A 259,648-nucleotide genomic window follows, 5' to 3' on the forward strand; every position below is an offset into this window, starting at 1 on the left:
CTGGTAGGAAGGTCCTTTGTTGAGACCAGTGCATCGGAAGACGTCATCCAGGTAGGTTTCATGTTGTCTTCACCCATGAAATGGTCCCCACAGTATAAGACTGCTGACAGGCCAGCTCATAAATGCCTAAAACAGTGACTAGCAAACCATATGGACTGAATAATATATTACTTATGTATTATTTAAATTATTATTTGTATTCCTAACATGAAAATATATATATATTCACAAAACTACACGGTGAAAGTTAATATAGGCTAGGACAGTGTACTTCAGATCCTTTGGGGGCACTTAAGACTAGTACTGTATCAGACTGGAAGTCTGTCCCAAATGGCACCGTATCCTCTCAAAATTAGTGCACTATGTAGGAAATAGGGTGCCATTTGGGACTTGCATTTATGTTATCCATCTAAAACCGATGCTCAGAACAAGGTTTCTTTCCAAAACAGATCAAAATGATGCGGTGAACAGTGCTTTCCCAATCATATTGGCATTCCTTTTGCGTGTGTTGTTCTATGGCATGCCAGAGACAAACCTCTCAAAGACAAAACACCAACAATACAATCAATACCAACAGTACATTGAAATATGACAGTATTAATAAACATCAAATAAATGTGACAGACAATATACGGTCATCAAGAAGGCATGTTGTTTAATACAACTATCATCCCGTAAGATTTTGATGAAACACTGCCTCGAGTAAAAGGCGAAAGGCTTGTTCATGTCTGAAGAGAAAATAAACCAGAGTAAGTAAATTGTTGGCTTAAGTTTTGTTTAACTATAGGTGAAAAGGATTCAATAACACACGGCTTCATTTATCTCAATTGAATGGTCTTGAGAATCTGGCCCTTGTAACATTGGTTTATAACCGTCATGCAAGACATACGTAAAACTCGGGCCCTTGAAATGCCTTTCAGGGTCTGTGCTGACTCGATGCTTGATGGCATTCTGCACAATTTCCTATTTTACTAAAGCCTTTTCACAAAGCTACGAAACTAGAACGCCGGCACCGCCTTTAGACGCGCTCCCTTCGCCCCCATTGGAGGACGCTGCAGATTTGCCCTGGCCTTCCTCCCCTTCTCCCACCAATCGGATGTTGTATTTTTCCCGGTACTCTGTGAGCTCCCGGCCTTTCGACTGCATCTGTGTGTTGAGGGATTCTACAATCTTTGAGATCTGTAAGGAAATGAGAGAGGGGAAAGCAGATCGTTAATCATAATGTCTGACCAGTAGTGATTTAGTTGTATAGGATAGTACTGCAACAACCTACAGTCTTGGTACCATAGCCTCGCACCATAACGAACATCAGTATTTTGCAGTAGATTACCTGCTGGGTGTCGACGAACGGTAACGATTCAACATGTAGAAGAATCATTAAGAAATGAAAAGAAAATGACTCCCGATATTCTGGTCAGAGGCGATAGGACGTTCACTTGCTGTAGAAGTACACTCGGCCGTTAGTTGCTCAAGTCTGTTTCCTCTATTAAAAAACTTCCAAGCGAGTTTACCTCACCAGTCGGACTACATACAGCCAATGGCCACCACATCGCATACATATTGACATATTCATGGCATCTTACCATTAATCACAATTATTTTGGAATTCCGATTTTACACCAGCACTTTTCACAAAGTGTTTTACAGTAACCTGAATTATACCCAAAAGAGCAAGCCAGAATAAAAATGTTACCTGTTCTTTATTGCTTTCCAGAGCTGGTAAGACTTCCTTAACTGTCCTCTCCACAAGCACCCCACCCACCAGCCGGAAGCACTTCCTTGTTGGGTCTACGTCTTTTAGGGTCTCAATGACTAGGCTGAGAAAAGAGGGAATTTGTAAAAGGAAAGTAACAAGGGTGAATCTTATCCTCTTTCTCAATACACATGGGAAGAGAAGATAAGGTTCCTCCCCTCATACCTTCTCCTCCAATGTATGTTGCGAGGGAGATGAGAAGAGAGGACTCCAGGGAAGACTTGAGATTCACCCCAAGTCTCAGAATCTCATCTCTAACACCTTAGACTGAACAATGATTATTCCTCTTTTTGGTTAAGTCCACTAAGGTGAACAGTGAGTGAATTGGTAGTGGTAATAGTAAAATGTCTGAAGCAAGCATAGCCGCGGGAAGTAGGGATATGCTGCAGCAACCCCGGAAAAATCTGAATAAAGTATATTTTATTTTTGAAATAAGATTTTTGCACTGAAGTAGCGCACTGGGCCTTAAGTAAACTCAGCAAAAAAAGAAACCCTGAGGACCCTGTCTTTCAAAGATAATTCATAAAAATCCAAATAACTTCACAGATCTTCATTGTAAATGGTTTAAACACTGTTTCCCATGCTTGTTCAATGAACCATAAACAATTAATGAACATACACCTGTGGAACGGTCGTTAAGACACTAACAGCTTACAGACGGTAGGCAATTAAGGTCACAGTTATGAAAACTCAGGACACTAATGAGACCTTTCTACTGACTCTGGGGAGGAAAAAAAAGATGCCCAAGGTCCCTGTTCATCTGCGTGAACGTGTCTTAGGCATGCTGCAAGGAGGTATGAGGACTGCAGATGTGGCCAGGGCAATAAATTGTAATGTCTATACTGTGAGACGCCTAAGACAGTGCTACAGGGAGACAGGACGGACAGCTGATCGTTCTCACAGTGGCAGACCACGTGTAACAACACCTGCACAGGATTGGTACAGCACACCTGCGGGACAAGTACAGGATGGCAACAACAACTGCCCGAGTTACACCAGGAATGCACAATCCCTCCATCAGTGCTCAAACTGTCCACAATAGGCTGAGAGACTGGACTGAGGGCTTGTAGGCCTGTTGTAAGGCAGGTTCTCACCAGACATCACCGGCAACAACGTCGCCTATTGGCACAAACACACCGTCGCTGGACCAGACAGGACTGGCAAAAAGTGCTCTTCACTGACGAGTTGCGTTTTTGTCTCACCAGAGGTGATGGTCGGATTCGCGTTTATCGTTGAAGGAATGAGCGTTACACCGAGGCCTGTAGCGGGATCGATTTGGAGGTGGAGGGTCCATCATGGTCTGTGGCGGTGTGTCACAGCATCATCAGACTGAGCTTGTTGTCATTGCAGGCAATCTCAACGCTGTGCGTTACAGGGAAGACATCCTCCCTCATGTGGTACCCTTCCTGCAGGCTCATCGTGACATGACCTTCCAGCATGACAATGCCACCAGCCAAAGTGCTATTTCTGTGAGAGATTTCCTGCAAGACAGGAATGTCAATGTTCTGCCATGGCTAGCGAAGAGCCCGGATCTCAATCCCATTGAGCACGTCTGGGACCTGTTGGATCAGAGGGTGAGGGCTAGGGCCATTCCCCCAAGAAATGTCCGGGAACTTGGTGGAAGAGTGGGGTAACATCTCACAGCAAGAACTGGCAAATCTGGTGCAGTCCACGAGGAGGAGATGCACTGCAGTACTTAATGCAGCTGGTGGCCACACCAGATACTGACTGTTACTTTTATAGACCTCTGTAGCAGGAACCACTGTACACCTGGCGACAGTGTCAGCATGCATGCGCCCAGCCCGCCACAGGAGTCACTAGAGTGCGATGGGACAAGGACATCCCTGCCGGCCAAACCCTCCCCTAACCCGGACGACGTTGGGTCAATTATGCGCTGCCCAATGGGCCTCCCGTTCACGGTCAGCTGCCAAAGCCTGGACTCGAACCAGAGTCCAGAATTAACAAAAATAATTAACAAAACCCTGTCCACAAACATTTACATCAAAATATGCAAAGTTATGGGCAAAGACAAAACATCCACATCAAATAACAAGGAAAACAACCACTTTTTGTGCAGTATGACATTTACCATCCTTACAAACCACTTAAGTGTAAATGTACATTACTGTATTGTACATAGGTTGGTCATCTAGGAAGAAAAACAATGCACAATACAGTAATTGAGCACATTGCTACAGAGGTCTACAGTGGTTTGTGATGCTGTGGCTCAGTTGGTAGAGCATGGCGTTTACAATGCTAGGGTTGTGGGTTGGATTCCCATGGGGGCACAAGTATGAAAACATATGCAAGGTGCTCTGGATAAGAGCATCTACTAAAATGGAAATTGAATGAATACACCATTTCAGTTCACATAGAAATAAGTTGTATTTGCAAAGTATTTCACAAATCTAGAAAACATATCAAGAAAGTATTTTTATATTCCACAAGTATTATCAGATTAACTGTTTTGTAAATAAGTTATATATTTTTTTCTTTTTTAAACACTAAAGTAGTGCACTGGGCCTTTACTAGTCCTGTATTAGGACCAATATAGATGTCTTAAGCGCAGGAATTTTTGTTTGTTCGTAGCCCCCCCACTACTACTTCCCGTGCCTATGGAAGTAAGAGAAAGAATTCAAATTGAGTATCTACTGAAGCAGGTCACACTAACTAGAGCTAGTTACCTATGCTCATTGATCTCCATCTCCAACTCTGCAGCCTTGGAGGCCATGCTGCGCTGCTCTGAGCGCATCCTCTGGAATGCAGCCACGACCTGTCAGACACATCGAATACATAAAATCAAACATTCACTCATAATAATAATAAGAAGAATAAAATGCCATTAAGCAGACAATTTAGTCAAATGACTTCAATTTTATTTGGTGACCTACGGTTAAGAGCATTGGGGCTAGTAACCGAAAGGTCGCTGGTTTGAATCTGAGCCGACTAGGTGAAAAATCTGTCCATCTGCCCTTCAGCAAGGCACTTAACATTAATTGCTCTGGATAACAGCGTTTGCTAAATGACAAAATAAACAAATGGAAGGCAACAAGTTTAGTCAGTGTAAAAACCCTCTTACAGTAGTGCACGCATACATTTTTGTAGGGGGGTCCCTAGTTGGAATCGAACCCACAACCCTAGCCTTGCAAGCACCATGCTCTACCAGCCACAATACACAGATTTCTCAACTTACATTAGATTGAACAAATTTGCAAAGAGCCTCGTTATATAGGCCTACGTGGACTATGAAATATCATTAGACCATGTGTTGATTTGTTATGAGTAAATGCAATAGCTAGTAGTTTTTGTAATTGAAAAAAAAACTGACTGCATTAGTTACTAATGCTGTTTTGTGTCTGACACGGCAGGACTCCAGACTGCAACCATTTAGTCGCATTAAGTGACCCTTGTACTTAGCTGTGCGAATAAAACATTTAACTGGTCACATCGGTGCGAGCTGCACATTTTACATGGTCACCTCACTCAAAACCACCCATTTTTTAGGAGGCTAAAACCATGACTTGGGTCAAACTGTAAAAGTACATTATACTCATGACTCCTGTAATGAAAGTGTCTGCCTACCCAGGTGCCTGTATCACTGGGGCCCTGCTGCGGTGTAGAGCGAGCCACTTAAAGTGTTCTGATTGTATGACATTTTAAAATGTGTGGGGAAAAACACACTTGTTGTCACACTTAAAAGAGAGAAGGTTCTCAGCTTTCTGTAGGTCTTATTTCTAAACTCTAAATGTAATCTTAAAAATTACTCTCTCCAGAAATAAGTCTCACTGTTGCCGCCTGCTGCCGACCCCCCTCAGCTCCCAGCTGTGCCCTGGACACCATTTGTGAATTGATCGCCCCCCATCTAGCTTCAGAGTTCGTTCTGTTAGGTGACCTAAACTGGGATATGCTTAACACCCCGGCAGTCCTACAATCTAAGTTAGATGCCCTCAATCTCACACAAATCATCAAGGAACCCACCAGGTACAACCCTAAATCTGTAAACAAGGGCACCCTCATAGACGTCATCCTGACCAACTGGCCCTCCAAATACACCTCCACTGTCTTCAACCAGGATCTCAGCGATCACTGCCTCATTGCCTGTACCCGCTACGGAGCCGCAGTCAAACGACCACCCCTCATCACTGTCAAACGCTCCCTAAAACACTTCTGTGAGCAGGCCTTTCTAATCGACCTGGCCCGGGTATCCTGGAAGGACATTGACCTCATCCCGTCAGTTGAGGATGCCTGGTCATTCTTTAAAAGTAACTTTCTCACCGTTGTAGATAAGCATGCTCCGTTCAAAAAATGCAGAACTAAGAACAGATATAGCCCTTGGTTCACTCCAGACCTGACTGCCCTCGACCAGCACAAAAACATCCTGTGGCGGACTGCAATAGCATCGAATAGTCCCCGCGATATGCAACTGTTCAGGGAAGTCAGGAACCAATACACGCAGTCAGTCAGGAAAGCTAAGGCCAGCTTCTTCAGGCAGAAATTTGCATCCTGTAGCTCCAACTCCAAAAAGTTCTGGGACACTGTAAAGTCCATGGAGAACAAGAGCACCTCCTCCCAGCTGCCCACTGCACTGAGGCGAGGTAACACGGTCACCACCGATAAATTCATGATTATCGAAAACTTCAACAAGCATTTCTCAACGGCTGGCCATGCCTTCCGCCTGGCTACTCCAACCTCGGCCAACAGCTCCGCCCCCGCCCCCCCCCCCCCCAGCAGCTACTCGCCCAAGCCTCTCCAGGTTCTCCTTTACCCAAATCCAGATAGCAGATGTTCTGAAAGAGCTGCAAAATCTGGACCCGTACAAATCAGCTGGGCTTGACAATCTGGACCCTCTATTTCTGAAACTATCGGCCGCCATTGTCGCAACCCCCATTACCAGCCTGTTCAACCTCTCTTTCATATTGTCTGAGATCCCCAAGGATTGGAAAGCTGCCGCAGTCATCCCCCTCTTCAAAGGGGGAGACACCCTGGACCCAAACTGTTACAGACCTATATCCATCCTGCCCTGCCCTGCCCATCCTGCCCTGCCTATCTAAGGTCTTTGAAAGCCAAGTCAAACAGGTGTATATATATATATATATTTTTTTTTTTTTTAAATCGGCCGATTAATCGGTATCGTCTTTTTTGGTCCTCCAATAATCGGCATCGGCGTTGAAAAATCATAATCCGTCGACCTCTATTTTGGACATCACAATTTACAGTTAGATTAATACATGGCTACTAGCAGTGTGTTTTATATTGAGAGTTAGTGCTCTACACTGCCTTCAGAAAGTATTCATACCCCTTGACTTAACCCACATTGTTGTTAGCCTGAATTCAAAATGGATTACATATTTAAAAAAAAAAATAATAATTATCACCCTGGCCACACACAATACCCCATAATGACAAAGTAAAAACGTGTTTTTATAAATGTTAACTCATTTATTGAAAATGAAATGCAGTAATTTCCTTTACATGACAGTATTCATACATGTTAGCATCACCTTTGGCAGTGATTACAGCTGTGAGTCTTGCTGGGTCTCTAAGAGCCTTGCACATCTGGATTGTACAATATTGGCAATATACACTGCTCAAAAAAATAAAGGGAACACTTAAACAACACAATGTAACTCAGAGTCAATCACACTTCTGTAAAATCAAACTGTCCACTTAGGAAGAAACACTGATTGACAATACATTTCACATGCTGTTGTGCAAATGGAATAGACAACAGGTGGAAATTATAGGCAATTAGCAAGACACCCCCAATAAAGGAGTGGTTCTGCAGGTGGTGACCACAGACCACTTCTCAGTTCCTATGCTTCCTGGCTGATGTTTTGGTCACTTTTGAATGCTGGCGGTACTTTCACTCTAGTGGTAGCATGAGACGGAGTCTACAACCCACACAAGTGGCTCAGGTAGTGCAGCTCATCCAGGATGGGACATCAATGCGAGCTGTGGCAATAAGGTTTGCTGTGTCTTTCAGCGTAGTGTCCAGAGCATGGAGGCGCTACCAGGAGACAGGCCAGTACATCAGGAGACGTGGAGGAGGCCGTAGGAGGGCAACAACCCAGCAGCAGGACCGCTACCTCCGCCTTTGTGCAAGGAGGAGCAGGAGGAGCACTGCCAGAGCCCTGCAAAATGACCTCCAGCAGGCTACAAATGTGCATGTGTCTGCTCAAACAGTCAGAAACAGACTCCATGAGGGTGGTATGAGGGCCCGACGTGCACAGGTGGGGGTTGTGCTTACAGCCCAACACCGTGCAGGACGTTTGGCATTTGCCAGAGAACACCAAGAGTGGCAAATTCGCCACTGGCGCACCCTGTGCTCTTCACAGATGAAAGCAGGTTCACACGATGTGACAGACGTGACAGAGTGGCGACGCCGTGGAGAACGTTCTGCTGCCTGCAACATCCTCCGGCATGACCGGTTTGCCGGTGGGTCAGTCATGGTGTGGGGTGGCATTTCTTTGGGTGGCCGCACAGCCCTCCATGTGCTCGCCAGAGGTAGCCTGACTGCCATTAGGTACCGAGATGAGATCCTCAGACCCCTTGTGAGACCATATGCTGGTGCGGTTGGCCCTGGGTTCCTCCTAATGCAAGACAATGCTAGACCTCATGTGGCTGGAGTGTCAGCAGTTCCTGCAAGAAGAAGGCATTGATGCTATGGACTGGCCCGCCTGTTCCCCAGACCTGAATCCAATTGAGCACATCTGGGACATCACGTCTCGCTCCATCCACCAACACCATGTTGCACCACAGACTGTCCAGGAGTTGGCGGATGCTTTAGTCCAGGTCTGGGAGGAGATCCCTCAGGAGACCATCCGCCACCTCATCAGGAGCATGCCCAGGCGTTGTAGGGAGGTCATACAGGCACGTGGAGGCTACACACACTACTGAGCCTCATTTTGACTTGTTTTAAGGACATTACATCAAAGTTGGATCAGCCTGTAGTGTGGTTTTCCACTTTAATTTTGAGTGTGACTCCAAATCCAGACCTCCATGGGTTGATACATTTGATTTCCATTGATCATTTTTGTGTGATTTTGTTGTCAGCACATTCAACTATGTAAAGAAAAAAGTATTTAATTAGAATATTTCATTAATTCAGATCTAGGATGTCTTATTTTAGTGTTCCCTTTATTCTTTTGAGCAGTGTATATTTTTATTTAATTCTTCAAGCTCTGTCAAGTTGGTTGTTGATCACTGCTAGACAGCCATTTTCAATTCTTGCCAAAGATTTTCAAGTAGATTTAAGTCAAAACTGTAATGGTTCTCGAAGTTTTAGTAAGCAACTCCAGTGTAGATTTGGCCATATGTTTTAGGTTATTGTCCTGCTGAAAGGTGAATTTGTCTCCAAGTGTCTGGTGGAAAGCAGACTGAACCAGGTTTTCCTCTGATTTTACATGTGCTTTCCTTAGCGAAAACCTCCCTGGTATTTGTGGTTGAATCTGTGTTTGAAATTCACTGACCTTACAGATCATTTTATGTGTGGGGTACAGAGATTAGGTAGTCACACTATTATTGCACAGGAAGTCCATGCAATTTAAGCACATTTTTACTCCTGAATTATTTAGGCTTGCAAAAACAAAGGGATTGAACATTTAGACTCAAGACATTTCAGATTCATTTTTTGTTAATTCATAAAAATTTAGAGAAACTTAATTCTAAAGGAGGCCTCCTGAGGTCAATTTAATTTATGTTTATTTATAATTAGATTTGCATACATTCCTACAAACCTGTTTTTGCTTTGTCATTATGGGGTATGGTGTGTAGATTTTTTAAATCCATTTTAGAATAAAGCTGTAACGTAAAAAAGGTAATGGAATTCATTATGCTACTTGCTATGGGCATCACAACGAGCATTTGGACCAGCAATGTCAGCCCCATGAGTATGCCGAGTCTGACAGCACAGTGGGTCGAAGAGGATTTCGTACTGAGGAAAGCCAGATTACATGCTCAAGAATGTGCTGGTTCTCATACCGCTGCTGCCAACTCAATGACAATTGGGAACATGTTTGAAACCTGGAAACATGAACACACTCCTAGCTCCATTCGAAAACTGACTCGAGAAATGAGCTCAAGAAATGAGCTCAACTGCGTCTGCAGAAGACGTGATACCCTCTGTCATGGCTTTGGAATGCCTGCCACGGACAGACCGAGCTGAAACTTCACTGCTTGACATGTACGATGAAATCCTGGTTGAGAATGAAACGACTGAGCAAACGAAACAGCACAGCAAGTAAGTCAAAGAAATAGGTTTTGATGATGTTTTACTGGTAATTGGGACATATGTAAATGCCAACAAAATACATTTTTGGTCGGTGGTGTGTGTGTAACCTTTATTTAACTAGGCAAGTCAGTTAATAAATTATTATTTACAATGACGGCCTACCCCGGCAACACTGGGCCAATTGTGCGCCGCCCAATGGGACTCCCAATCATGGCCGGATTTGATGCAGCCTGGATTCGAACCAGGGACTGTAGTAATGCCTCTTGCACTGAGATGCAGTGCCTTACACCGCTGCGTCCGTGTGTGTGTTTGTGTTAGCTATTTAACTGTACTAGAATACTTAAATGGCAGCTAAAATGTAAAAATATCGCTATTGTTTTTTTTTTTGCAAGGAAAATAATTGGATATTGTATCGGCCAAATCTATAGTATTGGTGCACCCGTATACACTATTTACACACAAAAGTATGTGGACACCCCTTCAAATGAGTATATTCGGTTATTTCAGTAACACCCGTTGCTGACAGGTGTATAAAAATCGAGCACACAGCCATGAAATCTCCATAGACAAACAATGGCAGTAGAATGGCCTTACTGAGGAGCTCAGTGACTTTGAACGTAGCACCGTCATAGGAAGCCACCTTTCCAACAAGTCAGTGAGTCAAATATCTGCCCTGCTAGAGCTGCCCCGGTCAACTGTAAGTGCTGTTACTGTGAAGTGGAAACTAGGAGCAACAACAGAGGTCCATACAGAAAGCAAGGTCCATACAGATATAGTTTGTTGAGATCAGCGTGGAAGAACTTGACTAGCCTACACAGAGACCTGACCTCAACCTTTGGGATGAATTGGAACGTCGACTGCGAGCCAGGCCTGATCAGTGCCAGACCTCTGATGATTTAAATAAATAAATAAATAATAATTCCCGTCTGTCAAAATTAGCAAAATATAGTCCTCTATCCATCGTTGTTGGAATTTTCCATTCTCCCCGACTGTCTAGTGATTATTAGTGAGGTGGACAGTAAAGAAACTCTGAAAATAGGTCCATTATAATTTCAGGCCTTGCAGGCTGGAACCCTCCCACGGGCTGTATGTTTGAAGTTTACCCCATTGTATTTGGTACGTGACAAATATAAATGTGTTTGATGTGGTGGGCGCAACATTTAGTAATCGCAATCCTCAGACAATATTGAAATCATTGGCTGGTGCCACCAACTAAAAAAATGTGGCACCTGGGGAAAATGTTAGTCTGGAGCCATACACTGGTAGACAAGGTAGAGGGACGCACTAACAGTGACAGGCAGAAATAGCATCTTATCTGCTCGAAGAGCACAACCATTCCCTTTTTCAGACGTTTCCCCTGAAGTTCGTATGGCTAAGCTAAATCCAGAGAAACATAGTCAGACTGACAGATTGCAGTTAGCTAACATTATTATTAACCCAATGTCAAGAGATATTGTTGTGAATCAATACGACCTATAACGTCACCATATTTTCTTCTAAATTATGAAACCTCAGTTGAGGAACACGCGAGTAGGAAGCAGACCATGGTGAGGGAGCGAGGTAACGTTCGCTAACGTTACTGTTAGCGTTAACTAGTTGGATGCGTGACTGACAAATCCGGGTTTGTATCTCAGTCCACAACGATTAAAAAGCATTTGCTAACAAATCATGAATATTCTGATACGGAGTGACGATACCTGCTCGGCCGACGGCCCTGATGGTTTCCCCCCGGTACTGTTGCTGGGTTTGCTAACCGTGCTGCTACTGTTGGCTGCCATCTTGGAAAGGTGCCGCTGCTAGTGGCTGAGGGCCCAAACTCGTCACTAGTTACCACAGCCACAAATGGATAAACCCCGCCTATTTCTAAAATGACTCTTCTTAAATCAGATTTTAAATCTAACCCTAACCTTCACCACACTGTTAACCTTATACCAAATCCTAACCTTAAATGAAGTGAAATGAAATAAATGAAAAAATATAATTTTGTTTTCATACATTTTTACGATATATCCTATTTCAACTTTGTGGCTGTAATAGCTAGTGACATCCAAGTTGACCAAATTGAGCTGTCTAATGTGATTGCCTGTTAGGAATGAGGAAAAGGTAGCGGAAGCAGACGCTTCTTCTTCAATGGGGTTTAACGGTGGTTGGCATCCAATAAATGTTGCATTACTGCCACATACTTGACTGGAGTATAACTCCCTTATACATCGCTTTAAAAAAAAAGTTTTACAAAAAAAGAAAATTCAACAAATACCCTACCATCTTACACTACACTCACAAAAAAAGATAATAAATACCATACTCCACTATTTAAATGAATTTAGTTATACTTCAGGCCAACAGCCTGAATGAATGGGACACCGCCACTTAACACACCCTGTAACTCTTCTGATGTCAAGTCTCGCACACCCAAATACCTCTCTGAAGCTGCCACCACAACCTCGATTTTCTGCGACTTGCGTTCTATCCCTGCTGTACAGTTGATAACCATTACTATAAATGCTAAAATCCAATCTTACTGAAACATATATCACTTGTTGGTTTATCCCTCTGTATTGGTACAGATCTACTACTCACACCACTCCTCTCAGGATCCCTCCCCCTTGATCCATTTCCTCTACTTTCTTCACTGCCTCAGCATATGACAACTTCTGCACTACTCTAACCCTGGAAACCTCAACCTGCCTCTCTCGCACGGGACATTTCTGATCCCCAGCCCCATGGTCATCCCTACAATTAACACATATCCCTACTTTCCCCAATGCTACACATTCCTTTGTCTCATGCCTTTTGTTGGTCAATTCCGTCAACAGATGATCAATTCTATATAATTATCAAACGTATATATATATATATATTGGTAGTAGAAAGGAAACAGACTCTTTGTTTAAGTATTACAATTCTCCTTTAGTAATACAAGTGTAGGCAGAAGTTGGTACAGAGTACAGTATACGATAGCTCTCCCAAGGTTCAGCGAAGTGTCTAAGACATCCTGTAACTTACATAGCCTCCCCAGTTCCCCTTGCGTGACTTTCCCTGGCAACTACATTATAATAAATCTAACCTCCCCTGACAGCAGCATCTTATCAGCAATTAAAATCTCAGAAGTGGGTTTGACCGAAACTTGACCTTTCATCACAAGTATAGGGTCATAACAAGGTGAACTGTTTTCATCAGGCCTGCAGCAGCCTTGTGTTCTCAGAAAGCCAGTCGTATTTTCAGAATCTCAGACAGCCACGGTGGGGCCCAGATAGGAGGAGTATGAGCGTAGGCGGTTTCAGCCTTCTGATAGTGTCTGAAGGGCACAACACTCAAAACAGGTGTAAACACACACACAGATGTCTCCTAAGAGGAGACCTTAAGGTTTATCATAACACAATTTATTAACCTTTTAGAAGGTATGAGGCCTTTGTTTAACCCCTTCACCTTCTGCACACTTCTCACACTTAGGAACCTCCCTCCTACACACTGCTGCCACATGCCCATAAGCTTGGTACCTGTAACAACGTAATGTAGTCGGCATAAAAGATCATACAGGATAACTTATATATCCTAACATCACTTTGTTGGGCAAAGACAACATCAAAACAAAAAAGAATAAACAAGGACTCTTCTGTTCCTCCACTCACACCAACCTGTCTGCGTCGCACCAAACAACGTGCATCACAAACAGCAGAAATCTTCCCCTTCATTTTGTCAGCTTTCACATTTACCGCTACCTATGTAATCACCCCTTTCAATGGTGCCCTTTTCTTGAGAGCAAAACAATATTTTGCCCCCATCCGTTTAACACGGAGAGCCTGCTCCCTCTGACCAGCAGAAACACATACAATTATCACAAGACCACTTTAGGTTCCCCTCACCAATTCCACAGCACCCAACTCTATTTTCACCCACCCATTTGAGGTTTCAGGATCAGCCAAAAGGCAAGGGTCCACTTTTTCAAAAACCTTCACTCCTACTGTCACAGACTCATCTTTATCCTGACCACACCTACCACCTCCGATACTTTGCCCTCATTCACTTCTATTCCTCCTCCTGTCTTCAATTCTCTCTGCTTACACTTTCTACCATTCTTCTTTAACAAACCATCTCCTTTTTCCACCATTTATAACTGACTCAAACTCACTCTCTTCCTCCCGCTCTCTCTTAGACCTCCTCTGCCTCTCTTTTTCCCTCCATTCCTCCTCCGTATTCCAAGTATAACTCTCCTTATGATAATGCTGCACTTCTCCTGACATGCATCTTGTTCTTGTCTTGTCAAGGGACGCCATTTAACTGACTGTCACAATCTCCGTACCATCAGCGCAAACTATTGTAAAAAATCCGGCAGCGGACGCTAATGTGGAGCGTGAATATAAAGGCGGGGTAAAGTAGCATACATTGATGAGAATGTCCTTTCCTTTATTTGAATTTCCCTTCTTATCCAATGCAGTGTGATCATTGTAACGCTTTTGGACATGTTTCAAGTACTTGCAGAAGGGAGAATCTGAGATGTTCAAGTTGTGGAAAAGATCATATCATGTGTTTTAATAGTGGTGAAAATGTGTCATGTTGCAATTGTGGTGGGAATCATAAAGCCCCATCTTTGGAATGCCCAACAAGGGTGAAAGACAATGAGGTGGCCAAAGTCAGGGCTGTCCAGAGCATTTCATGTGCAGCGGCTGTAAGGCTTGAGGGTTCGAATGGTGGTCCTGAAGAGTCCATGGATGTGGATAGGCCTGCAGGGGTTGCCGTTCAACAGCAGGACCCAGATACAGTGAATTCGGAAAGTATTTAGACCCCTCGCCCTTTTCCACATGTTGTTACCTTACAGCCTAATTCTAAAATGGATCAAATAAAGACATTTTTCTCATCCATTTACACACAATACAAAGCAAAACCCCGTTTTTTAGAATTTTCTGGGATAATTTATATTTAAAAAAAAGAAAAAAGAAGAATATTATTATTTAAGTAATCCCTTTGATATGAGACTCGAAATTGAGCCTTTTTCCATTGATCATCCTTCAGATGTTTCTACATCTTGATTGAAGTCCACCTGTTGTAAATTCAATTGACTGGACATGATTTGGAATGGCACACACCTGTCTGTATACAATGGCTTGCAAAAGTATTCACCCCCCTTGGAATTTCTTATTTTGTTGCCTTACAACCTGGAATTAAAATAGATTTTGGGGGGGGGTTGTCATTTGATTTACACAACATGCCTACCACTTTGAAGATGCAAAATAATTTTCATTTTGAACCAGACAAGAAATAAAACAAAAAAAATGAAAACTTGAGCATGCATAACTAAGGTCCCACATTCTATACTCTTGCAAAGCACTGTAAGGTCCCACAGTTGACAGTGCATGTCAGAGCAAAAACCAAGCCATGAGGACGAAGGAATTGTCTGCAGAGCTCCGAGACAGGATTGTGTCGATGCACAGATCTGGGGAAGGGTACCAAAAAATGTCTGCAGCATTGAAGGTCCCCAAGGACACAGTGGCCTCCATCATTCTTAAATGGAAAAAGTTTGGAACCACCAGGACTCCACCAAACTGAGCAAATGGGGGAGAAAGGTCTTGGTCAAGGAGGTGACCAAGAACCCGATGGTCACTCTGACAGAGCTCCAGAGTTCCTCTGTGGAGATGGGAGAATCTTCCAGAAGGACAACCATCTCTGCACTACTCCACCAATCAGGCCTTTATGGTAGAGTGGCCAGACGGAAGCCACTCCTCATTAAAAGGCAAATTACATCCCACTTGGAGTTTTCCAAAAGGTATCTAAATGACTCTCAGACCATGAGAAACAAGATTCTCTGGTCTGATGAAACCAAGATTGAACTATTTGGACTGAATGCCAAGCATCACATCTGGAGGAAACCAGGCACTTCTCATCACCTGCCAATACCATCCTTATGGTGAACAAGATTCTGGTGGGAGCATCATGCTGTGGGGATGTTTTTCAAAGGCAGGGACTGGGAGACTAGTCAGGATCGAGGGAAAAACTAACAGAGCAAAATACATAGAAATCCTTGCTGAAAATCTGTTCCAAAGTGCTCATGACCTCAGACTGGGGCAAAGATTCACCTTCCAACAGAACAATGACCCTAAGAACACAGCCAAGACAACACAGGAGTGGCTTTGGGACAAGTCTCTGAATGTCCTTCAGTGGCCCAGCCAGAGCCCAGACTTTAACTCGATCAAACTTCTCTGTAGAGGCTTGAAAATAGCTGTGCAGGTGACGCTGCCAATCCAACCTGACAGAGCTTGAGAAGATCTGCAGAGAAGAACTCCCCAAATACAAGTGTGCCAAGCTTGTAGCCTCATACCTAAGAAGACTAGAGGCTCTACTTGCTGCCAAAGGTGCTTCAAAAAAGTACTGAGTAAAGGATCTGAATAGTTATGTAAATGTGGTATTTCAGTTTTTATTTGTAATACATTTGCAAAAAAAATTACAAACCTGCTTTTGCTTTGTCATTATGTGATATTGTGTGTTGATTTATGAGGAAAACAAACAGTTTTATCAATTTTAGATAAGGCTGTAATGTAACAAAATGTGGAAAAAGTCAAGGGGTCTGAATACTTTCCAAATGCAATGTAACCAAATTCATGTAGCCACCCAGATGAAAGGCACACGGACACCCACACTTCAGGTTGACTTGTTTTTTTTATCTGCAATAAAAGTTATCAAACAGTGACGGCAGGCATTGACAGGACCGTCACAGCCACACATTCACTTCCCTCAGAATATCTCTCTCAAATAGGGGAGAAGCGCTCAAAAACCCCACTAGCTGTTCTTTCAAGGAAAAGAATACAAAAAAGGTAAGTCTGAAGACTTTTCGTATTGTCAGCCTTACTACAATGGCAGTCAATTGTTTTATGAATTCAATAACACATAATGATAGGTGACTTTATTGATATCACACCCTATTCTGAAGTGAATGGTTTCTCTACTCTGCCTTCGAATAGCGGTATTCTTCGATGTTGCATTGCTCACAGCTTGAGTGAGGTTGATGGAAGCTACATTTTCCCTTTGCACAGAAACACACCACTAACTGGGTTTCCATACAATTGGATTTTCATGCTGAATATTCAACAATCCGCATTAAAAACAAAATTCACATTTTTCCCAACAGACATGTTTCCATCAAATGTAATTATTGCGGATAAAAGTCGGTGCAAAATTAAGGCTGTTTTTTTTTTCTACAATTTTAAAAACATTACAATACATTCACAGATTTCCCAACACACTGTGTGCCCTCAGGCCCCGACTCCACGCCTCCCACATATCTATAGTACAAAATCCATGTGTACGTGTGTGTAGTGCATATATTATAGTGTGTATATGCATGTGTTTGTGGCTATGTTTGTGTTGCTTCAAAGTGCCCGCTGTTCCATAAGGTGTATTTTTATCTGCTTGCATCAGTTACTTGATGTGGAATAGAGTTCCATGTTGTCATGGCTCTAGTACTGTGCACCTCCCATAGTTGGTTCTGGATTTGGAGACTGTGAAGAGACCTCATGTTGCATGTCTTGTGGGGTATGCATGGACTGCATTCAACATGTCAATACTTCTCATAAATACAAGTAGTGATGAAGTCAATCTCTCCACTTTGAGCCAGGAGAGATTGACATGTATATTATTAATATTAGCTCTCTGTGTACATCCAAGAGCCAGCCGTGCTGCCTTTTTCTGAGCCAATTGCAATTTGCCTAAGTAACCTGTTAGACAGGTTACTCTTTATCCACAATATAGCAGGGGGTGTAAAGACATAACACATACGTTTTTCCAGCAGAAGACTATGATTGATAATGTCAAAAGCCGCTCTGAAGTCTAACAAAACAGCTCCCACAATATTTTTATGGACAATTTCTCTCAGGCAATCAGTCATTTGTGTAAGCGCTGTGCTTGTTGAATGTCCTTCCCTGAATGTTTGTTGTCAATTTGTTTACTGTAAAATAGCATTGTATCTGGTCAAACACCATTTTTTCCAAAAGATTAACTAAGGGTTGGTAACATGCTGACTGGTCTGCTATTTGAGCCAGTAAAGGGGGCTTTACTATTCTTAGGTAGCGAATGACATTTGCTTCACTCCAAGCGTGGGGGCACACACTTTCTAGTAGGCTTAAATTGAAAATATGGCAAATAGGAGTGGCAATATCTTCCGCTATTATCCTCAGTAATTTTCCCTCCAAGTTGTCAGACCACAGTGGCTCTTCCACAATCAGTTTATGGAAATCAAAATTACAATGCTTGTCTTTCATAATTTGGTCAGATATACTTGGATGTGTAGTGTTAGCGTTTGTTGCTGGCATGTCATGCCTAAATTTGCTAATCTTGCCGTTGAAAAAAAGCAATAAGTAGTTGGCAATATCAGTTGGTTGTGTGATGAATGATCAATCTTATTTCAATGAATGATGGTGTCAGGTTGTGCGCTACTGGTAAGAAGTCAGGTGCAGGAGAGCGGAGTTGTGATCAAGCGCATACTTTAATTAGCAGAAGTAACAGACGGATGCAACTGTGTCAAAAACCTCCAGCCAAATGGCAAAAGTGCAAAGCGCGACAACAGTCACAATAATTAAAACAATTAAACACACTCTGGTACACAGTACCTGGGGAAACCCAGCCTGGCGCATAACACGAAACATGTAACAAAAACAATTCCACACAAAGACATGGGGGGGGAACAGAGGGAATATATATGTAGTGTGATTAGGGAATGTAAACCAGGTGTGCGGGGAAACAAGACAAAACAAATGGAACAATGAACAGTGGAGCGGCGTTTGCCTTTTTTCCTAGAATTTCATTAAAGTTGCTCCAAAGCTTTTTACTGTAACGGGATTCTGTTGAAGGAGAGGCAGACCAAAATGCAGCGTGGTTATTTTTGTACATCTTTAATGAAGATGATAAATTAACAACATACAAAACAAGAAATGTGAAAAACAACCCTATTTTAGAAAAAAAATTTTTTTATACCATTCATTCTTTACAACTCATAATTCTCATTCATACTTCAATAATGGTATTTTAATTTACCTAAACAAAAACCCCAAACAAAACCTCAGGGGAGCATCTTCCCTCCCCGTCATCCTACAAACTACCTTTCCCTATCTCCCCGTCCCTAATCTATCCCCTTACAAATCTAAATGACACCCAGCCCTAAACCCCCCTTCCACCTCTCCCGGGCAGCATGCTGCCCCCACTTCCTCTCCTCCCTCTTCATCCTCCCCCTCAAATCTCCTTCCACCCTCCTCACTATCCCTTCCACCCCCCCAATCTCTCCCTGTCTTCACCATGTTCTGCCTGGCTTCCCACAGCCCCCGTTTAAAGAGACTCATGAGAAGCCAGAGCAGAAACCTGTCCCTATCCGTCCCTCTCCCTACACCTCTCTCTAACCTGGCCCACGTCAATACGAAATCCCCCCTTACCAAACCTAACAACACCCGTGCCCTAGCCCATACTACTCTGGCAAAGGCACAGTCCCAAAATACATGGTGCACAGTCTGCCACAAGAGGATCTTGGACAGGTGGGGGATTGCACCAAACTATACCGGTACATGATGGAACGTACCGGCAAGCACTTATGGAGGCTCAACCAATTCAGGTCCTTGAGCCTGTTGTCCAGACCCCGCGCCTGCACTCCCTTCTAGACCACTTCCGAGATGCCCACTACAGGCGCCGGACTCCCTGCCTTTCTGACCTTGTACAGGTGCCTGTGATCTAAACCTACTCGGGCAACTTCAACCTCAGGGTGCACATGCAGCCACTTGGCGTCATGCCACGGCAGCTTATGCCGCCCGAGGACCCATGTTAGACCACATCATTACGCTTCTCGCCTGATATGAGAAGAACACCCGCAGGAGGTAACCGGACAGGTGTATCACTGGATGAGCAAGCTCCGTTAACAAGAAAGAAACAAAAATTGCGTCGGGCTTGAGGGGGAAATGTGGTACCCCCCTACCTCCCTCCCCGATGGGACAGAGCATGCGTGCCCTGGCGACCCACTCGCACCTGCCACTCCACATGAACTGAAACACAAGCCTCACTAGAGGCCTCCTCAGACAAGCCGGCAATGGGTAGATGTACACCAAATACAAAAGAGACGGCAACACATCCACCTTTAGGACCAGGACTTTGCCCATAAAATACAAATACCTAGCCTTCCACATTGCTAGCTTCCTCTGTACCACTGCGATACGCATGTTCCAGTTTAGCGTCGCTGAGCCGGAGGTCTCAAAATGGACCCCGAGAATCCTCAGGGCCCCCTCACAGAGAGATAACCCCCCGGGCACATCCGTTCTACCGCGCCATCTTCCGAAAAACTTGATGGAAGACTTTGCATGGTTCAGAACTGCTCCCGACGCTCGGGTGAAATCCCCAAAGATAGCAAGGGACCTTGTCAGGCACGAGTCCTTGCACAGCAGCAAGGAAGTGTCGTCGGCGTACTGCGTCATCTTAACACGCAGCCCACCACTTCCAGGGATCAACAAGCCTTCCACCCCTGTGTCTGCCCTAATGGCAGCCCCCAGAGGCTCCATGTACAGAACGAAGAGGAGAGCCGAGAGTGGGCACCCCTGCCTGACCCCAGACGAGAGGTAAAAAACGTCACCCAAGTGACTATTTACACTAACTCGGCACCCCGCTCCGACATATAATGTACGAATCCAGCCTATGAACTTCTCCCCAAATCCTAATCGACCTAACACTCTGAATAAAAAGGATCTATTCACGCGATCAAAGGCTTTCGCCTGATCTCGCGCTGCTACCATTAAAGGCAGTCCTCTATCTTCAACCCAAGCGATGGAGTCCCTGATTAACTGTAGGTTCCATCTAATAGAGCGACCATCTACCCCACACGTCTGGTCCTCATGGACGACGTAGGGAAGGGCTGTGCGCAACCGGTCTGCTAAAACCTTTGCAAGTAGCTTGTAATCTACACACAGCATGGTCAACGGCCGCCAGTTGCCACGGTCTGTTACTTCCCCCTTCTTATATAAAAGTGACAGCACACCAACAGCCATTGATCCCCCCAGGACACCCCGTCTCAAGGATGGCCTTCAAGACTTCGAGGACCACTGGTCCAAGCATACCCCGAAACTTGAGATAAAGCTCAGCCGGCAGCCCATCCATCCCAGGCACCTTCCCTTTTCCCATCCTCCTAAGAGCGCTCTCAACCTCTTCTAGTGAAATCTGGGCCTCCATCACTTCTCTAATGTCCTCCGGCAACCGCCTGGACAAGTGTTCTAAAAACACATTTCCCTGCTCTACATCTATTTCCCAGTTGTCAGTTGTCAGTTGTCACCCTGACCATATCCTCTGGTTCTCTAACTATACTACCATTTTCTTCCCTAACTCCATGCATTACCTTCCTACTCTGTCTGGCCCTAACCGACTTAAAGAACATACCAGAACAAGTCTCATTGTGTTCTAGAAAGCCACTATGCGCACGCTCCAGGAAAGCTCGAGCCTTCCGCTCCTGCAACTCCCTGAGCTACGCCTTTAGGGTTGCGGATCTCTCCCAGTCAAACGACCCGCCGAGGTTGCCTGCCTCGTACTCGAGTTCAATTAACCGTTGGATACGATCCACCTCCCTCCTCTCCTCCCTTTTTTCCCTCTTGCAATACCCTATTATAAAAGCCCTAATCCTCACCTTAACTAATTCCCACCACTCTAACACCCCCTCGCACATGGACCAGAGGCCTTCAAGCCTCCAAAAGAAACCAAAAAACCCATCAACAAAAGCCTGCTCCTCCAGCACATCCCGATCTAACTTCCAGTACCCCCTACCAAATAGGCAGACTGGCGACCCCACCTGCAGGAGCACCCCGTCGTGATCCGAAAAGAAAACAGGCAACAGCCGCCCAGACAACTTACCCAAAGACCTGGGTACAAAAATATAGTCGAGCCTCCGCACAACCCCCCTGGAATTGCACCATGTAGGACCAGCCATTTTCAGAGTAGTGTGCAGGCCACCAGCAACCAGACCATGGCAAGCCATTAGCCCGGTGATGGCGCCTGCACTGCTATCCCCCCCTATTCCTAAATCTGTATTAAAATCCCCCCCTATCACTAATTTCCTATTTGTGACACACAGGGGCGCCAGACAGTCCACCATCTCCCTCCTGTCTGCCACCACCTGTGGCCCATACACCACCACTAATCTAAATTTACAATCCCTTATCGTGACATCCACCCCTATAACCCTCCCCTGCATCACCACAAAAGAACCCTCCACTTTTACCTCCCTGTGCCCACACAAAATCCCTACCCCCGATGAGTGCACACCCCCAATACAAACTCCCCTTTGTCCCACTCCTTCTTAAACCTACTAACATCCCCTCCATCCCTCAGGTGAACCTCCTGTAAAAAAAAAAAAAAAAAAATCAAACCCCACATCCTCCAAATAACTTAAAACCGCCCTCCTCTTAACATAATCCCTTAAACTCCTTACATTTAAACTAACAAAAGTAAAATTAGACCCCATGAAAGAATAAAATAAAAACATGTAATACACTCAAATACTAAACACAGACAGAAAAAAACAAAAACAGGAGACTCACCCGATGCTCCCCTGCTCCATATCTACCGGTGATAACACCATCCGTACTCCCTACGTCCCCCCCTCTTCCTCCATCTCACCAACCCAGGATGCAGGAATAGTGTTTGGCTCCAGGGTGTCCTGCACCCATACAGCGCCTGCAAAATGGGGGCTGACGTGCATAAAACAACGTCCCCCTGTCAGCCCCCAGGGAGAACATAGCAGGAGGATGGAGGTAACCACCATGTCCCTTTGGGTCCTCCCTGATGGGGGCCTGGAAGCCTCTCCTCCCATTCCAAAACCCAAGGGAGTCTTTGAGGTGCCTTGCTGAGGAGACCATTATCCATGTATCTCCCCAGAAAGGCCCTCACCTCTTCGTCCTTAACGTATGGGTTGTAAATGTTGACAGTTAACACCCTAAAGTTGTTCCTCGCCAGGCTTGTTATTTCATAGTGGCACATCGGCCTCTCACCTCCCACTGCTCTTGCTCTTCTCAGGATATCATCGTGTTTCTCCTCTGTATGTAGTGCCACGTCGTATGCTCCCTCCAACGAGTTGCCTTGGAAGCAAAACTGTCAGCTTTAGAATCCCCATCAAAATTGTCCTTCCAAAAGTTTCCCGTCCTAAAGGCTCCAACTCCTTTTCCTTCCAAGCAAACCAAATCGTGTTGGCCAGCCCAATCCCAGGGACCGACCGTGTTGATGTATTTTGCACCATCTCCGCAAGGAGAATGGCGCACCCGGCTCACGTTCTCTTCTCTTCTCTTCTCTTCTCTTCTCTTCTCTTCTCTTCTCTTCTCTTCCAAAACAAGGAAAATAGAAAAACCAAAGTGACTGAGCCTTATCTGGTGCAAACAAACACAGAGACAGGAACAATCACCCACAAACCCCAACACCAAACAGGCTACCTAAATATGGTTCCCAATCAGAGGCAATGACTAACACCTGCCTCTGATTGAGAACCATATCAGGCCAAACACAGAAACAGACAAACTAGACACACAACATAGAATGCCCACTCAGATCACACCCTGACCAAACAAAACATAGAAACATACAAAACAAACTATGGTCAGGGTGTGACATTTACTATCATTCTCTATGTCATTTATCTTCGTTTCATAGTGTAGTTTCTTCTTTTTATTCAGTTTAGTCAAACAATTTCTCAATTTGCAATACGTTTGTCAATTGGTTGTGCAGCCAGACTTATTTGCCATTGCTTTTGCCTCATCCCTCTCAACCATACAATTTTTCAATTCCTCATCTATCCACAGGGATTTAATTGTTTTTACAGTAATTTTCTTAATGGGTGCATGCTTAGTAACTGGAATAAGCCATTTCATAAATGTGTCAAATGCAGCGTTTGCTCCTAATTACACACCACGGACCAACAAATATTCTTTACATCAACAACATAGGAATCACTAGAAAACGTATTGTATGACCTCTTATACACTATATAAGGCCCAGCTTTGGTTTGGTTATATGACTAATATATTGTGATCACTACATCCGATGAATCTGGATACTGCTTTCAAGCAAATTTCTGCAGCATTAGTAAAGATGTGATCAATACATGTTGATGATTTCATTTCTGTGCTGTTTGTAACTACCCTGGTAGGTAGACTGACCAGGTTGCAGGCACTGCTTACAGTTTGAAGCTTTTTCTTGAGTGGGCAGCTTGATCAAAGCCAGTCAATATTTAAATCACCCAGAAAATATACCTCTCTGTTGATATCACATACATTATCAAGCATTTCACATAAACGCATTTCGCATTTCACATAAACGTCCTCTCACTGTCAACTGCGTTTATTTTCAGCAAACTTAACATGTGTAAATATTTGTATGAACATAACAAGATTCAACAATTGTGACAAACTGAACAAGTTCCACAGACATGTGACTAACATAAATGGAATAATGTGTCCCTGAACAAAGGGGGGTCAAAATCAAAAGTAAGTCAGTATCTGGTGTGGCCACCAGCTGCATTAAGTACTACAGTGCATCTCCTCCTCATGGACTGCACCAGATTTGCCAGTTCTTGCTGTGAGATGTTACCCCACTCTTCCACCAAGGTGCAAGTTCCCGGACATTTCTGGGGGGGGAATGGCCCTAGCCCTCACCCTCCGGTCCAACAGGTCCCAGATGTGCTCAATGGGATTGAGATCCGGGCTCTTCGCTGACCATGGCGGAACACTGACATTCTTGCCTTGTAGAACGAGCAGTATGGCTGGCATTGTCATGCTGGAGGGTCATGTCACGATGAGCCTGCAGGAAGGGTACCACATGAGGGAGGATGTCTTCCCTGTAACGCACAGCGTTGAGATTACCTGCAATGACAACAAGCTCAGTCTGATGATGCTGTGACACACCGCCACAGACCCTCCACCTCCAAATCGATCCCGCTCCAAAGTACAGGCCTCAGTGTAACGCTCATTCCTTCAACGATAAATGCAAATCCGACCATCACCCCTGGTGAGACAAAACCGCGACTCATCAGTGAAGAGCACTTTTTGCCAGTCCTGTCTGGTCCAGCGATGGTGGGTTTGTAAGCAACGTTGTTGCCGGTGATGTCTGGTGAGGACCTGCCTTACAACAGGCCTACAAGCCCCCAGTCCAGCCTCTCTCAGCCTATTGGGGACAATCTGAGCACTGATGGAGGGATTGTGCGTTCCTGGTGTAACTCGGGCAGTTGTTGTTACCATCCTGTACCTTCCCCGCAGGTGTGCTGTTCGGATGTACCGATCCTGTGCAGGTGTTGTTACACGTGGTCTGCCACTGCGAGGGCGATCAGCTGTCCGTCCTGTCTCCCTGTAGCGCTGTCTTAGGCATCTCACTGCACGGTCATTGCAATTTATTGCCCTGGCCCACATCTGCAGTCCTCATGCCTCCTTGCAGCATGCCTAACACTGAACCCAAACCGGCTGCGCGCGTGCGCCATCGTGCGCTATCGTACATACATTTATTTTGCCCCCCCACACCAAATGCGATCACGACATGCAGTTTAAAATATCGAAACAATTACATTAATTTGGGGATAGGTCGAAAAGCATTAAACATGTATGGCAATTTAGCTAGTTAGCTTGCACCTGCTAGCTAAAGTTAATTTGTCCTATTTAGCTAGCTTGCTGTTGCTAGCTAATTTGTCCTGGGATATAAGTATTGAGTTGAGAGGCAGGACTTGCAGCGCGATCTGCGTCAGAAATAGGAATGAGTTCCATTTTAGCCCTTGGCTTCGCAGACGCTCCCTGGCGCGCGCGAGCAGTGTGGGTGCAATAATTGAATAACATGGATTTCTAAATTTATTTTGCAACGCTCTGTCCGGTCTGGTCAGCTTGTGAGACACGTTCATGCAGATGAGCAGGGACCTTGGGTGTCTTTCTTTTGGTGTTTTTCAGAGTCAGTAAAAAGGCCTCTTTAGTGTCCTAAGTTTTCATAACTGTGACCTTAATTGCCTACCGCATGGGAAACAGTGTTTAAACCCTTTACACTGAAGATCTATGAAGTTATTTGGATTTTTATGAATTATCTTTGAAAGACAGGGCCCTGAAAAAGGGATGTTTATTTTTTTGCTGAGTTCATGTTGTACAGATATTGACTGTTAGCACTTGATGGTTGATAGCAGCTTCCCACTAGAATGGGTTTTAGGTGAGACAGATGAACCTTTTCCCATATTACTTCAACAGTATTTAACATGAGATCCTTTATAATGACATAGGGCACATAAACATAAAAAATATGAGTTAAATGGGTTTCCATCGCGTTTTCAACTCTACTAATGGTTCTCTTACAAAAAAAAAAATGTTGCATTCTTTATGAGCCCACTCTGGTATTGGCACGTGCGCTCTAGCCAACAGTTTGCAGATACAGTGTGGGTATAGCCAACATGATGAGATTATTATGGAAAAATTAGCGGCAGCCAAGCATCGATGATCATGATACCAGAATAAGACTCGATATATATTGGAAAGGAGCATCAGCTCATCACCTTGCACTTTCACCCCCCTGTGAAGTTTATCATAATTTATTCCATCCGTAGCCAAATAAACTGCATGGTTTTGACGACTCATAGTGGGAGGAACACACAACACGCGCAGCATGTCATCGCGTATCTCCAAGTTTACTTTGACCTGATATTATATCAATACTTGCGCACAAAGGGTTTCCACCTACATTTCTGCAATAATTAATTTTACCGACACAAAACGATCCCACCTTGTATAGCGTTTTGTCGACATTTCGAATGTTAACCTACGCATGTTCTGTTCCCATCTGGCCTGTCACGACATGTTTTATCCAACACGTAGGCAATTTAATGCGTATTATAAGGTTGGATGTAAACCTGGTGGTAGCTTGGTTTCCATCCGATTGGCACATATTTTCATGCGAATATTCTAGAGAAAATATGCGCATTTTCCCACCATTAGTATGTTTCCACCAAATGTATTTATTGCAGATGAAATGCAGTGCCTGATGACATAGTGCACACAAAATGTTTTCTACTTTTTCGTTTAGATTCTCATGTAGTCTACCGAATGAAAATCTAAAGTTCAATGTGTTTCCATCGCATGTTCAACTCTATGGATAGTTTTGTCAAAAAAAATGTTGCATTAAATAGCAAATGTGCCCTACTCTGGTTTTGTCTCCAGCGCTCTAACCAACAGTTTGCACATACAATGCGTGCAGGCTGTGCGCCTTGTCCAGTCTACATAATGAGATTATTATGGATAAGAGCGTGAATATTTTTATTTGTCCAACGGCAGTCAAGCATCGATCATCATGTCACCAGTATAAAACGCTCTATATTGGAAAGCTGCATCAAACTCATCACCATGCACTTTCACCACCATGTGAAGTTCATAATTTATTTAATCTGTAGGCTAGCCTAATAAACTATATGGTTTCCCGAGTTGTAGTGGGAGGACGACACACCATATCGCGTGACTCCAAATTTACTTCGATACGATGGTTATTATATCAATTTTTGCGCATAAAGGCGTTTCCATCACCATTTCCCGCATAATACATTTAACCGACACAAAAGATCCCACCATGTCGAACAAAATAATTATTTATAAAATTACACCGAAACTTCCTGTTTCCATTACAGCGGTGTGATTATTAAAAAATATGTATTATATGACTTTACTCGCATAAAAACTGTATGGAAACTTGGTTACTGGTAAGGAAAATATATTTTCTTTATTCGGATTTTAGAATATTCGCATGAAAATATGTAGCCAATTGGATGGAAAGCTAGCTACTGATCCACGTTGAATGTGTTTCAGATTTCCTTCTCACTCTTCAAATAAAATAAAATGTATTTTCTAACCATACTCCAGTGTTAGCCATGATGATGATCCAGGAAGGACAAGAACATTCATGGATAACAACAGTGCCAAAACCTAATGCATTAGTTTTTTTCTAGAGTCAACAAGTAGTCCATGGAAAAAATATACTTTATTAATCCCCGAGGGAGTGTTTAATTTGTACTTGTATGTTCAGCAAACGCGTCTTATTATGGATGAGGACATTAATAAAAGATAATCGTTTAATAATTTTATATAATAGTATTATATGTGGCAAAAAAAAATGCACTCTTATTATTGCCAATCCAATTTCAAGGAGGCTAATTTTGGCTACTTCTAATTTATAATGTTTTATTGCACGTTATTAAAATAAAAATATGTTCTATCCAGGCTCCTTGCCCCCATTTCGCGCTCCTTACGGCTGCGATGGGGTGGGAGATCAAGAAACCGGAAGTAAACGTCATTGACACAGGAATGGGACAGAAAAAAACCCATCATGGGGAGAATGTCAAATATATTTTTGTAAAAACGCAACGTTTCTACTCAAGAAAAGGATGATTCGTTTTGTCCGGGGTGGAATAGCGGCATCGAAAAGGTATGTGATGTTGCTGGTGCACAACGTTTGATGGTAAAGTTAATATTTTACCCACCAAGGCCTCCATCGTATCTATGTACATTTTTTTTTATCTGAACACAGGTGCTCATCTCGTCATGCTTGCTGGACGGTAGGTGATCATTTTCACCAGTATGTTGCACATATTCAGCGCGTGGTGCATTTGTAGTGGATCCTGGTCAGTTATGCGTACAACAACAACATCGCTTTGTGAAATTCATCATGTCAAATGGTGTAGTAGTTGCATCAAAATCGAATCAGGCCAACTAACGTTAACTGACATTTTAAAAAGGAGCACTCGAGCCCCTGTCAGTCGTAGTTGGCTAACTAGCTACTAGCTTATTAGCTACATTATAGTCGCCATATTACACTACAAGACACGTATCCTTTATCCACCGTACTTATTTGTGGTTGTAACTAGCTGGCTGCATTTTGTATGTGTTAAATGTAGGATGGTGTCAGCTGTAACGTTCGTTGTATCATCCAGAAACCCCTAGCTACTGCCCTAGCTAGCTAGCTAGCAACAATGTCATGGCACCATGATACATCAGAAAGGCGCGTGACAGGCAGTGGAAATGTTCCTTTTCATGTTTGTTTAGTGGTCTTTCACCTTACACAGTAAAAGGGGAGATGCATATAGTTTGTATTGCATGCAGATTTTATGGCATAGATGTATATGAACATATTGCATAGTGTGATATGTATTTTCTCTTCAATACATGTACCCATTACATAGTCCTATGTATCACGTGACTATTACCATATCATAACCATCTGAGTGGCTTGTGTGAGCTGTGATTTATACATCAAATATGTTGTTGGGGTGAATGGGGCGTACATTGGGGTTTTATATGAGCAACAGGAAAGGACCACAGGTCTTACAATTGCTTTTGGTTGAAAATTAGCTTTTTTTTAGGGTAACTCAGTGAGTGGTCTAGTTTATGCTCAAATTAATTTTCTCCGTGCAGCTACATATCAAGGCAGAGAGAGAGAGGCAAAGAGAGAGAGAGAGAGGCAAAGAGAGAGGGAGAGAGGCAAAGAGAGAGAGAGAGAGAGGCAAAGAGAGAGAGAGAGGCAAAGAGAGAGAGAGAAAGGCAAAGAGAGAGAGAGAGAAAGGCAAAGAGAGAGAGAGAGAGAAAGGCAAAGAGAGAGAGAGAGAGAAAGGCAAAGAGAGAGAGAGAGAGAAAGGCAAAGAGAGAGAGAGAGAGAAAGGCAAAGAGAGAGGGAGAGAAAGGCAAAGAGAGAGAGAGAGAAAGGCAAAGAGAGAGAGAGAGAAAGGCAAAGAGAGAGAGAGAGAGAAAGGCAAAGAGAGAGAGAGAGAAAGGCAAAGAGAGAGAGAGAAAGGCAAAGAGAGAGAGAGAAAGGCAAAGAGAGAGAGAGAAAGGCAAAGAGAGAGAGAGAAAGGCAAAGAGAGAGAGAGAAAGGCAAAGAGAGAGAGAGAGAGAGGTAAAGAGAGAGAGAAAGGCAAAGAGAGAGAGAGGCAAAGAGAGAGAGAGAGAGAGAGGCAAAGAGAGAGAGAGAGGCAAAGAGAGAGAGAGAGAGGCAAAGAGAGAGAGGCAAAGAGAGAGAGAGAGAGAGGCAAAGAGAGAGGCAAAGAGAGAGAGAGAGCGAGGCAAAGAGAGAGAGAGAGGGGCAAAGAGAGAGAGAGGGGCAAAGAGAGAGAGAGGGGCAAAGCGAGAGAGAGAGGCAAAGCGAGAGAGAGAGAGGCAAAGCGAGAGAGAGAGAGGCAAAGAGAGAGAGAGAGGCAAAGAGAGAGAGAGAGAGAGAGGCAGAGAGAGAGAGAGGCAAAGAGAGAGAGGCAAAGAGAGAGAGAGAGAGAGAGGCAAAGAGAGAGAGAGAGAGAGAGAAGCAAAGAGAGAGAGAGAGAGAGAGAAGCAAAGAGAGAGGGAGAGGCAAAGAGAGAGAGAAGCAAAGAGAGAGGGAGAGGCAAAGAGAGAGAGAGAGGCAAAGAGAGAGAGAGAGGCAAAGAGAGAGAGAGAGGCAAAGAGAGAGAGAGGCAAAGAGAGAGAAAGAGAGAGAGAGAGGCAAAGAGAGAGAGAGAGAGGCAAAGGGAGAGAGGCAGAGAGAGAGAGAGGCAAAGAGAGAGAGGCAAAGAGAGAGAGAGGCAGAGAGAGAGAGAGGCAAAGAGAGAGAGAGAGAGGCAGAGAGAGAGAGAGAGGCAGAGAGAGAGAGAGGCAGAGAGAGAGAGAGGCAGAGAGGGAGAGAGGCAAAGAGAGAGAGAGAGAGAGGCAGAGAGAGAGAGGGGCAGAGAGAGAGAGAGGGGCAAAGAGAGAGAGGCAAAGAGAGAGAGAGAGAGAGGCAAAGAGAGAGAGAGGCAAAGAGAGAGAGAGAGAGAGAGAGAGAGAGGCAAAGAGAGAGAGAGAGGCAAAGAGAGAGAGAGAGGCAAAGAGAGAGAGAGAGGCAAAGAGAGAGAGAGAGGCAAAGAGAGAGAGAGAGGCAAAGAGAGAGAGAGCGAGGCAAAGAGAGAGAGAGAGAGAAGCAAAGAGAGAGGGAGAAAGGCAAAGAGAGAGAGAGAGAGGCAAAGAGAGAGAGAGAGGCAAAGGGAGAGAGAGAGGCAAAGGGAGAGAGGCAAAGAGAGAGAGAGAGAGAGAGAGGCAGAGAGAGAGAGAGGCAAAGAGAGAGAGAGGCAAAGAGAGAGAGAGGCAAAGAGAGAGAGAGAGGCAAAGAGAGAGAGAGGCAAAGAGAGAGAGAGAGGCAAAGAGAGAGAGGCAGAGAGAGAGAGAGGCAAAGAGAGAGAGGCAGAGAGAGAGAGGCAAGGAGAGAGGGAGAGAGGCAAAGAGAGAGAGAGAGAGAGAGAGAGAGAGGCAAAGAGAGAGAGAGAGAGGGGCAAAGAGAGAGAGAGAGAGAGGGGCAAAGAGAGAGAGAGAGAGAGGGGCAAAGAGAGAGAGAGAGAGAGGGGCAAAGAGAGAGAGAGAGGCAAAGAGAGAGAGAGAGAGGCAAAGAGAGAGAGAGAGAGGCAAAGAGAGAGAGCGAGGCAGGCAGAGAGCAAGAGAGAGGGAGGCAGGCAGAGAGGGGGCGGGAGGCAGGCAGAGAGAGGGGGAGGCAGAGAGAAGGGGAGAGAGGGGGAGGCAGAGGGAGGAGGAGAGGGAAGGAGGCAGATGGAGGAGGGAAGGAGGCAGATGGAGGAGGAGGGAGGCAGAGAGAGAGAGAGGGAGGCAGAGAGAGAGAGGGAGGCAGAGAGCGAGCGAGAGAGGCAGGCAGAGAGCGAGCGAGAGAGGCAGGCAGAGAGCGAGCGAGAGAGGCAGGCAGAGAGCGAGCGAGCGGGAGAGGCAGGCAGAGAGCGAGCGAGCGGGAGAGGCAGGCAGAGAGCGAGCGAGCGGGAGAGGCAGGCAGAGAGCGAGCGAGCGGGAGAGGCAGGCAGAGAGCGAGCGAGCGGGAGAGGCAGGCAGGCAGAGAGCGAGCGAGCGGGAGAGGCAGGCAGAGAGCGAGCGAGCGAGCGGGAGAGGCAGGCAGAGAGCGAGCGAGCGAGCGGGAGAGGCAGGCAGAGAGCGAGCGAGCGAGCGAGCGGGAGAGGCAGGCAGAGAGCGAGCGAGCGAGCGGGAGAGGCAGGCAGAGAGCGAGCGAGCGAGCGGGAGAGGCAGGCAGAGAGCGGGAGAGGCAGGCAGGCAGAGAGCGAGCGAGAGAGGCAGGCAGGCAGAGAGCGAGCGAGAGAGGCAGGCAGGGAGAGAGCGAGCGAGGCAGGCAGAGAGCGAGGCAGGCAGGGAGAGAGCGAGCGAGGCAGGCAGGGAGAGAGCGAGCGAGGCAGGCAGAGAGCGAGCGAGGCAGGCAGAGAGAGAGGTGGAGTGAGGCAGGCAGAGTAGGGAGGCAGAGAGGAGGAGGCAGATGGAGATGCAGAGAGTAGGAGAGGGAGGGAGGCAGAGAGAGCGAGAGAGGCAGAGGGAGGAGGAGAGGGGGGGAGGCAGAGAGAGAGGCAGAAGGAGGAGGATAAGGAGGCAGAAAGAAAGAGGGATGGAGGCAGAAAGAAAGAGGGATGGGGGCAGAGAGCGAGAGAGGCAGGCAGAGAGCGAGAAGAGGGATTGAGAGAGAGAGAGAGAGAGGAGGAGGGAGGCAGAGAGGGAGGAGTGGGAGGGAGGCAGAGAGAGAGAGGGAGGGAGGCAGAGAGAGAGAGGGAGAGAGGCAGAGAGAGGGAGGCAGAGAGAGGGAGGCAGAGAGAGGGAGGCAGAGGGAGGGAGGGAGGCAGAGAGAGGGAGGGAGGGAGGCAGAGAGAGAGGGAGGGAGGGAGGCAGAGAGAGAGGGAGGGAGGGAGGCAGAGAGAGAGGGAGGGAGGGAGGCAGAGAGAGAGGGAGGGAGGGAGGCAGAGAGAGAGGCAGAGAGAGAGAGGGAGTGCGGCAGAGAGAGAGAGGGAGTGCAGCAGAGAGGAGAGGGGGGGAGGGAGGGAGGAGGAGAGAGAGGCAGGCAGAGAGCGAGAAGAGGGATCGAGAGAGAGAGAGGAGGAGGAGGGAGGCAGAGAGGGAGGAGTGGGAGGGAGGGAGGGAGGCAGAGAGGGAGGGAGGGAGGGAGGCAGAGAGAGAGAGAGAGGGAGGGTGGCAGAGAGAGAGAGAGAGCGAGAGAGAGGGAGGCAGAGAGAGAGAGAGAGGGAGGCAGAGAGAGGGAGGGAGTGCGGCAGAGAGGGAGGGAGTGCGGCAGAGAGGAGAGGGAGGGGGAGGAGGAGAGGCAGAGAGAGAGGGAGAGAGGCAGAGAGAGAGAGAGAGAGGGAGTGCGGCAGAGAGGGAGTGCGGCAGAGAGAGAGAGGGAGTGCGGCAGAGAGAGGGGGAGGCAGAGAGAGAGGGAGGGAGGAGAAGGAGGCAGGGAGAGGGATGAGGCAGAAAGAGGGATGGAGGCAGAGAGAGGGAGGAAAAGAGAGAGATGGAGGGGGAGGCAGAGAGCGAGAGGCAGGCAGAGAGCAAGAGAGAGGTAGGCAGAGAGAGAGGGGGCGGGATGCAGGCAGAGAGAGGGGGAGGCAGAGAGAAGGGGAGAGAGGGGGAGGCAGAGGGAGGAGGAGAGGGAGGGAGGCAGATGGAGGAGGAGGGAGGCAGAGAGAGAGAGAGAGAGGGAGGCAGAGAGGGGGGGTGGAGGCAGAGAGGGGGGGGGTGGAGGCAGAGGGAGGGAGTGAGGCAGAGAGAGAGAGGGAGTGAGGCAGAGAGGGAGTGAGGCAGAGAGGGAGGCAGAGAGAGGCAGAAGGAGAGAGAGGGTGAGAGAGGGGAGGGGCGAGAGGGAGAGGGGCAGAGGAAGAGAGCAAGGCAGAGGGAGAGAGGTAGAGCGAGATAGGCAGAGAGAGAGAGAGAGAGGTAGAGCGGCAGAGGCAGGCAGAGAGAGAGGTAGGGGGAGAGGGGCAGAGCGGGAGAGGGGCAGAGAGGGAAAGGGAGAGAGAAAGAGGGGCAGAGAGAGCGAGAGAGAGAGGTTGTCCTGTTTTCATACTTTCGCTTTGGCCACCATGTGATCTGAATATAACACGCCAGTAGAAGGTGACCCAACTTTGTGACTCAATTGCAGTAATTCCTTTTGGTGAAAGAATTACAAGTTTTAATCACTTAATAATTCATAAACAAAAATCTTTATCAGTAAATACACTAACTAATTGGTAGGTCTACCTTTACCTGATACTTCTGTGAATGTTCATTTTCCTCCCTCATGAGGGAGAGAATATCAGGCCTCAGGCTAAGACCCAGAGGCAGACACAGGAGGCAGATAGTACGAGTCAGAGTTTATTATAGTTCAAGGGGCAGGCAAAATGTAAGTCAAGGCAGTCCAAGGGTCGCAATCCAAATCAGTCAGACAGGTACAGGACGGCGGGCAGGATCAGGACAGGCAGAATGGTCAGAACTGGTTAGACTTAAGAAAAACTAGAGCACAGGGAACACGCTGGTAGGACAAGACAAACTGCCAACAGACAAATAGAAAACGCAGGTATAAATACATATGAGATAATGCAGACAAATGGTAGACACCTGGTGGGGGGTGGAGACAAGCACAAGACCCGGTGAATCAGATCAGAGTGTGACCGAGAAATTAGGAAATGACAAGGCACATGGCAATGTTTCTTAAACTTACAGAAGGCAAATAATTCCTCAAACTAAATATAAGTGTTGATATACCTTTTAAGACTTTTTTTCTGGTAGAGGTTCTCTAAGACTCCGTTCCCATCTGTTTGACCAGAAATCAAAGCCATTACCTATGCCTCATTTTTAAGATGAGAAAATGGTTGGAAAATATATATATATATGCGTTAATTTCCCTAAAATATATACTCTTACCTTTCTCACCCGAGACTCTTTTTATTATTTAGGTGCAAGGCATTTATTCATAGTATTTTAGGGACAATATTAATATCCATAATGTGTGTTCCATCTGTGACAGTGCTGACCTCTTATTCAATAATCTTATTTTTTTCCCCCTCTTACTTCTACAATGTCACAACACAAGTTCCTGCCATTTTTCTTATCAATGGCACTGGTCTGGTATATTTCTCAAGACTTGTCTGACATTTTTTTTTTTTTGCTTGGTCAGCTCTCAAAGTAAGCTCTTCCTCTGGTCTGACTCCTAAAATGTGCAGCATTAATGCAAGCTTAGAGAGCTTGAAAACAGTTTTTGTTTGAGGTTTTTCACAACTTTCAGTTGAACGTTATTGCATTACTACACCCTAGGAAATTGCTTATGACAGTAGGTAGGATTGGGGGTCGATGTAGTTGAGGTGTATAAGTGGCGGAGGTAATGTAGAAAGCAACTGTAATTGGAAAAAAAGAGTTGTTTTGGAGGTGTGTCAACCTGTATGGTTGGCAGTGGTGAGGCTGCCTTACAGGAGGTGTGATCATATCACTGAGGGGCGGGCAAAACGCTGAGTCATATCCCAGCAACAGTTTCCCCTGGCAACATCTAGGTCCTTGACTACTGAAAGAAGAGGCCCACTCTCTCGCCTGCTTTATAAGTTGTGGGTCCAGGACGATACCAGTATTGTGATACTCGTAAGTACCGTGGCAAGGAAACAAAACACGAAGCCGATTGAACTTCTTTAGGAAAACAGCCCTAATGTTGGAAACAAACATCATTATGTTGTCATCCAGAGTCACATTTGTTTATTTCCCAAGTGAAAGCACACAATATTTTTGACATACAGCAGGTTTTAAAGGACCGCAGAGTTTGACCTGCTTCGTGTTTTCATTTTTGTCATGGGAAAAATATTGCGATACTGATATCGTCCCGGCTCTAATAAGTTGTGTAACTGTCACTGCCAGGCCCGGCTCGTTTTGGCACCTCAGATAGCGCTTTCCCATCATTCAAACACATCTATTCTCATCCATATTCTCAAATGTCAGGGTGAAAAATGATAGGGATCATGTATCCTTCATAGGAGCTGTTTTCTAAAGTAATATTCCTCTCAAATTCAGCCTGTTTGTATCGTTCCTCATCGAAACCGTAGCCTTGCTTTGCAGTAAGCAACTTCATGTATCGGATATCTGTTGCATGTGAGTCTATGACAATGCTTAGCTTATTTAAGATGGATCATTTCACACCCTTTCGGTCGGTCACGTCAGGCTGGTTCTGAGACTAAATGAACCCACTTTCTCCTCGTCTGTGCTGAAGCCTGATGGTCGTGTAGTTTTACCAAAATGTTCACGGCTTCACCTCAACCTTGTGGAGAAGAAGTGAGAAGAACAGAGGAACAGAGTAGACACTTCTCCAGACTGGGTAGGAACAGACAGTTCAGACTCCTGCAGTGTTATTCTGTAAATGTCAAAGATCTTTCCTTCAAATAGCCTACCATTTCTTTGTTCCACAATTCAGGGAATACAACATTCTAATTGCGATTTTTGTTAAATTTTCACTCGGAATGACCTAGGTCATCTTAAGTTTTTGTCTTCTTGAGAGTTGAAACTCCTGCTGAGCGTGTTCACAGCTTGGTGGGCACTGGGCCTAGCAAGCTCATGACCACAGTAACTGGTGCCAAGATGGAGGTTGAAAAAGGCTCACACTTGTTAACCAAGAACAAGAGCGCTCTTGGACTTGTTGGCATTCCTCCTAAAAACAAACAGAATAGAATTTCCTGCTTTAATTGAATGCAGCACAAAGGGATTTCCTGATTCAAGGTGAGAGGGGAAGTTGTTAGGCTAGTGGTCCAGTCTGTTGGTCTATGTCATGAAGAGTTAGTTACTGTATGTAAAGCTATGAGACCAGGCTTGTGAAATGTAAGCGCTCTAGTCTCTGGTGTGTTGTCTCCTCCATAGACACCTAGGGATGTGCTGTTTAGGATTGGGGGGGAAATATGAGAACATTATGAGTGTCTGTCTCACATTGTAGTCATCACAGAGTTTATATATTTGTATTTAACCTTTATTTAACTAGGGAAGCTAGTTAAGAACAAATTCTTATTTACAATGACTGCCTACCCCGGCAAAACCCTAAACCGGACGGCGTTGGGTCAATTGTGCTACAGCCTGGAATCGAACCCGGGGTCTGTAGTGACGCCTCTGAGAGGCAGTGCCTTAGACCGCTGTGCCATTCGGGAGCCCTGCAAGATTCCTATACTTGAATGGAACATAAGCTGTAGTGACATCAGTGACACTATCATCTCCTTTTGCTTTTGAACGTTGATGAGTGTAAATGAAACGGGAGGAAGCCTAGAAGGATTTTGACTCTTTATTTCTTCCTGTCATAATGAGCTCATGACTTGTGGGACTTCCATTTCTCTGTCGAGAGAGGATACTTATACTACACTATCCATGGACTCTGGGAGAATTCATAATCTCCCCATAAGAGTCAGTGATACCACTGCCAGTTTTCAGAGCAGTAAATTCAATCGAGGATACGGCCTACAGTCAGTTACTCTAAAGTAAAGGAGTATATCAAACAATATCCCTGTATAATGGGTTTAAGCTCTCTGGCTGTAAGTTGGCGACTCATATATAGATGAAATCATTTGCTGCCTGCCATTTGATTTAGTACTGTTCACTTTAGGATTCATTTAGTTCTCGTCGCTCTGGGTCTGGATAGTATGATGATGACGATACACGGTTATATTAAGTTACTCTACGTGATTCAGACATATCATTAGCTCAACCTGCTTCCATTTCATCTCATAGGCCTACCTTTTTTTTATCACGTAGAAAAAGATCACCTCTTGCTAGGTAAGGCCAGAAACCATTCGTAGAAGAATCCTTAACCCACTTATTCACAGTCACATTGGCTAGCTAGTAGCTAGCAGGGAGTTTTCTGCCATTGAAATCCTCGGATGGGCCACCTAAGCGTTTGCCTACAGTTGAAGTCGGAAGTTTACATACACTTAGGTTGGAGTCATTAAAAGGAGGGACTGGTGCACTTCACAAAATAGATGGCTTCATGAGGGAGGAAAATTATGTGGATATATAGAAGCAACATCTCAAGACATCAGTCAGGAAGTTAAAGCTTGGTCGCAAATGGGTCTTCCAAATGGACAATGACCCCAAGCATACTTCCAAAGGTGTGGCAAAATGGCTTAAGGACAACAAAGTCAAGATAATCCTATAGAAAGTTTGTGGGCAGAACTGAAAAAGCGTGTGTGAGCAAGGAGGCCTACAAACCTGACTCGGTTACACCAGCTCTGTCAGGAGGAATGGGCCAAAATTCCCCCAACTTATTGTGGGAAGCTTGTGGAAGGCTACCTGAAACGTTTGACCCAAGTTAAACAATTTAATGGCAATGCTACCAAATACTAATTCAGTGTATGTAAACTTCTGACCCACTGGGAATGTGATGAAAGAAATACAAGCTGAAATAAATCTTTCTCTCTACTATTAATCTGACATTTCACATTCTTAAAATAAAGTGGTGACATTAACTGACCTAAAACAGGGCATTTTTACTAGGATTAAATGTCAGGAATTGTGAAAAACTGAGTGTAAATATATTGGCTAAGGTGTATGTAAACTTCAAAATACATTTTCTGGATGTAGAAATGCTTTTAGTTTATATTTGGTTTTAATAGTTTAAGTTAACACTATGTAGAAAAGATCATGGACCTATATATTTTCAAATAATATAATCTTTGAGAATTCTCAATCACCAAAATTAAAGCTGTCAAGGAGAATTGAAAATTCCAAAAGCAATGAATTTAGCAGTATATATTTTGTTACTATGTTTGAGCAAAATAACACAGCATCAGCAATGGCAAAATGCATAGAATTGCAAGAGATTGGCATTAAAACAGCTAAATGTTTACTCCGCTGCATGGCAAAATGTGTAGAATTGCAGGAATTTTACTTTAAAATTGCAAGAAAATATCTCTGGTCCATGGAGAAATTTGTAGAATTGCAGGAAATTGGCTTAAAAAGGCAAAAATGTGTCTACACCACCAAAATGGGGGCCTCTAAATTTCAGCTGCTCCCCCCCCGCCACGCCCACCACCTAAGCCCCCTTTTGATCCAGAGGAAACCCTGAGCTAGCCTATCTTTTATGATCTAGCAAAGGTTTTGGTGTATCCTCCTTCCTCTATGGTTCTGGACTAGGTTTTGTTTGCCCCTGCTTCCACTAGGGGGGAAATAGTGAGGTTAGTGTGCTCTACTATTTCGTTCTAAATCAGCATCACTCTGTTCATCCTAATCCCCAAACTAAAAATAGACATAAACACTACTGGCTGGTTCTTCCCACACATAAATGGTTTGTATTTATGTAATTCCTCAAAACGGATGCAGTAAAAATGTCCCATATTCCTGATGGACTGGAGAGGTAAACAAAATGATTTCCAATAGGAATCAAAATCTCCTCCTGAGTGGGCACCAAACAGTCCAATTCCAAATTCAGACAGAGGTGTTGTGCAGGGTACAGGTTTATGATTCCAATCTAGCACACACTCTCAGACAACCAGACAGACAGAGGTAATGATATACATTTTTCACAGTATTGTTCGCCACCAGGGTCCTCCATCATCACAGTCCTCCATGCTGACAGAAGCAACACAGCTGATGAGTTTACTGCTACTTCTCTGTCACCTCTGTCTTCCTCTTTAGTGAAGTCTCTGGGTCTGACATCTCACACTCATCATGTGTCCTAATGACCCTCCTTCCTTTCCTATCCCTTCTTCCGCCCTTCTTTCCATCCTCTATCACCAACCAGAAACGACACTGCCGCAAGGCTGGTAACGAGGTTCGGGAATCAGAACGAATCTGAAACGGAAACCTTACCCACACTTAATTCCGCCTTCTGGTTACAGCCAGGCTGAGCTGTGGACTTTCCTGTCTGCCTGAGTGTATGTGCCTGTGTCTGTTTTCCAGCAGCTCAAGTTCAACAGGGGATACCACAGAAACAGCTACAACAGCATCTCCAGTGCCCAGCCCTGTGATCTGAGAGTGTGTTTGTGTTCCCACGCAGGGCACTGCCTGCGTAGCACGTAGCTAAATGGAGTCGGAGCAGCTCTTCAACAGGAAGGGCTACTACAGGAACAGCTACAACAGCATTACCAGTGCCAGCAGCGACGAGGAGCTACTGGATGGCGCCGGAGTCGTCATGGACTTCCATACCTCTGAGGATGACAACCTTCTGGACGGAGATGCCACCTCCCCAGGTAGGCCCACTGCTAATTGCTGCCGACTACGCCACCAGACACCCACTATCACCCCCCATAGTGCCGGGCTGTTGACCCCAGGGGAGAGAGGCTCTGGCTGGGCTATTTTGGTCAGATGAAAAGGGTCTGGTCCAGGCCGGAAGCTGTGGGTCTATCCATGGATGGATATTGTGAGCTGTGTTATTGTGAGCTTCCTATCCTGGCCGCCTTGCCAAATTTGCTGCATTGCTGATCAACCCACTCAATGCTGCCTCACCCACTTGGCCCCCTTGCTACCCTGTGATTTGCAGTTTTACCCTTGCTTTTGTGAGCCCTACTGTTGATGCTCTCTGCTGCTTCTGCCCCTGACACGTACCCATCAACCCTCCATCTATCCATGACACCCCATCCCAAACCACACCCTCCATCAGATGTCACCTGCCTGCCACCTCTTGACTTTAGTTCCGCTACCATTCATACCCATTCACTTCCATCCATAACCGTGATTGGTTGGGTTCCCCTCCCGGCTGGCTGCCGCCATCTTGTTTTTGTGTTTGTTTTGTGCTTGCAGCCTCATTCATACTAGCCCGGTCCCAGATCAACCAGCATGTTTTTGTATGACAACAGCCATAGGAGCTGGCAAATACAGCACAAAGAAACAGATCTGGGACCAGACTAAGTCCATTCCTGTTACCTTGTTTTATTTTCTTATTTTCCCTGCCATCACCATCCATGTACCTTATTCACTTCTCCATTCATGGTGCTTCAGTTCCTGTTTAGTTTGTGGTCGTGACGCGTGGCTTTACTTCTTGCAGGTTTTGTGGTTGTGCTACTTTTGGCCTTTGCTGCTTTTCTAGGTGTGGCTTGTACCATGCGGCTTTGTGATTGGACACTTGAACTGCACACATTGTGCTTTGTGGGTGTCGATTTGACTATTTACTGCTTTTTTTAGTTGTGTATTGTAATATGCAGCTTTGTGATTGAACCCGTGCTTTGTAGGTGTGTTGCTGATGATATTCCACTCATCACTATAATGTAGACATAAAGGCATCCTTTCACATTGTTCCTGTGCCAACCGATGCTCCTTGTCTTTCAGTCCTGTACTAATCACCTGTTCCTGTCGCACCCCCTCCTGCTTCCCTGGCCCAGTGTACTCTGCTCTGTAATAGCAGGTGTCCCATGTCTACTACTGCCACATCCTGCTTGTTTCCTGTTGCTGCCTGCTGGCCTGACGCTTGTGCTGCTGATTCATGTCTTGTAACCATAGTTACGCTGGCTTCTGCAGGCTCCTCTGGCTTGGCCTTCTTGTAGCTGTTCAAAAGAGAACCAGCTCCCTCATAGCTGATATGTTGTTTAATATGGCTAGTCATTGTTGGCTGCAGCGACTGTGAATAGTAATTAGGGAAGCTTGCCGTATCTGAAGGTCTTTTTGAAATGCTACTTAATCGAAACCTACTTAATACATGTATTTGTGTGTGTGGCAGAAACTCGCTCATGCTGAGGAAGAACTTTGTGCTTAACTCTTTGACACTTTTAAGTGAGTTTGAACTTATGTAATGCGTGTTTGTACGTGCGTTGGTTTGAGAGAAGATTTACAAACGGATTTTCAGTACTAAAGTACATTTGTCAAACCATGGATGTAAGCAGAGCCCAAGGAAAGCCAAATAAAGAGAGCCTTTTGTCTGATTGAGTCTGATACATAATATGGGACATAATAACATTCTAAAGTAGAGTTGTTCTTTTTCATTACCAGAGCTTACTTTAAGTTGTGCTTAAGGGTGCCAAGGGAGTTCTTGACATTTTTACTCTCTGCTGCACAATCCTCTCCTTATCATCCTCGTCTCTGGAGTGTTGTAAACAAGCACAGAGCTCCTCGTGTGTGTGCACCCCTGTGAATGCAGTACTATGAGTTTCTGAGTACAGGGCAAATTGTCTTCTGTTAGGCTCATCTACTTTAAGGATTTTTTTCATTGGCAAGATTAGCAAATTTAGGCATGACATGCCAGCAACAAACGCTGACACTACACAGCCAAGTATAACTGATCAAATTATGAAAGACAAGCGTTGTAATTTTGGTTTCCATAAAGTGAGTGTGGAAGAGGTGAACAAATTATTGTTGTCTATTAACAATGACAAGCCACTGTGGTCTGACAACTTGGATGGAAAATTACTGACGATAATAGCTGACGATATTGCCACTCCTATTTGCCATATCTTTAGTCTAAGCCTACTAGAACGTGTGTGCCCCCAGGCTTGGAGGGAAGCAAAAGTAATTCCGCTACCCAAGAATAGTAAAGCCCCCTTTTACTGGCTCAAATAGCCGACCAATTAGCTTGTTACCAACCCTTTGTAAACTTCTGGAAAAAATTGTGTTTGACCAGATACAATGCTATTTTACTGTAAACAAATGAACAGATTTTCAGCACGCTTATGGAAGGACATTTAACCTCTTTGGGATAGGCGGGATGCAAATGTCTCAACTGGCCAATTGCCAGGGAAAATGCAGAGCGCCAGATTCAAATAAAATACTATAAAATTCAAACTTTCATTAAATCACACATGTAAGATACCAAATTAAAACTACACTTATTGTGAATCCAGCCAACGTGGCAGATTTTAAAAATACTTTTAATGAGTTTTAATGACTCCAACAATAGTGTACGTAAACTTCCGACTGTGGCTGTTGAATGCGGAAACGGCTGGTAAACCAGGAGAGTGAATCTAAATATTGTGTCATGTAGGCCTAGTGTAAAAGGCTCATAATGTTCTCATGCTGCATTGATTCAGCCTTAGGGCAGTTTTAGAGTACATTAGTTATTGGCAGGATTCCTCACACCAAGCAATATGTATCTAGGAATGTTAAGGTTGAAATTCTCCACCATGCTCTGTGCTCTTACCTATCATAACTTTACTTTGGAATATGCTGTGTCGTGTAAGTGCTGTGTGTCCTACACTTAAGGAGACCAGACAGAGGCAGAGCAGACCCGACATATTAATAATTAATGACCCAGTGAAGGCTGGCTGTATAGTAGCGCTCCAGTGAGGGTGACCAGGCTTTGTTCAGTAGGACACAGAGAAGCGGGCCATTGTGTGGTGTGTGTGTGCGTTTTGGCCGGTATTGGGTTACACACAAGGTTACTCTCAGTAATCTCTGTTCAATCAGTGGCCTCTAAGGTTGGGAGGTAACCAAATTTTCATATCGTCATACTGTCCTTCTCTCATCCCGGGATTTACGGTATTACTGGTATTACTGTTTTTTTGCGCTAAAAATACAAAAAAAGCACATTAGGTGTCTATTACCAAAATGCTAACAAAATAAGCACAAGTACTAGTGGATTTTTATAGAAGCTTCTAGCTAAATATGCTAACGAGCACAAACGAAAATAAACGAATTGCAAAGACATGAAAACCCGTCACAAGTTATACATAGAGTGCCCTCAAAGTTTTCACACACCTTGACTTTTTCCACTTTTTGTTGTGTTACAGCCTTAATTTAAAATGTATTAAGTTTAGATTATTTGTCACAGGCCTACACACAATACCCCATAATGTCAAAGTGTAATTATGTTTTTAGAAATGTTTACTAATGAATTAAAATGAAAAGCTGAAATGTCTTGAGTCAAGTATTCAATCCCTTTGCCTAAATAAGTTCAGGAGTAAAAATGTGCTTAACAAGTCACATAATTATCAGGTATCAAGGTAAGACCCAGATGCAGACCGTGTCGAAGTAACAATGTTTATTACAGCAATGGGACAGGACGGCAGGCAGGCTCAGGCAAAAGTTGGTAATCCAGAGGAGGGGGGGGCAAAGGTACAGGACGGCAGGCAGGCAGAGTGGTCAGGCGGATGGGTACAGGGTCAGGACAGGCAAGGGTCAAAAACCAGGAGGATGAGATAAGAGAGACTGGTGAAAAGCAGGAGCTGACACAAAATGCTGGTTGGCATGACAAGACGAACTGGCAACAGACAAACAGAGAACACAGGTATAAATACACATGGGATAATGGGGAAAATGGGCGACACCTGGAGGGGGGTGGAGACAATCGCAAAGACAGTTGAAACAGATCAGGGTGTGACAATAATAAGTTGCATGGACTCACTGTGTGCAATAATAGTGTTTTAACATGATTTTTGAACAACTACCTCATCTCTGTACCCCACACATACAACTGTCTGTAAGGTCCCTCAGTCGAGCAGTAAATTTCAAACACAGATTCAACCACAAAGACCAAGGAGGTTTTCAAATGCCTCGCAAAGAAGTGCACCTATTGGTAGATGGGTAAAAAAAACAGACATGAAATATCCTTTTGAGCATTGCTAAGTTATTAATTACACTTGGGATGGTATATCAATACATCCAGTCACTACAAAGATACAGGCGTCCTTCCTAAATCAGTTGCCGGAAAGGAAGTAAACCGCTTAGGGATTTCACCATAAGGCCAATAGTGACTTTAAAACAGTTGCAGAGTTTAATGGCTGTGATAGGAGAAAATGAGGATGGATCAACAACATTATAGTTACTCCACAACACTAACCTAATTGACATATAGAAAAGAAGGAAGGCTGTACAGAATAAAATATTCTAAAACATGCATCCTGTTTACAATTAGGCACTAAAGCAAAACTGCAAAAATGTGGCAAAGAAATTAACTTTGTCCTGAATACAAACAATTATGTTTGGGGCAAATCCAACACGTCACTGCATCATGTTATGGGCATGGTTATCATCAAGAACTGTGGAGTTTGTTTATGATAAAAATACATTGAAAGGAGCAAATCACCTGGTTCAGTCTCCTTTCCAACGAACACTGGGAGACAAATTCACCTTTCAGCAAGACAATAACCTCAAACACAAGGCCAAATATACTCAGGAGTTGCTTATCAAGACGACATTGAATGCTCCTGAGTGGCCTAGTTACAGTTTTTATTTAAATAGGCTTGAAAATCTATGGCAAGTCTTGAAAATGGCTGTCAAAAAATGATGAATCACCAACTTCACAGCTTAAAGAATTAAAAACATTATAATGTGCAAATATATGACAATCCAGGTGTGCAAAGCTATTATAGCAGGGGTGTCAAACTCATTCCATGGAGAGCCTAGTGTCTTCAGGTTTTTGTTTTTTCCTTTCAATTAAGCCTTAGACAACAAGGTGTGGGGAGTTCTTTACCACACTGAACAAAATATAAACGCAACATGCAACAATTTCAAAGTTTTTAGTGATTTACAGTTCATTTAAGGAAATCAGTCAATTGAAATGAATTCATTAGGCACTAATCTATGGATTTCACATGACTGGGAATAAAGATATGCATCTGTTGGTCACAGATACCTATAAAACAAAAGGTAGGGGCGTGGATCAGAAAACCAGTCAGCATATGGTTTGACCATCATTTGCCTCATGTAGCGGGACACAGTTCCTTCGCATAGAGTTGTTCAGGCTGTTGATTGTGGCCTGTGGAATGTTGTCCCACTCCTCTTCAATGGCTGTTTCGAAGTTGCTGGATATTTGCGGGAACTGGAACGCACTGTCGACACGTCAATCCAGAGCATCCCAAATAAACATCAATTGGTGACATGTCTGGTGAGTATGCAGGCCATGGAAGAACTAGGACATTTTGATCTTCCAGGAATTGTGTAAAGATTCTTGTGACATGGGGACTTGATGGCGGTGGATGAATGGCACGACAATGGGCCTCAGGATCTCGTCACGGTATCTCTGTGCATTGAAATTGCCATGGATAAAATACAATTGTGTTCAATTGTGGCTTATGCCTGCCCATACCCTAACCCCACCGCCACCTTGGGGCACTCTGTTCACAATGTTGATATCAGCAAACCTTTTGCCCACACATTGCCATACACGCTGTCTGCCATATGCCAGGTACAGTTGAAACCATGATTCATCCGTGAAGGGCACACTTCTTCAGCATGCCAGTGGCCATCAAAGGTTCACATTTGCCTACTGAAAACTGTTACGACTCCAAACTGCAGTCAGGTCAAGACCCTGGTGAGGATGACGAGCACGCAGATAAGCTTCCCTAAGACGGTTTCTGACAGTTTGTGCAGAAATTATTTGGTTGTTCAAACCCACAGTTTAATCAGCTGACTGGGTGACTGGTCTCAGACGATCCAGCAGGTGAAGAAGCCAGATATTGAGGTCCTGTGCTGGTGTGGTTACACATGGTCTGCGGTTGTACGGCCAGATGGACGTACTGCTAAATTCTCAAAGAAAAACGTTGGAGGTGGCTTATGATAGCAAAATGAACATTCAAATTCTCTGATAACAGCTCTGGTGAACATTCCTGCAGTCAGCATGCCAATGGCACGCTCCTTCAAAACTTGAGACGCCTGTGACATTGTGTTGTGTGACAAAACTGTACACTTTAGAGTGGCCTCAGCACAAGGTGCACCTGTGTAAGGACAATGCTGTTTAATCAACTTCTTGATATGCCACACCTGTCAGGTAGATGGATTGTCTTGGCAAAAGAGAAAGGCTCACTAACAGAGATGTAAACACATTTGTGCACAACATTTTCGAGAAATAAGCTTTTTGCGAGTATGGAACATTTCTGGGATCTTTTATTTCAGCTCATGAAACATGGGACCAACACTTTACATGTTGCGTTTATATTTTATGTTCAGTATAATTAGTGACCTTAATTCATCAATCAAGTATAAAGGGAGGAGTGAAAACCCACTGTATTTCATTTTCAATAAATTAGAAAACCATTCTAAAAACATGTTTTCACTTTGTCATTATGGGGTATTTTGTGTAGATGGGTGAAAGAAAAACATAATCTATTGAATTAATTTTGGAATTCAGGCTGTAACACAACACAATGTGGAATAAATGAAAGGGTAACAGGGCTGCTCCTTGCATTTCTGCTGCTTTAGGCAAGCCCAAAAAGCGGCAGCCACAGTGAAACTAGAATAGTCCCAGTAAGCAAAAGGATGTTTAAAAGATGTCTAAAATACTTATTTTTCAGACGTTGATGTTAGGTTAAATTTAGGTTCTGATTGAATGGTGAAAATATCTATTTTCCGGAAGTTTAAAATACATTTTTCAGGACGTTGAAATCAGATTCATTTTCGGTAATGAATGACAGTTGAAAATGCTTATTTACCAGACGTTGAAATTATGTATTTTCCGAACGTCGAAATCAGGTTTAATTTTTGGTTCTGAATGAATGTTGAAAATACGTAATTTATAGATGACTATGTTTGGCTGGTCTAGATCTGACCAAATCTGAACCAAACATAGACGCACGTCTATGATAGGTTCAGATTTAGACCATGTCCGTGGGCCAGATTTGGTTCGTCCAAACGGCGTCAGCGTTGGTCCTACTTCCTGAGGTATATCCTATAGTGTTGCCTGAAATTGTATTTTATGAATGCCCAACTGTGGTAAGCCTACCATTTGTAAAACACCAAATAAAGACGTCGGCTCATGCTTACTTGGGTGTAGCCTACCATGTCAACCAGCAATGGAATTGTATGAATGCCCATCCGTATGGTAGGCCCATCATTTTTAAAACAAGATGTTGCATTGGCTTTGTGACGAATCAGTTTAGCTATTTAAGCCCTGAATTTCAGCTACCCAACTTTTTAGGAGTTATTATGAGTTTATTTGCATTGTGTTTACTTTACACAGCAGGAAATGCAGAACTATTAGTTTGTTTGTTGCTATGATCAGATTGATATCACAGATCATCAGGTTAAAATGGGGTGAAACTCCTGGACAACAGTTGTGATAGTCCATTCCACATTGTCCATTTTACTTTGACGTGACCTGTTTTTAGGATATGTTGTTTGCTAACGTGACAGTGCATTTTTTGTTGTTGATTGGGCACCATTTAGTTAGGCTATTTGATCGGAGAAACCTGCATGATGTAAAAAGTGTCTGCCAATACATTGTCATACATTTTATCTCCAGCCTGTAGGCTACAGTAAAGGCAACATGCTATTTTTACTATATCCTGTATCTGCTACATGATTTATGTTAGATATTTTTTGGGACGGAATGTTGATGGATCGCTGCAGCACCCTGGAGAGGATCGCTGCAGCACCCTGGAGAGGAGCGCTGGGAATGGACAATAAATATATTTTGCGCCCCTGCCTTTGACAAAGTGGTCACAGGGCGGCATCAGCGCTCACCCTAAAAAACCCATATGCCACTTTTTGAGTGTCACAGTTTTGGGGCAGAATTATGTTAGGTTTTATATGTTGTTGGATGTATGTCTTGGTCAGTTTAGTGTAGAAAATGCCGCCCTTGTCAATTTCCCGTCATAGGCGGCCGCCTAACAGCCTGTGTACACTAGCAGGCTGTACATTTAATCGTGCATCTTCGGGCGCCCAGAGTGGCTCCCTTGTGGTGCAGCATATAGCAGCAGTTCGGTTGTGCATCAAGGATTCAGTATAGTCCATCAAGAATTCAGCATTTTGTATAAGGTCTGGTTATTAAATGGGTAAATGGTTTAATCCATTCTACATTTCATTTATTTATTCACAGATAAATAGTAATATGCTCTAAACCGCTCTGGTGACAAACTTTGCTGCCCTGTTTCCAATCGTCAACATGGCTGGGAGAACCTATTGAAGTAAGTAAATACATTTTGAAAATGTAAAAATAATGATGTATTCTTAGCTAACTAGCTACAGTGGAGGCTAACTCAGATGAGCTGCTAACGTAGCTAGCTAGCTAGCAACTTTACATACGGTACAGCTAGTTAGCTAAGTTAATTAAATATCACCAGCTACCTAACTTCATATTAGCTAGCTAATGTGATGTATTTATCATGGTAAAAAAAAATAATAATCAAATGCATTTGTAGGAAGCTAGCTAAGGATAGCAGCTCCAACTGAATAGGGCAGGTACTTTGGTGTAGTTCCAGTCTCTAGAAAGGGGTGAGGACAGAGATGATAGTAGCACCATAATATTCAGTGCTGTCTAATTGGAGTATAAGGAAGTCTGGTTTTTGTGATGTTTTCTGTCCTCAGCTACAGAGAGCGGTGAACGCCTGTTGTATGCAGATGAAGAGCGGTGGTTCTCAGTCTAGGTCCTGGGGACTCAAAAGGGGTGCACATTTTTGTTTTTTCTTTAGCACTACACAGCTGATTCAAATGATCAACTCATCATCAAGCTTCAAACAGTATTTATGTATTCATTTTTGATGCCATCCTTGATATGAACCTTCTGTTGTCACATTCTACACATGCATCTATCTATATTCTATGTTATCATTATTTGTTATAAGAGATATTATACTTTCAGTAATCCACAATGACCTGATGATGTAAAAGTCTAATAATGACATTATCTTCCATATTCCTACAGATACCTTGCAACTGGAGATTCCTCCTAAACAATTCCCTACAGTTACCGTGTAGGGCACCGCACGATTGGGTGCCAGGGCCACCTGGGAATGCCTCGTGGGGAAATTCAGGCATGTGTGAAGGCTACCTGTGTCCTGCATAACTTCATGAGGATGGACACGAGGACCAGGAGGGGACCTGCAGCTTGCCGCCGTGTGCCAGAGGAGAGGTCTGCTGCTCTGCAGGATGTTGCAAGGATGGGGGCCAACAATGCAGCACTGGAGGCAATCCGTGTGGGAAGGCCTTTACCTCCTACTTTCCTGGCAACACCATATACCACACTATGCATAACCAAAGGCTCTTTTAAGAGCCACCCACCTTGCAATAAGAGTATTCTTCCATTTACTTAGGTATGTCAACTGCAGTTATTCAATTTCCAGTTTCTCTCCCTTTGATTTATACTTCTTAAGTGAGGGTGCCGTTTAGGTAAAATTATATTTAAAAAAAAATGTTTACCTTATTTAACGGTGCTGTTCAGGTAAGGGTGATGTCTGTACATAAACAAAGAGTCACCCATATTGAAAAAAATGTGAACAATAAGACACCCAACAACCCACACCTACATTGTTGTGTATCAAGTGTATAGGCTCAGGTGTATAACTGGCTTCTTCCACCTTCAAAGAATAGGCAAGAGGACCAACCATGGAGAATAGTAAGGCACGCCACTATTTATATTTAAGTAAGTACTTTATATCGTTGTCCTCGTGTGTCTGTGCATGTTTTTCAGTATAAAGTACTCTGCAGCCACACACACAGATTCCTGTTGAACACTGTCTCTTTAACTACCTTGTTTTCTCAATAACAACCCTTTCTCCCTAAATCCTCTAGGTTAGATCACCTGTGTCGGTGAACCCCTCCCGCTTCCGAACTGCCTGACACATAGAGGGCACAGCATGATCAGAGGTGAGAGGTCACTTGGTCGGGTCAACAGGCAGTGTTATTAAAGAGACGCTTTGCATTGAAATACAGATGGAGATGTAGTAGTCCCAGAGTTAATGATCCAAGGTCAGTTTTGCATTTCACCTGATTATTATGATGACTGGCAGTGTTAGAATTGGAAAAAAACACACTCTCCATCTGTCTCTCTTCTGCAGGTATGTTTTGGTGTGAGAGAGGATGCCAACCCCCAGCCCTGTCATCGCCACCTCACCGACTCTAAAATAACCCTCTGGCCAACTGGGGGCCCAAGAATGGTTAGGAGACATTGTTAGAGACACTTATGTAATTGTGATGACCTGAGAGAATGTGTAGTTTAGTAGCACTGGAATTCATTAATCCTATGCTGTCTTCCCTGCTCCTCTGGTCTTATCTCTTTCCCTTTGTCTATTACACTTTCTCTCACGCCTTTCTCCCCACCTCATCTTTCTTCCTCTGTTTTTAGAATAACCACCAGATGTGCATTGAAGTACAGATTGAACTTATATTTATAATATTACGTATTTATAACTTGGATAATGAACTTCTTCAATAAAGCTTTTCACATTCTCTACTGGTTGAAATTAAATCTCTAATTTGATGAAATACTACACCTATCCTGTGTCCTCATATCAGTGCAGATGAAGGAAATTAGATATTGATATGAACCTCAGAGTATTTGCATGATGCATAGGAAGTGTAGTGTACTGTACTGTTTTTTAAATTCTGGTTCTGTATTTATGACTGTGCTGGCCACTCCATTATAGACAGAATACCAGCTGACTGCTTCTTCCCTAAATATTTCTTGCATAGTTTTGAGCTGTGCTTTGGATCATTGTCCTGTTGTAAGAGGAAATTGGCTCCAATTAAGCACCTTCCATAGGGTATGTCATGGCGTTGCAAAATAGAGTGATTGCCATCCTTCAAGATCCCTTTTACCCTGTACAAATCTCCCACTTTACCACCACCAAAGCACCCCCAAACTATCACATTGCCTCCACCATGCTTGACAGATGGCATCAAGCACTCTTCCAGCATCTTTTCATTTATTCTGCGCCTCCCGAATGTTCTTCTTTGTGATCCGAACACCTCAAACTTAGATTTGTCTGTCCATAACACTTTTTCCAATCTTCCTCTGTCCAGTGTCTGTGTTCTTTTGCCCATCTTAATAAAAAAAAAAATGTATTGCCCAGTCCGAGATCTACCGTTTTCTTTGCAACTCTGCCTAGAATGCCAGCATCTCGGAGTCGCCTCTTCACTGTTGACGTTGAGACTGGCATTTTGAAGGTACTCTTTAAAGGAAGCTGCCAGTTGAGGACTTGTGAGGCGTCTGTTTCTCAAACTAGACACTCTAATGTACTTATCCTCTTGCTCAGTTGTACACCGGGGCCTTCCACTCTATTTTGGTTAGAGACAGTTTGCGGTGTTCTGTGAAGGGAGTAGTACACAGCGTTGTACGAGATCTTCAGTTTCTTGGCAATTTCTTGCATGGAATAGCCTTCATTTCTCAGAACAAGAATAGACTGACAAGTTTCAGAAGAAAGTTATTTGTTTCTGGCCATTTTGAGCCTGTAATCGAACCCACAAATGCTGACACTCCGGTTACTCAACTAGTCTAAAGGCCAGTTTTAGTGCTTCTTTAATCAGGACACCAATTTTCAGCTGTGCTAACATAATTGCAAAATGGTTTTCTAATGATCAATTAGCCTTTTAAACTGATAAACTTGGACGAGCTAACGCAACGTGCCATTGGAACACAGGAGTGATGGTTACTGATAATGGGCCTCTGTACGCCTATGTAGATATTCCATTAAAAATCTGCCGTTTCCAGCTACAATAGTCATTTACAACATTAACAATGTCTACACTGTATTTCTGATCAATTTGATGTTATTTTAATGGACTATTTTGTTTTTGCTTTTCTTTCAAAAACAAGGACATTTCTAAGTGACCCCAAACTTTTGAACAGTAGTGTATGGACTGGCATCCTTGGCATAATTAGGTTATATTAAATTCTACTCAACCCAAAGGCTTTATTGTTGCCATTCAGACTGTCTTGAAGTCGATATAACCGGCTATGATAACTGAGGTTCATAGCTAGGTTCATACACTACGGCCCCACTCTGTGAGCTTGTGTGGCCTACCACTTTGTTGCTGAGCCGTAGTTTCTCCTAGACATTTCCACTTCACAATAACAGCACTTACATTGACCGGGGCAGCTCTAGCAAGGCAGAAATTTGACTAAATAACTTGTTGGAAAGGTGGCATCCTACGACGGTGCCACATTGAAAGTCACTGAGCTCTTCAGTAAGGTCATTCTACTACCAGTATTTGTCTATGGAGATTGTATGGCTCTGTGCTCAATTTTATACACCTGTCAGCAATAGGTGTGGCTGAAATAGCCGAATCCACTAATTTGAAGGGGTGTCCACGTACTTTTGTATAAAAAGTGTATTTACAAACAAATACGTGACTAGCTCAACTGTTCTGGGGAACTACTGTAAGCTTCATAATATAAAATAATATGATAGGTGAACGTATTCCACGAGGTCATTGCATGCATTTATTTAAAAGGTAGCTACAAATATACTTAAATGTTTTGAAAAACTTTAAAATAAATAGTTTCAATGGTATTGGCGGTTTTGAAAAACCATCCCGTTGTCAGGGATCAAGGCAAGGCTTAAGTGCAGACTGTGTGAAGTAACAATGTTTATTGTAACAACAGGGGCAAGCAAACGACAAGTCTAGGCAGGCAGGGGTTGATAGTCCACAGGTGGAGCATGCAGGGTCAGGGGTGCCGGTGATGAGGGCCGGGTCCAAGATGTCTTTAGCGGGAACTCGGCACCTCTCCTCTGGGCCATAACCCTCCCAGTCAACCAGGTACTGGAAACCCCTGCCCCGTGGTCGAACCCTCAGGAGGCGTCTCACCGTGTGCGCTGGCTGGCCATGGATGGCACGGGCGGAGGGATGGGCCTAGACACAGAAGACAAGGGGCAGTCAGACATGGTTTTGACACTAGACACAGAATAAGTAGGAAAAATACGAAGGGTACGGGGCAACAGAGGGCGAACGGCAAAGGAGCTAATGATCTTGGAACGGGGGTGAAGGTCTCTGCTTCCGGGTGTGTAGCCACGGCACAATAGCAGCGTGCCAGAGCCTCAGGCTTGACCTTCTTGGATACCGGTCGGTACTGCGGAAGCGAAGTGGCACGGGCCTTACTGAACCCCTCCCAGTGGTCCTGGTACTCTGCGGAGCTGGCGGAGGGGTCCGGGGCAATTTCCAAGCCCCCAGGAAGACGCCCCGGTGCAGGCAGAGCTGACTTCAGGCAAAGAGTGTTGCAGTACGGGCTCCAGCCCACGATGACACCAGTAGCCCAGTCAATGGAGGGATTGTGTCGCTGGAGCCAAGAGAATACCAATACCACAGGAAGCTGCAGAGATTCATCCAGCAGGAATTGGATCGTCTCACTGTGGTTCCCCGACACTCGTAGGTTGACGATGGTGGTCTGGTGGGTGACCCAGCCTATATAGAGCGCCCGTCCAGCGCTCTAACACCCATGGGAATGGAGAGGGGTTGAGTGGGGATGCCCAGCTCGGACACCAGGTTAACGTCCATGAGACTCACTTCGGCCCCCGAGTCGATAAGTACCTGGAAAGACTTGGACTGGTCACCCCACAGCAGGGTGGCATGGAGAGGGGAGCGAGTAGGGGGAGAAGAACAATTATCTTTAAGACCCACCAGTGTACTCACTCCAACAAATGAGCTAGGTCTCTTGAAGATACTGTAGACACAAAATTACTGGCAGTACCGCAATACAGACAATTCTGAGTCTCAAGTCTGCGTACGTGAATCGGCAGTCTCCTGAGGCTCTTGGAGAGACTCGGGTAAGCTTGAATCGTCTCGGGGACGTAGACACCGGGGATTTACGGAGTTCATCAGCTGCAAGGTGGGATCCCTGAGTGAGCGATTGGGACCGCAATCGGACCTCTTCTCCCTCCCACGTTCCCGTAGACGACCATCGATCCGGATGGTTAAAGCTTTGAGAGAGTCAAGATCTATTGGTAGTTCTCGGGCTGCCAGTTCATCCTTTACCTCTTACAATAATCCATGCAGGAATGTGTCAAACAGTGCTTCCGGGTTCCAGGTATCCCCCGCTGGTAGCGTGCGGAACTCCACCGCATAGTCTGCCACACTGAAGGTGTCCTGCCGAAGCTGGAGTAACTTCCGGGCAGCCTCTTCTGGACATCGGAGCCTCAAACTTCCCAGCTCCACCACGAAAACCTCCAGACTGAGGCAGACGGCGGATTGTTGCTCCCACACTGCAGTGGCCCAGGCGAGTGCCCTCCCAGACATCAGCTTAATAATGTACGCTATCTTCAAGCGGTCCGAGGGGAATGAAGAAGGCTGCAGCTCGAAAACAAGGGAGCTGGGAGAGAAAGGCCCGGCAGGTTCTGGAATCTCCATCGTAGTGCTCCGGGGGAGGTAAAGGGGTCGATAATCCAGAATAGGAGTAAAGGTACAGGACGGCAGGCAGGCTCTGGGTCAGGGAAGGCAGAGTGGTCAGGTGGGCGGGTACAGGGTTAGGACAGGCAAGAAAAGAGAGGCTGGGAAAAAACAGGAGCTGACAGGACAAACGCTGGTAAACTTGACAAACAAGACGAACCGGTACAGACAGACAGAAAACACTTGCAATAGCCCATTCCGCTGTGATTCATATACATACGCCTGCCTACATGTTAATTAGGAACTGGGCGAAGACATGCCCAGTTGAGTGAAGGGACAAATTCCCATGAACCAGTTTGGCAGCTTGGTGTCCAATAAATACCTGTATCTGTCAGTATCCCTCCCGTAGAATTGTCTTTACACTACAGTACACAGTGTTTGCATGTTAGCCTGACTGTCTGTCTGCCTGTCCGTTACTCTGCTTGGTGCTATTTATATGCACTGTGCTTTGGGGCTGGTGGTGGCGTACTATGTCAGGCAGCTGTGGGAATGTTCTGTAGTGGCACAGAATGGAACTGCCTGAACCAGGCTTAGAATAGAGGATTGGGACATATTGGAAATTGGAATTAAAAACTGTGGAATTAAAGCATCACTGGTTCTAGTTCTAGATTTCTAGAACCCTGGTGCTATGTTAATTGGGTACTCTGTTGAACAGTCTGCTGGATTTACTTCCAAGCTCCAGATGGGTGACATCATCACCTGTGCCATCGTCGCCTAGCAACAGGAGCAGTGCTGAAAGCCAGGTAGGGGCTTCGTTGGTTGGTTTGATGGTGCCAACACCAAAGGATACTTCGGGATTTTGGCAATGAGGCCCTTTATCATCTTCCCCAGAGTCAGATGAACTCATTGATACCATTTGTATGTATGCAGTATGAAGGAAGTTGGAGGTAGTTTTGTGAACCAATGCTAGTTAGCATTATCACAATGACTGGAAGTATGGGTATCTGCTAGCATGCTACCACAATGGCTTGAAGACTATGGGTATCTGATACCCATATAATTCCAGTCATTGCAGCAGATACCCATAGAATTCCAGTCATTGCAGCGGATACTCATAATTTTCCAGTCATTGTGCTAATGCTAGTTAGCATCTTCCTTCAAACTGCACGCAGAGACAAAAATGCTATCCATGAGTTCATCTGACTCTAGTGAAGTAGATGAAGGGCCTCATTGCCAAGATCCCGAAGTATCCCTTTAATAATAACAAGTGATAGTGTGAATACACATTTCATGTGCAGAGCTCTAGTGACCAAATTGATACAGTTGTTGCATTATTGAAGTGTGACAGTTTCACACACGTGCATGCCAGTGGCGGTCAGTGTCGTTTATGATGAGGGAGGACGATTTTTTTTCATGAGCATGGCCTTATTTCTATTACAGCATTCACCCAGTTCAATGTAACATTTATGGTTTAGGCTACTACATGATACTTGAATTTTCCCTATACCCATCATGAGGTTGCTTCAAATCAAATCCAATTTGATTTGTCACATGCACCGAATACAAAAGGTGAAACGTCCTCACCTTACAGTGAAATGCTTACTTACAAGCCCTTAACCAACAATGCAGTTCACAAGAAATAGAGTTAAGAAAATATTTACTAAATACATTTGTGAAAATGAATAAATAAAATCATGAAGTATCAAGAAAATTAGATAACAATAACGAAGTCGGAAGTTTACATACACTTAGGGTGGAGTCATTAAAACTCGTTTTTCAACCACTCCACAAATTTCTTGTTAACAAACTATAGTTTTGGCAAGTCGGTTAGGACATCTACTTTGTGCATGACACAAGTAATTTTTCCAACAATTGTTTACAGACAGATTATTTCACTTGTAATTCACTGTATCACAATTCCAGTGGGTCAGAAATGTACATACACTAAGTTGACTGTTTCTTTAAACAGCTTGGAAATTTTCAGAAAATGATGTCATGGCTTAGAAGCTTCTGATGGGCTAATTGGCATAATTTTAGTCAATTAGAGGTGTACCTGTGGATGTATTTCAAGGCCTACCTTCAAACTCAGTGCCTCTTTGCTTGACATCATGGGAAAATCAAAAGAAATCAGCCACGACCTCAGAAAAAAATGGTTCACCCTTGGGAGCAATTTCCAAACGCCTGAAGGTACCACAATCATCTGTACAAACAATAGTACGCAAGTATAAACACCATGGGACAACGTAGCCGTCATACCGCTCAGGAAGGAGACGCGTTCTGTCTCCTAGAGATGAACATACTTTGGTGTGAAAAGTGCAAATCAATCCCAGAACAACAGCAAAGGACCTTGTGAATATGCTGGAGGAAACAGGTACAAAAGTATCTATATCCACAGTAAAAACGAGTCCTATATCGACATAACCTGAAAGGCCGCTCAGCAAGGAGAAGCCACTGCTCCAAAACCGCCATGAAAAAGCCAGACTACGGTTTGCAACTGCACATGGGGACAGAGATTGTACTTTTTGGAGAAATGTCCTCTGGTCTGATGAAACAGAAATAGAACTGTTTGGCCATAATGACCATCGTTATGTTTGGAAGAAAAAGGGGGAGTCTTGCAAGCCGAAGAACACCATCCTATCCGTGAAGCACGGGGTGGCAGCATCATGTTGTGGGGGTGCTTTGCTGCAGGAGGGACTGGTGCACTTCACAAAATAGATGGCTTCATGAGGAAGGAAAATTATGTGGACATATTGAAGCAACGTCTCAAGACATCAGTCTGGAAGTTAAAGCTTGGTCGCAAATGGGTCTTCCAAATGGACCATGACCCCAAGCATTCTTCCAATGTTGTGGCCAAATGGCTTAAGGACAGCAAAGTCTAGGTATTGGAGTGGCCATCACAAAGCCTTGACCTCAATCCCATGGAACATTTGTGGGCAGAACTGAAAAAGTGTGTGCGAGCAAGGAGGCCTACAAACCTGACTCAGTTACACCAGCTCTGTCAGGAGGAATGGGCCAAAATTCACCCAACTTATTGTGGGAAGCTTGTGGAAGGCTACCCAAAATGTTTGGCCCAAGTTAAATAATTTAAAGGCAATGCTACCAAATACTAATTTAGTGTATGTAAACTTCTGACCCACAGGGATTGTGATGAATGAAATACATGCTGAAATAAATCATTCAACTATTAATCTGACATTTCACATTTTTAAAATAACGTGGTGATCATAGCTGACCTAAGACAGGCAATTTTTACTAGGATTAAATGTCGGGAATTGTGAAAAACTGAGTTTAAATGTATTTGGCTAAGGTGTATGTAAACCTCTAACTTCAACTGTAGGTATTCCTTTTGTCCAGGTGGGTAAGGTCAGTGTGGATTGCGTTTGAGATTGTGTCATCTGTGGATCCTTTGGAGCGGTATGTGAATTGTTGTGGTTCTAGCGTTTCTGGCATGATGGTGTTGATGTTAGCCATGCCCAGCCTTTCAAAGCGCTTCATGGCTACCGGCGTGAGGGTGGTAATCATTTAGGCAGGTTACCTTTGCTTTCTTGGGCACAGGGACTATGGTGGTCTGAAACATGTAGGTATTACAGACTCGGTCAGGGAGAGGTTGAAAATGTCAGTGAAGACACTTGCCAGTTGGTCCGCGCATGCTTTGAGCACACGTCCTGGTAATCCGTCTTGCCCTGTGGCTTTGTGAATATTGACCTGTCTGGTAGGCTTGCGTCACTGGGCAGCTCGCAGCTGGGTTTCCCTTTGTAGTCCGTAATATTTGTCAAGCCTTGCCACATCCGACGGGCATCAGAGCTGGTGTAGTAGGATTCTGCATCGGTTTGTGGTGTAAAATTGACGGCTATGAATAATATAGATGAGAACTCTCTTGGGAGATAGTGTGGTCTACAGCTTATCATGAGGTATTCTACCTCAGGCGAGCAATACCTCGAGACTTCTTTGATATTAGACATCGCGCATCAGCAGTTATTGACAAATAGACACACACCCCTGCCCCTCGTCTTACCAGACTTAGCTGCCCTTTCCTGCCGATGCACCGAGAAGCCAGCCAGATCTATATTATCCGTGTCGTCATTCAGCCACGTCTCGGTGAAACATAAGATATTGCAGTTTTTAATATCCCATTGGTAGGATAGGCTAGGTTTATTAAGACTATGAATTAAAGTTTAGGTCGAAAGAAACATTTGAGATGACAGACAGTGACACATGGACAAACAGTGACACATTCAATACTGCCTTGCACATTCTTGCCTGCATCTAACTTATCTAGAGAATAATCATTAGTCAAACAGTTGCAAATGAGAGTTTCTATTGGACAAATTCAGGTATTTTTAACCCCGTTTCGTTTGGTTCTGTTTAAGAAAATTTTTTCAACAGAGTCGGCGGATTGAATACACCCCTGATCAACATAAACACAGTTCACTTTCATAGCAGCCACGTTGTATTCCTTCTTTCATCTATGCACTATTCTCTTCTCACCTTTTCCCTTTGTTTGTGGATTTCAATGAACAACACATCAGCTGTATGTGACAAGGTGAAAAAAACTTCCCAAACCATGTCATAACCGCTACACACAGCCTACATCGTTGTCCCCATATTAGCTAAAGTAACTTCCTAGTCAACATAGCTAATAGAACTAATGCGTTAGTTAATCATGCAGTAACATTACAGTGTATAGTCAAGTACACCGGCAGTTACACCAGTGGGACCCGGGGCAGTAAATTAATAAAAACCTAAATCTTACCTAGACTTGGAAGGGTTACAGTGTTGTGTTGGATAGTCATAGCCAGCTAGCTAACATAGCATCACTCTGTTTGAGTAACTAAACTAAACTGCATTTTGCTAGTTATGTAAGTAAGTGAAAGTGAGAAAAAAATGACAATCTCTCTCTCTTGCTTCTCCTTCATTTTTGAAAAACTGTGTTTAACAATTGTCCTTCTCTTTTTGAGTCAACTACTCATCACATTTTATGCACTGCAGTGCTAGCTAGCTGTAGCTTATGCATCCAGAATTAGATTAATTCTCTGATCCTTTGATTGGGTGGACAACATGTTGCAAGAGCTCTGATAGTTTGGAGGACATCCTCTGGAAGTTGCCATAATTAATTGGCATAATTACTGTGCAAGTCTATGGAACGGGGTGAGAACCAAGAGCCTCCTAGGTTTTGTATGTAAATCAATGTACCAAGAGGAGGACGGAAGCTAGCTGTCCTCCGGCTACACCATGGTGCTACCCTCCAGAGTGCTGTTGAGACTACTGTAGACGTTCATTGCAAAACAGTGTGTTTTAATCAATTATTTGGTGACATGAATATATTTAGTATAGTTTTATCTAAAAAGGACAATTTTTTCAATGTTTTACCATTTGTATTTTTATGAGGAGCTTCCACTCGTGCTACATGATACATAGCTATGAACCCTCAGATGAAATCTCACAAATGGTTTCATATCCTGTCTGGGAGAGAGAAAGAGGGAGAAAGTGTTTGTGGAAAGAGAAAGAAGAGAGAGTCAGTCTCAGTACTGGTTTCACTGACATGTTTATGGTGGTTGCTAATGCCATGTTCTGGCTTTTTCTCTCTCCCCTGCTGTGGCTTTTGCTTTCACAACATTTGATTTTAGTAGTACTTCAGTGTGGTGTATGTCTGTACAAACGCTGTTCTTTTTCTATGCTAGATTGGGTTTTCCTCAACTCATTTGTTGATGATTGTGCACTAACACCTATATTAATTAGTTATGCATGGTAAGCAGCAAATTAATAGAATCATTGACTGTATAGCGTTCAATACAGATCAATATTGGCGTAGCACTACAGTACTGCTATGCTACTGTATACCACAGCCTTTTATTCTTCGTTCATGAATACATATTAGGCCGAGTACTAATATTATGCATCAGACCGACCGGCACACCTTTCAACAGGCTCTGCCAGCCTGGCCTGATCACTCTGCATTCTTACGCATTATCGCTCCTCCCTCTGCCCCCCCAATCGTCTCCCCTAGCAACCAACCAACCAGGCTTGCTATTCGTCATGCGATGACATCACCGGCTCCTTAGCAGTCAGCTGCTGCAGTGGAGAGGGAGGGGTAGAGAGCGAGAAAGAGAGGGAATTAGGGAGGGAGGAGAAAAGACAGAGGGAGCTCAGCTTGTCTCACACACAGCAAGTCTCTCCGAGGCTGTTCGAAACACGGAGGCTGCTCCCGGATAAGCAGTTAGGCTAGCGACGAGGAGCTAACACTTGGTGAGACAGCTAAATTAGTTTAGCGACCGACTGTCAGTCAACCATGGATGATATCTCAACCGAGGCCGACCCCTATCTACCCTACGACGGGGGAGGGGATACCATCGCACTGCAGGAGCTGCCTAAAAGAGGTACGCCATGATCCCCCTCCCCTTCCTTTGAATGGAGTTTGTAGGTTCGGTCTGTTTGTCCATCTGGCTACAGTTACAGTCATGGCGCTGGATAATCTAATGCTGTAGCGCCCTACTGTTGTTATAATAGATTAAAATGGTGTGTAGTTGATGACTTAGTCAGACGGGAGGACTGTCATGGTGAACGTGTTATCTAGCTAGCTGCCATTCTGCGACCATTCACCTGCTCGTCGATGATTAACCTTGACACCCACAATCAATGTGTCTGTCTCTCTCTCTGTGTGTGTGTGTGTCATATCTGCGTGGTGAATTAGCAGGGTGTGTATTCTCCGGGTTTAGCTGAGCTCGTAGAATCAATAAATGGCCGAGGAGGAGCAATGTGTACTGCCTCCATCTTTATTCTCTTAGAATAAGCTGTTTGATGTGTGTGTGCGCGCGTGTGCGTAGGAACACCTCTACAACAGCTTCCAGATGTTACTCAGCGTGGTGCTGATCCATTTAACATGCAACAGTGTTTCAGTGACAGGGAGGAGGACCTGTTGGGTTGATCTGTGTTGTTCTCTGCCAGATCTCACCAGTCAGTACACCTCCTTCTGCACTGTCACGCACGCACACACACTTAACATCTATAAAAGCATCTGCTATCCTTCTCATTGCCTCTACAAAACCTATACATTTTCAACAGGATTCAATTATTTATTCAGTGTTATGTGGCTACATCCTGGGTCATTCTTTCACAGTTAGCTAATATGTTGTGTAATCGTCCCTAAGGCCTAAGGTATTCATGGCCCCGCACTGAATAATATGCTTTCCTTTAACATAACCTACCACGTCACATGGTTGACTGATTTGATTCGGCTCTAAAGAGAAGAAAACGAGCAAACATCAGTCCTATTCCATCCACTTTCAGTTTGCGGTTGAGCTCCTTCATGTGTGTACATTTCCCTCTCTTTCTTATCTTTATTTTTTTTCTTCCGAATGGATTTGGAAGTTTGGTTATGTCTGTCCTTCTGGCTACAGTTACAGTCATGGCACTGGATAACCCGAATGCTGTAGCTCCCTGCTGTTGTTATAATAGACTAAAATGGTGTGGAGCTTATGACTTAGGTCAGACGGGAGGACTGTCATGGTGAACGTGTGTTCGTGGACGACAATGTTATCTAGCTGGCTGCCATTCTGCGACCATTCACCTGCTCGTGGATGATTAACCTTGGCACCCACTATCAGTGTGTGTGTGTGTCTTATCTGCATGGTGAATTAGCAGGGTGTGTATTCTCTGGGTTTAACTGAGCTCGTAGAATCAATAAATGGCAGAGGAGGAGCAATGTGTACTGCCTCCATCTTTATTTTCTTAGAATAAGCTGTTAAGTGTGTGTGTAGGAACACCACTATAACAGCTTCCAGATGTTACTCAGCGTGGTGCTGATCCATTTAACATGCAACAGTGTTTCGGTGACAGGGAGGAGGACCTGTTGGACAGATCGGTAGTGATGTTTCACTAGTCCATACATCTCATTCTGCACAGTCACACATGCATATGAACACACAAACTATAACATCTATAAAGCATCTGCTATCCTCATTACCTGTACAAAACCTATACATTTTCAACAGGATTCAGTGTAATGTGGCTATATCCTGGGTCCTTCTTTCACATTTAGCTAATATGTTGTGTAATCGTCCCTAAGGCCTAAGCTATTCATGGCCCCAGCACTGAATAATATGCTTTCCTTTAGCATAACCTAGCACGTCACATGGTTGACTGATTTGATTCAGCTAAAAAGACAAGAAAACGTTCTAACATCACCTATTCCATCCACTTTCAGTTTACGTTTGAGTTTCTTAGTGTGTGTGTGTGTGTGTGTGTGTGTGTGTGTGTGTGTGTATGTTAGTTAGGGTACATCCCTGTCTGTAAATCTGAGATAATTGTGTGTGTGTGTGTGTGTGTGTGTGTGTGTGTGTGTGTGTGTGTGTGTGTGTGTGTGTGTGTGTGCGCGCGCGCATATTCCTCTTGTTAGATTCCCATGTTAAATGACCAGACACAAAAGACACTGCCAAAAGGATCCCCTCTCTCTCTCCTCTCGTGCTTGCTCGCTCTCTCTGCTCTCCTCTCGCTCTCTCTGCTCTCCTCTCGCTCTCCTCTCACTCGCTCTCTCTGCTCTCCTCTCGCTCGCTCTCTCTGCTCTCCTCTCGCTCGCTCTCTCTGCTCTCCTCTCGCTCGCTCTCTCTGCTCTCCTCTCGCTCGCTCTCTCTGCTCTGCTCTCGCTCGCTCTCTTTGCTCTCCTCTCGTTCTCTCCTCTCGTTCTCTGCTCTCACCCTCTCCTCTCGCCCTAATCTTGCTCTCCCTCTCCTCTTGCTCGCCCTCTCCGCTCGCTCGCCCTCTCTTCTCGCTCTCTCTCTCGCCCTCTCCTCTCTTGCTCTCTCTCCTCTCGCTCGCTCTCTTCTGTTGTATTGTGTAATCTGTGGTCAATACATTTAATCAAATAAAAATATGGTTATAAAAAAGAATGGCTAATAAATATAAATACACTATGTATTACAGTCAGTTATATACAATGTAAATACTTCAGGAATTAATGGTCATGGGATGGCAATCATATACATATCTGGCAGAAATATTTACGGTTTCTCCCTCACCCAGAATAATTCTCAGCTTTATGTTATTTTTAAATGCACAGAATTTGGGAATTGATTGAGATATTGTCTTGAAAAAAATATTCTGTTATTTGGGAGTATTTCTCACAGTAGAGGAAAATTGCATCTCTGTCTCCACTTCCTCTGTTGTGCAGTGACCACACAGATGCTCCTCTTTGAGTAGCCATCTCTTTTTGTCTCTCCCTGTTTCTATAGCCAATTGGTGGTCGCTGTATTTGTTCAGGATCTGTCTCTGTTTTGTATCCCTGACAGAATAGAGAGATTCTGCCAATTTGTATTCTCTGTTGAGGGCCAAATAGCAATTTAGTTTGTTCAGAGTTTTAATTTTTATATGAGGATTTAATTTCTGTAACAATGTAATTGATGTCCCTGTGTGTTTTGGATAATAAGGTTGTTTAGTGTTTTTAACAGCTGACGGGAATCTTTTCAGGGTTCAGCTCTTGGATTTCCAGTGCTTTGAATTCTAAGAATGTTTTGGGGCATAATTTCAAATGATGTCAAAAAGTTTGTTATTTTCTTTATATTTACAATTAAAGGGAATCGTCCAAGTTCCGCTCTGCATGCATTATTTGGTACTTTCTTTTGGATATTTAGGATAATTCTACGGAATTCTGTATATAGATTTTCTCCCAATGCTTATAATCGTAATTATAGGTTGTAGTGCATTCACTGCCAGACCAAATCCACCAGAGACACAATTATTTTTTTTGTCCCAGGTAGTTGTACCATGTTCAGCCATGGTATTTCCTAATTTGAAGGAGTGTCGACTGCTCTGACTCTTGGCATTTTTTCCCCCTTTATCTCTCTTCTCTCGCTCTCTCTCTACTCTCTCGCTATTCTCTCTCTGCACTCTCTATATGCTCTCTCTGCTCTCTCACTTTTCTCTCTCCCTCTCAACCTGCCTTTCGGCCACATGATATTCCCTTAGCAGCACCGGTGCAGGCCAGGGTTAGTGTTGGCTTACTGGTCTCCAGCCCCAGTCAGTCCTGTTGCTAAGCTCAAGCGCCTTGATCTGATTTACAGGACTGTAGTGCTGGAGTAGCCTGATACTGCATTAATGCACAGGAAGCTCCTGTGTGTACTAAGCCCTCGCACTGAATGGTCACACTTTATCGGCATGTGGTACCTGAACACACAAGGTGTGTGCGCATGTGTGTGTTGTGAACTCGTTGATCCATGTCGTGGTTGAATCAGTCCCTGCAGGCTTCTGTTTCCACAGTGTCATCATTCAGCTGGATGCTGTGTGTCAGCCTACTGTGTGACAATCTACAGTAAAACCATCCACTCCTCCACATAATGAAGCAATTGATATACATTATGTGTCTGTCTGTGTCTATAATTTTACCATCAAGAGGAGCAACCTGTTATTACGGTCCCAAAAAACAATTCACTGTCCGCCTCTATCTAATTCAGACCTCACCCTCACCCACACTACGCACCTACCTGGCTACCCCAGTACCAGCTCTACGCACTGTGGCTAGAAACCCCACCTCCACATAGAGTCCAGTCATCATTTCTGACTCATCATCAAATCAAATTTTATTAGTCACATGTGCCGAATACAACCTTAGAGTGAAATGCTTACTTACGAGCCCCTAACCGACAGTGCAGTTTCAACAAATACGGAGAAGAATAAGAGAAAAGTAACAAGTAATTAAAGAGGAGCAGTAAAACATAACAATAAATACAGGGGGGGTGCCGGTACAGAGTCAATGTGTGGGGGCACTGGTTAGTTGAGGTAGCATGTACATGTAGGTAGAGTGAATGAAAGTGACTATGCATAGATGATAATAGAGAGTGGCAGTGGTGTGGAGGGGAGTGAATAGTCTGCATTTGACTAGATGTTCAAGAGTTTTATGGCTTGGGGGTAGAAGCTGTTTAGAAGCCTCTTGGACATAGACTTGGTGCTCCAGTACCGCTTGACGTGTGGTAGCAGAGAGAAGTCTCTGACTAGGGTGGCTGGAGTCTTTGACAATTTTCAGGGCCTTCTTCTGACACCGCCTGGTATCGAGGTCCTGGATGGCAGGAAGCTTGGCCCCAGTGATGTACTTACTGGGCCGTTCGCAATAGAGGTCGACCGATTAATCGGAATGATCGATTTAATTAGGGCAGATTTAAAGTTTTCATAACAATCGGAAATCTGTATTTTTTTTTTTAGACCTTTATTTAACCTTTTATTTAACTAGGCAAGTCAGTTAAGAACACATTCTTATTTTCAATGACGGGCTAGGAACGGTGGGTTAACTGCCTTGTTCAGGTGCAAAACGACAGATTTTTACCTTGTCGGGGGATTCAATCTTGCAACCTTACAGTTAACTAGTCCAACGATCTAACCACCTGCTTTACATTGCACTCCACGAGGAACCTGCCTGTTATACGAATGCAGTAAGAAGCCAAGGTAAGTTGCTAGCTAGCATTAAACTTATCTTATAAAAAAACAATCAATCAATCAATCAATCATAGTCACTAGTTAACTACACATGGTTGATGATATTACTAGTTTATCTAGCGTGTCCTGCGCTGCATATAATCGATTCGGTGCGTATTTGCGAAAAAAGACTGTCATTGCTCCAATGTGTACCTAACCATAAACATCAATGCCTTTCTTAAAATCAATACACAAGTATTTATTTTTAAACCTGCATATTTAGTTAATATTGCCCGCTAAAATGACTCTGTGTGAAGACTGTGTGAAGACTATTTCTTCCTAACAAAGACAGCCAACTTCGCCAAACGGGGGATGATTTAACATTTGCGAAAAAAGCACAATCGTTGCATTACTGTACCTAACCATAAACATCAATGCCTTTCTTAAAATCAATACACAGAAGTATATATTTTTTAAACCTGCATATTTAGCTAAAATAAATCCAGGTTAGCAGGTGAAATTGTCACTTATCTTGCGTTCATTGCACGCAGAGTCAGTGTATATGCAACAGTTTGGGCCGCCTAATTTGCCAGAATTTTACTTAATTATGACATAACATTGAAGGTTGTACAACGTAACAGGAATATTTAGACATGGATGCCACCCGTTAGATAAAATACGGAACGGTTCCGTATTTCACTGAAAGAATAAACGTTTTGTTTTTGAGATGATAGTTTCCGGATTCGACTATATTAATGACCTAAGGCTCGTATTTCTGTGTGTTATTATGTTGTAACTAAGTCTATGATTTGATAGAGCAGTCTGACTGAGCGATGGTAGGCACCAGCAGGCTCGCAAACAGTCATTCAAACAGCACTTTCGTGCGTTTGACAGCAGCTCTTCGCAACGCTTCAAGCATTGAGCTGTTTATGACTTCAAGCCTATCAACTCCCGAGATTAGGCTGGTGTAACCGATGTAAAGTGGCTAGCTAGTTAGCGGGGTGCGCGCTAATAGCGTTTCAAACGTCACTCGCTCTGAGACTTGGAGTGGTTTTTTCCCCTTGCTCCGCATGGGTAACGCTGCTTCGAGGGTGGCTGTTGTCGATGTGTTGCTGGTTTGAGCCAAGGTAGGGGCGAGGAGAGGGACGGAAGCTATACTGTTACACTGGCAATACTAAAGTGCCTATAAGAACATCCAATAGTCAAAGATATATGAAATACAAATCGTATAGAGAAATAGTCCTATAATTCCTATATAACCTAAAACTTCTTACTTGGGAATATTGAAGACTCGTGAAAAGGAACCACCAGATTTCATATGTTCTCATGTTCTGAGCAAGGAACTTCATCGTAAAAAAGCTAACATGGCACATATTGCATATTTTACTTTCTTCTCCAACACTTTTTTTTTTTGCATTATTTAAACCAAATTGAACATGTTTCATTATTTATTTGAGGCTAAATTGAATTTATTAATGTATTATATTAAGTTAAAATAAGTGTTCATTCAGTATTGTTGTAATTGTCATTATTACAAATAAATGTAAAAAATAAAATAAAATCGTCTGGTTAAACGGTATCGGCTTTTTATGGTCCTCCAATAATCGTATCGGTATCGGCGTTGAAAAATCATAATTGGTCAACCACTAGTTCGCACTACCCCTTGAAGTACCTTGCGGTCAGAGACCGAGCAGTTGCCATACCAGGCAGTGATGCAACCATGCTCTCGATGGTGCAGTTGTAGAACCTTTTTGAGGATCTGAGGACCCATGCCAAATCTTTTCAGTCTCCTGAGGGGGAATAGGTTTTGTCGTGCCCGCTTCACGACTGTCATGGTGTGCTTGGACCATTTTAGTTTGCTGGTGATGTGGACACCAAGGAACTTGAAGTTCTCAACCTGCTCCACTGCAGCCCTGTCGATAAGAATGTGGGCGTGCTCGGTCCTCTCCTCCTCCTTCCCCGGATTCCCCCTCCTCCGCCTCCGCTGCCTCCTCCTCTCCCCCTGCCAGCACAGACTGGGTCACTCACAAATCAGGTTGGTTGGACGGTTACAATATCGAACTGGCTGACTGCTTCTTGCTGGGTGAGACTGTGGTTGTGTCCCAAATGGCACCCTATTCCCTACAACAGTGCACTACTTTTGACAAGAGCCCTGTCACAAATGGTGCAGTATATAGGGAAGTACGGTGCCATTTGGGATACAACCACAGTCTCACCTAACCAGAAGCGAAAAAAGCACAACTGGCAGTCAGCCAGTTCGATGTTGTCACCTTCCAACCAACCTGATTTGTGAGTTGCGTTTGGGGCTGCGTTTTTAGCTGACTCTACAAGAACTTCCTCAGGAAGGGAAACACTGCCAGATGAAAGCCATTCACCTACTGTAGCTCTCCCTGCTCAATGGGAGCCTGCCTAGACCTACTTCTCTCCTACACGTATAGGTCCACATCAAAGGACTTGATATAGCCCAATGCTTTCATATTTCAAAGGCTTGGCTCGGGCCTTTTGAAACAAGGCTTTAAAGCATGGAACACCGAGAATCTCATCGCTGATAGTCTGCCGATATGTACTTATCACAGTGGGGAGGCCGTTCCTTCTCTTGCTAGAACAAAAGCGGTACCTGCTGCGTGCCAACCCGGTAGTGACGAACCTACCGATTTGTACTTGTGGAATTGCAATGCCTATCAGTGGCCAACATCTTGACTATGAGCCAATCAGCGAGCAGGAACCAACACATTTTTGTTGTTGAAAAGAGGGCATTTTCTCTGTACAAGTCAGTCACACTTCATATGCAATGTAAGCTATGCGACGTTAGCTAGATACTTGCACAGACGCAACGCACACAACAGTAAATACTTCCTCCAAGCTAGCTAACAACTAATTAAATCACAATGAATTAGCTAGTGTCCATGAAACAGCTGCTGAGCTACTGGCAGCTACTGAGTTAGTGCAGTGACCAAGATAGCCATGTTGTGCTAGCTAGGTAATGTGCTAACATTAGCTAAATTGCTAAACATTTGGCTATGGGCTGGCACAGGCAGTATGGGATTATGAATAATTAATTAAATAGTTTCTTCTAGACTTGAGCGGTATCCTGATTTTCATATTGTCATACCGTACAGTATAGCACACAAGTTGGCTTTAAATATGAAGAGAAAAGCCCATTGGGCCTCTATTACCAGAATGCTAACAAACTAATAGTGAAATCACATAGACGCTGTTAACTAAATGCTAACGAGCGAAAACTAAACTCATTTCAAGACAGGCAAATCCAGCTCATAAAGTTAAACAAGCATAGCTAGCAGTTACCGAATGTCATTTTCTGTGAGTGTGAACATTTACAAGCGAAAGTGAACAAGATAAATTGTGCAAATGAACAAAGTTGTGAAGCATGTTTTTCTGAAGGAAGAGCACGAATCGATTCTGGGAACTCATTCAGAGTTCTTTGACTTCTGGCAGAAAGCCATTATAAGATCCACTGCATGACCAAAAGTATGTAGACACCTGCTCGTCGAACATCTCATTCCAAAATCATGAGCATTGATAGGGAGTTGATCCCCCTTTGCTTCTATAACAGCCTCCACTCTTCTGGGATGATGTTGGAACATTGCTGTGGAGACTTGCTTCCATTCAGCCACGAGAGCATTAGTGAGGTCGGTCACTGATGTTGGGCGATTAGGCCCGGCTCGCAGTCGCCGTTCCGATTCATCCCAATGGTGTTTGATGGGGTTGAGGTCAGGGCTCTGTGCAGGCCAGTCAAGTTATTTCACACCAATCTCGACAAACCATTTCTGTATGGACCTCGCTTTGTGCACGGGCGCATTGTCATGCTGAAACAGGAAAGGGCCTTCCCCAAACTGTTGCCACAAAGTTGGAAGCACAGAATCGTCTAGAATGTATGCTGTAGCGTTAAGATTTCCCTTCACTGGAACTAAGGGGCCAAGCCCGAACTATGAATCTCAGCCCCAGACCATTATTCCTCCTCCACCAAACTTTACAGTTGGCGCTATGCATTCGGGCAGGTAGTGTTTTCCTGGCATCTGCCAACCCCAGATTCGTCCATCGGCCTGCCAGATGGTGAAGCATGATTAATCACTCCAGAGAACGCGTTTCCACTGCTACAGAGTCCAATGGCGGCAAGCTTTACACCACTCCAGCCAACGCTTGGCGTTGCGTGTGGTGATCTTAGGCTTGTGTGGGGTTGCTCGGCCATGGAAACCTGTTTTAATGAAGCTCCCGACTAACAGTTCTTGTGCTGACGTTGCTTCCAGAGGCAGTTTGGAACTCGGTAGTGAGGGATGCAAAGGTGGCATCCTATGACGGTGCCACGTTGAAAGTGAGTATGGCAATTCTACTGCCAATGTCTATGGAGATCGCGTGGCTCTGTGCTTGATTTTATACACCTGTCAGCAACGGGTGTGGCTGAAATGGTCAAATCCACTAATTTGAAGGCGTGTCCACATGCTTTTGCCTATATATAGTGTGTCTGATGGTAACCATTTAGTAATGAATTTCATGAAGTGTAACTTCACCTCATGTGCGTGTTGCACAACAGAGACTTGTCGATTAGATATAGATCGCTATGGACTCATCAGCTCGCTTTGTCCCTTTGTGCTATTTGCAAACAAACACTTGACTGGCTCAACTGTTCTGGGGAACTACGGTAAGCTTAATATTTGAAAATAATGTGACAGGTGAAATGAAGAACGCAATCTGCTTTATCTCCTAAGGTATTGCACAAGTTGACTGCAGGTAATAACTCAAAGTAGCTACAAATATTCAAATGTATTGAAAAACTTAAAAGAAATAGCTTTGACAGTATTGAAAACCCATCCTGTGGCTTTTTTCAAATACCCCGGTATATGGTATTCCGCTTAAGCCTACTTTCTTCATCTTGCTAGATAGTTATCTAGCTGTGGCCATCTGGTTAGTATCGACAAGGGTTTTCACAAAATAACAACATTAGCACAGATCGCTTGGAATCTAGACCATAAGAAATATGCACTGATATGCATTGCCAAACAACGCTACTGCCACCATCTGGTTTGGAGTATTTTAACAAGGCTGAGTGGCTGATGACTTCCAAGGTCTTTTCTGTGTGAACATGAGAGACTGCCGACACTATTCAGAGGTACTAAGTACTGTCGGCAGGCAAACATTTGACAATCCTACCGGTGTCTGAGTTTTAACCGGTACGGAGGTGTCTTAAGATTCCTCACAAATTTTTCTACCCCTGTGTAGGGAAAATAAAAATTGGTTAGGCTTATGTCTATATTGAAGTCAGAGGTTTACATACACATTAGCCAAATACATTTAAACTCAGTTTTTCACAATTCCTGACATTTAATCATAGTAAAATTCCCTGTGTTAGGTCAGTTAGGATCACCACTTTATTTTAAGAATGTGAAATGTCAGAATAATAGTAGAGTGATTTATTTCAGCTTTTATTTCTTTCATCACATTCCCAGTGGGTCAGAAGTTTATTATACACTCAATTAGTATTTGGTAGCATTGCCTTTAAATTATTTAACTTGGGTCAAACGTTTCAGGTAGCCTTCCACAAGCTTCCCACAATAAGTTGGGGGAATTTTGGCCCATTCCTCCTGACAGAGCTGGTGTAACTGAGTCAGGTTTGTAGGCCTCCTTGCTCGCACACGCTTTTTCAGTTCTGCCCACAAATTTTCTATAGAATTGAGGTCAGGGCTTTGTGATGGCCACTCCAATACCTTGACTTTGTTGTCCTCAAGCCATTTTGCCACAACTTTGGAAGTATGCTTGGGGTCATTGTCCATTTGGAAGATCCATTTGCGACCAAGCTTAAACTTCCTGACTGATGTCTTGAGACGTTGCTTCAATATATCTACATAATTTTCCTTCCTCATGAAGCCATCTATTTTGTGAAGTGCACCAGTCCCTCCTGCAGCAAAGCACCCCCCACAACATGATGCTGCCACCCCCGTGCTTCAGTTGGGATGTTGTTCTTCGGCTTGCAAGCCGCCCCCTTTTTCCTCCAAACATAACGATGGTCATTATGGCCAAACAGTTCTATTTTTGTTCCATCAGACCAGAGGACATTTCTCCAAAAAGTACGATCTTTGTCCCCATGTGCAGTTGCAAACCGTAGTCTGGCTTTTTCATGGCGGTTTTGGAGCAGTGGCTTCTTCCTTGCTGAGCAGCCTTTCAGGTTATGTCGATATAGGTCTCGTTTTACTGTGGATATAGATACTTTTGTACCCGTTTCCTCCAGCATCTTCACAAGGTCCTTTGCTGTTGTTCTGGGATTGATTTGCACTTTTCGCACCAAAGTACTTTTATCTCTAGGAGACAGAACGCGTCTCCTTCCTGAGCGGTATGACGGCTGTATGGTCCCATGGTGTTTATACTTGCGTACTATTGTTTGTACAGAAGAACATGGTACCTTCAGGCGTTTGGAAATTGCTCCCAAGTATGAACCAGATTTGTGGAGGTCTAACCATTTTTTTCTGAGGTCTTGGCTGATTTCTTTTGATTTTCCCATGATGTCAAGCAAAGAGGCACTGAGTTTGAAGGTAGGCCTTGAAATACATCCACAGGTACACCTCCAATTGACTCAAATTATGTCAATTAGTCTATCAGAAACTTCTAAAGCCTTGACATCATTTTCTGGAATTTCCAAGCTGTTTAAAGGCACAGTCAACTTAGTGTATGTAAACTTCTAACCCACTGGAATTGTGATACAGTGAAATAATCTGTCTGTAAACATTTGTTTGAAAAATGACTTGTGTCATGCACAAAGTAGATGTCCTAACCGACTTGCCAAAACTATAGTTTGTTAACAAGAAATTTGTGGAGTAAACTTCCGACTTCAACGGTTACCTGCTAGCCTATTAGTTCACTCACGTGTTTGCTCATCTCTGTGTCCTCCCTTCCCCCTAGAGCCACATCAGATGTGACTAATCATAACCCAGTGTTTGAGCTTTGATCACGTTCCCACTTCCCACCGATCATACCAGGTAAAATCAGTCCCAGGTTTCTGGTATTTCATGTTAGCTTAGCAGTTAGCACCTTGTCTCCTAGCATTTGTAATGATATCCTTAGTTGGCGTAGCAGTTAGCACCAACTGGCTCTCCTAGGTATTGTTATAGGCTAACCCTAGGCTTCATTAAAAACAGCTTAATTGCATCCTGTCATTCTGCCAATTGTGCCAAGCCACACACTGTTAGCCCCTGGATAACATGGTCATAACATGGTTGTGTGAAACAGTCCTTGTGGGTAGATGCCATCCTCACTAACAGACCCCAGCACGATATCACACATTGCTGGAAAGTTCAGCAAATACACACAAGTGGTGTGTCCCTGACCGCATGCCAAATGGAGAACGGTTATGAGGGTCACCAAACCATGGATCATCATCATAACTGACAGCGGAGAGGAAACATTGACAGTTTAGATTTAATTTCCTGCAATTTTAAACATTTTGACATGAGGCATAGAGAAAATGTTGCCGTTTTAAAAGCGGAGAGAAGATTATTAAATTGTATAACTCATTTCATGCAATTCTAACTCATTTTGCCATGGGGTGGAGAGAGACATTTCCAGTTTTCCAGCTAATTTCCTGTAATTCTACACATTTTGCCATGGGGTGGAGAGAGACATTTCCAGTTTTCCAGCTAATTTCCTGTAATTCTACACATTTTGCCATAGGGTGGAGAGAGACATTTCCAGTTTTCCAGCTAATTTCCTGTAATTCTACAAATTTTGCCATGGGGTGGAGAGAGACATTTCCAGTTTTCCAGCTAATTTCCTGTAATTCTACACATTTTGCCATAGGGTGGAGAGAGACATTTCCAGTTTTCCAGCTAATTTCCTGTAATTCTACACATTTTGCCATAGGGTGGAGAGAGACATTTCCAGTTTTCCAGCTAATTTCCTGTAATTCTACACATTTTGCCATAGGGTGGAGAGAGACATTTCCAGTTTTCCAGCTAATTTCCTGTAATTCTACACATTTTGCCATAGGGTGGAGAGAAATGTTTGCATTTCTCTTTCTCAGGCAAAATATCGCCCTGGAAAAATACACAATACACTGTACTGTGTATCAGTGAGCAGAATAGAAGAATTTGCACAACAAAGAATGGCTCTAATTTCATGCATGCCCCCCAATTATTTACCACATACTTGAGACAAAAGCCTTCTTTTTTACTTTGTTTTTGGACACAATAGTGACTTTGTTTTTTCTTGGATGAACTCCCACACCCTTGTACAGTTGTCAGAGTTTCATTACATGAGATTTCCCTCTTTTTTCCCCCCCTTTTTTTGGCAGAGTTGTGTGGAAAGATTACATGAATGTAGACCTGTCTCTGTGTAATTCCTGTCACTCTGAGAATACTGTGAAGCAATGTTCGATAAAGCACATACTTTTTAAAGACCCATCTTCTTGACGACTGTGTGCTGTTTTTCAGTGCTACGTCGCTGACCATGTATTTTAACGGTGTCATTGTTTATTTCCCTCACATCACATCCACAGCAGAGATGACCTTTTTCAAAATGGCGGTTGGCTGCCCATTTGAGTTAGTGCTGTAGCGGATGAAAGGAGATGGAGCAGGGGTGGCCTAAGGGCTCTTCTCAATCTCTGCTTCTGTCTGTCTGTGACGTGTGCGCGAGTCAGCCAGCTAGTAGAAGCTATTTAACTGTCTCTTTTAGATGCTGTGTGGCGCTGCTTCTAACCAGCACAGCCTGACCTGACTGGATTTCGGACATCGGGCAATGATCGTTCTTGATTATCGTTACGATCTGAATGAATTAATGTAATCATGAAATGTGTTTTTTTTTTTTTTTTATATAATAAAAAAATAAAAAAACATTTGTTTTTATACATACAACTGTTTTTTCACCTATCAGTCATCTTTGGCAGTTGAAACATAGTTTGGCAATTTTTGTATTCGAATGCAATATTGTGTGCTTTTGTAAAGATCAACTGATCACGCAGGGTGACCAAAGTTGTGTGGTTCAATCCCTTATTTTGGTGAACTGGAAATCTGTTAAACATTTACTGAAAGAGCACAGTTGGCGGCAGGCTATATATACTGTGTTATACTCTAGGTGTGGCGTAGTCTACTTTATGCACAGTGTCTGACGTCTATCCGTGTAGGACCTACATCCTGTAATGCCTACATCCAAGACACACAAAAAATGGCAGACTGGTGCACTGCAGTCAGTGTTTGTAATCCTTGACCAGCGTTCACTTCACAGTCACACCACTACTGTGCCTCTGTTACCCCTGTCACAGTCTTACTACGACACAACCTGTAGTGTACACAGAACCATGTGACCGTAGGAAGACCCGCGTGTCCTTGCGCCTATTTTTATGGGGAACCGTTATCAGAGATTGTGAAACGAGTTTCGAGGAAGAGAACCTCACAGACTTGGAAGTAAACATTCTCCTTCACAGTTTAAACCAGAACGGCCCTTTTTGGAAGGACATCTTTTAGAACCTGAATGAACTACTGTTTTGAGTCTAACCTCCATGACCAGTGAGTGATTAGTTGAAAGGAACTCAAGAGACCTGGATAAGCCTCGGTTTCTACCTTCTGTGTTCAATCTGCCATCAAGTCTGAAACCACCTCCATTTGGCTCCAGAGTGCCTGGGGGTGAGGGAGTAACTGATTAGGATATCTGATTATAACAGGAGGTGTGTATGTGTGTGTGTGTGTGTGTGTACAGCAGTTAGTCTCTCTCCACCATGTCTGGCTCTGGTTTTGAGATGCAGCAGCCAACAGATGGATGGACGGAGTTTCCACCCAATGTTCATTCTCATTAGTTTTCGTAAGCCAGCGGCGTGTGCCGTGCTTCGCAGTGTCTTCCTAATGGGTCCGATAATGGAGCAGATATTTAGTGCTTCCGGGCTGACGCACACAGTGTTAAAAAAAAAGAAGAGGGAGCTGGGGTTTGGCGTAATTTGATTTAAGGGATGACTATCATGTGAGAAGAAAGGAGAAAAGACAACACCACACTGTTCAGTCCTCTGCTGGTCGGTTTCGATGTACGGTAGCAGCGTTTTGACTGCGGTTGGTCTTCGTTCAGGGGGCGGGGGGAATCATCTCTCTTGTCTGATGTGACTGCATTAGTCAAAGATTGGGAGGTTTTCTCTGACACTGTTACTGTTCCCTCTTTTTTTTTTTCACCTGGGTTTTTCAGTGCAAATTGACCGGGAAGATTGTTACATCGCTGTCTGACCCAGATGGCTTCTTCGTAGCAGGACTTGTCCCATCCAGACTCCTAGAAATTTGTCAGCGAGCTTGTACTCCACCGTTTGCCAGTCTTTCACAATAACTTTCTCACTGACTTGCGCTCGCTCTCTCTCCTGTAGGATCTAACTACGTCATGTCTAACGGGGGCGGGGTGATGAGTAGCACCACCCACCTGCTGGACTTCCTGGAGGAGCCCATCCCGGGGGTCGGCACCTATGATGACTTCCACACCATCGACTGGGTCCGGGAGAAGTGCAAGGACCGGGAACGCCACCGCAAGGTGAGGACAACATTTACATTTAAGAAACTAGGCTGCTTTAAGAAAAGAAAGGCTGCAGAACCTGTGGCTCTGATGCAATGCATTTTATAGATGGATAATATTTTAGTCATTTAGCATAACAGTGTATTCAACTAAGGTAGGTTAAACAATCACAAGGGTGTCCCCCAGGGCTCTGTGCTGGGCCCCTTAAATGGTGCCCTAGCCTAGACAGAAGTGTTCCCTACTTTCTCTGTGGTGGCTCTGTGTGCATGGCTTGTAAACACCACAAGGAAACCATTTCGTCTTTTGCTATATCTGAGTGGTTTCTAGAAATGTCATAACCTCACTCATTTGAATTTTGTCTGGATGTTTTTACATTTTTAATTGTTCTATTTTTTTTTTATACCTGCCAAACGGGAACAGTAATAGTTGCTGTCAATATGACACACTGCAGTAGCAGCACAAGTTTATGGGTAGTTAGGCCACTCATTATGAGTGGTAATAAATTATCAATATTTTGTTAATAGTTACTCTAAGAAGGGGGAGAACTGTGTGTGTGTTTCTAACCCTGCTCTGTGTGTGTGTGTGTGTGTGTGCGCGTGTGTGTGCGTGTGTGCGTGCTCGCAGATCAATGCTAAGAAGAAGGAATCAGCTTGGGAGTTTACCAAGAGCCTGTATGATGCCTGGTCTGGGTGGCTGGTGGTGACACTGACAGGGCTGGCCTCAGGTAACACACACACGCAGTCACCTGAGCTCACCTGTACTAATAGCCAGTTACGGGTAATTACAGTAAATGTAGGCTCATCATCGACAACATGTATGTTTTTCGTCTTGCTTTTGATGAAAGTCAACGTGGCACAGGCTTAAACTATCGTTTCCTTCTTCTCTTCCCTGTCCTCTTCTTCATCCTCTCTTCATCCCCTTCATCCTCTCTTCCTCCCCTTCCTCCTTGTCTAATCAGGTGCTCTGGCTGGTCTAATCGACATCGCTGCTGATTGGCTGAACGACATCAAGGAGGGGGTGTGTCTGAATGCCATGTGGTTCAACCATGAGCAATGCTGCTGGGGCTCCAACGAGACCACGTTCGCTGAGCGGGACAAGTGTCCTCAGTGGAAGAGCTGGGCGGGGCTCATCCTGGGCCAGGAAGAGGTAAGAAGGATTTCATTGACGTAGGTGTTACAGGTTTCAAATAGCTGTTATAAGCACCTTATGTGCTGTAATATAGCAACTTATCGGTGTTATAAGCTAGCGGTTACCAGAGTAGAGAGGGACAAGTCAGGCAGAGGTGAGAGAGGTATAAAGTGTCTTCACCACCGTTTAGACTGACTCCATGTTGTTATAGATGACACCAGGAGTTGATTTGGTCGTTCTATATGTGTTCTCCTGATGCAGACACATTTATGAATCTAACCTCAGAACAAATGTCCTTATACCCTGTGTCAGTGTATTAACAGTTAATAATATGCTCTTCCTCCTCCTCCTCCTCTGTCCCAGGGCCCTGGTTCCTACATCATGAACTACTTCATGTACATCTACTGGGCTTTGTCCTTCGCCTTCCTGGCTGTGTTACTGGTCAAGGTGTTCGCCCCTTACGCCTGTGGCTCCGGTATACCTGAGGTGAAGTCGTACACACGCACACGTACACATGGATGCACACACACACGCACGCACACTATATATACAGTATATATTGTGATTCAGAAAGAGCGCGAGATGAGGATTAGCCACGGGGAGCAGTTGGAAATGTTTTGTTCGTCTTGTAAATTCTTAGTCTGAAGCCGTTTGGGATATGTTTGGACATTTACCTTTTTAGTTTATTTTGTTGAATTTAAAGGGATAGTTTCTTCAACTTAGATATTTCCCTTACTTAGACATTTAATAAAAAAGGGAACTCCAGCACACCAGTGAGCTTAATGCGTCCTTAACGTTTTCAATAGACTCTACGAACACCTCCCTTCTCTCTCCCAGAGAACAAAGGACATTTACATTGGCCATGTCGCAAGTACCTCTCCTTCCTCCCAAAGTGTGCACTTGTTCACTTCCCTTCACTGAGTTGTAAGGAAATTACCAGTGGAAGAAGTATGGTGGAAACTCCCACTAGCACATGCCTCCACCAATCCAATGCTTTTAGGTTTGTGGGAAGTAGTGAACGAGGGCACACTTCAGGAGGAGGGAGATATTAATGGGAAACGCATATCTTACTACTTTCCTCCCCCCACGTCTCTGTCTCCCCAGATAAAGACCATTCTGAGTGGGTTCATCATCCGGGGTTACCTGGGGAAGTGGACCCTGCTGATCAAAACCGTGACCCTGGTGCTGGCTGTAGCGTCTGGGCTGAGCCTGGGGAAGGAGGGACCCTTGGTCCACGTGGCCTGCTGCTGCGGAAACATTTTCTCATACCTCTTCCCCAAGTACAGCAAGAACGAGGCCAAGAAGCGAGAGGTGCGTGCGATTATGTGATCTACGGTTCTGTTAGGCGCGGTCAAATACAGTACCCTGCAACTTTTATTGTCCAAGTACGTCAAAGAACGAGCCTAAGGAGAGAGCGGATATGGTTTGTGTCTGTATCTGTTGTATTACATGACCGTGTGGAGTTTTGTCTTCAGCCCTTTTCTGTGTCACCACATAGTAGGATATACGACTGTGTTTTAGGTCAATTCCTGTCGGTGTTTCCGCTGACTCGGCCTGTGTTTCTTTTGTTTTTGTCTTCTCTGCGCAGGTCCTATCTGCAGCGTCAGCGGCCGGGGTGTCCGTGGCTTTCGGTGCTCCCATAGGAGGAGTACTCTTCAGCTTGGAGGAGGTACGTTTTATACTGAGTGTGCGTGCATGTGCCTGACTGTGTGTCTGTTCATTGAATCACACTCTATAATTTCCTTGCTCCCCTGCACCTGTCTGCCCCCCCCCCCCCCCCAGGTGAGCTACTACTTCCCTCTGAAGACCCTGTGGCGCTCCTTCTTCGCTGCATTGGTGGCAGCCTTCATCCTCCGCTCCATCAACCCGTTTGGCAACAGCCGTCTGGTCCTATTCTATGTGGAGTACCACACCCCCTGGTACCTGTTTGAGCTTATCCCCTTCATCCTGCTGGGGGTGTTTGGAGGCCTCTGGGGGGCCTTCTTCATCAAGGCCAACATCGCCTGGTGCCGAAGGAGGAAGTCTACCCGCTTCGGGAAGTACCCCATCCTGGAGGTGATCTTCGTGGCGGCCATTACCGCGGTCGTGGCGTTCCCCAACCCGTACACGCGGCAGAACACCAGCGAGCTGATTAAAGAGTTGTTTACCGACTGCGGACCCTTGGAGTCGTCCCAGCTGTGCCAGTACAGGAGTCAGATGAACGGGAGCAAGGCGTTTGTGGACGCGTCTCCCAACAAGCCGGCTGGACCCGGGGTGTACGCAGCCATTTGGCAGCTGTGCCTGGCGCTCATCTTCAAGATCATCATGACCATCTTCACCTTCGGACTTAAGGTGAGGAACGGCAGGTGGGGGGCAGGTGGAGTGCTGTCTAGTTAATGTGGTTGTATTGGGGAAATTATCAGATCGTGGCCTAATGCAGATCTTCGATTGTAGTCAACACTCCCAAGTAATGCTGATCAGGTTTGGGGTTGAAAGGCATTGAGCAGAATTGGGATTTTAGTTCAGGATATTTTTCAACGGGAAATGTTCAGAAATAGCTGGAGTGGTTCTTTGAGCTGTGGTTCCTATCCCCAGGTTCCTGCTGGCCTGTTCATCCCCAGTATGGCCATCGGGGCGATCGCCGGGCGTATCGTTGGCATCGCCGTGGAGCAGCTGGCGTACTACCACCACGACTGGTTAGTGTTCAGGGAGTGGTGCGAGGTAGGCACCGACTGCATCACCCCGGGACTCTATGCCATGGTGGGGGCCGCCGCATGTCTGGGTGAGTTAAAAAATCCACGTTTATCGGTCGCATACAAAGATCTGCAGATTTTATTGCAGGTGCAGCGAAATCCTTATGTTTATATCTCCAACAGTGCAGTAATATCTAGCAACACAATAAAAATACACACATAATCCAAAAAGTATAAAACAAGTGAAGAATGCGCAATATCTTGGGCTGTGATGATCATGGAATTTTGCATGATGGTTATTGGCCAGCCAAATGACTACCGTCTCCGTAATACCATTCGAATAGCATTTTTTATTTTTTGTGTGTTGTTTATAGGGCCCTATGAAATCCCCCCCCTTTTTAAAAAAATTTTTTAAATCGCCCAAATTAAGTTTTGTTATCTTGGTTTCTTTGTTTTTATTCAGGTTTTCACTCAAATTTTTTACAATTACAACACAACACAATTGTATGTTCTAAGTCCACAACACTGCTATGTTAAGTCCCCCATATCAGGAAATTTAAGCGTTTTTTTTGACCGGTTCCGACTGCCATTTTGGTGTACAAAGCGCTCTGTGAACGCCTTAGGGTCCCGTGCCTTATAATGCCAGAAATCTGTCTGCTCTCCGCTACCATTTTCTCAGCGGAGCTGACTTGGAAGTGTCAGGTTTCACACCTACATTTGCGTAGGGATTGACGTGTCACATTTTCTGGCCTATCCAGACAAAGAATTGATTTACTCTTCCCCTGAGCGAGTCAGCCCAGCCTGTGAGACGGCATATGAACGAACGGTGACAGTCTTATCGGATCCAGCCTGGGTAGTTTAATCCTGCTGTGATATTCTCAAACGGATTTAGAGCTCTCAACGTGAATAAATATTGCATTTCATAGAATTGAAACTATACCGCTTTCTCTTGGTCATAGACGGACAAAATCATTTGGTCCTTAAAGCTGATGAGTATGAACACATTTGAATGGTGTCTCTGCGCCACTCAGGGGACGTTTAGAAGGAAATTCTCTGTCGGCAGTTATATGACATAGTGCCAATATTGTACTGTCATTAAGTATGATCATATTTATTTTGCAGTTATAAGAAATGTTAAATCTTATAGCAAGTCGTTTATAGTTGGATTGTTATTATATTTCGAAAGCATTTCAATCATTTCAAGATCTCTTTCCCCACCTCTGTTGAATAGTGAAAAAAATCATATGATTTTTAACAATATTTGTACTATGTATTTGAGCTTCTGTCTTCAAAAGTGAGTAGACTTCAGCAATTTCTAACTATTTTTTACCAGAAAGGTGAGTTCAAGACCTTTTGGGAACTATCCAACTTTACCAGTTTATGGCCATCTCCATGAAAAAGATTTACGTTTGGGTATGTCTATTTAGGGTAAACTTTTGATTCCCACCTATCATTCAACTGTTCAGGAGAACCCCTTTGAGGTCTGGGAATTTTTTTTTGGAGGGTGTAGTTCCCCTTTAATTCAACTGCATAGCAAGAGAGCGTTGGGGCAAGCTGTGTTTCTGTCAGCTTTCTGTACTGCACGTGTGATTGCAGAGTTTGGAAAATAAATGTGCACCTGATTGGTACAAATCATCATGTCAGGTAGGCCTACTTTGCAGTCAACATTTAATTGTTGTTTTTCTGAAAAGAACTTTCGAAATGACTGTTTCAGCATGCTTCCCCATTGCAGATGTTATAGGGCGCACTATACTGTATCTTCCCTTAAAAGTGTTTACTTCAGGCTGACTACTAGCATCAAACCAACTTAAAGTATCTACAAAATGAGTTTTGCAACGACACAATTCAAAAGGAAGGATACATCAAAAAAATTCCTTTAACTGTTCGAGATTCACAAATTATTATTTTGATTCCTGTGATTCCATTTACCGCGATTGAACCGAACCCCAACTGCTACAATGGCGAAGCGAATCATTCAATTTGTGAAAAATAATCATTCAAAAGAATCAATTCATATTAATTAAAGGAATCAATATTTTTCTTATATTGGGGCATTCGTTATACAGTAAATTAATTGTATTTTATTTCCATGATGGCCTTCATCCATAAACGTTGGTTACATGGTTATACGGTAATTGTGCCAGTCTAGCGTTATCAGAAAGAGCAATGTCAGAGTCCGGAATATAAATATAAATGGTGTGTATAGACAGTATATGAAAAGGTGTGTACAGCAGTAGTTATATAGGATGAGCCATGCTTAGAATACAGTATATATGTATAAAGTGGGTAAAACGGTATGTAAACATTATTAAAGTGACCTGGCTTTCAATGCCTTAATATACATGGGAGCACCAGTCTCTAAGGTGCCTGGCAGAGTACCGGCGGTGGCCGGTTAGTGATGGCTGTTCAGCATTCTGATGGCCTGGAGATAGAAGCTGTTTATCAGTTTCTCGGTCTTGGCTTTGATGCACCTGTGCTGTTTCCGTCTGCGAGATGGTAGCAGGGTGAACAGACCATGGTTTGGATGGCTGAGGTCCTTGATTACACTGAAGGACTTCACTGGCTGTGGGTCTGTCTGTGTTTTTATGGTTCTGTCTGTTGTTCTTACTCAGTGTCAGTTTCCCCTTGTGATACATTGCTATATGGACTGTGTTGGTCGATTTTTTTCAAATGTAATCTATGTTGCTGTAATAAGGCTTTGGTCCTCTCCCATGCAACTCTTCCCTTGTCTCCGGGTTGTAAAAGATGGTGCTCTCACTTCTCAGTCAACTTACCTGGTAAAATAAACGGGGAATAATACGTGAATCATTGCGTTGCGTTCCAGGTGGTGTAACGCGGATGACCGTGTCTCTCGTGGTCATCGTGTTTGAGCTGACGGGCGGCCTGGAGTACATCGTGCCCCTCATGGCTGCCGTCATGACCAGCAAGTGGGTGGGCGACGCCTTCGGGCGCGAGGGCATCTACGAGTCACACATCCGCCTGAACGGGTACCCCTTCCTCGACGCCAAGGAGGAGTTCACACACACCACGCTGGCGCGGGAGGTATCCACACACACACACAGTAATCAAAACAAACTTCACAAAAATGATTCACAAGTAGATACATGATGTTCTTCCATTCCTGTGTGACTTCAGGTGATGCGGCCACGGCGTAGTGATCCGCCGTTAGCGGTGCTGACGCAGGACGACCTGACAGTGGAGGAACTACAGGGGATCATCAACGAGACCAGCTACAATGGCTTCCCTGTCATCGTCTCCAAGGAGTCCCAGAGACTGGTTGGCTTCGCTCTGCGCAGGGACATCACCATCGCTATAGGTGAGGAGAGATGGCAGGGTGTATTTTATTCCCTTTCAAATACTTGCTAGCTGCAATTAATTTATTGAGCTAACCTAGCGCCAATGAAAGCAATGGAATTGTGCCAAAAGTGTAAACCCTCCCTATCTGGCACTAGAGCTCTGCTACCCGACCCAAGCCCGGCGGGCCCCTACATTATGCATCGGGTTAGGCTCGGGGAGGGCCTGTTTTTTGTTTTGTTTTTCAACAATAACAAGGGTACGGGCAGGGCTCGGTAGCACTAACATTTTGAACCTGAGCCGTTTGCTCAAAGTCATATCTGACTAAGATCATAACATGGTGTCAGAAGTGCTTCAACCTCGTCAAATGTAAGACAGGAGACATTATTTCACAAAAAATAATAATGTTCCTTGTGTTTGTCGGGAGTTTAGAGTGACTCAAGTAGCAGCTAACTGCTCTCTCATGCCTCGTCATTGAGCAGAGCAGCCCAAGCAGAGTCGTTGCTATGGATACTCCCAGAGCACATGCAGAGCGAGCAGCGGGCAGGAAGTGAGTGACAGACTGAGAGGAGCAGCTAATGGATATACTAACAGAGAAAGTTATTTTGGGTTTCAGGCAGGGCCGGGCCTTACATTTTACATTTGGCACAAAAATTGGTCCTGGGGAGGGTAGGACCTAAACATCGCATGGGTATGGCTCGGGTACCCCCCGACTTAGAAACGAACCAAATCTCATTTCTCGTTCTCCACCCACCCACTCCCTCTCTCCCTCCCAACTGTCAACAGAGAACGCACGGCGGAAGCAGGAGGGTATCCTGCTGACTTCGCGGGTCTATTTCACGCAGCACGCCCCTACGCTGCCCGCCGACAGCCCGCGGCCCCTCAAGCTGCGCTCCATCCTGGACATGAGCCCCTTCACCGTGACCGACCACACGCCCATGGAGATCGTGGTGGACATCTTCCGCAAGCTGGGCCTCCGCCAGTGTCTGGTGACACACAACGGGTGAGATGAGATGAGGGGTAGGGTGGCATGGGAAGGGGTGATGCCTGGGGGGGATCGGAGGGTTGGGAGTTTGTCCAAGCTGGGCCTCCGACAATGTCTGGTGATGCATAAAGAGTGAAACGAGAGGGTGGGGGGGTGTGTGTGTGCTGGTGGTGGGGGAGGGGTAATCGCTAGGGTGGCATGGGAAATAGGGGAGGGGGGAGAAGAAATTGGGGGGAATGGAAAAGGGATGAGGGAATCACAGCTTCAAAATGGGGGGGGGGTGTGAAAGACAAGGAGGGAACACTGGGGGAAAGAGTCTTCCTAAGTCCTCCTTACCTCAGCCTCTGTGTTGGCAACCTGAACTAACACCTCAACAGGCAACACCGAGTTCCCTCAACACAAACCAGACAACACACTCTCAAGGTCTGTTCCAATATACACACACTACTGGAATTGTACATCATGCATTTGAAGTGATATGCTAGTCTGGATAATGGGATGTACTAGCCATGCATCGCCTCACTGTAGAGCGATGCATGGACACTGGGAGCCGTGGTGTTATAACCTGTTATAACCTGTAGGCTGTAACCTGCATGGCCTTTCAGCTAAATGCTAGCTGCGCTACTCTTACCAATATAACTACTGAAATACCACTTAACAAATACCAGACTCACCAATATGCTACCACCATTACTGTAGAACAGGTATCATACAGAGAGGAAACCTATCTAGCTTTATTCAGTAGCATGACTAAGAAGCTCTTAAGGATTGCAGTGTGTTCATTGAAAAATAGTGAGTGTAAATCATAGATTTGAAAAATTCCCGTCATGCAAGCTCGAGACAGAAAATTGTTGTTATCCAGTTTCCTTTGGAGGGACTCGTGTGTCTTGTTTTAGAAGTTGGTGGCCTTCAATTGTACTGTACAAGCTCACTCGTTGAATATGACTCTGAAGGGACACCTGGTGGTTAAAATAGGAATTACAGGACAGACAGTTTGCATCCAATGATGTATGAACAAAAATATAAACGCAACATGTAAGGTGTTGGTCCCATGTTTCATGAACTGAAATAAAAATCCCTGAAATTTGTCGCACAAAAAGCTTATTTCTCTCATATTTTGTGCACAGATTTGTTTATATCCCTGTTAGTGAGCATTTCACCTTTGCCAAAATAATCCATTCCACCTGACAGGTGTGGCATATCAAGAAGCTGATTAAGCAGCATGATCATTACACAGGTGCACCTTGTGCTGGGGGGCAATAAAAGGCCACTTTTTAAAATGTGCCGTTTTGCACAACACAATGCTACAGATGTGAGGGAGTGTGCCATTGGCACGCTGACTGCAGGAATGTCCACCCGAGCTGTTTCCAGAGAAGTGTAGAAACCCTCATTCTGTGCGTCATTACCCGGCAGTCATATACTTAGACTATGTTTAAAGATGGATGTTTAGACACAGTCAGGAGAGGCAGAGTGACTGAGATCACAGATGACGGCAGTCCTTTTGTTTTATACACTTTTCTTTTTGTCATAATTGTTTCATTTTCTATTGTTTGATGCCACCTTTGGTCTCAATGAATGTGTCATTCAGTAGCTATACATTTAGGCTAAAACGTAGAAACATCAGACATACTATATCCTAGGTTATTTATCTACAATACTTGATTCCGTTACTACTCACAAGGTTAGAATCCATTACAAGTGAACAAGGAAGTTATTGAAACCGACACAAAGATGAATCATATGCACGAATAACACTAGTTAGCATCCAGTTGACGCATGCTGATATAAAATCACCATCTGTAGGAGTAGTATATTTATTGACCATTCTTTTAAAGCAACACTATTAGGATTTGTTTGGTACTTTATGTTATGATTTGACACTTATGTCATTTATGTTATGTTTATTTATGTTTCTATAAGTTATTTTGTGTTTTGTATGCTTTGTGCTGCTGTCTCTCTATCTCTCTCTCTCTCTCTCTCTGTCTTTCTCTGTGTTTGCGCGACGGGCAGTCTCCTGAGTAACAGGTGTGTGTTTGTACAGGATTGTATTGGGCATCATCACTAAGAAGAATATATTAGCGCATCTGGAGGAGCTCAAGGAACACACGGAGCCCCTGGTGACTAGCCCCGCCCCCTGTCCCCTCCCATTCCACTGACCTCTCCCCCTTCCCCATTTCTGCCCACCTACCTAGGCGCGACGCATGAAAGTGTAACTGACAGTTCCCGTTTCCAATAGCAACCCACTCGTCTTACTGTGTCATATTTTCAACTCACTCACAAATGCACTCTTTTTTTGTGGGGGGGGGGTGTGCATCCACTTTCTCCTCACTGGATACCCTATCATTCACAAACACAAGTGCCACTCTGTCACTCTCTGGTCTCCCTATTCATTCACTACTAGTCATTAACAACAGTTAGAAAGATGTATATATATTTTTAAAGATCTACTCTAAATGAGTGGTGTTGTTATGGGTCCTTTTAATGTTGGACTTTGATGGGAACTGTCATTTGAAGCTTGATTAGTTAGATCCTCGTCACGTACTATTGCTCCACCGCCATTTCCATCAACGACATGCCACTAAGCTATTAGTCCCTTCATCAGTAGTAGGGGCTGCTTCATCTGCTATAAGAAGTTATTATAGAATATAGATAGAAGCATGAATATACTGATTGTATATTGATCTCGTCCCCCCCGTCCCTGTCCCAATAACTTGCGTACAGCCATGTAGCCATGCCTATTTTTTGTGTGTGTATCACTCGGCCCATCAAAAACCTTCACACGCAAACATTACATAATTTAAAGGCATCCCAAATGGCACCCTATATCCTGTGTAATGCACTTCTCGTTCAAAAGCAGTGCACTGTGAAGGGAGTAGGGTGCCATTTTGGATGCAGTACAGTTTGACTCCAATTAATTACTGCTTCTTCCTGTTTTGTTTTCTTTTTTTTGTCTTTCTTTTTACCTCTCCCTCTCGCTCCCCCCTCCCCCCCCCCAACTGGGTCACCGTCCGTCTGTCTGGCGGACCAACAGATCGACGACATCTGACCCGACAGCTCGTAGCTCCGCCGGCGTCCCCTTAACCGATTGGCGAGTAACCGGCCGCTACGTGGGAGCGGACCGTTGGTTTTTCTAGGAGGGGGAGATTTAGCATCTAGTGTCCCTGCCGTAGGCCTAGTAGAACCCTCCTCCTGAGAGAGTGAACTCTATGGTGGTGAAGTGATGGTGGTAGTAGCCGTGTTGTGGTAGCTAATACCTATAGTATAGGTAGCCAGCTAAGACAAGCAACACACATCCAACACCCACCCTGATCCTAAACAGTACCCACCCCTCATTCAACCCCCTCTCACCTGAACTCAACCCCCGTGCCTCACCCGCTGCCTCCCACCTCAACCTCCCTCACTTCAGATCTGGTCCCCTCCACTTCCTACATGTGCCCCGCCTTCAACAGGCCTGTTCTGTAGATCAGGGACCATATTCATGAAGCGTCAAAGAGTAGGAGTGCTGATCTAGGATCAGTCCTTATAATCATATTCGTTAGGATCTTAAAGGCTAAACTGATCCTAGATTAGCACTCCTACTCTATGACGCTTTGAAAGACAGCCTCTCATCACTCTCTCAGCTCAACGTCTGTCTCTCTCGCTCTCCAGTGTCTGCAGATGTTTCTCACGAAATCTCAGTTCAAGAGCACAAGTGTTTGTAGTTATAACAACAACAAAAAAGGCAATTCTAGGAATCAGGATGTCCTAATGGACATCTAATTATTATCCGTTTGCACAATGGTTGCAAACGGTAATTGACTTCTGTGACCTCTGTGTTTTATATGACATTTCAACCAATTGCGACCTGGCTCTCAGAAAGGAGTAACCTTTTTAAAGGGAGCCGGTAGTAATGAGCCTGAAGACGCTTGACTGGGTGTTCCAGAATGTTTATCCCTGAGGACTGTGAAGGTTTGGTAAGGCAAGGTGTTCAGTCTTGCTCTTCCTAGTGTGTTCAGTTCATTTCCTCCCTCCAGGCTTCTAACGAGAATCACTCACTCACCATTCTCCCTTGGTTACTCACCTCCTCCTCTCCACCTCGTATCCTTCCTTGGCACCAGTGGGACTCGTGTTTTTGTTGGCATGGTTGCAGTGACACTGACTGTCACGGTTGACTGAGTGGTTACTGTATTCCCTGTTACTGTATTCCCTGTTACTGTATTCCCTTGGCCTAAAATGCAGATACAGTTTGGAAGAAATGGAGCATTTGCTTCTCTAGACTGTAGAATTCATCATTATTATTTAGTCATTTTTTAAATTTTTGATATAAATCAACTTAAGTGTCAGGCCCCAAAATAATATAAATCCCCAAACGAAGGCCCCAACCGAATTGCCACAATTTTGTCAGTTAACAGAGCCCATTATTTTGGTTAGATAACAACATGATCTAACCAAATAAATAATATTATCATTCTCTCTCGATTGATTCCACCTTTGTATCCCCGGCCAAAACCACCACCACCACCGACCGTCCAACCAACCGCACTAGCCAACAAAAACACGATACAATTCTCTCCCACGCCAACCAGACTGTGCTCCCTGCCAGCTCATCACTGACTAACTCTCTTTTTTTCTCTCTCTCTATCCCTCTCAATCTTTGTCTCACTCCCCCCGATCTCTCTCACTCGTTCTGTCTCTCACACACACACTCTCTCTCCCCCTGCAGGCGTCTCCTTGGTATTATCACAAAAAAAGATATCCTTCGTCATATGGCCCAGATGGCCAACCAAGACCCCGACAACATAATGTTCAACTAGTCACCGCCTTCCCGGGTCGTCAAGCTGACGAGGAGGAAAGCGAGGAGGAGGTGGTAAACCTACTGGACGGCCACGGCTCCACCCTATGACGCACAGCCCAACCCCCCCCCACCCCTGGGACACACCACCCCAAATCCACCTCAATACTAAACCAGAGCCCTCTAGAGGCCACAGGAAGGAAGAGAAGAACAGACTCTAAAAGGACTTTAAAAATGGCTGCTGTGAGGGACGTTTTGGCCCCTAGGTAGCAGCTACTACAGGCTGGGGCATATATACACAAGGAATGCAATTTAAACACACACCTCCATTTACATACAGAAACATACATACATGAGATCAGACTCACTCATACACAGATGCCACACAAGCATGCCACTAGCCGAATTGCACCTCTTTCAAACACACTCTTCATGCTCCTTCGTCCTTGTCCTGTTACTATTGGTTCACGCTGGCGGACATTGCTGTGAGCCTGAAGCCTGGCTACCGAGGTAAGAGGTCAGAATGATCCGCTAGGACGCGAGGAGCGACCTTCAGACACCTCGACTGCTGATTGGCTGTCAGCCCTGCCAGGCTCCACCCCCACTGTGTCCCTCCCTCCCCACACCCTGTCCGTCCTCGAAAGCATTGTTTACCTGTGAACTCTCTTTGAGCGAGAGAATGCATGTGTGCGTTTCACCTCCACGTTCCAATCAGGTTGTCATAGTAACCCGAAACTACAAACTCCCACCCTCCCCGCTAAAGGCATCCTCCTGATATTAGACTGGGCGTTGCTCCAAGGTGTAAGTGTGGGTGAGAGAGTGTGTGTGTGTGTGAGAGAGAGAGGAAGGAAGATCAAGGGTACAAGCAGGATGTACTGGAGTAGTTAGTTCATGTCTGAGTGTTGTAGTTCAAGAACAAAATGTCTATTTCTGATGTATGTGAAAACATTCTGTACAGAAGAGTCCGATACTCATCGGTTACATACCCCCTGTTGAAGTAAAGGGTGGAAAACTGTGTGTGGTGGGTGTGCGCGTGTGCAATTACCTTTTGATCTGAGCCAGGTAGGCAATATGCCATAGAGGTGTGTGTGTGTGTGTGTGTGTGCACGCGCATAAGTATCAGATGAGTAAAGACTTGTCCGTTTCTCCGACAGTGAAGGTGAGCAGTGTGTATATCAAAATAAATAGGAACACTAACTCAAGGTGAAGTTCTGTTACTGGAGGAGAAAAAAAAAGATCATTTTTTTCTTTTCAAACTATTACTAATGCAACTACTTTTAGAGTATTGATATATACATAATCAAGTAACTTTTTACGGCTTGTAATGAAACAAAGTCAAGACTGGAAAACCACTTCTTTTTTTTTTTTTCAAGTGAACAAAATAAATGGATGATTATGAGGATGTTGACGGTAATACTGCACAGTAACCATGTCTTAGATCTTTTACTTTGCTTTAATTAAGCTGCCTCATGGTGTGAGAAATGTGTCTTGTATTTTCCACTGGAGCTTAATCTTTTCTTGCATCTCTCCTCCTCTGCCTCGTCGTCAAGTACAACAATTCAACAGGAAATCTTCTTCGCATTTGTAGATTTAAAATCATGAATTGAAAGGACTGAAATAGGAGGTGCATTTCACACAACACTCAATTGACCATACCATGTTTTTTTGGGGAGGTGTGCCAGTAACTCCTTTTAAACTTCAATAAAGTCTCTTTTTGACTTGGGGATATGTAGAAGCACACAGTACACAAAAGGAAATAGTTTTGAACCCTCCATGTGTCAACCTAGACTCATGAAAAAAATAATATAGGATCGTATATCTGATTCACCCTTTAATGTGTGGTTCACCACAGGAAGCAGTGACCTCGATGCGTGCGCCAGTCAGGAGTCCTCTCTCTCTCTCTCTGGCTTTGTTTCAATGACAAGGTGCATAGAGTAGCACCTTAGCTGCTGAGTGAAGGCTATGGGTTGTGTCCCAAATGGCACCCTTTCTCTATATAGTGCACTTTTTAGGGAAAAGGGTGCCATTTGAGGCACACGTTAAAGCGTGTGGAGGCAGGTGGTGACTTCATGTTTCTCTCTATTACATTGATAGTCTTAGGTCATATTCATTAGGCACCAAACATAATAAAACAAACAGGGAGGGACTTGTCCAATAAGAAACGGATATTTTCCGTTGCCAAATGTTTTTAAAACGTTTTCCGTTGCGTGCCCTAATGCAGGGTTTCCTGGGTCCTCGGTGCACATTGTTTTTTTGCCCTAGCACTACACAGCTGTTTCAAATAACCAACTCATCAAGCTTTGATTATTTTGAATCACCTGTGTAGAGCGAGGGCAAAAACTAAATGTGCACCCAGGGTGGGCCTCTGGACTGAGTTTGGGAAACACCTCTCTGATGGATTCAACCCTGCTGTTGGTTGACGAGCGCATCGTCCTTGTTAACCCATGTGGTGTCACCAAACACTGTTCTTTTCATAACTTCATACTGACTTTTATTTATGGTAGATAGTTGTACATTAATTGTATGATTACATTGATGGTTTGATTGTACATTTAAAACAATGTGTAAAAGTTAATTGTTTTAAATTAAAATTAGAAAATTGCAAAAATGTGTCTGAGTGGGTTCTTAATTCTATTTTAGACATTAACAGGATTCTAATAGTATTGAGTATGTGACGCTTTTCTCAGTGAACAAGATGAATTTGGTGGTACAGTACAATAACACTGATAGAATCCCCTCAGATCAGAAGCTGCTCTGTGGCCACGGAGGAGGAGCACTGGTGTAGAGAAGCGGGAGGGGGAACACTAGTGTAGAGGAATGAGGAGGAGGAACACTGGGTCAAAGAACAGAAGGGAAAGAAATTCTGTGCCACCCAGACTTCCAAAACAAACCAGTCTTTGTAAGCCTCTTTTCCTGTTAAGAGTTGGGAGCGGAAGGAAGACAGCTTCTAATGCCAGTCAGGTTCTCTCACACCGAAGTCTCCTGATACAGTACAGGGATCTGGCCTAGGCCTGGCTTCCCATTCACATGCAGCTCTGCATGCCTTTGTACCTGTTAGGCTCCTTTTAAAATCCACTAGGCTATTTCTATGGGAGAGCTGTGTGCAGACTTCATAGAAGCTGGCTTCTAGTGTGTGTGTACACAATCACCGCCTGTATGCGTCACATTACGCATACTTAGGTTAATGCTTTGCTTCCACTGAACGCTCCTTCCGGTGAAGACTAGTGAGCTTAAACAAGTGTTCACTTGCGCGCTACTCATCTAGAATGACCGCTGTAACTATGGTTACAAAAACAAGATGGCTGCCTTTTCTCATGTACATTGGGAGTGAGTGAGGCTGATCGGAGGAATGCATCAGGTGATGAAGTGTCATGGTCCTTTGAGAGGGAGAGAGACCTACAGTAGAATGGCACAAAGCTTTGTTAATGCACGATTAAAACAAACTGGAGGAAACCATGGTAACACAGCAGATAGATTTTATTTTCACTACAAAAAAAAAACAAAAAGCCATCAAGAGCATCATTTTAAAGCAGAGCAACATCGAACCCCCCTCCCTCCCCCGACTATTAAGCAGAAGGAAAGCATTTTTAGTCCGGATAAAGACTAACCCAAATACATCGCTTTCATTTCACATGTAGCCTCTTATTAAAGCATGTACGGAAGAGGGTTGGGGTTTGAGACCCATTCAAAACTTAAACATTCAAAAAATAAAATGGGAAGGGGGGGGGGGGGGGGGGGTATTGCATACTAGGAAACATAATGGGGACCATAAAGGCAAAATGGTCAAACATCTAGCATGTAGGAAGTTGTGCATGATCCAATCACCACGGTGGGTCATAATAACAATAATTATAACAATGTCTAATGCAATGTTTCAGAAATGTTTCAATGAACCACTTACTAGAAAGGCTATAGTGGTCATGTGATTAATTAATTAAAAGGATCGCAGACCAGAAGGCCTGAAACAACTAGTCTTCAATCATCCACAAAATGTTAGTCATGATCCAATTATTGTCGTTAATATATGAGTTTAATGCATTTGAACTTAACATGATACTGAAGTTGCAGGTCCAGGTTGGTTGTAACAGTGGTAGGATAATGTGCAATATTTTGAAGTTGAATTATTTTGTCTTTTTTTTTTAAAAGCCTTTGTGGTCTGCTTAGTAACAGTGATTGCACGACGTCAGCTTGGAGCTAATTTATGAATTGATCATGAAACAGAATACTGCAACAAAATTAAAGCATAATCGTCAAGTCACTTTCCTGAAAAATCGATTTTCGAGAATGCTTGAATCGAATAACAAACAGCTCTTTTTTCCCCCTCTGCTCACTAATACGAAACAAATTAAATGGCCCTATACATTGCTTTATACTTACATATATCAAATATTGATTATCCTCTCCTCTCCCACAATACATTCAACATGTAGATCCATAAGCATGAGGGATGATACGCAATGTCTTATCAAGTAGATTTATTGTAATCCAGACTAGGTTATTATAATACAATCCAGAGACAGACCTACATACGTAGCTAGGTTCAAGTTTTAAGCTAGTTCCGTTGAAAAGTGAAATAAAATGACCTTTTCTTGACATATTCTATGTTTTTGAGGGTGGGGTTGGGAAATGCATAGGACAGGATCACTCATCCCTCCTCGGGAGCGTTTGTTGTTTTTTCTCTCCTGTTTACACATGGCTTTCATAGATCACCTGACCAGGCTGTAGCTTAGTAGTAACCTCTGGCTCCACCTCTGCCTCCAACCCCACCTCCTCTACTGGCTCCTGCTCGGAACCCTGCTCCTCTTGCTGCTGCTCCTCCTCCTCCTCCTCCAGGTGAAGGGGAGCCAACGGCGGAGGAGACAAGGGAGTGGGCGTGGCCTCAGCCAGAGCCGGGGCCTCCATGGGCAGCGGGGGGTGGATGGACACCTGGATGGCGATGTGCTGAGGCTGCTCGTGCAACGACGCGTCGTCGGAATCCGCTGCAGGGGATCCGGAACGCTCCCTCTCTCTCTCCCGGAGGACGGTGAAGACATCGCCGGGCCCCACCCCGACCAGGGCCCCCTGCACCAGGGCCGCCCGGCATCCCGATGCCCCATCCAGGTGGTGCCCCTCTGGAGCCTGTCGGAGGAACGTGTGCCTCATCTCCTCAACCCCCACCACCTCCAGGATATCCTCCATGAAAGTGCGGCAGTTCATGATGAGGGGGGGCAGCGGGATGCTGCGGGCCAGCTCCTCGATGTAACGGGCAAACTCCATGGTTTTGAACTGGGTCACCTTGGCCAGCTCCAGGGTCTTGGCTGACGTGATGATGGGGATGCGCTTGGCGATCTCAAACGCCTTCTGGAGCTTTAGAGTGGAAGAGAATATGGAATATAACCTCATTGGACATTTAAATATAGGATAGAAAATATTTCACCATTCAAGAATGATTAAAAACATCACATACCCCAGTTACAAACACACACCCCAAAGGCACTCTATCTGCGTAAGGTCCTCACAAGTATAGTAAGACAGGACACAAACCTTCTCGGCGCCTTCTGTGCGGAAGAAGTCGTTAATGGCCTTCTCGGTCTTCTTCAGGTGGCTGCTCATCATGCAGAGGCGCGTGATGTTGAGGATCATGATGATGGTGAAGGTGACGAGGCACACGACCACGTAGTAGGCCCCCAGGTCCCCGTTGTGCAGGACCACCCGCATGGTCACCGTGCAGTTGGCGCTGCCGTGCACGTTGGACGCCATGCACGTGTACTTGCCACGGTCGGCGAACCTGATGTCGGTGATGTTGAGGATGCCATCGTCCGTCAGCAGCCACTTGCCACCTGAGAACGAGAGAGAGCGCGTCGCTGAAACCAACTTTTCCATATCATGCCAGCCTCATATTTCCTACTCGGGGCCAGTAGTCCAGTCAGGTAGTAAATGGACAACTCCTGACCAGAGTTATCGTAATAATCTACAGGTCATGAACAATGGTAAAGGATAGACCTAACCAGAAAATATTATGGAACATAGCTATAAAAAAAACATTGCACCATAGAAACGGGGGCCATTTCCCTTTTAAGAACTGTTTGTGGTTCCTTCACATGCATTTCCAGGTTGCAGAGACAGCAGTAGCCAGGCTAAGGGGATCTGCTACAGTTTGTCATGACGGTCACGGGTAAGAGCTTTTTATAGCTAGAAGCCCAGGCCATCCTTTCTGCGAAGGCCTTGCATTTTACACTGCATATACAGTGGGGCAAAAAAGTATTTAGTCAGCCACCAATTGTGCAAGTTCTCCCACGTAAAAAGATGAGAGAGGCCTGTAATTTTCATCATAGCTACACTTCCACTATGACAGACAAAATGAGAGAAAAAAATCCAGAAAATCACATTGTAGGATTTTTTATGAATTTATTTGCAAATTATGGTGGAAATAAGTATTTGGTCACCTACAAACAAGCAAGATTTCTGGCTCTCACAGACCTTTAAGAGGCTCCTCTGTCCTCTACTCTTTACCTGTATTAATGGCACCTGTTTGAACTTGTTATCAGTATAAAAACACTTGTGATCATTTTGACCCCATGGGGTGAGATCTTGCGTGGAGCCCCAGATCGAGGGAGATTATCAGTGGTCTTGTATGTCTTCCATTTCCTAATAATTGCTCCCACAGTTGATTTCTTCAAACCAAGCTGCTTACCTATTGCAGATTCAGTCTTTCCAGCCTGGTGCAGGTCTACAATTTTGTTTCTGGTGTCCTTTGACAGCTCTTTGGTCTTGGCCATAGTGGAGTTTGGAGTGTGACTGTTTGAGGTTGTGGACAGGTGTCTTTTATACTGATAACAAGTTCAAACAGGTGCCATTAATACAGGTAAAGAGTGGAGGACAGAGGAGCCTCTTAAAGAAGAAGTTACAGGTCTGTGAGAGACAGAAATCTTGCATGTTTGTAGGTGACCAAATACTTATTTTCCACCATAATTTGCAAATAAATTCATTAAAAATCCTACAATGTGATTTTCTTCTCTCATTTTGTCTGTCATAGTTGAAGTGTACCTATGATGAAAATTACAGGCCTCATCTTTTTAAGTGGGAGAACTTGCACAATTGGTGGCTGACTAAATACTTTTTTTGCCCCACTGTATAGACTGGATTGGTAATTCCCATTTATGTCAACCTATCCCCCCCCCCCCCCTGTTCTGATCATTCCATTTATATTATTCTACTGTAGGCCTAGTTCTGATCATTCCATTTCTATTCTTCCACTGTAGGCCTAGTTCTGATCATTCTATTTCTATTCTTCCACTGTAGGCCTAGTTCTGATCATTCTATTTCTATTCTTCCACTGTAGGCCTAGTTCTGATCATTCTATTTCTATTCTTCCACTGTAGGCCTAGTTCTGATCATTCTATTTCTATTCTTCCACTGTAGGCCTAGTTCTGATCATTCTATTTCTATTCTTCCACTGTAGGCCTAGTTCTGGGGCCAGAAACCACTTTATAGCTCCCTCACCTTACCTCTGGAATCAGGCTAGACCTTGGCGGATTTAGGTATGGGCGACATGGGGTGCCCGCACAATGTTGTTGTTGTTGTAATGGTGACATTTGCGCGATCGATTTTCTATCACTCTTTTGCACGTCACATCAATGATATCATGTCACCTTGTGGGTCAGTTAAACTTGTCGGAGTGGGCGCCCTGATTCTAGTTTGTGAGCTAGGCAGGCTACTGCCTGGGAAGGTCTCCCTCTCAGAAGTATGCGATGGGGCGGGGGTAGGTTGACCTAAGGTCTCCCCACTGGAAACCCGAGGTAGGGGGAGCGGGGGAATCAAATTAGTGCACCTCGAACTTTGTACAGTACTAATGCAATTAGTAAAATCAGTCACACTACGAAATGCTACCAAATAAACCACAATTCATTCATAACACTGTAGCTATATAGTTTCACAGACATTTTGTTGCATTCTTTTTCTGGTTTGTGCAAAATGGTTAATAATAATATAAAACCAGTCTGCACACCACCAAGGTGAATTGGTTTAGTCCTGACTCTTGGTTGACAGTGTTGGGGGATGGGTAATGTATTGATGCTCAAGTGCCAAATCAACACAAATGGATAAGAAAAGGTCTAAGCCATCAGGTGCCCAGTTTAGGAAAAAGAGGAAAGAGAAACACGCAAAATATAAAAAAGGTATGCAGCTATGTCATCTCTTTATGAGTATAATATTAAGCATGTAATGAAATAGGCTAGTAGAACACTTGTTAGCCTGTTGCTTGCTATGCTATTACACCTAGGGCGACAATATTCCATTTTCTGCCCAACTAGCTTACATAACATTGGATATCATTTCACAGTTTCATCATGATAATGTGTGTAGCCTGCTGCGAAATGACTACAACTTAACTAGCACATTATTGATTTGGTTAACTTTCATTGAGTTGACAAAGGTTTTCTGTGATTGTATTGACTAGGTCCTGAGCTCAGTTAGGGACATTTCCAATGTTGTGGGGGAACTTAAAATCATATCTAATTGTATGTCACATGGAGGGCAGTTTGTCCGGTGAGCAGATGTTAATGCGAGTGTAGCGAAATGCTTGTGCTTCTAGTTCCGACAATGCAGTAATAACCAACGAGTAATCTAACAATTCCACAACTACTACCTTATACACACAAGTGTAAAGGGATAAAGAATATGTACATAAAGATATATGAATGAGTGATGGTACAGAACGGCATAGGCAAGATGCAGTAGAAGGTTGAGTACAGTATATACATATGAGATGAGTAATGTAGGGTATGTAAACATAAGTGGCATAGTTTAAAGTGGCTATTGACACATGTATTACCTAAAGATGGCAAGATGCAGTAGATGATATACAGTACATTATATACATATGCATATGAGATGAGTAATGTAGGGTATGTAAACATTATATTAAGTGGCATTGTTTAAAGTGGCTAGTGATACACTTTTTACATAAATTTCCATTATTAAAGTGGCTAGAGTTGAGTCAGTATGTTGGCAGCAGCCACTCAATATTAGTGATGTCTGTTTAACAGTCTGATGACCTTGAGATAGAAGCTGTTTTTCAGTCTCTCGGTCCCTGCTTTGATGCACCTGTACTGACCTCGCCTTCTGGATGATAGCGGGTGAACAGGCAGTGGCTCGGGTGGTTGTTGTCCTTGATGATCTTTATGGCCTTCCTGTGACATCGGGTGGTGTAGGTGTCCTGGAGGGCAGGTAGTTTGCCCCCGGTGATGCGTTGTGCAGACCTCACTACCCTCTGGAGAGCCTTACGGTTGTGTGCGGACCAGTTGCCGTTCCAGGCGGTGATACAGCCCGACAGGATGCTCTCGATTGTGCATCTGTAGAAGTTTGAGTGCTTTTGGTGACAAGCCAAATTTCTTCACCCCCCTGAGCCTTCTTCACAACGCTGTCTGTGTCGGTGGACCAATTCAGTTTGTCCGTGATGTGTACGCCGAGGAACTTAACTTACTACCCTCTCCACTGCGGTCCCGTTGATGTGGATAGGGGGGTGCTCCCTCTGCTATCTCCTGAAGCCCACAATCATCTCCTTTGTTTTGTTGACATGAGTGGGAGGTTATTTTCCTGACACCACACTCCGAGGGCCCTCACCTCCTCCCTGTAGGCCGTCTCGTTGTTGTTGGTAATCAAGCCTACCACTGTAGTGTCGTCCGCAAACTTGATGATTGAGTTGGAGGCGTGCATGGCCATGCAGTCGTGGGTGAACAGGGAGTACAGGAGAGGGCTCAGAACGCACCCTTGTGGGGCGTTTCTTGGGAACAGGAACAATGGCCCTCTTGAAGCATGTGGGAACAGCAGACTGGGATAAGGATTGATTGAATATGTCCGTAAACACACCAGTCAGCTGGTCTGCGCATGCTCTGAGGACGCGGCTGGGGATGCTGTCTGGGCCTGCAGCCTTGCGAGGGTCAACACGTTTAAATGTCCACAGGTGGGGGTCCACAGGTGGGGGTTGTGCTTACAGCCCAACACCGTGCAGGAAGTTTGGCATTTGCCAGAGAACAAGACTGGCAAATTCGCCACTGGCGCCCTGTGCTCTTCACAGATGAAAGCAGGTTCACACTGAGCACATGTGACAGATGTGACAGAGTCTGGAGACGCCGTGGAGAACGTTCTGCTGCCTGCAACATCCTCCAGCATGACCGGTTTGGCGATGGGTCAGTCATGGTGTGGGGTGGCATTTCTTTGGGGGGCCGCACAGCCCTCCATGTGCTCGCCAGAGGTAGCCTGACTGCCATTAGGTACCGAGATGAGATCCTCAGACCCCTTGTGAGACCATATGCTGGTGCGGTTGGCCCTGGGTTCCTCCTAATGCAAGACAATGCTAGACCTCATGTGGCTGGAGTGTGTCAGCAGTTCCTGCAAGAGGAAGGCATTGATGCTATGGACTGGCCCGCCCGTTCCCCAGACCTGAATCCAATTGAGCACATCTGATACATCATGTCTTGCTCCATCCACCAACGCCACGTTACACCACAGACTGTCCAGGAGTTGGCGGATGCTTTAGTCCAGGTCTGGGAGGAGATCCCTCAGGAGACCATCCGCCAGCTCATCAGGAGCATGCCCAGGCATTGTAGGGAAGTCATACAGGCACGTGGAGGCCACACACACTACTGAGCCTCCTTTTGACTTGTTTTAAGGACATTACATCAAAGTTGGATCAGCCTGTAGTGTGGTTTTCCAATTTAATTTTGAGTGTGACTCCAAATCCAGACCTCCATGGGTTGATAAATTTGATTTCAATTGATAATTTGTGTGTGATTTTGTTGTCAGCACATTCAACTATGTAAAGAAAAAAGTATTTAATAAGAATATTTCATTCATTCAGATCTAGGATGTGTTATTTTAGTGTTCCCTTTATTTTTTTGAGCAGTGTATTTAGTCTTTTGGGGTGTCTTATGCCTAGAATTAGCCATGGCGATTGTATTGTTCATTTGGTTCCGATTCTGAAAGTTTGATAAATTGTGCATATTGACAAGCCATACAAGCTACAACCGCCACTGAGGCTACTAATGGACTAACTGCATGCCTTGTTGTTTTTGGCACAGAGCTCAATTCATTCAATATTTCAAGCAATCTAGGCCTATAAAATACTTGCTCAATCAATTAACTGTAACAAACTGCAATTCATTAATCCATTGTGGTTTTCATTTTGAGTCATAATATGATTCCTATTGAATCAATATTATTTCTTCCTGCAGGACTGTCCTTGAGGCCGCAATCCAGGAACCAGCTATTTGGCACTTGAAATCCATGTTTTATCCTGGAACCCTCTGCAGTGGACCAGTGTTTATGACCTTCCTCTAATTACTGATATTATTTTCTTGATGAGTTCGAGCTGAACGAATAGGCGGGCAGAGAGGTGCCACTAACTTGTTTATTCCATGGCTGGGTCCCAAATGGCAGTGCACTCAGTCAGGGCCCAAAGGGGCTCTGGTCAAAAGTAGTGGGTCGTGATCAAAAGTAGTGCACTAAATAGGGAGCCATTTGGGACACAGCCCATTTGTTCAATATTTAAATAGAGGGTGGGGCTGAGGGACAATGGAATCCGTCTGGAAAAATACCACGTGGTGCTTGTTTGTCTCCCTGTTGTTAACCAACAAGTCGTGGAACCACAAGCAAGTAGCCAGCCAAACATTAAATCATGTTACAACATCTGTTGACTATTAGAATTGGTTCTTCTTTGTCTACTACTACATTGATGTGTGAACTTCTCACTAAACTAATCTTGGTATATCCAATGTATTAAGAAGCTCTGTTATATCGGGGCAAAATAAATGTCATCCAGGCTATATTTCACCATGGGTCTACATTGGCCACTATTCTCCTATCATTGGATGAAGTGTTATCTACCATTACAACAACTACGTAGGCATGTTATTAGACTGTGGCTGGATGGATGATTTCATGTTCCTACATATTTTGAAAGCTCATCCTGAGTGGGTTGCTGACACACACACAGAGAGAGACAGAAACCGATTCTAGAGCCCGAATAGTGTTGGGCTTGAGACGGAGAATGAATAGCGCAGTGCACACACACACACACACACACACACACACACACACTTAATCCATCAATCCTCCAGCCGGTCTGTTGTGTCTCTAGAAAACCTGAATGGGTACAGGAAATGTATTCAGACACCGGACATACATTTCAATGAGAAGGACTTCTAAATTTATACCCCCATGTAAAGTGTTCCCAGGCTCACTTCGAACGCGTGTGTGGAATCAAGAGCTAACAAACAGCGGCAAAAGCCGTGAAAGCAAAGGAAAGTCATGTTCAACAGGGAAGAAGCGACTCCTATTCATGGGTTGCACATTGCGTCACAATATTGTTTCGAACAAAGTATCAAGTATCTACAGACAGCCTAAGTAGTGGCCGTTACCACCAATCTGCATCCATATAGGCTAGAGTAGATAGACTACAACTGAATGAGAGAACCACGACAACATCATATTAAAAGCCATTACCATGTAATGTATCAAGTATCTACAGTTAAGCAGTGGCCGTGACTTTTGAACTCCAACTTTTTGGAAAAAGAGCCAACTGGCCAGCTTGTTTGATTTGTTGTCCCTCCCTCTCTCTGTTGTCCACAGTTGGACTTAAAATAACCTTTAGCCTGACAGTTCAAGTTGGTTTGAGAAAAATGTATGTAGAACAGCTGCTGATTGTGAGGCCAGAGCAACATCAGGACATTCTTTATGATTCAACGAACTTGACTTACTTGTCTCGGTGTCTAGCAGGTCTCCGTGCGAGTTGAACCACTGTACACTCGGGTCAGGGTCTCCAGTGACGTTGCAATCAATCAGCGCGCAGTTGCCCTCACGGGCGATAATCTGGTTTACTTTCGAGAACACGAGGGGGACAAATCCACCATCTGCCACCGTACCGTTTTCCGTGCTGTTCCCATCTGAAACCCCCGATAAGGCCGCGGTGGCGTGGAGGCTAATAACGGTCAGTAGAAAGAAGCCTAAAGCGTAGCTGCTTGCCCGATGCATTTTTTTGTCTTCCTGACGGTCGCCTTCACCAGATAAGAGTTTGTCATGCCACTCGCATCTTTATGCTCAATATACTGACAAACTCCTGATGGTGGTAATGAATGGCAATTTGGTATTCTGCTACGAATCTTGAACCATTCCACTGAAAAGAGAAAAGACAAAGCAACCATGAACATTGTGAACAGTCGGTTTGTTTATTAAACATCATTTTGGTTCAGCAGAGAGATCACCTATTAAGACCAGTGCCCAACGTCTTTGACATTTCTGGTTTATAATTAACACCCTCGACCAAATAGTCTATGACTCTGACAACAACAAAAAAACAGGGTTTGACTACCAAGCTAACAATGTGACATTGACATTGTTGTTGCAGCAGACTATACTAGTGCTGCTGGAACAGTGCATTTTGTTACAACATAACTAGAGCTGCAATGTAACTTAACAGACATGACATGCCTGTATTTGTATTAGGCCCTAGCTACGTTAGTAGTATTGTTGTCTAAAATCAGTTATGAGTTTGATAACAATATTACTTAGTATACATCAATAGAAGTATTGACAAGCACCACTGCTAGTCAGTTGACAATTTACATGCAACATAGTAGCTAACCTAGTTAGCTAACAAGTCTAGCTATTTGGGATGTTTTTGCACACTAGCAGCTAACGTAACTGGAGGCAAAATCGCGGGGTTTAGCTATAAAACTAACGCTAACGGGTTGTAAAACTAGCTAGCTTATCTGATATCATTTATAGACGGCACTATATAAACGGTGAAGTAGCTCACATAATATAGTTAGCTCCATGTAAGGTTGGCTAACAGAGAGAAAAAAAAACTAAGATTAGTCCACTAATGTAAGCAATCATAGCTCGCTCGCTAGTTCACTCGCAATAACCTTATCTTGCCGAATAACGTTTTCCAATAACATCTGATAGCATACTTACAATTTCATTTAGCTTACAGGCGTTTAATCGTAAAGAAGGAGAGATCACCGTGTGTCTTTCGGCCTTTGCTGCATTCCGCTATGTCTTCGACGTCCTCATCGCTCTTCGGTTCTCTCTTGCTCAGCTGGCCGCGTGACACAACATTCGGGTCGCTGCAGCATTCGGCCTGCCTAGAATCCCTACCCGAGTCAAATTACCAACAGGCAGCAAGAAAAAACTAGGTCAGTCATTGGCCACGCAACAACTTTATGTGATCGTATTAAAATGGATCCACATGCCCAAAGAAACATGATTGGATTAACTAGAATAGTACAGTACAGTCTCCTACGTGAATGGTAATCATGACTGTGTCATCAGTGGAATTAGATGTAGATAGAAATGTAGGCCATATTTCATCCACCCCCCCAAAATATATATATATATATTTGCAATTAATGAAAACATCACTTATTGTTCCAAAAAACTGTTCCAAAATTGTTCAAAAAAACTATTTTACATGAATGAAGTCCATTCATGCACTGGGCTGTATAGACTACTTTTAGGACGTTCTGCTTTGTCTGCCCTTTCTATTGAGTCTTAGACTACAGTTCTTCAAGCCCTTAACAGAGGCCAGTGTCTCACTCTGTCTCAGATCCAGGCCGTTTGCCATCATCAACCACTGCATTGTTCGATCTGACAGACAGAACTACAGCACTTAAGACTCATGAAGAGCCCCAAATGCCAGGGCACTTAATTTTGTGGTTCTATTGAATCCTTTGACTTCACTTTGTATATAAAAATGACTGATGAGATGAGTATTAATCAGAAAATAACTAGTTTACAAACATTAAATCAAGACAATTAGTAACTACTCCACTCCCTCCCCACACCAACAAACAGACAGACAAACAGCCATACTGTTGTGGTCAAAATAATGCATAAAGCTCAGGAGAAGAGGAAAAAAAACTGTTTTGCTTAACCCAAGTTTGTCATTTTTGCCTTCCGGAGTGGATTATTGACCGACATTGTCACTGCTTTAAAAGCACAAATCAAACTCTGAAATGGACACAGGCTATTAAAAGACTCAATCCATTGATCCCATTCATCAATAATACTAGCTATCTCACATTGGCAAGTGTTGATATTGAGGAAAGTGTGTCATTGACCCAATAGATATCCAGAACACAACAAAGCAGAGTTTCAAGGAACTGGAAGTTCAGTTCGAAGCAGGAGTGAGACAGGGGGTTTAAAACTGTACACAAACACTCCGTGTGTCTGGCCTCCACAGCTCTTAAAGCCGCTACATGCTGGAGCAGTGAAAACGTTCTAAGTCACGTGAAGTCACAATTTTAAAAGGAATCCTAACGCCCTGGTGGTAGAAAATGGTAACACGCGAGCACACACACACACTGTAAGAAAATCTTTTAATTTACTTTCCCTCACCAAAATCATGACAATATAACAGTGCATGGATCAATCAACTGTTACATTTTCTCTAATCTTTACAAATGTATACTGAACAAAAATATAAACGTAACATGTAAAGTGTTGGTACCATGTTTCATGAGCTGAAATAAAAGATCCCAGAAATGTTCCATTCGTACAAAAAGCTTATTTTTCTCAAATTTTGTGCACAAATGTGTTTATATCCCCGTTAGGGAGCATTTGTCTTTTATCAAGATAATCCATCTACCTGACAGGTGTTGCATATCAAGAAGCTGATTAAACAGCATGATCATTACACAGGTGCACCTTAAAATGTGCAGTTTTGTGACCCAACACAATTCTACAGATGTTTCAAGTTTTGAGGGAGCGTGCAATTGGCATGCTGACTGCGGAAATGTCAACCAGAGCTGTTGCTAGAGAATTGAATGTTAATTTATCTGCCATAAGCCGCCTTCAACGTCTTTTTAGAGAATTTGGCAGTGCGTTCAACCGGCCTCACAACCGCAGACCACGTGTATGGCGTTGTGTGGGTGAGCGGTTTGCTGATGTCAACGTTGTGAACAGAATGCCCCATGGTGGCGGTGGGGTTATGGTATGGGCAGGCATAAGCTACAGACAATGAACACAATTGCATTTTATCGATGGCAATTTGAATGCACAGATATATCGTAACAAGATCCTGAGGCCCATTGTCATGCTGTTCATCCGCCGCCATCACCTCATGTTTTATGATAATTCACAGCCCCATGACGCAAGGATCTGTACACAATTCCTAGAAGCTGAAAATGTCCCAGTTCTTCCATGGACTGCATACTAACCAGACATGTCACCCACCCATTGAGCATGTTTGGGATGCTCTGGATCGATATGTACGACAGTGTGTTTCAGTTCCCGCCAGTATGCAGAAACTTTGCACTGCCATTGAAGAGGAGTGGGACAATTCCCAGTCATGTGAAATCCATAGATTAGGGCCTAATGAATTTAATTAAATCGACTGATTTCCTTATATGAATTGTAACTCACTCAAATCTTTGAATTTGTTGCATGTTGCATTTATATTTTTGTTCAGCGTACATACTGTCTAACATTTCAGTTAAAAACTATGAACGTTTTGGTGTTCAGAAATGCTCGGCTCACGTAATGCCGATTTAGTTGTAGAGTTGTAAATAGTGTGAACACAGTGTTAGCTACCAAGCTAGACCAAGGACTGCAAAACGGTGATTACATTCACAGTCATCTCCAAGGCAACATGCGTATCTTGTCTGACGTAAATTTGTATCTTTGTGATTGCAGGTGATTCAAGTGTGTGGCATTGATTGCTGACTTCAGGAAGCAGAGGGAACATGCCCCGATCCACATCAACGGGACTGCAGTAGAGTCAGCTGGTTTTAAGTTCCTCAGCGTCCACATCACTGTGGACTTGACGTGGACCAACACCACCACCACTCTTGTCAAGAGGAAGCAACAGAGTCGCTACTTCCTAAGGCGGCTGAAGAAATTCTGCATGAGACCTGGGTCCTCTCCAAATACTATCGCTGCACCATTGAGAGCGCCCTGACTGGTTGCATCACGGCCTGGTACGGGAATTGCTCTGTCCACAACCTTAAGGCCCTCCAGCAGGTGGTGAAGACGGCCCAGTACATCACTGGCACTGTGCTCCCACCCATCCAGGGCATCTACTCAAAGCGGTGCCGGAGGAAGGCGGTATCAGAGTGCACACACACACACACATATACATACATACATACCAAAGTCTTATTATGATTGGTAAATACTATAGACTATAAATTGTGCCTTCCTGTATTAAACTTATGCTAAAATGTTTCTTCTATTCTACTGAGCCATTAATGTTCGTATTCTTTATATTTTATTATTTCTTATTGTTGTTGCATTGAAGCGAAGGACCCTGCAAGTAAGCATTTCGCCGGGCGGTGTATCCCGTACATGCGACTAATAAAAGCTAGTGAATTTGTAAAAATAAAAATAAAAATCTCTGCCAATGAAAATAGTTTGTCGTCCAGTTCGTATCTGATGTGCTCCTCACAAAGATTCCTTGATGAGTGCAGAGAGCCTCTTGAAAGCCTGTGGAGAAAGAAAGAGAAGGTACATTTATTACTCATTTATTGCCTTCAAGTGTGTTTGTGTGTGTGTGGCTGCATTTACATGTGTGTGTGTTTCTTTACCTCGTCGATCTGTTCTGGTGTGGAGAGGGAGAAGGCCGCTCTGACATAAGGACACGGGTCTGAGCTGTTGATCATGAATACTCCTCCAGGGACAAGCAGCACCTACAGCAGGACAACAGAAAATGTTTAACCAACCAGCACCTACAACCAAATATGGACACTAAGACAAAAGGGGACAAAACTGTACTGCTGCGGTTGGTGGCTGTAGACCCTATGAGTTTCTGTCATAGTTAATTTGCTCACTCCCTCTCACACACACACACACACACACACACATCTTGAAGCTCTGAATTATGTATCATAAAACTGCTGCTTGTACAGTAGATTCTGTGTGCTGATATTAAATTAGCTATTACTTTTACCATTTCCCAGACCCACTATGTACATAACCAGCCTTCTATAATCTACTGCAATTGGCTTCAATTGTTTGGGGCAGTGTGAAGAAAATACCCAAATGTTAGATTTTAAAAAGCACCGATTGTGTTTCCTGTTCTTTCCACATAGAAGCAGACCAATCAGCGTGGATTTGGAGTGTTCTTATGTGGGCGGGGGAAACCGTGGGATTTTAAATCCATTTGCCTTCTTGGATAATGGCAGCTTCACATACTATCCAACATCCTATTTCTGACAAGCACTAGCCCGGGCCCTGAGTAAAAATCTCCTGCTGCTCATCCTGCATACATGAGTAGGACATTAACGCCAGACAACAAAACAGTAGGGTTACCTGTAGCCGAATTGTTGTTAAAGGAGAAGTTCACTTAATTTGAACCAAATCTCTATTTTCATTGTAAATGGCATGGTATAAAAGTGCCAATAAACACTTTTTTGGTGGATCTCACTTGCTTTCGAGAAACTTACCACACCAGTAATATACTTCCTTATGCTTGTTCTGCAGTTGTAGGGGCACAGAAAAACCTGAGCAAAAGCTCCAAAACCACACCGACACTCTCAGTATGCAGATCCTTCGCTGTTGTACACACGAAACTGTGTCGCGCCGAACTTCATCCGCAACGTTGTATTCCACATTGTGCGACTCGAGTGATACTTCTCGATGTTGCCCACAATCCTTTCCCGTGTGCTCTACATGGAGATGCAGCACGGCTGGATAGAGGAAACGCCTCAAATGGAATATAACGTCGCGAATAAAGTTCGGAATGATACAATTTCACGTGTACAACATCTAAAAGACCTGCATCACTATACTGAGAGCATCGCGGTTTCGAAAAGGAGGTATTTGAGTGATTTTGGAGCCTTTGTTCATGTTTTTCCTGTGCCCCTACAACTGCAGATAAAACGTAAGAAAGTATATTGCTGGTGTGGTAAGTTTCTCTAAAACAAGTGAGATCACAAAAAAAGTGTCTGGGCCCTTCTATAACATACCTAGCATCGAAAATAGAGGTTTGGTTCAAATAAAGTAAACTTCTTCTTTGAAGTATCGAAAATATAGAGATATTATAAAATGACAGGAACCTCCCAGAGATACAGGACTTCAATGTAAGTGGACTATTTTAAAAACACCAAACATAATCTCATTCAGTCAAACAGGTTGTATTAGTTTAGTCAGTGTATGTGTGAGCTGTGGTGGAGCCCAGAGAACAGGTGGGCCTGTAGGGTAGAGTATAGACTGTGTGTGTGTACCTACCTCCTTCTCCATAGCCTTCTCCATGATCAGCTTCTGGGTGTCTGCGACGCCCTTCACCTTGATCCACAGGAACATGCCTGCAGCTGGGGTGTGCCACTCTGCCACATCTACACACACACACACACACACACACACACACACACACACACACATAAGAGGGAAACAGAAGGGTTAGGTCTAGGTATTGTTTGGTGCAGGAGCAGGGATTTTCTTTCTTATTACCCCTTTGGCAAAGCACTACTTCCTCTGATGCTTTGTGATTTTAACAAGGCACTAGCACTGTGTGAGGTGCTGGCTTCATGAGTGTTTTTTTTATGTTAGGCTTCAACGGACACAACCATGCGAATGTGAGTGAAACACAAACCTTTGAGCCACTTGTCTGCAGAGGTGAGCATGGCATCTCTCTGTGTTCTGTAAAACTCAATCACTCTGAAAGAGATATACTGTAGAGTGCTGACCTGCTCATATTGTAATCAATACACCCCCCCCCCCCACCCCAAAATAATAATTGCACAACACATAACACAAACAACTCATATCTCTAGCTATATTGACACCATATATGCGTGTTGTTTATACAGCTGCCAGTGGTACGACCTTTGACCTACCCATCTACGTGGTTGAGGAAGCCTTCTTGACCCCAGCCATGCAGCAGCTGGGACACCATGAGCTGGAGAGGGAGAGATTGAGAGAAGGAGAGAAGGAGAAATGGAGAGAAGGTGGAGTAGTCAACACTGCATCTGTTGCATGTTCCAGTGCATTGTGTTGCAAATGGAAGTTAACTCTTTCTGAATTCCATATTGTCTAGAACATTCCATATGTTATATATACCTAATCCTAACTTCCTTCCGTATGCGTGGAAATAACCCACAGATGTTACGATAACATGATATTCGTCAACAAAGAGCAGGCAGCGAGTGGGCGTGACTGTCTCGTTCTGCCACCTCAAGAAAAGTGAATTAGTGTTGCATTAAAAGGAAAAATCCAGCATCATGTTGATGTGGCCGGTGACACTTTGCTTCTTGAAAGTCCAATTATCTTGAAAACTTGCCTGCTGACATGCAAAAAAACTATGTTGGGACTGCATCAACCATGGACTAATGAAACAACTATGTTGGGACTGCATCAACCATGGACTAATGAAACAACTATGTTGGGACTGCATCAACCATGGACTAATGAAAAAACTGTTGGGACTGCATCAACCATGGACTAATGAAACAACTATGTTGGGACTGCATCAACCATGGACTAATGAAACAACTATGTTGGGACTGCATCAACCATGGACTAATGAAACAACTATGTTGGGACTGCATCAACCATGGACTAATGAAACAACTATGTTGGGACTGCATCAACCATGGACTAATGAAAAAAATACCAAAATATTGTTTTTGAGTGGATTTTTTCATTAACCTCTGTGATGACACGGATTAAACCACTAACGCTCTCTGTCTACTCTCATCTCTATGGGAGAACACATACAATTATGCCACTAATCTATACTGAGAATGGTACAGTACATTCACAGAATTAAATAGAACACAATATAGTAATATCTCTCTCGATGGCTGCATTTGTCTTGTTGTTGCTATGGTAACTACTCACATTAAAAATGCTGCCAACTGTCTCTTCCGGCAAATTAACTTTAAAAAAAAAATACAAATAATAATCAAGGTCGTATTCACAAGCAACCAAATGGAAAGAAGGGAGGCCAAAACGTGGAGGGACTACCTGAAATGTTAACCACCTTGTTTTACCTTGGAATCTTTTTTTGTTTTCTGTTGGGAGAACGTGTTGCTACTTCGTGCACTACTGAAAACGCAGTTTCATGTTTTGCTGTGATTACAGTCACAGGAAAGAAGCCTCATATGGGATTTAAACAATGACTATAGAGACTAGGAAGCAAAGTAGAAAATGCAACCAAACATCACATGAAAGTAAATATGCCTGAACATATTTATTACTACGTACCATTCATTTTAAAGGGGATGGTACAGCAGTTTAATAAGACATGCATTCTATATTACTTATTTACATGTGTTTCAAAGTGAATGGTGGGGTAGTTTACTACTAGGTCTACTTTTAAAGGGGAAGGTGATGCAATTTTGAAGGGTGTGATGGGGTTAGAAGTAGAGGTTAATTAACCTGTGGGAAGGTGCTGGTATGCATTGTAGAAGCCTGGATATGTAGTACCACTCTGTCCACCAGCGGCTTGGGCCCAGTCACAAAGCCTATCCTCAGCCTGCAAAGATAGACACAGAGGGTCATACAGTGCCTTGCGAAAGTATTCGGCTCTCTTGAACTTTGCGACCTTTTGCCACATTTCAGGCTTCAAACATAAAGATATAAAACTGTATTTTTTTGTGAAGAATCAACAACAAGTGGGACACAATCATGAAGTGGAACGACATTTATTGCATATTTCAAACTTTTTTAACAAATCAAAAACTGAAAAATTGGGCGTGCAAAATTATTCAGCCCCTTTACTTTCAGTGCAGCAAACTCTCTCCAGAAGTTCAGTGAGGATCTCTGAATGATCCAATGTTGACCTAAATGACTAATGATGATAAATACAATCCACCTGTGTGTAATCAAGTCTCCGTATAAATGCACCTGCACTGTGATAGTCTCAGAGGTCCGTTAAAAGCGCAGAGGGCATCATGAAGAACAAGGAACAGACCAGGCAGGTCCGAGATACTGTTGTGAAGAAGTTTAAAGCCGGATTTGGATACAAAAAGATTTCCCAAGCTTTAAACATCCCAAGGAGCACTGTGCAAGCGATAATATTGAAATGGAAGGAGTATCAGACCACTGCAAATCTACCAAGACCTGGCCGTCCCTCTAAACTTTCAGCTCATACAAGGAGAAGACTGATCAGAGATGCAGCCAAGAGGCCCATGATCACTCTGGATGAACTGCAGAGATCTACAGCTGAGGTGGGAGACTCTGTCCATAGGACAACAATCAGTCGTATATTGCACAAATCTGGCCTTTATGGAAGAGTGGCAAGAAGAAAGCCATTTCTTAAAGATATCCATAAAAAGTGTTGTTTAAAGTTTGCCACAAGCCACCTGGGAGACACACCAAACATGTGGAAGAAGGTGCTCTGGTCAGATGAAACCAAAATTTAACTTTTTGGCAACAATGCAAAACGTTATGTTTGGCATAAAAGCAACACACCATCCCCACTGTCAAACATGGTGGTGGCAGCATCATGGTTTGGGCCTGCTTTTCTTCAGCAGGGACAGGGAAGATGGTTAAAATTGATGGGAAGATGGATGGAGTCAAATACAGGACCATTCTGGAAGAAAACCTGATGGAGTCTGCAAAAGACCTGAGACTGGGACGGAGATTTGTCTTCCAACAAGACAATGATCCAAAACATAAAGCAAAATCTACAATGGAATGGTTCAAAAATAAACATATCCAGGTGTTAGAATGGCCAAGTCAAAGTCCAGACCTGAATCCAATCGAGAATCTGTGGAAAGAACTGAAAACTGCTGTTCACAAATGCTCTCCATCCAACCTCACTGAGCTCGAGCTGTTTTGCAAGGAGGAATGGGAAAACATTTCAGTCTCTCGATGTGCAAAACTGATAGAGACATACCCCAAGCGACTTACAGCTGTAATCGCAGCAAAAGGTGGCGCTACAAAGTATTAACTTAAGGGGGCTGAATAATTTTGCACGCCCAATTTTTCAGTTTTTGATTTGTTAAAAAAGTTTGAAATATCCAAAAAATTTCGTTCCACTTCATGATTGTGTCCCACTTGTTGATTCTTCACAAAAAAATACAGTTTTATATCTTTATGTTTGAAGCCTGAAATGTGGCAAAAGGTCGCAAAGTTTAAGGGGGCCGAATACTTTCGCAAGGCACTGTACCTGCAGAGACACACACACACACACGGGAAAGGCAGACAGGGGCCGTTTCACTGGTGAAGGAACATCACAACAACAACGAGCAGTGTGTCCTCTGTCTTTCTAGGCACAGCAGTGCTGCATCCTGTGTGTGTATGTGTGTGTGTGTGTGTGTGTGTGTGTGTGGACCAGAGGTCCCCACAAGAATAGTAAACAAACATTTGACTAACTGGGGACTTTTTGTTACTCCCCACAAGGTCAAATGCTATTTCTAGGGGGTTTAGAGTTAAGGTTAGAATTACATTAGGGTTTAGAGTTAGGAGCTAGAATTAGTTTCAGGGTTAAGGTTAGGTTTTTGGGTTAAGGTGAGGGTAAGAGTATGCGTTAGGGTTAGGGGTTTGGGAAAATAGGATTTTGAAAGGGACTGAATTGTGTCCCCACAAGGTTGGCTGTACAACACTGTGTGTGTGTAATACCTACTGGGAATAGCACAAGGTAATTAAATTGTCCACATGAACTGGAAAAACAAGGACTCAATAACCCACTGAGTACACAGCTTCTGACAGTCTCTTAGTAAACAAATTCTGACAACCACATAGAGAGACAGGCTACAAAATCACACGAAATTAGCTGGTAATAGTGTAACAACAAACTGAACAGGTCTTTTTTTTTAACTATATTTTTTAAAGTCTTTGTATGTTTATTGGATATAGAGATAGAGAGGTGAAAGGTAGGTCAGAGACTGCTGAAAGAGTAGTGGGCCGGATTCGAACCCATGCTGGCAGTGGTACATCGTACATGTGCTCCAGAGACAGCGGCTTAGACTGCTAGACCACCCTAGGCTACTGAACAGGTCTCTCTTGGCAAAGAGAAGGTTCTCAATTAGACAAACCTGCATAAATGAAAAGGTAAATTAATACAGTGACTGTACTTCCTTCTTCCTCCCTGACCTCTGACCTTAAAACCCACATAGTTGCCTTGGTGATCTGACAGTCTGCCTCACCCTGACGACAGGATCTTTGAGAAGGAGTCTGTCCTGATGATTCTCCCGTCAACGTCCATGGAGAGAAACGTGGGAGCCCAAGGCTGCAGAGAGTTAGAGAAAGAAGCTTGAGCAGCCTGTTCTATTATATACAGTAGGGGTGATGCCAGTGCAATGTGTCCCAATAAAACATACAAAGTCATAATACATTAAACAATTAAACTAGTTTTACCTTGTCAAACTGTAGGAAGTAATAGGGGTCGTCCTCAATAATAAGGAGGTCATACTGCCTGGCAAGCTGTCAAAACGACAACAAAATCTTGATTCATTCTGTGAAGTAGACCTTTATGGAAATCAATATTTTACAGAGGCCTGAATTGAACTAGCACAATAATTTCAGAAAGAAACCCTCCCTTTCCCTTTGCTCCCATATCCATGAGTCAGTGACCTGACCAGGACCATGTCAAACTCTGGCCCTATTTGAAAAAGAATGTTAAGGAAATCATTAATAAGAACTAGAACAATGGATTCAGATTGGGTCCCTCCCAATTTCCTTCCCGAATGTCAGTTGGCCTGGTCCAGATCTGTTTGTGCTGTCTTGCTAACTCAGAGACAGCACAGCACAAACAAATCTGGGACAAGGCTATAGACACTATGTGTCATTGTGGCTGCAATATACACTATGGCTTTGTACTCTGCAGCCTGTATTCTATTCAAATTGGTTGCCTCCCTTTCCTTCCCTTCCCTTTCTATCCAATAGAACTCAAGATAATATTTTTCAATAGAAGCATCTCTAACATCAGATATGTACAGTGCGGTATCCCTCAGGGCAGTTGCCTTGGGCCGTTACTCTTCTCCATTTTTACATATGATTTGCCACTTGTCTTACAAGAAGCTAAAATGACTATTTATGCTGATGATTGCACATTAAACACATCAGCACTTACAGCCAGTGAGCTCACTCAGTCTCTCAGCAAGGAGTAACAGTCAGTGTCAGAATGGGTAAAAAACAATCAACTGTTCTTAAATACATCTAAAACCAAAAGCATTGTATTTGGTTCAAAGCATTCTCTTAGACCTTAACCTCAACTGGAGTTGTGCATAAAGGGTGTGACCATTGAACAAGTTGAAGAAGCTGAACTCCTAGGAGCAACATTGGATGGTCAGTTATCATGGTCAAGTCACATTGACAAAGTTGTTGTGAAGATGGGGAGAGGCATGTCTGTTATATAAACATGTTATGCGTTTTTGACAAAAAGATCAACTATACTAGTTGTTCAGGCTCTGATCTTGTCCCATCTTGATGCCTGTCCAGTAATCTGTTCAGGTGCAGAAAAGACACACCTAGCTAAGATGGAACTGGCTCAAAACCAAGCAGCACGCCTTGCCCTTAACTGCACACACAGAACTGGCATCAACAACATGCATCATAGTCTTTCCTGGCTGAGGAGAAATGGACTACTTCTCTTCTAGTCTTTTTAAGAAACATTTGTCTGTTGAAAATGCCTAACCACTTGTCTAATCTATTTGCATACACTTCAATCAGACATACATACCCCACCAGCCATACCACTGTGTGTTTCTTCACGGTAACCAATAAAAAAAAACAGATTTAATATGCCGCTCAGTTATGTATAGAACCATGTCATCATGGAATGCTCTGCCACCAGGCAACAACAAAAAAAAGCTGTAAAAAAATTATTGTATCAGAATGCCTCTCCTCTTTCTAAAGATCTAATTGAACTGTACATAGGAATATGAAGATGTACTGTAGATATGAATAATGTGTACATAGTATTGTTGTTGTCATCTCTTGGTGTCTTTCCAATATATAACTCCTATGTTTATTTTGAATGTAATATAATTTTGAATGTAATATAATATCTTATGTTGTTATTGTCTATATCTGTTCTGTACTTTGTCATGTATTTGTACGTTTTATGCGGACCCCAGGAAGAGTAGCTGCTGCATGTGCCGTAGCTAATGGGGATCTGTTTGAATACTTCCTTGAGGTTTCCATGAGGTAAGCACTGATCTAAAATAATTTGGAGAGGTGAGAGCAAGGTTAACAACCTGTTACTTTACCGATTCAACTAATTCAGATCTGAGACTACTTCAAGGAAAGTAGGAAGGAAGGATGCATTTCTGAACAATTTGAATAGGGCCTATGGGTCTGCAGACTCTACCGTACCTCGTAGATATCCCTCTTCCTCTGGGTGATCATGGAGGCCCCGGTGGGGTTTCCTCCATTGGGGATTGTGTAGAGGACCCTGGGTACGGTGCTGTGTGGCTTGTGGACATCTGCCGGGTCCCAGCGGGACAGCACCTCCTTCAGCCCATCGGGGATCATACCGTGCTGATCACTGGGCACATTGATCAGGTTACATCCCAATGGCTGGAGCTTGGGACGGAAAACACAGTGCGTGTGTGTGAGAGTAAATGTGAGAGTGAGTTTTTATAACTATTATTATTAACATTATGTTGTTGTTGTTGATATCATTATCCGTCACATTTTGATTTATCAACAGTGGCCTTGCCATTCGTGCTAATAACGCTTGTCTGAGTGAGTGAGTGCGCGACAGAGAGAGAAAGTGATTATGTGTGTGTGTGTGTGTGTGTGTATCTGTGGTTGTGAGTAGAGGTTCTTACTGCAGCGAGAGTTCCAGAATATGTGGGCGCGTCCAGGAGAACGTTATCTCCGGGATTTACAAGCATTTCAAACACCTGCCAAAAAAACACAGAGAAAAGTAGTAGAGGGGAGGGCAAGAATAGGACAGGCTCGCCGGATCATTAGTGGCCGTCACACCTAACTTACCTTCCTTGCACTTTTATTTTCTGCTTTATTAAGGTACCTTTAACTTACTGCGACTGTGATATGCGCTTGTCGGAGCGAGCCATTTTAAAATGAATACACCAACAGTAAGTCGTTCTTGATAAGCGTCTGCTATATGACTAAAATGGAAATGTAATACCTTGCAGAGACCCTCTTGGCTGCCTGTAGTAACACACATGTCCATCTGGCCCTTCTCAGCGCTGTTGGCTGTAGGAGGGTTGTGAAGGTACTTCTGAAGGGCCTTCATCCAAGTCAACAGCTCCGGGATTCTATATGTGGTAGACAGAGGCCTACATTTAAAAAACGTACCATTCATAGAGGTCGAATCCTAACTTTAGTTGAACTTTCAAACTGATGTCCATGTGAGACTAAGTGAACATATTGACTTCGGTGGAAATTCAGATTCGCCTCATCATGAATAACCTGCAGTGACAAGTCACCTTATCTTAACCCTACGTTATCTCACCTTAACCTCATCGTATTTCCTTGGAAAATTGTATTTTTTAAGCAAGAAATAGAGCTAATCATTAATAATAAAACTCGAATAGCAGCCAGGGTATGTCGTAATAAAATGTTCGGTTTTGACATCCCGGGAAACGTTAATTCTAGTGTGCATGATAGGGTGCTTTTTAGGATAGCAGCCTTGGCTTTATCGTCCTGTTCACTCTTATCAGAAGTGATTAAACCAACGCTGTGGAAAGCAAAGCAAAGCAGCGGTTGAGAGCACACGCACGCACACAGATTGAGAGCTCTACCGACCAATATGAGTCACTATTTACTATTTAGACTGTTGTAAAGGTAGATAAGAAGCTGTTAAGAGATAACCTTCTGCCACCGCCATTAACTAGCATAGGCGTGATGCTGTCCTAACCGTTTCAAGGAACAGCGTTGACCAGTTCGAACGCGTAATAAAACTTGTTTCAAACCATTCATGTCCGCAGGATTCTACAGGCTAAACTCCTGACCGTGCGTAGAGCTAGTCATGTACATTACTCCGTTGGTGTTGAAGCGCTTTCAAAGGCTATGTCCTTGTTGACTCTTTCCTATTGCGCTCTGAAGAAGCTTCCGCAGACTTTTGAAAGATTTCTGTGGGCTAAGAGATGCTACTTAACAATACACAACGAGTGTGTCCAAGATAGCACCGATTCCCTATAAAAGTAGCGCACTACACGGAGTGTACAAAACATCTTTCCATGACATAGCTTTCACCTGGTCTGTCTATGATCCCTTACTGATGTCACTTGTTAAATCGACTTCAAATCAGTGCAGATGAAGGGGAGGAGACAGGTTAAAGAAGGATTTGTAAGCCTTGAGCCACGGGTTGTGTATGTACGCCATTCAGAGGATAAATGGGCAAGACAAAATAGTTAAGTGCCTTTGAACAGTGTATGGTAGTAGCTGCCAGGCGCACTGGTTTGAGTGTGCAATGCTGCTGTGTTTTTCACGCGCAACAGTTTCCCGTGTGTATCAAGAATGGTCCATCATCCAAAGGACACCCAGCCAACTTGACACAACTGTGGGAAGCATTGGAGTCAATATGGGCCAGCATCGCTGTGGAACACTTTCAACACCTTGTAGAGTCCATGCCCTGAAGAATTAAAGCTATTCCGAGGGCAAAAGGGGGATCAACTCAATATTAGGAAGGTGTTCCTAAGGTTTTGTACACTCAGTGCATGTACAGTGCATTCGGAAAGTATTCAGACCCCTTGACCTTTTCCACATTTTGTTATGTTACAGCATTATTTTTAAATTAATTTGTAAAAAAATGGTTTCTTCATTAATCAATAAAACAGGGTTTTAGACATTTTTTTCTAATTTAAAAAAAAATAAATTAAAAAGCTACCTTATTTACATAAGCATTCAGACCCTCAGATGCATCCTGTTTCCATTGATCATCATTGAGCTGTTTCTACAACTTGAGTGGAGTCCACCTGTGGTACATTCAATTGATTGGACATGATTTGGAAAGGTGCACACCAGTCTATATAAGGTCCCACAGTCAGAGAAAAAACCAAGCCATGGGGTCAAAAGAATTATCCATAGTGCTCCAAAACAGGATTGTGTCGAGGCAGAGATCTTGGCCTCCATCATTCTTAAATGGAAGAAGTTTGGCACCACCAAGACTCTTCCTAGAGCTGGCCGGCCGGCCGACCAAACGGGGAAGAAGGGCCTTAGTCAGGGAGGTGACCAAAAACCCGATGGTCACTTTGACAGAGCTCCAGAGTTCCTCTGTGGAGATGGGAGAACCTTCCAGAAAGACAACCATCTCTGCAGCACTCTACCAATCACGCGTTTATAGTAGAGTGGCCAGACAGAAGCCACTCCTCAGTAAAAGGCACATGACAGCCGGTTTGGAGTTTGCCATAAGGCACCTAAAGACTCTCAAACCATGAGAAACAAGATTCTCTGGTCTGATGAAACAAAGATTGAACTCTTTGGCTTGAATGGCAAGCGTCACGTCTGAAGGAAACCTGGCACCATCCCTACGGTGAAGAATGGTGGTGGCAGCATCATGCTGTAGGGATGTTTTTCAGCTGCAGGGACTGGGAGACTAGTAAAGATCGAGGGAGATGAATGGAGCAAAGTACAGAGAAATCCTTGATGAAATCTTGCTCCAGAGCGCTCAGGACCTCAGCCTGGGGCGAAGGTTCACCTTCCAACAGAACAAAGACTAAGCACACAGCTAAGACAAGGAAGGAGTGGCTTCGGGACAAGTCTCTGAACGTCCTTGAGTGGCCCAGCCAGAGCCCGGAATTGAACCTGATCGAACATCTCTGGAGACCTGAAAATAGCTGTGCAGCAATGCTCCTCATTCAACCTGACAGAGAGGATCTGCAGAGATGAATGGGAGAAACTCCCCAAATACAGGTGTGTCAAGCTAGTAATGTCATACCCAAGAAGACTCGAGGCTGTAATCACTGCCAAAGGTGCTTCAACAAAGTACTGAGTAAAGGGTTTGAATACTTATGTAAATGTGATATTTCCGTTTTTATTTTTAGTACATTTGCAAAAATGTCAAAACTGTTTTTGCTTTATCGTTATGGGGTATTGTTTGTAGATTGATGAAGGGGAAAAACGATTTAATCCATTTTAGAATAAGGCTGTAATGTAACAAAATGTGGAAAAGGTCAAGGGGTCTTGAACTTTCCAGAATGCACTGTATATACAAAATAGGGTGCCATTTTGGGCAGACCCAATATCTTCTCAGTCACTGACTCACCCGCTGGAGGCAGAGTACTGCAGAGCCCTCTTCATCATGGTCTCGTCGAAGGTGATCATATCCCCGTTCTTCACCTGGAAGGAGCAGGAATGGAAGGGGAAGGTGTTGGGGTTGGGAGCCCCTGCGGCCAAGGAGATCATGGATGGGGGTGACCTTTGCTGGATGTCAGCTTTGGGATGGAGGGGGGTGAGACAGATAGGATACAAAGGTACCAATGAAATAAAAAATATCTGAAAACTGACAAAGAAAAAAAATACAAAAGAGAAATTCTACATGGCAAAATACAGAATATAGAAATACGGAAAAGAGCTCTACAACCATGACGACTTACTTAATATTCGGATAGGTGAGGGCTTCCGAGCTGCACTAACAGCTGTCAAAAACCGAGCGTAGTTCATGGCTCCTGTAAAATCACCTTCTAACAATCAGCACTGACAGAGCAAGCTTGCCTGTGGTGTGTCAACCGCACCTCCTGGGGAGGAGGTGTGCATGATGATGACACATGGATTCACTTGACTACTAAATACTAATGCAATGTTGATTGTTGGGTCAAGTTACAAAACATGAGTGTGATATCGTTGGCACTTACTATGCAGCCCCAAGGTCCACCAGAGGACGCTATTATTCCATACGTCGTTTGATTTAAAGACGTCAGGAATAATGGCGCCCTCTGCAAAACCTTTGGGCTAGCTACTATGTTGTTTTGCTTTTGCCGTATGGCAGCACTGAAGTGGATTATCGTGCACTAAAGGCGGAACAAATATAGGAACAAGTAGCAACATATGCACGGAGTTAGACTGAAATTCATTGCACCAAAATCTTAACACAGGAATAAACTTCAGAAGATCAACAACCGAGTAATATTTACAACCACGTTTGTTTCATAACTGACCTTGAATAATATTGTGCTTAATCGTAGTGGCCGCCGCTGGATAATGTATTTTTCCACTAGCAATAGTTCACACAAGTGACCGGTGTGTGGACTACATTACCCAGGTGTCAAAATAGTCTAATTTTGAGATTACTGTACAGTAATTGTGTAAATCAACTAACTACATAATTATAAACATGTATAATTGCCCCCATGTCCCCAATAATAAAATCGTAACAAACGATCTTAGACAATTTAGGAATGAATCGAATCAGTGGAACAGTCGAGTACTTTCATGACAGCAGCGTATCCGAATCCACATTCATAGTCGTATTCGAAGCTGCAAGGAAAAGTCTACGTTGCTGCTAGCGTAACTACCTAGCTAGCTGTTAGTTTTGATTTCATTGTCTTGTGTATTTTCAAATGACTCTGCATTACTGTCATGTTTATACAAACAACGGGGAAATGCGTTGAGGGAAAGCAGCTTCATCCTTACCTTGATTCGTGAGCAACTAGCGTTCATTTATCTAAAAGGCAGCCAGCTAACTCTAGTTAATTATTACAGCTAACGCTAGCCAGCTAAGTTAGCTAACTTTAGTCAGTTGTATTTTGTCAAGCGACAACACATGTTGGGCTTGCAAATGCTTCATCAAAGTAGACTATTTGCTACTTATCACGCTATCAAAGCACATGACAACTCTTGAGTAGGTTTGGTCGTCCCGTGATCGCATTGAGTAGCTAGATAGTTACAGTAAACATTTGGTTTACCTAGCGAACAGTTGCTGACGACTCTTCCGTAGATTGCTGACGACTCTTCCGTAGATCGAGCAAGGCCAACTTGGTAGGATGTAGACTGGCAGAACCTGTTTTCTGGTTTCAATGGGGAAAAGGAAAGACATGATCCACCCAAGGTTTATTTTAGGTGAGTTGTTTGTTTACTGTTAATGTTATGCGCCCATGTCTCAAGCATGGTTTTGAATTGGAACATTTTACACCATCATATTGACTACCAGACATATAACATATTATGAAGTGTCCAGAAGCCACTAACGTTAGCCATTCTTCTGAGACATACATGGCAACATAATGATAATGATAATACATGTCATTTAGCAGACACTTTTATCCAAAGCGGCTAACAGTCAGCCATGCATGCAGGTTGGGACGGCAGGTAGCCTAGTTGCTGGATCGAATCCCCGAGCTGACAAGGTCTAAATCTGTCGTTCTGCCCTTAAACAAGGCAGTTCACTGTACTCCGGTAGGCCGTGATTCTAAATAAGAATTTGTTCTTAACTCACTTGCCTAGTTAAATAAATAAATTGCGGGAACCAAGCGCTACCAACTGAGCCCATAACAACACTATACACTACCAAATAGGCCTGACTTTGTTTATATATATCTTGTCTACATCTCTATTTGTTGTCTGTACTACACCTGTCCATCACCTGTACAGGTGATGGAGGCCACGTGGGCTTACAAAGCCTGCATAGGAGGAAACACAAAAAACACAAGAAGAAGCATCACCGCGACAACGGACACAGCTCCTACTCCGAGGCCCTGGAGTCAGACTCCGGGATTGTGTTCAAGCCCCCCACACAGCTCAGACTCAAGATCAAACTGGGAGGCCAAACGCTTGGGACAAAAAGGTGAGACCTCGCTGCCATTTTAATAGTCTCACTTGAGACTCTTTTTTTTTTTGCACAACAATTTAAGTCAATAAGTAATTGTTTTAGTTAAAGTATGATATAATATTTGGACTCGAAGTGACAAATCCGAATTGCCCACTTCGTGCAAATCCGCATGAATGCGTTGTCTTTTCCTTTGATATGACATACAAATTATTTTCAGCCTACGTTTTATTTCAGGGCTGGGTTTTATTTGAATGATACCACCCATTAGCATGGCATTGTTTATTAATCAGAAACAGCTGCAAAGTTCTTCCTCTTCATGACTGAAATCAGCCTTGTCTCTTTAGCCATGGAGCAAACAACCATATTTGTACATTTGTTTTTTTCACCACCACTTTTTACATCTTAGCAGAAAAGTAACATAATCCATTGGATAATTAGTCAATTTTAAATGTTTTGTTAGTCTGGATTTAAAAACCGATACCTGACAATTTTATAAATGGTATAATTGCGTTATATGATAGAATTCTGCAAACCCTCTCCCCCCATTGCCGCAAGATGAATGACTTTGACCACTGAAGTGTATCTTCGTCACACGCTCCACTGCGTTAGCTAGAAACCACAAGTGTCTATCCAGATCATGAAAAGGCACCCGCGAAAGAAATTCAAGGGACTTATAGTTTACTTGTCATTTGCGGCATGCATGAGCAAAGTCATTGTAGCCTATCATTTCACTTCCTTATGAGAACCATGAGCACAGGCTGACTTGGTGTGCTGTACCGCATCCAAAGCCTGCCAGCAGCCTACCAAAAGTTGCACCGTGTCCATTACAATGTAACAAAAAAAATATTATAATAATTGTTGATATTCAATCTTTCAATAGTTATCCATATTACCAGAGTTTCGTCTTGCTCTAACATTTTTTAATTTTTTTATTTGACCCTTATTTTTTTATCAGGTAAGTTGACTGAGAACACATTCTCATTTACAGCAACAACCTGGGGAATAGTTACATGGAAGAAGCGGGGGGATGAATGAGCCAATTGGAAGCTGGGGATGATTATGTGGCCGTGATGGTACGAGGGCCAAATTGGGAATTTATCCAGGATACTGGGGTTAAAACCTCTACTCTTACGATAAGTGCCACGATTTTTAGTGACCACAGAGAGTTAAGACACCTGTTTAACATACCAACCCGAAAGATGGCACCCTACACAAGGCAATATCCTCCATTTTTCTATGGGAGTTTCGCAGCTGCAATAAAGGGAAGATGCCAAAATTTTGGAGATAACAATAGAGATTGGCAGCATCTAATGGGGATCCATAATAAATACAAATAGGCCAGTGGTTTCCATCTGTGGTGAAGTTTTCCCTAAATCCAGCTGGCTAATCTTTTGAATACGGTGGAGTTAAAACAAAATTTAAACAGCAACAACATTAGCTAGCTAGATTAGGTTAGCAAGATAGCTAGCTACACTGACAGTTGTCAGTGTCCTAATTGTTGATGTATATATATCAACTCCACATGGAAATTCCCAATTCGTGACTATGTACAGTACAGTACCGCCATTCTTCGGAGGTGAAACCTAAACGTGCATTTCTTCTGTATGACAGGAAATGACGTCAAAATAGTGGCAGCAACTTCATCTGGGGGGGGTCCCTTTAAACGTATGGTTTGTTGTTCTCTCTCTCCTTCTTTTCTCATGAACCAGTGTGCCAACGTTCACTGTGGTCCCTGGTGTAGCCCATTCCCAGTGTCCTCTGATGATCGTGGACGACGATGACGACTCTGATGATGATAAACCTTCTGAGGGTGTTCCACTTGAGCAGTACCGGGCCTGGCTTGGTGAGTTACACTCATCATATCCACTCATGTTCAATATAGAAGTAATGATGTGCTTAATGTGATTTATTTACTATATATACACTCCATATACAGTGCATTCTGTATAAACTGAAATTACATTTGCGTAAGTATTCAGACCCTTAACTCAGAAGCTTTGGCAGTGATTACAGCCTCGAGTCTTCTTGGGTATAACGCTACAAGCTTGGCACACCTATATTTGAGGAGTTTCTCCCATTCTTCTCTGCAGATCCTCTCATGCTCTCAGGTTGGACGGGGAACGTCGCTACACAGCTATTTTCAGGTCTCTCCAGAGATGTTCAATCGGGTTCAAGTCCAGGCTCTGGCTGGGCCACTCAAGGAGACTTGTCCTGAAGCCACTCCTGCGCTGTCTTGGCTGTGTGCTTAGGGTTGTTGTCCTGTTGGAAAGTGAACCTTCGCCCCAGTCGGAGGTCCTGAGTGCTCTGGGGCAGGTTTTTATCAAGAATCTCTGTACTTTGCTCTGTTCAGCTTTTCCTCGATCCTGACTAGTCTCCCAGTCCCTGCCGCTGAAAAACATCCCCACAGCATGATGCTGCCACCACCATGCTTCACCGTAGAGATGGTGCCAGGTTTCCTCCAGACGTGATGTTTGGCATTCAGGCCAAAGAGTTCAATCTTGGTTTCATCAGACCAGAGAATCTTGTTTCTCATGGTCTGAGAGTCTTTAGTTGCCTTTTGGCAAACTCCAAGCCGGCTGTCATGTTCCTTTTACTAAGGAGTGGCTTCTGTCCGGCCACTCTACCATAAAGGCCTGCTTAGTGGAGTGCTGCAGAGACGGTTGACCTTCTGGAAGGTTCTCCCATATCCACAGAGGAACTGTGGAGCTCTGTCAGAGTGACAATTGGGTTCTTGGTCACCTCCCTGACCAAGGCCCTTCTCCCCCGATTGCTCAGTTTTGCCGGGCGGCCAGCTCTAGGAAGTCTTGGTGACTCCAATTTTTTTACATTTCACAATGACGGAGACCACTGTGAAACTTTCAACTCTAGAAATGGTTTAATACCCTTCCCCAAATATATACCTAGTTTGAGAAATAGACGCCTCACAAGTCCTCAACTGGGAGCTTCATTAAATAGTACCCGCAAAACACCAGTATCAACGTCAACAGTGAAGAGGCGACTCTGGGATGCTGGCCTTCTAGGCAGAGTTGCAAAGAAAAAGCAATATCTCAGACTGGCCAATAAAAGATTAAGATGGGCAAAAGAACATAGACACTGGACAGAGGAACTCTGCCTAGAAGACCAGAATCCCGGAGTCGCCTCTTCACTGTTGGCGTTGAGACTGGTCTTTTGCGGGTAGTATTTAATGAAGCTACCAGTTGAGGTCTGTTTCTCAAACTAGACACTCTAATGTACTTGTCCTCTTGCTCAGTTGTGCACCGGGGCCTCCCACTCCTCTTTCTACTTTGGTTAGAGCCAGTTTGCTCTGTTCTGTGAATGGAGTAGTTCACAGCATTGTACAAGATCTTCAATTTCTTGGCAGTTTCTCGCATGGAATAGCCTTAATTTCTCAGACCAAGAATAGACTGACTAGTTTCAGAAGAAAGTTATTTGTTTCTGGCCATTTTGAGCCTGTAATCGAACCCACAAATACTTAAGCTCCAGATACTCAACTAGTCTAAAGAAGGCCAGTTTTATTGCTTCTTTAATTAGAACAACAGTCTTCAGCTTTTCTAACATAATTGCAAAAGGGGTTTCTAATGATCAATTAGCCTTTTAAACTGATAAACTTGGATTAGCTAACACAACGTGCCATTGGAACACAGGAGTGATGGTTGCTGATTTTTTTCTATAAAAAATATGCCATTTCCAGCTACAATAGTAATTTACAACATTAACAATGTCTATACTGTATTTCTGAACAAATTATGTTATTTTAATGGACAAAATATGTGCTTTTCTTAGTGACCCCAAACTTATGAACGGCAGTGTATGTATTCACAACCCTTTGTTATGATACTCCAAATTGAGCTCAGGTGCATCCAATTTCCTCTGATCTGTATTTATTTGCATACATTTCTAAAAAACATGTTTTCACTTTGTCATTATGGGGTATTGTGTGTAGATGGGTGGGAAACAAATCAATTTTGAATTTAGGCTTTATCGCAACAAAATGTGGAATAAGTCAAGGGGTATGAATACTTTCTGAAGGCACTGAATAAATAAGTTCACTGCACAAGGCAAATGTTTAATGTAATTTCAGTGAGCCTGTTTCTGTCTTTGCCAAACATCAAGTGTTTGAATGAAATGGCATGCTAATCCCTATATAGTGCACTACTTTTGACCCTGGTAGTGCACTATATACAGAATAGTGTGCCATTTTGGATCATAGCCTTGTCTTTTTAATATCATAACCATGCACTTGTTTTCTTTCTGTTCCCTGCCTCTAGATGAGGACAGTAACCTGGACCCGTCTCCTCTGCCAGACATGGACTCAGACTCCCTGGGTAAGCCGGTGGACGAGGAGGAGAAGTGGCTGGACGCCCTGGAGAAAGGAGAGCTGGACGACAACGGAGAGTTGAAGAAGGAGATCGATGAGTCCCTGCTCACAGCCAGACAGGTAATGTAACAAGAGAGCAGGCCCCAGACCAGTCTGTCATATCAAAGTAGGGATGACTTTCACTTGACCACGTGGCTTGATTCAGGGAATTTTGCCAGGTCACAATATGATCTGAGAAACGGGAAAATTCCAGCCAAAAACGTTATTTTGGTATTTGTTTCATTAGTCCATTGTTGATATAGTCCCTAAATGTTTTGCATGGCAGCAATCACGTTAAGATATTTCTGTATTTTGAAAGTTATGTATCTTGACTTGATTGCTGACATGCAAAACATTTAGGGACTATATCAACAATGGACTAATGAAACAAATATCCAAAGTTTTTGTGTGGTGTTTTCCTTTAAAAATTTTAAAGATTAAAAGATTACAGAAAACCTTGAAATATTTATGTAAAGCTTTAGGTCTACATCCTACTGACCCTGAATGGTTGTGTGTGCGTCTGCCTTACAGAAAGCCCTCCTGCACAAGCAACAGAACCAGCCTCTCCTGGAGCTGCCCATGGGCTACAAGGAGAAGGAGATGACCACCGAGATGATGCAGAAGAGAGAGGAGTGTGCCCGCAAGAGGCGCCTGCAGGCGGCCAAGAAGGCAGAGGAGGACAAGAACCAGACCATTGAGAGGCTCACCAAGACCTCCAAGGCCAAGATCAAGAGTATGAGGGAGCGTAAGTCCAAGCAGGCCCAGTGTCCCATGGTCCGCTACTATGACTCAGCCCAGGGAATGGAGATTTCGTTCCCAACAGGGGTGCTTGCCCCGACCCCTGCTTCCCTGTGCCCCCCTCCCCTGGCACCGGTAGGCTGCGGGATAAACGGGTGCAGTAATCTGAAGAGGTACTCGTGCTCCAAGACTGGGATCCCTCTCTGTAGTCTGGACTGCTACAAGAAGAATCTGGTCCTTGTTGTGGAGAGTGCTGCTTGAATTTGACCGTTTTCAAATGTTTTGGTTTGCTGGCAGTTTAGACTCTTGGGCTAAATGGACAATGTGTCATTTTTTTTGTATTTTGAGAGATTATGAAAAGGCTTTTTTTTTTTTCTCTCTCTTTGTGTGATGTATACTATCAAAAGAGTTCCAACCAATGCATCAGTCAGTCAATTTAGTCCTGATACTAGGATGACATAAGGTAGGCTACAGCCACACCAGGCCCTATCAAACAGCAAGCATTTATTTCTAGATCCTTAGTTTGTGGAAGTCCACATAATGTAGATTGAATAAGACTTTAAGAAGGCAAGCTTATTTTTGTAACAGCAGGACAGAAATAACAGCGCTGTTTGCCTGATGATCATGAAGGACTTTCATTTGTATAAATATATGAATGGTTTCGTATTAATTTTGGCAAGCATAACAGCAGTAACATGTTTGATAAATTGAGAAAATGACCCAGAGGAAACCAAAATATGTTTTTCTTTTAATTGTCACAAATGTGCATTTGTATCACAAATTATTACATTTCCATACAAAATACTGTACATCTTAAATAAAATATCATAACACTTATCTTCCTCCAAAACAGCCACATGAATAGAACTCTACCTAAGGCAGTGTTGCCATGCCAATGTGGAAAGGATAGCAGGCAAGAACAGTCATATTATTTGGTCAGTGCTGTTTGGGATCCTTGGGACGTTCTGAACCTTAACCCTTACCGTTTTACATTTCACCCGCAATGGCGTGACGTAAGAGTTGGTATGTCCCAAGAATGCTGTTTAGACTTTTCCCATATTATTTGGTCTGGCACACTTTAGCTAACAGGAATGTCAGAACCACGGAACTAGAATGAGACTTGCTATGGCCAGAACAGCAGAACAACGCTTTCCCTGCAAACTCACATCTACCCTTTAAAAAAATAAAATCCAGCATGTTTTCTGAGGTATTATTACTCAGTTTTTAGTTAATCTATTCATTACATAGGGAGCCATTTTGGACACAACATAGCATCTGATAAACCCAGGGTATATTTTTATTTTTTAATTAACTAGGCAAGTCAGTTAAGAACAAATTCTTATTTACAATGACAGCCTACCAGGGGAACAGTGGGTTAACTGCCTTGTTTAGGGGCAGAACGACAGATTTTTACCTTGTCAGCTCGGGGATTCAATCCAGCAACCTTTCGGTTACTGGCCCAACGCTCTAACCACTAGGCTACCTGCCGCCCTCAAAACCTGTTTAGTAGGCAAGCGTAGTGGGATGTTACAGATAGAAATGCCATGAATAGAGCTGACGCGCTTCCTTTTACCTCATGTTTGTTCCACAAAACATATTTCTATCTGGATGCAGTCCTGGAGCTGATCCAAGGCTAACAGAGAACAACCTTGGTCTGTGAGGTTTCCTGTTACCTGCCATCAGGTGATCAAGGCACAAGAGGGAGTCTTAGATCCCAGAATATCTCTGACCGACTGCAAGCAGGCGTTGACGTCAACTGTGAAACCTTTAAGACCAAGGTTGTGTTCATTAGGGAAAACCGTAGCAAAATATTTTGTGATAGAAAATGTGAACAAGCATTTTCTTATTGGAGTTTATGTACTCCCCCGTCTGTCTGTTTTCTTCCGTTTGGTGCCTAATGAACAGGGTTGTGCACTGGGGTTGTCTGTCTGCCGATAGGTAGTAGTGTTACCAGAGTTCATAAGAGACTGTTGGCAGACGGCTCGTCACAAGGCCAGGCCGAAAGACAGGCGGAAGGCCATCTCCACGGGAACCTCTGCCACAGAGTCATGGAAACACACGTAGAATTCCTGAGGGACGGGTTCGAGAAGCATCCGGCTGGAACACAGAGGGAAATGGCAGTGTGTTTCAAGCTGGAGTATAGGCAGGACGTATAAAAAAAACTAAATCAAAACAAAAAGCACTAGATGTCCAGAGAGTAGACAATACCGCAGCAGCACCTTGATAAATGGACATCTCTATGCCCAATATATCTATGTCTGAAATTCACTGTAAGCCAGAGCCCAACTGTTACATGTTGGTCTGCTATTCTCAGCCTCTCACTCAAAGTTAACTGGTTTACTTCACATTTCTTAACATTACCACCCAGACAGACCTCTCTCTCACCGAGGGCACACACACACACACCTCTGAAACGCAGAAGCACGTCCAAAAGCAACAGTCGAGACATCCCAAAGTGCCATCAGTCATTACTACAAGGACAGCCACCATCCCTACCCTACATTCAACCCCCCCCCCCCCCCCCCAAAGAAAACACAATATAGAATTCATAACACTGACCCTATATAGCAACAGAGGCAAGATAAATATCATTCTTAGGACACTCAATCATGTACAGTGGCGCTCCCACTATGTAAGGCAAGCACAGACATAGTTGACTTGGTTGTCTCTCAAATGGCAACCTACTCTCCTTAGTACATTGACCAGAGCACTAAATAATGCACTATATAGAGAATAGTGTGCCATTTGAGATTCACACTGAAACACGGTGTCCTCTGACGTACCCTAATCCCCATATAAGCGCACTACTTTTATCCAGAGTTCTAAATAGTGCACTACAAAAGGAACAGGGTAGCATTTAGTATTTTGTTCTGTCACGTACCCTATAACCCAGTAGGTCATGGTGGGGGCTGGCTTCCTCTGGTCGGTCCAGTTCTCAGGTTTACACTGGAACAGAACTCCGTGTTCCTTCACTGGGCCCAGCCCATGGGTCCCCTGGGGTCTGTCTGTACCTGGCCTGCCCTACTCACACAAAGAGAGGTCTAAGAGATTAAACATAAACACACACCACCTTTTTTATTACAACATAGACATTCTTACATGCAGTGTGTTTGCAGTAGCGAACCATCACATGTTGGTCCCATGTTTCATGGGCGGAAATAAAATTAATAAAGCCGCAAACAAACATGGTATCTTTCTTAAAGTAAGGCAGCTCCAAAATGAAGGTGTTTCAGCCTAGCTCTGTGTTTTCTGTGGTGGAGGGGTAGCCAGCAAAAATACAGAGTGTAGGCGTTGGTAATCTTACCTAATTGCGCCGAGATTTGCTCAGCGTTCTGTCTGCTTATATGCCACCGTTATTTATCCTACGGTTTTGACTTGGTGTACAGGGAGAATACTGAACGAACAGCCCATGTTCTAAATTCTGTAGCTGTACATTTCACACGTACTGAACAAATAGTTATATCGACTATGTCCATCTTAGCTCGCTCATTAATCCTGAAGAGTCTATTGACGCACCCATGTGTAAGTAACAAAATTCAAAAATCTGTCAGTTTAAGCTGGAGATGTCATTTTTTTGTGTGTGGGCTGCGTCTCTATCCACCGCATCCACGTATGCAAATCATTTTTTACTATCTATTTTTACATTTAGGAATGTTATTTATCAAATAATTTAAAAATATTTTGGGGGGGATACCTAAAGGGGTCCTAAAATTCAAAATCCAATAGCTAAATTATACATTATTAAAAAAAAAAAAAAAAAAAAATAATAATAATAATAATAAAAAAAATAAACATCCTCTCCACTGTCAATGGTGTTATTCTTCAGCAAACTTAACATGTGTAAATATTTGTATGAACATAAGATTCAGCAACTGAAACATAAACTGAACAAGTTCCACAGACATGTGACTAACAGAAATGGAATATTGTGCCCTTGAACAAAGGGGGGGGGGGGGTCCAAATCAAATGTAAGAGTCAGTATTTGGAGTAGCCACCAGCTGCATTAAGTCATGCGGTACATCTCCTCATGGGCGGCACCAGATTTGCCAGTTCTTGCTGTGAGATGTTACTCCACTCTTCCACCAAGGCACCTGCAAGTTCCCAGACTTTTCTGAGGGGGGAATGGCTCTAGCCCTCACCCTCTGATCCAACAGGTCCCAGACGTGCTCAATGGGATTGAGATCCGGGCTCTTCGCTGGCCATGGCAGAACACTGACATTCCTGTCTTGCAGGAAATCACGCACAGAACGAGCAGTATGGCTGGTGGCATTGCCATGCTGGAGGGTTATGTCAGGATGAGCCTGCAGGAAGGGTACCATATGAAAGAGGAGGATGTCTTCCCTGTAACGCACAGCGTTGAGATTGCCTGCAATGACAACATGCTCAGTCTGGTGATGCTGTGACACACCGCCACAGACTATGATGGACCCTCTACCTCCAAATCGATCCCGCTCCAGAGAACAGGCCTCGGTGTAACGCTCATTGCTTCAAGCGAATCTGACATCACCCCTGGTGAGACAAAACCGCGACTCGTCAGTGAAGAGCACTTTTTGCCAGTCCTGTCTGGTCGAGAGACGGTGGGTTTGTGCCCATAGGCGACATTGTTGCCGGTGATGTCCTCAGTCCAGCCTCTCTCAGCCTATTGCGGACAGTCTGAGCACTGATGGAGGGATTGTGCGTTCCTGGTGTAACTCGGCAGTTGTTGTTGCCATCCTGTACCTGTTCCGCAAGTGTGATGTTTGGATGCAATCCTGTGCAGGTGTTGTTACACGTGGTCTGCCACTGCGAGGACGATCAGTTGTCCGTCCTGTCTCCCTGTAGCGCTGTCTTAGGCGTCTCACAGTACGGACATTGCAATTTATTGCCCTGGCCACATCTGCAGTCCTCATGCCTCCTTGCAGCATGCCCAAGGCACGTTCACGCAGATGAGCAGGGACCCTGGGGCATCTTTCTTTTGGTGTTTTTCAGTCAGTAGAAAGGCCTCTTTAGTGTCCTAAGTTTTTATAACTGGGACCTTAATTGCCTACCGTCTGTAAGCTGTTAGTGTCTTAACGACCGTTCCACAGGTGCATGTTCATTAACTGTTATTTGGATTTTTGAAAGACAGGGTCCTGAAAAAGGGACGTTTCTTTTTTTGCTGAGTTTATTACCATCTTAAAACAATTCCATATACTAGCTTAGTACCCCCCCCCCCCCCTCCAACGGCTTAAACTTTTATAGGTTAATGTCTTAATTGAAATTACGGCTTGCATCTTATCCGCTCATCGCTCCCTTATGCCATAGTTTGTACATCTCCATTGCTATTTTGCTTATATAGGTCTATTCCATTTGTATCTTATTCGTCATTGTAGGAAATGTTGGAATGATTTCATTGTTTTGCTTACTTTGTGTATTGTAACTAGCTCGTGTGCTTTTCGTCACGTGGGAGGGGACACTATATCATGTTGTTGGGTCTGTAACCATGTATGCCAGTGACAGTCTCTTCTCATTCAAATATTGGTTTTCAATAAAAAAAAGTTCAGTAATAGACCGATGTAAATCCAGTTGATATTGAGAGGGTTGTCTTGTTTGCCCATTGCGCCGCCTGTGCGTCTGTATATTGTCTATAAAGTGGATCCTCGTGATTGTATTTTCCTTCCCTTTTAGACCACGTAGGCCTAATAAAATACTTCAAATGGTAAGCTAACCGTCTCTCTCTCTCTCTCTCTCTCTCTCTCGCTCGCGCCATCTCTGTGTGTGTGGTGACTTAAAGAAGAGTAAAGTTAAATTCAGCAAGATGTTGAGGCCTTATCTGAACTAACATTCATCTGAACTTCTGTCGCTGTCCATCTTGAAAGTGCTGAATAAATAGGCCTACCTCGTCGCAGCTCGTTCTCTTGCACGTGCTTATACTTACAGCTAAGTGTTGATAACATAAGAATAAACATGATGAATTTAATGAACATTAAATGTAGTAATGCTTGTGTATGGTTCAAAAGTCTAAACTCGTGTCGACATTCGTTATTATTGAAGGAGAATGTGGTTCTTATTGAGTTACACAAATACACAAGGAGTCAGTAGAAACCATATTTATTTAAGCAAGTCAGCTATATCAGCTAGGGTTTTTAAAAAGGCAGTAAACGAGGCTGAATGAACAGTTTCGCTGCCAGACGAGTCTCCGCTGATAGCCATGGTGCTGAAAGGAAAGCTCTGCTGTTGGGACAGCTTTATGTAGGCCTTAACAGTTTGCGGGCACCGTTTGTCACCGTTATAGTGCAATTAACGTGTTGTTTAGTGTTGTGTAGTGGCTTTGCTGGCATGCAACTAAAAGAAAAAGTGGGTAGGTTTGCCCCACCAAGATGCACATGCTAAAATCGCCACGGTGTGTGTGAGAGAGAGTCTGTGTGTGTGTTCCGTTCTGTATCTTACCCTGGGTGGCAGACTCCGCTGGAAGGCAGCCCGTATGGAGAGGCAGCAGTGGTGGAAGTTGCGAATGAGCTGAGGGTGGATGGAGCCGCTGAGCTGGGCCAGTTCCCTGTGTGTAGGAGCGATGAAGATACCCTGCACCTTCTCCATCAGCACATAGTGGAACAGAGTGTTCTCTGCCCCAGACGTCAACCTGGCCAACACAGAACAAAGAGAGATTGGAATGGAACAGAATGGAACGGGATGGCATGGAACAGAATAGAAGAGAATGGGGTGGAATACAATTTGAATAGTGTGATATGGAATAGAATAGGATGGACTGAAAGGATAGGACCACAGCAGAGAGGAGATTTATGGCATTATTACAACGGGGAAGGATAAACTAACTTCTAACACTGCTGGCCTGTTTCACTCACCTCATAGTGTTGTACTTCTCCCCTGTCTCTCTCTCAGTCAGACTCTTCTTCAGGGTGCCCAGGTAGAATGGGTTAGGATGCTTCATCCTGGGAATCTAAGGGGGGGAGGGGGAAACAACATTGGTATTTGCCAAAACCCAGTGTATCACTAAATATCGTGCTCTCCTAGCAGTGTGTGTGTGCACTTTACTGTCTGTATGTCTGTCTGTAATTTAATAAAGTGTGCCGTGGAACATAACTTTTTATAGATATAAGGATGAGAGACGCAATGGGGGAAGGAAGGTTAAGACCCTACCTTGAAAATGCTCCCACTGCCTCGACTCCCATCAGATCCTCCAGAACCCAGCGAGTCTCTCTGGCCGACCAGCTTCCGGGCCGAGTCCGGGGTGGAGTGCGGACTGAGTCCGGTCGGCCTTCTTACACCCCCGTCCGACTGTCCCTCGCTCCCGCTGTCGGACTGACTCCTCTTGGAGCTAGGTCTCCGAGCGCCTCGTCCAAACAGGCTCCGGCCCACCACCTTTCCTCCTCCCTGGTCCGAGGAGGGCGGCTTCACGCCCCCGGCCAGCTTGCTGAGGACAGGAGACGAGGCAGCCAGGGTGTCTAACCTCAATGGAAACTCTTTGTGTTATCCTCAATTTTATCTATGCACTTATTTATACACAATTATTTTACTTCTACACGTTGAATTTTTTGTTTTTAAAATTGTCAAACTAAAAACAACCTGTCACGGACGAACGAGGGGAGGAACCAGTCAGCACAGGAAAGGCAGGGGGCAGGCGGGGCGGCCAGGCGTTCCTCCATCCCTAAGTCCAGCTCCTCCAGCTGTAGGAGGGTAGCCTTGACCTGGTCCACGTACACACAGTCGGGCCCTGGGGCCCCCGTGGCAGGGGCCGCACAGCCACTCGCCTCCAGGAGCACACACTGCATGAAGTGCCTCTGGGGGAGAGGGAGCGGTAGAAAGAGAGAAGGAGAGAGAGAGAGAGAATGTATGGGATAACAGATGTCTGTGTGTAGTTGGTATCCTGGAACACAAAACTAGGGTCAAATGTTGGATGTCTGTCTGAGAGACAGCTAGAGGGGAAAGAGAAAGAGGAGAGAAAGAAAGGTAGAGAAAAAGAGCAAGAAATGACACAAAAACAAAAAGGTGACGCTCATTAGAGTAACTGACGGAACATAGAATCCCAGCATTCTCAATGAAGACCCTATATGTCATCGTATATGTACAGTACCAGACAAACGTTGGGACACACCTACTCATTCAAGGGTGTGTGGTTATTTTTACTATTCTCTACATTGTGGAACGTGCAAAGCTGTCATCAAGGCAACGGGTGGCTACTTTGACGAAGCACAAACATAAAATACATTTGGATTTTGTTTCAACACTTTTTGTGGTTGTTACTACAGGACTCCATATGTGTCACCTCATCGTTTTGATGTCTTCACTATTATTCTACAAATGTCGAAAAATATTCCAAATAAAGACAAAAACCATGGAATGAGTAGGTGGGTCCAAAAGTTTGACTGGTACTGTATGTACCTATGGTCTTACCAGTCCCACTATGAGTAGGAAGTAGCGTCCCTGGGGCTGGCAGTAGCCAGGCATGGTACAGTGGTTGTTAATGGTCTTGGTCTGGTGGATCTGTGAGCGGTGGCGAGGGAACACCTCCCTCCAGACAACCAGCTGGCCCACGCGCTGCTCTGAGGCCAGGGGGAGGAGACAGTAGTGCTGGCAGTAGAGAGAGACGTCAAGCAGGTCCTCCTTGGGGAGGTGGTTTGCTATCAGATAGCCCTGGGGTTGGACACAGGCAGAGAGACATACACGTCGAGAGACAAGAGACACAGAGTACACACGCACACAGGTTGGACACACACACACAGAAAACACAATTGAATTTAGAATTTTTACTAACACAAGTCGCCCCATCGTATTAGAGTGCCAGACTCTTTCTATACAAAGGTCATGAGAATGGAGACTTGAACCTAGAGAACAACCTTCTACAAATCATGAATAATTCCGCATCAATTGATAGGCTGATGTGCCATCCAGAGAATGAGGGGGTACAGCATGTTATTCTGGGTGATGATATCCCATCTACAGTGCATTCGGAAAGTATTCAGACCCCTTAATTTCTTCCACATTTTGTCGCGTTACAGCCTTATTCTAAGATGGATCAAATATTTTTCCCTCCTCATCAATATACACACAATAACCCTTAACAACAGAGCAGTTTTACCCAATTTATACAAAATTAAAAACTGAAATATGACATTTACATAAGTATTCAGACCATTTACTCAGTACTCTGTTGAAGAACCTGGCAGCGATTACAGCCTCAAGTAATATTGGGTATGACGCAACAATCTTGGCACACCTGTATTTGGGGAGTTTCTCCCATTCTTCTCTGCAGATCCTCACAAGTTCTGTCAGGTTGGATGGGGAGCGTCGCTGCACAGCTATTTTCAGGTCTCTCCAGAGATATTTGTTTGGGTTCAAGTCTGGGCTCTGGCTGGGCCATTCAAGGACATTCAGAGACTTGTCTCGAAGCCACTGCTGCGTTGTCTAGGCTGTGTGCTTAGGGTCACTGTCCTGTTGGAAGGTGAACCTTCGCCCCAGTCTGAGGTCCTGAGCACTCTGGAGTGTGTTTTCTTCAAGGATCTCTCTATACTTTGCTCCATTCATCTTTACCTCCTCGATCCTGACTAGTCTCCCAGTCCCTGCCGCTGAAAAACACCCCCACAGCATGATGCCGCCACCACCATGCTTCACTGTAGGGATGGTGCCAGGTTTCCTCCAGACGTGATGCTTGGCATTCAGGCCAAAGAGTTCAATCTTGGTTTCATCAGACCAGAGAATCTTGTTCCTCATGGTCTGAGAGTCTTTAGGTTGTGCCAAGCAGGCTGTCATGTGCCTTTTATAGAGGAGTGGCTTCCGTCTGGCCACTCTACCATAAATACCTGATTGGTGGAGTGCTGCAGAGATGGTTGTCCTTCTGGAAGGTTCTCCCATCTCCACAAAGGAACTCTGGAGCTCTGTCAGAGTGGCCATCGGGTTCTTGGTCACCTCCCTGACCAAGGCCCTTCTTCCCCAATTGACTTAGTTTGGCCAGGCGGCCAGCTCTAAGAAGAGTCTTGGTGGTTCCAAACTTCTTCCATTTAAGAATGATGGAGGCCACTGTGTTCTTGGGGATCTTCAACCCTGCTGACATTTTTTGGTACCCTTCCCCAGATCTGTGCCTTGACACAATCTTGTCTTGGAGCTCTACGGACAATTCTTTCAACCTCATGTCCTGGCTTTTGCTCTGACATGCACTGTCAACTGTGGGACCTTATATAGACAGGTCTGTGCCTTTCCAAATCATGTCCAATCAATTGAATTTACCACAGTGTCACGGTCTTCCTCCTCTTCATCTGAAGAGGAGAGGCGAGAAGGATCAGAGGACCAAAATGCGGCGTGGTATGTGTTCATAGTGAATTTTAATAAAGAGAACACTGAACACTGCAACATTATACAAAAGAGTAACAAAAACAATAAACCAATGACGACCGTGAAGCTATAATGAGACCTGTGCTGACACAAGCCACTAACATAGACAATCACCCACAAACAAACAGTGCAACCCAGGCTACCTAAGTATGATTCTCAATCAGAGACAACTAATGACACCTGCCTGTCAGGTGAGTGTGTGTGTGTGTGTGTGTGTGTGTGTGTGTGTGTGACACGACACTCAACCTTGTAGAACAGACAGGAACCCAGTGTCACGTAGAGACGCCTCATGCCATAGAAGTCCTCTGACTGCCAGAGAGAGAGAGAGAGAGAGAGATGTTGAGAGAGATGTTCAGAGAGAGATGTTGAGAGAGAGATGTTGAGAGAGAGATGTTGAGAGAAAAAATAATTAACAGTTTTAGAAGGATTAAGTAGTGGATCTACTTCCTGCCGGTCTACCCCCCCCCCCCCCCCCCCCCCCCTCTCTCTCTCCAGCACCCCTCCCTCCCAGCCCTGCTTCATTTAATCAGCTAGAAGATGCAGGTATAAAGAAGACCTAATCCTCCATTACATGAAATATACACAGGCCAGTCCAGAAATACTCACTACTAGACCCTACACAGGGGAGGAGACAGCTGGTGGCTCCATTTTAATGGGAATGGGGATGAGCATGACACCTTGTCTACTTCCCAAATGGCACCCTATTCCCTACACATTCCCTATGTCATGATTTGACTTACCATTTCTCCGAAATCTGACGATTCAAAGTCTGAGAGAACAGTGTCCACCTCCATCTGTGGACAGACAGATAATCAGAGACCATAGAAGTAGAATTCAGATGCCGCATGACGTATTTCTGCATTCACAAAGGCTGCAGTCAGACATGCTCTGGAACTAGACATGGAAAAATTGCCTGACTAGTCGGCAGGAGCACATGTCCTTTTTACCGCCAGACAGCAGAGGGCAGCAAAGACAATACATAAATCCAACAGGGTGGGGGGGAGGAAAGCCCATTAAATATATTATAGCAAGAGCAAATTGCTTAAACGTATCACTGACTTGACAGCCTAAAACATCCTGTGCCCTAAAACATTTCAGAAGACGTAACAAGCGAGGCGCAAACAGCAAATGGTGAAGACATCAATGAAGAAGAAGACATCTTAAAAGTGGCCCATCACAACCGTGGCCCAAAGTGGTGGCCCATCCCCAGACCTTTATCTCAGGGGGCAGAGGGAGCCACCGCACCGCTGGCAGTCCGTCCAGGAAGAGAGTCCCCGATAGGTCAGTGGGCGTGGACCCAGAGCTGTCACTCAACCTGGAAGGCTGGATGAGCTGCTGGAAGAACAGGCAGAAGAAATGGTCCAGCCTGGGAGCGTGGTCTGCCTGGCAGAATGCACTGTGGGGGAGCGGAAAGAGCGATGGAGACAAGACGGAGGGGGAGGAGGGGGAGAAAGGGAGGGATGGAGAGAGGGATGGTGTGGTGGATGGAGAGATGAGATGAAGGGGTGGAGGAGAGAGGGAGGGAGGAAGCAAGGGGAGAGAGGGGACAGAAGGAGGTAGAGAAATAAGTGGTTAGTTCAAAGAAGCCAACAACCTGTTCAGGTTTGATGTAACAGTATAAATGACCTTGCTTCAAATGAGAAGCCAGAAAGACTGGGACCGCTTGAACCAGGAAATCAAACCGGTGTCCAAAATGGCACCATATTCCCTATACAGTGCACTACTTTTGGTAAAATTCAGGATGCATCCCTGCTGTCAGCACAACAGACCTGTCCAGAGAGCCGTGCATCACCTTGAGAGTCCTCACTGCGCCTCCCACTACCGCCTGCAGATACAACAGAGGAACCCTGGGGAAGAATACGAGGGGAAAAACACAGTCACATCCACGAGGAGTAGGCCAGAAAAACACAGTCACATCCACGAGGAGTAGGCCAGAAAAACACTCCGAACCTCAGCTACTTACCGACCATTTTATTGATCAAATATTCTGGAAGGGATACAGCATTTAGTTGACATATGGGATTGGCTGAGACAGCGTATTGAATATGGAAGCATGCATTGGATGACTTTGCCGTGTCGGTACCTCTCAGCAGGCAGGGCGATCACCAGCAGGTTGTTGCTCTCCTTCCAGTAGCCCACATGGACCAGCTGTTTATTGAGCAGAAGAGAGGAGCTGAGGAGAGGGGGAGGGGGAGACGGGAGAGGGGTAGAAGGCAGAGAAAAAAGGAGGGAGTGGGAGGAGGAACAGGTGCAGGGGAAAAGACCGAGGAGAAATACAATCACGGCATGAATGAATGGAATTTCTACATTTCGGACTTTGGTAGATCTCAGAGCCGCTTGAAGTGGGTCTGACTGGTGATAGGTAGAGATCAGTCAGGTGGGTGGGGAATTTCCTACACTACCTGACTATCTGTCCCCCGGTGACATTCTCCAGCATGTCAGACAGAGTGAGAAAGATCCCTCGGACTCCTTTCAGCTGACTGGACGCCTCAGACACTGGGTACTGGTACAGGATCTCCTGCTGAGGGGACATGGAGGTACACACACACACACACACACACACACACACACACGCACACAGTCCGTTAGAGAAGGATCTTTGTCATTAGTATTCTCCACACCATGCTGTCTGCTATGAAGGGTGTGGAGCGGACCACTTCAGAGAGAGCCGGGAGGGAGTAGGGCCTCATAGCCATGGAAACAAGGACAAAAGCTCTGATAATTCTTACAATGACAGACATTCCCCTCTGGGTCACCAACACACTAGCCTCGTGGAGAACCAGGTCACCCTAAACAGAAAGCCTGGGGAAGTCCATGGCACAAAATCAGCTAAAAAAAAAGTTGGGTGGGCACACAGTGAAAAACTAGTTACATGTCAAACCAGTCAAATGCCTTGCTTGGGTGGAGGTGCTCACGACATTATTATTGTTGTAGGTGCAACAGTGAGTGAGGATGGCTGTGAAATCGCCGATTAAAAATCCTGTTAAAGTATGCTGATGTATGCCGTGTTTGTGGTGAACCGTACGCCTGGAACCGGAACAAACATCATCTTTTGCAAGGTAAATGGTCTTTATTGCGACCGGACTACACACGGGCTTTAGAAGAGATAACGGAGCCTGTCACACATTGCCTTTCCTGTGTCATTTGTTGTGTGACAGCCAAAGTGTACCAATGCGGTCACAATTCACGGTGATCCCCCATTCTCATCCAATGGGGCTGCAGTGGAGCGGGTTGAGAGCTTCAAGGTCCCTAGCGTTCACGGCACCAACAAACTATCATGGTCCAAGCACAACAAGACAGTCGTGAAGAGGGCACGACAAAGCCTTCTCCCCCTCAGGAGAGTGAAAAGATTTGGCGTGGGTCCTCAGATCCTCAAAAGGTTCTACAGCTGCAAAATCGAGAGCATCCTGACAGGTTGCATCACCACCGCCTGGTATGGCAACTGCTCAGACTCCGACCGCAAGGCACTACAGAGGGTAGTGCGAACGGCCTAGTACATCACTGGGGCCAAGCTTCCTGCCATCCAGGACCTCTATACCAGGCAGTGTCAGAGGTAGGCCCTAAAAATGTTCAAAGACCCCAGCCACCCTAGTCATAGACTGTTCTCTCTGCTACCGCACGGCAAGTGGTACCGGAGCGCCAAGTCTAGGTCCAAGAGGATTCTAAACAGCTTCTACCCCCAAGTCATTAGACTCCTGAACATCTAATCAAATGGCTACCCAGACTATTAGCACCCCCCCCCCCCCCCTTTTACTCCGCTGCTACTCTCTTGTTATTGTCTATGCATTGTCACTTTAATATCTCTACCTACATGTACATATTCCCTCGACTAACCGGTGCCCCACACATTGACTCTGTACCGGTACCCTCTGTATATAGCCTCGCTATTGTTATGTTACTGCTGCTCTTTAATTATTTGTTACTTTTATTCCATAAAACTACATTGTTGGTTATAGGATTGTAAGTAAGCATTTCACTGTAAGGTTGTTGTATTCGGCGCATGTGACGAATACATTTTGATTCGATTTGTAATTGGGGAGTTCCTGCCATTCTTCTCTGCAGATCCTCTCAAGCTCTGTCAGGTTGGATGGGGAACGTCGCTGCACAGCTATTTTCTTAAAACCTGTTATTGCTTTGTCATTATGGGGTATTGTGTTAAGATTAATAAGGAAAAACATTTATTGAATTCATTTTAGTATAAGGCTGTAATGTAACAAGATGTGGGGAAAAATCAAGGGGTCTGAATACATATCAAAATATAAATTCACAAATAATCTCAATAATCCTAAAACTAAATAGGACAATAGCAAAAATCCCCCTGCCTGCACACATTTAAAGGTTTGGTATCGCATTTTAGGCTTGAAAGAGACATATCTTTAAATCATTTTAATCACAGCAAATGTGTTGCCGAGGTTGTAAGAATATCAGATAGCATTCTGTTTTGAAAAATAAATATTTTTTAGATAGGGTATGGGCTCTATGCCATGACATTCACACATCTCGTAATGCTCCCAGTGTACCAAGTAAACCACGTTGACTGAGGTATGACGGTACAGTGTAGTCACGGTATTAGTGTAGTTCAACTGTCATTGTAAGATTCAGGGCTCACTTGCAAAAAGAGACCTTGGTCTCAATGGGACTCCCTGCTAAAAGAAAGGTCTCAATGGGACTCCCTGCTAAAAGAAAGGTCTCAATGGGACTCCCTGCTAAAAGAAAGGTCTCAATGGGACTCCCTGCTAAAAGAAAGGTCAAACCCCCAAAAAATAGGGTGTCATTTCGGATACACCGCGAGACAGAGCGGAAAAGGACAACGCCAACTCTGTATTTAGGAGCCACCACAGAGAAGAGGCCTAAATCACAGGGCAGAGAGAGGAGAGAGAGCATGTCTGAGATGAGGGTGTAGCTGCTAGCAATGTTCCCTCCAATTTTTTTCCAGCACTGAGCAAATTTCAGGTTTGCTGAGCGCAAACTTGAACAGTGTGACAATTCTGTGCAACTTCCGTGGCCCGTTTGCTGTGAACACTGAGGCTGTACCCGCTTTAAATTACAGTTTTAACTGTGACCAAGTAGCCTACTGTGGCTATTTGATCGTAATGTAGGCCTACCAGAGTGGCCTACCGTCAAAAGCAATGGCCGAAAATGCACCCCATAACATTTAAACATGGAAGTAGATGTTCTATCATACAGCCTACAGTAGCAGCCAATGTGTGGTGTTCAATGTAGGCCTACATTCCATGAGAAAAAGAAAAAAAACATGCAGGGCTTGACATGAACCTGTTTATCCACCTGTCTTTCAGACAAGGAGGTGACTGAACATGTTGTGTTTGACGCAAGAAATCACTTTACAAAATAAAATGCATTATTATCCCCATCTCATTATTACAGAGAATAAGACAAATTATGCTACCCTCTGCCTATTGGCTACTTATCTTATTCAAGATGTCTCAAAATACAACACTGCCGCTTTAAGACATAAAAAAAAAGCTCTTTACCCGACTCGCTTTTCAAAGATGGCTAGAAATGCACACATTTTGTGCGCTTGTTGGAAGCAACCACTGTTGACTAGAAATGAGCTATAACTGGGCTAATAACTCATTTACTAGCAAAGAACATGAACAAATGTGCACGTGTGGCTACATGCATATCTCGCTTTGATCTCAAAACAAGCGCATCTACTCGGGACCGCACATACTGTAACCCAAACAATCCAGTCAAAATTGAACGGCACAGATCCATATATGGCTATGGCTATTTGCATATAGGCCTGCCGCAGCTCTGACTGGTTATGTAGAGTACGGCCTGAGGCATGCCGGTCAATGCAATAGAATCCTACTCCAATGCGCTCTGCCTACAAGAAAATCTCTTGCAAAGTTAGTTTTGCATACGCATAGTGCGTTTTGTTATGGTACGTTACATTGAAAGTGGCTAATATTGCGTTGACTCGATCACAATCCTCACAGTAAAACGAAATGTTGATAGTATTAGCTAAAGGGGAAAACTCTAGAAAGTTGAGTGAAGTACAGTCTAGTGCTTCTCTGCGTAGGCTGATATTTCTTCTGTGCAGAATTGCGATGGGAGCTGCACGTGCAGGAACACTGGCTACTAGTCTACCTCCCCACAGAGCAAGAAAACAGGAGACGTGGATCAGCACTTCACTACAAAATCCTCTGACCTCGGTGCTCTGTTCCACCGTGTTTGACTTCCACAAGTGCCAGTTTCCCCGGATACAGATGAAGCACTCCCCTGGTCTAAACAGCATGATCAGTATAGAATCTCCATTGAAAGAGATTTTTAAGTCCAACAATAAACCTGAACAGTGTCTGGGAAATGATGCTGCTTTTGTTGGTGTTATTTATCTGATTACTAGCATGGTTAACTTATTGCTGCAAGGTTAACCTAGGCTGGGTAACCTGTTGGAGCTAGTAACATAAGCATTTTGCTGCACCTGCTATAAACACCTGCAAATCTTTGTATGCTACTAACAATCTTTGATTTATGTATCGTCAAAGGATAGCATCAGGAAGCTTACCCGCTCTGGTAGGCTTCCAGATCCAACAGCAACCATAATACACACACACACACACACAGCATTCGGAATGTATTCAGACGCCTTGACTTTGTCCACATTTTGTTACAGCCTTATTCTGAAAAGGATTGAATTATTTTTCCCCCCTCATCAATCTACACACAATACCCCATAATGACAAAGCGAAAACAAGTTTTTAGAAATTTTAGCAAATGTATAAAAAATATAAGAATAAATATCTTATTTACATCAGTATTCAGACCCTTTGCTATGAGACTCGAAATTGAGCTCAGGTGCATCCTGTTTCCCTTAATAATCCTTGAGATGTTTCTACAACTTGATTGGAGTCCACCTGTGATAAATTCAATTGATCAACATGATTTGGAAAGGTACTCACCTGTCTATATAATGTCACACAGCTGACAGTGCATGTCAGAGAAAAAAACAAGCCATGAGGTCGAGGGAATTGTCCGTAGAGCTCCGAGACAGGATTGTTTCGAGGCACAGATGTGGGGAAGGGTACCAAAATATTTATGCAAGGTTGAAGATCCCCAAGAACACAGTGGCCTCCATCATACTTAAAAGGAAGAAGTTTGGACCATCAAGACTCTTCCTAGAACTGGCTGCCCGGTCAAACTGATCGGGGGAGGTGACTAAGAACCCGATAGTCACTCTGACAGAGCTGTAGAGTTCCAAATGGGAGAACCTTCCAGAAGGACAACCCTCTCTGCAGCACTCCACCAATCAGGTCTTTATGGTAGAGGCCAGACGGAAGCCACTCCCCAGTAAAAGGCACATGACAGCTGCTTGGAGTTCGCCAAAAGGCACCTAAAGGACTCTCAGACCATGATAAACAAAATTCTCTGGTCTGATGAAACCAAGATTGAACTCTTTGGCCTGAATGCCAAGCATCACGTCTGGAGGAAACCTGGGGACCATCCCTACGGTAGGGATTAGGAGACTAGTCAGGATTGAGGGAAAGATGAACGGAGGAAAGTACAGAGAGATCATTGATGAAAACCTGCTCCAGAGACCCCAGGACCTCAGACCAGGGTGAAGGTTCCCCTTCCAACAGAACAACAACCATAAGCACACAGCCAAGACAACGCAGGAGGGGTTTCGGGACAATTCTCTGAATGTCCTTGAGTGGCCCAGCCAGAGCCCGGACTTGAACCCGGTCGAACATCTTTGGAGAGACCTGAAAATAGCTGTGTAGCAACGCTCCCCATCCAACCTGACAGAACTTGAGAGGATCTGCAGAGAAGAATGGGAGAAACTCCCCAAATATAGGTGTGCCAAGCTTGTAGCGTCATACCCAAGAAGACTCGATGCTGTAATCGCTGCCAAAGGTGCTTATATAAATGTAATATTAGTTGTTTATTTTTTATATATTTGCAAACAATTGTAAAAACCTGTTTTTGCTTTGTCAATATGGGGTTTTGTGTGTAGAAAAACAATTGAATCAATTTTAGAATAAGGCTGTAATGTAACCAAATGTGGAAAAAGTCAAGGGGCCTGAATACTTTCCAAATGCACTGCACACACACACACACACACACACACACACACACACACACACACACACACAGAGAGAGAGAGAGAGAGGAACTGACCTTGTTCTTCTACTCCTACTTCTGTTTCTCCACTGTGTGTGTGTGTGTGTGTGTGTGTGTGTGTGTGTGTGTGTGTGTGTGTGTGTGTGTGTGTGTGTGTGTGTGTGTGTGTGTGTGTGTGCGCTTTTGGATCTGGAAGCCTACCAGAGAGGTAGTTCTGTTCTCTAAAGCTTCTGCTTTTGTCAGAAATAGGGGTATTTTCTGACTGTTCGAATACTCACATGATTTATATTTTTGTACTCGAGTACTCAATGAAAAAATAATAACAAATTTAACACAAGGCCCACACTGGAAAACAATATGTGTGCATTTGTCTATATGCCAACCGTGCGCAACAATGCTCAATTTATCAAAACTATTACAGATATCAAATCCTAACTGCTATATAGCCCCATATACAGTATTTTCAGTCAATAAAAAAGCAAGTGCAATTTAAGATTCATTTATTGAAACCGTAATATCAACTGGTTAAATTATATCGTGGAACACAATCTTCAAAAAGGCAGTAACCTCAGCAGTGGCCCTTGCTTGTGGAAGCCTATGGCTGTGCAATGGCATAGAACAGAATTTTTTTCCAAATGAAAAAAAAAAGATGCCAGTGCGAAGTGATGCGTTATCCTCAAAGAGGGATCATTTGAAACGGGGCTCAATTTGGCCATTTTAAAGAATAGAAATCGGAGTTACAAACCAAAATATGTCTTATTTTCTCTATACAGATATTCGATTGAGGTTATTCTGCCGGTTGTTTGGAATTTTCTAAATGAATTAACACGGCATGGTGATGAATTACGACCACGGCATCTGTTTTGTGCTTAATGATTCTGATGAAAATACTCCGTCTTTACCAAAGTTGTATATTTTCAATTGAACCGGACTATGCTTTGTGGGGTTATAGCCTAGGATAACCTATTCTAAAATGGCACAAAAGTTCGCAAAGTAGCCTAAGCAGAAAATAGACTGGGCGAAATTATTCCAAAACTGCAGCTCGCTGTTGGAACACATATTTTCCTACTTCAATCAACCAGTCCATTTTTGAATTTGTTATAAAATTGTTATCATTTGGCAGTGAATGTAGCTAGTGTATTTCCCATCAGTTAGATACGTAATTATAGGCATTTCTATAGGCCTAACGGGAGCTTGCGTGCGCTCTCGGCACAAGTGTGTGGAGGGAACGGTCGGAAAGCAATTGAGTGAATGAGACACGCGAGGAGGAAAGGGAATTTAAGGAGAAGAACTGTGTGATGCTTGGCTTGATTTCTTTCTTTTTTTACAAATGGAACACTAGAGTCAAAGCAAAATAATGTTGTCTTCCAAGGCACATTTTTCATTTGCCTGTTCGTGCAGCCACAAAGCACCAAATAGTTTGACAGTATTAATTTGTATTTATTTTTAAGTGATCTCTGGTTAAAGATCGAACTTTGATGTCCGTTTGAGTGTTCTAGTACTCACGCCCATCCCTAGTCAGAAAACACAGACTGTATACCACCAAAATAGGTTGGTTGTTCTAAGTCCACAACGATGCTTTAACCACATCAGGAGACCCCTTTGAGGTCTGGGGGAGAAAGAAAAAAACATCGAAGAAATTTTGATTTTGGGGTTTAGTTACCCTTAATTCAAGTGCGCCCCAGCCAGAGATCATTGTTCAGTTAGTGATGTTTCTGTAGCACTTATGTGATTTCAGAGTTTGCAAAACAAATGGCCACTGGGTTGATGCAAATAGTCATTCTGCCAGGTAGGCATAGGCTACTTTGTAGTTAACATTTAATTGAAGACGCATATCTGATGATGCTAATGGCTACACAAAGTGTAGACGTGTGTGCGCACGCACGCACGCACCACACACGCACGCACCACACACACACACACACACACTGGGGAATTCCTGTGCCTTTAACTTGATTTCTTACTAAGTTCAATAAATCTTTTAATATCGTCAAATTCCGTGATTCCATCCGCATTCTCCACAACACAGAACTCAAATGAAGGATGGGAAAACAAAACGAACAGATTGCGCCTTTACCATAGACTTGTGCTGTGAATGTAAAAAAAGATCAAGGTAGAGGTTACTTTTAACCAGACCTTGGATCAGATGACCCTACCCCCAGTCCTACACTTTTATCTATGGCCTCTGGTCTTTAGTAGTGCACTACCTAGGGTATAGGGTACATTTCGGACAAAGTCCAACTGAACTAACCTCTTCTAGTGGGGAGTCTGAGTCCAGTTTGAGTGACAGGTACATGACAATGTGAGGGATGTGTCCTATAGACATCTGGAGCTCCACCGTGTCCTCGCCCCACAGCAGACGCACCAGCTGGCTAACCGAAGGAGAGGGCCTGAGCCTGGGAGCAGAAGACATGTCCACACCTCCCTCCCCTGGTCCTCCTGGACTGGCTGTCTCCAGGGTCAGCTTCACCTGGGAGGGAGGAGAGGGGAAAGAGAAAGCAGGAGAGAGAAACTAAGACCTAAAGACATCATCATCGGTATCTTTTCAACACATTCTAAAAACAGCCAGTCCGAGTTTTCCCTTTTCAAACACTGTAAAAAAAGGCGGTAGGCTGTGGGTTTGGCTACAAAACAAAAGCCGGCGTCCAGTCCAATAGTGCTTCCGCGTCATTTATTTGGCCTAGCGCTACAGGAAAGCAGGAAGGGTTCACGAAGACAAAGCTCAGGAAAAGAGGAAGTAGATGTGATTCATTCAGGAAAAGAGGAAGTAGATGTGATTCGTTCAGGAATAGAGGAAGTAGATGTGATTCGTTCAGGAAAAGAGGAAGTAAATGTGATTCATCCAGGAAAAGAGGAAGTAGATGTAACTCGTTCAGGAAAAGAGGAAGTAGATGTGATTCATTCAGGAAAAGAGGAAGCAGAGTAGGGAGACAGGTAGCCTAGTGGTTAGTGTTGGACTAGTAACCGAAAGGTTGCAAGATCGAACCCCCGAGCTGACACGGTACAAATCTGTCATTCTGCCCCTGAACAAGGCAGTTAACCCACTGTTCCTAGATCGCCATTGAAAATAAGAATTTGTTCTTAACTGACTTGCCTAGTTACATAAAGGTCAAATAATATTAAATAGAAGAATGGTGATTGATGGAGAGAGAAATGGATTATATTCCTGATCACTGAAAGAGAAGCAGCATGGATGTGTGTGAGAATCAGAAACAGATCCTGCTGCATGGCCCAGAAGAGCGCAGCTCTGTCATCCTCAGAGCTTTTTGCATGACACACCACCATTCACACAAAGCTAAGCAAGCACACTAAGGACCGCACATGGAAACACGTATGGTGGAGAGATGCATGCTACCATTTACAGATGGCTTATGTCTGTGCACTCTTGTATTTCAAAAGGCAATTATATTAGTCCTTAGCAGGCCTCTTTAGTCCTTAGCAGGCCTCTTTAGTGCTGACAGGTTATTGCCCAATTGCATACATGTGCACACTAATAGAATACTGTAGCCTACACACACAGACTTAAACAAACTGGAATATAAATGTGAAAAAGAACTGTGTACACGCGCACACACACACAGTGCTGGCTCTGGGCAGTAACCTGTCAACACTAAAGAGGCCTGCTAAGGACTTATGGTTGACGTTAATTGAGACGAATCAGAACCAGGTGTTTGTGTGTGTGCGTGGTACACGCGCAGGACTGTGACACTGGAAATGGTCTGACTCTCTACCTCCCCGAGAAGTGTTCACACTCCTAATGGAGTTCAAAGGACTGGAGTCAGAAATGTGGTAGAAAGTTCATGCTTACACCAGTCCAATGCTTTCAAAACTTTGAAGGGTTCGTGAGCAAGTCCTTTACAAAGACTAAGCATTTATTCATTGTATTTTCACTCCCTGTGTTTTGAATTCATCCATCACTCTAGGGTGAGGGCCAGAACATCTCCAGACACTGTCACCAGAAACCCACAAACCGTTGAGCAGCGCCAGGGAAGGCGCCAGGCCTGGGCCGGATGCCATGTTGGCTCTGCAGGGAACAGTAGCCTGTTATTAGGAGAAGGGCCTAACGGTGATGAGTGAGTCCTTCTGACACTATTCTGCACACACACACAAAAATGTCAAATGTCATAGAACAAATTCATTTTACAATGAATAGAATAGTATAATAGACACTGCCAGACCGGCTGAAGGGCTGCGGCACTACGTTCTCTCATGATAAATAATGGGGATGTGGTTAGGTTGGAGGGTGCTCTCGGTAGATTCCTGCCTGCTGATGTCAGTGATCCAGATAGACAGAGAGAGAGAGAGACAAAGGGGCATAGGGAGAGAAATAGAGTGAGAAAGAGGGAAAGAGAGAGAGAGCGAGAGAGAGGGGAAAAGAGAGACAAAGAGAGAGACAGAGGTAAAGAGAGAGAGAGAGAGAGAGAGAGAGAGAGAGAGAGAGAGAGAGAGAGAAAAGAGATTGAGAAAAGAGAGAGAGAGAGAGAGAGAGAGCGAGAGCGAGAGTTAGAGAGAAACAGCTAGAGACAATTGACATATATATAGAAAGAGAGAAAGGGGAGACAGAGCAGAAAAAGGGGAGAGCGAGAGAGAGAAAGAGAGAAGAGAGAGAAAAGAGAGAGAGAGTTGGGAAAGAGAGAGAGAGGGGCAGGGAAAGAGAGAGCGCGCGCGCGAGAGAGAAAGTACTACTGACGATACTATACTATGAGGTCAGGCAGAGGGCATGGTGGTCCAACCTCAATACAAACTGCTGCTCCGCCCATATAATTGCTACTGTCTACCACGCTTTACCTGGGAGGGCCATTCACACACATGACCACATACATACAGCCAGCCAGACGCTCACGTGCGCACACACACACACACACCACCGAAGTTTCCACTGACTATGTCAGTAGAGCTCCGTCCGACGAGTGGCCTTGTTGTTTTTTCACCTCTCTCTCTCTCTCTCCTCCTCTCTTCTCTTCCTCTCTACAGTGTAATTTACTATCTGGCTTTCCGCGTATTCTAATCAGCTGTGCTTTCAGTGGCTGCAGCATAATGGTCGTTTTCCTGTGTTTTCTCAAACAACTCCCGCCGCAGTCTGGCCTCTCTCCTCTCTCTCCTCTCTCTCTCTGTCGGCAAACGCCATCACTCCCGCCGACACTGTAATTTACAAATTCCTCCTTCTTGAGGCCCTGTTTTGACCGTGTGAGGAGACGGATTTGGAAAAAGCTTGAGCGGTTTTCTGAATGGCGATCAAGGCGTCATTTCCCCGACTTGGACAGTTTTCCTCATGTAGATAGGTGGTGATTGTTTCCTACTATATACGTTTTGACAGCCGAGTGAAGCCAGATGGCAATGGAAAAATATTTCTATATTCGGCGGCGAGCGGCATTCATACTTCACCATACATTCTACAATGGATTTACATAAACTTAAATGCCACTTTCTGGATGCAGGGAGAAAATTAAACGTGAAGGAACATCATCTTCCCAAAGCTCGGTTGGAAGAGCAATCCTGAACAGACACTTATTGAGATTAGCTGGGGGGGTTTTAGGGGGTGGGGGGTTGGCTGGGTTTTGTTAATTGATTCATTGTCCAAAGCAAGATAAGCAGCCGGTTTTCTGACCTGAGATCCACACACTTATCTTGACATTTTATGCACGCTACACGTCTCACATTGACGTCAACGAATGATTCACGTGGAAGTTCGAGTTGCACCCTTTTTTTTATTCATCTCTACTGAATCGGGACACCTCAGGGCATTCTAGCCTCGTGAATCTGTCCAGAGCCAAAACATCCATGTGGTTTCTAATAACACATTCCAGTGACCTCCAAGACCTCTCTTTGAACATGTGGGACAGTGGAGAGCTCTTGACTAACAGTCTCGGTCTGCCTTTGTGCGTGTGTTCGTGTGCGTGTGTGTGTGTGTGTGTGTGTGTGTGTGTGTATGTGTGTGTCTGCCTTGCGTGTTAGTGTGTGTGCTTTGCATGTGTGTGTCTGCCATGAGTGCGTAGACCCCAGATTGTAACACTTCTAAGCAGAGCAGATGTGTTGGTTCGGGGGGGGGGGGGGAGTTTGTCTGTAAATTGAGTTCTTTCATTGGCTGCCGTTTCTGTTTCAGAGGCTGTGTCCGAAACGCTGCAGCATGCATCGTTAATAATGTGACTGGGGCTCATAATACAACAACATCAACAACAACGAAGTTCTGTCGGCGGTCTTTCGCATACTTTCATATTTGCAGCGTTTCAATTTTGTAATACACTTAACTTCAGAAACACACCACAAAGCGGAGCATAATTCTATCTAACTACTGTTGGTTTAATATGGCAGTAAGGAGTTGTGTGGGTGGGCTTGGAACACACACATACACATACTAGAGCTGGGCGATAGGGACAGAAATCCATATCGATAAATGGACTAAATTAATAGGATAACGATATATAGAACAATACATTTATGACGTTGCTAGTCCCATGTGGCTCGGTTGGTAGAGCATGGCACGTGCAACGCTGGGGTTATGGGTTCGATTCCCATGGGGAACCAGTTCAAATATGTATGCACTCACTACTGTAAGTCAATCTGGACTAAAATGTAAACCATGTTTTTTTTATTTTTTTTATTACCCTTTAAACTATTTAACTAGTTTGAATGTTGTAGCTATAAATTGACCCTTCGCTAAAACTCGCCCCAGAATTTTTGCCAACCAATCACAGCGCTGCAATGGATAGCAACTGTGGTCTAGTGCAGACACCTCGGTCGAGCACACGTTTCAAACACATGAAAGCCAATGACGGCAGTGGGAAAACCTCACAGTTTTATTTTCAAAAAAGTATTGTTTAAATTGTTAAATAATTGATCAGTACGCCAGTGGTACTTGGTACTGTGATTCCTGAAATGCATGTTGATTAGGAGTATTTTTCAAATCTGAAATGATACTTTTGTTACATTGTTTGCTAGCTCAGCTGGTTAGCTAGAGCTCAGTCTCATTGACCACCTAATGTAGCTAGCCATGTTATTAATAAATTCCATCTGCTGTCGACATCAGGACACGATTTGAGAACACTAGTTAGCTTCAAAAGTGGTTATTAGCTTTGACTGCATGCTGACAGTAAATTCAGAATCCTTCGGTAGCAACACTACAAACACCATTTTTACCAGGTTCCCGTGAAGCAATTGTAATGACAGTCCACCTCAACAGACCCAAGAGTTTCCTGTTTAGCAAGAGGTAGTCTGTGAGTCATTTCACTGTGCATTAAAAACACAGTTTGAGATCATTGTGAGGGGATTTTGCCAGTGGTGAGGAGGAATTGGTCTTCCTGGGAATATATTGTCTGAGATTGCAACAGTAACCAAGGGGGGCGGGGCTTAGTGAAGGGTCAATTGCCCCATTAACAGTCACCCATATTATTTTTGGTTTATCGTCCAATACAACACACACACACACACACACACACCCACACACACTAACCTGGGTAGGACCAGGAATGCAGGACAGAACCCTCTCAATGTTCTCTGTGGTAACATCCACATCGTCTACTGCGACCAGGTTGTCACCTGGGACGAAGAAGAAAGTCTCACTCCCAGCATCATGTTACATATAGACAACTTAGACTAAAGGGGAATAGTGACATTCCTGTAAAAGTACTTTGCGCCACATTGTGTAACCTGTTCAGAAATAGTATAGTTTTGTTGAGGAGCACAGTGTTTGGCATGACAAGGAGGGGCAACTCGTATACAAAACAGACCGGTATCCAGTCAAGAGACACAGTCCACAGATCTAGGAACAGCCAGATGTCCTGTTGTTTCTTTTTGTAAAACAACGAGTTTCACCTGCCTCTGTGCAGACTCGTGTCCGTTCCAATCAACCCTAACACAGATTCCACCTTAGTTATTTCAGTTAGTTAACTAGTCTAATTGCTTTAGCATGGACTGGTAGGCTACATGAAAGTCATGGCTTTAAACACTAACTCATGTGGAAAGTCTTTAGTATTCAGCAGTTTTGTTTTTTGCATTCCTTGGGCTGCCCAGAACGACCGTGCCCAGCCTCTGCAAACATCAAAACTATCTACTGTAAAACACAACGTTATAAGTCTAACTTTATTTAATATAAAAGGTGTCAATAAATTAATTTATTGCATTCTATACAATTTGTATACGACTGATCCCAGTGGCTGTGTCTGAAATGGCAAAAGTAGTGCATTACATAAAGAGAAACGGGTGCCATTTGGGACGTACCCAGAGTGATGGTTTTGTACACTCACCTATCAGTATCTGTGCACACTTGACGGCCGGGCTGTTGGGCACCAGGCCGTGGACAGTGATCCTCTCCTCCCTCCTCCCTGCGGGGTCTCCCTGGCCCCTGCCCCAGGACGGGCGATGCACCACCCCCAGAAGGGCCTCCAGTAGACCCCCTCTCTCCGGGGGAGGAGGGGAGCAGCTCCCCAGGCGTTTGGGGTTCAGGTAGAGAAACACTTCCTTCAGCTGCTGGACCATCACCCCCACCCTCTGCCCCGCCTGGTTTTTCAAGATGGATACTGGACGAGATGACGAGTCTTCGCCTCCTCCATCGGGCCCTCTGCTCTGGGATGGTCGCCGCTTCCTCCGAAGGATCCTGGCCAGTCTTTTTAGCTTGGGCTCTGCTTTGGTTGGAGCACCATCAGGAAGCTTCCTGGACTCGTCGCTGATGATCTCCGCTTCCTTCTCGCTGAAGCGGACGTGATTGGTGGAGAGGCCGTAATTGGTGGCTACCTGAGCCAATGCTGCCGCTTCCTCTCCCTCGCTCAGTTCCAGGTAGAAGAGCTCGCCGTTCTTCTGGACGTCGTCCAGCCATTCTGGCTCTAGGTCGCTGGGAGTGAACCGACAGAGCATAGAGTGAGTGAAACTGTGTGAGCAGAGCCAAAAAGGGTGGATTGTCTGTCCAGGGACTGCTTCAGACAAGGAGTATCAGGTTATTTGAGCATGAACAAGAAACACAACTCTGGCTTGCGGATTAAAAGTATGTCCTAATTATGCTGAACAAAAATATAAATGCAACATATAAAGTGTTGTTCCCATGTTTCGTGAGCTGAAATAAAAGATCTCAGAAATGCTCCATATGCACAAAAAGCTTATTTCGCTCAAATGTTGTCCATAAATTTGTTTACATACCTGTTAGTGAGCATTTCTCCGTTGCCAAGATGATCCATCCACCTGAGCCAGGTGTGGCATATCAAAAAGCTGATTAAACAGCATGATCATTACGCAGGTGCACCTTGTTCGGGGGACAATAAAAGGCCACTAAAATGTGCAGTTTTTTCACACAACACAATGCCACAGACGTCTCAAGTTGAGGGAGCATGCTGACTGCAGGAATGACCACCACTATTACCAGATATTTTTTTTTTATTTTTACCCCGTTTTCTCCCCAATTTCGTAGTATCCAATTGTTGTAGTAGCTACTATCTTGTCTCATCGCTACAACTCCCGTACGGGCTCGGGAGAGACGAAGGTTGAAAGTCATGCGTCCTCCGATACACAACCAACCAAGCCACTGCTGCTTCTTTAACACAGCGCACATCCAACCCGGAAGCCAGCTGCACCAATGCGCCGGAGGAAACACCGTGCACCTGGCCACCTTGGTTAGCGCACACTGCGCCCAGCCCGCCACAGGAGTCGCTGGTGCGCGATAACCGGTCGCGGCCGGTTACGACAGAGCCTGGGCGCGAACCCAGGGACTCTGATGGCACAGCTGGCGCTGCAGTACAGCGCCCTTAACCACTGCGCCACCCGGGAGGCCCCTATTACCAGATAATTTAATGTCTCTACCATAAGCCGCCTCCAACAATGTTTTAGAGAATTGGGCAGTACGTCCAACTGGCCTCACAACCACGTGTAACCATGCCAGCCCTGGAACACCACAACTGGCTTCTTCACCAGCGGGATCATCTAAGACCAGTTACGAGGACAGCTGGTGAAACTGTGGGTTTGCACAACTGAAGAATTTCTGCACAAACTATCAGAAAGCGTCTCAGGGAAGCGCATCTGCGTGCTCGTCGTCCTCACCAGGGTCTTGATCTGAGTGCAGTACAGCGTCATAACCAACTTCAGGTGGACAAATGCTCACCTTAGACAGCCATTGGCACGCTGGAGAAGTGTGCTCTTTACGGATGAATCCCGGGTTTCAACTGTACCGGGCAGATGGCAGACAGTGTGTATGGTGTCGTGTGGGCGAGCGGATTACTGATGTCAATGTTGTAAACAGAGTGCCCCATGGTGGCGTGGGGTTATGGTATGGGGAGGCATAAGCTACCGACAGAGAACACAATTAAATTTCATCGACGGCAATTTGAATGCACAGATACCGTGACGAGATCCTGAGGACCATTGTCATGCCATTCATCCGCCACAATCACCTCATGTTTCAGTATGATAATGCAAGGCCCCATGTCGCAAGGATCTTCACACAATTCCTGGAAGCTGAAAATGTCCCAGTTCTCCCATGGCCTGCATACTCACCAGATATGCCTCATGCAGCGTGTTTGGAATATTCTGGATCGACGTGTACGACAGCGTGTTCCAGTTCACGCCAATATCAAGCAACATAGCCATTGTAGTGAAGTGGGACAACATTCCACAATCAACAGCCTGATAAACACTATGCAAAGGAGATGCGTTGCGCTGCATGAGGCAAATGTTGGTCACACCAGATACTGACTGGTTTTCTGATCCATGCCCCTACCTTTAAAAAAAAAAAGGTATCTGTGACCAACAGATGCATATCTGTATTCCCAGTCATGTGAAATACATAGATTAGGGCCTAATGAATTTATAGCAATTGACTGATTTCCTTATATGAACTGTAACTCCGTAAAACATTCGAAATTGTTGCGCGTCACGTTTATATTTTTGTTCCGTGTCATTTAGAGCATATTAGCCGTCATCATAATATGACAGATTAGTCTTTCTCATTTCCCCATTTCAATTCCCGTGTAAAAAATGAGTCTCGCATGATAGATGCTATTCAAACGGGTTAGTAACACAATTATACTATACAACTACTGAACCTCTGTTAAACAGCCAAAAAAGTATGATAGTCCATCTTTTGCATTCTGTTCTGGATCAGCGTTTAACCACAGTCAAGGGAGAGTGGTGACTGAAAAGCGCATTTTTAAGAGGACAACGATCATGTACAGGTGTAAAGGTTTATAACATATAATTTAATTATAATTATAATTATTTAATTATTATAATTCTTATAATTTGATAATACTGGAAAACCGCTCCATTTGCATGGCGTTTTATTATCCCTATAAGCGTCTCTGGTACTCATCCTCAGTACATTTCTGTTCCAATTCATCATGTGGCATTTGGGGGAAGAAAGAAAACAACAAGACTGGAGAAAGACTGGATATTGTTTGTTTTTTAGTCAACCAGAGAAGAAAGAGGACAACCCACACCGCCACCCCCACCCTAAGAGAGAAAATGCCCCCAACTCAGAGAAAAAAAGAATAACTGAAAAAATTCAACCAGGCATTTTTTTCAGTCGGTCAGTCTCCCTCTAAATTAAGCTGTGTCGCCTCTGTGGTAGGCTCTTGGAAACCACATCCATAAATTCACGAAGGATGGTGAATAGCATATCATTATTTAGGAAGGTTAAGTTTCCAAATTGGAAACAGAAATTTCCCAAACTTTAAAAGAAAAAAAAGAAGAGTCGATTTAATAGGCCAAGAATAGTGCTACAGTGACTGTTCCTTTTGCTTAATCCATATTTTCTCTTTCAATACCCTCTGCATCCCAAATGGGGTTCCACAGGCCACAATCAATAGCCTGATCAACTCTTTGCGAATTGGATGTGTCGCGCTGCATGAGGCAAAAAACAGATACTGACTGGTTTTCTGATCCACGCCCCTACCTTATTTTTTAAAGTATCTGTGACCAACAGATGCACATTCCCAGTCATGTGAAATCCATGGGTCTAATGAATTTATTTCAATTGGCAAACTTCCTTATATGAACTGAAACTCAGTAAAAATCTTTGAAATCGTTGCATGTTGCATTGATATTTTTGTTCAGTATAATTAAGGTTTAGTGTGGCAGGTAGCCTCGTGGTTAGAGCGTTGGGCCAGTAACCAAAATGTTGCTGGATTAAATCCCACAGTTGACAAGGTAAAGAATAATCTGTCGTTCTGCCCCTGAAGGAGGCAGTTAGGCTGTTCCAGGTAGGCCTTCATTGTAAATAAGAAATGGTTCTTAACTGACTTCCCTAGTTAAATAAAGGTTACACATCAGAATGAATGCATGCATGAATGAGCCTCTATAGCTTCATGAGAGTATATTAAAAAGTGTTTGGATGTTATTAAACAGATGGGATACAGCAAACCCAAAATCATGCATTAACCAAGACTACTCTTCCCCTGTGTGTGGACGGTGGTTAATGCATTATTTTGGCGGAAAGCTCGAGATACATGCAGATGCGCGCGAGTCCCCGAGACAGCAGGGCGACGACAGGGAGAATGTGCATGGCAAAATGAGCGATAGTGAATCAACAGACAGTCAGTCCGAGTACTCCGAGTAAGAAAAACATGTATATTATTGCTTTTTGCTTTAGAAGAGACAGAAAGAAAAAACATTGGGCTCTGCCCAATACCATGTTAGCTAGCTAGTCATCTTCCATCAGCTGCCAGTTCCACCTCAACTTCATAACTTGACAACCGAGGCAGATCACTGGAAGCGACTAGGTTGCACACTCACTGTAAAGTGGTGTAGTGGTAGCCGAATGCCTGTTGATTCACTATCGCTCATTTTGCCATGCACATTCTCCCTTGTCGTCACCCTGCTGTCTCGGGGGCTCGCGCGCATCTGCATGCATCTCGAGCGTTCCGCCAGACTTTTTAGTAGCCATTATTCAATTTATTAAATGTGTTCGACAACACGATACAAGTTACTCTAAACTTCAAGTAAATCAGTTCGAGCTAGTTGAATGAGCATTGGCAGTCTTTCGCCATGTTGTCTGCATACGTGAACTTCAACTTTGCCACGTGACAAAAATTGTCTCGGTGTGGTTGGCTGATCTTCACGTTGCCCTGACAACGTGGACGCTTTCCGTTTGCTGGATAGAAAAAAGACGAGGGGCACAGAATCACCCATGCCCCATCTAGACACAAATGTACGTGCAATAAAAAGAGGTTGACTGAATGCATGTTTCAATGCAACAACTTTGATAGTAACAAAAAAATGCACTACCTCTTATTGACTAAGCCTAAACTAAGCAAACAACATAACATTTGTAGGATAAACTCTGCTAAATGTGATACAAATGTATCTCATATTTGCAGAGTATCTAATGAAATCACAAAGGTTGCAAAATCTAAATAGTGTACATTTTAGCAAGCTATCTCCCTATGAATAAGATGGGCATGGGTTGAGCACTTCTGTTTCCCCCGCCCCCTCCCCACGAACTGCACGAGGCCTTTAAATCCTCTATGGCATTCACAGTGCTTTAAACAAAGCAACAATAGTCAATGCGAGAAGAAACACAAAAAAAGTCTAAATAGTTTACCAAAACGTCTACATAACATTTTCATATAAACTCCCCTCATCGTTGCCATAGCATGCATAAATATACTGACCTGTATAGAAACACACTGCGTATGGAATCAAAGTCTTCTAAATTCTTAGAAAATGGTGTGGACGTTTCTCCATCTGTAGCAATGTTAAACATTATTTATATTTCATATTTTCACGGACAGGATGAGTTTAACATTGAAAGCCTTGCTAATCTAACTACACTTTTCTATTCCAGACAAAAGTTCAGATGGTTTAAAATGAAAAGTGCCGTTTAGGACCGGTTGTCTGCCAGCAGTCTTCTTCTACATATTTAAATACATTTTAAAATGTTTAAATCCCCAGTCGTGGTCCGGTATTGAAGGTAGAATCCGTGCACTAGTCAGAATGAATAACCTGGTCTAATGCTGCTGTCGATCCAAAAAAACAGAATAAACTTTCCTCACGTCAATCACTGACACAAGTGCACGCAGTTCCTCCCCGATGCTTTTGAAGACGAGAAGAAAGCGGTCCTGAATACTTCTCCAGACTCCATCCAGTATGTTCAGCAAGCTCAGTAGCACATGTACGAGTTGAGCCGTTTCTTGTCGAGCGGGTGTACTTGGCAGGTGGCGTAAAACGCCGCCTCTTTTGCTCAGTAGATGTAACTATGAATTCAGAAGCTATACAAGCCTTTGTTGTAGCACTTCATATCTACTTTGTTAATATGTATTTGTTTGTATGGTACAATTGTAACAATCACGAAAAACACGTATTACACTCTTCCTGAATAATGTCGAATTTATGTACAGAAAAATGTATACTTCTGTTGTTTATTTTATTTGTCGCTTGTGCAGTATGTCAAAGGTGGGGTGCGGTCACAATTATTAAACAAATTATCAAGATTGAGATCTATGTTACCAACTTTTATTAATGAATAACGTTCACAAGTACGTAATGCACTCTGATTATACTCCCTTCCTCCAAATCCCCAGGGGAAGCAAGGAACGGTCATCAAAAGCAGAGATCAAAAGAGTAAACTCTTCAATCTCTACCCGCTTCGCACTCAGAAAGGAGTACTAAATCTCAACATCGTGGATAGCGAGACAAAACACTTTAGAAACACATTTCTCAAGTCAAGAACTATAGAAATTATCCCTGAAAGTATAGTCCTGCTTTTCATTGCGCTATGCTCCAGTTCTTGTAACACGAGCATACTATTTTCAGTCATGGTGAGAACACCAAATCTAAATTGTACAGATAGAAGAAAACGCCGACAAAACGTTTTTGTTATTCTTGTTCCGAAAAAACATAACAATTACTCACTAAATGAAAGATACAAGTCAGATACTAAATAACCACAATGCTATCTGGTGTCACAGTCAACGCATCATATAGTTCATTGGCTGAGTAATGTTGACAGTGAGAGTAGTCAACGTGGTAGCTCCTTGTGGGCGTGAAGCCAACTATGGCTCGGATGAAAATCTAGCATCAGAGTTGAATGACTTTGTGTTCGGGATTAGTCATAGTGGCTGTATACTGACATTCAAAACATTACAAATAATATCCTTATCAAGAGTACTTTTTTTTAAAGAGATGGGAAGAAATTATTTTGAAGTTTGTTAACAAGCAAGCGCTCAAACAAGTGTATGTATATTAAATGTGTCCGGCTAGAAATAGGAGATTTTCAGAGTACTCTGTCAAAATTGTCCGACTGCCACATAACGACCATCTAGCAAGTCAAATGTGCTCAACGTTGAATGTTTTAAAAAGGTATCATTCATTTTGCATACGATTTAAAACTTTCTAACCAGTCAAAATCATTTTTCATTAAATTTGATGATATTTGAATGAAACTAGATCAAGTAGTATGACCAAAGTATGAACAATGACTGTTGCTTCTACACTGCTAAAGTGTGATCAAAAAATTACTGAGCCCTCCCCCTTGTCAAGCACATGGATTCAGGAGGTGGGATGGAGGTGGGATCATCAATTCCATGACAAAGGTCCTTCTCCCCAGATTACTCAATTTGGCTGGGCAGCCAGCTCTAGGAAGATTCTTGGTAACTCCTAACTTCTTCCATTTAAGAATGATGGAGACCACTGTGTCCTTGGGGACCTTCAAAGCTGCTGACACTTTTTTGTAATCTAAAAAAGATACATTTCAAGGAAAACGTTTTTATATAATTTGTTAAATGTTTAGCTAACATAATATAATGTAAAAGTATGCATTACGGTTTCTGTAAAATAATAAACGTGGCATCAGAAGATAACATAATATCCCGTGAGGTGTTGAGGGAAAGACATTACCTATAGATTGGACATAATCATAGAGATAAAAGGCTACATCGGAATGTTGGCATGCACAGGAAAAACTGTACATTTCTAACATTTAATTAAATCAAATCAAATGTCACATACGCCAAATACAACAGGTGTAGGTAGACCTTCCCGTGAAATGCTTACTTAGACCTTAACCAACAATGCAGTTCAAGAAATAAGAGTTAAGAAAATATTTACTAAAGAAACTAAAGTAAAAAATAAAAAGTAACACAAAATAGCCCATTTGATTAATTGTTCAGCCGTCTTATGGCTTGGGGGTAGAAGCTGTTAAGGAGCCTTTTGGACCTAGACTTGGCGCTTCAGTACCACTTGAGTGCGGTAGCAGAGAAAACGGTCTATGACTTGGGTGACTGGAGTCTGCCAATTTTTTGGGTCTTCCTCTGACACTTAGTATATAGCGCCTTACGTCGGATCCCGAGTAGTTGCCATACCAGGCGGTGAGGTGATGCAACCGGTCAGGATGCTCTCAATGGTGCAGCTGTAGAACTTTTTGAGGATCTAGGAACCCATGCCAAATCTTTTCAGTCTCCTGAGGGGGAAAAGGCGTTGTCGTGCCCTCTTCACGACTGTCTTGGTGTGCTTGGACCATGATAGTCTGTTGGTGATGTGGACACCAAGGAACTTGAATCTCTCGACCCTCTCCATTACAGCCCAGTCGATGTGAGTGGAGGCGTGTTCGGTGATGAACATTGTGGGCACTATGGTGTTGAACGCTGAGCTGTAGTCAATTGAACAGCATTCTCACACGTTCAATGAACAGCATTTACGGTTGAGATTTAATGATGTTAGTAAGGAATCGATATCATGTCAGTCAGAAGTTCAATGGTAGGCGACAGCCACATGGTGGTACTGTTGCCTAGGCACCCCCCATACCTCTTGCCTACAGCTATAGTTATGGAATTGTTTGTGTGACAGGGTCCGCGTCTCGCCCGAGGCCAGATGCTTCCACGACGCCGCCCTCTTCTGGCTCATGTCATTTCATCAGCCCCTTTCAAAGAATAGACATTTCTTTCCACTGTTCGATTGTCATGTTCTGTGTCCTTTTGATGCATTTAAATCAAATACTTTGCCAGTAGTCATTTTGATGAAATTACCAAATCTACTGGCAAACTATTCCATTTTGACTCTGTACCTGCACCCCCCAGTATATATTGTTATTTTTTTACTGCTCCTCTTTAAATTACTTGTTACTTTTCTCTCTTATTCTTATCCATATTTTTTGAAACTGCGCTGTCGGTTAGGGGCTTGTAAGTAAGCATTTCACTGTTAGGTCTACACCTGTTCTATTCGATGCATGTGACTAATACAATTTGATTTGATTAGGAAGGGCAGTTGTTGCCACTGCACTTAACGAGAATGCCACCCAAATCGTCCACAAGATGGAAGCAGATTGTCCATTTGTATTTACCTGCTGGACAGACATTTCAGACAGCTGGAGGGTGCATCCCAAATGGCACCCTATTCCCTATAGAGTGCACTACATTTGACCAAAGCAGCTTTATAGGGAATAGAGTGAAAATTGAGATGCACAGAGAGAAATAACCTCTAAATCCCAGAGGTTTGTTTGAGTTATGTTCTACTGCAATCTTACATGCTTGAGGTATAGAAGTTAAGTTTCCCCGGACCACGGCTACAGGATCAGATGATCATTTCCCTAACCTTAACCATCAAGAGGTGGGAGATATATCTGACCCTGTATCAGTGGTTATCATGCAGATCCTACTCCTGCAAAAGGGTGGTTGGACCCGTCTACTCATTGGGGTTTATGTGTAAAGATGATAATGTTGTGTAAAATTGAATTTTTTTAAATAAATCAATCAATACATAGAGTGATGGATGAAAGTAGTTTCATGTTTGTTTTATATCCCAGTAAATCTTATTTGGTTTACGTGTTGTAAACCTTGTCAATCATACACACCTCAATGTCAACGCTAATATATAAGAGGGACAGAGACTTGATGAAATCTTAGGAAAAAAACACTTGCAAGTTTATTGATTCACGTAATTATTTGGGGGATTTATTTTATACAACATAGCAGAAAGTATTGATACCCCTTGACTTATTCCACATTTTGTTACAGCCTGAATTCAAAATGGATGAAATATTTTTTTTTCTCCTCACACAAAATCCCCATAATGACAAAGTGAAAACAAAATACAGAAATATCTAATTTACATAAGTATTCACACCCCTGAGTCAATACTTTGTAGAAGCACCTTTTGGCAGCAATTACAGCTTTGAGTCATCTAGGGTATGTCTGCATCAGCTTTGCATATATCTTCTTCATCAAATTTCAATTCAGGCTGTAACACAACAAAATGTGAAATACGTCAAGAGTTATGAATACATTTTGAAGGCGCTAGATTGCACATTAACTCATCATTGTGTAGTGTAGGGGCTCCCGAGTCGCGCAGCAGTCTAAGGCACTGCATCTCAGTGCTAGAGGCGTCATTACAGACCCTGGTTTGATTCCAGGCTGTATCACTGCCATAGGGCAGTGCACAATTGGTATCAGAGTGTCGTCCGGGTTAGGGTTTGGCCGGGGTAGGCCGTCATTGTAAATAAGAATTTGTTCTTAACTGACTTGCCTAGTTAAATAAAAAATAAATAAAGTAGTCTTGCCAAAGTGAGGTTGCAGGAATGGACTCCATCCCCGTCGCTATTCTTACTTTCTTCGGCATTAATCAAACCTGTATAGCCTGAAAAGACTGATAAGATAAACATTTACTTGTACAGAGTGGCTACGACCTGTGTTTGCCCTTTTTCCGTGCAATAAACAATCTTACGCTCTGTGGCATGTGTTACTTTATGCAGCTGCTGCTGCCACTCCTCAGCAGCTGCTGCTCTCACACCTCACTTATCTCTGCTTTGAACGTTCCAAAGATATTAAGACATTATCTACGTGGTTTGTACATGTTGTCTAGGGTTAATCTAAGGATATTAAAGTCAACAAGTAGTAATAACAAGTAGTAATAACTGGGTAATAATAATATTACTGTTTGGAACAGTAGTAGTAACCAGAAAATGCCCTATTTATGCAGTACCAGTCAACATGGTTGTAAGCGGTGCGTAACTGGCAGCAGGGAAGTCAGGCGCAGGAGAGCAGAAATGGGCAACAGCCGGAGCACTTTAATGATACAAACACAAACGGAACCCAGAACAGCAAAATACGGGTTGAAACAACCTGTTGCCAACCAGTCAGAAATGCACAAAACACTTACAAGAAACAATTCTACACACAGAAGTGGGGGGAACAGAGGGTTATCTACACGTCAAATAATTAGGGAATGTAAACCAGGTGTGCGGGATAACAAGACAAAACAAATAGAAAATGAAAAGTGGATCGGTGATGGCTAGAAAACCGGTGACGTCGACCGCCAAACGCCACTCGAACAAGGAGAGGAACCGACTTCGGCGGAAGTAGTGACAGTACCCCCCCCCCCCCCCCCCCCCATGATGCGCGGCTCCAGCAGCACGCTGACCCTGGCCTCGGGGCCGACCCGGAGGGCGAGGTGCAGGGCAATCCGGACGGAGACGGTGGAACTCCCGCAGCATTGAAGGGTCCAACACGTCCTCCACCGGAACCCAGCATCTCTCCTCCGGACCGTACCCCACTCACTCCACGAGGGACTGAAGGCCCCTCGCCCGACTCCTCCAATCCAGTATGGAGCGAACGGCGTACGCAGGGGCCCCCTCGATGTCCAGAGGGGCGGGGAGAGCTGAAACCTGTCCTCAGGACTTTGAATGGCCCCACAAACCGAACACCCAGCTTCCGGCAGGGCAGGCGGAGGAGCAGGTTTCGGGTCGAGAGCCAGACCCGGTCCCACGGTGCGAACTCCAGGGCCTCGCTGCTGTGACGGTCTGCTCTGGCTTTCTGCCGCAGCACGGCGCCACTGAAGGTGAACATGGGCATCGTCCCATGTCTCCTCCGCTCGCCGGAACAAGTCGTCCACCGCAGGAGCCTCGGTCTGACTCTGATGCCAAGGAGCCAGAACCGGCTGATACCCCAGTACTCACTGGAAGGGGGAGAGGTTAGTGGAGGAGTGGCAAAGTGAATTCTGGGCTCTCTCTGCCCAAGGCACGAACGCCGCCACTCCACCGGCCGGTCCTGGCAATAAGACCGCAGAAAACTACCCACATCCTGGTTAACTCTCTCCACCTGCCCATTACTCTCGGGATGAAACCTGAGGTAAGGCTGATCGAGACCCCCAGACGCTCTATGAACGCTCTCCAGACCCTCGACGTGAACTGGGGACCTCGGTCAGACACTATCCTCAGGCACCCCGCAGTGTCGGAAGACGTGAGTGAACAAGCCCTCTACAGTCTGTAAGGCTGTAGGGAGACCGGGCAGAGGAAAGAGACGGCAGGACTTGGAGAAATGATCCACAACGACCAGGATTGTGGTGTTACCCTGTGAGGGAGGGAGATCTGTGAGAAAATCTATCGACAGGTGAGACCATGGCCGTTGTGGAACGGGTAAGGGGTGTAACTTACCTCTGGGCAGGTGCCTAGGAGCCTTACACTGGGCGCACACCGAGCCGGAGGAAACATAAATCCTCACGTCCTTGGCCAAGGTGGGCCCCAGTACTTCCCACTCAAACAGAGCACTGTACGACCAATACCTGGATGACCAGAAGAGGGTGACGTGTGAGCCCAATAGATCAATACCCTCCTTCTTCTTCACAAAAAATAAACTCGAGGAGGCGGGTGAAGTGGAGGACCGAATGTACCCCTGACGCAGGGATTCGGAGACATATGTTTCCATAGCTGCCGTCTCCGCCTGTGACAGAGGATACACGTGACTCCTGGGAAGTGCAGCGTCTACCAGGAGATTTATCACACAATCCCCCCGACGATGGGGTGGTAATTGAATCGCCTTCTTTTTGGAGAAGGTGAGAGCCAAATCGGAATATTCGGGGGGAATACCTGGAGACCTGGTCTGGACTAACCAGGCAAGCTAACCAGGGTAGGCCTAGCACCACGTGAAATGCAGGGGAGTCAATGAGGAAGAGACTGATTCTCTCCTTGTGATCCCCCTGCGTCACCATGCCCAGGGGAGCGGTGGCCTCCCTAATGGTCGACTGTCTAAGGCGTGAACTGGGAAGGGCATAGCCACTGGAACAATGGGGATCCCTAGACTATGGGTGAATTATCAGTCTATAAAATTGCCAGACGCGCCTGAATCGACGAGCACCTTATGCTGGGAATGCGGGGAAAACTCAGGAAAAGTAACATACAAACACGTGTGCAACAGAGGGCTCTGGGTGAGAATGGTGCCGGCTCACCTGAGGTGACGCCAGAGTGCCCCCTGCTGCCTCGACCCCCAGAGGAACCAAGCCGGCACCGACCGGCAGTGTGACCTCTGCGGCCACAGATGGTGCACGAGATGGAACCTCCTCCGGTCTCCCTGAGTGCAGCACGTCCCAGCTCCATGGGCATCGGAGCGGTGGTGCTGGGGGATGGAACCGACCGACCCCGCTCTGGACGTCCTCGGGTAGCCTGCAGGTTATCCAGCCGAATGGACAGGTCCATCAGCTGGTCGAAGGTCAGGGTGGTGTCCCTGCAGGCCAACTCCCGACGGACGCCCTCACGCAAACTGCAGCGATAGTGGTCGATCAGGGCCCTGTCGTTCCATCCCGCGCCGGCGGCCAGGGTCCGAAAGTCCATCGCGAACTCCTGGGCGCTCCTTGTCCCCTGCCGCAGATGGAAGAGACATTCACCCGCCACTCTACCCTCGGGCGGGTGGTCGTAGACTGCCCGGAAGCGGCGGGTGAAATCTTCGAAATGTTCCAGCGCCACATCTCCTTCTCCCCACACGGCGTTGGCCCACTCCAGGGCTTTCCTCGAGAGGCACGAGATGAGGGTGGTTACCCTCTCACGGCCCGAAGGAGCCGGGTGTACGGTTGCCAGGTATAGTTCCAGCTGCAACAGGAAACCCTGGCAGCGTGCAGCCATACCATCGTACTCCTGGGGAAGGGCGAGAAGAATCCCACTGGGATCGGGGGCAGGGGGGGGCGAGTAGTGGAGACCCCAGTTGTGCTGGTGGAGGCGCTGGAGGAACTCCCTGTCTCTCACAGCGGTCCATGGTTTGGACGATGCGGTCCATAGCGGCGGCGAGATGGTGGAGCATTGTCGCGTGCTCCCAGACGCTCTCCTCGACCCCTATACCAGGGGCACCTGCTCCTGCTGACTCCATATTCGGGTGTGGAATTCTGTAAGCGGTACGTAACTGGAAGCAGGGAAGTCAGGTGCAGGAGAGCAGAAATGGGTAACAGCCGGAGCACTTTAATGATGCCAACACAAACGGCACCCAGACACAAACAATTCCAAACACAGACATGGGGGGAACAGAGGGTTATATACACGTCAAATAAATGAGGGAATGTAAATCAGGTGTGTGGAAAAACAAGACATAATAAATAGAAAATGAAAGGTGGATCGGCGATGGCTAGAAAACCGGTGACGCCGAACGCCGCCCGAACAAGGAGAGGAACCGACTTTGGCGGTGCTTACCTACAGAACAGCAAGAGGAACTGCCCCTCCCTACCTTCAGGCTATGATCAAACCCTACTCCCCAACCAAGCACTCCATTCTGCCACCTCAAGTCTCTAGGCCCTCCCACCCCTACAGAGGGCAGCTCCCGTTCATCCCAGTCCAAGCTCTTCTCTGTCTTGGCACCCCAATGATGGAACTGTCTCATGAGGACTGCCACAGGAATGGAAGACCCAAAGTTACCTCTGCTGCAGAGGATAAGTTCATTAGAGTTACCAGCCCCAGAAATTGCAGCACAAATAAATGTGTCACAGAGTTCAAGTAACAGACACATCTCAACATCAACTATACAGAGGAGACTGCGTGAATCAGGCCTTCATGGCCAAATTGCTGCGAAGAAACCACTACTAAAGGACACCAATAAGAAGAAGAGACTTGCTTGGGTCAAGAAACATGAGTAATAGACATTAGACCGGTGGAAATCTGTCCATTGGTGTGATGAGTCCAAATTTGAAATGTTTGGTTCCAACCGCCGTGGCTTTGTGAGACGCAGAGAAGGTGAACGGATGATCTCCACATGTGTGGTTCCCACCGTGAAGCACTGAGGAGGAGGAGGTGGATGGTGCTTTGCTGGTGATTTATTTGGAATTCAAGGCACACTTAACAAGCATGGCTACCACAGCATTCTGCAACGACACGCCATCCCATCTGGTTTGCACATTTGATTTTCAACAGGACAATGACCCAAAACACACCTCCAGGCTGTGTAAGGACTATTTGATCAAGAAGGAGACTGATGGAGTGCTGCATCAGATGACCTGGCCTCTATGGATGTTGTAGAGCATGAACCTGAAGAAGCGGGTCACTATTTTGATGTTTGCAAAGAACTACAGGGTGTTGTCCAGGGTCACGCCAAGGTTTCTTTGCACTCTGGGAGGGTGACACTTTGGAGTTGTCAACTGTGATGAGAGGTCTTTGAGAGGGCAGGCCTTCCCTGGGAAGAAGAGCAGTTCCGTCTTGTCGAGGTTGAGCTTGAGGTGGTGGGCCGACATCCAAGTTGAGATATCTGCCAGTCGTCACCGGGGAAGGAGAAATTAGTTGAGCGTCATACGCATAGCAATGATAGGAGAGACCATGTGAGGATATGACAGCGCCGGGTGACTTGGTATACAGAGAGAAGAGGAGAGGGTCTAGAACCGAGCCCTGGGGGACACCAGTAGCGAGAGTAAGTGGTGCAGACACAGATTCTCTTCATGTCACCTGGTAGGATGCAATCCAAGAGTGTGCATAACATGAGATGCCCAGCCCTGAGTGGGTGGAGAGGCGGATCTGATGGTTCATGGTGTCAAAGGCAGAGGACAGATCTAGGAGGATGACTTCATAGGAGAGAGTCAGCTTTGGCAGTGCAGAGAGCCTCCGTGACGCAGAGAGCCTCCCTGACACAGAGAAGAGCAGTCTCGGTTGAGTGACCCGTCTTGAAGGTTAAGGGTCAAGAAGATTGTTCTGAGAGAGATAACAAGAGAGTTGATGAGAGACAGCACGCTCAAGTGTTTTGGAAAGAAAAGAAAGGAGGGATACCGGTCTATTGTTTTTCAGATGAGTCGAGTGTTGGTTTCTTGAGGAGGGGAGTAACTCGGGTCATTTTGAAGTCAGAGGGGACGCAGCCAGTGGTCAGGAATGAGTTGATGAGGGAAGTGAGGAATCTCCAAAGATGGTCTGGAGAAGGGAGGAGGGGATGGGGTTGAGCAGGTAGGTTGTTGGGTGGCCTAGTCTCAGGATTTCATCTGGACAGAGAGGGGAGAAAGGGGTCAAGGCGTAGGGTAGTTCTGTGTGAGTGAGACCAGTGGACTCAATAGGCTGAGTGAATGATTAGCGGATGTCGCCAACCTTTTTTTCAAAGTGGTTGACAAAGTCGTCAGCAGAGAAGGAGGGAGGGAGGGGGTGGATGATTAAGGAGGTAGGGGAACGTGGGGAAAAAAACGATGCTCGGCTGCTTTCTCCTCTAACAACTCGACAGATAGAATTAAAACACTTGTGATTATTGCATTGTTTGCTCTATAACCCATTCTTTCATACGCCACCGTGATATACAATAAGGCCATGAAAACAAACAAAAAAGTCACACAGTGGCAGAATAAATTCAACTCCACATATCTTTGTTTCATCACAAAACCGGAGAGGACATCTGTCCAGTGAAGTTCACAAAGTAAATATTGCATGTAACAAAGAGTTGAATAATATGCAGCATGGTCAAGCAAGTTCATGTTTGACAGTTTACTAAACAACCATTAGAACTGATTTAGAACCACAGAGTTACAGCAAATCTGCACAAAGACAATGAGCACTGCCTCTGCTATTCCAGCACCATTTTATCTTAAACATTTAAACATAATCAAATCAACGAGGCTATATATGCTTTGTTTAATACACTGAAAACAAAAGATACCCCCCCCCCCAAAAAAAACGATTTGGTCCAATCAATGTTGCTAAATATCACAAACTGGGACAGAGGGGCGCTGTTTCCCTCGCTCGGCTGCTTTCTCGGGTTAGATTCAGCCACTTTCGATTTGAAGGGAAGATCATAAAATCACAGAGAGGAAAGATAAATAATGTATCATTTTTATTGGTCTGGCTTCCCTTGGCATCCATAAATGCACACCACTGATAATATAGCCAGGTATGTTAATTATCTAGCTACATAGCCATGCTATTAGTATATTCATTAGCTGATTGATTTATACCTTAAACAGCATTGAGAAGTGTAACGTTAAGGTCCAGATTTTAGCCAACCAGGTTAAAGTTTTCACCCACACTTTCTCTCTCTCCCCACTCTCCCTGATTGTCAGTTTACAGCACTGAACTACAATAATCCCGAGAAAGAGGAGAACCTGTGCCAAGGTTCACAACTTAATTTAGCCAGTGTAATTTAACTAAGTCAGCCATGCACATGCTGTCCACCGTCTTTCTCTCTGGCATGTGTGTAGAGCAGACACTAGCCATTTGATTTGTCTCTAACATTACAGCTGTGCAGTTCACAAGTTGTCTTGTTTTGTCCCCAAGACCCATGTCTTCCATTCTCAGATTTACAGCAGTTGATTATCTTTACAGAAGCCTATAGTCAGTCATTCAGTACAGCCACATTTTATTGCCTTCTCTCAGTCTCTTTCTCTCGCTCTGATAGTCTTTACCATCTTAGAGCTGTCACCAACCCTATTCTCACTGCCTAGACCTGACGCTTCCTCTCTATGAGTGAGGAAATCTCCTCGAAACATGTAAGTCCTCCTAAACTAATGGTTTCCAACTGCTAGGAGTAAGCTTGATGTAGTTGCAAGGGATAAGGGACCAAATTTGAACTTTTGGACAACTCTACACTATAAGTGAATTTGTTCAAATACTAGCCTATGTCTTGTGATTTCATCAAATGGAGACACCAGACAAAGTATTTTTATGCTTAATGTTAAAACAAATGAAAATGAAAATAACCTCATAAAAGATTATATTCTCTACTGTCACCTCATATTCACCACTTGATCTCAAATCCAAAATGCTGGAGTATAAATCCCTATGGTATCCCTAAATGGTAGCTTCGTTGCCCAAACACATACTGTACTGTGTGGTGAGGAGTCGATGTTGTCGGCTTCATTTCTTGCCTGAGATGTTTTCATTCGTAATAACAGGACGTTTTCTTTTTATGCTTGATTATTTAAATTTGTTATCAGCATAATTTGTTTTTTCACCTCTCCTGAACTCTTTCCAAGGCAGATTTTACCGCCTTTGGTCCACAGACGGCAACACTTGTTTGAGGTCAGCGTCTTTGAAAAAAAACATTTTTGAGAAGAAATCAAGGATTTATTTTCCAATGACTCCCATCGTTTTTGTCCAGGTGAGATGTGTGTTGAAATTGTGAGTGGGTGGGTCTTCCCAAATTGGCTTTCTTGAGGGGAGGCATATCTTTAGTGGGTTGAAGAGGTCCATGTGGAGTGGGGCATTGTAGACATTGTAGACTTTTTCAATCATTTTGTGGGTTATTTCAAGTCTCTTGTAAGTTATTGCGAGTCTCCAGATATGTGATGTTTGCCAGGACAGGGAGGAAGGGAAATGAGGCGGATCGTAGTGTGCCAGACAGTGATGATTTTCATGGTTAAAGTTCATTGAATTGCCGTGTTGTGTTGCAGTATTAACGGCCTGTTTGCAAACAGAATGGATGATTTGGATTGGATTTTAAAAACGCAGGCTTCCTTCTTTTCACTTTTTCATAAAGCCCAGTAATGTGGGGTGAATGGAACGTTGTTGACCCTCTTTTTATATTGTGGTGCCAGCATCATGTTATGTGTATCCTAACGGTAGCTACAGCTTAAGCCCCTCTTACCTCAAGAGTAAGTAACATAACAGACCATGATGGTGGCGAGTTTCATAAACCATCATGTGTAACTTAAACTTAGCCATTCATGCACATGCTGTCTCCGGTCTCGCTCCATGTCTGGTGTTCAGACCAGACGCTACACATTTTGTTGTCCTCTCTCGGTCTCTCGCTCTCTTCCTCTCTGATAGTCTTGACCATCTCAGAGCGGTGCCAAGGCCTGCGACTCTCCTCTCCTTTAGAGCGAGTTCCTAATATTGACAACTTGAGGTTGTTATGCAGTTGCTTCTCGCCTAAGTAACATTCACAAGTTGTGTTTTTCTCCCTCCTAGTCTTGAACATCTGTGCTGTTACTTCTCCTTCCAAATGTTTGAGATGAGTTTTTTACAACTTTGCATGAAAAACAAATGTCTTTCATAACTCTTCAACAAGCTGAAAGCTTCCTTTTTAGTTAAGAAATGAATAGGAATACAGCACCAGTGTCTAACTTGACTCGGAGGGCACGTTTAGACTTAGATGGGCAACTTGGGACACATTAGGGATGAACATAGAATTTCCACCTCCAGAAATTAGTCTATTAGTCTTGGGAAAATGATTTGTTTAAATAATTGTTTACATATTTTTAACAGATTAATGATCAGGTATGCTATTAGCAATGAGCATTATTACCTTTAGCCCAACTAATGCAGCAAAGTATATTATATGTATAAATAAATAGGCTGAAGCATGGGGTTGCCTATCTGTAATTACCCTATTAGACTTATCGATAACACTTTACTTGACACAGTGTCATAACCATGTCATAACATGGTCGTAACACTGTCATGACCCATATATTTACACCTGTCGTGACATATATTGTGCTATTTTATGGCTGGTTATGACACCTACATAAGATTGTCAAAAAAAACACATTTATTCAAATGAGTTTTTTCCTTTCCAAGAAGTTTCCTTTCATGTGAAAGTTTGTTTCTTAAACCCTTTGTTGTTGTAATGAATTCTTTTACAGTCATGTTTTTTCCCCATCATATTGTAAACAACTTATGGTAAATACACGTTAAGCATTATGACCATCATAATCATATTAGCCAGATGGGCATGTACTGTACGTGATAGGCCTTTATATCAGTCATCAGTCAAAAAGAGGGTGTCTTGTCCTGCTCCTGAAATCTGCTCCTGCATTCATCCCAGTCATCAGCAACAGAACATTGGGTTAGGTGCATGTCTAACATGAATGTGTGCACAATTACAATGATAATTTAATATGGTCAATTAAAAATATATAAATAGATGTCACAACAGGTCTAAATATGTCATGACAGTGTTATAACCTGTTATAAAAGTTGGCCAAGTTATGTCAGCTGTTATGACATATACAAGAGTATGTGGACACCTCTTCAAATGAGTGGATTTGGCTATTTCAGCCACACCCGCTGCTGACAGGTATATGAAAATCAAGCACACAGCCATGCAATCTCCAGAGACAAACAGTGGCAGTAGAATGGCCTTACTGAAGAGCTCAGTGACTTTCAACGTGGCACCGTCATAGGATGCCAACTTTCCAACAAGTCAGTTTGTCAAATTTCTGCCCTGCTAAAGCCAGTCAACTGTAAGTGCTGTTATTGTGAGGTGGAAATGGCTAGGAGCAACGGCTCAGCCACAAAGTGGTAGGCCACAGAAGCTCACAGAACGGGACCGACGAGTGCTGAAACGCTTAAAAATCATCTGTCCTCAGTTGCAACACTCACTACTTAAGTTCCAAACTGCTTCTTGAAGCAACATCAGCAGAAGAACTGTACGTTGGGCGCTTCATGAAATGGCTTTCCATGGCCGAGCAGCCACACACAAGCCTAAGATCACCATGTGCAATGCCAAGTGTTGGCTGGAGTGGTGTAAAGCTCACCGCCATTGGACTCTGGAGCAGTGGAAACGCATTTCTGGAGTGATGAATCATGCTTTACCATCTGGCAGTCCGACTGACAAATCTGGGTTTGGCGGATGCCATGAGAACCTGCCCCAATACGCAATGCTAAATGTAAAGTTTGGTGGAGGAGGAATAATGGTCTGGGGCTGTTTTTCATGGTTCGGGCTAGGCCCCTTAGTTCCAGTGAAGGGAAATCTTAACGCTACAGCATATTATGACATACTAGATATGATTCCGTGCTTCCAACTTTGTGACAACAGTTTGGGGAAGGCCCTTTCGTGTATCAGCATGACAATGCCCCTGTGCGCAAGGCGAGGTCCATACAGAAATGACTTAGAAGAACTTGACTGGCCTGCACAGAGCCCTGACCTCAACTCCATCGAACACCTTTGGGATGAATTGGAAAGCCGAGTGCGAGCCAGGCCTAATCAACCAACATCAGTGCCCCACCTCACTAATGCTCTTGTGGCTGAATGGAAGCAAGTCCCTGCAGCAACATTCCAACATTATTTTTATATATATATATATATATATATATATATATATATATATATATATATATATATATATATATATATATATATATATATATATATATATATATATTTTTTCACCTTTATTTAACCAGGTAGGCCAGTTGAGAAGAAGTTCTCATTTACAACTGCGACCTGACCAAGATAAAGCAAAGCAATGCGACAAAAACAACAAAACATAGTTACACATAAACAAACGTACAGTCAATAACACAATAGAAAAATCTATGTACAGTGTGTGCAAATGTAGAAGAGTAGGGAGGTAAGGCAATAAATAGGACTTAGGAGGTGAAATAATTACACTTTAGCATCAACACTGGAGTGATAGATGTGCAGAAGATGATGTGCAAGTAGAGATACTGTGGTGCAAAAGAGCAAGAGGGTAAGTAATAATATGGGGATGAGGTAGTTGGGTGTGCCATTTACAGATTGGCTGTGTACAGGTGCAGTGATTGGTAAGATGCTCTGACAGCTGATGCTTAAAGTTAGAGAGGGAGATATAAGTCTCCAGCTTCAGTGATTTTTGCAATTTGTTCCAGTCATTGGCAGCAGAGAACTGGAAGGAGAGGCAGCCAAAGGAAGTGTTGGCTTTGGGGATGACCAGTGAAATATACTTGCTGGAGCGTGTGCTATGGGTGGGTGTTGCTATGGTGACCAGTGAGCTGAGATAAGGCGGGGCTTTACCTAGCAAAGACTTATAGATAACCTGGAGCCAGTGGGTTTGGCGACAAATATGTAGTCAGGGCCAGCCAACGAGAGCATACAGGTCGCAGTGGTGGGTAGTATATGGGACTTCTGGTGACAAAACGGATGGCACTGTGATAGACTGCATCCAGTTTGCTGAGTAGAGTGTTGGAGGCTATTTTGTAAATGGCATTGCCAAAGTCAAGGATCGGTAGGATAGTCAGTTTTACGAGGGTATGTTTGCTAGCATGAGTGAAGGAGGCTTTGTTGCGAAATAGGAAGCCGATTCTAGATTTAATTTTGGAATGGTGATGCTTAATGTGAGTCTGGAAGGAGAGTTTAGTCTAACCAGACACCTAGGTATTTGTAGTTGTCCACATATTCTAAGTCAGAACCGTGCAGAGTAGGGATGCTAGTCGGGCGGGAGGGTGCGGGCAGCAATCGGTTGAAGAGCCTGCACTTAGTTTTACTAGCATTTAAAAGCAGTTGGAGGCCACGGAAGGAGTGTTGTGTGGCGTTGAAGCTCGTTTGGAGGTTTGTTAGCAGTGTCCAGAGAAGAGAACAGAACAAACAGAACATTGTTTTTGAGGATCGCCTGCTGAAGTTGTTCGAGAGATGTTCAGTTTGCAACGGAACATGCAACATAGAGAATACCAGCAAGGGGACCCTCAGCATCACACAGACATGCCTTCGCTGTGAGCATTCCTATAAAAGGTGATGATTAATTCAAAACACCCATATGCGACCCCCCCCCCCCAAAAAAAAAACTGAATAATAATTATGATTGTGTAGATGTTCCAAACATGCTCATCAGTGGCTTGTATGCAGCTTGTATGCCTGAAGATGCTAAACTTGTGTATGTTCATTAACGGTCAATTACCATGAGACCGGCAGTCTTTTGCGTGACAATATCCGGCTAACATTTCATGAACGCCACATCCCTAATCTGACGTGAAATAGAAAGGTGAATGCAGCGATCTGGTTGGTTCCACCACGCTAATCATTATAACCATTGATCATGTAATTAGTGCTCTGTGTGTGTGTGTGTTTGACCGACCAGTATCTTTGATGAGGGGCCAGAAGTTGACCTACGCTGTCATGCCCATCAAATGGGGCGCTGGCAAAGACCTTACCTCCAGCCTCACCTCTTGCCTGCTCACCAAAGGTCATCGATGCGGAGACCAGAATTAGGTAAGTTAAGTCTGGCCTGTTCAAACTTCAACATAGTATATGTTTGTCAGATATCACCTATCCTAACTGCCATTGGTAATAAATCAGTGACCGTATGCGTTCACAGATTCATCTATGGATCCAGCACACGGAGGCTTGTAAAATGATGTGATGGAGTCATGACCGACAGACAGGCTGGATACTGAGGTCTCTGAATGGAGAGAGACCTGGCTCTCAACACATCCACAATTTGGGACTGAAGGTGATAACTAATAATATATTACAACAGAAATGTCCAGCATTTGCAACACCCTTTTCATTCCATGTGTCACTGATGAACTCTGCCTCAACCTTGTCTGTTTCTAAAGACGGAGAGGGATGTAGATGCTTTTGCCAGTCGCTCCTTGGTCGTTCGATGGGGAGACCATAATTGGGTAGGTTTTGTCTGACCTGTTCAAACTTCAACATAGGTAATATCTGACACACAGGTATTATCCTAACTGCCATTGGTCATAGAACAGTGACTGTGTGTGCATGTGTTCACACAAACAAGTATGTAGCCAGCACATGGAGACTTGTGGAGATCAAGTCATGAAGTCCAGACGTGTTTGATATGGATGTCACATCTGAGTGCTGCAGCAGGTGCTTTGCGCCTCTTGACCAATCAGATTCAAGGAAATTGCAAGTCATGCAGGATGGACACAAAGCTCAAGGCGCGACCTTCTCTGTCCTCTGGTATGTATTTAGCACACATGATAACACATCACTCCTGACAGACAAAAGCAAAAACTCTTACATAAAAGTAGCAGCCTCTACATCAGCAATCTGACATGCTGCATTGCAGAGGTTCCCAAACTTTTTTTTACTCAGGAAGGGGGTTCCAGCATTGGGGAACACACCTTCAAAAACTCAGTGCCTCTTTGCTTGATATCATGGGAAAAATCAGAAGATATCAGCCAAGATGTCAGAAACAAAATTGGAGACCTCCACAAGTCTGGTTCATCCTTGGGAGCAATTTCCAAACACCTGAAGGTACCACGTTCATCTGTACAAACAATAGTACGCGAGCATAAACACCATGGGACAACGCAACCGTCGTACCGCTCAGGAAGGAGACGCGTACTGTGAAAATAAATCCCAGAGCAACAGCAAAAGGACCTTGTGAAGATGCTGGAGGAAACAGGTACAAAAGTATCTAAATTCACAGTAAAACGAGTCCTATATTGACATAACCTGAAAGGCCGCTCAGCATGGATGAAGCCACTAATCCAAAACTACGGTTTGCAACTGCACATGGGGACAAAGATCGTACTTTTTGGAGAAATGTCCTCTGGTTTGATGAAACAACAATAGAGCTGTTTGGCCATAATGACCATCATAATGTTCGGAGGAAAAAGGGGGATGCTGGCAAGATGAAGAACACCATCCCAACCGTGAAGCACGGGGGTGGCAGCATCATGTTGTAGCGGTGCTTTGTTACAGGAGGGACTGGCACACCTTACAAAATATAAGGCATCATGAGGAAGGAAAATTATGTGGATATATTGAAGCAACATCTCAAGACATCAGTCAGGAAGTTAATGCTTGGTCGCAAATGGGTCTTCCAAATGGACAATGACCCCAAGCATACTTCCAAAGTTGTGGCAAAATGGCGTAAGGACAACAAAGTCAAGGTATTCGAGTGACCATCACAAAGCCTTGACCTCAATCCTATAGAACATTTGTGGGCAGAACTGAAAAAGTGTGTGCGAGCAAGGAGGCCTACAAACCTGATTCAGTTACACCAGCTCTGTCAGAAGGAATGGCCAAAATTCACCCAACTTATTGTGGGAAGCTTGTGGAAGGCTACCTGAGACGTTTGACCCAAGTTTCAATTGTTTAAGGCAATGCTACCAAATACTAATTGAGTGTATGTAAACTTCTGACCCACTAGGAATGTGATGAAAGAAATAAAAGCTGAAATAAACAATTCTCTCTACTATTATTGTGACATTTCACATTCTTAAAATAAAGTGGTGATCCTAACTGACCTAAGACATGGAATTTTTACTAGGATTAAATGTCAGAAATTGTGAATAACTGAGTTTAATGTATTTGGTAAGGTGTATGTAAACTTCCAACTTCAACTGTACAACTCCCTACTACATCGCACAGTTCAGGCTGGATCTGATTTACCTTTAGAGAAACTGTGCTATGTGCGCATTGAGCTCACAGAAAGAAAGAAACTCAGCAAAAAAATAAACATCCTCACTGTCAACTGTATTTATTTTCAGCAAACTTAACGTGTAAATATTTGTATGAACATAACAAGATCCAACAACTGAGACATAAACTGAACAAGTTCCACAGACATGTGACTAACAGAAATGGAATGATGCGTCCCTGAACAAAGGGGGGGGGGGGGGGGGGGGTCAAAATCAGTATTTGGTAAGCCACCAGTTGTATTAGGTCATGCAGTACATCTCCTCCTCATGGACGGCACCAGATTTGCCAGTTCTTGCTGTGAGATGTTACTCCACTCTTCCACCAAGGCACCTGCAAGTTCCCAGACATTTCTGTGGGGCATGGTCCTAGCCCTCACCCTCCGATCCAACAGGTCCCAAACATGCTCAATTGGATTGAGATCTGGGCTCTTTGCTGGCCATGGCAGAACACTGACATTCCTGTCTTGCAGGAAATTACACACAGAATGAGCAGTATAGCTGGTGGCATTGTCATGCTGGAGGGTCATGTCAGGATGAGCCTGCAGGAAGGGTACCACATGAGGGAGGAGGATGTCTTCCCTGTAACGCACAGCGTTGAGATTGCCTGCAATGACAACGAGCTCAGTCCGATGATGCTGTGACACACCGCCCCAGACCATGACGGACCCTCCACATCCAAATCGATCCTGCTCCAGACTACAGGCCTCGGTGTAACGCTCATTCCTTCGACAATAAACACAAATCCGACCATCACCCCTGGCGAGACAAAACCGCGACTCGTCAGTGAAGATAACTTTTTGCCAGTCCTGTCTGGTCCAGCGACAGTTGATTTGTGCCCATAGGCGACGTTGTTGTCGGTGATGTCTGATGAGGACCTGCCTTACAACAGGCCTACAAGCCATCAGTCCAGCCTCTCTCAGACTATTGCGGACAGTCTGAGCACTGATGGAGGGATTGTGCGTTTAGGATGTAACTCGAGCAGTTGTTGTTGCCATCCTGTACCTGTCCCGTAGGTGTGATGTTCGGATGTACCGATCCTGTGCAGGTGTTGTTACACGTGGTCTGCTACTGTGAGTGCGATCAGCTGTCCGTCCTGTCTCCCTGTAGCACTGTCTTAGGCGTCTCACAGTACGGACATTGCAATTTATTGCCCTGGTCACATCTGCAGTCCATGCCTCCTTGCAGCATGCCTAAGGCAGATGAGCAGGGACCTTGGGCATCTTTCTTTTGGTGTTTTTCAGTCAGTAGAAAGGGCTCTTTAGTGTCCTAAGTTTTCATAACTGTGACCTTAATTGCCTACCGTCTGTAAGCTGTTAGTGTGGTGTTGGAGGGCCAGTAGGAGGCACTCTTTCCTCTGGTCTAAAAAACTTTCCAAATGCCCCAGGGCAGTGATTGGGGACACTGCCCTGTGTAGGGTGCCGTCTTTCGGATGGGACGTTAAACGGGTGTCCTGACTCTCTGAGGTAATTAACGATCCAATGGCACTTATCGTAAGAGTAGGGGTGTTAACCCCGGTGTTCTGGCTAAATTCCCAATCTGGCCCTCAAACCATCACGGTCACCTAATAATCCCCAGTTTACAATTGGCTCATTCACCCCCCCACCTCTCCCCTGTAACTATTCCCCAGGTCGTTGCTGCAAATGAGAACGTGTTCTCAGTCAATTTACCTGGTAAAATAACGGAAAAATAAAACAAGTGTCTTAACGACCGTTCCACAGGTGCATGTTCATTAATTGTTTGTGTTTTATTGAACAAGCATGTTTCCGGAAACCGTGTTTAAACCCTTTACAATGAAGATCTGTGAAGTTATTTGGAATTTTACTAATCATCTTTGAAAGACAGGGTCCTGACAGGGTCCTGAAAAAGGAACATTTCTTTTTTTTGCTGAGTTTATATCCTAAATGGAATTCAAAATCATTTAACCGATGTCGGTCAATTAGTTGTTTAAAACAGAAAAATCACCAGTATTTTGGTTAAATCGCTGAGCACTACTCTATGGTAGTGACAAGAGGAAAACTGAAGCACTACCCAATTTCGAAATTGCACCTTGTGCATTCTACCACTACAACTTTCAAGAGTAAATTGAAAGCCAGACGGAGTTCCTTAAAAAAAATAAGAACAAATTATGCCGACCCCACAGTTTGGAACCACTGCTGTATTGCATGGAAACTTGACTATTTTTCAGTCTGATCAACTGTAGGGTACCAACAACAGCAGCTGCATAGTCCAGCCTACTATGCGCCGTGTCCCTCCGACCAGGGTAAATTATTTATATTTAAATTTGGGCTGACTAGGCTACATAAACCTTTTCAACCCCAAATGATTAACTGGAATGAATAAACCCAATATCTGACATAGACTGTGAGTACATTTTTAATTCGGCACAACAGTTGCATAGGGCAAGAGTGGACTACACGATGCAAACAAGCAGAAAGCAAGCTCAGCCCTGTGAGTTTTATTGACCAATCATGTTGCTTCTCTATGTCTGTTTATAGAATCCCTAGTCCTTCTTTTAAACATAATTCATATGAACAAGTACAGGGTTGCTGCAGTTTGACAGAGTTTTCATCCTCCCCAAGGTAAGGAGTTTTTCCAGGAGGTTAAAAAAATAAATAATTGACCACCTGATTAGAAAAACTCTGGTCCCATCATGGCCCATTTTAAATATTTTTACAACAAATTCATCATGTCATACCTTATAAGGTCCGGAGTTTTTCCTGGTTACTAGATCAGGAAAAACTACAGGCCCAGGAATTTTCTTTCCGCTACATCTCTCTGGGACCTGTGGTGCCACTTCTGGTCCTAATTAATAAAAAATAAATCAAGAAATCTGTAATAAATGTTGACGTTTTTGCCCATCTTAGTCAAATTTGACATCTGACTAAGATGTTTGATGCAGTATTTCTCAAGTGAAATAATGTGCATGAAAACAAGTATTCTCTCGTTGAATAACAACAGACAGGTCATTGAATAATCCTGTCCATAGTTCCAACTCCTACTAGCAGTAGTACTATTGACCAATCACAGACGAAGGGCGTAGACTTTGGCTACCAAACATCGACTTACCTCAAGAAAAAAATTTGCGCGAACACTTGTAAATAAACCTTCTGAACCCCAAAATGACTGGGAAGCATGGAACAGGCTGTAATGGCCAAATTCTGTTTGCCTTTTTTGTTAAACACATAAATAAATATTGAAATTAAAACAGCCATGTGTATAAACACAATGGTTTCATGTGAGTGGCCCTGGAAATGTTTACAGAGGCAAAGATAATAAACACATATGCCAGTGAAAAAGCCATATTACAACCAATAATTAACAAAAATATAAAACGCAACATGAAACAATTTTTACGACTTTACTGAGTTACAGTTCATATAATATAATACAATTATATAATTAAATAATATATATAATTAAATCAATTCATTAGGCCCTAATCTTTTCACATGGTACTGGGCTGGGGCACAGTCATGGGTGGGCATAGCTCACCCACTTGGGAGACTGGCACACCCACTGGGGAGCAAGGCCCAGCCAATAATAATTTGTTTTTCCCCATAAAAGGGCTTTATTACAGACAGAAATACTCCTCAGCACCCCCCCACCACCTCATGAGCTTAAATAAAAGGTCCCAGAAATTTTCCATACGAACAAAAACGTTATTTCTCTCAAATGATGTGCACAAATTTGTTTACATCCCTAATAGTAGGCATTTCTCCTTTTCCAAGATATACCACACCTGTCAGGTGAATGGATTATCAAGAAGCTGATTAAACAGTATGATCATTACACAGGTGCACCTTGTGCGAGGACAAAAAAAGGACACTCTAAAATATGCAGTTTTGTCACACAACACAATGTGTCAAGTTTGAGGGAGCGTGCAATTGGCATGGTGACTGCAGGAATGTTCACCAGAGCTGTTGCCAGAAAATGTAATGTTCATTTCTATAACATAAGCCACCTCCAATGTTGTTTTAGAGAATTAGGCAGTACATCCAACTGGCCTTACAACCGCAGACCATGTGTAACCACACCAGCCCAGGACTTCCACATCATTCTGATTGGCTGGGCCTGGCTCCCAAGTTGTTGTTTTTTACCAGGTAAGTTAACTGAGAACACATTCTCATATACAGCAACAACCTGGGGAATAGTTACAGGGAAGAGGAGGGGGATGAATGAGCCATTTGTAAGCAGCGGATGATTAGGCGACCATGATGTGATGAGGGACATCTTGGGAATTTAGCCAGGACACCAGGGTTAACACCCCTACTCTTACAATAAGTGCCATGGGATCTTTAGTGACCTCAGAGAGTCAGGACACCAGTTTAATGTCCCATCCGAAAGACAGCACCCTACACAGGGCAGTGTCATTGCCCTGGGGCATTGGGCTATTTTTTGGACCAGAGGCAAGAGTGCCTCCTACTGGCCCTCCAACACCACTTCCAGCATCTGGTCTCCCATCCAGGGACTGACCAGGACCAACCCTGCTTAGCTTCAGAAGCAAGCCAGCAGTGGGATGCAGGGTGGTATGCTGCTGGCAGTGGGTGAGCCTATGCCCTCCCAGGCCCACCCATGGCTACGCCCCTGCCTAGTCATGTGAAATCCATAAATTAGGGCCTAATTCATTTATTTATTTCCTTATTTGAACTGTAACTCGGTAAAATCGTTGAAATTGTTGCATGTTGCGTTTATATTTTTGTTCAGTGTAGTAATTTGAAATAAGGTTGACTCACAACTTTTGCTTGGAGGGATGATTGCAGAACAGAACTACAGAGGACAAAGAAATGACTCTGCTTAATCTATAGATTCATCCTTTCTGTGACTGCCTCTCGACGACGAAGCGAGCAAGCTTCTTCACCCAGCCAGAGTGAGAGTTCAGGCAGATCTTCTCTCCACTCACCAGACCAGCACTGGAAAACAAGACACAGTCACTGTGGCTGTACAGACAGCTCCAAGACACATCCACTGTTTATACAGACACTTCAAGACACATCCACTGTTACAGACAGGGGTATGTCAGCTCATCATTACTCTCCAGATTATATTACAGATGCTTTGTCAGGCTCATTTGCATCAAATGTCAGACTTTTTGGAAATGAGGTGAATCCATTTCTTTGGAAGTTGGAGTAATATTTTGGGATGTTCACACTGTTTTCACTCTAAAAACAGACAGGAGATTGGGGTCATTGAGTTTGATACACGTGCGAGTAACTTCATGGGAAATGTGTTCCACGCTTCTGTCTGGAGGAATTGCAAACAAATGAAGCCCCTACTCCCTATGAACGTGGGTAGACCTGAGGGGATTGGATAGGTGAAAGCAATATGGCAACATTTCACCTGGCCAATCAGAGGTCCAGATGGATATACCACCATATTGTTTACACCCGTCCAGTCCTCTCCGATCTCCACAATTGCCTAGAGGGGCTAGCAGCCGGTCTCAAATCAATACCTAACCCTCACCCTTGGCCCCAACCCTTGGATTCTGCAGATCTGTCAGATCTAAGCAATGTGGTGGAAGCTCCACCACTGCACTACTTATACCTACCCAGACCCGACAGATCTGCAAACATCAAGGGGTTAGGGCCAAGAGGGAGGCGTAGGGAGCTACAAGAGTTGCCTCGTTAATGCGCTCTCTCTCTCACAAGAACGAGATTTCTATAATCTCACTCCCTTTCTCTGCTCTGATAGACATCTCTCCAGTGTTGCACGGCGTCATTTATTTCCTTATAGAATCATAGGGTTCTAGAGGAGCTGCAGCACCCTGGATACATTTAACTCAATGTGGGGGGGGGGGGGGGGGGGGGGGGGGGAATGAGAGTTAGACTACTGCTGTCTGTTCGGAAATTAATGTAATAATTCAGAATAGTGTAACACACCTGTAAGGCCACCGAAACTCGCACATTGTTTGTTGACTAGCGTAAACAGTTTAGGACACTGATCTCCCACGGTATAATCAAGTTGATAGTGCACCCCAGCAATGACCAGCCGCAAGCAACGCCTTCCCAAAAACTCTTCCTCAGCATGCCTCCCGCATCCTCACATTCAGCAACTCATTTGCATAACATTGTGTGATAGGCTGAGAGACTTTTAAATGTGTAAAACATTATACCATGAGAAAGCCTATAATTTTGCCCCAGAGGTTCAATATCTTATTTTATTATTGCGTAGCAGTAGAGTGTATCCCAAAAACAAGGCATAGCTTACAGTTGGGAATACACTGCAAATACAGTGGGGAGAACAAGTATTTGATAACCTGCAAAATCGGCAGTGTTTCCTACTTACAAAGAATGTAGAGGTCTGTCATTTTTATCATAGGTACACTTCAACTGTGAGAGACAGGATCTAAAACAAAAATCCAGAAAATCACATGGTATGATTTTTATGTAATTCATTTGCATTTTATTGTATGACATAAGTATTTGATCACCTACCAACCAGTAAGAATTCCGGCTCTCACAGACCTGTTAGTTTTTCTTTAAGAAGCCCTCCTGTTCTCCACTCATTACCTGTATTAACTGCACCTGTTTGAACTTGTTACCTGTATAAAAGACACCTGTCCACACACTCAGTCAAACAGACTCCAACCTCTCCAAAATGGCCAAGACCAGAGAGCTGTGTAAGGACATCAGGGTTAAATTGTAGACCTGCACAAGGCTGGGATGGGCTATAGGACAATAGGCAAGCAGCTTGGTGAGAAGGCAACAACTGTTGGCGCAGTTATTAGAAAATGGAAGAAGTTCAAGATGATGGTCAATCACCCTCGGTCTGGGGCTCCATGCAAGATCTCACCTTGTGGGGCATCAATGATCATGAGGAAGGTGAGGGATCAGCCCAGAACTACACGGCAGGACCTGGTCAATGACCTGAAGAGAGCTGGGACCACAGTCTCAAAGAAAACCATTAGTAACACACTACGCCGTCATGGATTAAAATCCTGCAGCGTACACAAGGTCCCCCTGCTCAAGCCAGCGCATGTCTAGGCCCGTCTGAAGTTTGCCAATGACCATCTGGATGATCCAGAGGAGGAATGGGAGAAGGTCATGTGGTCTAATTAGACAAAAATAGAGCTTTTTGGTCTAAACTCCACTCACCGTGTTTGGAGGAAGAAGAAGGATGAGTACAACCCCAAGAACACCATCCCAACTGTGAAGCATGGAGGTGGAAACATCATTCTATGGGGATGCTTTTCTGCAAAGTGGACAGGACAAGATCGCGAGATCTTGGCCAACAACCTCCTTCCCTCAGTAAGAGCATTGAAGATGGGTCGTGGCTGGGTCTTCCAGCATGACAACGACCCGAAACACACAGCCAGGGCAACTAAGGAGTGGCTCCATAAGAAGCATCTCAAGATCCTGGAGTGGCCTAGCCAGTTTCCAGACCTGAACCCAATAGAAAATATTTTGAGGGAGCTGTGTTGGACTAGTAACCGACAGCCCCGAAACCTGAAGGATCTGGAGAAGGTCTGTATGGAGGAGTGAGCCAAAATCCTTGCTGCAGTGTGTGCAAACCTGGTCAAGAACTACAGAAAACGTATGAACTCTAATTGCAAACAAAGGTTTCTGTACCAAATATTAAGTACTGCTTTTCTGATGTGTCAAATACTTATGTCATACAACAAAATGCTAATTAATTACTTAATCATACAATGTGATTTTCTGGACTTTTGTTTTAGATTCCGTCTCTCACAGTTGAAGTGTACCCATGATAAAAATTACAGACCTCTACATGCTTTGTAAGTAGGAAAACCTGCTAAATCGGCAGTGTATCAAATACTTGTTCTCCCCACTGTATGTCAATGAACAAACAGCAGGCAGACAAAAACAGCCCTTTAACAATATTTCAAATACAATCTCGGGAAAACACAGATTGAAAAGCAATTGGCTCTTGTTGAAATAGAGAACATTCTAAAATCGGGCTGCTGTCGGCTACCAAAATATTTGATCAAGTTCCAAATATTGTTTTACAAAGTAAAACCAGAGAGAAAAAGAGCCTTTGAGCTGTGCATCGTTGGGTGAGTCAGTGAAACTGGATATCACTTCTAGGACTATAATTTACTCCTCATATTGTACAATGTGTGTCTCCACACACCTAGGTCTAGGCTATTGATGGATTCAAGACAATGTCGGTTTATCTACCTCAGATCCTCAGTTTGTCAGTTTCAAAGATGCCTGTCATTTCGATAATTTGCGTGGTACTATGGTGCTTTCAGGACAACTGGGAACTCTGGGGAAATCATTACGTCAGAACGTTTGAGCTCTAAAAAGAGGCTTGAGTTCCAGTCTTGGAATTCCGAGTTGGATGACCGTTCAAAATGAATTTGCCCAGTCGGTTTTAGTATTTTTTCGGAGTTCCCAATTGTCTAAAATGCACTGGTAAGAAGTAGGAGATTTCAGAATTCCGAGTTCCCAGTTGTTTTGAACGCAGCATTAAAGATTATGCCAAGGTCTTCAGTCATTCAGTCAGGGCGGCAGGGTAGCCTAGTGGTTAGAGTGTTGGACTAGTAACCGAAAGGTTGACAAGGTACAAATCTGAGCTGACAAGGTACAAATCTGTCGTTTTAAATGTTAAAGGATGTAGAATTGCATAAAATGCATTCATAAAAAGACAAATATTTTCCCGGACCCTAGGCCACATTTTCCCCATGTGTGCAATTTCTGTAATGCCTCTACTCTACTGCTCTATGCAAATGTGATGATATGCATGCAATGTTTTATTATAAAGGTCATTTAATTTTTCTCATCCGGTACCTCCGAGCTCCCCAGGTTACCCCCCTCTTGTGCTCACTTTTTGTTCTGGCACCTCCCGATACACAAATGAAGCACTGCTTTCCAGGCTTTATAAGATCTGGCATGTGTCCCCAATGTTGTCAGGCAGAAATTTGACCGTAGAGTCACTCACATGACCTCTCTGGTCTTGCAGTGTGGCCCTCTGGGAAGGATCTCGACGCTCTGTCTGGACTCCAGCTGATTGCACAGGCATTGTCTGTTGTAATCCCTCCCGATTGGGTGCACACCAAGAACAATTAATCAATCTTTTAGTTCATACAATCCAAAGAGATTTTGTTAAAATATGTTTTCATTATTTTGTTTTGTGTATTGGATAGAAACAGAGTCCAGTATTGCAACACAAAAGTGTTTGCTCTCTACAGTTCCTCATTCACATAAACACACACACACTCACACACAGACAGTTGGAGAGACATCTAAGAAGCTGGCCCAATAAAAGTTAACTTTAAGGTCCAGTGTTTACTGATGATATTCAGTTGTAAACTGTCAAATGTTCTGTACTTTTGTACTTTTCTTAAACAACAGCTGTAGACTAACAGTGAAATGGTTACTTACAGGCCTTTTCCAACAATCCAGAGTTAAAGATAGAACAAAACAGAAATAGTGACACGAGGAATAAATCACAGTGAATAATGAGTTGATGTGCAGGGGTACGAGGTAATTGAGGTAGCTAGCTATATGTACATATTGGTAGGTATAAAGTGACTATGCAAAGGGATAATTGACAGTAGCCACAGTGAGTGAATGTGTGTGGCGTCAGTACACCTGTGCGCGTGTTGTGTGGGCATATGTTGTGTGTGTTGGGGTGTCAGTATGAGTGGGTGGGTAGAGTCCAGTGTGTGTATAGAGTCAGTGAGAGGGAGTTAGTGCAGAAATGGGTCAATACAGGTAGTACGGGAAGCCATTTCATTAGCTACTTAGCAAGTCTTGTTCAGCAGTCTTATGACTTGGGGGTAGAACCGGTAGAGGTTGTTGACTTGAAAAATTGAGGATCATGGGAGACCCACGTTATAGGCGAGTAAACGCACGGAGACGACAAAGTGCGTTTCGAAAATCGCCAAAGACTAATTATTTTAACCTAAAGCATTTAATAAAGACATTTATGGGGAATGGGAATGAGAGGGCTACTTACACTGTGTTGGAAAGGGATCACAGCAGTGAATGAATGAGGGTATGAGGCATGAGTTGAGGTGTTCAGAGGCTTGAGTTCAGTGCAGGGCAGGATTTGACTGGGAAGACAAAAAACAATAACACAACACACTACGCAGTTAAGACAAAAGAGCTAAGAATGAGTTAGTCCAAGCAAGGAGTAAAATCATTCATGTGTAACAATGGGATTGTGTATGTGATTGACTCGACATACAGGAATGAGAGAAAATGTAGAGGTGTACTCACAGTGCTTGGAGGGGAAGCATTCAATGTGCCAGTGGAAGAGCGGGCACATGAGACATGGCTTCAGTTCATGTCAGGAGAAAGTTGACAAAGGAAGTGGAGTTGAGTAGTCATCACCTTGTAAATATAAATAGACGATTACATTCCATTACAGCTGCGCCATCGTAGGTTTGGACAACGAGTTTGTCTATAACTTAAACTCAGACATCTCAAAATGCATAAAGTCAAACAAAGACTGCGCATCTCACCCACTTGACACATCAAAGTATCTCAAGAAACGTCCCTGAATAAAGCCCTGATCATCCACATACCTGACGACAACTGCAAGCAGACTGGTGGCACAGTAGGTCCCAGAGCGGTGAGGCAATTTTTACACCCTGGGGCTTGGAGTTTTTCCTTATATGTTAACCTAACTAGGAAAAAGGTATGACAGTGATTAATCAGTCGTAAAAAGGTTTTATATGGGCTATGATTGGACCAGATTTTCCTAATCAGATCACATGATTTTTCCTCCTGAAAAAAAACTCCTGAAAAAAAAAATCCTGGCCCTGGGGGGCCCTGAAAACCCTGTCAAACTGCATCTACCTTATACTTGTTCCTATACATTATATTTAAACTAGATTTGGAGGGTGATTTCCTCTACCCAGACACATAGACAACAACTGATAGACAATAACTGATAGACAATAGAACTCACAGGGCTGAGCTAGCTTTATGCATGTTTACATCATGCAGGCCTATGCAGCTGTAGGCCTTACAAAACATTTACTCACATCTGTCGCCACTATTATGTTGATTCATTAATTCCAGTTAATCATTATGGATTAAAAACGTATATGCAGCCTAGCCAGCCCAATTTTGAATATAAACTCAATTTGAGCACATTCACGTTTTTTCCTGACACACAAACGGACTATAAATACATAACGTTACCAATGAGTTGACCCTGACCAGATTGGACGGTGGGCATAGGCTGTATGCAGCTAGCCTACAGTTGATGAGACTGAAAAATAATCAAGTTTTCATCCCATACAGCATGTCAGATTTCTAATGTTTAGGTGTAGTTTAGGCTGCTGCAACATTTATATCATGCGTTTTTGAGTGTCTGTTCCAGGTGAGTATGTGTTATCATCTTTGCTAAATAAATACCAGAGGAAAGTGGAAAGCCTACTTGAGCACACGCGAAAGAATGCGCAGCGTCAATCTCTTTAATATTTTAATGGATGATGTGCTGGAATCATTCGGAATTGTTTTCGACATCGCAAAAAAAAGAGTTGAAAGCTCGATAAGTTCAGCAAGTAAAGCATAGTAACGTGCAATTACCTCTGCAAGCTCCTTGTAGTTGCCCATGCACAAAAACGCAGGCAAGGCGTGCAGTACAGACGGCTTGATGAAAGGCTCCCTGTTAACAATCTATACTTTTGATCAGCTGGTATTTTAACTCGCACCTTTTCCGTGTACCCCAGAGAATGAAAGGGGTTCTTCGACAAAAAGTCCACAACATTTTCAGCAGCGTTGCCTATTATACCATTCTGGCGCATAAAACTGCACACTCGCGCTGGTACAGTTGGTAGCTAGCCATTTAAATTGACAATATATTTAAATTTGCTAAAACCAAGAATTTGTTATACCTCCTCAGTATCCTGTAATTTGAAAAAACTCATTTGAATTTAATACAATCCCAAAAATGCTTCAGGATCACTTTTCACTCTTAAAACAATGTCACCAAGCTTCTCAACACATAGAAACCCCATAACGCTCAGTGGCACAATCCCAATACAACTCAATAGGTTAGTTCTCTGATGCTAATTCTATGATTGGATGGACAATATGTCAGTTCTTCCTGCTAAAGATTTAATTGGTTGGAGGACGTACTTCAGAGTGGTCATAATTACCATGTACACTACTGTTTGGGGTCACTTAGAAATGCCCTTGTTTTTGAAAGAAAAACTATTTTTTGTCCATTAAAATAACATCAAATTGATCAGAAATACAGTGTCGACATTGTTAATGTTGTAAATGCCTATTGTAGCTGGAAACAGCAGTTTTTTTATGGAAAATTGACATAGGCGTACAGAGGCCCATTATCAGCAACCATCACTCCTGTGTTCCAATGGCACGTTGTGTTAGCTAATCCAAGTTTATAATTTTAAAAGGATAATTGATCATTAGAAAACCATTTTGCAATTATGTTAGTACAGCTGAAAACTGTTTCTCATTAAAGAAGCAATAAAACTGTCCTCCTTTAGACTGGTTGAGTATCTGGAGCATCAGCATTTGTGGGTTCGATTACAGGCTCAAAATGGCCAAAAACAAAGCACTTTCTTCTGAAACTTGTCAGTCTATTCTTGTTCTGAGATATGAAGGCTATTCCATGCGAGAACTTGCCAAGAAACTGAACAGAACAGTGCAAACTGTCTCTAACCAGAATAGAAAGTGGAGTGGGAGGCCCCAGTGCACAACTGAGCAAGATGACAAGTACATTAGAGTGTCTAGTTTGAGAAACAAACGCCTCACAAGTCCTCAACTGTCAGCTTCATTAAATAGTACCCGTAAAACACCAGTCTCAACATCAACAGTGAAGAGGCGAGTTCCTCTGTTCAGTGTCTGTGTTCTTTTGCTCATCTTAATCTTTTATTTTTATTGGCTGGTCTGAGATATAGCTTTTTCTTTGCAATTCTGCTTAGATGGCATGTCTGTCTTCAAATAAATCCAGAGTGAGTGCAAGAGACAGTGAGAGTGAGAGACAGCAAGAGAGTGTGAGTCAGCGGGAGAGCGTGAGAAAGTGGTTTTGGGTTGACATGAAACAGCCTGCATTGAATTCCAAGCTCAAGCAGACAGATGGGCAGCTCTTCTTCTATTTGCTAAACCACTTGATTAGCAAAAAGACCGCCACACGCTCATCCCACAACAGAATCATCCTTAGAGACCATTAGAGACCTACAGTAAAGCTGTCCTCCACGGGGTTGCATGTAAACGTATATCACCATGAACACCGCAAGCATAACCATCATTCTGCTCACACTTCTGTCCATCTTCTCAACAACTGAAGGTAAATAATCATTCATTCATCACTTAATATTGTATAATTAATTATGTCTTTTATTATTTTACTGCATTTGTAAGCTGGGTACTTTCATTTGAAGTTTTAGCAACTAATCAACATTCCAGTAGTGTTGGCGACTCTTTACATGACAGTGTTCTTATTACTGGGTTATTATCCATGTTTATACAAATGAATAACTAATGTAACTACTACTCATTGTTATACTGTGTTTACAGCAGCAACCCTTACCCTAACTCTAGCCCTAACCCGTAACCATAGATATGCAAGAAAAACACTGAAATTGAACCAAGAGATTTAAGACAAAGCCATTGTGCTTTCCACCCTACTTCTCTATAGGGATAAAGCAACCACGGGTTCTACGCTGCCTTTGCCCCAAAGTGCAGGCTGGTCTTATTCCGTTCAGTGATTTGAAGAGTGTGTGGCACCTCTCTCCTCGCCCACACTGTTCAAAGACTGAAGTCATGTGAGTGTATCCCTCCCTCTAATGATAAATCAACATAACTGAGCATTTATAATCAGTAACCGGTATGATTATTAATACATTTTGACAATGATCTTCTCCTCAGAATAAGTAAAAATGTTGTTGTCCCTCAAATGATAAATCGACACCTTGATAGTTTATCATCAGGTTAATTGTTTTGAGAGTGATCTTCAGACTAAGTGTTAAAAACATGAAAAGTAACTTATGATTTAAATAAAGTTCAAGAATTTGCTCAAAGGGTACTGGTGCACATTTTGAAGTGAATTAAAAGGGATAGTTTGTAATTCCTGACCTTGAAAGTAGTCTATGGATCATCTATGAACTATGCCTTTAATTATTTTCAGTGTCACACTCAAAAGGGGAGGTCAACTCTGCCTGGACCCAAAGAAACGTTTGGTGAAGATTCTGGTGGAGAGATCAACCAAAAGGTAATAACAATCCTTAACTGAATAACATAGTCCATGGCAGTGCATTGCTGCCATTGTCTTGTATTAGTGAAATCATAGTCTGGTCATACCCAAATCTAACTGCCAGTAGCGCAGGACCTGAAGCAAGGATATGCATTTTCTTGATACCATTTGAAAGGAAACACTTTGAAGTTTGTGGAAATGCAAAATGAATGTAGGAGAAAGTAGCACATTAGATTTGGTTAAAAAGATAACAAAGAAAAACATGTTTTTTTTTGTACCATCATCAATTTAGATGTTGGCCACTAGATTGCAGCAGTGTATGTGCAAAGTTTTAGACAGATCCAATGAACCATTGTATATCTGTTCAAAATGTTGTATCAAGACTGCCCAAACGTGCCTAATTGGTTTATTAATACATTTTCAAGTTCATAATTATGCACTCCCCTCAAATCAATAGCATGGTATTCTTTCACTGTAATAGCTACGGTAAATTGGACAGTGCAGTTAGATTAACAAGAATTTAAGCTTTCTGCCCATATCAGATGTCTACGTCGTGGGAATCTTTTTTGTTACTTACAACCTCATGCCAATCACATTAGTCTATGTTAGGGGGGGGGGGAACACCGATCCCATAGAGGTTTTTAAAAAAGCAATGTCCTTGGCTAGTTTGACTTGTTTGTCTTCTATTTTGCAGAATGCAGGAAAGCAAACGTTCTAAAGAGGTTGGAAGCGTCACTCCTGCCCTGTTACACTTGTCAACCAAATGATGGACGTGATTCAACTGGACTGCCTTCCCAGTGACCAATTCTGAAGCACCCACTAGAATACTATGAATCCGATTGGGATATTGCACTGGGAAATAATTATCTTGAGTGGAAGGGTAAATTGTGGCATTGTGTGCCCATTTTCTCTATCCACGCACGACTTCATTGCCGTCTCATATATCACACCCAAATATATCATCTTATATGAATTATATGTCCCTTCACTGTTTTGGTATGTTTATTACATATAATTTTTTTTACTACTACTTATATGTTAATTATATCTTCACCTGTGAAAAACACAGGTAGGGTCAGAAGGAGGAGTCCTTAAGAAGAGAGCTGCATATAGGTAACTGAAAATAGTCCTTTATAACAGGACTTAAAGACAGTGTCTGTCTATTGATGCTTTCATTTTCTAACTTGTCCAAGCAGGCAAATAAAAACAACATATTCATATCTGCTGACTGTCTCTGTATAACGTTCCACTTTCAGTCAAGCTTTTGGTTTCCAGACAAAAAAAAAGCTCTATAGCAAAGACAATGGCAGAGATGTTGGCAAACTAATGTCGTTCCCTATGTCCCACAATTTCTTATATAGCGCACTACTTTTGAACAGAGCCCTATGGGCCCTTGTCAAACATAGTGCTCTATATAGAGAACAGGGTTCCATTTGGGATGCAGCCAGTGTGTTTTGATGCCTTGGCCTGTGATGACAATGTCTCACACAGTGCCTGCAGAAGCTGCAGCATGTGACTTACTGTTGAAGGTTATTACTAAAGACAACATGGACAAGTCATTGCATCTTCTTTTGTACCCTGGCCAAAACCCTCATTTACCAAAACACAGAGGTCTTGGTATGGTGCCAATACTTTAAGAAAAAGACTAATTGTGAGAACATGGAAATAGAATGAGCCCGGATTATTTGCATTAGTTTTGTGGGAAGCACATGCAGAGAACAACATTTGGAGCCAGTTTCTTAGACACAGATACATCAAGCCTAGTCCTGGACTAAAAGTATTTTTAAATTGAGATTCTCCATTAATTTGAGCATGCTTTTTTAGCCCCGAGCTAAGTTTAGACTGAATCTGTGTCTGGGAAACCAGCCCTGTGTGACAAATGACAGCAGTTTTAAGACGAATAGGTTCAACTTTTGTTCATATATTTTTTTCTTAGAGTATTTCTGAGTTTAATGTCTTAGTAGAATACATACAGTGGGGAGAACAAGTCATGTATGGCAAGATCTTGGCCAACAACCTCCTTCCCTCAGTAAGAGCATTGAAAATGGGTTGTGGCTGGGTCTTCCAGCATGACAACGACCCGAAACACACAGCCAGGGCAACTAAAGAGTGGCTCTGTAAGAAGCATCTCAAGGTCCTGGAGTGGCCTAGCCAGTCTCCAGACCTGAACCCAATAGAAAATCTTTGGAGGGAGCTGAAAGTCCATATTGCCCAGCGATAGCCCCGAAACCTGAAGGATCTGGAGAAGGTCTGTATGGAGGAGTGGGCCAAAATCCCTGCTGCAGTGTGTGCAAACCTGGTCAAGAACTACAGGAAACGTATGAACTCTGTAATTGCAAACAAAGGTTTCTGTACCAAATATTAAGTACTGCTCTTCTGATGTGTCAAATACTTATGTCATGCAATAAAATGATAATTAATTACTTAAAAATCATACAATGTGATTTTCTGGATTTTGTTTAGATTCTGTCTCTCACAGTTGAAGTGTACCTATAATAAAAATTACAGACCTCTACATGCTTTTTAAGTTGGAAAACCTGCAAAATCGGCAGTGTATCAAATACTTGTTCTCCCCACTGTATCTTCACATCAGTTTATGTGATCAGACACACAGTATTTACCTTGTGTATGACTCCCTAAGTTGTTTAGGTGTCCTGTGTTTTTCTGCATCTTTTATAGGCTTACACTGCTAAGTGTCTCCAACCCTAGATGGCCCCTGCTCTTTTCCAGACCTCTCTGCCTTGCAGGCACACGAGACAGACCAGCTCATGACTACCTTTTGGTAAACATGGTGTGAACACACACACACAAACACACACTTGCGGTAGGGACATTCCTGAAGAAATCTCCATCTGTTATTGTTGAGGGAGCTACAGCAGATGCCTTTAGAAACCATCACATCATCACCCGCCTGCCCATCAGCACTAGACAGGTTAACATTTTATTTAATTCTATTTCTTTAACTTTGATATAACCCCAGGAAGTCCCATCAAGGTTACAAGGCCTCTTTACCACCTCTTTATCATGAAGCTGTGTCTCCTGCTGGCTCTAGTGGGCAACTACTATATATTCTTTGCCAACGGTTAGACCCAAATATAGAAACATTCTATATAGAAATGTTATTTAGAACAAGTATGCCTCTCTGACATGTGGAATAAGGAATCACCTTTGCTCTATTTGTGACATTTCTACAAAACCCACAATGTTTTCCTAACTGTGTTGGTCAGCATTTGTTTCTATCTTCATCAACATTATTGTATAGTTTTGTTTATGTACTATAATGTGTAGAGCGAGATGGCGTTAATGGCTTCTATGCTCATCATAGTTAAACAAGTTAACATGTAGAGGATCATCCTATGTATATACACAATAATACAGTCTGTCTAATACCAAGTCTGGAACTAACAGGACCCGGAATAGCTTCTACCAGTGGATGCTCCTCAGACGAGGAAGGGGAGGACCATCCTCCTCAGTGAAATTTCATAAAAGTAAAAATAGTGAAACATTTAAAAAGTTATCCTTTTTAGATAAAACAATATTAAATATATTCATATGTCACCAAATAATTGATTAAATAAAAAATAGGATATGTTGCAATGAAGGTCTACAGTAACTTCAACAGCACTGTCTGGGGTAGCACCTTGGTGCAGCCAGAGGACAGCAAGCTTCCATCCTACTCTGGCAACATTGACTTCAATACAATACCTAGGAGGCTCGTAGGTCTCACCCCTTCCATAGACATACATGGTAATTATGACCACTTCCGGAGGACGTCCTCCAACCAATCAAAGCTTTTGCAGGAAGAACTGACATGCTGTCCATCCAATCATCTGATTAGGATCAGAGAATTAACCTATTGATTTGTATTGGAATTGTGCCACAGAGCGCAATGGGGATTCTATCTGTTGAGAAGCTTGGTGACATCATTGGATAGGGATTAAGAGTGAAAATTGATAGTTCAGCATTTTGTGGATATTATTCAATTCAAATGAGTTTTTTCAAATGACACGAGTCTGAGGAGGAATATTATAAATTGTTTTCTTACTTTAAGAACTTCATTTTTGCGTCCAGTAAAGGCAATTTATTTCAATTTGCCTTGCTAACTTAAATGGCTAGCTAGCTACTGTACCAGCGCAATTGTGCAGTTTTCTGCGCCAGAATGGTAGATTGGCCAATGCCGCTGAAAATGTTGGTTCCTTGTGGACTTTTTGTCGAAGAACTCTGGGGTACACGGAAAAAGTGTGAATTAAAAGCGAGGGTCGACCTCTGGCTGAGATCAGTTTCATGAAGAAGAACGAAAAGGTGAGGGTGTTCAATACCACCTGATCAAAAGTATAGATTGTTAAAACCTCTTACACGGAACCCAAAACGGCTGCGCGCGTTCGCTATCCTATCGTGCAGAAATGTATGTTGATCGCGTGTTGTGTAGACCAAGCGCGGTCACGACATGTAGGTTAAAATATCAAAACAAAATCGAAACCAATGACATTAATTTGGGAACAGGTCGAAAAGTATTAAACATGTATGGCAATTTATATAGTTAGCTTGCACTTGCTAGCTAATTTGTCCTGGGATATAAACATTGAGTTGTTATTTTACCTGAAATGCGCAAGGTCCTCTACTCCGCCAATTAATCCACACATAAAATGGTCAACAGAATCGTTTCTAGTCATCTCTCTTACTTCCAGGCTTTTTCATCTTTGAATTTATATAGTGATCGGCATCTATACTTTCATAGTATTACCACGACAACCGGCAAAACATTTAATCTTTCAATCACCCAAGTGGGTATAACCAATGAGGAGATGGCACGTGGGTACCTGCTTCTATAAACCAATGAGGAGATGGGAGAGGCAGGACTTGCAGCGCAATCTGCGTCAGAAATAGGAATGATTTCTACTTGAGCCCTTTGCAACGCAGACTCTCGTTGGCGCGCGCGAGCAGTGTGGGTGCAATAATTGAACAACATGGATTTCTAAATTTATTTTGCAACGCACGCGACGTGGCTGGTCTGGTCAGCATGTTAGGGATCGCGGACTGCTAGCGGTCCACCTGCGACAACATCTGATGAAATTGCAGAGCGCCAAAATCGAAATAAGAAAATCGAAGTATTAAACATTCATGAACATACAAGTGTCTTGCATTATTTAAAAGCTTAACTTCTTGTTAATCCAACCGCGTTGTCAGATTTCAAAAAGGCTTCACCACGAAAGCATACCATGCGATTATCTGGAGGACAGCGCCCCACATCAAAATACTTTTTCAACCAGCACCGGCTTCACAAAAATCACAAATAGTGATAAAATCACTTACCTTTTGATGATCTTCCTCTGTTTGCAATCCCAAGAGTCCCAGCTACACAACAAATGTTTGTTTTGTTCGATAAAGTCCTTCTTTATATCCAAAAAAGTCAGTTTAGTTGGCATCATTGATTTCAGCAATCCACTCCTTCAACATGCATACAAAGGAATCCAAAAAGCTACCGGTAAACTTCGTCCAAACAAGTCAAACAATGTTTCTAATCAATCCTCAGGTACCCTAATATGTAAATAAACGATAATATTTCAGATGGAAAGAACGGTGTTCAATAGAAAAGGAAACTAACGAAGAGTGTGCCCTCATTTACACGCTCCAAAAGTCTACCTGTACAGATGAGAACACCTTGGATAAACTACAACTACTTGTTCAAGAAACAAGCCTGAAACCCTTTCTAAAGACTGTTGACACCTAGTGAAAGCCATAGGAACTGCAACCTGGGTCCAATTTATTTGTATATCCCATAGGCTAGCATTGAAAAGGCCTGTGACCTCAAAATAAAACATTTTTCCTTGGGTTTTCGCCTGCCATATTAGTTCCGTTATACTCACAGACATTATTTAATCAGGTTTTAGAAACTTCAGAGTGTTTTTTATCCAATTATATGCATCTATTAGCTTCTGGGCCTGAGTAACAGGCAGTTTACTTTGGGAACGTCAGTCATCCGGAAATTTGGGATACTGCCCCCCTAGCCTTAAGAAGGAAGCCTTTCATCAAGCCGCCTGTATTGCTCGTCTTGCCTGCGTTTTTGGGCATGCAATAATTTGCATTTAGAGGATACGACGAGATATAAAGTTCCGCCGACAAGGGCAACTATAAGGAGCTTGCAGAGGTAATTGCACGTTACGATGCTTTACTTGCTGAACTTATCGAACTTTCGACTCTTTTTTGGGATGTCGAAAACAATTCCGAATGATTCCAGCACATCATCCATTAAAAGATTAAAGAGAGTGACGCAGCGCATTCTTTTGCGTGTGCTCAAGTAGGCTTTCCACTTTCCTCTGGTATTTATTTAGCAAAGATGATAACACAATGACTCCGGACAGACAAAGCAAAAACTCATGATATAAATGTTGCAGCAGCCTAAACTACACCTAAACATTAGAAATCTGACATGCTGTATGGGATGAAAACGAGATTATTTTTCAGTCTCATCAACTGTAGGCTAGCTGCATACAGCCTATGCGCACTGTCCATCTGGTCAGGGTCAACTCATTGGTAACGTTATGTATTTATAGTCCGTTTGTGTGTCAGGAAAAAACGTGAATGTGCTCAAATTGAGTTTATATTCCAAATTGGGCTGGCTAGGCTGCATATACGTTTTTAATCCATAATGATTAACTGGAATTAATGAATCAACATAATAGTGACGACAGATGTGAGTAAATGTTTTGTAAGGCCTACAGCTGCATAGGCCTGCATGATGTAAACATGCATAAAGCTAGCTCAGCCCTGTGAGTTCTATTGTCTATGTGAGGGTGTTGGCAGTTTACAGTTTACTCAAAAATGAAGAAGAATATTCCAACATGGAAAACACAAATATCCAAAGCACAAGAACACAAACCCACATGACAAACAATAAAGCACAAAACAGAGAGGGAAGCCAGAGGGTTAAATAAGGAACATAATTATTGTAATAGAAATCAGGTGTGTATAATGAAGACAAAACCAAACGAAAAGGAAACATGGATCGGTAGCGACTAGAAAGCCGGTGACGTCGACCACCGAACGCTGCCCGAACTTCGTCAGAAGTCATAATAGTACCGCCCCCCCCCCCCCCTTGGAGGACGAGGAGCAGGGCGATCCAGATGGAGGCGGTGAAATTCCTGCAGTAATGATGGATCTAGGATGTCCTCCACCGGCACCCAACATCTCTCCTCCGGACCGTAACCCTCCCACTCCACGAGGTACTGAAGGCTTCTTGCCCTGAGTCCATAATGGCTTGCACAGTATACGCCGGGGCCCCCTCGATGTCCAGAGGGGGCGGAGGAACCTCCCGCACCTCAGCCTGCTGGAGCGGACCAGCCACCACCGGCCTGAGGAGAGACACATGGAACGAGGGGTTAATCAGGGAGAAGTTGTAATCTAAGTTGTAATCTATAACAAACAAAGTCCTCAGGACTTTAAAATGGCCCCACAAACCGCGGACCCAGCTTCCAGCAGGGCAGGCGAAGGGGCAGGTTTCGGGTCGAGAGCCAGACCCCGTCATGCACCGGGCCTCACTAGGGTGGCGGTCGGCACTCGCCTTCTGCCGCCTGATGGCCCGTTGTAGACGCACGTGGGCAGCGTCCCATGTCGCCTCCAAGTGCCGAAACCATTCATCCACCGCAGGAGCCTCGATCTGGCTCTGATGCCACGGTGCCAGGACCGGCTGATAACCTAACACACACTAGAAAGGGGATAGGTTAGTGGAAGAGTAGCTAAGGGAGTTTGACCATCTCCGCCCAGGGGATGAAAACCGACCACTCCCCCGGCCGGTCCTGGCAATAGGACCGCAGAAACCTACCCACATCCTGGTTGACTCTCTCCACCTGCCCGTTACTCGGGGTGAAAACCTGATGTGAGGCTGACCAAGACCCCAGGCGTTCCATAAACGCCCTCCATACTTTAGACGTGAATTGGGGACCACGATCAGAAACTATATCCCCAGGCACCCCGTAGTGCCGGAATACATGGGTGAACAGGGCCTCCGCAGTCTGTAGAGCCGTAGGGAGACCGGGCAAAGAAAGAAGGCGGCAGGACTTAGAAAACCGATCCACAACGACCAGGCTCGTGGTATTACCCCTCGACGGGGGTCAAAATCCACCGATAGGTGTGACACGGTCGTTGTGGAACAGGAAGAGGCAGTAATTTCCCTCTGGGCAGGTGTCTAGGTGCCTTGCACTGTGCCCACACCGAGCAGGAGGAAACATAAACCCTCACGTCCTTAGCTAAAGTGGGCCACCAGTACTTCCCAGCAAGACAGCGCACTGTCCGACCGATGCCAGGATGACCTGAGAAGGGTGACGTATGGGCCCTACAGATCAAACGATCACGGACATCAAACGGAACGTACAGACTCCCAACTGGACACTGTGGGGCAGTGGGGTCCTTACGTGACGCCCGCTCGATGTCCGCTTCCACCTCCCATACCACGGTGCCACCAGGCAAGAAGCTGGAATTATGGGAGTGGGATCCGCGGACCTCTCCTCCGTGTCATACATCCGGGACAGTGCGTCTGCCTTAACGTTCTGGGAACCTGGTCTGTAGGATAGAGTGAAAACAAAGCGGGTGAAAAACATGGCCCACCTCGCCTAGCGAGGATTCAGTCTCCTAGCTGCCCGAATGTACTCCAGATTGCAGTGGTCAGTCCAAATGAAAAAAGGGTGTCTAGCCCCCTCAAGCCAAGCAGGTTAAGGATGGCGTCCCTGCAGGCTAGCTCCCTACGACCGTCCTCGTGTAAACTACACCTGTAGTGGTCGATCAGGGCCCGCTCATTCCATTCCACGCAGGCGGCCAGAGTTCTAAAGTCCAGAGCGAACTCTTGAGAGCTCCTCATCCCCTCCGCTCTCCTGGTTGGTAGGTGATCAAATACTTATGTCATGCAATAAAATGCTAATGAATTACTTAAAAATCATACAATGTCATTTTCTGGATTTTTGTTTTAGATTCCGTCTCTCACAGTTGAAGTGTACCTATGATAAATATTACAGACCTCTACATGCTTTGTAAGTAGGAAAACCTGCAAAATCGTCAGTGTATCAAATACTTGTTCTCCCCACCGTATAAGGAAAAACTCCAGGCCCCAGTGGATAAAAATTGCCCCACTGTTCTGGGACCTATGGTGCCACCAGTCTGCTTGCAGTTATCGTCAGGTATGTGGATGATCAGGGCTTTATTCAGGGACGTTTCTTGAGATACTTTGATGTGTCAAGTGGGCGAGATGCGCAGTCTGTGTTTGACTTTATGAATTCTGAGATGTCTGAGTTTAAGTTATAGACAAACTCGTTGTCCAAATCTACGATGGCGCAGCTATAATGGAATGTACTGTATCTCCAATTTGTATTTACAGCTAAGTTTTTGTCTTCCCGGTCAAATCCTGTCCTGGTCAAGGCTCTGAACATCTCAGCTCATGCCTCATACCCTCATTCATTCACTGCTGTGATCCCTTTCCAACACAGTGTAAGTAGCCCTCTCATTCCCATTCCCCATAACATGGTACTATAAATGTCTTTCTTAAATGCTTTAGGTTAAAATAATTAGTCTTTGAAACACACTTTCTCTGTGGGTTACGTGCCTATACTGTGGGTCTCCCATCCTGTTTCATGTCACCAGCTTCCACTGATTACAGTATATACACTGAGTATACAAAACATTAAGAACATCCACTCTTTTCATTAAATAGACTGACCAGGCAAATCCAGGTGAAAGATGTGATCCATTATTGATGTCCACTTAAATCCACTTCAGTGAGTGTAGGTGAAGGGGAGGAGACTGGTTAAAGAAGGATTTTTAAGCATTTAGACATTTGAGTATGTGCCATTCAGAGGGTGAATGGGCAACAAAAGATTCAAGTGCTTTTGAACACACGGTATGGTAGTAAGTGCCAGGCGCACCGGTTTGTGTCAAGAACTGCAAAGCTGTCGGATTTTTCCACACACAACAGTTTCCGGCGTGTATCAAGAACAGTCAACCACCCAAAGGTCACCCAGCCAACTTGACACAACTGTGAGGAGCATTGGAGTCAACATGTGCTAATATTTCCGTGGAACACTTTCCACACCTTGTGGAGTCCAAGCCCTGACAAATTGAGGCTGTTCAGGGGGGTTCCTGATGTTTGGTATACTCACTGTAATAGTGTTGCCCTCACTGTTGTATTGTCAGAGATGAGGACTTGTGTTGTTTAAATTGTAGGTTTTCCCAAATCCTGCAAGTATTTCCTGAACAATTGGGGTCTGTTGTCCGTCACCAAACTGTTAGAAGATGGCATAGCATATACACCCCCCTTCATATTTATTTGGACAGTAAAGCTACATATTTTCATTTGGCTCTATACTCCAGAATTTGGGATTTGAGATCAAATCACATTTTATTATGTCACATGCGCCGAATACAACAGTTGTAGACTTTACAGTGAAATGTTTACTTACTGGAGCGTTCCCAAAAATGCATAGTTGAAAAGTAAGACAAATATTTGCTAAGTAAAAAAGGACATAGTAACACAAAAACAATAATGATGCTATATACAAGGAGTACTGGTACTGAGTCCATGCTTCAAATGTTTCATATGAGGTCACTTTTTATTTAAGGGCATTTCATATCTGTTTTACCATTTAGAAATGTATCTTCCCTCATTTGAAGGCGTGATAAGTACTGTATTTGGAGAAATTCACTTAGTGTATTTAAGTTTTTGGGGGCGGCAGGTAGCCTAATGGTTAGAGCATTGGGCCAGTAACCAAAAGTTTGCTGGATCGAATCCCCGAGCTGACAAAGTAAAAATCTGTCATTCTGCCTCTGAACAAGGCAGTTCCCCGGTAGGCAGTCATTGTAAATTCAAATGTGTTCTTAACTGCCTTGCAAATTTAAAAAAATGTTCTTAAAAGTTTCATATTTGCTCCCATATTCCTAGCACAAAAATTACTACATCAAGCTTGTTTTTTTAAACATTTCTATTTTATTTCACCTTTATTTAAACAGGTAGGCAGGCTAGTTGAGAACAAGTTCTCATTGACAACTGCGAACTGGCCAAGATAAAGCAAAGCAGTTCGACACATACAACAACACAGAGTTGCACATGGAATAAACAAAACATACAGTCAATAATACAGTAGAAAAAGTATATATACAGTGTGTGCAATTGAGGTAGGATAAGGGAGGTAAGGCAATAAAATAAATACAATATGAGGATGAGGTAGTTGGACGGGCTATTTACAGATGGGCTATGTACAGGTGCAGTGATCTATGAGCTGCTCTGACAGCTGGTGCTTAAAGCTAGTGAGGGAGATATGAGTCTCCAGCTTCAGTGATTTTTGCAGTTCGTTCCAGTTATTGGCAGCAGAGAACTGTAAGGAAAGGCGGCCAAAGGAAGAATTGGCTTTGGGGGTGACCAGTGAGATATACCTGCTGGAGCGTGTGCTACGGGTGGGCGCTGCTATGGTGACCAGTGAGCTGAGATAAGGCAGGGCTTTACCTAGCAGAGACTTGTAGATGACCTGGAGCCAGTGGGTTTGGCAACAAGTATGAAGCGAGGGCCAGCCAACGAGAGTGTACAGGTTGCAGTGGTGGATAGTATATGGGGCTTTGGTGACAAAACGGATGGCACTGTGATAAACTGCATCCAATTTGTTGAGTAGAGTGTTGGAGGCTATTTTGTAAATGGCATCGCAGAAGTTGAGGATCGCTAGGATGGTCAGTTTTACGAGGGTGTTGAATGAGTGAAGGATGTTTTGTTACAAAATAGGAAGCTGATTCTAGATTTAATTTTGGATTGGAGATGTTTAATGTGAGTCTGGAAGGATAGTTTACAGTCTAACCAGACACCTAGATATTTGTAGTTGTCCACATATTCTAAGTCAGAACCGTCCAGAGTAGTGATGCTGGACAGGCGGGCTGGTGCGGGCCGCGATCGGTTGATGAGCGGTTGTATGCTATTGAAGCTCGTCTGGAGGTTAGTTAACACAGTGTCCAAAGAGGAGCCAGAGGTATACAGAAGGATTTCATCTGCGTAGAGGTGGATTAGAGAATCACCAGCAGCAAGAACGACATGATTGATGTATACAGAGAAGAGAGTCGGCCCGAGAATTGAACCCTGTGTCACCCCCATAGAGACTGCCAGAGGTCCGGATAATATGCCCACCGATTTGACACACTGAACTCCATCAGGGAAGTAGTTGGTGAACCAGGCGAGGCAATCATTTGAGAAACCAAGGCTGTTGAGTCTGCCGATAAGAATGTGGTGATTGACAGAGTCGAAATCCTTGGCCAGGTCGATGAATACGGCTGCACAGTAATGTCTCTTTTCGATGGCGGTTATGATATCGTTTAGGACCTTGAGCGTGGCTGAGGTGCACCCATGACCACCTCTGAAACCAGATTGCATAGCGGAGAAGGTACGGTGGGATTCGAAATGGTCGGTAATCTGTTTGCTAACTTGGCTTTCGAAGACCTTAGAAAGGCAGGGTATGATAGATATAGGTCTGTAGCAGTTTGGGTCTAGAATGTCTCCCTCTTTGAAGAGGGGACTCAACAAACTTGTGACTCAACAAACATGGATACATTTGCAGTTTGTTTTGGTTGTGTTTCAGATTATGTTGTGCCCAATGAAAATGAATGGTAAATAATGTTTTGTGTCATTTTAGAGTCACTTATCTTAAGTAAGATAATATGTTTCTGAACACTCCTACATTAATGTGGATGCTACAGTGATTCAACATAGCCTTGCGGCATCACCGTCCATTTCCATTTTTTCCCAAGAAACATAAATGAGAACCAGTCCTGTGACTCTTCAGCCACAGGGATGCTATAGAAAGCATTACTGAAAAACTAGCATGTACAGCATTGTTTACTATTCTAAGGTCTTGCACAAAATGATAATCACCAGATGGTTTCCTAAAAGGTAAATTGATGTGTTACAAGGTGAATTCGGGCAGGGAACCATTGCGCCTCTTTCAACTAACGTGCTATGAATGGGAATGATACCCCTTTCGGCTCCTTTGCTAAGAGGGTACTGAGCTTTGTAAGGTCTGTGGGTGCTTTTCGGAATTACCATAACCTTTCATGCGTCCAATATTGGTCTTTGATTTAGCCCACAGTTCTTCAGGTATATATTTTAGCCAATCAATGTGTGAATTATCTTGTAATACCACAGGCATGGTTTCAACGGGAATTGGTTATTCTTTTGGTGTTGTTTCATTTTCCTTCAACTGTCTTTCCCCATGGGTGTTATTTGTTTCCCATGCAATAAAATGTGTAGTTACAGCTGTCTTCAGATCTTGTCTCAGGCCTGTCACCAGAGCATGGCACAATAGGCTGCTGCATGAGTCTTGGTCAAGTGTCAGGCCTTAGTGTTGGAGGACGACCCTGTTTGGTGGAATGGATTTTCTGCCCATGTGCATTTGGGGAAAGCAGCATTTACAGCTGTAAAAACTGCATCCAGCTTTTCACCACGATCAGCAACTGGTACATTGCGGTCCCAAATATATTTATAGTCCTTCCATTTAAATTTCAAGCACCAGCGTATTTCAGAGTATTTCAGAGTATTTCAGAGTATTTCTTCAATTTCTCTGGTGGTGGGGTTGTACATGGAGATTTCTTTGACATCTTCCTCAAACTTCACAGCATCCTTTGCTGGGTCAATGACATCGCCCACTATTGCTTTTATTTCGTCAACATCCACGGTTTCTCCATTTCCAGCATCGCACCTACATTATGGTTGGGTTAGCGAATTATTGGAAACATTCCCTCAAGCTTCTGCTTATCATCTCTTCCTTCGTTGGTGTCCTCGCTGCTGCTCCTTTTATCTTCATCTTGGCTACTTCCCTGACGTCATTCTTCCTGCTTGCACTCCTGAATTTGCTTGTTTCTCTACTGCCTTCTCTTCACTTACATTTCTCCAGTTCATTTCTTAGCTCTTCTAGCTCCTCTCCTTCACTCTCCCTCTCGTTTGCTCTGGCCCTTTTTTTTGCTGGTAGCTTTCTATCTTTAGCTCCAGCACCTTCTGCAGCTCCTCCAACAGCTCCTTATGCTACAGCTCCTCCACCTGGCACAGTCCCAGCCCCAACTGTGTTCTGAGAGGGTGGGAGGCCACCATCTCCGTCTGCTGGTGGAGGATTTGGCAGCGGCGGATACAAGGGGGTCTTCATGATATCCTCTTACAGCTTTATCCTTTGCCTTTTCTGCTTCTCTCACTTTCTGAAATCGTCCCACTTCACTTGAACTTTGTGTTTTCTTTCAAGTTGGCCTCTCGCAGATACCAGTCTTTCTGTACCCTGTTTCCCATCAACAGGGAAATGTCCATTCTGTTCAGCCTTCTGTTTGGTTCAGTATCCCCCCTAACAGTTTTTTTGCCATTACACTACACGGTCCTTTTGGTTCCCAGCACGGATCCTCCATCCTACTCTTACTATTTCCCTTTCCCGTACTAAATCCGTTTGTTAAACTCTTAAAAATAAATAATCTTAACACGTCATTACACAACTCTCACACTGGGGCTAAACCCCTGTTCAGTTAATTAGTCAAGCAGACAGTACTCTCATCCACATTCACTTAGTACTATTCCCAAACACACTCAGTAATCTCCCTTATTACTTGTCGTTACCTCCTATGCATGCATATGTATCTTCTGCGGTTCCTCTATATTCTCCATAGTCGCCATAGTCTCTACAGTATCTATACTCTCTACAGTATCTATAGTCTCGCTTATCTATAGTTGCTCAGTGTCTGTAGTCTATGTAGTCAATAGTCTACAGCAGGTATTCCCAAACTGGGGCTATGCGCAATTCTGTCAGGGGTGCGCCAAATAAAAATGTGATTCACAATTACAGTGGGGCAAAAAAGTATTGTCAGCCACTAATTGTGCAAGTTCTCCCACTTAAAAAGATGAGAGAGGCTTGTAATTTTCATCATAGGTACACTTCAGCTGTGACAGACAAAATTAGATTTTTTTTTACAGAAAATCACATTGTAGGATTTTTTATGAATTTATTTGCAAATTATGGTGAAAAATAAGTATTTGGTCAATAACAAAAGTTTCTCAATAATTAGTTATATACAGTGCCTTGCGAAAGTATTCGGCCCCCTTGAACTTTGCGACCTTTTGCCACATTTCAGGCTTCAAACAAAGATAAAAAACTGTATTTTTTGTGAAGAATCAACAACAAGTGGGACACAATCATGAAGTGGAACGACATTTATTGGATATTTCAAACCTTTTTAACAAATCAAAAACTGAAAAATTGTGCGTGCAAAATTATTCAGCCCCCTTAAGTTAATACTTTGTAGCGCCACCTTTTGCTGCGATTACAGCTGTAAGTCGCTTGGGGTATGTCTCTATCAGTTTTGCACATCGAGAGACTGAAATTTTTTCCCATTCCTCCTTGCAAAACAGCTCGAGCTCAGTGAGGTTGGATGGAGAGCATTTGTGAACATCAGTTTTCAGTTCTTTCCACAGATTCTCGATTGGATTCAGGTCTGGACTTTGACTTGGCCATTCTAACACCTGAATATGTTTATTTTTGAACCATTCCATTGTAGATTTTGCTTTATGTTTTGGATCATTGTCTTGTTGGAAGACAAATCTCCGTCCCAGTCTCAGGTCTTTTGCAGACTCCATCAGGTTTTCTTCCAGAATGGTCCTGTATTTGGCTCCATCCATCTTCCCATCAATTTTAACCATCTTCCCTGTCCCTGCTGAAGAAAAGCAGGCCCAAACCATGATGCTGCCACCACCATGTTTGACAGTGGGGATGGTGTGTTCAGCTGTGTTGCTTTTACGCCAAACATAACGTTTTGCATTGTTGCCAAAAAGTTCAATTTTGGTTTAATCTGACCAGAGCACCTTCTTCCACATGTTTGGTGTGTCTCCTAGGTGGCTTGTGGCAAACTTTAAACAACACTTTTTATGGATATCTTTAAGAAATGGCTTTCTTCTTGCCACTCTTCTATAAAGGCCAGATTTGTGCAATATACGACTGATTGTTGTCCTATGGACAGAGTCTCCCACCTCAGCTGTAGATCTCTGCAGTACCTCCAGAGTGATCATGGGCCTCTTGGCTGCATCTCTGATCAGTCTTCTCCTTGTATGAGCTGAAAGTTTAGAGGGACGGCCAGGTCTTGGTAGATTTGCAGTGGTCTGATACTCCTTCCATTTCAATATTATCGCTTGCACAGTGCTCCTTGGGATGTTTAAAGCTTGGGAAATATTTTTGTATCCAAATCTGGCTTTAAACTTCTTCACAACAGTATCTCGGACCTGCCTGGTGTGTTCCTTGTTCTTCATGATGCTCTCTGCGCTTTTAACGGACCTCTGAGACTATCACAGTGCAGGTGCATTTATACGGAGACTTGATTACACACAGGTGGATTGTATTTATCATCATTAGTCATTTAGGTCAACATTGGATCATTCAGAGATCCTCACTGAACTTCTGGAGAGAGTTTGCTGCACTGAAAGTAAAGGGGCTGAATAATTTTGAACGCCCAATTTTTCAGTTTTTGATTTGTTAAAAAAGTTTGAAATATCCAATAAATGTTGTTCCACTTCATGATTGTGTCCCACTTGTTGTTGATTCTTCACAAAAAAATATAGTTTTATATCTTTATGTTTGAAGCCTGAAATGTGGCAAAAGGTTGCAAAGTTCAAGGGGGCCGAATACTTTCGCAAGGCACTGTATCCTTTGTTGGCAATGACAAAGGTCAAACGTTTTCTGTAAGTCTTCACAAGGTTTTCACACACGGTTGCTGGTATTTTGGCCCATTCCTCCATGCAGATCTCCTCTAGAGCAGTGATGTTTTGGGGCTGTTGCTGGGCAACACGGACTTTCAACTCCCTCCAAAGATTTTCTATGGGGTTGAGATCTGGAGACTGGCTAGGCCACTCCAGGACCTTGAAATGCTTCTTACGAAGCCACTCCTTCGTTGCCCGGACGGTGTGTTTGAGATCATTGCCATGCTGAAAGACCCAGCCACGTTTCATCTTCAATGCCCTTGCTAATGGAAGGAGGTTTTCACTCAAAATCTCACGATACATGGCCCCATTCATTCTTTCCTTTACACGGATCAGTCGTCCTGGTCCCTTTGCAGAAGAACAGCCCCAAAGCATGATGTTTCCACCCCCATGCTTCACAGTAGGTATGGTGTTCTTTGGATACAACTCAGCATTCTTTGTCCTCCAAACACGACGAGTTGAGTTTTTACCAAAAAGTTATATTTTGGTTTCATCTGACCATATGACATTCTCCCAATCTTCTTCTGGATCATCCAAATGCTCTCTAGCAAACTTCAGACGGGCTTGGACATGTACTGGCTTAAGCAGGGGGACACGTCTGGCACTGCAGGATTTGAGTCCCTGGCAGCGTAGTGTGTTACTGATGGTTGGGTTTGTTACTTTGGTCCCAGCTCTCTGCAGGTCATTCACTAGGTCCCCCCGTGTGGTTCTGGGATTTTTGCTCACCGTTCTTGTGATCATTTTGACCCCACGGGGTGAGATCTTGCGTGGAGCCCCAGATCGAGGGAGATTATCAGTGGTCTTGTATGTCTTCCATTTCCTAATAATTGCTCCCACAGTTGATTTCTTCAAACCAAGCTGCTTACCTATTGCAGATTCAGTCTTTCCAGCCTGGTGCAGGTCTACAATTTAGTTTCTGGTGTCCTTTGACAGCTCTTTGGTCTTGGCCATAGTGGAGTTTGGAGTGTGACTGTTTGAGGTTGTGGACAGGTGTCTTTTATACTGATAACAAGTTCAAACAGGTGCCATTAATACAGGTAACGAGTGGAGGACAGAGGAGCCTATTAAAGAAGTTACAGGTCTGTGAGAGCCAGAAATCTTGCTTGTTTGTAGGTGACCAAATACTTATTTTCCACCATAATTTGCAAATAAATTCATTAAAAATCCTACAAGTTGAAGTGTACCTATGATGAAAATGACAGGCCTTTCATCTTTTTAAGTGGGAGAACTTGCACAATTGGTGGCTGACTAAATACTTTTTTGCCCCACTGTATATTTTCTGCACTATGCAATGATATGGGCAGCGACCATGTAACACCTTTACAACATACAGAAGTGCGCCGTTATCAAGGGGCAAAGTATTGACGCATTTTTTTTTTTAATTGAGAGACTAGCTTAAAAAGTTCTTTACTGACCATAATTTTCACTTGTCTGACTGCTTGTATGATGACGAGTTTCTCACACAACTGGCCTATCTGGGGGATGTTTATTCTCACCTGAATGATCTGAATCTAGGAGTACAGGGACTCTCCACAACTATATTCAATGTGCAGGACAAAATCGAGGCTATGGTTAAGAAGTTGGAGCTATTCTCTGTCTGCATTAACAAGGACAATACACAGATCTTTCCATCGTTGTATGATTTTTTTAATCAACTCAAGCTTACGGACAATGTCAAATGTGATATAGCGAAGCACCTGAGTGAGTTGGGTGCGCAATTACGCAGGTACTTTACCGAAACGGATGACACACACAACTGGATTCGTTATCCCTTTCATGCCCTGCCTCCAGTCCACTTACCGCTATAGAAATTGCAACAAGCGGTTCTGTGAAAATTTTATTTAATCAGAAGTCACTGCCAAATTTCTGGATTGGGCTGTGCTCAGAGTATCCTGCCTTGTCAAATCGTGCTGTTAAGACACTGATGCCCTTTGCAACCACGTACCTATGTGAGAGTGAATTCTCGGCCCTCACTAGCATGAAAACTAAACTGCACACACAGACTGTGTGTGGAAAATGATTTAAGACTGAGACTCTCTCCAATAGAACCCAACATTGCAGAGTTATGTTCCTTGCGAGTTATTCACAATTTTCGATGAACAAATACGTTTTTATATGTAAGATGGTTAAATAAAGAGCAAAATTAGTGATTATTATATTATTATTTGTGCCCTGGTCCTATAAGAGCTCTTTTTCACTTCCCACGCGCCGGGGTGTGACAAACTCACACTCATTCTTATGTTTAATACATGTATCGTATTGTGTGTGTGTGTGGCAGGCTTACAATGATGGCAAAAAACAACATTTGAGAGTGCGCTGACCCTGGTACTAGAGGGTGTACGCAGCTGGAGGTTGAATGTTTGAAGGGGTACGGGACTAAAAAAAGTTTGGGAATCACTGCTCTACAGTATCTATACTTTCTACAGTATCTATTGTCTCACGTCTCTATAGTCTCATTAGTTTATGTAGTCATAAATGCTATAGACTATAGTCTTGCCGCTTCCCATACATATAGAATAGCACCTTGTGCACTTTATGCTATTCCCAGTGGTACCCCGACCACATAGACACTTCTCATAACTGCCTAAAATAACACCTTGTGCTATTATCAGTGGTTCTCAAACCACGTAGACACTTCTCATATAAATGCCTACAGACAATTGTCAATGGGGCCTCTCCTGCCCTCACTCTAGCCTCTTCCTAAGACTAGCTCTAGCCTTCTTTTAAGACTAGTGGTACCCTTCTTCTACCTCTTTATGTTCAGTTTTATCCTTTTTATTTAAAAAAATGCATAAAAATACATTTTAATTGACTTACTGAAATTCAGTAGACGTGTCCCTCAGAGGTTTGCGGATCAGGCATCTTCCCCCGGGCAGCTCACAGTAAATGTCTGGTCTGGGTGGGTCCACATCGTCTTTGGTCATACGGGAATTTCCCTTGCACGCCTTCACTTAGAATGTGCCATCGGTGTTCCCTCGCAGACCTTCAGGGACACCTGAAGTCAATCTTAAATGAATCACTCTTTGTTATCAGCAAGCTGGAGAGGTAACAAACTCTGCACACCGTACAGGTCTATCAGAAGTTCCGCTGTGGCTGTCCCAGCAGTTGTCTTATATACGGCTACGGTAATGATTTAATTATGCATAATTAAATCATTACCGGTGGCTCGCACATGTGACTGACCAATACCTCACGAGGCTTTCTCTCTCGAAGTTGAGACCTTTGAACTGAGATACCTCGGTTGTTCCCATAGCAATATTCTGGGCATACTGCCAAGGGCATACCATTTCCCTCACACTAACATGATTATGGATAATCATGAATTAATCTTGAATAATGATGTGCGAGAAAGTTGAGGCATAAATATCATACCCCCAAAAATATGCTAACCTCCCGTTATTGGTAATTGTGAGAGGTTAGCATGTTTTGGGGTAAGATCTTTGTTGGAATACAGAGCCAAATGAAAAGATTTAGCTTCACTGTCCAAATAAGTACATAGGGGAGTAAGTGTATAGTGTAGTGATGTCCAGTAGAGTATGGTACACTACATGACCAAAAGTTTGTGGACAAGATATGGAGTTGGTCCCGCCTTTGCTGCTAGAACAGCCTCAACTCTTCTTGAAAGGTTTTCCACTAGATGTTTGAACATTGCTGCGGGGACTTGCTTCCATTCAGCCACAAGAGCATTAGTGAGGTCGGGCACTGATATTGGGCGATTAGGCCTGGCTCGCAGTCGGTGTCCCAATTCATCCCAAAGGTGTTCGATGGAGTTGAGGTCAGGGCTCTGTACAGGCCAGTCAAGTTCTTCCACACCGATCTCGACAAGTCATTTCTGTATGGACTTTGTGGCTTTGTGCATGGGGGAATTGTCATGCTGAAAAAGGAAAGGGCTTTCCCCAAACTGTTGCCACAAAGTTGGAAGCACAGAATCGTCTAGAATGTCATTGTATGCTGTAGCGTTAAGATTTCCCTTCAATGGAACTAAGGGGACTAGCCCAAACCATGATTATCAGCCCTAGACCATTATTCCTCCTCCCCCAAACTTTACAGTCGGCACTATGCATTCGGGCAGGTAGCGTTCTCCTGGCATCCGCCAAACCAGATTCATCCGTCAGACTGCCAGATGGTGAAGCATAATTCATGACTTGAGAGAACATGTTTCCACTGCTCCAGAGTGCAATGGTGGCGAGCATTACACCACTCCAGCAGATACTTGGCATTGTGCATGGTGATTTTAGGCTTGTGTGCGGCTACTCGGCCATGGAAACCTATTTCATGAAGCTCCCGACTAGCAATTATTTTGCTGACATTGCTTCCAGAGGTAGTTCGGAACTCATTAGTGAGTGTTTGCAACCGAGGACAGATGATTTTTAGGCTCTACGCGCTTCAGCACTTGGCGGTCCCCTTCTGTGAGCTTGTGTGGCCTACCACAGTTGCGCCGTGATTGGCTGAGTGTTCTGTCGCTCATGGGGGCCCTACATCACTGCAGAATCTGCAGGGAGAGCTAGGCAGTTCAAGCCCCTTTGGGTGCAGCCATAGATTTACATTAGAAGTGCCCGCCCACGAAGGCTCAAGGTCATTGGCTACAGAAAACAAATGACATCAAATGACGTTATAACTTTGATCATGTCAACATCATATTTTCAAAATCTTAGCTAGCAAAATAGCTAGCTAGACAAGCAATCATAATGAATCACATCAAGTATCTTCTAGCAAATCCTTTTCAATCCTTGTCATATGAAGATAGATTATAGATCAAATATATCGGTGTTCAGGCATATCAGCTATGGTTTTTAAAAAGGCTGAATGAACTGTTTTTAGCTGCCAGATGAGACTCCACTGATCGACAGGTGTAGCGGTGGTAAGGATTCACTCCATGGGGTTGAAAAGAAAGCTCTGCTGTTGGGACAGCTTTATGTAGGCCATAACAATTTGTGGACACCGTTTACCACCATTATAGTGAAATTCCTGTATTGTTTAGTGTTGTGTAGTGGCTTTGCTGGCATGCAACCCCCCCAAAAATAGAGTTTTCTCCACCAAGATTTACATGCTAACATCGCCACTGAATACCGTACAAAAGCACATCCCAGGATGCCCCAATATCTAAAAGGTACACACACACACATATATAATCGTGGCTGAATGATGACAGATAATATTCAGTTGGCTTGGTTTTCCGTGCATCGGCAGGACAGCTACAGGGTGGGTGTGTGTGTCTATTTGTCAATAACAGCTGGTGCACAATGTCTAATATTAAGGAGGTCTCGAGGTATTGCTCGCCTGAGGTAGAGTATCTCCTGATAAACTTTAGACCACACAATCTACCAAGAGAGTTTTCATCTATATTTTTCATAGCCGTCTATTTACCACCGCAAACCGATGCTGGCACTAAGACCACACTCAACACACTGTATAAGGCCATAAGCAAACAAGGAAACGCTCATCCAGAAGCGGCACTCCTAGTGGCCGGGGACTTTAATGCAGCCAAACTTAAATCCGTTTTACCTAACTTCTACCAGCATCTCACATGTGCAAAAAAACAGACCACCTTTCCTCCACTCCTAGAGATGCATACATTGCTCTCCCTCGCCCTCCATTTGACTAATCTGACCATAATTCTATCCTCCTGATTTCTGTTTTCAAGCTAAAACTAAAAGCAGGAAGTACCAGTGACTCGCTCAATATGGAAGTGGTCAGATGACGTGGATGCTACGCTACAGGACTGTTTTGCTAGGTGCAGATTGGAAAATGTTCCGGGATTCATCCAATGGCATTGAGGAGTATACCACCTCAGTCACCGGCTTCGTTGACGTTGTCCCCACAGTGACCGTACGTACATATCCCAACCAGAAGCCATGGATTACAGGCATCCGATAATAGCACCATTGTCCTTGTGCCCAAAAAAGCGAAGGTAACCTTCCTAAATGACTACCGCCGAGTAGCACGCATTGCTGTAGCCTTGAAGTGCTTTGAAAGGTTGGTAATGTCTCACATTAACACCATCATTCCAGAAACCCTAGACGCACTCCAATTCGCAAACCGCCCCAACAGATCCACAGATAACACAATCTCAATTACACTCCACACTGCCCTTTCTCACCTGGACAAAAGGGACACCTATGCGAGAATGCTGTTCATTGACTACAACTCAGCGTTCACCACAGTGCCCACAAAGCTCATCACTAAGCTAAGGACCCTGGGACTAAACACTTCCCTCTGCAACTGGATCCTGGACTTCCTGAAGGGCTGCACCCAGGTGATAAGGGTAGGCAACAACACATCTGCCACGCTGATCCTCAACACGGGGGCCGATCAGGGGTGAGTGCTTAGTCCCCTCCTGTACTCCCTGTTCACCCACGACAGCGTGGCCAAGCACGACTCCAACACATCATTAAGTTCTGATGATACAACCGTAGTAGGCCTGATCACTGACAACGACGAAGACAGCCTATAGGGCGGAGGTCAGAGACCTGGCATTGTGGTGCCAGGACAACTACCTCTCCCTCACCGTGTGCAAGACAAGGGAGATTATCGTGGACTACAGGAAAAGGAGGGCCGAACATGCCCCCATTCACATTGATAGGGCTGTAATGGAGTGGACCAACAGTTTAAAGTTCCTTGGTCTCGAAATCACCAACAAACTATCATGGTCCAAATACACCAAGACAGTTGTGAAGAGGGCATGACAACACATTATCCCCCTCAAGTCATAGACTATTCTCTCAGCTACCACACGGCAAGTGGTACCGGAGCTCCAAGTATAGGTCCAAAAGGCTCCTTAACAACTTCTACCCCAAAATTCATCAAATGGCCACCCGGACAATTTACATTGACTTTAGCCCTGCCTACAAATTACCTCGACTAACCTGTACCCTCTTCACATTGACTCGGTATCGGTACCCCCTGTATATAGCCTCGGTATTGATATGTTATTGTGTTACTTTTTTTATTTCTTTTTTACTTTAGTTTATTCAGTAAATATTTTCTTAACTCTATTTCTTGAACTGCATTGTTGGTTAAGGGCTTGTAATAGGCTAATTGACATAATTTGAGTCAATTGGAGGTGTACCTGTGGATGTATTTCAAGTCCTACCTTCAAACTCAGTGCCTATTTGCTTGACATCATGGGAAATCAAAAGAAATCAGCCAAGACCTCAGGAAACATATTGTAGATCTCCACAAGTCTGATTCATCCTTGGGAGCTATTTCCAAACGCCTGAAGGTACCACGTTCATCTGTACAAACAGTAGTACGCAAGTATAAACACCATGGGACCAAGCAGCAAAACAAAAATAGAACTGTTTGACCATAATGACCATTGTTATGTTTGGAGGAAAACGGAGGAGGCTTGCAAGCCGAAGAACACCATCCCAACTATGAAGCACGGGGGTGGCAGCATCATGTTGTGGGGGTGCTTTGCTGCAGGAGGGACTTGTGCACTTCACAAAATAGATGGTATCATGAGAAGGAAAATGTTGTGGATATATTGAAGCAACATCTCAAGACATCAGTCAGGAAGTTAAAGCTTGGTTGCAAATGGGTCTTCCAAATGGACAATGACCCCAAGAAAACTTCCATAGTTGTGCCAAAATGGCTTAAGGACAACAAAGTCAAGGTATTGGAGTGGCCATCACAAAGCTCTGACCTCAATCCCATAGAACATTTCTGGGCAGAACTGAAAAGGAGTTTGGGAGCAAGGAGCCTTACAAACCTGACTCGGATACACCAGCTCTGTCAGGAGGAATGGGCCAAAATCCCCCCAATTTATTGTGGGAAGCTTGTGAAAGGCTACCCGAAACATTTGACCCACATGAAACAATTTAAAGACAATACTACCAAATACTAATTGAGTGTATGTAAACTTCTGACCCACTGGGAATGTGATGAAAGAAATAAAAGCTGAAATAAATCATTCTCTACTATTATTCTGACATTTCACATTCTTAAAATAAAAAGTGGTGATCCTAATCCTAACTGACCTAAAACAGGGAATATTTACTAGGATTAAATGTCAGGAATTGTGAAAAACTGAGTTTAAATATATTTGGCTACGGTATATGTAAACTTCCGACGTCAACTGTAGATTCATCTGTCCATAACACTTTTTTCCAATCTTCCTCTATCCTCTGTCTGTGTTCTTTTGCCCATCTTAATTGTTTTCTTTTTATTGGCCAGTCTGAGATATGGCTTTTTCTTTGCAACTCTGCATAGAAGGCCAGCATCCCAGAGTCGCCTCTTCACTGTGTTTTGCGGGTACTATTTAATGAAGCTGCCAGTTGAGGACTCGTGAGGCATCTGTTTCTCAAACTAGACACTAATGTACTTGTCCTCTTGCTCAGTTGTGCACTGGGCCTCCCACTCCTCTTTCTACTTTGGTTAGGGCCAGTTTGCGCTGTTCTGTGAATGGAGTAATACACAGCGTTGTACGAGATCTTCAGTTTCTTTGCAATTTCTTGCATGGTATAGCCATCATATCTCAGAATAAGAATAGACTGATGAGTTTCAGAAGAAAGTGCTTTGTTTCTGGCCATTGTGAGTCTGTAATCGAACCCACAAATGCTGATGCTCCAGATACTCAACTAGTCTAAAGGCCAGTTTTATTGCTTATTTAATCAGAACAACAGTTTTCAGCTATACTAACATAATTGCAAAAGGGTTTTCTAATGATCAATTAGCCTTTTAAAATGATAAACTTGGATTAGCTAACACAACGTGCCATTGGAACACAGGAGTAATGGTTGCTGATAATGGGCCTCTGTACACCCATGTAGATATTCCATTAGAAATCAGCCGTTTCCAGCTACAATAGTCCTTTACAACATGAAAAATGTCTACACTATATTTCTGATCAATTTTATGTTATTTTAATGTACAGAAAAATGTGCTTTTCTTTAAAAAACAAGGAAATGTCTAAGAGGCCCCAACCTTTTGAGTGATAGTGTCATGTATTGTCATGTTGTGTCTTGTTTCTGTCCTTTCCCTTCACCCTGTCTCCCTCTGCTGGTCGTTATTAGGTTACCTTTTCTCCCCCTCTTTCCCCCAGCTGTTCCTTGTCTCCTCCTAACTACCTCGTCACCCCTTTTCCCACCTGTTCCCTTTTTCCCTCTGATTAGTCCTCTATATCTCTCTCTGTTTTTGCTCCTGTCTTTGTCGGATTCTTGTTTGTGTTATTCATGCCTGAACCAGACTATCGTCATGTTTGCTGCAACCTTGTCCTGTCCTGTCGGAATCTGCCGGTCCATCTGAGCCTACCTATGTTTTGTCATTAAAGAAGCTCTGTTTACGTTAATTCGCTTTTGGGTCCTCATTCACGCACCGTAACAGAAGAATCCGACCAAGAATGGACCCAGCGACTTCGGATCCTCTCCACTCAGCCGTCGAGATCCAGGGAGCGATGCTAGGCAGACACGAGCAGGAATTGTCTGCTGCTCGACATGCCGTTGAGACCCTGGCCACCCAAGTCTCCAACCTCACAGAACAGGTTCACCATCTCCGCCTCGATCCACCGGCCACTTCCAGGGCTTTCGAATCTCCGGAGCCCAGAATCAATAACCCGCCGTGTTACTCTGGGGAGCCCACTGAATGCCGCTCGTTCCTCACCCAGTGTGATATTGTGTTTTCTCTCCAGCCCAACACTTACTCCAGGAGCACTGCTCGTGTCGCCTACGTCATATCTCTCCTTACTGGACGGGCTCGTGAGTGGGGCACGGCAATCTGGGAGGCAAGGGCTAAGTGTACTAACCAGTATCAGGACTTTAAGGAGGAGATGATACGGGTTTTTGATCGATCTGTTTTTGGGGAGGAGGCTTCCAGGGCCCTGTCTTCCCTATGTCAAGGTAATCGATCCATAACAGACTACTCTATTGAGTTTCGCACTCTTGCTGCCTCCAGTGGCTGGAACGAGCCGGCTTTGCTCGCTCGTTTTCTGGAGGTTCTCCGCGCAGAGGTAAAGGATGAGATTCTCTCCCGGGAGGTTCCTTCCAGCGTGGATTCCTTGATTGAACTCGCTATTCGCATTGAGCGACGGGTTGATCTTCGTCACCGAGCTCGTGGAAAGGAGCTCGCGTTCTCCGTTGCCCCCCTCTCCGCATCACTACCATCTTCCTCTGCCGGCTCGGGTGCTGAGCCTATGCAGCTGGGAGGTATCCGCATCTCGACTAAGGAGAGGGAACGGAGAATCACCAACCGCCTCTGTCTCTATTGCGGTTCTGCTGGTCATTTTGTCACTTCTTGTCCAGTAAAAGCCAGAGCTCATCAGTAAGCGGAGGGCTACTGGTGAGCGCTACTACTCCTGTCTCTCCTTCAAGATCCTGCACTACCTTGTCGGTCCATCTACGCTGGACCGGTTCGTCAGCTTCCTGCAGTGCCTTAATAGACTCTGGGGCGGAGGGCTGTTTTATGGACGAGACCTGGGCTCGGGAACATGACATTCCTCTCAGACAGTTAAGGGAGTCCACGGCCTTGTTCGCCCTGGATGGTAGTCCTCTCCCCAGGATTCAGCGTGAGACGCTACCTTTAACCCTCACTGTTTCTGGTAATCATAGCGAAACCATTTCTTTTTTAATTTTTCGTTCACCTTTTACACCTGTTGTTTTGGGCCATCCCTGGCTAGTTTGTCATAATCCTTCCATTAATTGGTCTAGTAATTCTATCCTCTCCTGGAACGTCTCTTGTCATGTGAAATGTTTAATGTCTGCTATCCCTCCTGTTTCCTCTGTCTCTTCTTCACAGGAGGAGCCTGGTGATTTGACAGGGGTGCCGGAGGAATATCACGATCTGCGCACGGTGTTCAGTCGGTCCAGGGCCACCTCTCTTCCTCCACACCGGTCGTATGATTGTAGTATTGATCTCCTTCCGGGAACCACCCCCCCCCCCGGGGTAGACTATACTCTCTGTCGGCTCCCGAACGTAAGGCTCTCGAAGATTATTTGTCTGTAGCTCTTGACGCCGGTACCATAGTCCCCTCCTCCTCTCCCGCCGGAGCGGGGTTTTTTTTTGTCAAGAAGAAGGACGGGTCTCTGCGCCCCTGCATAGATTATCGAGGGCTGAATGACATAACAGTGAAGAATCGTTATCCGCTTCCTCTTATGTCTTCAGCCTTCGAGATCCTGCAGGGAGCCAGGTTTTTCACTAAGTTGGACCTTCGTAACGCTTACCATCTCGTGCGCATCAGGGAGGGGGACGAGTGGAAGACGGCGTTTAACACTCCGTTAGGGCACTTTGAATACCGGGTTCTTCCTTTCGGCCTCGCTAACGCTCCAGCTGTCTTTCAGGCATTAGTCAATGATGTCCTGAGAGACATGCTGAACATCTTTGTTTTCGTTTACCTTGACGATATCCTGATTTTTTCACCGTCACTCCAGATTCATGTTCAGCACGTTCGACGTGTCCTCCAGCGCCTTTTAGAGAATTGTCTTTTTGTGAAGGCTGAGAAGTGCACTTTTCATGCCTCCTCCGTCACATTTCTCGGTTCTGTTATTTCCGCTGAAGGCATTAAGATGGATCCCGCTAAGGTCCAAGCTGTCATTGATTGGCCCGTCCCTAAGTCACGCGTCGAGCTGCAGCGCTTTCTCGGCTTCGCGAAATTCTATCGTCGTTTCATCCGTAATTTCGGTCAGGTGGCAGCTCCTCTCACAGCCCTTACTTCTGTCAAGACGTGCTTTAAGTGGTCCGTTTCCGCCCAGGGAGCTTTTGATCTCCTCAAGAATCGTTTTACATCCGCTCCTATCCTTGTTACACCTGACGTCTCTAGACAGTTCGTTGTCGAGGTTGACGCGTCAGAGGTGGGCGTGGGAGCCATCCTTTCTCAGCGCTCCCTCTCTGACGACAAGGTCCACCCATGCGCGTATTTTTCTCATCGCCTGTCGCCGTCGGAACGTAACTATGATGTGGGTAACCGCGAACTGCTCGCCATCCGGTTAGCCCTAGGCGAATGGCGACAGTGGTTGGAGGGGGCGACCGTTCCTTTTGTCGTTTGGACTGACCATAGGAACCTTGAGTACATCCGTTCTGCCAAACGACTTAATGCGCGTCAGGCGCGTTGGGCGCTGTTTTTCGCTCGTTTCGAGTTCGTGATTTCTTATCGTCCGGGCTCTAAGAACACCAAGCCTGATGCTTTGTCTCGTCTCTTCAGTTCTTCAGTAGCCTCCACTGACCCCGAGGGGATTCTCCCTGAGGGGCGTGTTGTCGGGTTGACTGTCTGGGGAATTGAGAGGCAGGTAAAACAAGCGCTCACTCACACTCCGTCGCCGCGCGCTTGTCCTAGGAACCTTCTTTTCGTTCCCGTTCCTACTCGTCTGGCCGTTCTTCAGTGGGCTCACTCTGCCAAGTTAGCCGGCCACCCTGGCGTTCGGGGTACGCTTGCTTCCATTCGCCAGCGTTTTTGGTGGCCCACCCGGGAGCATGACACGCGTCGTTTCGTGGCTGCTTGTTCGGTCTGCGCGCAGACTAAGTCCGGTAACTCTCCTCCTGCCGGCCGTCTCAGGCCGCTTCCTATTCCCTCTCGACCGTGGTCTCACATCGCCTTAGATTTTGTCACCGGACTGCCTTCGTCAGCGGGGAAGACTGTTATTCTTACGGTTGTCGATAGGTTCTCTAAGGCGGCTCATTTCATTCCCCTTGCTAAGCTTCCTTCTGCTAAAGAGACGGCACAAATCATCATCGAGAATGTTTTCAGAATTCATGGCCTTCCGTCAGACGTCGTTTCGGACAGAGGTCCGCAATTCACGTCTCAATTTTGGAGGGAGTTTTGCCGTTTGATTGGGGCTTCCGTCAGTCTCTCTTCCGGCTTTCACCCCCAGTCTAACGGTCAAGCAGAACGGGCCAATCAGACTATTGGTCGCATCTTACGCAGTCTTTCTTTTCGTAACCCTGCGTCTTGGTCAGAACAGCTCCCCTGGGCAGAATACGCCCACAACTCGCTTCCTTCGTCTGCGACCGGGCTATCTCCTTTTCAGAGTAGCCTCGGGTACCAGCCTCCGCTGTTCTCATCTCAGTTCGCCGAGTCCAGCGTCCCCTCCGCTCAGGCTTTTGTCCAACGTTGCGAGCGCACCTGGAAGAGGGTCAGGTCTGCACTTTGCCGTTATAGGACGCAGACTGTGAGGGCTGCTAATAAGCGTAGAACTAAGAGTCCTAGATATTGTCGCGGTCAGAGAGTTTGGCTCTCCACTCAGAACCTTCCCCTTAAGACGGCTTCTCGCAAGTTGACCCCGCGGTTCATTGGTCCGTTCCGTATTTCTCGGGTCATTAATCCTGTCGCAGTTCGACTTCTTCTTCCGCGATACCTTCGTCGCGTCCACCCGGTCTTCCATGTCTCCTGTATCAAGCCCGTTCTTCGCGCCCCCGCTCGTCTTCCCCCCCCCCCCCCCCATCCTTGTCGAGGGCGCACCCATCTACAGGGTCCGTAGGATTTTGGACATGCGTCCTCGGGGCCGTGGTCATCAGTACCTAGTAGATTGGGAGGGGTATGGTCCTGAGGAGAGGAGTTGGGTTCCCTCTCGGGACGTGCTGGACCGTGCGCTGATCGATGATTTCCTCCGTTGCCGCCAGGTTTCCTCCTCGAGTGCGCCAGGAGGCGCTCGGTGAGTGGGGGGGTACTGTCATGTACTGTCATGTTGTGTCTTGTTTCTGTCCTTTCCCTTCACCCTGTCTCCCTCTGCTGGTCGTTGTTAGGTTACCTTTTCTCCCCCGCTTTCCCCCAGCTGTTCCTTGTCTCCTCTAACTACCCATTCACCCCGTTTCCCACCTGTTCCCTTTTTCCCTCTGATTAGGTCCCTATATCTCTCTCTGTTTCTGTTCCTGTCCTTGTCGGATTCTTGTTTGTTGTGTTTCATGCCTGAGCCAGACTATCGTCATGTTTGCTGTAACCTTGTCCTGTCCTGTCGGAATCTGCCGGTCTATCTGAGCCTACCTATGTTTGGTTATTAAAAAAGCTCTGTTTAAGTTAGTTCGCTTTTGGGTCCTCATTTACTCACCATAACAGTATGATTGTAGTATTGATCTCCTTCCGGGAACCACTCCCCCCCGGGGTAGACTATACTCTCTGTCGGCTCCCGAACGTAAGGCTCTCGAAGATTATTTGTCTGTAGCTCTTGCCACCGGTACCATAGTCCCCTCCTCCTCTCCCGCCGGAGCGGGGTTTTTTTTTGTTAAGAAGAAGGACGGGTCCCTGCGCCCCTGCATAGATTATCGAGGGCTGAATGACATAACAGTGAAGAATCGTTATCCGCTTCCTCTTATGTCTTCAGCCTTCGAGATCCTGCAGGGAGCCAGGTTTTTCACTAAGTTGGACCTTCGTAACGCTTACCATCTCGTGCGCATCAGGGAGGGGGACGAGTGGAAGACGGCGTTTAACACTCCGTTAGGGCACTTTGAATACCGGGTTCTTCCTTTCGGCCTCGCTAACGCTCCAGCTGTCTTTCAGGCATTAGTCAATGATGTCCTGAGAGACATGCTGAACATCTTTGTTTTCGTTTACCTTGACGATATCCTGATTTTTTCACCGTCACTCCAGATTCATGTTCAGCACGTTCGACGTGTCCTCCAGCGCCTTTTAGAGAATTGTCTTTTTGTGAAGGCTGAGAAGTGCTCTTTTCATGCCTCCTCCGTCACTTTTCTCGGTTCTGTTATTTCCGCTGAAGGCATTAAGATGGATCCCGCTAAGGTCCAAGCTGTCATTGATTGGCCCGTCCCTAAGTCACGCGTCGAGCTGCAGCGCTTTCTCGGCTTCGCGAACTTCTATCGTCGTTTCATCCGTAATTTCGGTCAGGTGGCAGCTCCTCTCACAGCCCTTACTTCTGTCAAGACGTGCTTTAAGTGGTCCGTTTCCGCCCAGGGAGCTTTTGATCTCCTATAGAATCGTTTTACATCCGCACCTATCCTTGTTACACCTGACGTCACTAGACAGTTCGTTGTCGAGGTTGACGCGTCAGAGGTGGGCGTGGGAGCCATTCTTTCTCAGCGCTCCCTCTCTGACGACAAGGTCCACCCTTGCGCGTATTTTTCCCATCGCCTGTCGCCGTCGGAACGTAACTATGATGTGGGAAACCGCGAACTGCTCGCCATCCGCTTAGCCCTAGGCGAATGGCGACAGTGGTTGGAGGGGGCGACCGTTCCTTTTGTCGTTTGGACTGACCATAGGAACCTTGAGTACATCCGTTCTGCCAAACGACTTAATGCGCGTCAGGCGCGCTGGGCGCTGTTTTTCGCTCGTTTCGAGTTCGTGATTTCTTATCGTCCGGGCTCTAAGAACACCAAGCCTGATGCTTTATCTCGTCTCTTCAGTTCTTCAGTAGCCTCCACTGACCCCGAGGGGATTCTCCCTGAGGGGCGTGTTGTCGGGTTGACTGTCTGGGGAATTGAGAGGCAGGTAAAGCAAGCACTCACTCAAACTCCGTCGCCGCGCGCTTGTCCTAGGAACCTTCTTTTCGTTCCCGTTCCTACTCGTCTGGCCGTTCTTCAGTGGGCTCACTCTGCCAAGTTAGCAGACTAAGTCCGGTAACTCCCCTCCTGCCGGCCGTCTCAGGCCGCTTCCCATTCCCTCTCGACCGTGGTCTCACATCGCCTTAGATTTTGTCACCGGACTGCCTTCGTCAGCGGGGAAGACTGTTATTCTTACGGTTGTCGACAGGTTCTCTAAGGCGGCTCATTTTATTCCCCTTGCTAAGCTTCCTTCTGCTAAAGAGACGGCACAAATCATCATCGAGAATGTTTTCAGAATTCATGGCCTTCCGTCAGACGTCGTTTCGGACAGAGGTCCGCAATTCACGTCTCAATTTTGGAGGGAGTTTTGCCGTTTGATTGGGGCTTCCGTCAGTCTCTCTTCCGGCTTTCACCCCCAGTCTAACGGTCAAGCAGATCGGGCCAATCAGACTATTGGTCGCATCTTACGCAGTCTTTCTTTTCGCAACCCTGCGTCTTGGTCAGAACAGCTCCCCTGGGCAGAATACGCCCACAACTCGCTTCCTTCGTCTGCGACCGGGCTATCTCCTTTTCAGAGTAGCCTCGGGTACCAGCCTCCGCTGTTCTCATCTCAGTTCGCCGAGTCCAGCGTCCCCTCCGCTCAGGCTTTTGTCCAACGTTGCGAGCGCACCTGGAAGAGGGTCAGGTCTGCACTTTGCCGTTATAGGGCGCAGACTGTGAGAGCTGCTAATAAGCGTAGAACTAAGAGTCCTAGATATTGTCGCGGTCAGAGAGTTTGGCTCTCCACTCAGAACCTTCCCCTTAAGACCGCTTCTCGCAAGTTGACCCCGCGGTTCATTGGTCCGTTCCGTATTTCTCAGATCATTAATCCTGTCGCAGTTCGACTTCTTCTTCCGCGATATCTTCGTCGCGTCCACCCGGTCTTCCATGTCTCCTGTATCAAGCCCGTTCTTCGCGCCCCCGCTCGTCTTCCCCCCCCCCCTCCATCCTTGTCGAGGGCGCACCCATCTACAGGGTCCGTAGGATTTTGGACATGCGTCCTCGGGGCCGTGGTCATCAGTACCTAGTAGATTGGGAAGGGTACGGTCCTGAGGAGAGGAGTTGGGTTCCCTCTCGGGACGTGCTGGACCGTGCGCTGATCGAGGATTTCCTCCGTTGCCGCCAGGTTTCCTCCTCGAGTGCGCCAGGAGGCGCTCGGTGAGTGGGGGGGTACTGTCATGTATTGTCATGTTGTGTCTTGTTTCTGTCCTTTCCCTTCACCCTGTCTCCCTCTGCTGGTCGTTATTAGGTTACCTTTTCTCCCCCTCTTTCCCCCAGCTGTTCCTTGTCTCCTCCTAACTACCTCGTCACCCCTTTTCCCACCTGTTCCCTTTTTCCCTCTGATTAGTCCTCTATATCTCTCTCTGTTTTTGCTCCTGTCTTTGTCGGATTCTTGTTTGTGTTATTCATGCCTGAACCAGACTATCGTCATGTTTGCTGCAACCTTGTCCTGTCCTGTCGGAATCTGCCGGTCCATCTGAGCCTACCTATGTTTTGTCATTAAAGAAGCTCTGTTTACGTTAATTCGCTTTTGGGTCCTCATTCACGCACCGTAACAGATAGTGTACAATAAAAATAATTACATATTTCTGCAGGGTCAAGTGGAAACAACCAACCCAGTTACACATGGACAATCCATTGGCTGTCCCTGTGACTGAATAAATAGCAACGCATTACAATGAAGAGAACAGCTTCTTGTACTGCCTTCCCAGACACATTTTTGAATGAATTGGCACTGTTTATTTTCTTTTATGATGTTATTTTTCAACTCAAAAGCTACTACTAAATGATCTTCCCTCCATCAACAAGTCCTTATATACTGGAAGTTATTGTACAAACAACTTCATACCACATAACAGAATATATCTGTTGTTTCTCAACATACCAATTTGGAACAAGTGTTTATATTTTAGTGCCTGGATGGAAAGGAAGGTATTGTCTGTTGTTCACTTGTTAGATAGGAATGGGAATATTATGCTGTATGAGGATTTCTGTGTAAATTCGACTTTCAGTGCAATCGCCAACTATTTGGTGAAGTTATTTAGAGTATCCCAAAGTATTTTGCGCTGATGGTTAGAAACACAGTACCTCATATGGTCGACATCCCTCATTTGTCATCATTACTGATTGATGGGCATAATTTCACAAGTGATAAATTGCCTAACAAAGAAACAATTTATCTCCTATGCAATTCAGCAGAAATTCCACATCTCAAATGTATACTAAGCCTATTATTAGGACATTTCGTACTAATTACTTGTATTTTCATATACCATCTATAGCGAAGGAATTGTACTTTAAAATATTTTAAAATAACTTTCCTTAGGCATAGAATCACAATGTACAGTGTATTTTGTGACTCAGAAATTGAAAACAGACCATTTGTTTTTCCTTTGTGGTTACATTACTACATTTTGGAGTGACATGTATGACTGGTTAGAATCAGAAATCGTTCCAATAACCCAGTTTACTAAAGATAATATAACTTTCGGTATAATAATGGAAGATAAGAACATAGAAATTCTATTGAATGTTCTATTTATTTTGGGTACATTTTATATTCATAAAAGTAAATGCATAAAAACACAGCTTTTGCTTATTGCTTTTCAGAAAGAATTGTAGATTACTTTTTTTATTGAAATGTATGAGTGGAAAAAAAGTTGTCAAAAGGACTCCTGAAATTGATTAATGAATTAGAGTTATAAGAAGACCCCATTGCTTATTTGTAGCCTATATTTTATTTTCGTATTATTTATTTTGGTTTGTTTATTTAGTTATGTTGTACCTCCTGTGCGCTCTGTTTCCCACTTGAATGTATGTTATGGTGTTTTATGGGGAACAGGTGAGAGCAGTGCGTTTATTCCCTTGTTTACATTTGCTTTTCTGCTCGAAAAAAACAATGCTTGACTTCCTTTAGATACGTTTAGAAACGTTTGGGAAGGTTGGGTATGGTGTGGCTATTATTAAGCTTTGGCTACTGAAGGCCTATGATATGAAGGCAGTGGGGCCCCAGTGCTCCGACAGGTGAACTTGTGGTGAGGAAGTCTGCTTCAGGCCTACCAGAGTTACTCCTATGATCTAACAATTATAATGCTTACCTTTGTACAATATTCTGATAGAAAATTAACAAATTAAACTCCTTCTGTAGTTTAAACCTGTATAGCAGATGCAGTAGCCATCTGATATAATGAAATGCATGTCTGTGTCATGGCATGCCGCCGGCATATCTCTATATCTCTCTCTCTGTGGTTAGGACTATGCTTCTCTTCCTTTTATATAGGCTATACAGTACCAGTCAAAAGTTTGGACACACCTACTCCTTCCAGGGTTTTTCATTATTTGAACTATTTTCTCCATTGTAGAATAATAGTGAAGACATCACAACTATGAAATAACACATATGGGATCATGTAGTAACCAAAAAAAGTATTAAACAAATCAAAATATATTTGATATGCCTTGATGACAGCTTTGCACACTCTTGGCATTCTCTCAACCAGCTTCATGAGGTAGTCACCTGGAATGCATTTCAATTAACAGGTGTGTCTTGTTAAAAGTTAATATGTGGAATTTCTTTCCTTCTTAATGAGTTTGAGCCATATCAGTTGTGTTGTGTCAAGGTACGGGTGGTATCCAGAAGATAGCCCTATTTGGTAAAAGGCCAAGTCCATATTATGGCAAGAACAACTCAAATAAGCAAAGACAAATGACAGTCCATCATTACTTTAAGACATGAAGGTCAGTCAATCCGGAAAATTTCCTGAACTTTGAAAGTTTCAAGTGCAGTAGCAAAAACCATCAAGTGCTATGTTGAAACTGGCTCTCATGAGGACCGCCACAGGAAAGAAAGACCCAAAGTTACCTCTGCTGCAGGGGATAAGTTCATAAATTCTTCACAGAGTTCAAGTAACAAAAACATCTCAACATCAACTGTTCAGAGGAGACTGTGTGAATCAGGCCAATCATGGTCATATTGCTGCAAAGAAACCACTACTAAAGGACACCAATAAGAAGAAGAGACTTGCTTTGCCCAAGAAACACGAGCAATGGACATTAGACCGGTGGAAATCTGTAATTTGATCTGATGAGTCCAAATTTGAAACTTTTAGTTCCATCCGCCGTGGCTTTGTGAGACGCAGAGTAGGTGAAAGGATGATCTCTGCATGTGTTGTTCCCACTGTGAAGCATGGAGGAGGTGGTGTGAGGATGCTTTGCTGGTGACACTGTCAATTAGTTATTTAGAAATCAAGCCACACTTAACCAGTATGGTTACCACAGCATTCTGCAGCGATACGCCATCTCAACTGGCTTGCGCTTAGTGGGACTATAATTTGTTTTTCAATAGGACAATAATCCAAAACACACCTCCAGGCTGTGTAAGGGCTATTTGTCCAAGAAGGAGAGTGATGGAGTGCTGCATCAAATGACCTGGCCTCCACAATCACCCAACCTGATCCCAATTGAGATGGTTTGGGATGAGTTGGACCACAGAGTGAAGATAAAGCAGCCAACAAGTGCTCAGCATATGTGGGAACTCCTTCAAGACTGCTGGAAAAGCATTCCTCATGGAGCTGGTTGAAAGAATACCAAGAGTGTGCAATGCTGTCATCAATGCAAAGGGTGGCTACTTTGAAGAATCTAAAATATATTTTGATTCGTTTAACACTTTTTCGTTTACTACATGTGTATATGTACATGTGCACATTGGTGTTATTTCATAGTTTTGATGTCTTCAATATTATTCTACAATGTAGAAAATTGTCAAAATCAAGAGAAACCCTTGAATGAGTTGGTGTGTCCAAACTTTTGGCCGGGACTGTATACAGTGCATTCGGAAAGTATTCAGACCCATTGACTTTTTCCACGTTTTGTTACATTAAAGCGGTATTCTAAAATATACATTTTTTTAATTTTACACCCAATACCACTGAATGACACATTTTTTTGAATTTTTTGCAAATGTATTAAAAATAGTAAACTGAAATACGTTATTTAAATGAGTATTCAGACCCTTTGAAATGAGACACGGAATTGAGCTCAGGTGCATTCTGTTTCCATTGATCATCTTTGAGATGTTTCTACAACTTGATTGGAGTCCACCTGTAGTACATTCAATTGATTGGACATGATTTTGAAAGGCACACACCTGTCTATAAAAAAGGTCGCACAGCAATTTGGGGAGAAGGGCCTTGGTCAGGAAGGGGACCAAGAACCCGATGGTGACTGACAGAGCTCCAGAGTTCCTCTGTGGAGATGGGAGAACTCTCCAGAAGGACAACCATCTCTGCAGCACTCTACCAATCAGGTTTATCAGACGGAAGACACTCCTCAGTAAAAGGCCATGACAGCTCACTTGGAGTTTGCCAAAATGCACCTAAAGGACTCTCAGACCATGCGAAACAAGATTCTCTGGTCTAATGAAACCAAGATTGAACTCTTTGGCCTGAATTCCAAGCGTCACGTCTGGAGGAAACCTGGCACCATCCCTACGGGGAAGCATGGAAGTGGCAGCATCAGAGCCCGGACTTGAACCCAATCGAACATCTCTGGAGAAACCTAAAAATAGCTGTACAGCGACACTCCTCATTCAACCCAACTGAGCTTTAGCGGATCTGCAAAGAAGAATGGGAGAAACTCGCTAAATACAGGTGTGCCAAGCTTGTAACGTCATATCCAAGAAGACTCGAGGTTGTAATCGCTGCCATAGGTGCTTCAATAAAGTACTGAGTAAAGGGTCTGAATACTTATGTAAATGTGATATTTCCATTTTTAATAGTTTTTGCAAAATGTTCTGAACCTGTTTTTGCTATGTCATTATTAGGTATTGTGTGTAGATTGATGAGGGGGGAAACAATTTAATCAATTTTAGAATAAGGCTGTTATGTAACAAAATGTGGAAAAATTCAGGGGGTCTGAATACTTTCTGAATGCACTGTATATCTAATTTGTTTTAATGACATAAAATCAATCCAAACTGTGCAGCGGCCAATTGTGAGTTGAAAAGAGACATCTGTTACCAAACACAAACATTTAATGACATTCAGAGATTGTCAATCCAAGCCTTTGATACTGGGTAAGCCTACAAGGTAGGGAGAAATGTATTTTCTGTTTGTCAAGATTGACATAGTCTATTTATTGTGGTGTTGAAAATGCAAACCATGATATGGAGGTGCCCCTAGTCTGTATGATTTTTTTCCATTGGTTGCGTGGTGCATTGTCACAGAAACCTGATGGTGGAAAATTTGTTTACATATTGTCCCCAGCACACTCCCTCAAAACTTCTGTGGCATTGTGTTGTGTTACAAAACTGCACATTTCAGAGTGGTCTATTATTGTCTCCAGCACAAGGTGCACCTGTGTAATGATCATGCTGTTTAATCAGCTTCTTGGTATGCCACACCTGTCAGGAGGATGGGTTATCTTGGCAAAGGAGAAATGCTCACTAACAGGGATGTAAACAAATTGGTGCACAGAATTGGAGAGAACAAAAATGTAAATGCAACATGTAAAGTGTTAGTCATGTTTTATGAGCTGAAATAAAAGATCCCAGAAATGTTCCATATGCGCAAAAAAACATTTTTCTCTCCAATTTTGTGCACCAATTTGTTTACATCCCTGTTAGTTTTCCAAGATAATCCATCCACTTGACAGGTGTAGAATATCAAGAAGCGGATTAAACAGCATGACCATTACACAGGTGCACCTTGTGCTGGGGACAATAAAAGGCCATTCGAAAATGCCACAGAAGTTTTGATGGAGCGTGCAATTGGCATGCTGACTGCAGGAATGTCCACCAGAGCTGTTGCCAGATAATTAAATGTTAATTTCTCTACCATAAGCCACCTCCAATGTAATTTTAGAGAATTTGGCAGTACGTTCAACCGACACAACACAGACCACGTGTATGGCATCGTGTGGGCGGGCGGTTTGCTGATATCAATGTTGTGAACAGAGTGCCCCATGGTAGCCATGGGGTTAGGGTATGGGCAGGCATAAACTACGGACATGCACAGAGATACTGTGACGAGATCCTGAGGCCCATTGTCATGCCATTCATCCGCCGCCATCTCCTCATGTTTCAGCATGATAATGCACAGCCCCATGTTGCAAGGATCTGTACAAAATTCCTGGAAGCTGAAAATGTGCCAGTTCTTCCATGGCCTGCATACTCCCCAGACAAGTCACCCATTTAGCATGTTTGGGATGCTCTGGATCGACATGTACGACAGTGTTCCAGTTCCCGCCAATATCCAGTAATTTCGCACAGCCATTGAAGAGCAGCGGGCCAACATTCCACAAGCCACAATCAACAGCCTGATCAACTCTGTGCGAAGATGATGTGTCGCGCTGCATTAGGCAAATGGTGTTCAGACCAGATGCTGACTGGTTTTGTGGTCCATGACCCTACTTCTTTTAAATGTATCTGTGAACAACTGATGCATATCTGTATTCCCAGTCATGTGAAATCCAAGGATTTGGGGCCAAATTTACTTCTTTAAATTGACGGATTTGTCTTTTTTACTGTAACTCAGTAAAATCTTTGAAATTGTTGCATGTTGCGTTTATATTTTTGTTCAATGTAATTATAAATATGGCATCAAAATGTTGCAAATCTGATTTCCCCCTAGCTGATCATTGTCTGCAGCCTTCCTCTGATCGTAGTGTAATGAAACAGGCAGACAGAGTGAGCGAGCTTGTCCTGTGGTGTTAGGTGAATCCCCAACCTTCATGCCTGTAGCCCTGAGTGGCATCAATTGTGCCACCAAAGCATGCTGAAGTGGCTACAGTTGTTAGTTTTGGTCAAACATTATTTTGAGTTAATTCTATGAGGGGGGAGCATTTTAAATTTTTCTGACACTGCAAAGGGAGAGTCTTGTGAGGGGGGGGGGGGGGGGTGCATAATGTTTTTAGGACAGCTTGAGTTGGGGATCAGCCCCTCCCCTCCAGTTAATTTCAATCAGTCCCTAAATTATTCAAATGTAAATCTGTGTGTGTGCAGAGATACACACGTGTTCCTCTCAGATGGTCCTGGTGAAATCTGGTCCTTATTCCAGTAATATGATGACATCTATTGGCCTATTTGGGAATTGAACAAGTGTACTGTACTTATTCTAAACTGCCTATGGAGGGAGCCAAGGACCAGAGAGCAATATGAGGCAATCAGGCAGACTGAAGGAACACTTTACCAAACAGAACACCGACCCAGGTAGAACATTGAGATGATGGAAGTAACACTGAATTAAAGTAGAATAATGTAGACTGACAAAAGGCTAAATTCAGACTAGGTTAACTTTTTTTTTTTTCACCAGTTTGCTGTAATAATTTGTTTTTAAAAATGCATACCTGAATGGATAGATGTAAACATGCAATACTTTACTGATAAATAACAAGTATTTCAGTGTCACACAGCAGAATAGCCTATGGTAGAAAAATATGACAAAATATAAAATAAAGTGACAAAACTGATCCAAGTTTCCTGTAATAATTGATAACATTATTTTGTCAAGCTTCAACGAGTTTTTTTCTGAACAGCTTGTTGACTTTTCCCTGAGCTTGTTGTGTGCAGCTAGTACATCTTTCTGAACACTGTACTTATTATTTGTGAAATGCTTCACCCCTATGAACGCACCTCTAGAGTAAACCCTCTCAAGTTTATTTATTTATTTATTTTATTTTACCTTTATTTAACCAGGTAGGCAAGTTGAGAACAAGTTCTCATTTACAATTGCGACCTGGCCAAGATAAAGCAAAGCAGTTAGACAGATACAACAACACAGAGTTACACATGGAGTAAAACAAACATACAGTCAATAATAAAGTATAAACAAGTCTATATACAATGTGAGCAAATGAGGTGAGAAGGGAGGTAAAGGCAAAAAAAGGCCTTGGTGGCAAGGTAAATACAATATAGCAAGTAAAACACTGGAATGGTAGTTTTGCAATGGAAGAATGTGCAAAGTAGAAATAAAAATAATGGGGTGCAAAGGAGCAAAATAAATAAATAAATTAAATACAGTTGGGAAAGAGGTACAGTGCCTTGCGAAAGTATTTGGCCCCCTTGAACTTTGCGACCTTTTGCCACATTTCAGGCTTCAAACATAAAGATATAAAACTGTATTTTTTGTGAAGAATCAACAACAAGTGGGACACAATCATGAAGTGGAACGACATTTATTGGATATTTCAAACTTTTTTAACAAATCAAAAACGGAAAAATTGGGCGTGCAAAATTATTCAGCCCCTTTACTTTCAGTGCAGCAAACTCTCTCCAGAAGTTCAGTGAGGATCTCTGAATGATCCAATGTTGACCTAAATGACTAATGATGATAAATACAATCCACCTGTGTGTAATCAAGTCTCCGTATAAATGCACCTGCACTGTGATAGTCTCAGAGGTCCGTTAAAAGCGCAGAGAGCATCATAAAGAACAAGGAACACACCAGGCAGGTCCGAGATACTGTTGTGAAGAAGTTTAAAGCCGGATTTGGATACAAAAAAAATTCCCAAGCTTTAAACATCCCAAGGAGCACTGTGCAAGCGATAATATTGAAATGGAAGGAGTATCAGACCACTGCAAATCTACCAAGACCTGGCCGTCCCTCTAAACTTTCAGCTCATACAAGGAGAAGACTGATCAGAGATGCAGCCAAGAGGCCCATGATCACTCTGGATGAACTGCAGAGATCTACAGCTGAGGTGGGAGACTCTGTCCATAGGACAACAATCAGTCGTATATTGCACAAATCTGGCCTTTATGGAAGAGTGGCAAGAAGAAAGCCATTTCTTAAAGATATCCATAAAAAGTGTAAAGTTTGCCACAAGCCACCTGGGAGACACACCAAACATGTGGAAGAAAGTGCTCTGGTCAGATGAAACCAAAATTGAACTTTTTGGCAACAATGCAAAACGTTATGTTTGGCGTAAAAGCAACACAGCTGAACACACCATCCCCACTGTCAAACATGGTGGTGGCAGCATCATGGTTTGGGCCTGCTTTTCTTCAGCAGGGACAGGGAAGATGGTTAAAATTGATGGGAAGATGGATGGAGCCAAATACAGGACCATTCTGGAAGAAAACCTGATGGAGTCTGCAAAAGACCTGAGACTGGGACGGAGATTTGTCTTCCAACAAGACAATTATCCAAAACATAAAGCAAAATCTACAATGGAATGGTTCAAAAATAAACATATCCAGGTGTTAGAATAGCCAAGTCAAAGTCCAGACCTGAATCCAATCGAGAATCTGTGGAAAGAACTGAAAACTGGTGTTCACAAATGCTCTCCATCCAACCTCACTGAGCTCGAGCTGTTTTGCAAGGAGGAATGGGAAAAAATGTCAGTCTCTCAATGTGCAAAACTGATAGAGACATACCCCAAGCGACTTACAGCTGTAATCGCAGCAAAAGGTGGCGTTACAAAGTATTAACTTAAGGGGGCTGAATAATTTTGCACGCCCAATTTTTCAGTTTTTGATTTGTTAAAAAAGTTTGAAATATCCAATAAATGTCGTTCCACTTCATGATTGTGTCCCACTTGTTGTTGATTCTTCACAAAAAAATACAGTTTTATATCTTTATGTTTGAAGCCTGAAATGTGGCAAAAGGTCGCAAAGTTCAAGGGGGCCGAATACTTTCGCAAGGCACTGTAGTTGATAGGGCTAAATTATATGTGGGCTATGTACAGGTGCAGTAATCTGTGAGCTGCTCTGACAGTTGGTGCTTAAAGCTAGTGAGGGAGATAAGTGTTTCCAGTTTCAGAGATTTTTGTAGTTCGTTCCAGTCATTGGCAGCAGAGAACTGGAAAGAGAGGCGGCCAAAGAAAGAATTGGTTTTGGGGGTGACTAGAGAGATATACCTGCTGGAGCGTGTGCTACAGGTGGGAGATGCTATGGTGACCAGCGAGCTGAGATAAGGGGGGACTTTACCTAGCAGGGTCTTGTAGATGACATGGAGCCAGTGGGTTTGGCGACGAGTATGAAGCGAGGGCCAGCCAACGAGAGCGTACAGGTCGCAATGGTGGGTAGTGTATGGGGCTTTGGTGACAAAACGGATTGCACTGTGATAGACTGCATCCAGTTTGTTGAGTAGGGTATTGGAGGCTATTTTGTAAATTACATCGCCAAAGTCGAGGATTGGTAGGATGGTCAGTTTTACAAGGGTATGTTTGGCAGCATGAGTGAAGGATGCTTTGTTGCGAAATAGGAAGCCAATTCTAGATTTAACTTTGGATTGGAGATGTTTGATATGGGTCTGGAAGGAGAGTTTACAGTCTAACCAGACACCTAAGTATTTGTAGTTGTCCACGTATTCTAAGTCAGAGCCGTCCAGAGTAGTGATGTTGGACAGGCGGGTAGGTGCAGGTAGTGATCGGTTGAAGAGCATGCATTTAGTTTTACTTGTATTTAAGAGCAGTTGGAGGCCACGGAAGGAGAGTTGTATGGCATTGAAGCTTGCCTGGAGGGTTGTTAACACAGTGTCCAAAGAAGGGCCGGAAGTATACAGAATGGTGTCGTCTGCGTAGAGGTGGATCAGAGACTCACCAGCAGCAAGAGCGACCTCATTGATGTATACAGAGAAGAGAGTCGGTCCAAGAATTGAACCCTGTGGCACCCCCATAGAGACTGCCAGAGGTCCGGACAACAGACCCTCAGATTTGACACACTGAACTCTATCAGAGAAGTAGTTGGTGAACCAGGCGAGGCAATCATTTGAGAAACCAAGGCTGTTGAGTCTGCCGATGAGGATGTGTTGATTGACAGAGTCGAAAGCCTTGGCCAGATCAATGAATACGGCTGCACAGTAATGTTTCTTATCGATGGCGGTTAAGATATCGTTTAGGACCTTGAGCGTGGCTGAGGTGCACCCATGACCAGCTCTGAAACCAGATTGCATAGCAGAGAAGGTATGGTGAGATTCAAAATGGTCGGTAATCTGTTTGTTGACTTGGCTTTCGAAGACCTTAGAAAGGCATGGTAGGATAGATATAGGTCTGTAGCAGTTTGGGTCAAGAGTGTCCCCCCCTTTGAAGAGGGGGATGACCGCAGCTGCTTTCCAATCTTTGGGAATCTCAGACGACACGAAAGAGAGGTTGAACAGGCTAGTAATAGGGGTGGCAACAATTTCGGCAGATAATTTTAGAAAGAAAGGGTCCAGATTGTCTAGCCCGGCTGATTTGTAGGGGTCCAGATTTTGCAGCTCTTTCAGAACATCAGCTGAATGGATTTGGGAGAAGGAGAAATGGGGAAGGCTTGGGCGAGTTGCTGTTGGGGGTGCAGTGCTGTTGACAGGGGTAGGAGTAGCCAGGTGGAAAGCATGGCCAGCAGTAGAAAAATGCTTATTGAAATTTTCAATTATGGTGGATTTATCAGTGGTGACAGTGTTTCCTATCTTCAGTGCAGTGGGCAGCTGGGAGGAGGTGTTCTTATTCTCCATGGACTTTACAGTGTCCCAGAACTTTTTTGAGTTAGTGTTGCAAGAAGCAAATTTCTGCTTGAAAAGTACCCCCAGTGCTTAGTAATTTTCCGGTAAACTGCATTGATAACGCCAACCGTATAACTGAGGTACTGTAGCTTAGCAGCCTACTGGTTAAAGTGCATGGCGTCCTATTCTTGGTGGGTTTGGAATATGAAGGGCTCTGTCCGGACTTGTTGTGCATGCTCTCCTCACTGAATACTGTATCCCGGTGGTTATCAATATTGTGATATTTCTCATTAAGGCTGCTATCCTACTTGAATTGTTTTATTTTTATGGATGAAAGCATTTGGCCACAACATTCTAACCGGCGACACCGTCTCTAATCCTGCCTCAACTCGCAAGTCTCACAGCTAATACACGCGGAGAAAATTATTCATTTTTTGGCTCTGGGGAAGAGGCGTTCGATTCGGTCGCTCAGCCTCCTTCATTACACACAAAGTTCTGGTCAGGGTGATGGCTCTTCACCAAAAAATTGTCTGTTTCTCTCACGAACTGGTAGAATTGAACTTGGGCGCGAGGTCCTTCCGCACAATCATGTCCAGCAGGGCTCGTTTCTGGTAGGACTTAGCTTTGTTGTTCACCTCACTCTATGCGGGGTGATAAGAGACTTTATAAAACCTCGACAACTGTACCACGGTGTGGCTGCCTTTACACAGGACCCAAACAGGCTGCGCGCGTGCGCCATCGTGCATAAATGTATTTTGTCCCCCCACACCAAACGCGATCACAACACGCAGTTTAAAATATCAAAACAAACTCTGAACCAATTACATTAATTTGGGGACAGGTCGAAAAGTATTAAACATGTATGGCAATTTAGCTAGTTAGCTTGCACTTGCTAGCTAATTTGTCCTATTTAGCTAGCTTGCTGTTGCTAGGTCATTTGTCCTGGGATATAAACATTGAGTTGTTATTTTACCGGAAATGCAGAAGTTGCTCTACTCCGCCAATTAATCCACACATAAAATGGTCAACTGAATCGTTTCTAGTCATCCCTCTTCCTTCCAGGCTTTTTCTTCTCTTGACTTTATATTGTGATTGGCAACTTTCATAAATTAGGTGCATTACTGCCACTGATCTCGGTTGTCTTTCAGTCACCCAGGTGAGTATAACCAATGAGTAGATGGCACGTGGGTACCTGCTTCTATAAACCAATGAGGAGACGGAAGAGGCAGGACTTGCAGCGTGATCTGCGTCAGAAATAGAACTGATTTCTATTTTAGCCCTTGGCAACACAGACGCTTGTTGGCGCATGGAGCAGTGTGGGTGCAATAATTGAATAACATATTTCTACGTTTATTTTACAATCCTCGCGCATGGTGTAGTCAGCCTGTTACTAATGTCTGCGTCGAGTGTTAATTAAAGTCATAATGTGCATAGTTTACATTAATTAAATCTCAACCATAAATGTTAGAAACGTACAATTTTTCCCGTGCAAGCAGACATTCCGACGTACCCACATTTAACTATAATGTAGCCCACGCTTGTGTATTTCCTGTTATCGCTAAGGGCCTAGAAAACATGATGTCCAATCTATAGTTAATCTGTCTTTCCCTCAACACCTCACGGTATGTTATTTTATCTCGCTGTATACAGAGCTAAACGTTGTTAGCCAATCACATACTGTGTTGTTACCAGTTCCCAGTTGCCAAAATCAGACAACCAATAATTGTTGCGTCCACTGCTTTCAGTCGAATAGAGGTGCTATTCGGGCTCCTTAGGATGTCCCTTCAGTCGAATAGAGCAGTTCATAGACTTTCCCAGAGGGTCTGTGCTATTCAGGGTCCTTGGGATGTTCCTACCTCTATCAAGTGTAAATGTAAAATGGTTAGGTTTAGTGTTAGTTTAAGGTAAGGACGTCCCAAGGAATCCGGATAGCAGTGACCGTTCATAGAGTGAGAGACTGGCAGGATATTTGAGAGCTCGGCAGCAACACAGACATTATTTTGTTAGATTTTTTTTTTTTACAGCCGGCAGAAGTGATTTTCGAGTGTCTGTCATAGATAGTTTCCTTAGAGACGATGAAAATAATTACCAAGATGTCCTTGATCCAACTTGTCCTTGATCCAACTGAGTAGTAAGTAGGCTATACTTAAGTTGTGATTATCGTTAGGAAAATGTAGGCCTACTGTGTTTATAAGTCCAATTTGATTTATCAGAAAAAAATAATGTTTTTGTTGATAACGTATTGTCGAAAGCACGTAGGCAATATTATTTACGGTGTCGATAGGGGAGTAGGCTAGTGTACATTTGACTTGTAAAAGACAAACACAATCTAATCAAAGTAATCAAAGATAAAGTATTGCTCCTATTGAAATGTAATGTGCTTTTAGTGTGTATTCTGTTGCATAAATTTTTTTTAACTTTTGCCTATTAGATCAATTTCAGTGCGCGCATGTCTGATTTGACTTAATCCATGTTCAGGTGAGGCCATTCCATGTCTTTATCGCTTTGTATGAGAAGGCAGTTTGGTAGAAGGTGGTAGACCGTTTGAGGACGCTACAATCACCCCTGGAGGAGGTTCTTGGGACACTGCTATTTAAGTCTGAGCAGAGGTTGACGAAAACATTCAACGGTGGTGATGCTTATATTGCGTTTTATTTTGAAAACCAGGCAGATGTTGGAGTAGAACTGAACAGGTTGAACTTGTTGAGTACACTCTTAGAAAAAGCGGTTCCAAATGCTTATACGGCAGTCCCCATAGAAGTACCGCTTTTGGTTTGAGTAGCAACCCTTTTGGTTTCCATGTAGAACCATCTGTGGAATGGAACACAAAAGGGTTCTACCTAGGCACCAAAGGGGTTCTACCTGGAAACAAAAAGGGTTCTCCTATGGGGACAGCGGAAGAATCCTTTTAGGGTCTAGATGGCACCTTTTTTCCTGAGCGTAGGCCTACATTACCGTGGTTTTCTATAAAAAGTAAATGCAACAGGCCCTGTGCTTCTCTGGAGGATCACCAACTCAGTATGACTAAAATGAGCAGTTCTAATTTGCACCGTTATGCAATTATTACGAGACTGGATACAAGTAGCTAATTCTGGCAACATATGTTCTAGCATTCATTTATTGAGGCAAGCAGATCAGAGATGTCAAGGTGGTACACAAGAGTTTGCTACAGTATGTGTATAGTGTACATAACCACTACCAATATACCTTTTTAAAATAAGCATTTAGTCAATCAAATAATTACTCTGTAAAACACGGAATGCAGTTACTCTATTGAACTAGTAGGATGAAAGAATTTACACTCAGACAATTACAGTGTACATTAAATACATTATACATTACGGAAAACACAGAGTATATGACTATCACCAATAGGTTAAAACAACGTGGTAACACGTGTCTTCAGTTCAGAATAGTCTCTAAGTGAAAATATGTGTGTCTAACACACATGAGCTTGGTAGCAAGTTCTCGAAGTAAGACCAAATTCACTGTTCTTTTAACCAAATTCAAGCAGAAATTCACACCGAACCCGAAATCAACATTTATTTGCACTTTGCTAGTTATTACAAAAGACAGGAAAACACAGCCAGATTCAAATCTAATCAACTCAATGTAAATGATAGGAGCGAATCCTTCTGTTGCTCCCTCTTTGAACTATCAGCTGCCTGACAAACAAAATAACACTCCGTGTAACAACAAATCCATAGCACTTACAGTACAATAAAATATACAGTTAAATTGGCTGTGGCTATAGATACTTTTGTACCGGTTTCCTCCAGCATCTTCACAAGGTCCTTTTCTGTTGTTCTGGGATTGATTTGCACTTTTCGCACCAAAGTACTTTCATCTCCAGGAGACAGAACATGTCTCCTTCCTGAGTGGTACGCCGGCTGCGTGGTGTTTATACTTGCGTACTATTGTTTGTACAGATGAACGTGGTACCTTCAGGCGTTTGGACATTTCTCCCGAAGATTAACCAATTTGTTTTCTGAGGTCTTGGTTGATTTCTTCTGATTTTCCCATGATGTCAAGCAAAGAGGCACTTAGTTTGAAGGCAGGCCTTGAAATACATCCACAGGTACGCCTCAAATGATGTCAATTAGCCTATCAGAAGCTTCTAAAGTCATGACATCATTTTCTGGAATTTTCCAAGCTGTTCAAAGGCACAGTCAATTTAGTGTATGTAAATTTCTGCCCCACTGGAATTGTGATACAGTGAATTGTAAGTGAAATAATCTGTGTGTAAACAAATGTTGGAAAAATTACTTGTCGTGCACAAAGTAGATTTCCTAAACGACTTACCAAAACTATAGTTCGTTAACAAGAAATTTGTGGAGTGGTTGAAAAGCGAGTTTTAATGACTCCAATCTAAGTGTATGTAAACTTCCGACTTCAATTGTATACAAATTCATATCTCTTCACGAACTCTTGAACAATCCAAACATGACAATTTAATTCACACACCTCTCCTGGCGTCAGTGACCCCCGGACTTCCATGGGAACGCCAGCAAGTATTATCACCTTCTCATCCTTCCACTACAGTGGTCATTTATGGAAAACAATTGAAAAATCATGCCAAATAGTGTCCCCCTGCAAGAACGGTTTTGGGGTTTCCAGGACTGCCGAAACATTGAAAAAAGAACACTGTCCGAAGATGCTTTTCTTTTTCAGGCCCCAGAGCCTGTAGGATGGGCGTTGGCAGTTTGTTAATTATTTGGCCTGATATAAAGCCAGGGCAGTGGGTGGCGACATGCGCTTGTGACATTTGTTTGCAGACCGCCATAGTATCAAAGAAGAAGACCTCGTATGCCCCACTGGCGCCGACAGAGATGGCCGCCTCGCTTCGCGTTCCTAGGAAACTATGCAGTTTTTTGTTTTTTTACGTGTTATTTCTTACATTAGTACCCCAGGTCATCTTAGGTTTCATTACATACAGTCGAGAAGAACTACTGAATATAAGATCAGCGTCAACTCACCATCAGTACGACCAAGAATATGTTTTTCGCGACGCGGATCCTGTGTTCTGCCTTACAAACAGGACAACGGAGTGGATCCTATGCAGCGACCCAAAAAAACGACTCCGAAAGAGAGGGAAACGAGGCGGTCTTCTGGTCAGACTCCGGAGACGGGCACACCGTGCACCACTCCCTAGCATTCTTCTTGCCAATGTCCAGTCTCTTGACAACAAGGTTGATGAAATCCGAGCAAGGGTAGCATTCCAGAGGGACATCAGAGACTGTAACGTCTTTTGCTTCACTGAAACATGGCTCACTGGAGAGACTCTATCCGAAGCGGTGCAGCCAACGAGTTTCTCCACGCATCGCGCTGACAGAAACAAACATCTTTCTGGTAAGAAGAGGGGCGGGGGCGTATACCTCATGGCCAACGTGACATGGTGTGATGAAAGAAACATACAGGAACTCAAATCCTTCTGTTCACCTGATTTAGAATTCCTCACAATCAAATGTAGACCGCATTATCTACCAAGAGAATTCTCTTCGATTATAATCACAGCCGCATATATCCACCCCCCAAGCAGACACATTGATGGCTCTGAACGAACTTTATTTAACTCTCTGCAAACTGGAAACGATTTATCCGGAGGCTGCATTCATTGTAGCTGGGGATTTTAACAAGGCTAATCTGAAAACAAGACTCCCTAAATTTTATCAGCATATCGATTGCGCAACCAGGGGTGGAAAGACCTTGGATCATTGTTACTCTAACTTCCGCGACGCATATAAGGCCCTGCCCCGCCCCCCTTTCGGAAAAGCTGACCACGACTCCATTTTGTTGATCCCTGCCTACAGACAGAAACTAAAACAAGAGGCTCCCACGCTGAGGTCTGTCCAACGCTGGTCCGACCAAGCTGACTCCACACTCCAAGACTGCTTCCATCACGTGGACTGGGAGATGTTTCGTATTGCGTCAGATAACAACATTGACGAATACGCTGATTCGGTGTGCGAGTTCATTAGAACGTGCGTTGAAGATGTCGTTCCCATAGCAACGATTAAAACATTCCCTAACCAGAAACCGTGGATTGATGGCAGCATTCGTGTGAAACTGAAAGCGCGAACCACTGCTTTTAATCAGGGCAAGGTGTCTGGTAACATGACCGAATACAAACAGTGCAGCTATTCCCTCCGCAAGGCTATCAAACAAGCTAAGCGCCAGTACAGAGACAAAGTAGAATCTCAATTCAACGGCTCAGACACAAGAGGCATGTGGCAGGGTCTACAGTCAATCACGGACTACACAAAGAAATCCAGCCCAGTCACGGACCAGGATGTCTTGCTCCCAGGCAGACTAAATAACTTTTTTGCCCGCTTTGAGGACAATACAGTGCCACTGACACGGCCTGCAACGAAAACATGCAGTCTCTCCTTCACTGCAGCCGAGGTGAGTAAGACATTTAAACGTGTTAACCCTCGCAAGGCTGCAGGCCCAGACGGCATCCCCAGCCGCGCCCTCAGAGCATGCGCAGACCAGCTGGCCGGTGTGTTTACGGACATATTCAATCAATCCCTATACCAGTCTGCTGTTCCCACATGCTTCAAGAGGGCCACCATTGTTCCTGTTCCCAAGAAAGCTAAGGTAACTGAGCTAAACGACTACCGCCCCGTAGCACTCACATCCGTCATCATGAAGTGCTTTGAGAGACTAGTCAAGGACCATATCACCTCCACCCTACCTGACACCCTAGACCCACTCCAATTTGCTTACCTCCCAAATAGGTCCACAGACGATGCAATCTCAACCACACTGCACACTGCCCTAACCCATCTGGACCTATGTGAGAATGCTGTTCATCGACTACAGCTCGGCATTCAACACCATAGTACCCTCCAAGCTCGTCATCAAGCTCGAGACCCTGGGTCTCGACCCCGCCCTGTGCAACTGGGTACTGGACTTCCTGACGGGCCGCCCCCAGGTGGTGAGGGTAGGCAACAACATCTCCTCCCCGCTGATCCTCAACACTGGGGCCCCACAAGGGTGCGTTCTGAGCCCTCTCCTGTACTCCCTGTTCACCCACGACTGCGTGGCCACGCACGCCTCCAACTCAATCATCAAGTTTGCGGACGACACAACAGTGGTAGGCTTGATTACCAACAACGACGAGACGGCCTACAGGGAGGAGGTGAGGGCCCTCGGAGTGTGGTGTCAGGAAAATAACCTCACACTCAACGTCAACAAAACTAAGGAGATGATTGCGGACTTCAGGAAACAGCAGAGGGAACACCCCCCTATCCACATCGATGGAACAGTATTGGAGAGGGTAGCAAGTTTTAAGTTCCTCGGCATACACATCACAGACAAACTGAATTGGTCCACTCACACTGACAGCATCGTGAAGAAGGCGCAGCAGCGCCTCTTCAACCTCAGGAGGCTGAAGAAATTCGGCTTGTCACAAAAAGCACTCACAAACTTCTACAGATGCACAACCGAGAGCATCCTGGCGGGCTGTATCACCGCCTGGTATGGCAACTGCACCGCCCTCAACCGTAAGGCTCTCCAGAGGGTAGTGAGGTCTGCACAACGCATCACCGGGGGCAAACTACCTGCCCTCCAGGACACCTACACCACCCGATGTCACAGGAAGGCCATAAAGATCATCAAGGACATCAACCACCCGAGCCACTGCCTGTTCACCCCGCTATCATCCAGAAGGCGAGGTCAGTACAGGTGCATCAAAGCTGGGACCGAGATACTGAAAAACAGCTTCTATCTCAAGGCCATCAGACTGTGCAACAGCCACCACTAACACTGAGTGGCTGCTGCCAACACACTGACACTGACTCAACTCCAGCCACTTTAATAATGGGAATTGATGGGAAATGATGTAAATATATCACTGGCCACTTTAAACAATGCTACCTTATATAATGTTACTTACCCTACATTATTCATCTCATATGCATACGTATATACTGTACTCTATATCATCGACTGTATCCTTATGTAATACATGTATCACTAGCCACTTTAAACTATGCCACTTTGTTTACATACTCATCTCATTTGTACATACTGTACTCGATACCATCTACTGTATCTTGCCTATGCTGCTCTGTACCATCACTCATTCATATATCCTTATGTACATATTCTTTATCCCCTTACACTGTGTACAAGACAGTAGTTTTGGAATTGTTAGCTAGATTACTTGTTATTACTGCATTGTCGGAACTAGAAGCACAAGCATTTCGCTACACTCGCATTAACATCTGCTAACCATGTGTATGTGACAAATAAAATTTGATTTGATTTGATGTAGTCTAACAAATGTTAGAAGAAGATGGCGAGTGTTTATTTTTCTTTACCATATATTTGTCTTTATATAACAACATATTGTTAAATAGGGATAAATAATTGAAGATGTTTTTGGATTTAAATTGATAGCTACGTTACTTTTTTACTTACATCAGCCTAGCTAACGTTAGCCAGACAGTTTTGTTTAACCAACGTTAGCTAGCAAATTGTTTTTTGTTGCTTTCAGTTTGTATGTAACGTTAGCTTGCACTTAAATGGCATCCCTCGAGGAGGTCTTATTTAATTTTTCCAACCAGGCGAAGTACTATGGCACCACTGATCTCGACAAGAGGCGCAACAATCGTAGAGGGCAGAAATGCACTATTCAGGGTAGAGGTCGACCGATTAATCGGAATGGCTGATTAATTAGGGCGATTTCAAGTTTTCATAACAATCGGAAATCGGTATTTTTGGGCGCAGATTTAGGCTAATCAAGGCTAATCTGAAAACAAGACTCCCTAAATTTTATCAGCATATCGATTGCGCAACCAGGGGTGGAAAGACCTTGGATCATTGTTACTCTAACTTCCGCGACGCATATAAGGCCCTGCCCCGCCCCCTTTCGGAAAAGCTGACCACGACTCCATTTTGTTGATCCCTGCCTACAGACAGAAACTAAAACAAGAGGCTCCCACGCTGAGGTCTGTCCAACGCTGGTCCGACCAAGCTGACTCCACACTCCAAGACTGCTTCCATCACGTGGACTGGGAGATGTTTCGTATTGCGTCAGATAACAACATTGACGAATACGCTGATTCGGTGTGCGAGTTCATTAGAACGTGCGTTGAAGATGTCGTTCCCATAGCAACGATTAAAACATTCCCTAACCAGAAACCGTGGATTGATGGCAGCATTCGTGTGAAACTGAAAGCGCGAACCACTGCTTTTAATCAGGGCAAGGTGTCTGGTAACATGACCGAATACAAACAGTGCAGCTATTCCCTCCGCAAGGCTATCAAACAAGCTAAGCGCCAGTACAGAGACAAAGTAGAATCTCAATTCAACGGCTCAGACACAAGAGGCATGTGGCAGGGTCTACAGTCAATCACGGACTACACAAAGAAATCCAGCCCAGTCACGGACCAGGATGTCTTGCTCCCAGGCAGACTAAATAACTTTTTTGCCCGCTTTGAGGACAATACAGTGCCACTGACACGGCCTGCAACGAAAACATGCAGTCTCTCCTTCACTGCAGCCGAGGTGAGTAAGACATTTAAACGTGTTAACCCTCGCAAGGCTGCAGGCCCAGACGGCATCCCCAGCCGCGCCCTCAGAGCATGCGCAGACCAGCTGGCCGGTGTGTTTACGGACATATTCAATCAATCCCTATACCAGTCTGCTGTTCCCACATGCTTCAAGAGGGCCACCATTGTTCCTGTTCCCAAGAAAGCTAAGGTAACTGAGCTAAACGACTACCGCCCCGTAGCACTCACATCCGTCATCATGAAGTGCTTTGAGAGACTAGTCAAGGACCATATCACCTCCACCCTACCTGACACCCTAGACCCACTCCAATTTGCTTACCTCCCAAATAGGTCCAAAGACGATGCAATCTCAACCACACTGCACACTGCCCTAACCCATCTGGACCTATGTGAGAATGCTGTTCATCGACTACAGCTCGGCATTCAACACCATAGTACCCTCCAAGCTCGTCATCAAGCTCGAGACCCTGGGTCTCGACCCCGCCCTGTGCAACTGGGTACTGGACTTCCTGACGGGCCGCCCCCAGGTGGTGAGGGTAGGCAACAATATCTCCTCCCCGCTGATCCTCAACACTGGGGCCCCACAAGGGTGCGTTCTGAGCCCTCTCCTGTACTCCCTGTTCACCCACGACTGCGTGGCCACGCACGCCTCCAACTCAATCATCAAGTTTGCGGACGACACAACAGTGGTAGGCTTGATTACCAACAACGACGAGACGGCCTACAGGGAGGAGGTGAGGGCCCTCGGAGTGTGGTGTCAGGAAAATAACCTCACACTCAACGTCAACAAAACTAAGGAGATGATTGCGGACTTCAGGAAACAGCAGAGGGAACACCCCCCTATCCACATCGATGGAACAGTAGTGGAGAGGGTAGCAAGTTTTAAGTTCCTCGGCATACACATCACAGACAAACTGAATTGGTCCACTCACACTGACAGCATCGTGAAGAAGGCGCAGCAGCGCCTCTTCAACCTCAGGAGGCTGAAGAAATTCGGCTTGTCACAAAAAGCACTCACAAACTTCTACAGATGCACAATCGAGAGCATCCTGGCGGGCTGTATCACCGCCTGGTATGGCAACTGCACCGCCCTCAACCGTAAGGCTCTCCAGAGGGTAGTGAGGTCTGCACAACGCATCACCGGGGGCAAACTACCTGCCCTCCAGGACACCTACACCACCCGATGTCACAGGAAGGCCATAAAGATCATCAAGGACATCAACCACCCGAGCCACTGCCTGTTCACCCCGCTATCATCCAGAAGGCGAGGTCAGTACAGGTGCATCAAAGCTGGGACCGAGATACTGAAAAACAGCTTCTATCTCAAGGCCATCAGACTGTGCAACAGCCACCACTAACACTGAGTGGCTGCTGCCAACACACTGACACTGACTCAACTCCAGCCACTTTAATAATGGGAATTGATGGGAAATTATGTAAATATATCACTAGCCACTTTAAACAATGCTACCTTATATAATGTTACTTACCCTACATTATTCATCTCATATGCATACGTATATACTGTACTCTATATCATCGACTGTATCCTTATGTAATACATGTATCACTAGCCACTTTAAACTATGCCACTTTGTTTACATACTCATCTCATTTGTACATACTGTACTCGATACCATCTACTGTATCTTGCCTATGCTGCTCTGTACCATCACTCATTCATATATCATTATGTACATATTCTTTATCCCCTTACACTGTGTACAAGACAGTAGTTTTGGAATTGTTAGTTAGATTACTTGTTATTACTGCATTGTCGGAACTAGAAGCAAAGCATTTCGCTACACTCACATTAACATCTGCTAACCATGTGAATGTGACAAATAAAATTTGATTTGATTTGATTTGATGTAGTCTAACAAACGTTAGAAGAAGATGGCGAGTGTTTATTTTTCTTTACCATATATTTGTCTTTATATAACAACATATTGTTAAATAGGGATAAATAATTGAAGATGTTTTTGGATTTAAATTGATAGCTACGTTACTTTTTTACTTACATCAGCCTAGCTAACGTTAGCCAGACAGTTTTGTTTAACCAACGTTAGCTAGCAAATTGTTTTTTGTTGCTTTCAGTTTGTATGTAACGTTAGCTTGCACTTAAATGGCATCCCTCGAGGAGGTCTTATTTAATTTTTCCAACCAGGCGAAGTACTATGGCACCACTGATCTCGACAAGAGGCGCAACAATCGTAGAGGGCAGAAATGCACTATTCAGGGTAGAGGTCGACCGATTAATCGGAATGGCTGATTAATTAGGGCCGATTTCAAGTTTTCATAACAATCGGAAATCGGTATTTTTGGGCGCAGACTTAGCCAACTTTTATTTATTTATTTTCTTTCTCTTCACCTTTCTGCATGGGTAACGCTTCGATGTGGTGGCTGTTGTCGTGTTGCTGGTTCGAGCTCAGGGAGGAGCGAGGAGAGGGACGGAAGCTATGTACTGTTACACTGGCAATACTAAAGTGCCTATAAGAACATCCAATAGTCAAAGGTTAATGAAATACAAATGGTTTCGAGGGAAATAGTCCTATAATAACTACAACCTAAAACTTCTTACCTGGGAATATTGAAGACTCATGTTAAAAGGAACCACCAGCTTTCATAGGTTCTCATGTTCTGAGCAAGGAACTGAAACGTTAGCTTTCTTACATGGCACATATTGCACTTTTACGTTCTTCTCCAACACTTTGTTTTTGCATTATTTAAACCAAATTGAACATGTTTCATTATCTACTTGAGGCTAAATTGATTTTATTGATGTATTATATTAAGTTAAAATAAGTGTTAATTCAGTATTGTTGTAATTGTCATTATTACAAATACATGTTTTATTTATTTTTAAATCGGCCGATTAATCGGTATTGGCTTTTTTTGGTCCTCCATTAATCTGTATCGGTATCTGCGTTGAAAAATCCTAATCGGTCGACCTCTAATTCAGGGTAACATTAAGCAGTTCGCTTCTATTACATAACTGGAAGGATTTAGCTATGAACAGCCATTTTCCATCTAGGTAGTTGATCATCCAGAAGTTGCTAGTTATACATTTAGTTATATGACTGTCATATTGAGTTGTCTAGTTATAAGTTAACTCTGATCAATCAAATGGATAGGTCTAAGCAATTATGGTCATTCCAACTGCCCTTAACTTGGTGTCTTTGCTAGACAGACACACAGACAAAGAGAGAGTAGGGAGAAATAAAGGGTGAGAATGAAAGAGAGGTGGGAAAAGAGTGAAAGACGGAGAGAAAGTCGGTTGTGCAAAATGACTTAGACTTGAGTACTACAACAACTCTTGTCTTCAAACTTGTTAGGCAATCACATGTACCTACGGGGGAAGGATGGCCAGCCACACAGGTGGGTGATTTTCACTGAGGAGAAGGAACCCATGCTGACCGAGATGCATGTTGGCCATTTCTGAGTGAAGCGCATGATTGCCAAAATCAACATACACTTTTTTGCAAAGGATTGTCAAGGATGTGGACAGCTGGGCATGTGTAATAACAGTTTGTTCATCGATCACATTCTATTATATCTCAAATGTGTTATGATTTCAATGAATGTCATATCAGAGAGAACAGAATGTTTCAATTTGTCACCTTCTGCTTAAGTGAGTACCAGTCTAGCCTGATGGCGACCGATTATTTTACCAAGTGGGTGGAGGCAATACCCATTAAGGTCTGTAAAGGAAGAGAATATACTTAACTCTACATTCCCTTCTGTAACCCATTTAAAAAGGCTGCTTGGAACCCAAAATGTATTTTCTTTTGTATGATACCCATCAAGGACCAGACTGGCGAGGCCACCTCCAAGGCGATGATGTCTTCAACACCCATGGTTCTCCTGAGGTCATCTTGTGTGACCGAGGTCGTGTACTCTGGAACAAGGTACGGATGTTATAGGTTATATCATGTCACCAATGGTTTGTTGTAGTTTTTTTTTTTTTTACAATTCGATTTTGTTTTTCCCATGGTACATAACCAGACATTTCAATATATTCCATTGTCAGTAGATATCCCTTTCCTACCCTCTCCTCCAGGTTTGGATGAACGGACCAACCACACCCTCAAGACTGCCATGGGCAAGGCCTTGACGGGTTCCTAGGAATGGTGGCAGAACAACCTGAAGGTAATTATCTTTGCACCCAACGTTAGCGTCCAGGCCTCCAGAGTACTCAACCTTTTGCCTACTGTACGGACAGGATCCGCAGCTGTTTATTGAGGTAAACAATACATTTGTATATAAAAGTATTGCCTATACTGTAGTATAAAAAATGTGTGATTGACTTAGTGTTTTTCTATTGCTTTTTGTATAACGTACTTTTGAGATCACTGATACTCCACCTGATGTGGTGGAAGTTGTCGAACCAGATCAGAACTCCTTCAAGGACCACCTTCAGGGACGGACTGAGAAGGATGTGGAGGTTTTTGACCAGGTCAAAATTATTGTCCGCTGTTAATTTATTTTCTGGCCTTCCAAGAGCTATATAAGAGATGCATTTGTAATAATATGAAATATAATTGCATTTATTTCTATTATCAGTCAAGGTGAGACTGAACATAGACAAGGCATATGAGAAAAAGGAGAGCCACCGGAGGAGAATCAAGGGGACCAAGTGCTTCGACGATCCGGGCAAATTACTTGGCTTGGAAGAAGGACGAAAGGAAGGCGAGACCTGGGAAAGCTTGGTGCTCTTTCGCTCCTAGCTGGGCTCACCATCCGTTAAGGTGAATATAAAATTTCAGATGATAACTATTTCCAATTGCCTACTCGTGGTGGGTGGCATAACCATGCTGTCAGCAGTACCAACACTGGCCCAGTGGTTTCTCCAAATAGTAAATCTCAAGGCTAACCACTGGGTCACGCTAAGTAACCACCACTTCCAGGTACGTACCGTTAAGGTGGTCATGACACCACCCTGGAGTTTCTCACAACTCATCTCTCTATCTTTCCAGGGACCATCCCTTACCAACCCCACTGACATCAAAAATGAGACAGGTATCCTTTCTTTTCTGTCTGCCATTAACATTATTGCACGTCTAATCAAACATATAGTCAACCACAAGGGGGTACTAATGAGCTATATTTTTTTTTAAATATAATAGAGGACTAATATTTTTTCAAGTGTAGATAAGGCAATGCCTGTTTTAAAATGAAAACATGCCAGCCAGACAAGCAAATGTATTTACATATGAATAGGGTGGAAATTAGCTGACTTTGTGATCTGTAAGGTAAGTAACAATGTGGTAATTGGTAAGATATATGAAGTGGGGAAAAGTCAGGATCCTAGTCAGGCTTTTGTTTGTCAAATCCTGATTAAATATATTTCATGTTTTTTAAATGTTTTATTTAACCTTTCTTTAAATGTCTATCAAATCTGTAAGCAATTGTGGCCTTAAATCAATGACAAACAGCTGAAATGTTCAGGATCTGTGATCAAAACAGGCTGGGGTGTTTTTGGTTCCGTTTAGTCTAAGGATATGCAGTAAGAATGCAACTGCACTGAATTGAATAGCCTGATTCAATGGGATTCTCCTGAATAATAAATGTTTTTATCTGTTATGCTGTTTTGTCTATGTTGATTTTCAAGAGCTTCTGTATCATGTTTTCTATTTGTATGACAAACATGATAGCTGTTTTGACATTGTTTTATTAGGTCATCGAGCTTGTTGCTAGTGATGTAGTCCTCAATGGTACGTTTGATATTTTCCCCTCTTGTGAACAGCACCATAGTGTGGTCCCAAACTTCACATGGTGTGATCCCAAAAAACATGTTCTTCTCCAATTTTGTGCACAAATTTGTTTACATCCTTGTTAGTAAGCATTGCTCCGTTGCCAGGGTAATCCATCCACCTGACAGATGTGGCATAACAAGAAGCTGATTAAACAGCATGATCATTACACAGGTGCACCTTGTGCTGGAGACAATAATAGACCACTCTGAAATGTGCAGTTTTGTATCATAACACAATGCCACAGAAGTTTTGAGGGAGTGTGCAATTGGCATGCTGACTGTAGGAATGTCCACCAGAGCTGTTGCCAGATAATTAAATGTTAATTTCTCTACTATAAGCCGCCTCCAGCGTTGTTTTAGAGAATTTGGCAGTGCATCCAACCGCAGACCATGTGTAACCACACCAGACCAGGACCTCCACATCCGGCTTCTTCACCTGTGTGATTATCTGAGATGAGCCACCCAGACAGCTGATGAAACTGAGGAGTATTTCTGCCTGTAATGAAGACCTTTTGTGGGGAAAAGGGTGGGCCTGGGAGGTGGGTGGGCCTATTCCCTCCCAGACCCACCCATGACTGCGCCCCTGCACAATCATGTAAAATTGACTGATTTCCTTACATGAACTGTGACTCAGTAAAATTGTTGCATGTTGTGTTTATATTTTTGTTCAGTACAGAAGGATGACGTGAGGTCCAGGGATAAATAAGCTTTGCACACAATGTACAGTTTCCTCTTTTATATGATTGTCACTATTTAAATGTCTAAAGGAGCCTGGTGTGCAAAGCAATGTGATGTGCCAACTACGATCTATCCTCACATATGTCTTTTAAAATGATGCCCACCGTGTAAGCTTAGTTCGTCCTAGGATGATGTTTCCAACTGAATTCTTTCCATAACCTCCAATCAGAACAAGTTTTGTGTCTTTTATGATGACATCTGACAGAGAAATAGCATCATTAATGGACAGAATACAGAATACAAAGATCCCTTAGTTATATGAATAAAGCTCTGCAACAAAATCAGTAGATACTCACCCTCATCTGTGGTTAAGATGCCTTCAAGCAAAGGAATTGTTTCCCTCAATGGAGGCTGCTGAGGGGAGGACGGCTCATAATAATGTCTGGAATGGAGTGAATGGAATGGGATCAAACACATGGAAATAGATTCCTTAGTTATATGATTTAGTATAAAGCTCTCCAACAGAATCAGTAGATGCTCAGAAGATACTCACCCGCCTCCCCAGTTGCAGCGATGGGACAAGCCTGTAACTACAAATTGGATATCACGAAATTAGGGAGAAAAAGGTGTAAAAATAAATGTAATTATGAAGATACCATCACCTGTGGTTAAGATGCCTTCAAGCAATGGAATTATTTCACTCAATGGAGGCTGCTGAGGGGAGGACGGCTCATAATAAAGTCTGGAATGGAGTGAATGGAATGGCATTAAGATACCATTCCACTGACTCTGCTCTAGCCATTACCACGAGCCCGTTCTCCCCAGTTAAGGTGCCACCAACCTCTTGTGGTTTCACTATCTACAATGGAAAGGATGCACAGAAGTTTTGTAAGATAAAGTGTAAAGATGAAATTCCTATTGAATAAACTACAATACCTGCTACATATTTTAGTTGTGTTAAGTTTTATCAAATACTTTTCTGGTATTTATTGCAGTAAACACAGTGTATGGTTGGTTTAACTGATACAGTACATGTCTGCTTTCTATAATAACAAAATGGATTGGCTGTATTTGATCTCATAAATGTTCTTGTAATAATCGGCATCATTGCAATAGAAGTCAGATCTAGTTTAAGTAGAAGCAAAGTGTCACCGGCCTGATAATGTGGCCAGTGACACTTTGCATCTTGAAAGTCCAATATTGTGAACTTGACTGCTGACACGCAAAACATTTTGGACTGTAACAACACTGGACTTGATGTAAAAAAAAAGACCAACATTTCGTTTTTGAGTGGAATTAACCCTTTAAGGTGAATGCTCTACCCTGTATCCCATGCTGATTAAGAGTTTCTGATAAATTACTCAAATATAAATAGCTCCAGGATTTATTTCGGAATGCAGATAATTATCTCTTTACAATTAACAATGACACATACTGGCCCTCTGTACACTCAAGTTTTACAACTGATGTACCACATATTTGACACAAATGTTATGATAAAGTAGAACAGATATTTTGGAGTAGTTGGTCTGCACAGAAATGTCTGCATGTATTTTTTTTCTCTATTTTTTTTTTATAGCTCATTTTCCTACTGGGTTCGGGTGACCATTGTTTGGGAATTGTGTAAATCACAGAAATAGAATAACATTATTTATGTTGGATGTGCATAGATTTGAGAGAAATCCATATTTCTTGCTGAATGTTGGACTTATATGGCGGAAGTCTTCCTTATGAGCCTTTCTCCTGGGATCTTATTGCGCTTATTTATATCATTCGTAACTATATTTTCTTTCACAAAATTGCGTCAAACTATTTCTAAGTAAATATAATCCACAAAACAACACAGACTCCATTTGAAGTCTTTCTATCATCTCAATGTGTTCACAAAGAAACAGAACAACACACTCACCTTGTCACACGGAAGCCATCTTCTCCAAATCACAGACGAGGAGCTCATTATGTTTTCAGCATTGTGATGAAGTATCCCACTCTCTAATCTCTAATCTACATTTGTGTCTTGTCGCAGCAACTTCAGGTTATGATTTTCTGACTTAAAAAAGGGAACAGAAGGACACGCACACAGTTATAGGCACACACGTACAAAGTACACACACACACTTCTCCCCAATCACATGACTTCATATCAACCCCTACACTTTGTGGTTTCTATCATCATGAACACCAAAGGTGCCTGTAAAGGATTTTCACTCTCACTTCGCCTCTGATCATAAACCTATGCGCTATGATAAATAACTTTGTTGTTTTAATTTGTAGACAATTGTTTTATAAGTAGAAGTAGTGTACTATTCCTTTTCTTTAATTTGATATCATTGTTTTCTTGAACAGTGTGCACTCTGCATGTACAGTGCATTCGGAAAGTATTCAGACCCCTTGACCTTTTCCACATTTTGTTACATTACAGCCTTATTCTAAAATGGATTAAATCATTGTTTCCCTCATCAATCTACACACCATACCACATAATGACAAAACAGAAATACCTTATTTACATAAGTATTCAGACCCTTTGCTATGAGACTCGACATTGAGCTCAGGTGCATCCTGTTTCCATGAGATGTTTCTACAACTTGATTGGAGTCCACCTGTGGTAAATTCAATTGATTGGACATGATGTGTAAAGGCACACGCCTATCTATATAAGGTCCAACAGTTGACAGTGCATGTCAGAGCAAAACCCAAGCCATGAGGTCGAAGGAATTGTCCGTAGAGTTCAGAGACAGGATTATGTCGAGGCACAGATCTGGGGAAAGGTACCCAAATATTTCTGCAGCATTGAAGGTCCCCAAGAACACAGTAGCCTCCGTCATTCTTAAATGGAAGAAGTTTGGAACCACCAAGACTCTTCCTAGAGCTGGCCGCCCGGCCAAACTGAGCAATCGGGGGAGAAGGACCTTGGTCAGGGAGGTGACCAAGACCTGATGGTCACTCTGACAGAGCTCCAGAGTTCCTCTGTGGAGATGGGAAAACTCTCCAGAAGGACAACCATCTCTGCTGTACTCCACCGATCAGGCCTTGTCATCCTGTGGATGTATTTCAAGGCCTACCTTGAAACTCAGTTCCTCTTTGCTTGACATCATGGGAAAATCCAAAGAAGTCAGCCAAGACCTCAGAAAAATTTTGTAGACCTCCACAAGCCTGGTCCATCCTTGGGAGCAATTTCCAAATGCCTGAAGATACCACGTTCATCTGTACAAACAATAGCACGCAAGTATAAACACCATGGAACCATGAACTGTTTGGCCATAATGACCATTGTTATGTTTGGAGGAAAAAGGGGGAGGCTTGCAAGCCGAAGAACACCATCCCAACAGTGAAGCACGGGGGTGGAAGCATCATGCTGTGGGGGTGCTTTGCTGCAGGAGGTACTGGTGTACTTCACAAAATAGATGTCATCGTGAGGTATGAAAATGATGTGGATATATTGAAGCAACATCTCAAGACATCAGTCAGGAAGTTAAAGCTTGGTCTCAAATGTGTCTTCCAAATGGACAATGACCCCAAGCATACTTCCATAGTTGTGGGAAAATGGCTTAAGGACAACAAAGTCAAGGTATTGGAGTGGCCATCACAAAGCCCTGACCTCAATCCCATAGAACATCTTCTGAAAAAGAGTGTGGGAACAAGGAGGCTTACAAACCTGATACAGTTACACCAGGTCTGTCAGGAGAAATGGGCCAAAATTCACCCAACTTATTATGGGAAGCTTGTGGAAGGCTACCTGAAACGTTTGACCCAAGTAAAACAATTTAAAGGCAATGCTACCAAATACTAATTGAGTGTGTGTAAACTTCTGACCCACTGGGAATGTGATGAAAGAAGTAAAAGCTGTTATAAATAATTCTCTCTACTATTATTCTGACATTTCACATTCTTAAAGTAAAGTGGGGATCCTAACTGACTTAAGACAGGGGATTTTTACTAGGATTAAATGTCAAGAATTGTGAAAAACTGAGTTTAAATGTATTAGGCTAATGTGTACAGTGCCTTGCGAAAGTATTCGGCCCCCTTGAACTTTGCGACCTTTTGCCACATTTCAGGCTTCAAACATAAAGATATAAAACTTCATTTTTTTGTGAAGAATCAACAACAAGTGGGACACAATCATGAAGTGGAACGACATTTATTGGATATTTCAAACTTTTTTAACAAATCAAAAACTGAAAAATTGGGCGTGCAAAATGATTCAGCCCCCTTAAGTTAATACTTTGTAGCGCCACCTTTTGCTGCGATTACAGCTGTAAGTCACTTGGGGTATGTCTCTATCAGTTTTGCACATCGAGAGACTGAAATGTTTTCCCATTCCTCCTTGCAAAACAGCTCGAGCTCAGTGAGGTTGGATGGAGAGCATTTGTGAACAGCAGTTTTCAGTTCTTTCCACAGATTCTCGATTGGATTCAGGTCTGGACTTTGACTTGGCCATTCTAACACCTGGATATGTTTATTTTTGAACCATTCCATTGTAGATTTTGCTTTATGTTTTGGATCATTGTCTTGTTGGAAGACAAATCTCTGTCCCAGTCTCAGGTCTTTTGCAGACTACATCAGGTTTTGTTCCAGAATGGTCCTGTATTTGGCTCCATCCATCTTCCCATCAATTTTTACCATCTTCCCTGTCCCTGCTGAAGAAAAGCAGGCCCAAACCATGATGCTGCCACCACCATGTTTGACAGTGGGGATGGTGTGTTCAGCTGTGTTGCTTTTAAGCCAAACATAACGTTTTGCATTGTTGCCCAAAAGTTCAATTTTGGTTTCATCTGACCAGAGCACCTTCTTCCACATGTTTGGTGTGTCTCCCAGGTGGCTTGTGGCAAACTTTAAACAACACTTTTTATGGATATCTTTAAGAAATGGCTTTCTTCTTGCCACTCTTCCATAAAGGCCAGATTTGTGCAATATACGACTGATTGTTGTCCTATGGACAGAGTCTCCCACCTCAGCTGTAGATCTCTGCAGTTCATCCAGAGTGATCATGGGCCTCTTGGCTGCATCTCTGATCAGTCTTCTCCTTGTATGAGCTGAAAGTTTAGAGGGACGGCCAGGTCTTGGTAGATTTGCAGTGGTCTGATACTCCTTCCATTTCAATATTATCGCTTGCACAGTGCTCCTTGGGATGTTTAAAGCTTGGGAAATCTTTTTGTATCCAAATCCGGCTTTAAACTTCTTCACAACAGTATCTCGGACCTGCCTGGTGTGTTCCTTGTTCTTCATGATGCTCTCTGCGCTTTTAACGGACCTCTGAGACTATCACAGTGCAGGTGCATTTATACGGAGACTTGATTACACACAGGTGGATTGTATTTATCATCATTAGTCATTTAGGTCAACATTGGATCATTCAGAGATCCTCACTGAACTTCTGGAGAGAGTTTGCTGCACTGAAAGTAAAGGGGCTGAATAATTTTGCACGCCCAATTTTTCACTTTTTGATTTGTTAAAAAAGTTTGAAATATGCAATAAATGTCGTTCCACTTCATGATTGTGTCCCACTTGTTGTTGATTCTTCACAAAAAAATACAGTTTTATATCTTTATGTTTGAAGCCTGAAATGTGGCAAAAGGTCGCAAAGTTCAAGGGGGCCGAATACTTTCGCAAGGCACTGTATGTAAACTTCCCACTTCAACTGTTTGATTCAGAGACCGTTGTATGAGGCTGTGCTGCTTGTGTTAGTAAGTAACTACACTTTCAATTTGAGCCTCTGAGTTTCATCATGCTCTATGTCCTACATATAAAATAAATACTCTTGTATTTATAATTTTTAAATTATGGTTTTATAGATTTAAGTCTGGCAAAATAGAGATTGTAGTATGATATCAGCTATTTGTCTGTCTGGACACGCATTTGTCTGTCTGGACACGCATTTGAACTGTTGAACAGAGTTGGTCTCAGCGTGTAAAAGAGGATACTGTTCTTAAATAGTTTTGTTAAAATAATTGCTTGAAACATTTCATGTTTACACAGGCAGCTCATTTCTGATCTTTTGACACTTATTTGGTATATCTGATACATATCTGATCTTTTCCCAATGTGTAAACATAAAGAAAACACATGGAATCTGGTCTTTTGAGTTCTGATTCATACCATAGACGTGTTTGTACATGTAGTATATATTTTTGGCACATGACCTGCCACCACCAAGACTACCACACCAAATTTGGATAGGAACAGTGAAAGAAAATGAGCATTGCATCTGCGTGCTATTTCAGAGAATACCTCAGTGTGAATGCGCTGATCTG

The 259,648-nt window shown here is 43.9% G+C and overlaps 8 protein-coding genes, 2 long non-coding RNA genes and 1 other non-coding gene across 29 annotated transcripts; 4 read left to right on the plus strand and 7 right to left on the minus strand.

Moving 5' to 3' along the window:
- Positions 1-634: 634 nt before the first annotated feature.
- LOC110500451 (prefoldin subunit 2) lies at positions 635-12,055 on the minus strand. Its single transcript, XM_021577829.3, has 4 exons — positions 11,681-12,055; positions 4,438-4,526; positions 1,694-1,817; positions 635-1,179 (listed from the first exon to the last, which is right to left on the minus strand). Exons 1-4 carry the CDS (start codon positions 11,759-11,761, stop codon positions 991-993), a joined length of 483 nt encoding a protein of 160 aa, XP_021433504.2. The 5' UTR covers positions 11,762-12,055; the 3' UTR covers positions 635-990.
- A 16,173-nt stretch (positions 12,056-28,228) lies between these two features.
- On the plus strand, positions 28,229-92,001 carry LOC110500450 (H(+)/Cl(-) exchange transporter 3). 12 transcript variants are annotated; one of them, XM_090214546.1, is made up of 17 exons: positions 28,238-28,415; positions 28,518-28,545; positions 39,753-39,945; positions 76,401-76,561; positions 77,168-77,267; positions 77,502-77,689; positions 78,035-78,157; positions 78,776-78,982; positions 79,260-79,340; positions 79,454-80,002; positions 80,246-80,432; positions 83,168-83,385; positions 83,479-83,659; positions 84,424-84,640; positions 86,664-86,739; positions 87,654-87,710; positions 89,325-92,001. In XM_090214546.1, the coding sequence occupies exons 3-16, from the start codon at positions 39,780-39,782 to the stop codon at positions 87,666-87,668; spliced, it is 2,469 nt and encodes an 822-aa protein (XP_090070672.1). In that variant the 5' UTR covers positions 28,238-28,415; positions 28,518-28,545; positions 39,753-39,779; the 3' UTR covers positions 87,669-87,710; positions 89,325-92,001. The 12 variants fall into 12 exon arrangements, with proteins under 12 accessions (XP_036813772.1, XP_036813768.1, XP_036813771.1 ...); XM_036957877.2 differs by lacking the exon at positions 28,518-28,545 and having other exon boundaries at positions 28,229-28,415; XM_036957874.2 differs by lacking the exon at positions 87,654-87,710.
- LOC149973219 (uncharacterized) lies at positions 48,897-51,406 on the plus strand. Its single transcript, XR_016490298.1, has 5 exons — positions 48,897-49,001; positions 49,260-49,647; positions 49,920-49,976; positions 50,126-50,200; positions 50,392-51,406. It is a non-coding gene; the product is annotated as an uncharacterized LOC149973219 (long non-coding RNA).
- Positions 92,002-92,852: 851 nt separating the features above from the next.
- On the minus strand, positions 92,853-103,716 carry LOC110500453 (microfibrillar-associated protein 3-like). 2 transcript variants are annotated; one of them, XM_021577830.3, is made up of 4 exons: positions 103,347-103,716; positions 102,131-102,546; positions 94,917-95,212; positions 92,853-94,739 (listed from the first exon to the last, which is right to left on the minus strand). In XM_021577830.3, exons 2-4 carry the CDS (start codon positions 102,402-102,404, stop codon positions 94,080-94,082), a joined length of 1,230 nt encoding a protein of 409 aa, XP_021433505.3. In that variant the 5' UTR covers positions 102,405-102,546; positions 103,347-103,716; the 3' UTR covers positions 92,853-94,079. The 2 variants fall into 2 exon arrangements, with proteins under 2 accessions (XP_021433505.3, XP_036813786.2); XM_036957891.2 differs by having other exon boundaries at positions 103,395-103,710.
- Positions 103,717-104,732: 1,016 nt separating this feature from the next.
- Positions 104,733-121,228, minus strand: aadat (aminoadipate aminotransferase). Of its 6 annotated transcripts, none has more exons than XM_021577835.3 (14): positions 121,133-121,228; positions 119,825-119,965; positions 119,494-119,662; positions 116,413-116,542; positions 116,090-116,164; positions 115,632-115,841; positions 113,673-113,738; positions 113,462-113,544; positions 110,748-110,844; positions 109,205-109,266; positions 108,961-109,025; positions 108,597-108,703; positions 106,955-107,056; positions 104,733-106,853 (listed from the first exon to the last, which is right to left on the minus strand). In XM_021577835.3, exons 2-14 carry the CDS (start codon positions 119,889-119,891, stop codon positions 106,812-106,814), a joined length of 1,275 nt encoding a protein of 424 aa, XP_021433510.1. In that variant the 5' UTR covers positions 119,892-119,965; positions 121,133-121,228; the 3' UTR covers positions 104,733-106,811. The 6 variants fall into 6 exon arrangements, with proteins under 6 accessions (XP_021433510.1, XP_021433512.1, XP_021433508.1 ...); XM_021577837.3 differs by having other exon boundaries at positions 119,825-119,896; positions 121,133-121,215; XM_021577833.3 differs by having other exon boundaries at positions 120,861-121,176.
- Positions 120,122-127,927, plus strand: ino80b (INO80 complex subunit B). Its single transcript, XM_021577841.3, has 5 exons — positions 120,122-121,286; positions 121,818-122,010; positions 123,705-123,838; positions 126,264-126,433; positions 126,884-127,927. The coding sequence occupies exons 1-5, from the start codon at positions 121,244-121,246 to the stop codon at positions 127,349-127,351; spliced, it is 1,008 nt and encodes a 335-aa protein (XP_021433516.1). The 5' UTR covers positions 120,122-121,243; the 3' UTR covers positions 127,352-127,927.
- On the minus strand, positions 127,827-159,575 carry LOC110500454 (protein inturned). Of its 2 annotated transcripts, none has more exons than XR_016490299.1 (17): positions 159,067-159,575; positions 153,721-154,304; positions 152,928-153,013; positions 147,729-147,947; positions 139,798-139,916; positions 139,479-139,568; positions 139,165-139,242; positions 138,608-138,791; positions 138,136-138,189; positions 137,642-137,704; positions 135,461-135,700; positions 134,633-134,982; positions 134,207-134,480; positions 133,912-134,006; positions 133,499-133,688; positions 129,972-130,111; positions 127,827-129,187 (listed from the first exon to the last, which is right to left on the minus strand). XR_016490299.1 is itself a non-coding variant. In XM_036957869.2 (17 exons), the coding sequence occupies exons 1-17, from the start codon at positions 159,156-159,158 to the stop codon at positions 129,076-129,078; spliced, it is 2,835 nt and encodes a 944-aa protein (XP_036813764.2). In that variant the 5' UTR covers positions 159,159-159,575; the 3' UTR covers positions 127,827-129,075. The 2 variants fall into 2 exon arrangements, 1 of the variants encoding a protein (XP_036813764.2); XM_036957869.2 differs by having other exon boundaries at positions 134,633-134,847.
- A 363-nt stretch (positions 159,576-159,938) lies between these two features.
- Positions 159,939-160,154, minus strand: LOC118943028 (small nucleolar RNA U3). The gene has a single exon (XR_005038764.2). It is a non-coding gene; the product is annotated as a small nucleolar RNA U3 (small nucleolar RNA).
- A 23,276-nt stretch (positions 160,155-183,430) lies between these two features.
- cxcl19 (chemokine (C-X-C motif) ligand 19) lies at positions 183,431-187,711 on the minus strand (the record flags this gene model as incomplete). The annotated part of the gene is made up of 2 exons (XM_090214550.1): positions 183,431-183,601; positions 187,590-187,711. Coding segments are annotated over 2 exons (225 nt in total), but the record flags the coding sequence as incomplete, so codon positions are not given.
- Positions 187,712-188,276: 565 nt separating this feature from the next.
- LOC149973221 (uncharacterized) lies at positions 188,277-191,800 on the minus strand. Its single transcript, XR_016490302.1, has 3 exons — positions 189,181-191,800; positions 188,873-188,986; positions 188,277-188,706 (listed from the first exon to the last, which is right to left on the minus strand). It is a non-coding gene; the product is annotated as an uncharacterized LOC149973221 (long non-coding RNA).
- Positions 191,801-191,857: 57 nt separating this feature from the next.
- On the plus strand, positions 191,858-193,594 carry cxcl8c (chemokine CXCL8c). The gene is given in 4 exon segments (NM_001281349.1): positions 191,858-191,921; positions 192,273-192,399; positions 192,762-192,845; positions 193,522-193,594. Coding segments are annotated over 4 exon segments (348 nt in total).
- The last annotated feature ends 66,054 nt before the right edge of the window (positions 193,595-259,648 follow it).

Source organism: Oncorhynchus mykiss, chromosome 21 (genome assembly GCF_057628025.1).
Source record: "Oncorhynchus mykiss isolate SJ-2025 chromosome 21, ASM5762802v1, whole genome shotgun sequence".
In the NCBI taxonomy this organism is placed as follows: domain Eukaryota; kingdom Metazoa; phylum Chordata; class Actinopteri; order Salmoniformes; family Salmonidae; genus Oncorhynchus; species Oncorhynchus mykiss.

What these genes read in the sequence shown, in the direction of transcription:
- aadat (XM_021577835.3), bottom strand. Translation starts at nt 119,891, where the DNA reads ATGAACTACGCTCGGTTTTTGACAGCTGTTAGTGCAGCTCGGAAGCCC. An exon ending in ACTTCCTACAGTTTGACAAG is followed by an intron (nt 113,545 to 113,672) that starts GTAAAACTAGTT and finishes AACTCTCTGCAG; the next exon opens with CCTTGGGCTCCCACGTTTCT. An exon ending in TTCCTCAACCACGTAGATGG is followed by an intron (nt 109,026 to 109,204) that starts GTAGGTCAAAGG and finishes TATCTCTTTCAG; the next exon opens with AGTGATTGAGTTTTACAGAA.
- LOC110500451 (XM_021577829.3), bottom strand. Translation starts at nt 11,761, where the DNA reads ATGGCAGCCAACAGTAGCAGCACGGTTAGCAAACCCAGCAACAGTACC. An exon ending in CAGGGCCGTCGGCCGAGCAG is followed by an intron (nt 4,527 to 11,680) that starts GTATCGTCACTC and finishes TGTGTCTGACAG; the next exon opens with GTCGTGGCTGCATTCCAGAG. An exon ending in TGGAAAGCAATAAAGAACAG is followed by an intron (nt 1,180 to 1,693) that starts GTAACATTTTTA and finishes ATTTCCTTACAG; the next exon opens with ATCTCAAAGATTGTAGAATC.
- LOC110500454 (XM_036957869.2), bottom strand. Translation starts at nt 159,158, where the DNA reads ATGTTTAACATTGCTACAGATGGAGAAACGTCCACACCATTTTCTAAG. An exon ending in ACCGGGGGACAGATAGTCAG is followed by an intron (nt 139,569 to 139,797) that starts GTAGTGTAGGAA and finishes CCCTCTCCTCAG; the next exon opens with CTCCTCTCTTCTGCTCAATA. An exon ending in ATGCACGGCTCTCTGGACAG is followed by an intron (nt 138,792 to 139,164) that starts GTCTGTTGTGCT and finishes GCTCCCCCACAG; the next exon opens with TGCATTCTGCCAGGCAGACC.
- ino80b (XM_021577841.3), top strand. Translation starts at nt 121,244, where the DNA reads ATGGGGAAAAGGAAAGACATGATCCACCCAAGGTTTATTTTAG. An exon ending in GCAGTACCGGGCCTGGCTTG is followed by an intron (nt 123,839 to 126,263) that starts GTGAGTTACACT and finishes CCCTGCCTCTAG; the next exon opens with ATGAGGACAGTAACCTGGAC. An exon ending in CCCTGCTCACAGCCAGACAG is followed by an intron (nt 126,434 to 126,883) that starts GTAATGTAACAA and finishes TCTGCCTTACAG; the next exon opens with AAAGCCCTCCTGCACAAGCA.
- LOC110500453 (XM_021577830.3), bottom strand. Translation starts at nt 102,404, where the DNA reads ATGCATCGGGCAAGCAGCTACGCTTTAGGCTTCTTTCTACTGACCGTT. An exon ending in CCTGCTAGACACCGAGACAA is followed by an intron (nt 95,213 to 102,130) that starts GTAAGTCAAGTT and finishes TCTCGTTCTCAG; the next exon opens with GTGGCAAGTGGCTGCTGACG. An exon ending in GCACAGAAGGCGCCGAGAAG is followed by an intron (nt 94,740 to 94,916) that starts GTTTGTGTCCTG and finishes TCCACTCTAAAG; the next exon opens with CTCCAGAAGGCGTTTGAGAT.
- LOC110500450 (XM_036957873.2), top strand. Translation starts at nt 39,780, where the DNA reads ATGGAGTCGGAGCAGCTCTTCAACAGGAAGGGCTACTACAGGAACAGC. An exon ending in CGGAGATGCCACCTCCCCAG is followed by an intron (nt 39,946 to 76,400) that starts GTAGGCCCACTG and finishes TCTCTCCTGTAG; the next exon opens with GATCTAACTACGTCATGTCT. An exon ending in ACGAGGCCAAGAAGCGAGAG is followed by an intron (nt 78,983 to 79,259) that starts GTGCGTGCGATT and finishes TTCTCTGCGCAG; the next exon opens with GTCCTATCTGCAGCGTCAGC.